Below are 288,358 nucleotides of genomic sequence, written 5' to 3'. Positions count from 1 at the left end.
ACACCATGTGTATTGTCAATTCTTGTATCTGTGTGTGTACCTAAGCTCATGCTTGTATGTGTGTACTATAAAGCATTAATAAATAAATAAATAAATAAATCACCCTGTAGAGAATTCAGCTACAAACAAATCACCCTGTAGAGAGATCAGCTAGAAGAAGTTACCTTGTAGAGAGTTCAGTTACAAAGAAACAATCATGCAAAGAGTTTAGCTGCAAACAAATCACCCAGTAGAAAGTTCCGCTATGAACAGATCACACTGTAGAGAGTTCAGTTAGAAACAAGTCATCCTGTAGATAGATCAGCTAGAAGAAGTCACCTTGTAGAGAGTTCAGCTACAAAGAAACCACCATGTAAGAGAGTTCAGCTGCAAACAAATCACCTGTAGAGAGTTCAGCTAGGAACAAGTCACCCTGTACAGAGATTAACTAGAAACAATTCATACTGTGGAGAGTTCAGCTAGAAGAAGTTACATCGTAGAGAGTTCAGCTATACAAAGAAACTACCATGTAGAGAGTTCAGCTGCAAACAAATCGCCCTGTAGAGAATTCAGCTACAAACAAGTTACCCTGTAGATAGATCAGCTAGAAGAAGTTACCTTGTAGAGAGTTCAGCTACAAACAAATCACCCTGTAGAGAGTTCAGCTAGAAACAAGTCACCCTGTAGAGAGATCAGCTAGAAACAAGCCACCCATAGAGAGTTCAGTTAGAAGAAGTTACATTGTAGAGAGTTCAGCTGCAAAGAAACTACCATGTAGAGAGTTCAGCTGCAAACAAATCGCCCTGTAGAGAATTCAGCTACAAACAAGTTACCCTGTAGATAGATCAGCTAGAAGAAGTTACCTTGTAGAGAGTTCAGCTACAAACAAATCACCCTGTAGAGAGTTCAGCTAGAAACAAGTCACCCTGTAGAGAGTTCAGCTAGAAGAAGTTACATTGTAGAGAGTTCAGCTACAAAGAAACTACAATGTAGAGAGTTCAGCTGCAAACAAATTGCCCTTTAGAGACAAACAAATCACCCTGTAGAAAGATCAGCTAGAAGAAGTTACCTTGTAGAGAATTCAGTTACAAACAAATCACCCTGTAGAGAATTCAGCTAGAAACAAGTCACCCTGTAGAGAGATCAGCTAGAAACAAGTCACCCGTAGAGAGTTCAGCTAGAAGAAGTTACATTGTAGAGAGTTCAGCTACAAAGAAACTACAATGTAGAGAGTTCAGCTACAAACAAATCACCCTGTAGAAAGATCAGCTAGAAGAAATTACCTTGTAGAGAGTTCAGCTACAAAGAAACCATCATGTAGAGAGTTCAGCTGCAAACAAAACACCTGTAGAGAGTTCAGCTACAAACAAATCTCCCTGTAGAGAGATCCGATAGAAGAAGTTTCCTTGTAGAAAGTTCAGCTACAAACAAATCACCCTGTAGAAAGATCAGCTAGAAGGAGTCACCTTGTAGAGAGTTCAGTTACAAAGAAACCATCATGTAGAGAATTCAGCTACAAACTAGTGACCTTGTAGAGACATCAGCTAAAAGAAATTACCTTGTAGAGAGTTCAGCTACAAAGAAACCATCATGTAGAGAGAGCTGCAAACAAATCACCTGTAGAGAGTTCAGCTACAAACAAATCTCCCTGTAGAGAGATCAGCTAGAAGAAGTTTCCTTGTAGAGAGTTCAGCTACAAACAAATCACCCTGTAGAAAGATCAGCTAGAAGAAGTTAACTTGTGGAGAGTTAATCTACAAAGAAACCATATTGTAGAGAGTTCAGCTGCAAACAAATCACCTATAGAGAGTTCAGCTACAAACAAATCTCCCTGTAGAGAGATCAGCTAGAAGAATTTATCTTGTAGAGAGTTCAGCTACAAAGAAACCATCATGTAGAGAGTTCAGCTGCAAACAAATCACCTGTAGAGAGTTCAGCTACAAACAAATCTCCCTGTAGAGAGATCAGCTAGAAGAAGTTTCCTTGTAGAGAGTTCAGTTACAAACAAATCACCCTCTAGAAAGATCAGCTAGAAGAAGTCACCTTGTAGAGAGTTCAGTTACAAAGAAACCACCATATAGAGAGTTCAGCTACAAACTAGTGACCTTGTAGAGACATCAGTTACCTTGTAGAGAGTTCTGCTACAAAGAAACCATCATGTAGAGAGTTCAGCTGCAAACAAAAGACCTGTAGAGGGTTCAGCTACAAACAAATCACCCTGTAGAAAGATCAGCTAGTAGAAGTTACCTTGTGGAGAGTTCAGTTACAAAGAAACCATCATGTAGAGGATTCAGCTGCAAACAAATCACCTGCAGAGAGTTCAGCTACAAAAATATCACCTGTATAGAGTTCAGCTACAAACAAATCTCCCTGTAGAGAGATCAGCTAAAGAAGTTACCTTGCAAAGAGTTCAGCCGCAAAGAAACCATGTTGTAGAGAGTTCAGTTGCAAAGAAACCACCATGTGGAGAGTTCAGCTACAAAGAAACCATCATGTAGAGTGTTCAACTACAAAGAAACTATTATGTAGAGAGATCAGCTACAAACAATTCACCCTGTAGAGAGTTCAGCTACAAAGAAACCATCATGTAAGAGAGTTCAGCTGCAAACAAATCACCTGTAGAGAGTTCAGCTACAAATAAATCTCCCTGTAAAGAGATCAGCTAGAAGAAGTTTCCTTGTAGAGGGTTCAGCTACAAACAAATCACCCTGTAGAAAGATCAGCTAGAAGGAGTCACCTTGTAGAGAGTTCAGTTACAAAGAAATCATCATGTAGAGAGTTCAGCTACAAAGTAGTGACCTTGTAGAGACATCAGCTAAAAGAAATTACCTTGTAGAGAGTTCAGCTTCAAAGAAATCACCCTGTAGAAAATTCAGCCACAAACAAATTGCCCTGTAGAAAGATCAGTTAGAAGAAGTTACCTTGTAGAGAGTTCAGCTACAAAGAAACCATTCCTTAAAGAGCTCAGCTGCAAACAAATCACCTGCACAGAATTCAGCTACAAACAAATCACCTGTAGAGAGATCAGCTAGAAGAAGTTACCTTGTAGATAGTTCAGCTACAAACAAATCACCCTGCATGTAGAGAGATCAGCTAGAAGAAGTTACCTTGTAGATTGTTCAGCTACTAACAATTCACCCTGTAGAGTGGGCAGCAAGAAGAAGTCACCTTGTAGAGTGTTCAGTTACAAAGAAACCACCATGGAGAGTTCTGTAATAAATATATGTATTATATATATATAATTTGTACATTTACTGATAAAATCAGAAATATTTAAAGTACATCTGCTTCATCTTTTCTTCTTCCTGTGGTAGAGAAAAAAAAGACAGGTTAAAAAAGTCCCAAAGCCGGTCTATTTGTGGTATACAAATACAAAAAGAAATGAAATCTAATCCAAAACAGCCAAGCTGTAAAAAAACAGTGCAGCCCTCAAAAAGGCTATGGTGAAAAAAGATGTGAAATCCAAGGTGGCGGCCAAGAAATGGCTGTGATTGTAGGTTAATGGTAAAAATTTTAATAACTTCAATTTAGGTGAATTTTTTGCCAAGACCAAGCGGCACAAAAATTCATCTGAATTGTCGTTATTAAAATTTTTACCATTAACCTACCATCACAGCCATTTCTTGGCCGCCACCTTGGATTTCACATCTTTTTTCACCATAGCCTTTTTGAGGGCCGCACTGTTTTTTTTTTTACAGCTTGGCTGTTTTGGATTAGATAACTGTTACATATATCATTTTAATTAATGACTCATGGTGACTAAAATCATGAAATAGATGACTTTTATATAACTGTGGAGTTACGACATATTTAGAGTAATTGACTGCCAAATGTTTTCATGCAAAGCTCCTGCCATTTACTCATGTACAAGTAGAAGTGAAAACATCTTGATAAAAATATAATATTGTATTTAAATTTTATTGAAATACTTTTTGAAATACATAAATAGGGGGTGGGACCGTCGTACACAATTTTGGTGGTATCGGCGACCCCTCACTTTATATCCATAGCTTATATTTATTCCATAGGGTAATAGAGCTTAGATAAAACTAAATTTGTAAGCATCAACAGTATATATGTTGCAGATAATTTGATGAACTTGTCACTCCTTATTTCTTCCTAACATGTGACTGGGGATAGGAAGCTCTACTAGGTAGTGGACAATCTTGTAGAACATCAGCAGACAAATTCTTGTGTGGTGATATACTATGATTTTCAATTTAGAATAATTATGTTATAACTCTGATGACAGTGTTTGAAATTTCTTTGTAAAAATGTTATTATAGTGTTATTAACTTTTTGGCAGACTGTATCCACATGATAAGCCTGCTCACAGGTCTCTAGTGGGATATATAGCATTCACAGAATGGTGTTGAAAGGATAAGTTTATATACCATCAATCAAAAATTGATACTGAGGTATTTAGCATTCACAACAGGATTAAGTTGTATCCAATAACAGAAAGATAATGTTTTCAGTGGCAGATCCAAAGGGGGCACAGAAGGCACGTCCTCTACCTCCCACACCCCCCTTTCCAAAAAACACATTATATATATATATACAAGATAGAAATACTCTAATAGAGCTTGAATAGAACAGTCAATTGACAGAACACCATTAAGAATCCTTTGAGCATGAAAATAACAAGCATCTACAGCACTATCCCATGCATGGGCACACTTAGCCTGTTAATAATGTTTTTGTAAATGAATGCACATGGCATGGTCATGTGTATGCCATTCTTTAGGTCCATAATAATTATAGCTATAGCGCTCATCTCAGGCTCCCTGCTACATATTTCTACTACCCTGGTGCACCCCCTAGCCAAACCGTGGATCCACCCCAGGTTTTAACATAATTACCAATATCATACAACTTCTCTTTACTGAATTTCATCCCCCAAGTTTTTTCCTATACTTCCAGTTTTCTCAAATCTTCTTGAAGCATCAGCAGGTGTAACTAATACTAACTATCAATCTTCCTGTGCAAAATACAGTTGTCAGCAAACAGATGACAGGGAGTAGATAGTTTGATAGTGATCACAGGGAAAAAGCTGCATTTCAGGTACATGTACGTATTAGGAAATCTGTAAATGCACAGATATTCCACATTTCTGTACATTTTTGGTGTAGCAACATGAAAGTTGTACATTTCCTTGACATTTCATGAAGTGTCATAGGTTACAATTTCCATAACATTCCTAATAGTATGATTGATGACATTTCCTGACATTTCCTAATGCAGTATAGATGAGATTTAGTGACATTAACTACAGGAAAGACCAAAATTTCTAGACATTTCCTTCTCCTGCATTCAGGATAGGTGGTGTCAAAATGTAAATTTCCTGTCTAGGAAATGTCAGTAAATGTCATGTGTCCAGCACATTTCCTAAACACAATGTAGATGGGGGACAGTGTAAATGTCATGTGTCCTGCAAAATGTATAAGAAACCTATAATTCCAAGGTACTATGGTTCGGGATATCACATTGGCTATTACTGTAGGAAATGTCCAGTACATAATATTATAAAAAAATTCTTGAAATTTACATGATGTATGTATCCTTGATCTATAATTCTGTAATGTATGTATTGCATTTCCAAATAGAAAAGGAAATCTACAGGTAACACAGGTTACACAGAGACCTTACCCTTACCTGTAAAGTGCAGTTGGAGTGACAATAGTCAGTCAGATTTTTGGTTAGGTACTTGTGAGTGAATTTTTTAGATTTTCATCAAAATCTGACACTTTTCCTAGGCTATTTTTGTAGGTTTTTAAAAACTTATTATACAGTGTTTGTCGCATGTCTTCACAGATGCTTCATAATACTGTAATTCATTTTATTTTCATGCAAAAAATTCATAATAAAAATTTTCATGTAAAAATATTATTTTTAGTATGATTTACATGAATGACTGCTCTATTAGAGTACATAGCTTGATCTTATGCAAAAAAAAAAAATTCATGTAAGAAACCTTTGTACAAGTTTTATTATTTTGCAATTAAAAAGCAAATTATGGTAACAAATTGCATGATACCTGACCTTCCACATAAGTATAGATCTGTAGGAAAGCTAAAATCACACCATGTGTTCTGGACTAAGGAAATCACAAGCTAACTGCATGCCATGTTTATGAAACTTCATGTAAATGTCAAATTTCTGAATAGCATATTATAGGAAAGTTAACTGCATGCCATCGTTGTCAACTTTTGGTGGTTATTAGGTGAGAGATAATAATATGTATTGAAGACAATATGGGAATGTGAATTTAAAGCAATATAGCACAGCAGTGAATCAAGACACGATAGTGTGTCGTGCGGCCCAAGAAGCCGGCGCGCCACACCGTGAGTATATTAACAGGAAGAAAGAAAACGCAATTTTCACACCTATGTAGCTCTGTGATCCCTGATTCGATTGGAACCAAATTTGCTAGAGACATGCCGCCCAGTTAGGGGAGTCTACATATCAAATTTGAAGAAAATCGCTCCAGCCATTTCCGAGATACGAGCGAACAAAATTTAGTTTTAATTTCTTCGTTTTTTTCTTTTTCATCTTCTTCATTTCGCACACTTCGCAAAATTCGCCATAAAACACGAATGCGTGCTCGGATTGGGCTGAAATTTGGCACACTTAAAGGGCTCATTAAGGTGGATCTCCGTACCAACTTTGGTAGGAATCCGATGAACATTCACAGAGTTATGACCGATTATTTGCGTAAAATAAAGTCGAAGGTCTGTCACGCCTACAGGGTAAACCCCTTGGAGAAATCAGTTGAAAATTGATACGTAGATGGAGCAACCATCGTAGGAGTGCCTTTTTGTGGTTTGAAAAGAATCGGGATAAAGACCATGGAGATATGACACAAAACCCAACCTGTGTCAAAATTACGCGATCGATTTTTATGAATAAAAAAACTATTAGTTTTCGTGTCTACCAGGCAAACCGCTTAGAGCAACGAGCTGAAAATCAGTATGTAGCTGGAATAATCATCATAGAAAGTTCTTGCAGTAGTACAGAAGAATCGGATTACAAATCACTGAGTTATGATTCGAAAGGAAACTACGTGCAGCAAATGCGAGATCGAGATACTCTAATAGAACAGTCACACTAATAAAGCATTCAGCTGCATGTATAATTTACAAAGTTATATTACATTGCAAGTTATTCTGTAGGGAATTCAGCTACAAACAAGTTACCCTGTAGTCAGATCAGCTAGAAGAAGGTACCTAATAGAGAGTTCAGCTACAAAGAAGCCATCATGTGGAGAGTTCAGCTCAAATAAATCACCATGTAGAGAATTCAGCTACAAAAAAATTGTCCTGTAGAGAGATCAGCTAGAAGAAGTTACCTTGTAGAGAGTTCAGTTACAAAGAAACAATCATGCAAGAGTTTAGCTGCAAACAAATCACCCAGTAGAAAGTTCCACTATGAACAGATCACACTATAGAGAGTTCAGTTAGAAACAAGTCATCCTGTAGAGAGATCAGCTAGAAGAAGTCACATTGTAGAGAGTTCAGTTACAAAGAAACGATCATGCAAAGAGTTTAGCTGCAAACAAATCACCCAGTAGAAAGTTCCGCTATGAACAGATAACACTGTAGAGAGTTCAGTTAGAAACAAATCATCCTGTAGATAGATCAGCTAGAAGAAGTCACTTTGTAGAGAGTTCAGCTACAAAGAAACCACCATGTAAGAGAGTTCAGATGCAAACAAATCACCTGTAGAGAGTTCAGCTAGGAACAAGTCACCCTGTACAGAGATCAGCTAGAAACAAGTCACCCTGTAGAGAGTTCAGCTAGAAGAAGTTACATTGTAGAGAGTTCAGCTACAAAGAAACTACCATGTAGAGAGTTCAGCTGCAAACAAATTGCCCTGTAGAGAATTCAGCTACAGACAAATCACCTTGTAGAAAGATCAGCTAGAAGAAGTTACCTTGTAGAGAGTTCAGCTACAAACAAATCACCCTGTAGAGAGTTCAGCTAGAAACAAGTCACCCTGTAGAGAGTTCAGCTAGAAGAAGTTACATTGTAGAGAGTTCAGCTGCAAACAAATTTCCCTGTAGAGACAAACAAATCACCCTGTAGAAAGATCAGCTAGAAGACGTTACCTTGTAGAGAGTTCAGCTACAAACAAGTCACCCTGTAGAGAGTTCAGCTAGAAGAAGTTACATTGTAGAGAGTTCAGCTACAAAGAAACTACCATGTAGAGAGTTCATCAACAAACAAATTGCCCTGTAGAGAATTCAGCTACAGACAAATCACCTTGTAGAAAGATCAGCTAGAAGAAGTTACCTTGTAGAGAATTCAGTTACAAACAAATCACCCTGTAGAGAGTTCAGCTAGAAACAAGTCACCCTGTAGAGAGATCAGCTAGAAACAAGTCACCCGTAGAGAGTTCAGCTAGAAGAAGTTACCTTGTAGAGAGTTCAGCTACAAACAAATCACCCTGTAGAAAGATCAGCTAGAAGAAGTTTCCTTGTAGAGAGTTCAGCTACAAACAAGTCACCCTGTAGAGAGTTCAGCTAGAAGAAGTTACATTGTAGAGAGTTCAGATACAAAGAAACTACCATGTAGAGAGTTCAGCAGCAAACAAATTGCCCTGTAGAGAATTCAGCTACAGACAAATCACCTTGTAGAAAGATCAGCTAGAAGAAGTTACCTTGTAGAGAGTTCAGCTAGAAACAAATCACCCTGTAGAGAGTTCAGCTAGAAACAAGTCACCCTGTAGAGAGTTCAGCTAGAAGAAGTTACATTGTAGAGAGTTCAGCTACAAAGAAACTACCATGTAGAGAGTTCAGCTGCAAACAAATTTCCCTGTAGAGACAAACAAATCACCCTGTAGAAAGATCAGCTAGAAGAAGTTACCTTGTAGAGAGTTCATCTACAAACAAATCACCCTGTAGAGAGTTCAGCTAGAAACAAGTCACCCTGTAGAGAGATCAGCTAGAAACAAGTCACCCGTAGAGAGTTCAGCTAGAAGAAGTTACATTGTAGAGAGTTCAGCTACAAAGAAACTACAATGTAGAGAGTTCAGTAGCAAACAAATCGCCCTGTAGAGAATTCAGCTACAAACAAATCACCCTGTAGAAACATCAGATAGAAGAAGTTACCTTGTAGACCGTTCAGCTACAAACAAATCACCCTGTAGAGAGTTCAGCTAGAAACAATTTACCCTGTAGAGAGTTCAGCTAGAAGAAGTTACATTGTAGAGAGTTCAGCTACAAAGAAACTACAATGTAGAGAGTTCAGCTGCAAACAAATTGCCCTGTAGAGACAAACAAATCACCCTGTAGAAAGATCAGCTAGAAGAAGTTACCTTGTAGAGAATTCAGTTACAAACAAATCACCCTGTATAGAGTTCAGCTAGAAACAAGTCACCCTGTAGAGAGATCAGCTAGAAACAAGTCACCCGTAGAGAGTTCAGCTAGAAGAAGTTACATTGTAGAGAGTTCAGCTACAAAGAAACTACAATGTAGAGAGTTCAGCAGCAAACAAATCGCCCTGTAGAGAATTCAGCTACAAACAAATCACCCTGTAGAAACATCAGATAGAAGAAGTTACCTTGTAGAGCGTTCAGCTACAAACAAATCACCCTGTAGAGAGTTCAGCTAGAAACAAGTTACCCTGTAGAGAGTTCAGCTAGAAGAAGTTACATTGTAGAGAGTTCAGCTACAAAGAAACTACAATGTAGAGAGTTCAGCTGCAAACAAATTGCCCTGTAGAGACAAACAAATCACCCTGTAGAAAGATCAGCTAGAAGAAGTAACCTTGTAGAGAATTCAGTTACAAACAAATCACCCTGTAGAGAGTTCAGCTAGAAATAAGTTACACTGTAGAGAGATCAGCTAGAAACAAGTCACCCTGTAGAGAGATCAGCTAGAAACAAGTCACCCGTAGAGAGTTCAGCTAGAAGAAGTTACATTGTAGAGAGTTCAGCTACAAAGAAACTACAATGTAGAGAGTTCAGTAGCAAACAAATCGCCCTGTAGAGAATTCAGCTACAAACAAATCACCCTGTAGAAACATCAGATAGAAGAAGTTACCTTGTAGACCGTTCAGCTACAAACAAATCACCCTGTAGAGAGTTCAGCTAGAAACAATTTACCCTGTAGAGAGTTCAGCTAGAAGAAGTTACATTGTAGAGAGTTCAGCTACAAAGAAACTACAATGTAGAGAGTTCAGCTGCAAACAAATTGCCCTGTAGAGACAAACAAATCACCCTGTAGAAAGATCAGCTAGAAGAAGTTACCTTGTAGAGAATTCAGTTACAAACAAATCACCCTGTATAGAGTTCAGCTAGAAACAAGTCACCCTGTAGAGAGATCAGCTAGAAACAAGTCACCCGTAGAGAGTTCAGCTAGAAGAAGTTACATTGTAGAGAGTTCAGCTACAAAGAAACTACAATGTAGAGAGTTCAGCAGCAAACAAATCGCCCTGTAGAGAATTCAGCTACAAACAAATCACCCTGTAGAAACATCAGATAGAAGAAGTTACCTTGTAGAGCGTTCAGCTACAAACAAATCACCCTGTAGAGAGTTCAGCTAGAAACAAGTTACCCTGTAGAGAGTTCAGCTAGAAGAAGTTACATTGTAGAGAGTTCAGCTACAAAGAAACTACAATGTAGAGAGTTCAGCTGCAAACAAATTGCCCTGTAGAGACAAACAAATCACCCTGTAGAAAGATCAGCTAGAAGAAGTAACCTTGTAGAGAATTCAGTTACAAACAAATCACCCTGTAGAGAGTTCAGCTAGAAATAAGTTACACTGTAGAGAGATCAGCTAGAAACAAGTCACCCTGTAGAGAGTTCAGCTACAAAGAAACTACCATGTAGAGAGTTCAGCTGCAAACAAATTTCCCTGTAGAGAATTCAGCTACAAACAAATCACCCTGTAGAAAGATCAGCTAGAAGAAGTTACCTTGTAGAGAGTTCAGCTAGAAACAAATCACCCTGTAGAGAGTTCAGCTAGAAACAAGCCACCCATAGAGAGTTCAGCTAGAAGAAGTTACATTGTAGAGAGTTCAGCAGTTTAGCTGCAAACAAATCGCCCTGTAGAGAATTCAGCTACAAACAAATCACCCTGTAGAAAGATCAGGTAGAAGAAATTACCTTGTAGAGAGTTCAGCTACAAACAAATCACCCTGTAGAGAGTTCAGCTACAAACAAGTCATCCGGTAGAGAGATCAGCTAGAAGGATCACCTTGCAGAGAGGTCAGCTACAAAGAAATCACCCTGCTTCATCTTTTCTTCTTCCTGTAGTAAAGAAAAAATGACAGGTTAAAAAGCCCTAAAGCCGGCCATATGCCGGCTTTGGGGTATTCAAATACAAAAAGAAGTGAAATCTAATCCAAAACAGCCAAGCTGTAAAAAAAGAGTGCGGCCCTGAGAAAGGCTATGGTGAAAAAAGATGTGAAATCCAAGGTGGCGGCCAAGAAATGGCTGTGATGGTAGGTTAATGGTAAAAATTTTAATAACAACAATTCAGGTGAATTTGGTGCCGCTTGGTCTTGGGACAAAATTCACTTGAATTGTCGTTATTAAAATTTTTACCATTAACCTACCATCACAGCCATTTCTTGGCCACCACCTTGGATTTCACATCTTTTTTCACCATAGCCTTTCTCAGGGCCGAACTCTTTTTTTTACAGCTTGGCTGTTTTGGATTAGATAAAATGCTGCTGTTAAATAATCTTGAAGTTATCAGCCATCTAATATTATCTAATTTAGTATTAGGAAACTAGAATATTTGTGCTGTTTACACCTGGCAATTTAATGAAGGTTAATAATTTATTTAATCAATTTAATTTATTGGGTCGAAGCAATAATATAATTATTACCACATTGCATACAGGCAAAGACATTTCAAGCTCTGAATAACTTCTAATCCATACTGTGGTCACCTAAACATCAAAATGATATTTGAATTTAGCTGACTTGAATTGACATAAGACTGGCAAGTTTTAGCTACTGTATTTTTAAAGCCGCCATTTTCAATTATCAACATAGGATAAAGCCTCACTGCCTTACCACAGGAGCCATTTTACAGTTTTTAGGCTAGGACAAGCCATATACCACATAATCAGGGGAATTCCCTGCATTTAACCACACACCCACACACACTAGCTATAGCTACATTTCCAGTTGAATATCATCAAATGTATCAATCTCAGTGACTAGCCTGTAAAACAAGGTGTGTTGGTACAAACTACACACCATTATACAACAGGTCATGTCTCAGTATTAGAATAGAATATTTGTATCCTGTAACTTGTGTTACAAAGCCAATTACATGCTTACACTTAGGGATGAGCCTATTTTGCTTTTTTTCCCACCTATTTTACTTTCCAAAAATTCTTTTATTCCTTACCTATTTTGCTCGAAATTTTTCTATTTTGCTGAGCATCAATAAAAATTAATTGGAGTATCTCAAGCTTACAAGCACGTGTGACTGCTCTATTAGAATATTTCGTACATAGTGACTGCTCTATTAGAGTATCTCGATCTTTAGTCACCATTTCCTATGAGCATATTATGTTGTCCTACTACTATGCATGACTGTTCTATTAGAGTATCTCGATCTTTTTCATACAAAATGTGCTAAACTGCCATTCCTTGGTGCCCATTTTTCCAATTTCCCACCTATTTTCCAACTTTGCTTTTACCAACGTATTTTTTCCAAAAAAAATTCCGGCTAAATCGGCGTATCCCCACTTACACAGTATTAAGGTGCAATGGTGTAAAAAGCTATGTATGATAAAGATGAGCAAAAATAATGTGCCCACATACTCTATTTTTGCAGGTTCTGTCTTTGGAAGTACATAAGGATGTTTGATTGGTTCCATAATTTTATTGATTTGAGATGTATACATGACAGATAGATGCAATGCATAGAACAGTGTCTTGCTTATGAAATTTTATGCTTGTTTTCATATGTGCTTTTAAGTAGGCTAGAGTTGATGTCAGAGAGGGACACATGGGAGGACTCCTCATAGCCATTTTGCAAATTCACCTACTTTCATAAGGCCATTCAACATGTGACCTATTCAGTATGTTTGCATACTATGTGCTATGCTCTGAGAGGACTGAGACCTTTTATAGATCTGAGATTTTAAAGTGTTATTTATTCAGGGAAAGTAGCATCAGCCCAAAAGGCTGTTTTTCAGCTATTCCCTGAGAGCACAACACTGTTTTAGGTAAGCTGTTCCATATGGCTGTGCCCCTATGCCAAAGACTGTTTTCCATAATTAGTTCTAATACTGGGAACAAATAATCTATGTTAATTTCAACATCTGAGATCTCTACTAGAATCTAGTCTAGCATCATTAAAATACCCTAATAGAACAGTTACTGTAATAAAGCAGTCACCCGATTAGAGCAGTCACTCTAATACAACTGTCAAACATGTTATGATAAACTGTAGAAATCACTCTCAAATTCAGCTTTAAAGGGTCTAATTTTCAAGACATTCTCAAAGTGCGTGCCCAAGACACTACTTTTGTATGCATGCTTTATCTTTCTACACCATAATCCTATGCAGGCTCTGAATTCTGGATTGGAAGCCATTCATCGAAGTTCCTACAAACCAGTAACCATACTTGATGATTATGCTTGATTATTTTCCCTATTTTTCTGCCGAATATCATGCTAATACTGTGACCGGGCTGGTAAAAACAGGGAATATTGGGTCATAAAATCAGGAGCAAATCTAGGATTTCAGAAGGGCTAACAGAGGCATTTATAATGGCTGGCTGGCTAAGAAAGCAACAACTGGTTGATACAACTAGCTACAGCAGTATAGTGTGTGAAGCACACTCAACACGTGGAGCATGCTCTATCTAGGGGGTCTGGGGAATGCCCCCAAAAGGGAAATTTTGCAAATTTAGCCTATTGAAATAAAATTTGGTACTGAAAAATAATATCACTTTGTTTAAGTAACTCACAATGCTTGTAAAGTATTGTGAGTCACTGAAGCATGATAATGATGACATGACAACATTATTCGTAATACTAGCTGTCATGTAAATGGCACAGCCAGTAACTAAGAATCCATTCTCCATTCTGTACATCTTAAAGAACAGGAAGGGGAAAGATGTGGGTATTAGCTACAGATGATCGAAGTTACCATTTGTGTTTGAAATACCTTAAACCAACTTAATTTAGCAGTACACTAAATTTAAGAGTTTTTAGTATTTTTTTTTTGTTTTTCACTAAATTCAATACCTGAGTACATCAACTCACAAATTAGTAAAATTGCTGAATTTTGTATGCACTAAATTTATCAATATATGAGATGACTAAATTTTGCATAATGCTAAAATATTAAGGTATGTATAGTGTGCTTTACAGTCTCATGGCTCAAACTATAATGTCCAAACATTAAAAATGAAGAAAAGGCAAGTAGACTCACCAGTGTGTAGAGTACACATGTATAATGTTTTAGCTAGGGGCATGATCTCCTGAATATTTTTGAAAAATGGTTAATATCACTCTGCATGGAAGCTATTTTTAACCAAATAATTATTGTATTGTAATTGTGGGTACAAATGGATGATTTTGGTTGCAAGCAATGTTAGTTGAAAAACAGAACTACACTGTTAAGTGTTAATGGATTATAAGGTAATGCATAATAGTGGAAGAGAATAAAGAGTAATTGAATTTTAAGTTTAAATGGTGGACCACAAAGAATTTTTAAATGCACAGAATTGGATCTTGAGGTCATTAATTTTATTTTAGTAACATACATAGAGATTTAAAATGCATACATAAACATCTTTAATTAATTTCATGTTATTATAGCCACTAGCACAGACTGTTCTGTTGCTATTTTAATCTGACTTTTTACAACTATGGCCTCATCACCATATTTTACAACTGGAATCCAAAATTACTTACATATGCAACTAGGAATTAACCCTATTTTAGTTCCTGGGTACACTGACAGCATAAATGCTGCAGTATCATTTGAGCATATAAAGTTGAACTTCAAGGGGTTGGGAGTGCATACTCCAGAGCTGCATGTGATATTTATTTTTATTAGTGAGATTCAGGTAAACGCAGCAAGGAAGTTAGGGTGCTGCCTACCTAATAAAGCAGATAACACAGCTCTCAGACATTACAGCCTTGTTAACTTTAAGAAATTCGGTATGATTACTGTTTTACTTGTAAGAGGAAACATGTCAATGAAAGCATCAAGTTTGTATCCACAACTAGTTTATTATTGATATTTCGTATGATTCAGACATAAAAGGTATAATTTTTTTATTTTAAGTGGCAGGATGTTTGGAACAATGGTGAGATAGCAGTACACAGGTCAGGTCAATCAAGAAGACACACTGGTAACTTCTTTAAAAACATTATGATGGATGTTCTATTAGAGTAGTTGACTGTTCTATTAGAGTATTTCGATATCTTGCAGCTTTTAGGTTAAGTCTTTCACCAAAAGTATAATTTTGAACCCTTCTGAGTACTTCTTAGGATGCACTAGCCTTGCTCTTTCCATCTTTTCATTGCCCATGTATACATATAAGATACAACTGCATCTGTACTGCAACTTCTAGAAGCTTCCTAGCTTGCACATAGTAAAATTTTGGAGGCGGGGCACCTCAAACACCCCCTAAATCTGTCCTTGCATAAAATTTACATACCATTTCAAACTTTATGACTTCTGTATAACTTTTATGCCATCATGCTGTGTGCAATCAAATCTGAGACCTTATTTAACACTTAATTGGCTAATTTTCCAAGTTGCAGAATTCAGGTATTTCATTTTTATACTGAGATATTATCTGATGTGAGATAGGGTGTAGTTTGTGTCTACATACCCTGTTCTAGCAGGTCCAGTCACAATATGAATTAAAATCTACAGTGTATGTTGGCATGACAAACTCAAGCTTACATTATCATGTAGAAAAAGGACATTTTTTATTAAGTGTTTCATAAAGAATACTATTGTGATGCTATTTCTGTCACTACATGTAACCTGATGAGACTGCATAGGCGGTGGAGACTAGGGGGGGGCAGGGGGGCCATGGCCCCCCTACTTTTGTGGGGCACTGTTTGCATAAGATCGAGATACTCTAATAGAACAGTCAGGATCTGGCTACTCTAATAGAGCAGTGACAGTATTCAAAGAAGTAGTGTAGTAAGTTACTTAGCTACGTATGTGTAATTATAAATAAGGAGCTGTGACCTTTTTTTTTTGGGTCTTCAATCTACAGCTGGCCTGGTCCCCTCACTCTTGGGCCTGCTCCACCGCCCCTGTGAGACTGTAACATTATTACATCCTGCTAACAGTTGGATATCAGCTGATAATGGCTCACAGAGGTGCCATGTTTCCTCTCAATGTCCATTTGACTACTGTTTACCCTACTCATCATTCCTCAACCTGTCCACTCCTGACATGCAATGTCAGTTTAATAGGTCTAGATCTGGTGTGTTATGTGGACATTGTCAACAAGGTCTCAGTGTTGTATTTGGTTCATTACAGTGTAAAAAGTGTTCCAACATCAACTTATTTATTACAATAACTATAGCAATAGCAGGTATTGTGTTGTTAGTTATGTTGTCTCACTGTTACTAATAGAACTATTACCACATTCATCTTTAAAATTGTCAATGATTAACACATTCATCTTTTATGTGAACATTGTCAATGATTAACACATTCATCTTTTATGTGAACATTTTCAATACAAATTATTCAATTAATTTTCAATTTTGATTTAAGAATGCAAACTTGTTTCTACAATACTTATTTGAAAACATGCTTAATTTACAATTATCATTTCAATTGTATATCATGACATACACTGTACTGTTGTTAGACTTATATAGAACAACTATTTTATGCCTCTCAAAAATCACACACATACAGTAGCTATTAATTTAATCTGTGACAACATGCTATGTGCTATAAACTCTGTAGTGTACTATCTCAGAGTTTCTAAAATCTGACTTGTTATCAGACCATTTAAATAGTATTATGTATAGTACTGTAAAACTCATACTGAATTAGACTTCAATTCGTATGTAACTTTCATTCCAAACGTTCTCCTCCACTCTTTCCATTGCTAAGCCTACATCAAATATGCCAGTATGATAAAAAGCATAATAGGCTGGAGTGTGCTATACCAGCATAATGATAGCATATTAGGTAGGTAGATATTTCAAACGATCGAGTTTCAAAATAGATTAATACTCCCTAATAGAGCAGTCAGTGGAAACTGAAAACTGCAATAGAGCACTCAAATGAATTGTGCATGCTTCCTTAGATCGATACTCTCTAATGGAATAGTCACTTTGTAGTGGAATACTCTAATAGAGCATTCTCTGATTAAAATGTTTGTTCCAAGGTAATTATAAGCAATGCTGCTAACTTAGGAGTGCATATGTAGTGGGAACTCTGAAGAGCATACATATAAATAAGAAAAAATTTTGGGAAATCTCTGACTAATGCCTATGCATTGCCCTGACCTGTTCTGTTGCCTTAAATACCAGTCATATCACAGTAGTTATAGATCCTAAGTATTGACACTTGCCTTATTTTTAATCCAATATTATGCAGTCTACAATAGTGTGAGCATTGAGCAGGCCAAGTTGCAGGTAAATTAAGATACATGTGGTGAAGGTAAAACGTTCTTCTGTATACATCTAGGTGTACATATGAGGTATGTCTGAATGGGTCTAAATGGGTTGTAACAAAAAGATCAGTGATAATGCTGATTTTAAATATCTTGTTGAGTATACTCAAATTTAGCTCATGGTAACTGCAGAGTTACTGCTCTATTAGAGTATCCTGATTGTTTATGAAGATTTATAGTAGTTACAGCTAGTTAAGCTGGAAGACCCAGATCTGCTGTATACCCAGGAATGATTCAATGGTTTAATTTATATTGTAGGTATACTGTTTTGTATACACATGTACTTACTGTGCAGTACAAGTATCTTTAGTTCACCCATACTGATCAGTGTGGATAAACTTCACAACAGTAGCAATGGCTGTACCATAATAACACTACACTGGATACAATGATAATGGCATGTCATACAGTACCTCTTGTCAAGTTAGTGAGTGTTATTGGTTGAGTTGAAGGTTATATTAATTACCTATTTATATTATTGGCGGTAAAAGTGAGGAGATAGTTGGTGCTTTGGTGGTAGTGGATGGTGGGCCAGATTATGTACAACATATGGTTTATAAAAATATACTATTGATATTGCAATCAATACTTGTCATGCTGTTTGTCTATTGAACTATTGTAAGTTGCCATAACAAGTTATGTTTTTAGTTATAGTGAGCATTCAACTTCTTATCATTAATTGTATAGGTCAAGGGACTTGTTAACCGTGTGTAAATATTGCACATGTTGATGCAAATAGACTCAGGGCCGCCCACAGGGGGGGGGGGGGGGGGGGGGGGGGCAACTGGGGCATTTTGCCCCGGGGCAACTGGGGCATTTTGCCCCGGGCCCCAGCCTGAAAGGGGCCCCAGGAGGCCCCATGAAGGGCCCCCTGAATACCTGTTTAAAAGATCGATATACTCTAATAGAGCAGTCAGATCTAAATACCCTAATAGAGCAGTCACAGTATTCTTCAGAGGAGCAGTGTAGCAAGCTTATAGATAAGGAGATATGGTTGGTGATGGGTAGTTATTGTCATTGCCAGCAGGTTGTGACCTTTTTTTTTTTTTTTTTGGTCTTCAGCTTACAACTTGGGTCAAGGGCCCCACTTTAACTCTTTGCCCTGGGCCCCTTAATTTCTCTGGGCGGCCCTGCAAATAGTGATTCCTCTTCAATAATCCAACATCATTATTGTATCAATGTCAAGTAAGTCTTTTAAACAGAGTTATAGTGTACTTACTAACTAATTAGATTTAATGGTGGTTGTATTGCATATATGCATCAATTTTAACACTGCAATGACTGATTGCAGTAACTTTACTGAGGAAGTTTCATGTACATTTTAAAGTTATAGATCCTATCATGTAGAGTATAAATAAGTGGTTGATAGGGACCAGCTTATAATGCTAGATACCTTAAAGCATCAAGCTTGATGATAGCATGATAAATAGAACAATTTGGTTCTTCAGGAACTTAATCTCTCGACATACAAGGATAGTCAGTTATTAACCAAGCACCTTCCATCAATCTGTTCAGGTTGACTACTAGCTTGTACTATTATAGTGTATGAGGTGTTTTTTGGACATTTGTAGTGTGTCAGTGTGTTCAATTGCCAGAATTAATGTCCATATCTTACAAAAGGTTGAAAGTTCAGGTGGTACTTTGGGTACCCACATCTTCATCTGGGCATCACATTACAACCTCCTTTGGGTTAGCCCTACCTTTGCTAACTAACAAGTACCACACAGGTGTCTCAGTGATGGTCAACAGTTGGTTTGACCATGTTAGCAGGTCAAAGGACTTCATTACTTTTACACGTATGTGTGAGCATAATTATGTGGTTATACTTAACTATGTGGTTAGAGTTTTGTATCAGTTTTAGAGTCTACACACATGTAATACTCTGTATCTTGTGAAATAATTTTGCCTTATATTTACTTAAAACATTTATAAGTAAATCCATCTAAATTAATGTAGTAGTTTATGGTATATATTTGCAAATATAAATTTATTAGCTAACTCTTCCATAGAAAAATACTGATAGTGTAATTATAATATGAATGTATTTACACATATATAGAAAATTACAAGTGGAGTAAGAACTGAAGAGAGTGCAATTAACATGTTCACAATGTCCAGGTGAGTATATTTGTATGCAGTGCGTTAGTTTGTACATACAGTGGTCCCTCGATTATCCGAACTCATTGGGCCCTGGGTGTGTTCAGATAATCGAAAAGTTCGGATAATCAAAGCCCATTCATTTATACACAGAGCCTTGCTCAATTACTCTAATAGAACGCACACCTTATATAAAATATAAAATACTCTAATAGAGCAGTCATCGCTACAATTCGGATAACCGAAAGTTCAGTTAATCAATGGCCGGATAATCGTATTGTTAATGAATGGGTTTCGTTACTTTCACATCGTTTGATACCCTACGTAAAATTACGTAACAACACTGCGCTATAGGCGCTTTTATAAAATAATAATTATTAAGCACACTGACACGCTTTATCAAACCTCGATTCTGGGGAGAGGTGACAGCAGCCAGTGGCCTGTGATGACGTGCTACTAAGGGGCCGGTCTGCCAGGATAACAGAAGTGAGTTATGTATGCATGAGTATGTATCACATCACCACCAAGATCACCACTGTTTGCCTAGTTGTAATGTTTTATGCTACAATGCTATGAACAGAATTCTTAACATATAGACATGGTGATAATTCCTTTAGTCCAGATATATTTCAACTTGCCTTGGTCAATTATAGTAGAGGGGCAGAGGCTTAGATTGTCCCATGCAGTTGCAGTGGTGTTTATGGTTTTGCAGTGTTGGTAGTTGAACTAACTGTAAATTTACAACAGGAAAATTTTTACAAAAGTAAAATTTGACAAATTGGTTACTTTGTCCAATAAGCACCTCAAAAGTCGGTGTTTAGACCTGTTATTTTTTGCTTTTCGTCAAATTTTATTTTGTCAAAGCTGATTAATAATATTGTGAATTCTTCAAATTTTTCTTTCGTCAGTACCTCCTATTGTATCTGTAAAACTTTGTTAAATATCTGCATACCTAATCATCTGTGCAGTGCTGTCTGCCTTTCATTTGTGACAGTTAGCTATAGTGTGTGGGTCATGCCATTCTACAAGTGTATGTTATATATTACTCCACCATTACTGAAGCTCAAAGCAGCCACTGAAATCAATTTATTGTCATGCACAGTGCTGTATAGGTTGAGTAGCTGTATTGCTTGATTAAACACCTTAAATTAATTTTTAATATTTCATTGAATTAGTTAATACAGAAATATTGGCCTTAAATTACATTTGCAATCTTTGCTGATAGTACAGTCTCGTGCAAGGTTTTGTATCCTGCCCCATGTTGTGCGTGCAGATAACCTTTGTTATTTTATACAATTAGGCACGAGCAGCTGTTACTTCATAACATAAACACAATGGACTGCTTATGTTGGGACTGGTGGGATACAGGGAATTTGGGGATTCACCCATTCACCATAGGGACCTGCAATATATTAGTACAGACTGTCCCAATATTAAGTAAACTCAAGAGGGTTATCATTTCTGCCATTTGTTATCCAGCGTGTGCAAGTTCAACTCTTGCTCGTGATTAGATATAATTGAATCACTCCAGTCTAACAGTTAAATTTCAAGTACATTTACTGCAAAATGGTGTTACACTGCACACAATCAGTAGAGTCTGAGTTAAAAGACAAACCAAGTGAATCGCCTCAGTTGGTAGGCATCAAATCATCCTCCATAATCAGTAGCAAACAAATTAAGGTACAGCAACATGTGTGTGCCTTCAAAATACCAGCTATGCTGTAACAGTGTGTAGTAAATTGAAATTGTTTACAAGAACTTTGTCCTGTACACTGTCATTGTAAGGCATACCCACAGAATGTGGACCATGTCAGCGTGTCCAAGTGTGAAGTACTTATTTAGCTGGTCTGCACTATATTGAACAGCGACAATTCAGCACATGCACTATTCTCTTTCCCTACATCAGGACCCTTTCCTCCTTCACTAAGGCTTGAAACATGCTATTACTATGTAAAGCTGCTCCTGTACAACTGTAACTACTGTATTTATTAGACTAAAATGTTGTTTAAAAATCCATTGCGTTCGTATCATGTACAGCACAGCGTGTTTTGCACTGCTAGGGACATTAAGTACGTATAGGCTTCAGATGAAGTGATCCAATTCATGTATGGTAACCCAAGGGTTTAAATCAAAGGTAAAGTGCAGTTGTGATTCTGTGTACAGTGAATATGTATGGGGTTTGTTGGAGAGTCAACTACGGAAAGGTAGTGAATAATACTGAATGGTGAAATCGTACTTAGAACAAGTAATGTCGCCTCTGTTGGAGAAGCGACAAGTTCCTGGTGATAACAATCTGACTGAGTGTACAAATGATAATTATGAAGTTGTAGATAATGACACTCTTGAACTGTCTAAACTTACATGAGCATTATTGTTAGTGTCTCTATTGATTATGCATTCCCCCTCCCCCCACTGGATGCATCAATAATTACAGACTGTCCAGTATAAATAAATAAAGAAATAATGGTTTGGTTCCAAATTCAGAAAAGAAGACCAAATGGTGTTTCCTAGTACATATAAAACAGTGAAATTGTCAGACCACATAGGACATTTGAAATAAAAGCTTCAGTGTGTTTTAGCAGGTCAAGCATTACTACGAATAAGCCACAATCCATTCATAAATTATTAGGGCTACCATCTGAATGTAATAGAGGTAACATACTGTACATGTTCTGTTACAGAAAGGAGTTACGGTAATATTGGATCTACTATAAAGATGTGATAACAAAGGGTTAGTTATTTGTAAATAAAAAGATGTGATATTTAAACAACAATAATATGATCAGTTACAGCATGTACATAAAACTTGGAACAAAAAGTTATTGAGCGATGTACCACAGTCTAGCATCACACTATTGCAAATGCTGCAGCTCTTCAGCAAAAAAAGTCACCCTTGATGATAGCCTAGAGTTCTATGTACAATATGAGGAAATACTGGCCAATTTCACCTGCTGTGCTAGTAGTCATGACTGACCCACAATTAGACGATGACATCATTGCTACCTGCATTAACAAAAACAAACAAAACAATTACTATTGTATTTCATTTTGCAGAGTATGTCTAAAAAACACTTTGAAAAATGACATTTGTATTAGGAGAACGGCAGAATTCTACATGGAAAGTCACTACTGTCATCAAAATGAAGAAGTGAACACATACATAGCTACAGAAAGAAACTCAGTCATTACTGATGTGCGTAACATGCGTATGTGGGTAAAACCCAGTGGGTTTTTCCCTGAATCATCTTGGTGCTGGATGGTTCAAAATTTTTACGTTTTGATTTCTTGTTGCTAGCCCTCACTCTCCATTGTTGTATTTAGTCTTTCATTATATTCTATTCACTTATGAATGTAAGTTTTCAGGTAGTCGTGCTCCTGGACTTACGTATGGTTATTGTCTTGTATCTATGGTTACTAAGTATGTTGTTGGTTGTTTGGTAACAATGATAGATAGCCTGCTACAGTTGCTAGTGGTGCAAAACCCAGATGTTATAGATTACAATGGGCAAACAGGGTGTGGGTTATTTGGAGTATGGTGGAGGGGGTTAGACTGTGACTTCAGAATCACCTGTTTAATTGTAGTGCTAGGCTTATAAAACAAAACACTAGGGGTATCACATATCACTTACTAAGTCAATCTCAATCTGTGATTGTGATCAAACTCACAGTCAATAGTCAAAACTACAAAATATCACTACAGTGGGAGATGGGAAGAAGTGTTAAAACTCAGAGTTACCTATAAATAAATATTAAAACTTACGAGATAGAAAAACTTAAAATGTTTCAAAGCTCTGTAACATTTCAATGATGTATCTTTCACAGTTGTAGATCAGAGGGGTAAGACAAGATAATGTGCACTACAAAGCACTAACAAAAATATTTTATTAAACCATAGTCATACTACCTGTTGAAAGTAATAGATCATACAACAACGATTGTATTGTAATCATTGATGCCTACTGTTACTGTTGACATGAAAGTCATGAGACAAAGTGGCAGTAAAGAGGGATTTCTAGGGGTCTGGGCATACTCCCCAAGAATTTTGAAACATAAGTGTGCCATGATTGAACCTGGAAATGAATTTAGAGAATGAGTGAGATCTGGAAATAATTAGCAAGCTGAAGGGACAAAATAACTATGTATATAATTATGTGCATGAAAGCTTTGATTTGATGAATGTGTTGATTTTCAGTTTATAGTGAACTGTAAGAAAGAAATTAAAACTAGTAAGGTAATTTTTAATCAGAGTAGTAGACCATGAAATAGAAAATTTTTGAAAATGACTATCTCAAGATGTATCTTTAGACTTTTAGTCAAATCCCTGTGGTAAATTGTAAAAGAGTTAAGAGGTACAATACGTAAGTATACTTTCCTTTGGTAAACCTGGCTATTTTGTCTAAATTTTAGAACTAGCCCAATCACCATTTGCAACTAGCCAAAAGTCATTTACAACTAGCTTTTTGGCCACAACTAGCCCGCCTTTTTAGCCCTTGCCATAACAGCAGCATCTTTCCAATCATGAATCACACCATTGCAAGCAACAAACTAAATAGAGCAAAATATGTATCAAGCCCCTTCCTCTACTTTTTGTACAGGGTCTATTCAGTTCACATGAAATACTTCAAGTACTTGTGCAACATTATTACGCATTCACGTGGTCTTGTCCTACTCCCCTGGTTATATAGATAGGATGTATTAAGAAATTTTGAAGCACAGGACTGGCGTGTTTGGTAAATGGATATAATAAACCTAAATAGCTTCAACACTTAAAGTAACACTGAAGGTGTACGGATTTATATCTAGCTGGCTCACATGGCCCAGACAGCAGCTTTCTTGGTTTACTATAGCTAGTTACACTAACTTTTAAAAATGCTAAATGGCCACATTGGATGTGGCCAGGGATGAAAACCTAACAATTAAGCCTAAAACAGCAGACAAAATTTCAGGAAGATGCATTCAAGTCAGGTCAAAAGCTGTAAGCCAAAGGCTAAGGTAAATTTTGTCTTTGACGCAGATCATCCAATAGTGAGTGCTTGTGTGACACCCCAGTGAAACAAACGTACACTAGGTCCCTATTAAAAGATGGTCACCAGTAGGTTGAAATATCCCTGAAGTAAATTATCACCATGCTTGTGCTAAGAATTCTGTTCATAGCATTTTTAAAACAGTACACTCAAGGATAATGGAACGTAACAGAGGTGATGTGATACATAATGCATACATACCTCTGTTATCCTGGCAGACCAATTAGTCGCACATCATCTTCAGTCATCACAAGACTGGCTGCTGTCACCTATTGAGTTTGACGTGTCTCAGTGCTTTATCAATGTGCCTATAATGTAGTGTTGTTACATAATGGTATGTCAGTAGAGGTGCATCAAACAATGTGAAAGTAACAAAAACTGTTTCAGAAATTGTAAGATTATGTGAGTTTCAGACCCTTGGGAAAGAGGCTACAGTATTATCCATTAGCTACAGTTATGCTATTCCTCTAGTAAAGAATACTTCAACTACGAACATTGCTGCAAAACCATCAACATCACTGCAACTGCATGGGACAATCTGAGCCTCTGGCCTTACTATAATTGACCAAGGCAGGTTGAAATATATCTGGAGTGAAGGAAATTGTTACCATGTCTGTGCTAAGAGTTCTGTTCATAGCATTAATAGCGGTATTGCAGCATAAAACATTACAACCAGGCATATTAAAGTGATCTTGGTGGTGATGTGATACATACTGCTGCATACATTACTTACCTCTGTTATTCTGGCAGACCCCTTAGTCACAGAACACTAGCTGGCTGCTGTTACCTCTCCCCATTAGATTCTACGTATCTGGTTTGATAAAGCGTGTCCTCGCGTGTGTCAGTCAGTGCTTAATAATTATTTTATTAAAGCGCCTCTAACGCAATGTTGTTACGTAATTTTACGTAGGGCATCAAACGATGTGAAAGTAACGAAACCCGTTAATCAATGTTAATCAATGGCCGGATAATCACTTCCTATGTATTGCAAGCCACAAAGCTTGCAATACATAGGAAGTGATATCTAAACCAAAACAGCCAAGCTGTAAAAAAGGAGTGCGGCCACTAAAAAGGCCAGGATGAAAAAAGATGTGAAATCCAAGGTGGCGGCCAAGGAATGGCTGTGATAGTAGGTTAATAGCAAAAATTTTAGTTATGACAATTCAGGTGAATTTGGTGCCAAATCCTAGTGGAGGAGGCAATGCAAATTCACTTGAATTGTCGTAATAAATATTTTTGTCATTAACGTACCATCACAGCCATTTCTTGGCCGCCACCTTGGATTTCACATCTTTTTTCATCCTGGCCTTTTTGGGGGCCGCACTCTTTTTTTACAGCTAGGCTGTTTTGGTTTAGATTATACATTACAACACTTAAAACAGACAATTTAAAGTTGTCAAGTGTATTGTTCTGTATGTGTATTCAGTAAAATTAAATAAAATTAATACGTAACAAGAACAATACAGTATTTAGTTTTATGACTGTATAGAATGCAGCAGATATATTTGAGATACTATACAATTGCTGCTTTGTTAACAATGATCAGGTACACATTAAGTATATTAATATAGACAATTTATGTAGCCTTGGATAGATATTAATGTACAATGTATATGCATATTTGCTCCATGTAGATGCAATACATCTGCATACTATAGTATATTGTTATAGTTACTAGAGCTTTACAGTGACAAACATTGAAGGTCAACAGCAACTTGTACTACAGCTTTTGAATATATATATATATATTTAATGCTAGCATCCTATGTAGAATGACAATGGCTATAACTGAGTATGCAACCACTGTACGTCTATACAAGAGTGCTTAGAATGCATAATTCCTTTGTAGGTTAAACATTTGTGGTGTGTTTCGCAGTTATTTCTTACTAGTGGCAACCTTACTAGTTTTACAAGTAACATCTCATACACTCTACATCACACCTGATGATCATCACTCTACCAACAACAGTAACACTATCACCTTATCACAGTGTGTTAGAAATAGTGAAATGTGTTTCACTTCTAATACCCAACTGTTCTTTTGGTGGGGAGTTCATAATCTTAAGGAAGATTTTGTCATACAAAACCTAAATAATATCACAGTTATTGGAAATCACAGCACAATCAATTGTGCAAATTTATCAGTTGGTATAGCTGTCATAAATGTCACTAAAATAGCTGTGCATAATATGAAAGTTGTTGGATGTAGAAAAAATTATATTGATAAATTGGATGCTTTTAATGTCCCTACTTATGTCGATACCAAAGTGCTTCATCGAAATGCAGCAGTACATATGCACTACTGTGTGGCTGTCAGTGTTACAAATGTTTCAATAATTGTCAGTAGTGGTACTGATGGAATACATGTTATTAATGCTATGATGGAATCTACATTAAGTAACATACTTATCACTGTGATGACATCCTCACAATCACATAATTCTACCAATGATGGCCTAGTTGTCTTCTACTACATGCAAGCAATAATGAATGTTTTATACATACGAAATATTACTTACAAGCAAACAGCTTGTAACAGCAAAGAAATTCAAAATGTGCTTTACATTTCATTTCAACGCAATGAATATAAGATTTTGGTAAGAGTTGACCAAACAGTTTTCAAAGATTTGTGTAATGTACGTGCATTGTATTATTGTAGTGAGACTAATCATAATGCAGTTGAAGTGAATTTAATGAGCTGCCAAATGCACAATAATGCTGCCAGGGATATTAATGGCTTTTCCATGCTGTCAATTCTTCATACATCAGACAATAAAGATTCTCTTACAATAATGAACAGTATGTTTTACAAAAATACTAACATTAATTCGATGATCAATATTACCAATTCTTTCACAAGAAATGATTTTATTATATCAATTAAAAATTCTACATTTAATCACAATCAAGCAATGAGCATTATAAAAGATTATACTGGTGAGATAGCAGTACTGTGGCATCATCCTATTATAATAAATATTCATGATACCACTATTTCTTCAAATACTCATAGTAATGGTAAAAGTTTAATATCATTAAACAATGGTGAGATCTATTGCAGCAAGTGCAAAATTGTTAATAACAGTTACTATGAAAATATTATAGAACTTCATTTATCAACCTTTGTAATTACAGACTATTTAGATATTTCTAACAACCATGCCAGATATCTTATATTTCTATGAAATTTTCATATACTGTACTATTTACTCAGTGCATTTTCAAAGCAACAGAGAATATAGTGTACTGGCCACTTGGAAAGGAAATTGCATACAACCACCAAGGAAATCCATTATGTTATTTTCAATTCTTAGAATTTTCTAATTCGTTGGGTAAATCAACACGAATAGACATAGTAAATAATTTATACACTGCTCCTACACAGTTAATTGACCTTGAAATTTATTTTACCGAGTGTGAATGGGTGTATGACAGAAAAAATAACTACAAGTCAGTTACCCCTAATGAAGTTTTTGCAAAAGCCATAAATATGACAAATGTACACATTAACAAAGAGGATATAGGAATCATTCCTTCAAGTATTTGTAAATGTACAGATTCAACTACATATGAATGTTCCTCACATGAACTAGGTCAAACAATACCTGGTCAAGATTTGACAATTAATTTAATTGTACCAAGGCTATTATCATCACCAAAAAAATCTGTAATGTTAATGGTTGAGACTGCACATTTACCAACAAATGGTTGCATAATCACTAGAGCAACTGAGATGGCACAGACACACATGACCATCAGTTGTAATCAGTATAAATACACTGTGTGGTCTAATAAAACTGAATGTGAACTATATTTGAGTGCTGAAGGAATACCAGAAATATTCTATGTTAAATTACTTCCTTGTCCAGTAGGATTTTCATTACAGAGTCGTCTACAAGGATGTCATTGTGATACAGTGTTGGATTGTGATGTTATTTCTGTCACTACATGTAACTTAGTTGATGGGACTATATTACGTCCTGCTAACAGTTGGATATCAGCTGATACCATCAATGGCTCGCACAATTCCTCACACAGCTACCATGTCTCCTCTCAATGTCCATTTGACTACTGTTTACCCTACTCATCATACCTCAACCTGTCCACTCCTGACATGCAGTGTCAGTTTAACAGGTCTGGTGTGTTATGTGGACATTGTCAACAAGGTCTCAGTGCTGTGTTTGGTTCATCACAGTGTAAAAAATGTTCCAACATCTACTTGTTTATCATGATACCTATAGCAATAGCAGGTATTGTGTTGGTGATGATGTTATTTGTGTTGAAACTCACTGTTACTAATGGAACTATTAACACATTCATCTTTTACGTGAACATTGTCAATACAAATAATTCAACTTTGCTACCAAACTGTCATTCACCTATTTGTGTATTACTTTTTATTTTCAATTTGGATTTAGGTATTGAAACTTGTTTCTACAATAACATGAGCGACTATTCAAAAACATGTTTACAATTAGCATTTCCATTATATCTCATTATGATAGCATTAGCACTGATCATGGGCAGTCGTTACTCAAGTAAAGTACAAAGACTTACAGCGCGAAGAGGTTTACATGTTCTTGCCACACTCTTCTTATTGAGTTATGCTAAAATCTTATCAATGGTGTGTCATGTCTTGTTCTTTTATACTCAAATTACTCATCTTCCCAGTAGACACACACAATTATTCTGGTCAATAGATACAAGTGTTGAATTGTTTGGTGGTAGATTTACTACGCTCTTTGTGATCTGTATACTCATCTTTTTGTTGTTGATGTCATTCAATATCCTCCTATTATTCACAAGACAATTATTAAGGTTTAAATTTGTTAACACTTTTAAACCTTTACTTGATCCATATCTTAGTTCATATAAGGACAAATACTTTTACTGGACTGGATTGCAATTATTAATAAGGGCTTTATTTTTCAGTTTGTCAGCTCTTGACACTAAAGTTAGCCTTTTAAGTGGAATCATATTTACAGCAATATTGCTTTGTGTACAAGGTGTATTATGGCCCTTTAAGAGCAGACTCAACAACTTACTAGAGTCATTTATTCTACTGAACCTCTTATTAGCATATGTAATTACACTGTACAACTACCCCAACAATGTCAACAGTACAGCAACACAGTACCTCATCTTGGTAGTACTTGTATATTTCATGTTCTTCATAATGTACACTTGTATAACTACACTGTATAGTAATGCAGCACAGCAATTAAAGGATGTCGTCCATTCTCATTTCATAAGATGGAGAATATGGAAGAAAAGTAGAACATTTGAAATGACAGACAATCAAATCCCAGATGTGACATTCAACTATAAAGATTTTCGAGAGCCGCTCATTGCAGTGACTGACTAAATTTAACTATATACAGTTCATCGATTTATGATGTACACACAGAAAATTTTGTGCTACTGTGTGTAGACATTATTATAGTTATTGCATTAACCTGACACATAAATTGAATTATATACTTAATTTGAGATGTGATACTTTTATTGTATATTAAATGGTTTCATGTAGAGTGTACAGTATTTGGTAGTTTTATACAGTACACTGGATCCATTATTTCTTGAAAAATTGGGAGATTAAAATGCATACAGTGTGGCATGGCTTCTTGCATGTTAACTGGTCACAAAGATGCATGCTGTAGTTTATTACCTATTATGGTATAATAGTTCCTTACTGTTACCAGAACAATATTCTTACATTAATAAGAGAAGCCATATGATACTTTATGTATTGAAATTGTTTTTGTTATGCATACATGTAAATAATTTTATTACATTTAAGGGTGTGTAATGACTAGTGTAAAAATAATTTTAAAAACTAAAATATGGGAGTAGAGATCGCTGACAAAAGTAAAGAAACAAGAGCCAAACAAGCCAGCATGTTAAACACACAAAGATCTCTATTTGGACTCAATGGATATGGTAGAAACTAAGAAAAAAAAACACTAGTTTCTCCATAAATTAGGGACAGATACGGGAGAACTGAGAATGCTTCTGTATAAATGTTTATTTGAGTCCAAATAGAGATCTCTGTGTGTTTAACATGATGGCTTGTTTGACTCTTGTTTCTTTACTTTTTCAGCAATCTCTATTCCTAAGTTTTTAAAATTATTTTTACGCTAGTTAGTTTACATTTTGTAAATATGGATACTGACATGATAATTAGAGGTGCTGGTTGTGCTTGATATTATTCAGTTTCAAGTCAGTCAATATTTACATGTACATTAGTTGTTAGCTGATACTACCAGTGTTATCAAACACCAGTGTGTTGTTTCCTTAGTTACTACTGAATGCATATACTTTGTACTACACAGCTTTGATACTTCTAACTACGTATTAGCAACATATAGGATGCTGTAGGGTAGCAGTCTTATGGCTTCAGTTAGGTGATCACGAGAAGATGTAGGTAATGATAAGGTTTCCAAATGAACATGTTAATGTGAACAAATTGTATACTTAACAACACATATTACTATGTTGGTTACTCTTGCAAAGACTAAGTCAGAAGATCACTGGCAAAGTGAACCTAAAAGAACCAAATTTGCATGAAAGTGGATGTTAACATTGCAATCTGCATTTAAAAATAGGTCATGGTCATGAAGAAAGACATAGCAAGGAAAGTTATGTAGTTTTTATTCCCAAACAAGTACTCATATTTTGCTCTAGCACAGTGAGAAAAAATAATAATAATAATAAGATGAACAAAATGGCTCAAAATGGCAAATTTCAGTTCTTTAAGAAAACACTTTTATCAAGTCCTTTTGACTTCATTTTTGCTAGTGGACCTAACCTTCTTCTAAATTAACTTCTAAGGCTTCTTTTGAGGTTGGAAAAAGTTTCTAGGGTGGAGTATTCTATTAGGATTTTGGAAAAACATAGGCGATCTCTATTATGAACCACTACTGTGGTTCATGATACAGCGGTTTTACTATTTCTTGCAACACAGAATACAAATTTCCATTAAATTTTGTTTTTTTGTTGCAAACCACATGATATGGGTTGAAGTCTGTGCACTGATTAGTAGTTCAGTATATAATTATATCAGTTAGGCCCCTGTACAGCACCATTAGTCATATTGTATTGGCATCAAAGTCCTATTAGATTCATATTGACTGGCTGTTCTATTAGAGTATAACCCTTGGTTTCCCAGCACCTTTTTCCATACATTTTTTGTACTTCCTAGTAATCTTTTTTCCTGAGTAGATGGAAAGTTCTTTCTTTAAACTACTGGTTTTTATTTGGTTAGTAACCTCTAAGCACAGGTTAGAAATAGAAATTTCCTTAAAAGGACCTTATTTATACCTTCAGGCAATATAATGGCTATTTGTATTCCTATTCTTTCATGCAGTAGTGAACAACCTTATTCTAGTTATAAAAACATCAAAGAATATGCTTTTCTATTCCACTTTTTCTACAGGTAGCTGAATGTTGTGGCTATCCACTGAAATGTCAAAGATTCCTAATAGAGCAGTCATTGTATGTAGTAAAAATTATTGAAAATATTTAATTTTTAAATGCACTACAATCCTAATTAGATTATTTGCTGATCACACCCATGCTCTCAACTGATCACTGGAGTGTAGAGAAGTAGTGCAGAAAATTTCATGATGATAGCTAAATGTATGAACGAGATATAAAGCAATATGTGAAGTAGTGTAAATGTTGCACAATCAATACTTGGAAAATGAAGAGATAAGTGTTGGTTCACACAGTGAACTTTGCATCAGAAAGTTGTTCACCAACCTTATATATTGCACTGACTGCTATGGAACAAAGTTCTATTAGTAGTAGACAAGCCAGATTTTTGTTATCATACAATTATTGGGTAAGCAGTTTGTGCTGCTTTGTGTGAACCTATTCAGCTGTCAACCTACAGTAGACCTTGTACTGGCTAGGTCTGAGTGAAAGTGGCAATATTGAGCCATAATGCTTGTGAGTATATAGGAAGACTTGTGGTCATAGGTAAATATAGGAGACACTGTTGGGGGCACAGGAGACCTAAGGGGGCAAATGTAAGGATAAACAGTGTTTGTTTCATTAGAAGACAAATCAGTGCAGTTATATTGGCTATACATAATCTATTCTTTATCATAATTGAGTTTGGTATAGCTGAATTCTTAAGATTCTAAGACTCATTAGAATAAATTGTGAGATATTTCATCTTCTAGGCTTAAATCTGAAGACATTTTTGACAGCTATTATGCTCTGCTTTAAACATAACCTGGGAATAGTTTTCTGAGACAGAATCTGTTTGATGGCCAAGTGTGCTCAGTTAGTTAATTGAGGTATATTAAAACACAATAGAATGTAAGTCAATTAAATGCTTTATAAGAGTAGTGACTGCTCTATTAGAGTGTCTTGATACTGACAAACTCTTTTGCCATACAAATAGTGTACAGTTAATCTACATGCAAAGTGCATACCATGTAAGAACGAATCCAGGGGTCTCTGAGGTTTCTAGAAACTGATCAAGTATATTCAGGCAATTAAAATAAAGGAATTACAATTGAAATACTCTAATAGAGCAGTCAACACCCTAATAGAACAGTCACATTACAGGACTGGGCCTATGGTATAGGAAATTCGGGTATAAACTACACCCTGTCATACCACAGGTCATACTGTATCTTAGCAATGGAATAGAATTGCATTCTGCAAACTGTATTATAAAGCGCTTAATAAGAGCTAAAAAATGCATACAGCTACAGTATGATAACACAAAAGGTTGTGGCTGATTAAAGAAAATTTTATATATCCGCGTGCCCTGTTTTAGCAGGCTTAGTCATATTTTGCACTTGTTTAAAGTTACTGTTTACCTGTATACCAACACAGTAAAAAAATAGCATAAAATCATATTTCAGAGTGCCTAAGACCTGAAGTTTTCCTGGAGGCTTACCCGCAAACCTCCAAAAGGGCATCCACATGTATGTCTGTTGTATGCTTCAAACTTCAATTAGCCCCACCTCATCTCTTTAGTCTGCTGACACTGTACCAGCAGAAGCAAGCATAAACTGCACATATCTTCAATTTCCTATACTGTACATTTAAAATGTCAGCTTTACAGATTTTGGTGAAAAACTGTTACCAGATTCACTATGAGAATACATAATTTCCTAATTTTAATTTCCCTTGGGGAGCATGTCCTAGACCCCCTAGATTTAAGTGTGTCATTCAATAGGAAATTTGTAAACCTATGTATCAGTACTTACAATTCCTGGAGCCATCATTGCCATGTAATGTATGTGCATAGCAAGGAGATAGAGAAGGATTAAAGGGTACACCCCTTCCCTCCTTCCTTCTGTACCTCCCTCCTCAGATCCACCTAATGGGCACCTATATATGGTTGCAAATTTTGTTCTTGTATTGATAAAGTTGATCTTATTATATGCTATAAAACTAGATGTAACTATGCATTATAAAATAGCACTAATTCTATAATATGTCAAGGTGCTATTGAGCAATGGCGGATCCAGTATGGGGCATTTGGGGCAAATGCTCCCCTCCCCTTATGGAAGAGTCAGCCATACTTCTGATTAAAATACTAAACTTTATGTCAGGCCAAGATCAGTTTATAAAGCACATGAAAATATGCACACTTTATTAGCACAATTACTGATTCACCTGAAACCAAAGTTAACCAAAGCCAAACTAGCCATGAAATTGTTACCTAACACCTCCGTGCGTACTAAGCGCCTCTAAAAATAATTATCGTGTTGCTGATATTTAAGACATTCAGAGCCTTTTACACAGCTCTTAAGACTTCACAACCATCTGCAAAGGCCAAAATGGCAAAAATCAACAGTGAGACACAACTAAGAGGTGATTATTTGCTGCTTCAAAAATGCTGCAACTAACAAGAGAATCTGGCTCTCCCCAACCACCTAATACATAGCCTGTTTGTGCCCCTCCCCTAGCCAGCTCCTGGATCCGCGCTGTTGAGAGTATTATATTGTAATACATTCACTTGTTGGATTAGTAAGTGTGATTATGAATGCACTTCACATGAATTAGATCAATTATTTCATGATGAAACCTTATCAGTTGTCATATCTGTACCTCGACTGTTGTCATCAGTTACACTGGCAGTTGAAACTGTAGATATACCAGCAAATGGTTGTATAACCACTAGAGCAACTGAGATGACACAAACACACACAACTACTGGTTGTAATCAGTATAACTACACTGTGTGGTCTGATAAAACTGAATGTGAACTGTACTTGAGCACTGAAGAAATACCAGAAATATTGTTTGTTGAACTACTACCTTGTCCAGTAGGGTTTTCCTTGCAGAACCATCTACGAGGATGTCATTGTAACAGTGTTGGATTGTGATGTTATTTCTGTCACAACATGTAACTTAGTTGATGGGATACATCCTTCTAACAAACATACAGTAAGATGCAGTCAGACAGACGCAGTCAAAAATACAGTACATTTCATGTGCATGGCTACACAATAAGTCACTGGTATCTCTTACATTAAACAGATGATCGCTTTGTCACTTGTAGCATGTGCTGGAGTTTTGTACAACTCCATATCATTACTAATGTGGCTGGATGAGCTCACAAGCTCATACAATGCAGCATTTTAGCAATTGATGCTCAATAGTAGTGTCTTAATTGTGGAATCTTAATTTAGGGGTTCCGGAAACCCCCTTCAAAACATGAACTTATGGGCTTGCAGCAACAACACCAAAACATCATAGTTTGGCCGCACAAATATAAACTTGGGAATAAAGCAGAGCTACAGTGCATGTAATAGGAAACTTGCTCAATAGAGTTTTAGTGAGAACAAGAGTGTAATTTAAGGAAAATGTTAATAAAGATACGTTTGCATACTATGTACTATGCTTTGAGAGGATGAGATCTTTTATAGATCTGAGACTGAGATTTTAAAATGTTATTTATTCAGGGAGAATGGCATCACCCAAAAAGGTTGTTTTTCAGCTATTCCCTGAGAGCACAACAAAAAAAAAAGTCTTTCAGGAATGTACAGTGCTTTAGGTAGCTGTTCCATATAGCCATGCCCCTGTACACCAAAGACTGTTTTCATTAATTAGTTCTAACACTGGGAACAAATACATCAACTCACAAATTAGTAAAATTATTGAATTTTGTATGTGCTAAATTCATCAATATATGAGATGACTAAATTTTTTACATAACACTAAAGTATTAAGGTATAGTATAGTGTGCTGTACAGTCTCATGGCTGAAATTATAATGTCCAAACATTAAAATTGAAGAGAAGGCAAGTAGACTCACCAGTGTGTAGAGTACACATGTACAATTTTTTAGCTAGGGTGTCTAGGGGGCATGATCATCTGGATATTTTTGAAAAATGGCTAGTATCACTCTGCATGGAAGCTATTTTTAACCAAATAATTATTGTATTGTAATTGTGGGTACAAGATGTATGAGTTCAGTTGCAAGCAATTTTAGTTGAAAAACAGAACCACACTAAGTGTTAATGGATTATAAGGCAATGCATAATAGTGGATTGTCAAAGAGAATAAACAGTAATTGAATTTTAAGTTTAAATGGTGGACCAAAAAGAATTTTTAAATGCACAGAGTTGGATCTTAAGGTCATTAATTTATTTAGTAACATATGTAGAGATTTAAGATGCATACACAAACATCTTCAATTTCATATTATTATAGCCATGGGCACAGACTGTTCTGATGCTATTTTAATCTGACTTTTTACAATTATGGCCCTATCACCATATTTTACAACTAGAGTCCAAAGTTACTTACATCTACAACTAGGTTTTCACTACAATTAACTCTATTTTAACCCCTGGGCACACTGACAGTGCAAATGCTGCAGTATCATTTGAGCATATAAAGTTGAACTCCAAAGGGGTTAGGAGTACATACTCCAGAGCTGCATGTGATATTTATTTTTATTAGTGAGATTCAGATAAACGCAGCAAGGAAGTTAGGGTGCTGCCTAACTGATAAAGCAGATAAAACAGCTCTCAGACATTACAGCCTTGTTAACTTTAAGAAATTCAGTATGAATACTGTTTTACTTGCAAGAGGAAACATGTCAATAAAAGCATCAAGTTTGTATCTACAACTAGTTTATTATAGAAATGTTATATGATTCAGTACATAAAAAGGAATTTTAAGTGATTAGTATATGGCAGGATGTTTAGAACAATGGTGATATAGCAGTACACACTACACAGGCCAGGTCAATCAAGAAAAAAAAGGCCAATCAAGAAGACACACTGGTAACTTCTTTAATTAAAAACATCATGATGGATGTTCTATTAGAGTAGTTGACTGTTCTATTAGAATATTTCGATATTTAGCAGCTTTTAGGTTAAGTCTCCCACCCAAAGTATACTTTTGAACCCTTCTGAGTACTTCTTAGAATGCACTAGCCATTTCCCTTGCTCTTTCTTCTTTTCATTGCCCATGTATACATATAAGATACAACTGCATCTGTACTGCAACTTCTAGAAGCTTCCTAGCTTTCACATAATAAAATTTTGGAGGGGGACACCCCAAGAACCCCTAAATCTGTCCTTGCATAAAATTTACATACCATTTCAAAATTTATGACTTCTGTATAACTTTTATGTCAACATGCTGTGTGCAATCAAATCTGAGACCTTATTCAACACTTGATTGACTTATTTTCCAAGTTGCAGAATTCAGGTATTTCATTTTTATACTGAGATATTATCTGATGTGAGATAGGGTGTAGTTTGTGTCTACATGCCCTGTTCTAGCAGGTTCAGTCACAATATGAACTACAGTGTATGTTGGCACACTCAAGCCTACATTATCATGTAGAATAAGGACATTTTTTATTATTATAAGTGTTTCATAAAGAATACTATTTTGATGTTATTTCTGTCACTACATGTTACCTGATGAGACTAACATTATTACATCCTGCTAACAGTTGGATATCATCTGATATTGTCAATAGCTCACACAGGTGCCATGTTTCCTCTCAATGTCCACATGACTACTGTTTACCCTACTTCATACCTCAACCTGTCCACTCCTGACATGCAGTGTCAGTTTAACATGTCTGGTGTGTTATGTGGACATTGTCAACAAGGTCTCAGTGTTGTGCTTGGTTCATCACAGTGTAAAAAGTGTTCCAACATCTACTTGTTTATCATAATACCTATATATAGCAATAGCAGGTATTGTGTTGGTGGTTATGTTGTCTCACTGTTACCAATGGAACTATTAACACATTGATCTTTTATGTGAACATTGTCAATACAAATTATTCAATTAATTTTCAATTTTGATTTAAGAATGCAAACTTGTTTCTACAATACTTATTTGAAAACATGTTTAATTTGTAATTATCATTTCAATTGTATATCATGACATACACTGTACTGTTGTTAGACTTATATAGAACAACTATTTTATGCCTCTTAAAAATCACACACATACAGTAGCTATTAATTTAATTTGTGACAACATGCTATGTGCTAAACTCTGTACTATATCAGAGTTTCTAAAATCTGACTTGTTTTCAGACCATTTACATGGTATTATGTATAGCACTGTAAAACTAATAGACTTCAATTCGTATGTAACTTTCATTCCAAACATTCTCCTCCACTCTTTCCATTGCTAAGACTACATCAAATATGCCAGCATGATAAAAAGCATAATAGGCTGGAGTGCTATGCCAGCATAATGATAGCATATTAGGTAGATATTTCAAACCATTGAATTTGAAAATAGATTGATACTCTCTAATAGAGCAGTCAGTGGAAACTGAAAACTGCAATAGAGCACTCAAATGCATTGTACACATAACTCCTTAGATTGATACTCTCTAATAGAACAGTCACTTTGTAGTGAAATACTCTAATAGAGCATTCTCTGATTAAAATGTTCCAAGGTAATTTAAGCGATGTTGCTAACTTAGGAGTGCATATGTAGTGGGAACACTGAAGAGCATACATGTAATAAGAGAAAATTTTGGGAAATCCCTGAAAGCATTTTGGACCACATTTTGAGCATATTTGACTAATGCCTATCCATTGCCCTGACCTGTTCTGTTGTCTTAAATGCCAGTTATATCACAGTAGTTATAGATCCTAGGTATTGACACTTGGCTTATTTTTAATCCAATATAGATGGTTTGTTGCAGTCTACAATAGTGTGAGCATTGAGCAGGCCAAGTTGCAGGTAAATTAAGATACATGTGGTGAAGGTAAAAAGTTCTTCTGTATACATCTAGATGTACAAATGAGGTATGTCTGAATGGGTCTAAATGGGTTGTAACAAAAAGATCAGTGATAATGCTGATTTTAAATATCTTGTTGAGTATACTCAAATTTAGCTCATGGTAACTGCAGAGTTACTGCTCTATTAGAGTATCTTGATTGTTTATGAAGATTTATAGTCTAGTTAAGCTGGAAGACCCAGATCTGCTGTATACCCAGGAACAATTCAATGGTTTAATTTATATTGTAGGTATACTGTTTTGTATACACATGTACTTACTGTGCAGTGCAAGTATCTTTAGTTCACCCATACTGATCAGTATGGATGAACTTCACAACAGTAGCAATGGCTGTACCATAATAACACTACACTGGATACAATGATAATGGCATGTCATACAGTACCTCTTGTCAAGTTAGTGAGTGTTATTGGTTGAGTTGAAGGTTATATTAGTTACCCATTTATATTATTGGTGGTAAAAGTGAGGAGGTAGTGGGTGCTCTGGTGGTAGTGGATGGTGGACCAGATTATGTACAACATATGGTTTATAAAAATATACTATTGATATTGCAATCAATACTTATCATGCTGTTAGTCTATTGGACTATTGTAAGCTGCCATATACGTAGTTATGTTATCAGTTATAGTGAGCATTTAACATGTTATCATTAAATAACATAGTTCAAGGGACTTGTTTACTCAAGAAAGTATGTAAACATTGCACATGTGGATGTAGATAGTGATTCCTCTTCAATAAGCCAACATCAATGTCAAGTAAGTTTTTTAAACAGAGTTATAATTTACTTACTTTCTAAATAGATTTAATGACGGCTGTATTAATAAGGTTGCACTGAATATATGCATCAATTTTGACACTGCAATGACTGATTGCAATAACTTCACTGAAAAAGTTTCATGTACATTTTAAAGCTATCAATCCTACTATATAGAGTGTAAATAAGTGGTTGATAGGGATGCTAGGTACCTAAAGCATCAAGCATAATGATAGCATGATAGCTAAATACAGTAGAATAATTTGGTTCTTCAGAAAACTTATTCTCTTGACATGCAAGGATAGTTATTAACCAAGTACCTTCCACCAATTTGTTCAATTTGCATGCACAAACCAGTTTGCAAATTTTATAACCTAGTACATATAGTGCCACCCTGCCTTTGAAAGCAATTTACACTCAAAACTTTAAAATGTTAAGCATAATGTTACTACATATCTATATACACTGAGCATAGTTATGGCCATACTTTAATATTTATGAACACTGCAGCATAGCAGAAAGTGCATAATTGGCTGGTCTAAAGCGGTCGACTACTAGCTTGTATTATTATAGCGTATGAGGTGCTTTTGGGTGTTTGTAGAGTGTGACTGTGTGACTAACTGCCAAATATCCATGTCTTATAAAAGGTTGAAAGTTCAGGTGGTACTTTGGGTACCCACATCTTCATCTGGGTATCACAGTACAGCTTCCTTTGGGTTAGCCCTACCTTTGCTAACTGACAAGTACCGCACAGGTGTCCCAGTGCAGGTCAACTGGGTAGGTTTGGCCATGTTAGCAAGTCAAAGGACTTCATTACTTCTATGTGTGAGCATATATAGTTGAACTTAGCTATGTGGTTAAAGGTTTGTATCTGTTTCAGGGTCTACACATATGTACGTAATTCTGTACCTCTTGAAACTATTTTGCCCTATATTTACTTAAAATACTGACACATCTAAATGTAGTAGTTTATGGTAAACATACAGTACTAGTAAATATAAATTTATTAGCTAACTCTACCAGAGAGAAATACTGATACCGTAGTTACGATATGATTGAATTTACACATGTATAGCAAATGACAAGTGGAGTAAGAACTGAAGATAGTGCTATTAACATGTTCACAATGTCCAGGTGAGTATATTTGTATACAGTGTGTTAGTTTGTACATAATGATATTTGCAAATAAATCAATATACAAGGTGCATACAGTAATATGATGGCGGATCCAGGATGGGACATTTGGGGCAAATGCCCCCCTTCCCTCCATTCCTCACCTTGTGGAGGGGCCAGTCATACTTCTGATTAAAATAGCTACTAAACTTTGTCAGGCCAAGAAACTCATGAAAATACACACATTTTACTAGCATTTATTACAAATTCACCTGAAACCAAAGCGAACCAAGCTCAAACTAGCTGTAAAATTGTCACCCAGCACCTTCATAGTACTAAGCGCCTCTAAAATAATTATCGTGTTGCAGTTGTTTAAGACATTCAGAGCCTTTTAAAGAGCTTTTAAGACTTCACAACCATCTGAAAAGGTAAAAATGGCAAAAATCAACAGTGAGACACTACCAAGAGGTGATTATTTGCTGCTCCAAAAATGTAGCACTGAACTAGAGAATCTGGCTCTCCCAAAACCAGTTACAACTTAGCCTAGTTGTTTGTGCCCCTCCCCTTTCCAACTCCTGGATCTACCCCTGTATTATGTGCACTAATAGTATAATAGCAATGAGTCCTTACAATATGCAAAACACAGTTGTTTTTTTTACTGTGAAGGTAGCTAAGGTGAAATGGGGTGAAGTCTTCAAAAAGCTATAATCAAAAGGTTATTAGAAATCAATGTTGGCTGCCAAGAGAAGATAATATTGTCAATCTATTCACAGTGTAAGGAAGTCACTACATCATTCCAACAACTTCATACCTTCCCTGCTGTGAAATTTTTGACCTTCTCTTTAATCTTGGCTGTTTGTTTCTTTTGGCTCATACAGTATATGAATGAGACTTAGGCTGGTATTTTCTTTTGTTCTCTTTACTGCAACATAAAGAATATGTTTTTGCACACTACAATGTTACAGCTATTTCTATCAACTTTTTCAAACATCTAGCTATGCTGAATGTTTTTAAATTATTTAAATTATTTTAAAGGACACTGTACATTTAGCCTCCTTATAAAGGACAGTTTCTGAGACCCCATAGAGTCCTTTATCAATACAATTGTATGCCTCTGAAAAGGAATAACAATAAAAATAATTGTTGGCCCCAATGTGTCCATTAAATAGCTATAAAGGTTTCACTGTATACAGTAGAGCCAATGGGAGCAATTTTTACTTGGCAGTGGATTTCCCAGGCTGTGGTCCTTAATTACTCATCCAGAAGTGCAGTAGTTATAAGGACAACTTCATAAAGTCCAATGTGGCACTTCTTGTTGTCTGGCTTGCAGTTGTTTTACTGGAGCATCCCTCTGTTTGTTAGTGGTATATATTGCAATACTGAAGTGATCTAGTTTCTTGTCTGATAGTCTAACTAATTCCCTACAGGCTGCAGTCTGCTCCTTGCTAGCTGTGTGTATGCTAGCAATCAATGTACATAGTGCTCAGGAGGTTAATGTAGATTCTATAGGATAACTGTCACAGTAATTTCCTTGGTAATGTGTTTTTCTCTAAACCTAGGCTTTAGCTATATTATAGAGAATGGGAAGCATGGAAGCACTAGTGTTATTGTATACAATCATTTTCCAACTAAGGACTGACATGAAATCTAAATGCAAAGGGTGAGAATCACGGCAATAAAATGCTGAATGTAGAAAAATCCATGCAAAAGTGTTGACCTGATCCATGTAGTGTATACATGTATAAAGGAACTACAACAGATAGACTGTGGGGAAAGTATTCTCTAAACAAAAGCACCTTTCTTGAGTTCAGGACTTAACGAACTTCTTCAACAATATACAAAGTAAATTGTATAAGCACATACATCTGCACTAGAGAAATCATCCATATAATATGAAGAATTACAGTCATAGCCTCACATAATCAGACGACTCTGATCTTAACAAGAGGAATCAATTATAAGTACATACTTATGATAATATCAAATTGATATTAAGCGGCTTGTACACAGAATGTTCAAGGAGTGAAAAAACCATGCACAGCTCTCACCAAAGGTAGGGTTATTTTTGATTTTTTGCTCCAGCTCATCTTTCAGTTGGATAGTAATCCCAAGTCAACATGTTTAAGTTTAGGAGGATGCTCGGCATTATGAAATGGAAAAAGTGGTTGAAAACCGATTCCTATACTGTAAGTTCTGGAATGCTATTATAAAGGAGGAGAGAACCAGTTGTTACTTTACAGTTGCTTGTAAAGCCACTTCAGCTGCTAAAGTAAAAGAGAAGATTATAGAACAAGTTTTATGGTACATTTTAGCTACAGAAGAGGCCCCTTCTGTGGCTATTTAATCATCAGGAGCACTCATATAGCTATACCCATGCAACTACGTACATCATTTATTAATAAGGTCTTCTGGTCATCCAATTAATGCTCCTCAGTAAATGACATCAGAAACACTATAGGCTATAGACATAGACACTCTTGTTCAAATGCATTTTACTTTTACTATACCCTACCTTTAAATTTAGGCTAGAGACTCCATATGACCTGCTTGTAATTTTCTGTCATGATACCAATTATCTACTCAACACCGTGCCCATGCTTGGTTCCAAATACCACCACAAAAAAGTTAGTTGAAATTATGTTTATAGCTAAGATTGCTATGGACTGAAGTAGTTTAACACTATTATTGGCTGGGAATGGCTGCATTCACTGAACACTTTGAGATCATACATTTTGTCCCTCCTGGCTATGCTGCTTAAAGTCATGTATCTCAAAATCTATTCTGTATGAACATCAGTGGTACTGTTTTGCCATATTAGGTCACAGTAAGTGTGTTGTATGGCCAAGAAAGTAAAACATGCACACCCCAATAAATATGCGGTATCACTACTGTGGTTATTTTTACATGATTAATTAAGAGTGTTCAGCCACTACTTAACTGTATTAACTTTGTGTGAGCAATCAGGGCCTCCCACAGGGAGGGGGGGAACTGGGAAATTTTTCTCCGGGCCTCAACCTGAAAGGGGCCCCAGGAGGCCCCATGAAGGGTCCCTTGAATACCTGTTTAAAAGATCGATATACTCTAATAGAGCAGTCAGATCTAAATACTCTAATAGAGCAGTCACAGTATTCTTCAGAGGAGCAGTGTAGCAAGGTTATAGATAAAGAGATATGGTTGGTGAGGGATAGCTATATTGTTAGTAGGTCATGACCTTTCTTTTTTTTTTTTTTTTGGTCTTCAACTTACAACTTGGGTGAAGTTGTGATTCAGAGTGGAAACCTCCTTGCCTCTGGGGCCCCACTTTAACTCTTTGCCCTGGGTCCCTTAATTTCTCTGGGTGGCTCTGTGAGCAATTAACATGACTAAATTGAGCTGCAGGAGGATTTTTTTACATGGCCACTGCAGTATATATCTATCTTCTCCTCTATATATATTATGGCAAGAAATTGTCCAGAGTGGTCAGGAGGTCATGTCTAGGATGCTGACATAATTAATGGTCATAGGAATCTTGATTGTTGTCATCATCACATCATGTTATGTTTTGTGTTTATTGTTATATTTTCATTGTTATTCCTTGCCACACCCGCTCATGGGGTTTACCCGTCTGTTGTTGCAGCTGTGTGTATTCATGGACTCACCATATAAACATAGTCAGGTACACTGTAATCATCAACATGATGGTTTCTCTCTCATTGTTATAATCAATAATTATGTATTCAACATGATGAGCCAGCTGCTACAAAAGCAACTAGTGTCACCAAATCATCCGATATACTGCAGTGTTACATTTGCTGCTGGCTTTCCCTTTATTAAAAATATATTAGTTGTATTAATTTTAAGCAGTCAAATACATTATTTAATAGTTATACAAAGAGTACATAATATTTATATGGGGAGAGTATCTAACTCTCAGTATTGCCTGTACAAAAACCCTGGGTAAAGTTCACCAAAGTTCACCTTTCATCAAATCACCAGCTTCACTGAAAATAGAGAACTCTTGATTGGTGTTGATTTATGTTGATGAGGGCAAAGCCTTTGTTCTCACAAAAGGCAGAGCTGTTACTTTACCCAGGGTGTTTGGTGAATGCATTCAAGTTAGACACTCTCTCCCATATAAATATTATGTACTCTTGGTTATACCATGGCCATGAGGAATTTGCCTGATAAATATGCCTAAGCCCGAGGGCACGGGCATATATATCAGGCAAATTCCAAGTGACCATGGTATAAGTAATATATACCAACTCTGGTATGCTCACCTAATAGGTGAAGGAAGACAAACCTGCATTCACCACATTACTTTTATACAGAGGTTTGCAAACATCGATTGTGGGTTTAAATTGTGGGCAAAAAAGAAATGATTTTGGGTTTCACTGGTTGTAGTGATACCATTTTAAACCAAATAACCACTTTGTGGATGAATAAAATAACCAAAGGTGCTAAAATAAACACTTAGACATATAGGCTGTGAATGTTTGAGGCATCTTTTCATGCAGTTGAAATGTACTCTGTAGAAAAACAATCCCCACATTGCAAATATGATTATTTAGTGATGCTTAGTAACTGAGCTATGCAATGCTGACTCACTCAATTCTTTTTGCTTCACAACAATGTCCCTAATTAAACCAACATGTTTAACTCAAACCCACAATGCAAAACCTTAAGCAACTCTAATTCAAACCCACAATGCAAAACTTTAAGCAGCTCTATATAAATAATCAAAAGGAACTGATGCTTTGTAACTACCTCAGCATCAAAGGCAGTTGTGGTCAGGGCTATATGTGACCGGGCCTGCGAATATAGGGCATGTGGGCACATAAAATTTGCCAAATTTGTTCAAGCTTTCATGACTCATAACTTTTGATACCATTAAGCTATAGCCATGACATTTTCAGTACTTATTACTCAATTAATTGGCTTTATAAAGCAACTTACAGAATGCAGATATTCGATTGCAATACTGAGATATAACCTGTTTTATGACAGCATGTAGTTTGTGTCCACATGCCCTATTTTTGCAGGCCCGGTCACATATAATGATATAGCCCTAACCACAGGGAAATATCTAGATATCGTCCTGTGGTCAGAGAAATATGTGATATATAACCCGGTGGTTTCCTTTGATCTCAGTTGTCAAAGTGGTATATTATGGTGTGTTATTTTAGGAAGTAGTTACTGAACCGAAATGTTTTTATTTTTGTGTCTAGTAGTTGTCCCGAGCATTTGACTTTAGGGAATGTACTACTGTTAGGGTTGGGTTCAGCTTTGGTTTCTTCTTCACCTTTAGGTTACAATCTTCTTATTATATACCGAGACTACTACTTGAGTAACATTTATAAGATAGAAATGTAGGTAGTTAGCAGCAGTAGCATAGTGGTTAGCATGCTTGTCTACGCAAAGGGTTCGATCTCCGACTGAGTTTTGTGTTGTTTTTTTTGTTTAGTGACCTTTTTGTCTAAGTTTACTGTCTGTTTTAATAGCCGGTACTGGCTTATTGAACCAACTTTCGGTTCTGCATCCACTGCCTTATTTTAATGTATCATACAAAGCAAATTTATATTAGTTACTAGCTAGTTACCACTAATATTAAAAGGAATATACTCACAAGCTACTAAACATAAGCTACATGTAACTACCACAAGTAACAAAACTTATACTGTTTCGTCCACAGCTACATATTAGTAGTCAAAAGTTCATTTTTTAAAAATTATTATTTAACCGTAATAGTGATACACAGATAATATTATACAAGGCTAACTATGAAGTTCCATAATGCTAGCTTGAAGGATTCTACTTACTGTAAGTACATTCAACAATATGGCATGGTAAAGACTTCTATAAGTTTCCAATGCTTAGCATTGCAATGCTTCAGAGTGAAATTCTGAAATAATTATATTCAGGTGGTAGATAGGTGTCCTGAGTTTAAGATGATATAGACCGTGATTAAACCAGGGGCGGGTCCAGAAGCTGGCAAGGGGAGGGGCACAAATAGGGTAAGTTGTAGGTGGTTGGGGAGAGCTACATTCTCTAGTTCAGTGCTGCATTTTTGAAGCGGCAAATAATTACCTCATAGTAGTGCTTCACTGTTGAATTTTGCCATTTTGGCCTTTTCAAATGGTTGTGAAGTCATAAAAGCCGTTTAAAAGGCTCTAAATGTCTTAAACAACAGTAACACGATAATTATTTTAGAGGCACTTAATATTGACGAAGGTGCTGTTGCCAATTTTACAGTTTGTTTGACTTTCATTCGTTTTGATTTCAGGTAAATTTGTTGTAAAATTTGCATATTTTCATGAGTTGACAATGGCCTGACAAAGCTGACATAAGGTTTAGTAGCTATTTTATGAAGAAGCATGGCTAACACCTCCACAAGGTAAGTGGGGGAGGCATTTGCCCCAAATGCTCCATCCTGGATCCGCCATTGTAAACTAAATTGATTCAATTGTAAGGAATTTAACATTCTATAACACTGGAATCATACAATCCTTTTAACACATCAAACAGCATGTCCTTGTATTTCTCTAATGTACTTTTATCATTATCAGGTACAGTACGTAGCTCTTTCTCTCAACAAAGCTAGTGTCTGTTTAGATTTATAAGTAATAGATTGAATGACTGTGTTTATGCAGAGTGAGTGATCCCAAATGTTTGTAAAATTCAACAGAAGATACGATATGACTGTGTAATCTATAATTTATGGTGAGGTTACCTTGAGGTGCTAAATGCTCATAGCAAATAATGATGTCAACAACTATATTTCCATGACGTTACTGACAGGCTGTAGGTGGAACACCCTAGCTGTAGCAATGAAGTGTCCACTATCCAAGCAATGATACTGTATCTCCTGCCAGCTGCAGTGTGCAAAGTAATGTATGCCTTAATTTAATTGTTTAAAATATCTATGAGTTTCATGTGTGGTAACTCCAACTGATAATTATGTCCCTTGGCTCATGAAATTAATCGTTTGATGCAGATTCAGTAACAATGGAGTGACTACTCGATTAGTTTAATAGGTTTTTTACCATCCACACTGTGCATATTCTACAGATTTTTTAGTAAAACACTAATCATGGTGCTGAATTGTTAGATTTTAGCATATTTGCTGTAACCCAATGCAGTATGTATTGCTACAGTATAATCTGGCTGCCAATGTTGGAATTTTGCCATGTATTTCTGAAATTTAACCGTCTTATAACAAATGCAAGCAGTGGACCAAAGAATAATTACTAATTGGAGTGACCTATCCAATTAAATTCATGAGATAAATTCATTGAACTGTAATTACACAAGTAATGAAGTCTGACTGGTACTCTGTTCACATGTCACAACATCATAATAAATTTATTATATTGTATCTCTTTGGCATTATCTGATACTTTCAAAAATGAGTAAAATCCGTATGCAAAACAACTTGGCTGTACAAAAAGGGCACAAAGTAAAGTAATTGGTGACTATAAGACCTGATACCTGGTATGGCCAAGAATGATCATGAATGGTGATTATGACTGTTTTACAATCTTGGGTTGATCCTTTATCATTGACTTGTGCAGTCTTGCTGCATTCCTAATGAACTCTAATTAGCTGGTAATTTGACTTCCTTTTTCTCTGTGCAAAGTATTGAATGAATAAGGTGGCAAAAAAATTAGAGTTAAAATGAACTGATTAAGAATGCAACAAGACTGCATAATTCAATGATAAAGGACCAATGCAAGATTGCAAAGCATATTCGGATTACCATTCATTCTTGGAAGATATCAATCAGCTCTTTAAATCACCAGTTACTTTTACTTTCATGGATACGCCTTTTTGTACAGCCAAGCTGTTTTTGAATGGGGATATGTATCAAATTTTACATTTGGGTAAATTTGGCTTCTTTTTAGTAGTACGTATTTCAGGCAATTGGATAATCTGTTTGCATTGTGTTATGGTGTGTGTGTATGTATGTGTGTGTGTGTGTGTATGTGTGTGTGTGTGTGTGTGTGTGTGTGTGTGTGTGTGTGTGTGTGTGTGTGCGTGTGCGTGCGTACATATGTATGTGTGTGTGTGTGTCCAGCCCCAGTAGAATTTTCCTGTGCTGACTCACAGTATTCAAAGGCTTGCTTTTGCTTTGTGTGTGTGTGTATGTGTGTGTGTGTGTGTGTGTGCATGTGTATGTGCATACGCACATGCAAAACAAAGATGATACTCAGACATGCCAACTCTCACGCATTAGGCATGAGTCTCACTCTTTGGCTAGTAATCTCACGCTCTCATGCCTAACCCTCTATTTCTCACTCTTTCATCTTAATTCTCACAGATTTCTCATGCCTGATCTGCTTCATAATTAGCCCTGTGCTTAACATTGGACAGCCCTGTGCTTATTTATGTACTTCAGGGGCGAATCCAGAGTTTGGAAAGAGGGGGGGCACCTTTCTGAAAAACAGTTGAAGACCAAAAAAACTTGCTGAAAACCAGTTGAAGACCAAAAAAAAAAAAGGTCACGACAATAATAGCTAGTTATCCTTACCAACTATATCACGTCTGTTATGTAAAATAAAATCCTATTTATAGCTTCATAGGTAAGCTACACTGCCTCACGAACATTGTGACTGCTTTATTAGAGTAATTGACTGCTCTATTAGAGTATCTCGATCTTGTATGCAATTCTAAAAGGGGGGGGGGGGGGGGGGGGGCATTTGCCCCAAATGCCCCATCCTGCATCCGCCACTGTACTTTGAGCATGCAGTGACCTTCGTTTTTTCTTTTGGTCTACACTACCAAAAATCCTGGAGCTGCACTTGAGTCTAGTCCACATTGCTGCTAGTGTTGAGGTCTCACTCCTAAAATTGTTGAGAGGTTGGCATCTCTGGATACTGTAAAACTCAAGAAGAAGGAAGACAAATTTTAAATGCTGGTTCAGTAATGATGTGACTCAAATATGATATGCAGAACAGGGGCATACACAGGAATTTTGAAAAGGGGTTTCCACTACAGCTAAGTGACTGTTATATTAGAGTAGTTTATATTGCCTGACTGCTCCATTAGGGTATGATCTTTTCACCAAACACTTAATTCAGAACAAGTCTATAGCTATGTGTTGCTATCATGTGAGAAACTGTTATTTAACTAAATAAAAGTTTTAAATGTGTCCTGTTCCGTGACAAATTCCAGATTTTGGAAACCTAAAGTTTGAATTCTTAATGTTCCAGGCAATGTATAAAATCCAAAGGGGTTTCCTGAAACCCCTGGAAAACCCCTCCGTACACCCCTGCAGACTATGGTGGAGGGCAGTCACATTGCATCATTCATCTTATTTACTCTTGTTGCATTGAAAATGGAAATTCAATGCAACAAAAGAGACATTTATTCCAAATTTTACTACTACCCATGCTATTCCATGTTAATACCATAACTGTTCTTTGGTTGCCAAGCAACAGTTGTTAGAGTGTGGTTACCAATGTGCAAATAGCATATCACACAAAATATTTCCCTATTAATGGTGTCTAGACAACTATCAAGGATACTACCAATTCTGATGAAGACTATGTTTATTAAATAAGAATTTTGAGTCACATCATACTAATCATTGCTATGTAACAGCAATAGTAATCTCACACAAATTCTAGCCAATGAAATTACAATTACAACTTTTCAATGATATCAGTGAAGTTAGGGATTTAAATTTCACTGCCATAATAGGGACTTTTGTATTGGCAGGGAAACAGGTATGGTATTACAGTGGAACCTCAGTTATTCGGACCCCACTTATCCGGATTCTCAGTTAACCAAACTACAGAAATGACTACTCTATTAGTTAAGAGTAGTGATGTTCTATTAGGGTAGTTGATAATACTGAAACTTTAAAAAATGTTCTTTATGCTAAATTAAGGTTATTTATATATAGTTTTGGAGATATGGACTTATGGAACACCCCTGGTTCCAAGGGGTTTGGATAACTGAGGTTCCACTGTAATATTAATGAAACACTAGTGTGACTCACCAGGTTTATGGAAACATGATACTCTTAGTATTCTACCATGTCTTTTGATATGCATTTGTACTTGTTGATTTCTACAGTATACACCTGCTAGTGGCAACATTAACATCACTATCTCTACAAGCAACATCTCGTACACTCTACATCACACCTGATGATCATCACTCTACCAACAACAGTAACACTATCACCTTATCACAATGTCTTAGAAATAGTGAAATGTGTTTCACTTCTAATACCCAGCTGATATTCTTGCCATGGCGCTATGAGATTAAAGAAGATTTTCTTTTAAATAATGTGAGAAATATTTCAATAATTGGAAAAACCACAGCATATTCAAATGTTCCAACTCATCAGTTGGTATAGCCATAATAAATGTCACTAAGATTGTTGTAGAAAATATAGAAATAGTTGAGTGCGGTAAAAATTACTACCCTGTGCTAATTGCAAATAAAATTCATCTTAATAAAATATATGATAATAGTTCCATTCTTTATCGTGATGCAGCACTAAACATTCACTACTGTATATCAGCAATTGTTACGAATGTGTCAATGATTGTTGATATTGGAATTGATGGATTAGTTATTATTAACACAATGATGAGGTCTGAGTTGAATAATGTTGTTGTTACCATGGTAAATTTACAATTGCACTTTAATCCTATAGCTGTCACCAATGGATTGGTGATAATTTATTACCATCATGGTAGTTATAATATGGTAGATAGCAACATGTACATACAAAACTTTACTTACAAACAAACATTTTGCTTCATCAAAAGTATTCATAATGTGTTCTACATTGATCTGCAAAACAAAATTAAAGTTTTGATAACTATTAACAAAACTGTACTGATGGATTTGTGCAATACATGTGTACTATATTATTATTATCACACTTCACATTCACTTGGCAATGCTAAATCATCTAATATAGTTTTTATCAACAGTAAAGTGTATAATGTTGGGTGGTTCTATGTGTATCTTGTCCTTACAATACATCATCATTACATCATTGTGTGATTGTTTAGTATATACCACAGTAGTAGGAAAGTGTAGTTAATAGTAACACTGGTAATATGGGTAACACTGGTAACATGGGTAGCACTGGTAACATGGGTAGCACTGGTAGCATGGGTAGCACTGGTAACATGGGTAGCACTGGTAGCATGGGTAGCACTGGTAACATGGGTAGCATGGTAACATGGGTAGCATGGTAACATGGGTAGCATGGTAACATGGGTAGCACTGGTAACATTGGTAGCACTGGTAACATGGGTAGCACTGGTAACATGGAAAGCACTGATAGCACTGGTAACATGGGTAGCACTGGTAACATGGGTAGCACTGGTAGCATGGGTAGCACTGGTAACATGGGTAGCACTGGTAACACGGGTAGCACTGGTAACATGGGTAGCACTGGTAACATGGGTAGCACTGGTAACATGGGTAGCACTGGTAACATTGGTAGCACTGGTAACATGGGTAGCACTGGTAACATTGGTAGCACTGGTAACATGGGTAGCACTGGTAGCATGGGTAGCACTGGTAACATGGGTAGCACTGGTAGCATGGGTAGCACTGGTAACATGGGTAGCATGGTAACACGGGTAGCACTGGTAACATGGGTAGCACTGGTAACATGGGTAGCACTGGTAACATGGAAAGCACTGATAGCACTGGTAACATGGGTAACACTGGTAACATGGGTAGCACTGGTAACATGGGTAGCACTGGTAGCACCGGTAACATGGGTAGCACTGGTAGCATGGGTAGTACTGGTAACATGGGTAGCACTGGTAACATGGATAGCACTGGTAACATGGGTAGCACTGGTAACATGGATAGCACTGGTAGCATGGGTAGCACTGGTAACATGGGTAGCATGGTAACATGGGTAGCACTGGTAACATGGGTAGCACTGGTAACATGGGTAGCACTGGTAGCACCGGTAACATGGGTAGCACTGGTAGCATGGGTAGTACTGGTAACATGGGTAGCACTGGTAACATGGATAGCACTGGTAACATGGGTAGCACTGGTAATATGGGTAGCACTGGTAGCATGGGTAGTACTGGTAACATGGGTAGCACTGGTAGCATGGGTAGTACTGGTAACATGGGTAGCACTGGTAACATGGATAGCACTGGTAACATGGATAGCACCGGTAACATGGATAGCACTGGTAACATGGATAGCACCGGTAACATGGGTAGCAATGGTATCATGGGTAGCACTGGTAATATGGGTAGCATGGTAACATGGGTAGCACTGGTAACATGGGTAGCACTGGTAACATGGGTAGCACTGGTAGCACCGGTAACATGGGTAGCACTGGTAGCATGGGTAGTACTGGTAACATGGGTAGCACTGGTAACATGGATAGCATGGATAGCACCGGTAACATGGGTAGCAATGGTATCATGGGTAGCACTGGTAATATGGGTAGCACTGGTAACATGGAAAGCACATAGGTAAGTTGGATATGCTATGCACAGTATCATGAGTGAAGTTGACATAGGTAATACAGGTGTTATTAAGTAGGAATTATGACCAATGATTATTGTATTGTAATGCAGTAATATGTACCGACGCTACCAGTGCCCATGTTACCAGTGCTACCCACTACTCACTCATGCTGAGGTCGGTAGTTCACATTATAACTCCCCTCCCCAGTTGCAGGAAGCTGACTAATTGCCACTACATTCTATATGTTTGTGCGTACAATTGTGCAATGTTATGTTTTCAAACATTGTTATTTCGTTGTATATTATCTTACTGCTTTAGTGGCAATACCAACATATCACATATTTGAAAGTGCAGTTCTACCTGAATAGACATGAGTGTACCAATAACACAGGATCTTGCTAAGACGAAAAGCAAATACCACATGGCTACATTGATAGAGTGATATTGTGATATTCAACCATGAGGGTGATAGCAATACATCATTACTGCAATAGTAATGATAAGCACTAGTGTGGATAGGCACTAGTGTGGCATGCTTTTATCAGCAGTCTCATGTCTGTGCTTTCATCTAAGTGCATACAAATTACTGCTGCAGTAAAAAATAGACTGCTAAAAGAAGCAGTTAGGACAAAAAAAAAATATTACAACTGCCATCTTTATAAAAGTGGAGCAATCTTGGTGGGAGTGTTCATAAAATAAAAATAAATAAAAGTCACCTTCCACTTGGTAAAGTAACTGACAAACCATTGGGCTGCAATTATAAGGGATTGAAAATTCTTGAGTAAAGTGCTAATAGTTATACACTTGAAAGAAAAAGCCAACAAACAGAATGGCTACACATTCAGTAATGTGGATGGAGCCTCACATAACAACAGATAATAGTTCACATGCATTTCAATATTATAGAGATTTAGACTAAGTACATACAGCTGTACGTATGCCAACACTTAGCCATCCACAATGCAGTAGCGAATGTTTAGTTGGTGTATCATGGGAGCAAAATGCTTTTATTAAAAAGACATTTAGCACAACACTAAAATCTTGAAACAGTATCATTAGTTAAATACCCCACCTCACTTTAATCTACCATTGGGTCCATAGCATATTTTATGCTCTGTGTAAGGATACATCTTTGGTGCTCCTTTTTACTACCTTAATCATCATAAGTTAAGCACTTTGTAACAAATGGGTTCACAATGTGATTATAGGCTACATCTCATGCCCAAGTTTGAGTGACTGGTTAACAACACCTTTCTTGCATACTAAACAACTCCAATAAAGTATTGCTGGCAGAGTTGCAACATTGTAACTGCTTTTAAGTCTTACAGCAACCTAAAATATATTTCAACCATGAAGACTATGCTGAGTGCTGTTCACACATAATGTTATTTCAACTACAACTCAAGAGTGCTCTCTCCTCTTCCTTTTAGATGGTGAATCTGAACTTGTTTGTACCTCTCCCCTTGTCTCCTTCACCCTCTGTTTATATACCTGGTTAATAATCATTCATAGGAGCATGAAATATTGTTACAGGATCATAATGCTTGGATGGAAAGACAGTTCATTACTGTCTTTCTGTGGCCCTCTAAATTGGTTTAATTTTGGCATAAATAAAATATAGATCCCAAAATAGTCTGTTTTGCACCTAAGCATTATGTTCCTTTCTTGCTGCTAGGCAGTTTACCATTACTTGCCTAATTTAATAGACCCCTTTCACCTGTACACCTACCAAACCCACACCCAATCATGTTGACTGGATGCTTGCTTCCTTCAGAATTCTACCTCATGTCCAGGCACTGTGATAGAGGAGGGTATAAAGGCAAGGAATAATATTAATGTTGTAATGACTCCTACTGTTTTTTGGGAAAACCTATATCCAATATAATTATTTTTACCATGTTTTACTAATAGTTAACTGATACGTTTCTGCAAGTTATACTTGTGTATATATTCCACTAAAAGTAGTGCTAGTAAAGCCAGCCAATGCTGATATTGTACACTTAAAGTTGGTAGTCAGACAAGAGCAGCCTAAACCATCACTGTTTATCTTTGTGGTTTCTACAACACATCAACTTAAGTAGTACCAGAGCCTTGGGTGTCTGGATTCAGTGGAATAGAATGGTGGAATGAAATGGTGGACTGGAATGGAATGGTACTTAGGTAATTTCAGTCAGTAGTCACCTCTTAATAAAGACCACCTGTTTACAAAGATCATTTTATTGTTGTGTAGAGTGATATATCCCTATAAGACAGTCTTATCAATGAATTGTGTGCCACATGTTGTGTCTAGAAAAGCCAGAGTGATATCTGATTTATTATAAATACAGTAATAGCTACCCCATACAGAAACAGCTTGGCTATATACAAAAAAAGACGATACATCCACAAAACTAAAAGCAATGCAACTAATGGAGCTAACATTTGGTGTAGCAAAGAAATGAATGTTAATTATACTGGCAACTAAAAAATCTTGGTCTTTTATCATTGACTTGTGTAGTCTGCTGCATTCCTAATTAATTCCCTGTAATTGGTACCTTTTCCAATTGTCATTATAGAGGAGAAAAAGGCAGCTAAATTACTAGAAAATTATAGTTAAAGGTATACGTAATTACTTAGAAATGCAGCAACACTGTGCTTAGTCAGTGATAAAGGACCAAATTCTTAAAAATTATAGCCAGTTAGTTGCTGGTATAGACATTCATTTCTTGTACTCACCAGATAATGATATCTGGTGAGGCCATGATATCTGGTGAAGCCAAGAAATAAATGTCAATACCGGCAACTAACTGGCTATAATTTATAAAAATTATTCTCCTGTAGTTGTCAGTTATTTTTAGCTTGATGGGTATGTCAGTTTTGTACAGCCAAACTGATTTTGCATGGCTGTATTACAAATCAGATATCACTCTGACTTTTCTAGGGCATGCAGCACACAACTGATCAATAAGACCATCCTATGAGGATACACTTTAAAACAACAAGATAGCAGCAATTTAAACATAAAAGTTAAACAGTGTTTATAAAGAGGTGGTCTTTGTTAGAAGGTGGTCTTTATAAAGAGGTGACTAGTAATTGAAATTACCTAAATACTATTCCATTGCACCATTCAATTCCAGTCAACCATTCCATTCCAGTCCATTCCGCCATTCCATTCCACTGATCCAGATGCCCCAGAGCCTTTGCCACCAGCCTTCTGGTGGTACTGCAGCTGCTGCTGCTAAATAGACCAATAATCTGCTGGCCACAGCCCATTACAACCAATTTCCAATTATAGTAAAAACAGCTAATTATCAGCTTCTAGCAATCACCGGGTTCTAGAAATCACCGCTCCAATTAATAAAACTCTAGTATATTTGTACTTTTATGTGCTGACTGAACTTCTGGGATTCCTTGTACACAATATTGTTTTGTAAAATGATGAATCATTCCTTATCACCATGCTTTTAAGCAAATCTAGACAGTTGAACTCCTGTAAGTCTGATTGTATGATTTGTGTTGGAATGAGCAGCAGTTTTCAGATAGACCGCATTGGCATCCTGAATCAAAGCTAGTGTTATTACTTGAGATATAGGCTTGTCTGGGTCTAGAAGTTTCTTTGACACTTGTTTAAAATATTGACGAAGAGTTATGGGATACCACCATTTAACAACATACTGCTGTGTATGTACATGCCCACACTAAGCACATTTGACAACCATATAATTCAATATTTTGTATAATAGAATGTCTTGACATAAATTTAAGAATCATTTATTTGAATTATATACAAAATTATAAACCCTTCAAAAATAACCCACTCTATGGAATACTGGAACTCTTAGCATTACTGTACAAGTAGAAGGAAAAATTAAAATTCGGCTAGGTTGGGCAATATTGAACTTGTGACATGCGATTATTACATGAGGTGATTATTGCAATATTTGCATGTGAAAATTGAAACACAACCACAGAGTGAGACAAGCCAGAGTCCATATAAACTACTTTTTTTCATTGAGAATTAGGTTAAAAGCACAATTTCTTTGCTAACAAGGTAACAAACTGGCATAGTTAGCAATGATATGCATGAACTATATCAAATGTGAGGCCTAGATCAGAGATGCAAAATAGATAATAAATGCAATGATTATTGCAAATTATGATAAATGTTGCCTATGTAATAATATTACAAAGGTGAAAACTTGCGTCTTGTGATAATAGTATTGCAAGAACTTGCTTAGGTGATGTTGGTGATTTATTGAAACATTGCCCAACCTTAGAAGTACATAAACAAGTAAAAAGTAGTGAGATTTCCTATACCTGCATATTTAATTTACTAGCAGATGTTGCTTAATCCCTAATTTAGTCAGTATAGAATCAGAGATTAATGTCTACTAGTATGTCTGCAGTATACTTTTTAAAATGGTAAATACACAAGTACAATAAACAAAACAGAAAGCTCATGCAGAAATCAGTTCTTTAAGCGTGATTCCACTCTAACCAGATCCATTGGAGGTGGAGTTCTGTCAAAGTGACCAGATGATGATCAAGCACCATGGATACAGGCAATAGCAGAGTGCAGCAAAGAAAGACGGCAACTGAGCCAGCCTAGAGTAACCGAGTAACTATCCCCCCACTCATTGAACAAAAGAGAAGCCAGACGTTTGTAAAAGATAGTGGCTTCATCAGCCAGACCTCCAGTATACTTGAACATTTGTTAACCTTTTACATATTGAATTATAGCTGGTGAATCCATACATAATGGTAATACGGATAACAATGGTGATATGGGTATAAGTAAAAGTAATCCTGGAAACATGTGTAATACTGGAGACATTGTACTGTAGCTATACAGCTGCGTATAAAAAGTGCAAATATACAATTGGCTTAGTAGCATTTCTAACTCATATGAACTTACACATCTAGGCCCCTTTAGGCAGATCACCTTAATGGTAAGTACAGATCACTGGCCACTGAGTGATTTCAGAATTTATTCCATATTTTTTGATATACGTGACTGGATCAGCGAAAAGGGATCTTATAGCCTTTCCAAATTTTGCAAATTTTGATGAGTTATAACTGATATGTGTTTAACTTATTGTTTTAAAATTACATCCAGGAATATTACTATGTTAGGAGTGTAAAGTGAACAAATTTCAGGCTGGTACCATACTTACATGTCAAGTTATGGATTACCAAGTATATTCAATTGTGAATGCATCAAGTAAAAACGGAACCTTAGACGCGTTTATACTTTTTGAGATAATTGAACTTGGAAAATTTAGAAATAATTATATTTTCGCGTACTACACGGATATTTTGGGTATATTTATTAATATTACTGCATATTTCCGTGCCGTTTAAGACATGTGGAATCCACGCTGAAAGTAACAAGAAGGAAGGAAAGAAGAAAGGAACAAAAAGAGCGCTACTTAGGTGGAGCATCAAGGCATCCATACTGCCATACACCGTCCCTGGAAACTTCGTTTTCAGAAGGTAGTTCTAATGACACCAGCGGGACCAGCCTTGATGACAGTGCGGGAACTACTACGCAAAGTGTTTGTTCAAAATGTGAGCCTGTTCTTCTCCAATACGCGGATATATTTACGAAGTGTATATTTAGCCGGTACCAGTTTGCAAACACTAACGGCTATTGTGCCGGCACTAGTAGGTTGCCCCGAGCATTCAACTTTAGGGGATGCGAAAAGTAGTTCCTTAGCGTTAGGGGTAGGCTAGGGTTCAGCTTTGGTTTCTTCTTCACTCTTGTTCACTTCAGTCGGATGTTTATAACGTAGAAACTAAATAATATGACTAGCTGCAGCACCAGTGTAACCGGTACCGGCTCTATATAACCTGCCATATATTTAAGCAGTTAGTTCATCAAGGCACTGAACTAAAGAAAAAGAAGAAGGTTAATCCCAACCCCAAAAAGCCTGGTACACATTATCGGGATGTGAAGCGCCAGAATGACTGGTTAAGAGAGAACATGTTTGACACCATGGGGAACTATCTTTTCTGTTGTGCATGTGTTAGAATCGCCTTTGGGATATCCAAGCAAAGGATTGCTCGTCAAAGAGTTATAAAGAGAAAACAGTTTAAGGAGCCATTACAGAGTACTTATGTCAAAAGGTGAAGTTGAAAAGGAACATCTTGGTGAGTATGTTGTGATGCCAGAAGGTTTAGATGTTAGTTTTAAGAAATGGTGGAGGTTTCTTGATCCATCTGCCACAGTTGATGTTAGAACTCCCCATTCAAGACACGGAAACAGTGGAAAAGTATCTAATTATACCAAGACATGTGTTATGAATGATTTTCTAGAATTTGTTGATGTTAACAGTCAGCCGAATGGCCGTAGTGCAGACTCTACTGGTCCAACATTTTACTTTCTTCCAAATTTTTCTACAATACAAACTCCTAAAACTGGTATTGCCAACTATGAAGAACGTGCTAGACGATCAGTTGTAGGAAAATTCAACCGATCACAACATGAGGCTGGCAAAGGAGAGTGTTCCAATGCTTCATCCCATAACTGGCTTAAGAAGCATCGACCTAAACATGCGGTTTGTCTGCATCAAGAAGACTATTGTGATACTTGTGCAGAAATGAAGACAAAGATTTCCTCACAACAGACTACCATAAATCGTAAGAAACAATCTTCTGATACCTTGCCCGATGATCTGAAGCACTTGGAAGATGAATTAAGTGGTATGAAACATTCACTAGAGATACATCGTGAAGAAGCCAAAGGAGCACACGACTACTATCAGAAAGTCACTGTACAGTGCGCTGATGAGTGGGAAAGAATTTTAGAGTTTGTTGAGAAGCCTTGCCTTACAGAAACTGAGGATAGGGAATTAGCAACATTAAAGCACAAATTTAACCTTGTTGTAAGTGCAGACTACCAAATGGGAAAGCTAGTTCCTTACTGGGGTGAGTCACCTCAGCCTGGTAGCACCTACTATTTTCAGAAACTCAACCACGATGTGTTTGGCATTGTCAATCATGCCACCAATAAAGCTGCTGTGTACTTGTTTGATGAAAGAATTAGTCCAAAGAATACAGACCATACAGTTTCCTATCTCACTCATTACCTTGCTGGTTTACCAGATTTTGTGCGTCGGGTACATTTGTTTTTGGATAATGCTTCTAGCACTAATAAAAACTGTTTTACAATGGCTTGGGCTATGGAAATGATTCAGCAAGGTAAACTAGATTTTATTCATGTATCATTCATGATTCCAGGTCACACCAAATTTGTTCCTGATTTGTTGTTTTCAAAAATTTCAAAAACATACAATAAAAGTGATGTATTTACTACAGAAGAGCTACAAAAAGTAATCCTTCCTTATGCCGAAGTTATTGTTGATGATGGTAGTATTGTGTCAGACTGGCGAAATAAGCTATCAAAATACTCCAAATTTTTGGGTATTCGTAGCCTCTATGACTTCCTGTTTGTAAAAAATTCAGCAACTGGAAAGGTTGTCAGCAAAGTACGGAATCTCTGCTATACTGGAAGCTATACCAATTCTACTATACACCTGCAAAGTGATCGAAGTATTGATGAAAATGTGTTATGCACTGAAAATGATACCTACAAGGAAAAAAATTGTACCAAACAAATATCAGCAACCAAACTTGCAAATCTTAAACACATGTACACTACTTTTATTTCAAACAAACGTTGGCTTTCATTTTTATAACTGTATGTACGTATACAATTGTCATCAATTAATGACGTGTTTGTCCTTTCAGTTATGGGCTGAAAAACTATGGGTTCTATACCTCATATCCTTACCATTTTTGGCATGTGAACAGTCAATGCATTGTACAACATGAGTCTAAAGTAAAAGGTTTTTTTTTTTTAAGTATGTCTAAGGTTCCATTTTTACTTGATGCGTTCACAATTGGAAAGGCTATAAGACTCCTAATCACAGATCTGGTCACATATACTTGCAAAGCAGAATGCAAAGTTGTAGACAAAAAAAGGAAAGTTACAAATATTGTAGTTTTCTAAAACTTACAATGAATGCACCATAGACATCTCATGAGTACATCACATGTGTATCATCTAAGGTACATATCATGAGTACTTAAAGTGTGCATCACAAGTGTATCATTAAGGTGCACAGCTTGAGTACATCACATGTGTATCACTGAGGTACACATCATGAGTACATCATTAAGGTACACATCATGAATTGTGTGGTCACAAGTGTATCATTGAGGTGCACATCATGAGTACATCATGTGTGTATCACTAAGGTACACATCATGAGTACTTGAAGTGTGTATCACAAGTGTATCATTAAAGTGCACTGCATGAGTACATCACATGTGTATCACTAAGGTACACATCATGAGTACTTGAAGTGTGTATCACAAGTGTATCATTAAGGTGCACATCATGAGTACTTGAAGTGTGTATTACAAGTGTATCATTAAGGTGCACAGCATGAGTACATCACATGTGTATCACTAAGGTGCACATTATGAGTACTTGAAGTGTGTATCACAAGTGTATCATTAAGGTGCACAGCATGAGTACATCACATGTGTATCACTAAGGTACACATCATGACTACTTGAAGTGTGTATCACAAGTGTATCATTAAGGTGCACAGCATGAGTACATCACATGTGTATCACTACGGTACACATCATGAGTACTTGAAGTGTGTATCACAAGTGTATCATTAAGGTGCACATCATGAGTACATCACATGTGTATCACTAAGGTACACATCATGAGTACTTGAAGTGTGTATCACAAGTGCATCACTAAGGTACACATCATGAGTACATCATTAAGGTACACATCATGAATTGTGTGATCACAAGTGCATCATTGAAGTGCACATCATGAGTACATCGCATGTGTACCACTAAGGTACACATCATGAGTACTTGAAGTGTGTATCACAAGTGTATCATTAAGGTGCACATCATGAGTACATCACATGTGTATCACTAAGGTACACATCATGAGTACTTAAAGTGCATATCACAAGTGTATCATTAAGGTGCACAGCATGAGTACATCACATGTGTATCACTACGGTACACATCATGAGTACTTGAAGTGTGTATCACAAGTGTATCATTGAGGTGCACATCATGAGTACATCACATGTGTATCACTAAGGTACACATCATGAGTACTTGAAGTGTGTATCACAAGTGTATCACTAAGGTACACATCATGAGTACATCATTAAGGTACACATCATGAATTGTGTGATCACAATCGCATCATTGAGGTGCACATCATGAGTACATCACATGTGTACCACTAAGGTACACATCATGAGTACTTGAAGTGTGTATCACAAGTGTATCATTAAGGTGCACTTCATGAGTACATCACATGTGTATCACTAAGGTACACATCGTGAGTACTTGAAGTGTGTATCACAAGTGTATCATTAAGGTTCACATCATAAGTACATCACATGTGTATCACTAAGGTACTCCTCGTAAGTACATGAAGTGTGTATCATTAATGTATGTACAAATCAAGTGTGTGTATCACATGTGTATTCATCAAAAGTCTATGAAAGAAGAGATGTCTACTCTGTCCTGTATGACCACATTTTATCTACAGTGGGACCTTGTTTATCTGAACCTGCTGGGGCCAAGCCCTGTTCATAATTGGATAATCTGTGACTTCGAATCATCCATTAGAGTACATGTATGTATAAATGCAGTCACTTACTCACTATATACCTGTTAAATGATGGTACTCAATGATACTACTGTAATAAGAGCACTTTGCATTTCAATACAAGTAGATTACCCCACTGTCTGCTGGGGTTTGGTCTGTGGTCACTACCAAACTATCAATTAATTAACCAATGGTTACCACCAAACCATCTTATTACATTCCAATGTCTTTGAATGGCTGCCCTCCAGGGGCGTCTGGATTCAGTGGAATGGAATGGTGGACTGGAATGGTGGAATGGACTGGACTGGAATGGAATGGTGGAATGGACTGGACTGGAACAAACAATGGAATACCGATAGACTGACCATGGACTCCGACGCTTCTTGGATTATACACAGCTGTAGCGTCCCTGCGTCCTGAGCACAGTGAGGGCGCGAAGGGTTACTAAATCGCTTGGTCGCGGTGTCTAACTTATTTAGATTATGGTTTAAATCACGTACCAAGCGTCTGTTCATCATCTTCTGAATCGTGCTCCGACGTCGACATAGCTAGTCACTTTCTACATTATCCACTGTACATATCTATACGGATGTCGACTTGTAATAATTATAATCAATTAATTAAGAGCTAGCTAGATCACGTGCAGCTGAAATGCCAATTACATTTGATTTGTTGAATCGACTGTGTGATGCATTACAACTGAACTGATGTACGAAAGTCCCAGCATAGATAATACGTGCTTATATTATCTATGACTCCAATCCATTAGGTGGCACTTATCTCTCAAACTCTTAGCGCATGTATTATTAATTATCGTTGGTTGTAGCTGAGCGTGCATTATTATAATTATATTGTGTACTGTGTAGGTATGATTATAATGCACAGGTGTAATTATAATTGTGTCCAAATCATTACAAAACTCAGTGTAGCTATGCGGGAGCGTTAACAATGTTCTGGGGTACTGGTCTCGCGTGGCCAGACCCTTTCCGCACAGTCGCTTATCGATTGGAGATTATAAGTTTTGTATTGGCATCACGCTGACTTCTGCCATACGTACTGGTATATACCTACGTAGTCTATAATATCTATGGTGCTGAGTATAATCCCGGCAGCGTCGGAGTCCATGGCCAGTCTACCGGAATAGTCTACCGGAATTCCACCAGTCCATTCCACCATTCCATTCCACCATTCCAGTCCATTCCACCATTCCAGTCCATTCCACCGTTCCAGTCCACCATTCCATTCCACTGAATCCAGACGCCCGCCCTCCAGCTGGCAAGCAGCCCTGGCAGCCCTTTAAGCTCTTTGACTCCCTTTAATACAAGGCTTCTTTGGAATGAATATAAATAAAATGTGGTCATATGGTAACAATCAGCACTTCTAATTAGCTCAATGGACTCTTGTTGATGGAGAAATGCTGTATTAGATTATGGACTCTTGGTATACCATAACAGTACATAAAGTGTATATGTGATCGAATCTGCAAGGAAGGGACCTTTATACCCTTCAGTTTGACTGATTATAACTTCTCATGTATTTGAGCTATTTCAACCCCAATGGGATCAAATGGACATTAGTAATGCCTTAAAGTAAAAGTCGGTTCACGATAGCGTAACACAGTTCTCTCTGCTACAGTTGTTAAAAACGTTTCTTTTACAATGAGCTATAACCTGAGACTGGGAAAGTGGTGTCTATTGGCATGTGTGTCCAAACAGTGCTACCCATGAAGTGAACACTGGCTAAAGTCTTGAATTAAACTTGTTTTACAAGTGATAATGTACCAGTACTGCTGTGTGATAATTACAGTACTGCTGCGTACATGCTATCAGTGCTACCCATGCTACCAGTGCTACCCATGTTACCAGTGCTACCCATGCTACCAGTGCTACCCATGTTACCAGTGCTACCCATGTTACCAGTGCAACCTATGCTACCCATGTTACCAGTGCTACCCATGCTACCAGTGCTACCCATGTTACCAGTGCTACCCACGCTACCAGTGCTACCCATGTTACTAGTGCTACCCATGCTACCAGTGCTACCCCTGTTACCAGTGCACCCCATGCTACCCATGTTACCAGTGCTACCCATGCTAACAATGCTACCCATGTTACCAGTGCTACCCATGCTACCAGTGCTACCCATGTTACCAGTGCTACCCATGTTACCAGTGCTACCCATGCTACCAGTGCTACCCATGTTGCCAGTGCTACCCATGCTACCAGTGCTACCCATGTTACCAGTGCTACCCATGCTACCAGTATTACCATGTTACCAGTGCTACCCATGCTACCAGTGCTACCCATGTTACCAGTGCTACCCATGCTACCCATGTTACCAGTGCTACCCATGTTACCAATGCTACCCATGCTACCAGTGCTACCCATGTTACCAGTGCTACCCATGCTACCAATGTTACCATTGCTACCAGTGCTACCCATGTTACCAGTGCTACCAGTGCTACCCATGCTACCAGTGCTACCCATGTTACCAGTGCTACCCATGCTACCAGTGCTACCCATGTTACCAGTGCTACCCATGCTACCCATGTTACCAGTGCTACCCATGTTACCAATGCTACCCATGCTACCAGTGCTACCCATGTTGCCAGTGCTACCCATGCTACCAGTGCTACCCATGTTACCAGTGCTACCCATGCTACCAGTATTACCATGTTACCAGTGCTACCCATGCTACCAGTGCTACCCATGTTACCAGTGCTACCCATGTTACCAATGCTACCCATGCTACCAGTGCTACCCATGTTACCAGTGCTACCCATGCTACCAATGTTACCATTGCTACCAGTGCTACCCATGTTACCAGTGCTACCAGTGCTACCCATGCTACCAGTGCTACCCATGTTACCAGTGCTACCCATGCTACCAGTGCTACCCATGTTACCAGTGCTACCCATGCTACCAGTGCTATATACCAATGCTACCAGTCCTACCCATGTTACCCATGCTACCCATGCTACCAGTGCTACCCATGTTACCAGTGCTACCCATGTTACCAGTGCTACCCATGCTACCAGTGCTACCCATGTTACCAGTGCTACCCATGCTACCAGTGCTACCCATGTTACCAGTGCTACCCATGCTACCAGTGCTACCAATGTTACCAGTGCTACCCATGTTACCAGTGCTACCCATGTTACCAGTGCTACCCATGTTACCAGTGCTACTCATGCTACCAGTGCTACCCAGTGCTACCCATGTTACCAGTGCTACCCATGATACCAGTACTACTCATGTTACTGGTGCTACCCATGTTACCATATTACCAGTGTTACTATTAACTACATATTCCCTACTACTGTAGTATATACTACACAATGATGTAATGATGATGTATTGTAAGGACAAGATACACATAGAACCACCCATAATGTTACAGCAAATAATGCAGAGCTTTCTCTATTTAATATACTTTATTATTCAAGCACAGAAAGTTCATTGGATATTACTAACAGTGTGTTTTACCAAAACACGAACATCACTTCAATGGTAACTATCAACAATGTTGCATCAACTAAATTTTTAATAACAACTGAAAACTGCAATTTCAGCCACAATCATGTGATGAATATCATAAAAGATCATAGCTATGTAACAGAATATCAGTGGCTGCACCCAGTTGTTTTAGATATTCAAAATACTATTATCTCTTCTAATACTCATCATCATGGTGAAAGATTGATATCACTAAACAATGGAGAGTTCTATTGTAGCAACACTGTAATAGTAAACAACAGTTACTATGACAGCATTATAGAACTACACCTGTCATTTATGGCAATTGCTGATTATGTTGAGATTTCAAACAACCATGCCAGATATGTTTTTGGGTCTGCAGAAATTTCATATATTTTTGTATTTGATGACAGTATCATTAAAGCTACTAATAACATAGTGTATATTCCATTGGGAAGGGAAATTTCACACAGTAAAATATCTAGGCCACTGTGTTACTTCCAGTTTGTTGACACTTCAGATTATTTGAATAAAACAACTAGGTTAGAAATAGTGCACAACATATGCACTGCTCCACTACATTTAATTAGAAATGATATATATTTTACAAACTGTGAATGGATTTATGAAGACAAATACGTTACTGCTAAAAGTATTTTTAATAAAACTGTGAACATAAGTAATATAGGCATCAACAAGAAGGATATAGGAATCATTCCTTCAAGCATTTGCAAGTGTACAAGTTCAATTGATTATGAATGTACTTCACATGATTTAGATCAGACAATTCCTGGACAAGTTTTGATAACTCATTTAATTGTTCCAAGATTGTCATTATCAGTGATGTTAATTGTTGAGACTGCGCATTTACCACCAAATGGTTGCAAGGTTACTAAAGCAGTTGAAATGACACAAATGCACACAGATACTGGTTGTAATCAGTATAACTACACTGTGTGGTCTGATAAAACTGAATGTGAACTGTACTTGAGTGCTGAAGGAATACCAGAAATATTCTATGTTAAACTACTACCTTGTCCAGTAGGATTCTCATTGCAGAGTCATCTACAAGGATGTCATTGTGATACAGTGTTGAATTGCGATGTTATTTCTGTCACTACATGCAACTTAGTTGATGGCACTATATTGCATCCTGCTAACAGTTGGATATCAGCTGATACTGTCAATGGCTCACACAGGTATCATGTCTCCTCTCAATGTCCATTTGACTACTGTTTACCCTACTCATCATACCTCAACCTGTCCACTCCTGACATCCAGTGTCAGTTTAACAGATCTGGTGTGTTATGTGGACATTGTCAACAAGGTCTCAGTGTTGTGTTTGGTTCATCACAGTGTAAAAAGTGTTCCAACATCTTCTTGTTTATCATAATACCTATAGCAATAGCAGGTATTGTGTTGGTGATGATGTTGTTTGTATTGAAACTCACTGTTACTAATGGAACTATTAACACATTCATTTTTTACGTGAACAGTGTCAATACAAATTATTCAACATTGTTGCCAAACTGTCATTCACCTATTTGTATGTTATTTTCTATTTCCAATTTGGATCTAGGAGTTGAAACTTGTTTCTACAGCAACATGTCCAATTACACAAAAACATGTTTACAATTAGCATTTCCATTTTACCTCATTATGATAGCATTAGCACTGATCATGGGCAGTCGTTACTCAAGTAAAGTACAGAGACTTACAGCACGAAGAGGTTTACATGTTCTTGCCACACTCTTCTTATTGAGTTATACTAAAATCTTATCAATGGTGTGTCATGTTTTGTTCTTTTATACTCAAATTACTCATCTTCCCAGTAGACACACACAGTTATTCTGGTCAGTAGATACAAGTGTTGAATTGTTTGGAGTGAAATTCACTATACTGTTTATTGTCTGTCTGTTCATTTTCTCAACATTATTATTATTCAACATCTCTCTTTTGTTCACAAGGTCATTACTAAGATTCAGTTTTATTACTAAGTTCAAGCCACTACTTGATCCATATCTTGCAGCATATAAGGATAAATACTTTTACTGGACTGGATTGCAACTCCTACTGAGAGCTGTGTTCTTTAGTTTGTCAGCCCTTGATAATCATATCAGTATTTTGAGTGGTATCATCGTAACAGGAATTTTACTTTATTTGCAAGGTAGTCTACAACCATGTAAGAGTAATTTCAACAACTTACTAGAGCATACTGTTTTATTAAACCTCTTAATAGTGTATATTGTTACACTGTATAACTATCCCAACAATGTCAACAGTACAGTAACACAGTACCTCATCTTGGTAGTACTTGTATATTTCATGTTCTTCATAATGTACACTTGTATAACCACACTGTGTGGTAATGCAGTACAGCAATTAAAGAATGTCATCTGTTCGCATTTCAAAAGGTGGAGAATATGGAAAAAATGTAACACAGTATCATTTGAAATGAGTGCAAACAATGTCAGCAATAAAATCCCAGATGTGACATACAATTATAAAGAATTTCGAGAACCACTTATTGCAGTGTCTGACTAGCTAGCTATATGCATGATGATAATGCACACACAATGCAATGTGTTTATATATAGTATATTGTGGAAAACTTATATAATCTTAATATTTTAAGTTTACTTAAAAGTAAATATACAGTCAATTTTTGTCATGCAATAATTATAGTTGCTGTATACACTCATGCATTAACTTTTTGTAATTAAAGTACTATATATCACGTGTAGTATATTTAATAAATTCTTGCAGAGTATTATTATTATCAACCCATCATACCCATGTAACCTTCTATATATATTTTGCTTAAAAATACTGAAAACTCTTATTCTAGTTCTGATATTGCTAAGAATTAATAACTGAAATCGGTACACTAGTACAATTAAGAAACCAGTTACAACTACAGTGTACACTCCTGGTGAATAAATTGCAAATTGGAATTAGTTTGCTGCCTTGATTGTCTGTAGGAAAGTTTCCAATTACAACACTGTTAAGTATTCTGCATCGTCTTTAAAGTACTAATTAGGAGACTGATTTCAACTGACTGCTCTATTAGGGTGTAAGTATTGCTCTAGTTTTGCAAACTGTTCAAACTATTGCGGCTTAAGTTTATGTCTTTATCAATATAATGCAGTCTGGTTAAAGATAGCATATAAGTTATCCAATGGAGTAATGAAATATTGCCTGTTGGATGTAGGCAGGGCTGCCAAGAGAGATCAGGGGGCCTGGGACAATAAGTAAAAGCAGGGTCCACCAAACATAATATTACTGTGTTTATAGCAATACTGTAGATGGGTAAACTAATAGTGTGTGTGCGTGCGTGTGTGCGTGTGTGCGTGCGTGCGTGCGTGTGTGTGTGTGTGTGTGTGTGTGTGTGTGTGTGTGTGTGTGTGTGTGTGTGTGTGTGTGTGTGTGTGTGTGTGTGTGTGTGTGTGTGTGTGTGTGAAACACTATCTAGTATGCTCATGCTGGGGGGTCTGGACTCTGGAGGCATGCTCCTTCTGAATTAAATGTGGAGATGCAATCTAGAAGCATTTTGGGTTGATTTTAGCTGTCCATTATGCTGCTCAGAATATACACCAAACACAATGCATTATAAAGTATTTACAAACAAATTACAACATACCAGTCTATGTAAATGATAAGTTATATAAATACGTAGATAGAGTAACAAGTACCAGTTTAGCTTAGCTTAGCAGTGGCAATAATAGAGCTGGCATATATATGGAAGGGGTGCACACAACATAATTGCATAAATGTTGTAGAATGGCTGTAAAAAAATGTAGAATTTTAGGGAAGTACACCCAAAGGAGCTACAGAATTTTGCAAGATTAAATGCCTTAAAATACATAGATGCTAGTCATGCTACAAGTGAGTATAAGGTGAAAGAAAAGTTTATGAGTATCTTTAAAGATTTGAAGACCTCCTCCTGGAGGCCATAGGGCAAAGTGCTACCAGTTGCACCCCTCAAGCCTTGGGGTTGTAGTTTGTACCCAAATACCATGCTGTTCTGTATAAATTATACCCAATCACAAGTTAGAATGGCAAACTGATTGAAGTGATAGATATGGCAGTTGTAACATATCTTTTCAATATTGTTAAGTATGAATATACAATGTATCTTCCATCAAATTTCCTGCATGTGTTGCCACATACTACAAGAATACAATTAAGTGTATACTTTTAAAATGATTGATTTTATGGTCTTTATTATTGTCATTATGTAACAATTAAATTTTGCTATTATTATTCTTTAGATTGCTGGTGTACTGTATATCATTTCTCACACCACTTATGTCTAATATTATAAGTCTGCTATTTATTATATTCATTGCTCTATGTTTGATTCAAAACATACACCCCTGTATCACATTGTTGTGGACTTTTGTATCAACTGTGGAAAGTGTGGATTGCTATTTCCAAAAGCTAATACTATGAAACAGCGGTACACTTGCTGTGTGCTAGAAGTACTTAGGAAAATTTCCATCTTAATGTGTAGTTGGTGTATCATACAGTATGGTTAGTACTGTGTATTAGGGATCATGCAGTTTTGGGCTTTCTTGCCCAAGAATATCACCCTAAAACCAGCCTCAAATTTCCTTCATAACAACTTGGCAGCATAGGTTAAGCATAGCCAAGCCCAAAAATACTTTTAGAGTGACCCCAAACAATTCCAACAAGTTTCTAGAGAATTTTAAAAATTTCCTATTAAACTCAATTTTCTACTAACTAACTGAACTAATTAACTAACTGATGCCTTCAGCCAAGCATAATTTGACAATGGATAAGGCTACAGGTTTGCTTTTTCACTGTTCGACGTTGCTTCATCCGAGACATACCTTTTTGCCAACCGCATTAAGTACAGTGCATGTATCATGGACCTATCTTTGTCCTCCTTTGTGTTCCAGTTCTTTTCGCTGACAACGCAAGGAGTCAATTTGCAATAATGCAATACGGCTTCCCTCTGGCTGTGTTATGCTTTTCGCTCACATTTTCCGTAGCGACTGGATTCATTGCAGAGAAGTTTCTTGTACTGCTCTTCAAGTGGAGCATAGCTACAAATGAAGCGTAATGACCATCTCACTTTTAAGTGCACAATTGATTATTGGGCCGCACATTAAGATGCAAAACTATTTTATGGAATTCCTGGTGCCATTCTTTCTTTTAATGTGGTACACGTGGATTCAGTAGTCATAACTGTGTTATAAAAAAGTAAACAAACATGTAGAAGAAAAAATTAAGAATTTTAAGCTGGATTAGGGATCAAATTAACAAAAGAGCAGGAAAACAAGGAAACAGCTAAAAAGTTGTGAAACAAGGGAGGTTGCCTATACCTGCAGATATACTAGTGGACATCTAATCCCTACTATAGCTGTTCCCTTGTTTTGCTGCTATTTTGTTCTTTGATGATCAGCTTAAAATTCCTAATTTTTTCTTCTACTTGTAACTAATGTGCATTGCTTAGTATCAAGAGTAATTGGTACAAAATTTTTGTTACTTTACTCAATCAATTCAATCTAAATTGTCTGTAAAGGCAGGACTGAAAATATTTATTAATTTTAAAACCAAAGGTAACCAAAGTGTTTGCAGTCATACATTATTTGTTTATGTACTGTATGAGTCACTTATAACTCTCATAAGCAGGATTACTTTTCATGACAACTTTATCACTTGAACCATAGGCTGGATTTGGTTGTAACTTCACATTGTTAGTGTGACTGGGTGGATGTACTGTTTCATATAGTGGATGTTTACCAGTAGTTTCTTGTAACATCTTATCATGCTTCCTCTTAGCCATCATGTATGTCACAATAAATGTGATGATCACAGATACAGTCAGTGTTAGGATGAAGGTTACTACACAAGCTATGGCAGTAGGTGTTTCACATGATGGTGAGTCTAGTAGATGAACCATACATGAGTCTCAATTATCAGCAATGTGACTGGCCTGTGAAAATAGGGTTGCCCCATTTCATAGGCTTGGTTACAAATATATTATTTAATAGTGTAGTATTTATACCTATTGTATGACATGTAGGCTTGAGCCAATTATGCTTTGAAAATAGTCTGTTATATGCTTTTGAGCAGTGTTCAAAATTCCAGCCTATCATGTTCAAAAATTATGTTTTTAAAATCAAAGTTATGCTATGGAATTTGGCTGTTTTACTGTTTTATTAAAGTATATCAGCCTTTTCTGGCTACTATATTAGAGTAAGTGACTGCTCTATTAGAGTATCTCAATCTTATTCCATAAAGTGTGAATAATCAGCCAAGAAGCAGCAAAAATAATAGCGTTGCATATTTTCTTGATATGAAATGCAGTAGCTATTAAGGTGTAGTGTGTTCAGTACTTTTGGTGTGTGCATTGCACACTTAATTAATATTGAAAATCATCCTATAATGCTCGATGCTTTTGCTAGCTTTTTATGCTCGAATTAATGCTGGTTTAATTGGCGCAAGCCCAATGACATGTAACACTGTGCTGATGTCATAGCAGCTATTGTTTAGTGAAGTATGAAGCTACAGTGACTATACATATGCATAAGCTAGTGGTATTTGACTTCTACTGTAGCTTTAAAGTTTCAGCTTGGTAATGGACACAAACAAAACAAACAAAATGTATCACTCAACAGTGGCTGTATGAAGCACATTGTGAATATTTGCATGAGCATACCATCAGTAGCTGTGTCCATTTCATTAGTAGCATCAGTACTAAAGTTTCCACACACTGGGTCTCCAACTTCCATCATGGTTGTCACATTAATACCAACAACACAATAATTGTATGTTGTACCACTTGTTAGTTTAGTGAGTGTTATTAGTTGAGTTGGATAATTGTAACTTGTAAATGACCCAGTAAAATTACTAGTAACAGTGGTTGGTAGTGTACATGTAACACCCATACTTTTTGTAGCAATATTGGAGAGGACACACACCAGTCCAGGAGAAAAGCAGGCCAGTTCACACTCTAGTATAACTGAATTTTGAGTTATCCCCTCTTCACTGACAGCCAATACAGCATTGACACCTAGATGTAAACAAAGTGTTCATGTACTAAAATTCATTAAATGTAGTAATATTTTAACAATTATGATATACTCTAAATGAAAGATGCACACGTATCAAACAAATTGTTTACTAGAATACTGTAACAAGAGATCGTCTGTATTTTCGTAAAGTACATACCTAGTGAATTAGGTTCTTCCAAAAACTGTAAACACAAGTGTACTAGCTACAATGAGTGCACCGGTTAATTCTTAAAAAATTACATTATTACTACAAAAGTTATGTATTGTATATTGCTCCTTATAGTGCAGCATGGACGTTAGCAAAGTTGTAAGAGATGTAGGTCTTTAAAAAGTGTTATAAAATCAAATGTGATAGCCATGAAATGGATGCAGTAATGCTAATAACCACATCAAGTATGTTACTTCAATGTAGCCATGGCTGCCACTTTAGACTGTTAGCTTACATTTTGTGCAAGATATGATGATGTTTTACTCAACCCACAATCAATCAATCTATCTACTAGTACAAATACATTTACCCAAATCATTTTAAAGTAGGTAGCTGGCATAGGCGGAAGAAGGGGGGGCTAGGGGACTGAAGCCCCCCCTTGGTCCCCCCTCAGAATGATACCACTCCGAAATTATCATTCTTGGAGTGGGGCTGAAAACCGCGATAAAAATTGAGATATTCTAATAGAGCAGTCACTTTAATAAAGCAGTCACAGTATTAGAACAGTGTGTAGCGAGCTATGTAAGGATTTTTATGTAATTTATCAGTTATGAATACATAGCTGGTGAGGTGGGTAGCTATTGTCAGCTGTTTGTGACTTTTTTTTTGGTCTCACCTTGCCATACAAGAGATAATGTAGTACTTCATCCTCATTTCCATAAGTATGAGTCAGCCCAGCCCCCCCCCTCCCCCCCCCCCCCCCCCATATCAACTATTTCCTCCACCCTGATAGATGGTAACATAATTTTGGGAATAATGGGCATCTTAAGAGCACAATAGCAGATTTTTTTTTTGTCAAAAGCTTAACCCTCAATTTTTGGGACCATGATAACCTCATGCCTACACAAATACACATACTGATATCTTTTCATTAGTGGACACATTACTCAATGCAAAGAACCATTGTTTTGAGTTGAAGGACGCTTTCCAAGGTGGTTTTTAGATATGCATTTTGTTAGAATAATTGCACAAACATGGGAGCCAATCCCTATTATGAAACCATGGTTCATGATATTGCTCACAGAAACTTCTATAAGGAGATAATTATGGTACAATCCAACACTGATACTGCATACTATAATTATTTATCATTACTAATACTCACATACTTTCCTCAATCACCATAACTGATGAACTGCTACCATAGGGACCACTGAGTGTAACATTTACTGATTGTATTATCTCAACTGAAGGAATTATGTCAACAGTAAATTCTGCAGTACAATTGTACTGTATATTATTCTGTATGCCACTACATGTTGCATCCATTACTGTAGGAGTACCAATTTGGTAACTTGCTAAGAACTGCAACATTAATGACATCCTTGGAACATCCACAATAGTCTATATTACAACAATGAACAATACAATGCACAAGTACAATTTATCATAGAGTGTGTGGTTGTTAGATGCATGTATATACAGTATAGTACATATTATTTATTAAATGCATACTCATTTCTTCTATGTACTCATTGTGGTTGATAAGTGCATGTGTACAATCACAAAGCTCCAACACAAGGTGTGGCTATGCATGGTACACAGCCAAAATATCATGGATTTAGCTATATTGCTTACCATGCAAAATGGTCTTCTATTGCATCATGTTTCACACAAAGGATTTGTACAGAAAAACTGGACTCCAAATATTGGTGTGTATGCATGTGACCGTAAATCATGCCACCCAAAGAGAGTGAATCCATAAACAGTCACTACAAGATTTTGTTTATTAGGTGCATGTGCCTAACAGATAGATTTTAATAATACTTTTTTGAGAAGTTTTATTAAGCAGATGTGCCTAACAACCACGCTCTACAGTATGTACATATTGCATCTTCAGCATCATGTGAAAATACATAAGATACCAACATCACATCACAATGGCAGATCCAGGATGGGGCATTTAGGGCAAATACCTCCTCCCCCCCAACCTTGCAGAGGAACCAGCACTTCTGATTAAAATACTAAACTTTATGTCAGGCCAACATCAGTTTATAAAACTTATGAAAATATGCACATTTCACTAGTATTTATTACAAATTTAAAAGTGAACCAAAATTAAACTAGCTGTGAACTTGTCACCCAACACATTTGTGCATACTAAGCACCTCTAAAAATAATTATCGTGTTGCTGTTGTTTATGTAATTGTAAGCCTTTTACACTTTTAAGAGTTCACAACCATCTGCAAAGGCCACAATGGCAAAATCAACAGTGAATGACTACTAAGAGATGATTATTTGCTGCTTCAAAAATACAGCAACTGTTTTTTTAACAAGATTATCTAGCTTAATCCAACCACTAGCTTGTTTGTGCCCCTTCCCTTGCCAGCTACTTTATCTGCTCCTGTATCACAATTTTGACATCTTCTGTATGTACGTAGCTGTACAGTATAATACGCACTTACAAAGGCAGACACTTGCAGTACTGGCTGTCCATCACTGTAGGAGATGCAATATGAAATCTCAGGTGGGTTTGGAGGATCTAAATAGTAAAGCTTTAGATAAATTATTAGAGATGTAACCAGAGCCTACATCCACTGCATGTTGGTTCAGTATATAACAAGGGGAGGAACTGTAGTAGAAACTAATAGATGCTACTATTTATGCTAGATAAAACATGTACGTATACATTGAGCTTAACATTATTTGTTGGGTCAGTTACAACATTGCATTACCAATGAAAGTACTAGCAATAAAGTTAAATAATCCATAATAATTTTTTTTTTGTCATTCAGGCTCTTGTCAAGATTAGAAATGTAATTTTTTTATATGCATAATTATATGATTTCTTTCAAACACTAACACTGTTAACTATATACATATATACTTATTATTTAAAATAACAGCATATGTGACTGGGCCTGCGAAAATAGGGCATGTGGGCACATGATTTTTGCCTACTTTTTCACACTTCCATCACTCATAACGTTTTATAAAGCTACGCTATGGCAATACAATTTTCAGCTCTTTATCATCATTTAATTGGCTTTATGATTCCATTTACAGTATGTAAATATTCTGTTCCAGTACTGAGATATGACCTGTAGTGTGAAGGGGTGTAGTTTGTGCCCACATGCCCGGTTTTTGCAGGCCCGGTCACATATAGTATTATTATGTATATAGTTACACATATGCACCAATGATACTCACCATATACAGTAACAGGATCACTAGTCATTATTCCACACATGTTCACAGCAGCTACACTCACATTATAGTTTACATCACCAATCAATCCTGTTACTGTGAAATTGGTTGTGCTGTGTATACCTGTTACACTGATCTCCTGATTGGTATTCAAATTACTCCACATTACTGTATAAAAGTTGGTGGGATCTCTTGATGTCCAGTAAACAGTGAATGACCTATTGCTTAATGGCTTAATTGAGGTGATATTTGGTGGAGTGAATGGCACACCTAATAAAATGTTAACTCTAAAGACACAACATTACTGTATATATGTACATACATCTACATAGCTGGAAGAGGCTTTTGTGATTGCCAGTGCATGATAAAAATTTAAGCGAAAGAGATCAAAGGAAGTATTGATTGAATTAAGCTACAAAATTATATATTTCTGGGATTTTCACTCATAGAATAATTATAATATGTTTCTCATGTGTATACTTATTTCAAAGGATATTCTGCAGTACCTATCCTGTAAATGTGGTGCAAAAGTAGAGATATACATGAAACACTTTTACCCAGACATGAGTCAAGCACTTGTGCTTATAAGCACTTTAAGTACTTGTTGAAGTGCTTGAAAGTGCTTTTCAAGTATTTGCTGATTTGTACTAATTGTGCTTGTGTTGGTACTTAATCATTTTATGAAAAATGCATAGCTCAATAACTTCCAGCTTTATGTATTTTATTTAGACTACATTGTGTTTATTAGTGGACAGCCAAAATGTTCCAGCAGACAAATCATTTTATTTATTGTGCAGGAGTGTCTGGCTTCTTGCATTATACACATTGGAATCATTTCACCAATAACTATTTTTCAATTGTACTGGAAACAGAGACAGTGATAGGGAATTAATGCCACCTTCTGTTCTTGATCTTTCTGATTGAGTGGATGATGTTTTAAGGCAACATGTAAACACTGCCCCAAGATAATAAATATGTGACCTGGTCTCCAAAAAGGGGTCTTATAGCCTTTCTAAATTGTCGAGTTTGACTAATCATAACTCCTCGTGTTTTCAACCGATCACCTTCATATTACACCAAGCCATAGTGCTATGTTAGGGGTATTAGGGGACCAAAGTTCTGGGTGATATCACTTTCACAAGTAAAGTTACAGGTTTCAAAGTACATGCAATTGAAAAGGCTATAATACCCTTTTCACAGACCGGGTCACATATCTGGATTGACCAGAGTTACATTAACAGAAACAGGAACAGGCCATCAACAGATGAAACAGTGAAGCTGAGCACAAGTGACTATATCCAAGAGTTACAGGATTATATACAGTAGAAGAACTTGTGGAGAAAGAAGAAAACTTGCACATTACAATATTGAGCAAAACTCTAAATAAATATAGACCAGGTATTTGTAATAGCTCTTGCATTGTCAGTTCCTTTAGAGTGTGGCAGGGAAGTCTTCAGGGTCAAGTGTAGATGAAACATTTGAAAGATGAAATTGGTCCTTGTAACAATAAAATATTTTTAATGCTTATAACATTAGGTTACAGTGCTTATAAATCTAAGTATGTTAGGCAAATTTTCCTCTTCTTGTTCTGCTTTCTTTTTTTGCACAATTAGCCATAAAACACAAACACATCATCAAAGAGCTTTGAAATTTGGCACACGTAGTGAGTGTAATGGGGAATTTTGGTACTAGGGATGAAACAGATAGCACTTTTACTATCCAGATATCCTGAATTAAATCTTTCTGGATATCCTACAGATATTGATAGCATCACTTGTATCTTTTATCATGAATATGCTTGTTTTATACTTCGAAACAAAAGCATATACAACATTAATATGAAAACTAAGTTAGTAGTAATGTTACACGTGGAAGCTTATGTATCAAGGAAATTTTCCATGAAAATTGCTTTAAATTATTGGAAACTATGTTGATGTCTACAAACATTAAAACATAACATGTTTATAAAACATGGTCGCTCCATTCCAAAATCAATGAATTATCACTGGTGAACAAAAATTGACTACTGTGATGAAACTTTGAATATTTGCAACAAAATATTTGCATTATGGAAGTATTCCATAGTAATTTTCAATAAAAATACAGGACTATTTCGGTTATGATTTAAGTTTTTTTTAGGTTTATAACAATTGATACCAAAACATTTCTGACATGTAAACATATTTCTATTAATACAACTATAACAAACATTAGGATACACTACAGTATATGGTAAATGCACCTAAATCAGGGAATGTAATTCTGGATGCTTCAAATATTTTAAGCCATATCTCAAACATACTGTCAGTCGTATTACCTTGAAAATTTTTCATGGCTTATGGTTCATCCATATAAAGCGATACTATGATCCAAAATCAGCTAAAAATACCAAATGATATATTCTGCTAAATCAGGTGACTATTTATTACCATGTATGACAAAGCTATAATAATTATATCAATCAAGAAACTATCCAAACCGCACATCAGGCAAAATCAATCTAACACTACTAGTAGGTACTGATTTTTTTTAATTGAGCCACTCAAATTGCATGTGGCTGATTTTAAGAGTGATCTTTTCTGCTCAAATGGTACCTGGCTTGATGAGAATCAATGGTGCACTAGAAGTTGGTCTATAGCTTTTTATATCAGTCACCCAGCATTAACTTCATGCCTGAGCTTAAAAGTCATGGACCCTCCATTTTGAGTGTTACCCACCCTCACCCTTCACTCTTTTGTAACTCTTGTAATGCTACCACTCCCTTCAAAATTTCAACTTACTGTTTATTCTGTGACTGTTTCTGTATTATAAGTATTGAGAAACACTAGTTTTAAAGATTCAGACTGCCATAGCTTGCTAATGGTTGAAGCTACGTAGTAGCTACATATGTACCACATTTTCACATGATTTATGTCAATTCCTTAACTTCTGGAGCATCCTAGTCCAATAGAGATGGTAGTCATGGAGTGGTGGTGAGGGCAAAAGATTGACTGAAAAATGAAAGAGAAATACATTGAGATAAATTAAGTTGAGCTATTGGCCATTTTATGGCTCAAAACTAGCTAAATGAAAGGAAACTTACAGTATAGTTCTTAATCCATCTGTACAGCCATATACAGCTACAATATTGTCAGGTTGGCCAGAACTCCATCCAGGCCCAAGAACACTTCAGAAATCTGCATGTATCTACAGTGCATGCAGTGCAATTTGGATCGTTTCTTTTTGAAATCCTGAAGAATTGATGCAACATATTTAGCTGATCTTAAAGAGAGTATTATGACCACCAACGTTGAAACCGGGTCACTACTGCTGACCCGGATGACCCACTGACCCGGATTTGACCCGGATGTGACCAGGATTGACCCAGATTAATTAAAACCGAGACGTGTTTCGGCTAGTCTCGAGCGAGCGAACGAGCCTACATTTTGAGCGTTCGATTTGTGTTGAGTAAATATTGCAACTTCAGCCTAGCTGTAGGTTGAAGACCAAAAAAAAAAAAAAAAAAAAAAAGGTCTTCACCTACTGACAATAGCTACCCCTCACCATAGATACCCTCAATTTCGTGCTACATACTACACTTACTAACAAATGAGCGTGGCTGAGCGTATGTTGGTATTGCGATAAGTGGGCGTGGCTCACGAAAGAGCTACGCGATAGCGTTTAGAAGTTTCCACGTCGTCAAACGAACAATTTCGTTTCTCACGTGATCCAATCCGGGTCAGACCCGGATAAATTGTAAACCGGGTCAGACCCGGATGACCCGGAGAAAATGTGACCCGGATGACCCGGATGACCCGACCCGGTTTCAACGCTGATGACCACTGTACCCAGTTTCACTCACTAACTCCTTGAATGATTTTGTAAGAGTCAGTTTCATTGAACTGCACTGAAATTTTGCAGAAATTTGAAATAGATCATAACCCTTTGATATGTGCAATAGATTTGGTAGTGGTTAAATTCTGAATTGTTTCCTGAAGTGTTGTTTAAGATGTGATTATATACACACATACATAGTTAGAATTTTGAAGTGTAGCTTTTCAGTGGATAGAGATATTTCAGTGAATTTTACAGGACTGATACACCATAGACAGGCTTGGTCATGCATAGTTTAAGGGGTTAATTTATTCTCATGGTGTGTAATGAGCACTGAATACAGATACCAACTGTACTTAGTTACAGTATAGGTGCACTTACTTTACTATGTACAAAACACTATTTCCCAAGTGGTTTTAAATATGTACGTACGTTGTGAATGCTCTCAATACATAAAACAACCCAGTATGTGTGTAAAGCATCTATATTAAGTGTTCTTTTTGTGCTGTGTGCATATTACATGAGGTCCACCTTTTATACCAAAATTTTACACTGCAAAATAAATGCTAATATTGTTCAATTAAATTTTGTGAAATTTGAAAATAATACAACTACTCTTTCATTATGTTAAACTAATGAAATTTGTGTGAATAAGAGAGGGAGGATATATGTTTAATAACATTACAAATAGCAACAACATATTAATTATATTTTGCAAAACTAAGAGGTATTACTGTAAATTATTGATAAATGCTTTGATCATGGATATTATAGTCATTGAATAAGGCAGACATATGCGGCTACTGTATATCACAGTAACAATGATAGAAAGGTGTTACTGAATACATACAGGAACAACTCACCAAACACAGTCAGGTGTGCTCTATCACTTATTACATCAAGATCTTGTATACAACCATAATCTGATCCATTATTACTGGTGTTCACATTAGCCACCATTAATGTGTTAGTAACATTAGTAGGAGAAGAACGTCCATCATCATCATTAGTTGCAGTGTGGCCTGGTTCTCTACTAGCATCAACACCATTAGTGATCCAAAATGCACCAGCAGGGTTTGATCCACTAGGGAACATCACTACACAAGTGAAAGTTACTGTTCCTCCTTCACACACTGACACATCTTGAGGAGACTGTATTATCACTACAGAACACAACACAGCAACTGATCACATGCACATAATATTAGTTGTACACTCACCTTGTGATGTCACTATGTGACTAGTACTGATCAGTATGTATAATAGGAACTGGAACATTCTTAAATTAGCTGTAATTGATTTTGTATGTATTGTAATGATACCCACATGATAAATCTAGACCCCTGTACTTATGTTGTATATTGTCTTAACAAAATATATGACATCTCTCTCCCATGCGTGTATAAACAGTATGAGTAATACAGCACTAAAATCATACTTGGCATTTACTGCTGCATTGAAATGTAACAGTTCTATAAATCTTGCATTATGACTAGTTAAACTGTTTATGTGCAGTTGCTATTGCATGTTTAATCAGGTAATGATGACTAATTTGTTGACTATACAGTATCTACCTATTATCTCTCTGTGTAGTGAGAGTATGCATATTTTGTGCAGCTGTGTTGTATGTATATGATTAAACTTCAGTCAGCTGTGGCAGATATAAGAACAGTTTTACATATTAGTAAGCAAAATGTATAATATAATAGTGGAACCTCGTATAACAAATTCAGTACTTATTTATTTTATTTTAATTTTTGGCAAAGAGGCTAAAATAGACTGTACACCAAATCATGATAGAAAAAGATATGTATTATTAGTCCAATGCATATCCAGTTTTGACTTGAAGTCATTCAATGGGCATGCCTCAATAATATGCTGTGATAAACTGTTCCAAGAATTCACTACACAATGAGAAAAAAAGTTACTTTGTAGCAAACAAGAAGAATGGCACTTGTAAATTTTTAAATTATATCCTCGAGTAATTCCTGGTGACTGTGTGAAAAAATCATTATCCACTAAATTATTAAATATCTGATATAGAAGTATCAGTACACAACAGAAAAGCCTCCACAGTAAGGACAAAGAGTTTGATCTCTCAACAGGTCTTACTTCATACATTTTACCCCTAAAAGAGGAAGAAATACTTTTTAGTCGAAATGGTCATGCACAAAAAAAAGTAATTTCATTCCTACTTTGTACTTTAGCTGTAGTGAAGCCGCAGCTAAAGAAATAAAAACATACATTTCACCCAAATACAATCTTCCTGAACACATATTTTAATTGTAGTAAGACACCAAGCACTAGTCTTGTTAAATTTCCCCTCATTTTAACACTTGTATAGAGATATGATGGAAATCAAATGGCTACATGATACAGTCAATTTTAATCATAAGATAGCTGGATAGTAAGCGTGGCTCTGAGTAGATATGTAGCCCACTTTTGTGTGACGACAAGTACCAAGTACATGCTTTGCATATGTGGTAAAGAATTTTATGCAAGTATAACTTTGTCAGATATGTATGATACATGCAGTAATGACATAGTGTGACCATAGATTGAAAGATTGAAATTTGCTCCTTAGAGCTAAACTACTTGCAATTTTGCCAATAATTATGCTGATTACAACAATTCTACTGTTAAGGAAAAATCCAATCCTACCTACAGAAACTCTGGCACTATTTGCTTGTTCCTTTATGAACGTGGGTTTCGTTAGGCTTAAAATTACTAAATGAGAATTGAGAAAGATTCTCACAATTGTGTAATATGTGAATGTTGTATATTATAAAAACTCAGTGATAGTTCTCAAGAACTGTTGTAATCATCACACATAAAGTGTGGATACATGCTGTAGTTATTATGAGGTCTAAAACTACCTTTGTAGTTACTGCTTGGTACTGTAGGTTTACAAAGCATGCATATAGTAGGAGCTACTAGCTCTAAAGAACAAATAATCGTGTAGGTGTTATTACGTATACTAACAGTATTGCATAATGCCTTGTTGTGACTGGATTTGTAAAAAGGGATCTTTCCCACACATATCTGTAGGCCTGAGCCTATTATGCTCAAAATGTTACCTATTATTGTTTCCAGAATTTCCCAACAAAAGTTTCTCCCATTATTCTTGCATACTTATCTTATTATTCCAAAATAATGCTCATTTAGTTTCTGTAGCTAGTTGCTTGGTTTTCAAGATAGCCATAAATGAAGCATTCCATCTTACACATCATTTTTCTAGCCATAAGTAGTTACAACAGACTTAGAATAGCTACCAGTACATTTAAACAGTAACAATTTTCTTACATATCAGATAACAAATGCAATATTTGAAATATCACAAAAGTGATTGATTGTCATGCATACAGGGTAAGATGCTTGAAGGAGGACTTGAGAAATCAGTCTGTACATGGAGCATAACTATTGCATTGCAAACCATTTTTGTGGTTATCGGCATAAATGCAGTGTAGTTATATGGATAAAATTAACCGAGCAAGTGAAACAGGCCTGCAAATGCTGCAATCTACTGTCATGAATAAGAAACGATACATTGTCATGACTATCAGACAAACCAGAAATGTAGAAAGCAGAAGAGCCTTCAGTAGCTCAGATTAAACTATTTAGTTGTAAAAACTAATTACAGTATATATCCATCTGGTAAAATAGACAGTAACATAACATTCAATGCATGCCACTGCTTGAAGTTTCTTAGTTAACTGGAGTGGTATATCCCCAGTAGTTTTTCAGTAAACCCACATTCACTGATGTTTACTGAGAGTTTAAAACTTAGTAAAACAATTATGTTCCATATACTAAAAGTTACTGACATTTTACTATCGGTATAACTGGGTACAGCTAAAGTAAAGCAGCTTAACAAATTAGTAAACTAAGAACCTTCTGACAAGTAGTGTGCTAATAAGGCAGTTAGCTAGTTTATAAAAGCATCTGATCAAAAACCTATTATTAGAGCTGGTCTTAACAGAAAGGTAATAAGACCTATTAGAGTGTTCAGCAGGCAAAAAATATAAAATCATCTAGCCAATAAGATATTTGAGTGTTCAGTAAGGTAATACTAGAATGAAAAAAGACCTAATAGAGTGTGTAGATAGGTAATAAAATCTATTAGAATGTTCAGTTATGTCGATAATAAACTATGGAGGGTTCAATTGGTTTTTAATGTTGCAATTTGTAATATCAACAAAATGTCATTATTATCACAACCTTTGGAATCACAATTTTTTGTAATTTGATGGCCATATTCTTCAAAGCTTGGCTATTTTTGATTGGATGAACTACAATAGTATTGTATTATGACCCACGATTTACTGTTGTCAACAACATCACTATACTGTACGTTGGCTATGTACCTCATTAAAAATCACATCTACTTATGTACATACATACAGTAACTACATTAAGTACCTATTATAAGGTTATAGTGTTACTGCTACTCATGAAACTATGTAATAGACTTACACCTATTTGCATCAATACACGTAGCAGCTCACCATTCAGTATATTATTTGAATAGTTATAATAAGTAGTTACAATTTTTCTCGAATTGTCAGCTATTGGATACTTCTGTAAATCAACTAATTCATGCAAAAAGAACTGATGAATAACTTTTTAGTGGTTTATATAGCGATTATACAAGTAATTACTTTGCAAGTATATCATACTATTGACATCATCAATAAGTGTTGTTTAATACATTACCATGGTACTATTCATCAATTCAGTGTAACAATACATCTTCTACTTACTGTAGGTATTCAGCATTGAATGATGTTTATGTTATCAGTTTCAATGTCTCACATACATGTTCAATAACCCTTCATTTCCCACATTCCTTTAACCAAACAATTACACTCCTTGCTTTATAACCTTATAACTCTTGTATAGTTGCAGCTATCATCACCAAATTTTTAGCAGCACTTCTCTACATAATTATGCACTAGTGGTCTAAATGGGATGGTGATTGAATAATCTATTTAGAAGTATGATGTAATTAAATTTGCAAAAAAGGGGAAATAAATGTGTAAGAGTTTATCACAATCGATTCACTCTGTTTATTTACAAGTTTGCTGGGTAGCTACACCATTCAGGGACAATCAGAAAAAAATTCAGCGCAAAAGATTATTGTATGATGGTTTTACAAAAAAATACTGTCGTGATGTAGATGCAGGAATATATAAGAATATATATCAATGCCTTGTTGTACTAGATCCTTATAAGGAACTTTTTATTTCTAAAGTTTGCTTATATGTTACTGATCCAATAAAAATGTATGTTGTTATTAAAGCTGTTTCTATTCATCTAAAAATAAATATTATCAGGAAGTCAAAAAATGCATGGCAAAAACTACGTATTGGTGGGAAACGAAGAGATAATCAGCATTGAGTTACAACTTATCATGTACATAATTATGCATTATTATAAAGAGTAGCCACATAATGACAACAAAACAGTAATTTGCATTGTTGTGCAATCTGTTAACATTTGACTACATTATGTCTAAATAGCGCTTGAAAGTTTTTTAAAATTACTTTCAAATCTCAATGGATCTGACTCTCTTATTTTCTCATGAATGGTATACATATACACAAGTACTGGCCCAAATACAACTGTCATATGTCCGGCATCATTCTTTCCCATAATTCCATGCTACAGAAGTTTACTGATGATGAATACAGTAAAGAAATAAGTGTAGACAATAAACCAGCATATATATGTATATATACATAAAGTAGTGATTAAATTTGCACTTCAGGTGATGTTAATACACTGTTTGTTGTAATGATCCCCTACACCTGTTTCTCAAAATTTGTTATCAGGAACCAAACTATAATAGTATGACACAATGGATGCCCCTATAGCTATATATATAGGCATTGTATCTGTTTCACATAATTTAGGCTACGTTCTGCAGCCCCTAAATTTCAGGTTGCAATGATAGCACTTCTAAACTTGAATATTTTACCATGGCACACCATGAAGGCATTGTGAGGCTTGGTTCTGGTCAATTTTTGTGAAAAAGTGCAAACCTCCATGATCACTAATATACAGTTCTACCTTAGAGGAGGGTTTCCTACACTATACAGGATAGTTACCAATGCGTCTAAGGGTGGTGGAATGGAAGGGACAATGGAAGTAGAAGCCATTGAATAGTGAAGCCCATCGACAGCCTAGTTAAAGCTTTTTGTGCTCAGCAGAAAGTTTGTATGCAATGTTATAATTTATGATAGCTGTTTCAGTTCTAACTCAGTTCAGAATTTGTGAACCATGTGCAGTGCCAAAACTAATCATTACAAAACCCATTTATTTTTACCTACAGTAACGTATGAAATCATTATCTAAAGTGCTAAAGTGCTAAGATTGTATCCCACCGTGGCAGTTGTAAATCACAGCTCCATATATGTATAGCCTTTGAAACAAGAGTAACATTACAAATGGCTGTACATTGAGTAGGTATTCATAATTTACATACAATTTTTTTCATACAATAAGGTGTTGGTCTATGGACCATTTTTGCTTTCCTGCAATGTAGCTTAATATGTTTGTAATTCCTCAGTTGACTTATTCTCATTCGTTAGACACAATATATCAAGCCCTTATTGATTCAGGATTAGCTAGACTGTATACATCCATATGTACTCAGTAACTTGCAGTATATAGCTATTTGGCATATCCAGAGGTGAGCCAACTATGAGATCTACCAAGGAGCTCTGGTGCCTTAGCATAGGTGTTTGTGTGCAAGGTGAAGATATTCTAGCCTATAGTTTCTGGGTTTGTAACCACTGACCCATGTTTCTTGTACCAAGTTTAATTTCTTCACTGTGACTATATCTTGCAGATTTTATATCAACCGCTAAATGCTCTAGTGAATAATCTTAAACTATGTATGTAAATCTTACCAGATATGGTAACAGTTTTTCTACATAATGATAATGTCATAATTTGACAATTACGAGTGCAATATAATTATAAGCAGTCAGGAGTCTAGTCTCAGGGTTACCAAGTTATCAAAAATGTAATAACTGGAGTACTGGCAAGACAAAAAGAAAAATTAAAGTTTAGCTACTTATAAAACTAACTAATTATATCAACAATTTTGAATCAGCAGAATGAGCAGAATAACTACATCCTATAGACGGGTTAAACGAGAAGGCGTGGTACTAAAATTATTACATCATTTTTGCATAATACAATTTGGATTTAGGCCAGGCAAACTTGATTACTTGTTTCTCATCCACAGAATTCCATGAGGGTGGGAGGTAATTTTTCATTATTCATTGTTAAAGCAATGCTCTAAATCAAGCTGTTTGTTGCTATAAAGAATAGCTAAAGCCTTTTACAAGCTAATACTGTACTTACATTTTACCACCATTCTGAGGTGCAAGAGACGTTTGCTGTGCTATAGCCGGTCTTCTTAGCATCAAAATACGTGTGCACATGATTGATAACAGCAATAATGAAATTAGAGGCGGTGGGGTAAAAAGGGATGCGGGTGGGGATGAGAAACAATTAATCAAGTTTTCCTGGCCTTATGTACAATAGGGGGAAAAGATCAGGAAAATCAATGTAGGGCAAACGTTTTTGAAGTGCTTCTGCACATTGCAGTACTGCATGCATCAAGTACAGTAATCACTACCCGAAATACAAACCTTGTATAGTCATACTTTATCAATACTCAGGATTTACTGAAAAAGAATAATGAGGTGACTTTTCTGTGTAGGTGGTTTATGACTGCAAAATTTGAACTACCTCCTAAAACCTTACTTTAACGGCTGAAAAGTAATTTATTTTACCATGACTGAGTTTACTAATGGTTTTAGTCCACCCATTTTTATCATTGCTTGATTGATAAGTTCTAGTTTACAATTTGTGCATGTGATACATTTTTATGACCACATCTCTTTGTTAAACACGTCTATAATGCTGAAGCCCAAGAGTTAATATCCTATACAAACAGTAGATGGCTGGTTAACTAAAACAACTACAGTAACTCTGTGCATAGTTATAAAGAAGTTAAAGCATGAGTTTACTATGATGGTATTCTTTGGGGAAAGGAACAGTCTATAAGATTGCCATTACCTTCCCAATCCTGCAAGATTTACATCAAATACACACAGCAAATTGGCACTCAAAACCATTAGCACTATAAAGAAGATTGCTATGGTTCATTACTGCTGGACCTCCAACATGCTGGATTTTCAGTTGATCTTGTGTCTTTTGACAGTTTGGCTGTCTAGGCCATTTCATGCCAGTGACCATTAAACTCAGCAAAATATACCATCTTCCAAAGAGTACAATATGTTGCAGTCTTCAACAGGCAGCTAGATCAGTACAAAATTATAAGGTAAGTTATTAATTTTAAAACCAAAAGTTCTATAGGTAGACAAAGTGTATGCAGTTACACATTATGTGTTATGTACTGTATGAGTCACTTATAACTCTCATAAGCAGGATTATTATCCATGATCACTTTATCACTTGTACCATAGGCTGGATTTGGTTGTAACTCCATATCATTAGTAGTGTGACTGGGTGGATGTATTGTTTCATATAGCGGATGTTTACCAGTAGTTTCTTGTAGCATATTATCATACTTCCTCTTAACGATCATGTATGTCACAATAAATGTAATGATCACAGACACAGTCAGTGTTAGGATGAAGGTTACTACACAAGCTATGGCAGTAGTTGTTTCACATGGTAGTGGGTCTGTTAGATGAACCATATGTGAGTCTTATCACAATGTGACTGACCTGCGAAAATAGGGCACATGTCCCATTTCGTAGGCCTGGTCACAAATATAAAAATTACAATATTATAGTCATACACTGTTTTTACTTTTTACAACTACAAGTAATGACTTCATAGATTTTAAGTCACTGTGTTGTACAGTGAAGCATCAAATTATTTATGCACAAGCTAGTGGCACTTCTTGACTTCTGCTGTAGCTATAAATTTGCAGCTTGGTAATGGATACCCAATAAGATTAGAACACACAGAATACAGTATAACACTCAATAGTAGCTACATACAGCACATTGTAAATATTTGTAAGAGCATACCATCAGTAGCTGTATCCATTTCATTATAATTAGTTGCAAAAGTACTAAAATTCCCACACACTGGATCTCCAGCTTCCATCACATCAGTTACATTAATAGCAACAACACAATAATTGTATGTTGTACCACTTGTTAGCTTAGTGAATGTTATTAGTTGAGTTGGATAATTGTAACTTGTCAGTGATCCAATAATATTACTAGTAGTAATCATTATTGGTGATGCAATATCAGTGTTATTTGTAGTGATGTTGTACAGAACACATTCCAGTTCAGGAGAAAAGCAAGCTAAGTCACACTTCACTACTGTTGAATTATGTGAAACATTCTCTACATTTACACCCAATACTGCATTAAACCCTGGGTAAAAGGAGGAGAATACATAATAGGTACATTCATATGTGACTGGATGTTGGAAAATTAGCTTTTACTGTCGTGCATAAAAATGTGGAATTTTAGACCATATTTTTGTAAGACAGCTTTCCACAGTTGGATAATTTCACAGGATTTGTTATGACAAAAGTATGCACTAATCATGGTATTAATTACTAGTGCTGATTGACAGTTTGAAATCTCCTGTTTTTGGTCATTATATGCCAAACGTTATGTTAGGGTCAAAACCGATCACATAATTATACAGCGTACAACAACAGTTAAACCTCTATTGTCCATGTAAATACTGTATCTACATATGTGACCAGATTTGCGAAAAGGTGCCATTTTCACACACAAAACTTGACCCATTTTTTAAAATTGATGCTTCATAACTTTTTGATAATGGTATATATTAGCCTGAACTTTTCCATAAGTGTAGCTACAGTAGCAGGCTACATATTGATACTAAGAGCAAGTTAATCAGAATAAGGAGTGAAGTGTTATATCATTTTGTTTGCTGGTATGTAAAATGTGTGGAAGAGGTACCTTTTTGCAAATCCGGTCACATATGTACATACCAGTTCAATTGTAATAGTGTTCACAGGTAAGTGAATTTGTTCAGATATACATAATTATGTAGATGAAGCACATTCATCTGTATACCCGTATAGTTGCATTCAACAACTCTCCATACACTTACTCCAATTGAACATACAATTAGAGCAGATACAGATACGTAGCAAGTTTTACTATCTGAATATCCTGAACTAAATATATCTTTCCTACAGACAGTGAGATCATCGCTAATGACATATTTAGTCATAAGCCTGCTTGTTGTACTCATAATTTAGATCAGAAGCAAGCATAGTATTTGAACAATGAATAAGATTATAGCATCAAGACACACGGTAGTGTGTCGTGCAGCCCAAGAAGCCGGCACGTAACACTAGTGAGTATATTGACAGGAAGAAAGAAAACGCAATTTTCGCACCTCCGTAGCTCTGTGCTGCCTTGATGAAACAAGACGATTTTTGCTGTGGATACTCCCTCCACCTTCAGCACTCCACATTCCAAATTAGAGCGAAATCACTTCAAGTGTTCCAGAAATATGTGACTTCGAAAATTGGCTTAGTTTCTTCATTATTTTTCTTCTTATTTTCTTCCTCTTTTTGCACACTTACAAAAACTGCTATAAAACGCGAACGCTATATCCGATTGCCTTGAAATTTGGCACACCAAAGGGGGGTATAACGGCACATCTCTGTACCAACGTTGGCTAGGATACGATAAACAAGAAAAGAGTTATGATCGATTATTCACGAAAAATAACACCAATATGTTGTCACATCTACAGGATACAGGGGCGGATCCAGGGGAGGGGCTTTAGGAGCTGAAGCCCCCCCTTCATATTTAGGCTTTACTTGATCAATATGCTGAGTATTATAATGAAATTTTGTCTTAGCATAATTATATGATCACTAATAATACAAATACTCATAAAACCACCTTATAAACATCTTTTCAAGGTATTATCAGTGGATTTATGCTAAAGTTTGTGTAACAAGGGCCCGGATCAGGATTGGAGGTGTACAAGATCGAGATACTCTAATAGAGTAGTCAGCTAACTACTCTAATAGAACATTCACTGGAAACACATAGTTGGTTCTGTTATGGAATTTTTCCAAATCTGCCTGCACCTATACATACAATGAAGTGCATTGGTCTGTTTAAAGGGCTTCATTCATCTACTTGTGTAGACAGTTAATATGTATGGCAATACTTAATTCATGTACACAATTTCCATTGAAAATGCTTTCAGATTCAATCTGTATTGTTCAAATTTCAAAATTTTCCACTTTCAACATTCTTATTCTGACATGCACCTATTCAGTGTTGTGCAATTGTGAGAGGGGTGCATCATGTACTTGGTTGTCTGTACCTACCCAAACTTTTTCATTAGAAAAATGCTTCAGAGAGCCATAGCTACCTATAATCTAAAGGCAGTATATAAAATATCTACAGGCAGAAAATATTATGAATTTTATGTGGAAATGTCTCCAAATTGCAGTATTTTAGCATCTATTTTTCAAAATTTTCCTGGGGGGGGGGAGGGGGGCATGCCCCCAGACCCTGCATGCTTTGCATGCTGGGAAGCGTGCTTTGCACACCTCTACCCAAGAGATTAGTAATTTGAGTTAGCCCCCCCCCCCCCTTTATAAATCCTAGATCCGCCCCTGGGGTAAACCGCGTATGGGAAGAAGCTGAAAATCGGTGGGTGAATAGGTTAACTATTGAACCTCAAACCTTTTGTGGTTTGAAAGAAATCGAGCTAAAAACCAGGAAGATACCACGAAAAAACCAACAGTGTGTAACAATCACGCAATCGAGATTAGCTAATAAAAAACGACTACTTGTCACGCCTACCAGATAAACCGCTAGGGAATATGCTTTGAAAATCGCTGCATAGAAGCAGTAATCATCTTACAAAGGCTCTTCAATGGTGTAGAAGAATCAGACTTAAAGCCACAGAGTTATAACACGAAATCCAACTTGGTGCAGCAAGTGAGAGATCGAGATACTCTAATAGAGCAGTCATCCTAATAGAGCAGTCACTCTGAAGAGAATTCAAGAGATCAGCTAGAAACAAGTAACCTGCATAGAGATCAGCTAGAAACAAGTCACCCTGTAGAGAGATCAGCTACAAACAATTCACCCTGTAGAGAGATCAGCTAGAAAAATTTACCTTATAGGGAGTTCATGCTACTATGGAAAGGGATAGTTCAGCTAGAAGAAATCACCTTGTAGAGTTCAGCTACAAAGAAACTACCATGTAGAGAGTTTGACTACAAACAAATCGCCCTGTAGAGAGATCAATAGAAGAGGTTACCTTGTAGAGAGTTCAGCTATAAAGAAACCATCATGTAGAGAGTTTAGCTGCAAACAAATCACCTGTAGAGAGTTCAGCTACAAACAAATCTCCCTGTAGAGAGATCAGCCAGAAGAAGTTTCCTTGTAGAGAGTTCAGCTACAAACAAATCACCCTGTAGAGAGATCAGCTAGAAGAAGTCACCTTGCAGAGAGTTCAGTTACAAAGAAACCATCATGTAGAAAGTTCAGCTACAAACTAGTGACCTTGTAGAGACATCAGCTAAAAGAAGTTACCTTATAGAGAGTTCAACTACAGAGAAACTAACATGTAGAGAGTTCAGCTACAAGCATATCTCCCTGTACAGAGATCAGCTGGACGAGGTTTCCTTGTAGAGAGTTCAGCTACAAAGAATCACCCTGTAGAAAGATCAGCTAGAAGAAATTACCTTGCAGAGAGTTCAGCTACAAAGAAGCCATCATAGAGAGAGTTTAGCAGCAAACAAATCACCTGTAGAGAGTTCAGCTACAAACAAATCTCCCTGTAGAGAGATCAGCTAGAAGAAGTTTCTTTGTAGAGGGTTCAGCTACAAACAAATCACCCTGTAGAAAGATCAGCTAGAAGGAGTCACCTTGTAGAGAGTTCAGTTACAAAGAAACCATCATGTAGAGAATTCAGCTACAAACTAGTGACCTTGTAGAGACATCAGCTAAAAGAAATTACCTTGTAGAGAGTTCAACTACAAAGAAACCATCATGTAGAGAGTTCAGCTGCAAACAAATCACCTGTAGAGAGTTCAGCTACAAAGAAACCATCATGTAGAGAGTTCAGCTGCAAACAAAACACCTGTAGAGAGTTCAGCTACAAACAAATCTCCCTGTAGAGAGATCAGCTAGAAGAAGTTTCTTTGTAGAGAGTTCAGCTACAAACAAATCACCCTGTAGAAAGATCAGCTAGAAGGAGTCACCTTGTAGAGAGTTCATTTACAAAGAAACCATCATGTAGAGAATTCAGCTACAAACTAGTGACCTTGTAGAGACATCAGCTAAAAGAAATTACCTTGTAGAGAGTTCAGCTACAAAGAAATCACCATGTAGAGAGTTCAGCTGCAAACAAATCGCTTGTAGACAGTTCAGCTACAAACAAATCTCCCTGTAGAGAGATCAGCTAGAAGAAGTTTCCTTGTAGAGAGTTAAGCTACAAACAAATCACCCTGTAGAAAGATCAGCTAGAAGAAGTTACCTTGTGGAGAGTTCAGCTACAAAGAAACCATCATGTGGAGAGTTCAGCTGCAAACAGATCACCGGTAGAGAGTTCAGTTACAAACAAATCTCCCTGTAGAGCGATCAGCTAGAAGAAGTTTCCTTGTAGAGAGTTCAGCTACAAATAATTCACCCTCTAGAAAGATCAGCTAGAAGAAATCACCTTGTAGAGAGTTCAGTTACAAACTAGTGACCTTGTAGAGACATCAGTTACCTTGTAGAGAGTTCAGCTATAAAGAAACCATCACGTAGAGAGTTCAGCTGCAAACAAATCACCTTTAGAGAATTCAGCTACAAACAAATCTCCCTGTTGAGAGATCAGCTAGAAGAAGTTTCCTTGTAGAGAGTTCAGCTACAAACAAATCACCCTGTAGAAAGATCAGCTAGAAGAAGTTACCTTGCGGAGAGTTCAGCTACAAAGAAACCATCATGTAGAGAGTTCAGCTGCAAACAAATCACTGGTAGAGAGTTAAGTTACAAACAAATCTCCCTGTAGAGAGATCAGCTAGAAGAAGTTTCCTTGTAGAGAGTTCAGCTACAAACAATTCACCCTCTAGAAAGATCAGCTAGAAGAAATCACCTTGTAGAGAGTTCAGTTACAAAGAAACCACCATATAGAGAGTTCAGCTACAAACTAGTGACCTTGTAGAGACATCAGTTACCTTGTAGAGAGTTCAGCTATAAAGAAACCATCACGTAGAGAGTTCAGCTGCAAACAAATCACCTTTAGAGAATTCAGCTACAACAAATCTCCCTGTAGAGAGATCAGCTAGTAGAAGTTTCCTTGTAGAGAGTTCAGCTACAAACAAATCACCCTGTAGAAAGATCAGCTAGAAGAAGTTACCTTATGGAGAGTACAGTTACAAAGAAACCATCATGCAGAGAGTTCAGCTACAAACAAATCTCCCTGTAGAGAGATCAGCTAGAAGAAGTTACCTTGTAGAGAGTTCAGCTACAAAGAAACCACCATGTAGAGAGTTCAACTGCAAACAAATCACCTGTAGAGAGTTCAGCTACAAACAAATCTCCCTGTAGAGGGATCAGCTAGAAGAAGTTGCCTTGCAGAGGGTTCAGCTACAAACAAATCACCCTGTAGAAAGATCAGTTAGAAAGAGTCACCTGGTAGAGAGTTCAGCTACAAAGAACCATAATTTAGAGAGTTCAGCTGCAAATAAATCACCTATAGAGAGTTGAGCTACAAATAAATCTCCCTGTAGAGAGATCAGATAGAAGAAGTTACCTTGTGGAGAGTTCAGCTACAAAGAAACCATCATGTAGAGAGTTCAGCTGCAAAGAAATCACCTGTAAAGAGTTCAGCTACAAACAAATCACCCTGTAGAGAGATCAGCTAGAAGAAATTACTTTGTAGAGAGTTCAGTTACAAAGAAACCACCATGCAGAGAGTTCAGCTTCAAAGAAATCACCCTGTAGAAAATTCAGCCACAAACAAATTGCCCTGTAGAAAGATCAGTTAGAAGAAGTTACCTTGTAGAGAGTTCAGCTACAAAGAAACCATTCTGTAAAGAGCTCAGCTGCAAACAAATCACCTGCACAGAATTCAGCTACAAACAAATCACACTGTAGAGAGATCAGCTTGAAGAAGTTACCTTGTAGATAGTTCAGCTACAAACAATTCACCCTGTAGAGAGGGCAGCAAGAAGAAGTCACCTTGTAGAGTGTTCAGTTACAAAGAAACCACCATGGAGAGTTCTGTAATAAATATATGTATTATATATATAATTTGTACATTTACTGATAAAATCAGAAATATTTAAAGTACATCTGCTTCATCTTTTCTTCTTCCTGTGGTAAAGAAAAAAAAAGACAGGTTAAAAAAGTCCCAAAGCTGGCCATAAGCCGTTTTTGTGGTATACAAATACAAAAGGAAATGGAATCTAATCCAAAGCAGCCAACCTTTAAAAAAAAACAGTGCGGCCCTCAAAAAGGCTATGGTGAAAAAAGATGTGAAATCCAAGGTGGTGGCCAAGAAATGGCTGTGATGGTAGGTTAATGGTAAAAATTTTAATAACGGCTATTTAGGTGAATTTTTTGCCAAGACCAAGTGGCACAAAAATTCACCGGAATTGTCATTATTAAAATTTTTACCATTAACCTACCATCACAGCCATTTCTTGGCCGCCACCTTAGATTTCACATCTTTTTTCACTATAGCCTTTTGAGGGCCGCACTTTTTTTTACAGCTTGGCTGTTTTGGATTAGATAATAATTACCGTGAATACTTTGTATCAATGAAAATTATCATGAAATTGCTTTAAATTATTAGCAACTATCCTGATGACTTCAAATTACTATCTGGATATTGAATTACAGGGGCAAATCCAGACTTTTTAAAAGGGGGTTCCACTCTAGAATTGCAACTTCATCCTAGCCGTAAGTCAAAGACCAAAAAAAAAAGAAAAAAAAGGTCTTCACTTGCTGACAATAGCTGCCCCTCACCATAGATGCCATCACCAACTATATTTCCTTATTGATAACTATATCCATAGCTTGCTACACAACTTCTCTTAAAGAATACTGTGACTGCTCTATTAGAGTATTTTGATCTTGACTGCTCTATTAGATTATCTCGAGTAAGAGAAGATCTTTCAAAATATGGGTTCCATGGAACCCTTTGAAACCCCCCTGGATCCACCCCTGAATTAGTATCTGAATATCCAGATAATATGGAAATCTGTTTCAGCTCTAAACAAAGATTAAAAATACTCAAAACACAGTCCTTCATACTAATCAGATAATCAATGGTTCAGATAATCAAGATTCGGAATAAATGGCATTATACTGCACAGTACAGGGGTATATAATTGACATTGCACTTTCATAATAGGTATACACTGTATTCACTGACAATCACAGTGTGCTCCAATTACAAAGATTTCTTAGTATTTGTGGCCAGGCCTGTAAATAACGTTGCATGTGGGTATAAAAGTATGCCTGGTAAATGGGCAAAACTTGCAGCATTCTTACATGCAAAACAAATATTATATGGTTGAGTGAAATTACACCTTAAAGTGTTGATATACACTGCAGCTGTAAGCAGAATTAACAGTATCAATAATGACAATTACCTTGCAGAGACTGAAAGCAAATTATTATTACTAGTGTGGCACACAGCCAAGAAAAGTCAGTGCGTCTGGGTGCATGACAAACAATTGTATTCATATATTGCACAGGAACCAAGCCAAAATTACAGATTAGTACCTCAGTAATGGATAAACAGAAAATTAATAGACCATTTTTTTAGGCATACAATCGCCAATAATACCAATGTGTTTAAATGTAAAGGATCATAATATATCCAAACCTATACCACAGTAAGCTATAGCTGCTCATTCTATAGTGCACAGTTATTGCAATTTAAGAATTCCAATGTTCTATTGGAGTAGTGGAACTCTCAAACTCAAACTCATTCCTAAACTCAAAGTGATAATCTCAATTTACTGTACAGCATATAATCAAAGGAAAACTTCTCAAACATTATCACAATATCACTAAAAGTACAATCATTAATTGTATACACATACGTACTTTGCTCAATTTCCATTACTGATGAATTACTACCATAGGGACCTCTGACTGTAACATTTACTGACTGTATTATCTCAACTGAAGGAATTATGTCAACAGTAAATTCTGCAGTACAATTGTACTGTACATTATTCTGTACGTCACTACACGTTGCATCCATTACTGTAGGTGTACCAGATTGGTAACTCACCAAAAATTTTAATAACAATGACATCTTTGGAACATCCACAGTTATCTATAGAAAAGTTTATATAGCCTTTGTCTACTCACTTTATACTACAGTATGTGCATATTTAGTTACAATGCATATTGTTAAATGCTGAAGCCCTGCACATATCAAATATACAACACAGTACCATGAATCATGGTAGTGGTTCAGGTTCATCATAAATAAGATAGCCTATGTTTTTTTTGTCAAAATCCTAATAAAACACTCACCTAAACACCACCTCAAAAAGCATCCCAACCACAAAGAGAAGATTTACTGTATAAATGTGACCCGGCCCACAAAAACAGGGCAGGTGGACACAAACTACACCTTTTTTCACTTTACAGGTCATATCTCAGTACTGGAACAGAATGTTTGCATTCTGTAACTTGCATCATAAAGCCAATTAAATTTATGCTAAGAGTGGTAAATAGTATAATGGTACAAAACGTTATAAGTGATGAAAGTTTGAAAAAGTAATGTGCTCACATGCCCTTTTTTGTAGGCCCAGTCACATCCACTCTTATTTAATAAGGATGAAGTCTAAAGGAATAGAGGAAAATATATTATTAAAAATTGAAATATTCTCATGTTGTCCATCATAAATGATTGTCAAATGGTATGGTAAACTAAGTACTGTTTAAGTAGAGATCAACCCAAAAGTGATGCACACAGCCTAAAATGTTGTCTTTAAAATCATCCTAGAGAGATCTTACAAGACAAAAATAACCTTTACGGAATAGTATTAGTCCATCTAAAAGCAAGAAAACACAGGTGGCTGGATATAGAATTTTTTTTAAATCATCAAAACTCAAATTTCTGTCTGCCTGTTGGGTTTGTTATTGTGGTATAAAATGGTGGCTGTGTGCTACTTTGTTTGGCTGTGACTGTGGTCAGACAGGCATATATCTTTTGGACTTGTGACAAGTGTGTACCCTGTGTGCCTTGTCTTTCCTTTTATCTTCAATCAGTCTAATTGTCATCTTCTTCATGCAATGAAACCATATCAACACACAATTAAAGTGCTTATGCTTGGTAGATGCTGTAACTTCATAATAATTAATTGAGACCATGCCCATTGATAATTTGGTTGATTTAATAACAATCGAACACCTCTTAACAATTTATTTACTCGATCATGATGACCATACACCTTTACTAGTCTAGCTGTATTCATAAAAAATGCCATCATTAAAATTAGTGCCTTTGTTATAGCATACAGCTATAGATGTGTGATTATTCTACAGGGTGACTGCATGCTGTATTAAAGTATCTCTAGCCAGCCTTTCACTACGAGAGGTGTGAAAAAACTAGTATATTAAAACTTATCATTTATAAATGATCCAAGCAAATAAAAAGTAGCAAAACAAGAGATGAATGATGGTATTACAGCATACCTCAGAGGGAAAATCCCTACTTAGGCATTTTTTTCAAAAATCTCTATTTTCTTGTTGTATATATTGAACTTTAACAATATATATTTTTATGCTTGTTTATGGATTTTTGATAAGCATGCATGAGAAATTGTGCATAACTTGTAAATGATTACAAAACAATGGTGCCTATGATCATGATGCTTAGTGCTAAACCTGTCCACCATCACGTTGCATGTTACTCAATAATCAGCTTTTGATTATATCACCAGTGTTATCCAATCAAGCTAACACTACAGGTGGTGTGTTGTCTCTTTGCAAATAAAATACTTTTAGTCATTGTACTTTACAGGTCAGTGATGTATGTATACAGTACATGCAGTTCTGATATGGTGTTGAATAAAGACCTGTTCTTTGAATTTAGCCAGTTTTTAGACCTGAATGACCCATAACTTTATTTAATTTATCCCTACATCTTCTTCTTTGATGTTTTAAACAGCGTTTTTCCCTCCTCTGGCCCACTCTATCCACCCCTTTTGGAAATCATCAACCTCAGTTTACTAAAATGGTAGATTCTCTGGAAGGTAAGGAATTAGTGTAAAATGTGTGAAAATTTGGTACATATAGCTTCATCCATTGGCAAACCACAATGAACACAGTACTTATTAAACTGGTATTTCTTGATACTTTTAAACACAGTAGGTGATAAGATTGGTCTAGGGCACATACAAAGTGTATTATTAATATTAAGCACCTTGTTTGATTGTCAAAGTACAGTCCATCGTACTTAGAAAATATCCAAATTCTAGAAGCACTTTTTAAAAGAACGAATGGTGGGTGGAATGGTTGCCTCTTTATAGTCTAGTGGCAGGCACTGTTACGTGCACGTGCTAGCTTATATGAAAGGTGTTATATGGAATATCGGTCTTCTTATTGACGGGATGGATATATATAAGTCGACATATTATATGTTGGAGAGGACATCTTTTTTGCAATCATGTTACAGGTTAGTGCATAGTGCTAGGTCTTCTAGCTTTCTCAAACATTATTTATTTATTTATTCATCCATTAGTAATGACGTGCTGTGATTTCAACTGCATTTCTTATTATTCATAGTAATTGAATGTGTAACCAGCACTGAAGGTCTAACAGCAGCTTGTGTTGCAGCCTTAGGATTACCTAACCTAATTACAAGGACTTAGACTTAAATGACTGATAGCAAAAACTTATAGCAATAACTTGTAGCAAATATAAGGTGTAACAGAAAAGGAGCCAAAGTAGGGAAAAAATCCCTCCAACCCCAGGATTTGAACTGCAGGTCACCCAATGTCTAGTTGGGGCCACACTCAGTCTTCCTCCAAGAGGGATGGATTTTCTTCTTTAAACCTAAAGTATTTATTATTATTATTAATTATTTATTATTATTATTAATACATGTACATACATGTGTAGATACTTGCAGTGTTGGCTGTCCATCATGGTAGGAGATACAGTGTGAAATATCAGGTTTGTATGGAGGATCTATAGCATTGAAATACAATGTAAGAAGTTTCAGTATTACATTTATGTACACAATTCTGTATTCAGTATGTCTACTGCCAACAAATAGTCCATGGCTTGTCAAAGAACCTTGCAGCAACCATTTTTTTTTACAGAAATTCTATGTACAGTACATGTACATGAAAAAACGAATGCATCATAGTACTTCTGTTTATATTTTATAGACCCAGCATTCTGAGTGCTGTAATAACATGAGTTGTGAGTGATTGAATAATGCTAATACACATAATAATATAACAGTCAGTCAAGCATTATAATCTGCACTGAGAGTATTCACCGTGGATAATATTATATGGACCTGCAAAAAAGGCTCTTATAACCCTGTGTAGTAAGAAGTCAGAAACATGGTCTAAAACTATACCAAATACAGAAAAATCCCAGATCATGTGGTGACTTGATCCACAGACAGCTTGCAGTCTAGGGAAGTACCTGAGGAGCTACACAGCTTGGTATCAAGGATTTTTCTGCAATAAAACATATTGTTTGCAGAATGATTTTATAGGTAGACCACTACCTATTATGCTCAAATTTAACCTGAAAAATTAAGTCAAAGCTATTCTTTTAAAATCAAAATTAGGCTCGAGAACCGACTGTTAAATTAGAAAGTTCAGTATTTTTATGTGAGTAAGTAACTGCTCTATGAAAGTACAGTATCTGTGCCTACAAAGTTTGAAGAACAGCCAAGAAATGGTTGATTTGGTTATAATTTGTTCACTGTTTCAAATATGAAAAACAGCAATATTGCACCATTATATTAAAGTTCTAAAATGAAGTAGGGATCTAAGCAATAAAAAGTAGTGAAACAAGAGATGAATGATGGTATTACAGCATAGATTGATGGGAAATTCCTTTGACATGTTATCACAATCATTTTGTTCAATGATAACAATCACCTTTAAATTAGTATGCTAATTTGTCTGGATTTTTGTTATACACCCTGTAGCACACAGCTTGGTAATACTGGTAATACAGTGACGGTACTGTAGCTATGTCAGGCTGGCACCATTCTTCTTCCTTTGATGTGGCATACATTGATTTACTGGTCATAAATAAAAAGCACACAAACAGGTATAAGAAAATCATATATTATTTTATAGTACATATACTGTGGGATCCTACAGTAAATAGCAATGGTGGTAATGTACACCTACAGCTATATAAGATAGTAGCAGATATTTATTTCTTAATTCATACTCAAATTTCTAACGCTTGTATTCAGTAATAATAATGCACAGGAAGTACACTCACCATATACAGTGACAGGATCACTAGTCATTATTCCACACCTGTTCACAGCAGCTACACTCACATTATAGTTTACATCATCACTCAATCCTGTTACAGTATAACTGTTTGTATTCCCTGGAACTGTCCTGTTGTACATCACACCAGTGTGTAGGTTAGTCCATATTACTGTATAGTTGTAGTTTGGATCTGATGGTATCCAGTTGATATTGAATGTTGTACTGGTTAATGGATGGACTGAGGTCACAGTTGGTACAGTTGGTAGACCCGATTCTGTATAGTGTACATAGGGTAAAAATATGTTTGCAGGATTAAGTATCAAAACAAAAGTTAATGTATTGTATGTCCCTAGAAGTCAAAGCACCACATAAGTGTGTTGTGAATGGGAATAACCAAATTTTATATGTATGTATGCATGTATGTAATTAATATTAATAAAAGTGGTTCTAATATTACAGGTCGAGTTTCCCAACATGTAGGGAGCCCTCTTTAAGCCTTGTTTTTCCATCATTTTTTTGTACACTTCACCGAAAATATTAATGTATAATCTGTTTTGCCACACATTAAAGAATTTTGGTACCACATAAGTGTGTTGTGAATGGGAATAACCAAATTTTATATGTATGTATGCATGTATGTAATTAATATTAATAAAAGTGGTTCTAATATTACAGGTCGAGTTTCCCAACATGTAGGGAGCCCTCTTTAAGCCTTGTTTTTCCATCATTTTTTTGTACACTTCACCGAAAATATTAATGTATAATCTGTTTTGCCACACATTAAAGAATTTTGGTACCTAATGTACAGCAGAGCAAATTCAATTCATGTTCACAGAGTAAAGTCTGTTATGAATGCAGATTCTTGCAAAACATTAATGATCAATGTATAATTACTATTACAGAGTAGTATATATTCAGTTGAAATCGGTTTTCTCATATACAGGTATGTGGGAGCGCATTTTATGTAATGAAGTAAATAGATTTAATGTTCTTGGAATGGTCTATTACCTGATGGACAACACTCTACATGCATTACAAGCAAGTGATTTATGCATACAGGTAAAACAAAGGAAGCTTTTCAGCTGTACCCTGTAACATAATTATGTATGATTTAAAATGCTACTCTGTACAAAATACAAATAAATATATATAATAGTTTAACAGTTTTCTCGTATTTAAAGTGCTAAGTTTTTTGCCATTTCTTGGCTGCCACCTTTGATTTCACAACTTTTTTTACCCTTGCCTTTTAGTAGGGCCACATTTATTTTTCGCTGTTTCATAAATGTAAGCAAGCAGCATATTGTAGATACTTAAATATGTACTATATACATAATAAATTTTACAAAATAAATATTTTACCAGTGTTCATGGTTACATTCACAGTTACAGGATGACCACTTCCAGCATTATTAATAGTTGTGACAGTTACATCATAAAAGGTGTTGTTACATAACTTCATAGCATTAAAAGCTGTTCCAATAGTATTATCATTACTGATCACTATTCCTCCAGTGTACACAGTTACTATATACCGAACTGGACCACACACTGGATTACTGGATGGTTCAGACCACTGATCAACAAGTGAAGTTGATGTGATCATATCCAATGGAATAGTTAAGTTTGTTACTGTGTCTTGTTAATGAATAATGTATGTACATGTCTTAACCACGATTATCTACAGTACAGCTTTCATACAGTGTAAGACAATTTCAGATATTGCTTATGACTTTAGAAACATATTACAGGATGTGTAAAAAGGTTAATAGGTAAAAATATTCAAAAAGAAAAACAGTTTAGTACAATGAAAAGTAAAACAGAGTGCTACTGATAAGAATCAAGACACACGGTAGTGTGTCGTGCGGCCCAAGAAGCCGGCGCGCAACACCCGTGAGTATATTGACAGGAAGAAAGAAAATGCAATTTTCGCACATCCATAGCTCTGTGCTTCCTTGATGAAACAAGATGATTTTTGCTGTGGACACTCCCTCCACCTTCAGCACTCCACATTCCAAATTAGAGCGAAATCACTTCAAGCGTGTCCGAAATATGCGACTTCAAAAATTGGCTTAGTTTCTTCATTTTTTTTTTCTTCTTATTTTTCTTCCTCTTTTCGCACACTTACAAAAACTGCTATAAAACGCGAACACCATAAACCGATTGCCTTGAAATTTGGCACACAGAAGCGGGGTATAAAGGCGCATCACTGTACCAACTTTGGTTAGGATACGATAAACAGGAAAACAGGTATGATCGATTATCCACGAAAAATAACACCAATATATTGTCACGCCTACAGGGTAAACCACGTAAGGGAAGGAGCTGAAAATCGGTGGGTGAATAGGTTAATTATTGAACCTCAAACTTTTTGTGGTTTGAAAGAAATTGAGCTAAAAACCAGGAAGATACAACGAAAAAACCAACAGTGTGTAACAATTGTGACCAGATTTTACAGAACCGATCCAAATCGCACATCAGGCAAAATCAAACTAACACCACCAGTGGATAGCTACACTATCGTACTACAAGTTTTGACCCTCAGCACTACTCAAACTACACGAGGCTGGATTTTACACACGTCTTTTCTGGGTGGTGTGGAGTGCTCAAATGGCGGTTTCAGGCCTTGTGAAGGACCTGGCTTGGCAAGAGTCAGTGGTTTACTGGTGGACAGCCTTATAATGTTGGCCAGACGTGTTCTCTGTTGATTTTGCTACATATCAGCCACTAAGGAGCCAGCACAGCCCTGTAATCTCGTGTCTGGACTCCAATCGTGGTCTGCCTCCATTTTGAGGTCTATCTCTTGCCCTCCCCACCACCCCCCAGCCTGCACCCCTTTGTGAGCACTCGTGATACTACTTCGCTCGTCCAACTGCTCAGATTTTCTATCTTATTTGGCGGGAAACTGTACAAGCAGCTACAAGTACTGGAAGTGGCTTGAAAGGTAACAGATTGATGCATCTTTTGTGTAAATTTCATACGCGTGCTTGGTATCCTTAGAGAGTTATGCTGGCTTCAATTCTTTAAAACCGTTTATCTCGGAACTTCTAATGTGCGATTTGGATCGTTTTTCCAAAATCCAGTCACAATTACGCAATCGTGATTAGCTAATAAAAAACGACTACTTGCCACGCCTACCAGATAAACCGCTAGGGGTAATGCTTTGAAAATCGCTGTATAGATGGAGTAATCATCTTAAAAAGGCTCTTCAATGGTGTAGAAGAATCAGACTTAAAGCCACGGAGTTATAACACGAAATCCAACTTGGTGTAGCAAGTGCTAGATCGAGATACTCTAATAGAGCAGTCATCCTAATAGAGCATTCACCCTGAAAAGAATTCAAGAGATCAGCTAGAAACAAGTAACCTGTATAGAGATCAGCTACAAACTAGTCACCCTGTAGAGAGATCAGCTACAAACAATTCACCCTGTAGAGAGATCGGCTAGAAGAAGTAACCTTGTAGGGAGTTTATGCAACTATGGAAAGGGATAGTTCAGCTAGAAGAAATCACCTTGTAGAGTTAAGCTACAAAGAAACTACCATGTAGAGAGTTCAACTACAAACAAATCGCCCTGTAGAGAGATCAATAGAAAAAGTTACCTTGTAGAGAGTTCAGCTACAAAGAAACCATCATGTAGAGAGTTCAGCTGCAAACAAATCACCTGTAGAGAGTTCAGCTACAAACAAATCTCCCTGTAGAGAGATCAGCCAGAAGAAGTTTCCTTGTAGAGAGTTCAGCTACAAACAAATCACCCTGTAGAGAGTCAGCTAGAAGAAGTCACCTTGCAGAGAGTTCAGTTACAAGTTACAAAGAAACCATCATGTAGAAAGTTCAGCTACAAACTAGTGACCTTGTAGAGACATCAGCTAAAAGAAGTTACCTTATAGAGAGTTCAGCTACAGAGAAACTATCATGTAGAGAGTTCAGCTGCAAACAAATCACCTGTAGAGAGTTCAGCTACAAGCAAATTTCCCTGTAGAGAGATCAGCTAGAAGAAGTTTCCTTGTAGAGAGTTCAGCTACAAACAATTCACCCTCTAGAAAGATCAGCTAGAAGGAGTCACCTTGTACAGAGCTCAGCTACAAAGAAACCATCATGTAGAGAGTTCAGCTGCAAACAAATCACCTGTAGAGAGTTCAGCTACAAGCAAATTTCCCTGTAGAGAGATCAGCTAGAAGAAGTTTCCTTGTAGAGAGTTCAGCTACAAACAATTCACCCTCTAGAAAGATCAGCTAGAAGGAGTCACCTTGTACAGAGCTCAGCTACAAAGAAACCACCATGTAGAGAGTTCAGCTGCAAACAAATCACCCTGTAGAGACTTCAGCTACAAACAAATCTCCCAGTAGAGAGATCAACTAGAAGAAGTTACCTTGTAGAGAGTTCAGCTATAAAGAAACCATCATGTAGAGAGTTCAGCTGCAAACAAATCACCTGTAGAGAGATCAGCTAGAAGAAGTTACCTTGTAGAGAATTCAGTTACAAAGAAACCATCATGTAGAGAGTTCAGCTGCAAACAAATCACCTGTAGAGAGTTCAGCTACAAACAAATCTCCCTGTAGAGAGATCAGCTAGAATAAGTTACCTTGTAGATTGTTCAGCTACAAACAATTCACCCTGTAGAGAGGGCAGCAAGAAGAAGTCACCTTGTAGAGTGTTCAGTTACAAAGAAACCACCATGGAGAGTTCTGTAATAAATATATCTAATCCATAACAGCCAAGCTGTAAAAAAACAGTGCGGCCCTCAAAAAGGCTATGGTGAAAAAAGATGTGAAATCCAAGGTGGCGGCCAAGAAATGGCTGTGATGATAGGTTAATGGTAAAAATTTTAATAACGACAATTCAGGTGAATTTTTGTGCCGCTTGGTCTTGGCAAAAAATTCACCTAAATTGCCGTTATTAAAATTATTACCATTAACCTACCATCACAGCCATTTCTTGGCCGCCACCTTGGATTTCACATCTTTTTTCACCATAGCCTTTTTGAGGGCCGCACTGTTTTTTTACAGCTTGGCTGTTTTGGATTAGATTTCAATTCTTTTTGTATTTGACTATTTGTATACCACAAAGCCGGCCTATGGCCCGCTTTGGGGCTTTTTTAACCTGTCTTTTTTTCTTTACCACAGCAAGAAGAAAAGATGAAGCAGATGTACTTTAAATATTTCTGATTTTATCAGTAAATGTACAAATTATATATATAATACATAATTATATTTATTACAGAATTCTCCATGGTGGTTTCTTTGTAACTGAACACTCTACAAGGTGACTTCTTCTTACTGCTCTCTCTACAGGGTGAATTGTTTGTAGCTAAACAATCTACAAGGTAACTTCTTCTAGCTGATCTATCTACAGGGTGATTTGTTTGTAGCTGAACTATCTACAAGATAACTTCTTCTAGCTGATCTCTCTACAGGGTGATTTGTTTGTAGCTGAACTATCTACAAGGTAACTTCTTCTAGCTGATCTCTCTACAGGGTGATTTGTTTGTAGCTGAATTCTGTGCAGGTGATTTGTTTGCAGCTGAGCTCTTTACAGAATGGTTTCTTTGTAGCTGAACTCTCTACAAGGTAACTTCTTCTAACTGATCTTTCTACAGGGCAATTTGTTTGTGGCTGAATTTTCTACAGGGTGATTTCTTTGAAGCTGAACGCTCTACATGGTGGTTTCTTTGTAACTGAACTCTCTACAAGGTAATTTCTTCTAGCTGATCTCTCTACAGGGTGATTTGTTTGTAGCTGAACTCTCTACAAGGAAACTTCTTCTAGCTGATCTCTCTACTGGGAGATTTGTTTGTAGCTGAACTCTCTACAGGTGATTTGTTTGCAGCTGAACTCTCTACATGATGGTTTCTTTGTAACTGAACTCTCTACAAGGTGACTTCTTCTAGCTGATCTTTCTACAGGGAGATTTGTTTGTAGTTGAACTCTCTACAGGTGATTTGTTTGCAGCTGAACTCTCTACATGATGGTTTCTTTGTAACAGAACTCTCTACAAGGAAACTTCTTCTAGCTGATCTCTCTACAGGGAGATTTGTTTGTAACTGAACTCTCTACAGGTAATTTGTTTGCAGCTGAACTCTCTACATGCTGGTTTCTTTGTAGCAGAACTCTCTACAAGGTAACTGATGTCTCTACAAGATCACTAGTTTGTAGCTGAACTCTCTATATGGTGGTTTCTTTGTAACTGAACTCTCTACAAGGTGACTTCTTCTAGCTGATCTTTCTAGATTGTGATTTTTTGTAGCTGAACTCTCTACAAGGAAACTTCTTCTAGCTGATCTCTTTACAGGGAGATTTGTTTGTAGCTGAAATCTCTACAGGTGATTTGTTTGCAGCTGAACTCTCTACATGATGGTTCTTTGTAGCTGAACTCTCTACAAGGTAATTTATTTTAGCTGATGTCTCTACAGGTGATTTGTTTGCAGCTAAACTCTCTACATGATGGTTTCTTTATAGCTGAACTCTCTACAAGGTAACTTCTTCTATTGATCTCTCTACAGGGCGATTTGTTTGTAGTTGAACTCTCTACATGGTAGTTTATTTGTAGCTGAACTCTACAAGGTGATTTCTTCTAGCTGAACTATCCTTTCCATAGTTGCATGAACTCCCTATAAGGTAAATTTTTCTAGCTGATCTCTCTACAGGGTGAATTGTTTGTAGCTGATCTCTCTACAGGGTGACTTGTTTCTAGCTGATCTCTATACAGGTTACTTGTTTTTAGCTGATCTCTTGAATTCTCTTCAGGGTAACTGCTCTATTAGGATGACTGCTCTATTAGGATGACTGCTCTATTAGAGTATCTCGATCTCGCACTTGCTGCACCAAGTTGGATTTCGTATTATAACTCCGTGGCTTTAAGTCTGATTCTTCTACACCATTGAAGAACCTTTCTAAGATGATTACTCCTTCTATACAGCGATTTTCAAAGCAATCGCCCTAGCGGTTTATCTGGTAGGCGTGGCAAGTAGTGGTTTTTTATTGGCTAATCACGATTGCGTAATTGTTACACATTGTTGGTTTTTTCGTTGTATCTTCCTGGTTTTTAGCTCGATTTCTTTCAAACCACAAAAGATTTGAGGTTCAATAGTTAACCTATTCACCCACCGATTTTCAGCTTCTTCCCATACGCGGTTTATCCTGTAGGCGTGACAACATATTGATGTTATTTTTCGTGAATAATCGATCATAACATTTCCGGTTTATCGTATCTTAGCCAAAGTTGGTACAGAGATGCGCCTTTATACCCCGCTTCTGTGTGTCAAATTTCAAGGCAATCGGATATAGCATTCGCGTTTTATAGCAGTTTTTGCAAGTGTGCGAAAAGAGGAAGAAAAATAAGAAGAAAAAAATGAAGAAACTGAGCCAATTTTTGAAGTCGCATATCTCGGGAACGCTTGAAGCGATTTCGCTCTAATTTGGAATGTGGAGTGCTGAAGGTGGAGGGAGTGTCCACACCAAAAATCGTCTTCTTTCATCAAGGCAGCACAGAGCTACTAAGGTGCGAAAATTGCGTTTTCTTTCTTCCTGTCAATATACTCACGGGTGTTACGCGCCGGTTTCTTGGGCCGCACGACATACTACCGTGTGTCTTGATGCATTACATATATATAATTTGTACATTTACTGATAAAATCAGAAATATTTAAAGTACATCTGCTTCATCTTTTCTTTTTGCTGTGGTAAAGAAAAAAAGACAGTTTTAAAAAATTCCAAAGCCGGCCATAGGCCTGCTTTGCCGTATACAAATACAAAAAGAAATGAAATCTAATCCAAAACAGCCAAGCTATAAAAAAAACAGTGCGGCCCTCAAAAAGGTTATGGTAAAAAAAGATGTGAAATCCAAGGTGGTGGCCAAGAAATGGCTGTGATGGTAGGTTAATGGTAAAATTTTTAATAATGACAATTCAGGTGAATTTTTGTGCCGCTTTGTCAAAGAATTCACCTGAATTGTCGTTATGCACATTATTCTCAACCATACATGTATCCACAGCTAATAGCCATCCTAAATCAGTTTGAGGTTCAAAACTTTTCATACCATGTGTAATTACTGGCAGTATTACTGTAGCAATTAACTTTCAACTAAGAACTTCAAGCAAAATATATGTGGAAATTGAGGAAAATAACTTTTCTTTTCTATGGACAAAGTCCCGTAATAGAGCTGTCAGATGTATACAGTTGTAGCTACTGTACTCTTGACTACACAAGTATAATATTAGCTATTTTTTGTTCTGGTTATGCCCCAGCAGCCCCACATAGTTAGGCGTACTTATCTATGTACAATCATGAAAGCATTAATGTAAAATCAATAGCTTGTAAAACTTTAACTATATCAAAAACTTTCTAAGCATACATTTTATTCAGTGCAAATCATAATCATTTCTCATAAGCATTCTTTTGCACAGAAATAATGTGAATTATGATAGTGACAATCTGTTACAGAATAATATGTTTCTGATAATACAACTCACCAAACACGGTCAGGTATACTGCAGCACTTCTTTCATTTAATCCTATTACACACAAATAATCTGATCCATTATTACTGCTGCTCACATTAGTCACTATCAATATATTTGTAATATTAGTTGGAGCAAGACGTCCATCATAATCATTAGTTATAATGTGACCTGGTTCTGTACTAGCATCATTATTACCATTATTAGTAAACCATGTAGCACCACCAGGTGTTAATCCATCAGGCCACATCACTAAACAACTAAAAGTTGCTGTTTCTCCTTCACACACTGATACATTTTGAGGAGACTGTATTATTACTGTAGAGTACATCAACTAATCACATACATGCTTGCTGTGTTTATGCACTCACCTGGTGATTGGGATGTTACTATGTGACTAGTGATCAGTATTTGTAACAAGAACTGGATCATCCTGATATCTGCTAACTGCAAAGAGCAATGATACTAATACACAATTCCCAGACTTCCAGGCCATAACCAGAATTTCTCAAAGGGGTTCTAATTTGATCACAGTGGTGGGGGTGTGACACTGACAACATTTTAGTGTTTTCATACTCCTAACCATGTGTGTGTGTGTGTGTGTGTGTGTGTTGTGTGTGTGTGTTGTGTGTGTGTGCGCATCTATTCACTGAGTGTAAAGTGGGGAAGCAAATGCCTTGTCTCACTTAGCGGTGTTGAGGTTGTTGTGGAACTTTGGGTTCTGTGACCTCTCTTCATGAGACCTGGATGGTCCTTCTGTGGGTTATTAGTCCTGACCCAGAAGATTTGCCTGCACTAGACTCGAGTTCTTGAGTGGTGCACAGGCATCCCAGTGCTGGATCACTTGACGGAATTAGCCGTGTTTTGTATGGCTCCCAGAGGCTTTGCTTTGCATTGTGTATATGTGTGTGTGTGTGTGTGTGTGTATCACTAAGCCGCTTAGTCACACTAATATATACTGCACCCATATGAAAGCATTGCATCAGAAAATTGATATATCAACAGATGTTGGACGATCCTTAGTGAAAGGAATACAGTGTACCTTACTACTGCTGAGCTAGCTAGTAGATTTGGTATGTTTGGGAGTATTGGTGACTTATTGACACAGTGTAGGCAAAGATGGTTGGAACATGTTACTAGAATGTCAGACAACTGTCACCCAAAGGAGTTTTCATTTGGATGGCTCCCTCAGAAGCTTCCTGCACATAGTGCTAAGCTTTGTTAGAGGGACAAGATCCATCAAGATTTGAAGAAGTGTGGGATAGATGAATTATCATGGTATAAGAAGCTCAGGATTGTCAAGATGGTGTTCACTGTGTAGTTGTGGACTTAATCAACAAGTGATAGCACTTTAAACAAACCTTAAATTTGCCATTGTTCCTTAAAAAAACACAAGATATTGCGAGGCATAAATGTATCACCACTTGTCCTTGCCTATGATAAGTAAGAGTTATCACATCCCTGGACAGCATTATCTTAGGATGGCTGGCTTTAAGCCAAGTCAAATCTGTGTCACTGTGTTACTAATCACCATGAGCTTTGTCTTTAGAAAACTCCTTCAGAACCTGCCACCTTCACAAAACTCTGATTGCACTATACACAGTATCTCTTGAATGAGCCAGCAATTCAACATCATCAGCAAATGCATTGATTGCTTGTTCAAGAGATGCTGCAAGTGATGCCATCAGAGTTTATGTGGAGGTACATGTAGCAGGTTCACTAGGTATGTTTCCAAAAAACAAAGATCATAGTGATTGGGAAGAAACTGGCTAACGAGGAGAAGCGTCCTCTTGTTGTGGGTGATGGTCGCATCAAATTGGTTGAGCAGCTCCCTTATTGATTCTGGATAACAGGAGAATTAGACAAAGTGCTAAAGTTGAGAGATGAAGAACCAGAGCCTCTAATTCTTTTAGACGTGTGTAAACTGTGTATAGGGCATGTCCTGTCAGCCCTATTGTATGGCACTGAGTGCTGGACACCTCTTTGTGGGCAGCTGAGGAGGGTGTGTGAGATCAGTGTTAGGTGTCACTATTGACTCACTAACTAGCAGAAGTGGGAATAGACACTTTCATCAGATGCAGTGAGAGTGATGTGGGGTGATTTAGAGACTATCAACATAAACTTAGGAAAAGATGCTTGGAATAATTGGGTCGTTTTGTATGGATACTGCTAACTATTGAATCCTTTGGATATGTTTGTTGCCTCGGACACATCTATTTCATGGATCAAAAAGATGGATGAATGTTCTTAGAGATGGCTTGGCATCGTTAGAAATTAGTCATAGTTGTTGGCATGAGAAGGCTCACGACAGAATAAGATACATGGATCTAGAGCAGTGTACGTGTGACTGGCAGGACCAACAGATCAGTCAGGTAAATATAATATGTTATGTACTGTCAAACTGTCTACCAGAGAACATCTAGAAGGGAGTGTGATAAGGCCTGCCACAAGTGCCAACTACCAGTACAACAAACTAGTGCAGGTTAGTGTTCTTCATGTTAGAGATGCCTCAGGAGCAGAGGGCGACTGGCAATGTAATACTGACCACCATCCAGAGGAGAGAAAATCAACAGCTCCACAAGAAGTATATTAGAAGGCCATGAGACTTAAAATACACAAATGCCTTCCAGAGAGACACACACAGAGAGAGACAATCTACAGCATGGGCTATGAAGCAAAGCAGTGTGAACAATGTTAACATTAGCTCAAGAATGCTGGGGGCCATGACAATTAAGGTTACGGTATATTATAAAATGCGTGGGCAGAACAAATTACAGAACCTGCTCTAAACCAAGCAAGGGACAAATAATTTCACCAACTGTGTTGTGGAAGTAATACAACTATTTGTACTTATTTATTTTACTGCCGAACAACAACTGTTCTTGGGTGTGTGGTCCAAGATAGAGTGATATTATTCAAAAACACGCCACCAAACACCAGACTAACAGATACCTGAATCCCTATAATTTTGACACAAGTAACTAAACAACTAAAATATCTAGGTCCTTTATTATTTTATTGTACAGAAATCAAAGTTGAGTGTAAAAGTACAAATTAATTATAAAGATTATTTAAACTGTTCTTGAATTGAGACAAGGATTCTGACATCACCACGACACTTGGTAACCTGTTCCACATACAAATAGTTGATGGAAAAAGTGAATGTTTATATGAGTCAACCCTGGTAGCTGGCTGAATGAATCTATGCGGATGGCCTCGTGAGATGTTGTTTAAGTTGGAGTTAGTGGTAAATTATGCTGGATATAAATAAGTCCATGGATGATTTTGTACATCATTATCAATTTCATCTGGTCTCTTCTTTCATGTGAAGTGGGCCAGTCTAGCTGCTGTAGGATGCCTTTAACACTCTGGAAGTGATATTTAAAGTTACTGTTTGTGAAGACGTTTTATTGAATGTTTAGTAGTTTTTTGAGTGAAACAAGCTCTTTGAAGGCTTGTATCTGTCACTGGGAAGAAATATGCCAAAAATGCTTTCACAGGACCTAATAAATTTAATGTACAGTATCACCATGCCCCAGAACTGCCCATAGAGCCTACAGCTTTTGCTGCATTTGGCGGCGGAAAAAACATGGTTGTGACTGCTGGAGCTGAGCAATGTATGGGGTTGGCTTACCTGTCTCGTTACAACAATTTGTAGTGTTCCACCTGCTTCAAACTGCACTGTAGTGACATAAAAACATTAAATGTGACTGGATTTGCGAAAAGGGATCTTCCACACACATCCAATTCTATGATCTTGGGAGATCATAACTTTGTGTACAAGAAAGATACAAACCTAAAAGTTTATTTATCCATTAACGTAATTATGTTGGTACACACTACTCTCCAAATTTCAAGGCAATAACGTTTTCCAATCTGAAGTAATGAAGAGTCAATGTTGGTGAATTTAATGTGTGTGGAAGACACCTTTTTGCAAATACGGTCACAAATATGAGGGGCTTTGTGTTCACTTTAAACCTTTCACGCTGCTAGACTCGGTATACTGGTTTTATGGCCTTCTCAAAAAGTATCGATAGGCATTCACAATTTTGAATGATGATTGCCCGTGACTATACCGTAACCTAATAAGCAATCTATTTTAAGTGTTTTCTGCTCCCTCATTTGGGCAAAAATGTAACTTGTCAGGTGTGTGTGTTGGTGTGTGTGTGTGTGTGTGTGTGTGTGTGTGTGTGTGTGTGTGTGTGTGTGTGTGTGTGTAATGCTCTGACTCACAAAAGTTATCACTTGTAATCTTACATGTAACCGGAAGTAATTATTTAATTTGTACTTATGAGAGAAGTACCAAGACACATTTATACTGAAGTAAAAATTGTAGTTATCCTGATAATGCTTGAAACCATTATTAGTCACTATCCCACTAGGGACCTGCAAGTAGCCTACAGAAACCCTGTGCATCAGGGGTCAGATGTTACTAAAACTTTGAATCCCAGAACAGGCAGTGACTTTATCCACATGCATACAACTTGCAATCTATGCAAGTACCCGAGGAGCCACACAGCTTAATTAGGATTCAGCATTTTTTATAGCTAGGCATAAAGGCTATTATGCTCCGAAAATTGAGCATTTTGCTTTTGAGCAGTGCTCAAAATATCACCTATTATGCTTTTGAGAATTGCCCATTATTCCCAAAATTATGCCACCACAGTTGGCTAATAATGCCAGTTCATTGCTGTATCAGACCATTTTCATTGATGTTTAAGCTTCAAATAGTCTTGGATTTTTTAACTGGTTGCTGTATTAGAGTACTTCATTTGAATGTGACTGCAGTAAACAACCGTTCTATAAGGGTGACTGCTGTGTTAGAGTATCTCGAGGTAGCCTGTAAGATGTGCGCTTTCCCAAAAAGGGGCATGGTTTCAATCGATTATAGAGTATGTGGAGTCAGCCTACCAAATTGAAGGTGTGTGGTCACTGAAATACAGCTAGTGCAAAAGGGGTGTGTCATCATGGTTTCAATCGACAGATTGATAATGCGTAGAATGAAGAATAGGCATGATCTTGTGACCTATTGTGAAGCTATGGAGGCTATCTAGTACCAGTATCTCCGTACAGTACCCTCCGTCATAGATTATATCAGTAAGGAATATCCCCCCAAAAAACACTTTTAATTTGTTGTAAAAAAAGGAGCGTCCAAGAAACTACAAGTATCTGTAACCCCATGTAAAAACAGATAGCTAGCTAAGCTGTAGAAAAACACTCCATGAAATTAATGGGTAACTGAAAGAGCTGATATCTAGAGTGGCCAAGAATCAATAATGTTACTACAACTGACTATGATCACCAAAGAACACCTTGGCTGTAAAACAGGCAAATGAAGTAACTTGCAATCAAAACAGCTGATATCTGAAGCGGCCAAGAATAAAAGTTAAGTTGATACAACTAACTATAAAGCTACAATTATTAACTTGCAAAATTGAATCTTAATCATTCAACTGTGTTCTATTATACATTCACCCTTGCTACATCCTAAATTAATTCTTTGTAACTCTAATTCTATTGGCTGGTAATTTGGCTGCCTTTTTTCAATAGTCAGAGTAAAGAAAAAGAAAAGGCGGCCAAATTACCAGCCAATTAGAGTTACAAATAATTAATTTAGGATGTAGCAAGGGTGAATGTATAGAACACAGTTGAATGATTAAGATTCAATGTTGCAAGTTAATAATTGTAGCTTTATAGTTATATTAGTTGTATCAACTTAACTTTTATTCTTGGCCGCTTCAGATATCAGCTGTTTTGATTGCATGGGGTTACAGATACTTGTAGTTTCTTGGACATGCCTTTTTTTACAGCATAGGTGTTTTTTGGGGGGATATCACTAATTTTTGTCAGTTATAGCCAATGTTCAAGCTATGGGGGTGTATGATGAATTCTGCCTTGTAGAGATGTTACAACCATACACAAATCTGCTGATAGGTGGAGAGCATATGACATATAATCCTACAGTAGTGGTTAATTTTTATTAGGACAAGGGTCAGTGGGAATTACTGCAATTTACTGGTCAGGCCAGTAATGGCTACAGTCAGGGTTACCAAAGATGTGTCTAAAGCACTTATCTGCATAGCATGCTTTTCTGGGTGAATTTGGGGAATGCCACCATCTTGAAATAGTAACTCTGAGATTGCATCTGGGATCTGGGAGTGTTTTCAGACAGAAATGTAAATATTCAGCTATATTGTTCAATGACTGTTCTATTAGAGTAATTTATTGCCTGACTGTTCTATTGGACTATATCAATCATTCTGTATTTATAAATGAATAAAATCTGCTATGGCCACACTGCCATAGTGGTTGTAGTGTCCTGAGGACAACTTATCAACTTGGTTTGCCACTTGTAGAGCAAGATGCTTTGCTGAGGGTTATGAAGGAGATCACAAACATCACGCTATTATTTTTATTTCACTACATAAAAACACACGCTTACATCATATACAAGCACAAGACACACACAAAATGTGCAAACACTATACACGCATGTTCACACACATACACCACATATTGGTTGCACTTGATGTAAACAAGTTAATATCACATGTACATCTCTTGTGAAATGTGAGCTGGTAGTGCCCTTACTCGGTGTTAAAAAGTTCTCGCAGAAAAGAAAATTGTGTTGTACATCCCATTAATTACATATGTCACTCCATAGTTAAGACATGAGGATATCCAAGCAAGTGTCTTTGGTGTTGCGACCGATGTTCCAAGTTAGTTGCATGCGCGTTTAATTTAAGGTTAAGTTCAGTACCTGCTTGTTCTTTTACAGGTCTCACTTAATCTTGTGTCATCATGCAGACATCCATGAAATTTGAATATTGTGCAAGCTGTGTGGAACAACCCCAACTCATATACACAGTCACTGGCAAACCATGAACCACATTCAAGCAATCTGTTACAAAAGTTGAAAGCCACAACACAAGCTCATACACAGTCACCAGCAAACAACAAACCACATTCCAGCAATCTGTTACGCAAAGTTTGTTACACCATGGTATGTGCATAATGATTGATTAATGAAAGCCACAACACAAGTTCCATGGTGCATTAAGTTCTACCTGACTGACAATTATCACATGACCTATTTAGGGGATATCTCTTGGAAAGTCCCTGAACAGTAACACCTCAAGTGAACACACGTGATACGCGATTTATATTATTATTGAATGGCAGTCCATGTCTTGAGAAGGAAGTATGAATATTAAGTAAACACTAAAATATCAAGACACACAGTAGTGTGTCGTGCGGCCCAAGAAGCCGGCGCGCCACACCGCGAGTATATTGACAGTAAGAAAGAAAACGTCATTTTCACACCTTTGTATCTCGGTGATCCCTTATTCGATTGGAACCAAATTTGCTACAGGGTTGCCCGCCAGCCAGGGAGTCTACATTCCAAATTTGAAGGCAAACGCTCCAGCCATTTCCGAGATATGAGCTGCCAAAGTTTCGATTTTTTTCTTCATTTTATTTATTATTTTTTTTTTCTTTCTTTCTTTCTTCTTCGTGTTTTCGCACACTTGCAAAAATTGCTATAAAACACAAACACGTACTCCGATCGCCTTGAAATTTGGCACACAGAAGGAGAGTCCAAAGGCGGAACCTAGCATCAAATGTGGTGCAAATCTAATGAATGGTTCGGGAGTTATTACCGATTGTTCGCGTAAAAAAAGATCGATTTGTTGTCACGCCTAAAGGGTAAACCGCTTCATGGAATGAGTTGAAAATTGCTATGTAGATGGAGTAACCATCGTAGGAGTGCGTTTTGGTGGTTTGAAAGTAATCGGGATAAAGACCACGGAGATATGACACAAAATCCACCCTGTGCACTGTAAATTCAGATGTGTGAAGTTCATACTGATGGTATGACTCCTGCGGTCACTTAGTGTGGTCGTCATACTTCTGAAGTATGAGCATCACACTAAGCGACCGCAGGAGTCATACCATCAGTATGAACTTCACACTTCTGAATTTACAGTGTGTCACAATTACGCGATCGATTTTGATGAATAAAAAAGTATTAGTTTTCACGCCTACTAGGCAAACCGCTTAGAGCAATGAGCTGAAAATAGGTGTATAGCTGGAATAATCTTCATAGAAAGTCCTTGCAGTAGTACAGAAGAATCGGATTACAAACCACTGAGTTATGATTCGAAAGCTAACTCCGTGTAGCAAATGCGAGATCGAGATACTCTAATAGAACAGTCACCCTAATAGAGCATTTGGCTGATTTATTTACTCCATTATAGAATTCTATTACATTACAAGTTATTCTGTAGGGAGTTCAGCTGCAAACAGTTAATCTTGTAGACAGTTCAGCAAGAAGCAAGTCACCATGTGGAGAGTTAAGCAAATATATCACTGTAGAGATTCAGAACATTACAAGTCACACTGAAGAGAATTCAGCTATAAACAAGTCATGCACCCTGTAGAGAATTCAGCTACAATTAATTCACTTTCTAGAGACTTCAGCTACACACAAGTCACTGTGGAGAGAGTATAGCTACATACAAATTATCCTGTAGAGAGATCAGCTACAAACAAAACACTTTGCAGAGAGTTCAGCTACAAACAAATCAACCTTTAGAGCGATCAGCAACAAACAAATCACCTTATAGAGAGATCAGCTAGAAACAAATCAACCTGCAGAGAGATCTGCTACAAACAAATCAGCTTGTAGAGAGATCAGTTACACACAAATCAACCTGTAGAGAGATAAGCTAGAAACAAATCACCCTGTAGCGAGTTTAGCTAATACAAATCAACCTGCAGAGAGATCAGCTACAAACAAATCACCTTATAGACAGTTCAGCTACAAACAAATTACCCCGTACAGAGATCGGCTACAAAACAAATCAACCTGCAGAGGGATCAGCTACACACAAATCAGCTTGTAGAGAGATCAGCTACAAACAAATCACCCTGTAGGGAGATCAGCTAGAAACTAGACATAATGTAAGGAGTTCAGCAACAAGTAAATCACCCTGTAGAGAGTACAGCTAAAACAAATCAACCTGCAGAGAAATCAGCTACAAGCAAATCACCTTATAGACAGTTCGGCTACAAACAAATTACCCTGTAGAGAGATCGGCAATCAACCTGCAGAGAGATCTGCTACAAACAAATCAGCTTGTAGAGAGATCAGTTACACACAAATCAACCTGTAGAGAGATAAGCTAGAAATAAATCACCCTGTAGAGAGTTCAGCTAATACAAATCAACCTGCAGAGAGATCAGCTACAAGCAAATCACCTTATAGACAGTTCAGCTACAAACAAATTACCCTGTAGAGAGATCGGCTACAAACTAATCAACCTGCAGAGAGATCAGCTGCACACAAATCAACTGGTAGAGAGTTCAGCTACAAACAAATCACCCTGTAGAGAGATCAGCTACAAACTAGACACAATGTAAGGAGTTCAGCTACAAACAAATCACCCTTTAGTGAGTTCAGCTACAAACAAATCAACCTGCAAAAAAGCACCTTGTACAGAGTTCAGTCACAAACAAATTACCCTGTAGAGACATCAGCTAGAAGAATTCACCTTGCAGAGAGTTCAGCAACAAAGAAACCACCATGCGCGCATGTAGAGAGTTCAGCTGCAAACAAATCACCCTGTAGAAAATTCAGTTACAAAGAAATCGCCCAGTAGAAAGATCAGCTTGAAGAAGTTACCTTGTAGAGAGTTCAGCTACAAAGAAACCATTTTGTAAAGAGTTCAGCTACAAATAAATCACCTGTACAGAGTTCAGCTACAAACAAATCACCCTGTACAGAGATCAGTTAGAAGCAGTTTCCTTGTAGAGAGTTCAGCTACAAGCAAATCACCCTGTAGAACGATCAGCTAGATTAATTCACCTTGTAGAGATTTCAGCTACAAAGAAACCACCATGTAGAGAGTTCAGCTGCAAACAAGTCACCCTGTAGAAAATTCAGCTACAAACAAATCACCCTGTAGAAAGATCAGCTAGAAGAAGTTACCTTGTAGAGAGTTCAGCTACAAAGAAACCATCCTGTAAAGAGCTCAGCTGCAAACAAATCGCCTGTACAGAATTCATCAACTACAAACAAATCACCCTGTAGAGAGATCAGCTAGAAGAAGTTACCTTGTAGATATTTCAGCTAACGCTAGAAGAAGAGTTACCTTGTAGATAGTTCAGGTGCAAACAATTCACCCTGTAGAGAGATCAGCTAGAAGAAGTTACCTTGTAGATATTTCAGCTAACGCTAGAAGAAGAGTTATCTTGTAGATAGTTCAGGTGCAAACAATTCACCCTGTAGAGAGATCAGCTAGAAGAAGTCACCTTGTACGTAGAGTGTTAAGTTGCAAAGAAACCACCATGCAGAGAGTTTTGTAATAAATATATTTGTATTATATATACGTATAACTTGTACATTTACTGATAAATTCAGAAATATTTAAAGTATTTAACATCTGTTTCATCTTTTCTTCTTCCTGTGGTAAAGAAAAAATGATAGGTTAAAAAAGCCCCAAAACTGGCTATAGGCCGACTTTGGGGTATGCAAATACAAAAAGAAGTGAAATCTAATCCAAAAAACAGCCAAGCTGTAAAAAAAGGTGTGGTCCCCTGAAAGGCCATGGTGAAAAAGATGTAAAATCCAAGGTGGCGGCCAAGAAATGGCTGTGATAGTAGGTTAATGGTAAAAATTTTAATAACGACAATTCAGGTGAATTTGGTGCCGCTTGGTCTTGGCACAAAATTCACCTGAATTGTCGTTATTAAAATTTTTACCATTAACCTACCATCACAGCCATTTCTTGGTCGCCACCTTGGATTTCACATCTTTTTTCACCATGGCCTTTTAGGGGGCCGCACCTTTTTTACAGCTTGGCTGTTTTTAGATTAGATATAAATTACGCGTACCGCATTGTAGAGCCATAACTAAGAACAAGTTCCACCCGACTGACAATGATCACGTCACCTATTTAGGGGAAATCTCTTGGAAAGTCCCTGTAACACCTCAAATGAACACACGTGATACGTGGTTTATATTAATTGTTGATGGCAGAGGAGGGCGGACATGTGCACATGAGCGCATACATTTGTATTAAAAGGACAAAAAGAAGTGATATCTAATCAAAAACAGCCAAGCTGTAAAAAAAGGTGCGGCCCCTAAAAGGCCATGGTGAAAAAAAAAGTGAAATCCAAGGTGACGGCCAAGAAATGGCTGTGATGGTAGGTTAATGGTAAAAATTTTAATAACAACAATTCAGGTGAATTTGGTACCGAAACACAAATTCACCTGAATTGTTGTTATTAAAATTTTTACCATTAACCTACCATCACAGCCATTTCTTGGCCGCCACCTTGGATTTCACATCTTTTTCACCATGACCTTTTAGGGGCCGCACCTTTTTTTTACGGCTTGGCTGTTTTTGATTAGATTAGATTAATGCGATAACCCCCTAGTGATGTGAACAAAACATACAGGAGAGAACTATACATTATTGCAGTATCGCATGCAGCAATACATTATTAGCAACATCACCGAAGATAAAAGTTACTCAGCTATGCAGCACAGTATCAACATCAACTAGAGGTCACCGGTAGCTAAATACAATTCGTCAATGGTGTGGCAATGGCACAGTGATGGGGTACACACTATATGTATACACAACTTACAGGAGATGCACAATACTGTAGGAGTATGCAAGCTAGGTGAACCAGATAAAGGAAGACAGCCAAGCCAGCCAGAGCCTAGTAAGCTAGGTAAAGGCAAAATGTACAATAATACAAGAAAAATTTAAAACATACCATGCTCTTTACAATACATTAGTACAAACAGACAACCAAAACAACCAGAGCCTTGCAAGCCAGAAAAAATATATAATACAAGACATATGTACATTATACAATACAAATAAACATACCTGTCCTTGTGCAGCTGGCATGTCAAACCTATTCAGGTGTCCTGCAGCCATTGATACATGGAGCGCATCCACTGGCAGCTGGCATGGCGACTTGAGACTTAGTGTGCCATGGCCAGATGGCAGCACTTTCAAACACAATGGAACAGTAGTTCACTCCTCTAAATAGCCATTTGAATCTGCTTGATTGGTAGTGGGTATACCATGTGCTGTTTTGATTGGTATTAAATAGAATTGTCATACATTTCTATCACCTCCACGGAAACATTCACCCATTATACGATTATCTCTTCATACAACATGAATTCTATTCCCAGTGAGTGCGAAGCCTTAGGCCTTGTAGTTTCTCAAACATTATTTATTAATTAATTAATTATTTATTCATTCATTATTAATGACATAATTTTAACTGCATTTCGTACTATCTTTAGTACTTGGTTGTATAATTATTTTTTTCTCACTGGGCTAGAGCAAAATGTGAGTATATACTCCTTCCTATGTCTTTCTTCATGTTCATGACCTATTTTTAACTGCATTTTGCAATGTTAACATCCACTTTCAAGCAAATTTGCTTCTTTTAGGTTCACTTTGCCATTGATCTTCTGACTTAGTCTCTGCAAGGGTAACCAACGTGTTAATATGTGTTGATAAGTATCCAATTTATTCACATCAACATTTTCATTTGGAAACCTTATCATTACCTACATTTTATTAACCACAGTATGTTATGAGCAGCAATGTTGTTGTGTACCACTGGGTACTTAACTTCTTGTGATCACCTAACTGAAGCCATACTACTGCTACCTAAAGCATCGTATACATGTATGTTACTTACATGTATATGTAGTTGGATATATCAAAGCTGTGTAGTACAATGTAGACATATCATTCAATAGCAAGGAAACAATACATTGGTGTTGATAACACTGATAGTATTAGCTAACTACTAATGTACATGATGACTAAAAATCAAGCACTACTGGCACCTCTAATTATCATGTCAGGTATCCATATTTATAAAAAGTAAACAAACTAGCGTAAAAATAATTTAAAAAATTTAAAACATGGGAATAGAGATCGCTGAAAAAAGTAAAGAAACAAGAGTCAAACAAGCCAGCATATTAAACACACAGAGTTCTCTATTAATTTTGGACTCAAATAAACATTTATACAGAAACATTCTCAGTACTTATCTGTCCCTAATTTATGGAGAAACTACTGCTTTTTTCTTAGTTTCTACCATATCCATTGAGTCCAAATAGAGATCTCTGTGTGTTTAACATGCTGGCTTGTTTGACTCTTGTTTCTTTACTTTTTTCAGTGATCTCTATTCCCATGTTTTAAATTTTTTAAATCATTAAATTTTCAGCCAATACTTAAAAGTGTAACCGATATGTATTATTGTGACAATAAGATTACACAGCATAATTACTACAGCTGTGTTGAATTGTCTAAAATTCCTATCCAATCATTGTTCACAAAGTGTTTTCATCCAAACATGTCTGTTTTTCGTCAGTGCAAGAGGTCAAAGCAGTATCATAGATTGAAATGTATCACCATAAAAGTGGTACATAAAACCCTCAAAAAACCTATGACCATTCGGTGAATTGAACCCAGGTCAATTCACAGTAGTCAAGAATCTTATCACTTGTCTACAAAGCCACTTGTGTAAGTGAAATACTTTTAATAGTACTTAAAGTACTTTTTCTAGTACATACACTACTCAAGTGAAGTATCTATACTATAGGCTTGCATTGACCGATACCGATACTTGTAATATCGGTACTGATATCTATAATATTGGTATCAGTACAGTCCTAAATTTTTCTTTCCTTTGTGGTTGCACATTGTTATTGTACCCATGCTGTAAAGCCTACTGAATAACTAAATAAATAATAGAAATGAAATCATGTTGTGGCTCATTTACAACCCTTTAAATGATTGCAGGGTTTCACAACAAAATGGCTATTGATGTTAAAACAGGCCTCGCAACAGGCCCAAATACGAAAGGGAAGAAAGCAGTCTGGGAACGAAACTAGATGGAGAGTGATTACTTGCTATAAAATAGGTAGTGGTTACTGAACTGAAAGTCGGTTCAGTATCGTACCGGCTATTGAACTGACAGTAAAACTTAAACAAAAAAAAGTTACTAAAACGAAAACAAATGACAAGCATCCAGGGTTTGAATCCTGGACTACTGCTGTGTTAGACAACCACTGCTACCCATCTGCTATTTTCTATCTTAAACCTGAAATTTGTTGATCCCCGGAAATTACATACCTTGAAAATTTGTATGTATACGGTAATTACTTGCCACCTGTCCTAAAGTTGAATATTCAGGCACTGACGCATGTCAAATACTCGGGGCAACTACAAGAAGTGTGCCCCAACTGAAAGTCGAATACTCAGAGCATACCAACTCTAGCATACAACTAGTGTGCTTGATATTTGAGTGACTGTCAGCAAAAGAGAAAAAACACGTTCCTAACACACAATTACAAATACCTAAGACACATGTAACTATACGTGCAAAATGCACCATACAAACATGGCAAGGAAGAGTGTGGCAAAAATAAACCAAAACATCAACACACACACACATAGCTAAACATTAAGAATGACTAATTACGTGTTAAACATATACGTTGCAATGAAGAGCTATAAATAGCTTCTGAGCAGCTTTGTTCAAGATGGAATTCTAGCGATGGAATTTGTGTTATCCGAGAAAAAAAATTACCTTTCAGTTCACTTCATAATATTTACTAGGTAGCCCCGCTAGACTGAAGCTGTAAAGACCATGCTCCACAGTGGAACCACCCTTTCTAAAATCTGGATCCACCTTGCTGGGTACGAGCTCGGGTGTCGGATAAATTGACAAACCCCTACAAATCACCGGGCCACTTGCAACTTTAGTACTGTAGGTGGGGCATAACAATGGCAGGTGCATGCCAGTATTCTACCTACAGTCTAAACACGAGAGAGAGTGCATCGACTTACCAAAAGAGATACAATTATATCAAAGCAGCACAACTACAGTCTTCAGCAATCGCGTCCCATACAAAACTCACAAGTGTACTCAGGGCATTATAGTCACGTGATGTATTGTTTTTAAGGTGGAGCCGTAATGAAACTGGGTGCGCCTTCAATGCTGTTGGTACACTATTAGGTCGGTGTGTTGAGTTTACGTAGTCTTTTTCTCTACTGAGCCAGAATTTTGAGTAAGTATCTTTAAGTGTATGGTATTATAACAATCAGGCTGTCATAGCAGTCTACTATCCCTCGTCTATTATTTGTTTATTGTCACTTATAACGAGACTTATAATACCAGTCACAGTGTTTGGCCTCAACTACAGTGTGGCGAGGCGTTCTCATCCATGGTACCTGTACAGTAGCTACACACAGCTACGCGTACCGTGACCAGAGGCGTAGCTAGCCAGACGGTGGTGGGGGGGCAGGCATCCCCCACAAAACACTCGACATTGTTCATAATTGCACAAAAGGCTAATGACCCAATGACGGGCTAGCCAACATAGGGTGTTGTATTATTATACAGCTTATGTAACTAGCTACATAACTACTTCATCACTGATTGCTACCATGCAGTTATCACTTATCAATGGAAATATTTTCGTCGAGCATCATCGCACGTGCCACAACTGTACTCCAACAAATTCGTCCACAATCCAGTAGAACTATACTGTGAATATTTTAGTACAAATACAATGTGTCACAGTTACTTATGTCAGCCACAGTCTGTGCTGCAGTCCTAGTACACTGGCATAGTATGACAAGCTCACCGGCGAAATTCAAACGCCATGTATTGGCACGAAATCCCAACTCTATACCTTTCCTGTTAGCAGAATTTGTAAGCTTGTGACGGATCATCTGACTGACTAACAAAGTGAAAAAAATTAAACTGGCATGCCACTACACTGTACGAAGATCCAGTGTGATTAACTCGGGAAAATAAAGTTGGTCCATTTAACACTTTATCACCTCGTAGGTTTGTAGCATCATTGCATGTCACTTGTCACTTCTGAGTTGCGACTCTTGCCAAGTCACTTTGAGCAGGTCATCCCTGATCTGTCTTTAGATTCAAAAAATGCACTATTACGTGAGTAGTGTAGGCTAAAATTAATATAGAATTGTGTCTAATATTTTCGTTCGCCTAAAAGCATAGTCTACTCGGGGGAACCCCTGGGGATTAGGGCATACCTTATTTTTAGCATATCGTTTTATTAATTGCTTGTAACGCGCAAGAAATCATTGTATTATCACCATTCACAAACGAGTTGAATGTTGTGTGCACTCACGTAGTAGCGCAGTAATTTGGGATGCATATCAGTTACTGGAAAGCTTGTGACGGAAGTTTAAAAAAAACATCGCTTAGTGCGGGGGGGGGGGGGGGGGGGGGCAAATGCCTCCCCCTGCCCCCCCTTGGCTACGCCACCGACCGTGACAAACACGAAATGTTTTAGGGAGAGAAAACCATCATCAAGATGTTCAAAAATACACACAGTTACAATCGAGGGGTAGGTAATGACCTGAAATTTTGTAGATTACCTCTGAAATTATTTCTGAAAGATGAAGTATTGAAATCTTTAAAATCTTGGGAAAAGTTAAAAGATTTGAGATTTTGTACTGGGATTTTACAAGTTGCGGAACCCTCAGAATGTATCATACTCTGAGTCTGGCTATTGTACTAGGGTTGGGCAATGTTTCAATAAATCATCAATATCGCCTAAGCAAGTGCTCGCAATACATATGTGACCGTGTCTATGAAAATAGGGAATGTGGGCACATAAAAATAGCCTCCTTTTGCAAAGTTTGATGTGTCATAACTTTGTATTCTATTATTGTTTGGCCATCACATTTTCAGCACTTCTTAACAATATAGTTGGCTTTAAAATAAAGGTTACAGAATAAAAATATCTTATCTAAGTATTGAGATATGAGATGCTATGTGACAGGCTGTAGTCTGTGCCCTCATGTCCTATTTTTCACAGGCCCGATCACATATGTATTTTCCTTCGTAATATTATCGCACAGGCAATATTTATCACATTTCACAATAATTATTACATTTATTATCTATTTTGTGTCTTTCTAGGACTCATATTCATGCATAGTATCGCTAACTACGTCAATTGATTAACTTGTTAGCGAATAAGTTGTGTTTGTAAACTAATTCTCAGAGTGAAAACAAGCAGTCATATGGACTTTTCAACTATGTAGTTATGTTTCAATTTTCACATGTAATATTGCAATGATTGCATTAAATGAGTCATGCAATAATTTCTTGTCAAAATTTCAATATCGTCCAACCCTGTCATACAGTACAATAGTACTGTATAGTAGGAACGGTGAAGGTATGGGCATGGACTGTTATATAATATAACCCAAAGACCTGCCTAGAGTTTTCCTCACAACATCGTGAAAGTATTGGTTGGGTAAAATTAAGCCCAAAAGTGTCTTCAGATCGACCTGAAACGTTTCTGTCAAGTTGCTACAGATTATATATCAAGACACACAGTAGTGTGTCGTGCGGCCCAAGAAGCTGGCGCGCCACACCGTGAGTATATTAACAGGAAGAAAGCAAATTCGATTTTCACACCTTTATAGCTCCGTGATCCCTTATCTGATTGACACCAAATTTGCTACAAATGTGCCAGCTAGGTAGGGGAGTCCACAGTACAAATTTGAAGAAATCGCTCTAGCCATTTCTGAGATACAAGCGGCCAAAGTTTGGGGTTTTTTTCTTCGTTTTTTTCTTCATTTTTTCTTCTACTTTTCGCACACTTTAGAAAATCTGCCATAAAACACGAATTCGTTCTCCAATTGGGGTGAAAGTTGGCACACTTATAGGGCTCATTAAGGCGAATCTCAGTACCAACTTTGGTCGGAATCCGATGAACATTAACGGAGGTATGACCAATTATTTGCATAAAATAAGGTTAAAGGTCTGTCACGCCCACAGGGTAAACCCCTTGAAGGAATGAGCTGAAAATTGGTATGTAGATGGAGTAACTATTGTAGGAGTGCCTTTTTGTGGTTTAAAAGGAATCGAGATAAAGGCCATCGAGATATGACACAAAACCCAACCTGTGTCACAATTACACGATTGATTTTTATGAATAAAAAAACTATTAGTTTTCATTCCTACCAGGCAAACCGCTTAAAGCAATGGGCTGAAAATTGGTGTGTAGCTGGAATAATTATCATAGAAAGTCCTTGCAGTAGTACAGAAGAATCGGAGTACAAACCAGTGAGTTATGATTCGAAAGCCAACTAGATGTAGCAAATGCGAGATCGAAATACTCTAATAGAACAGTCACCCTAATAGAGCATTCAGCTACACTTATAACTTACTCCATTGTAGAATTATATATTTACATTGCAAGTTATTCTGTAGGGAGTTCAGCTAAAAGCAGTTAATCTTATAGACAATTCAGCTACAAGCAAGTCACCCTGTAGAGAGTTCAGCTACAAAGAATTGAAATCATCATGTAGCGAGTTAAGCTGCAAACAAATAACGCTGTAGAGAGTTCAGCTACAAACAATTTACCCTGTAGAAAGAGCAGTTAGAAGAAGTTACCTTGTAGAGAGTTCAGCTACATCATGTAGAGAGTTCAGCTGCAAACAAATCACTCTGTAGAGAGTTCAGCTAGAAGAAGTCACCTTGTAAAGAGTTTAGCTACAAAGAAACTATCATGTAGAGAGTTCAGCTACAAACAAATCACACTGTAGAGAGTTCAGTTAGAAAGAAATCATCCTGTAGAGAGATCAGCTAGAAGAAGTAACCTTGTAGAGAATTCAGCTACAAAGAAACTACCATGTAGAGAGTTCAGCTGCAAAAAATTCACCCTGTAGAGAGTTCAGCTAGAAACAAATCACCCTGAAAAGAGTTCAGCTACAAACAATGAGGGTTTCAGCTACGTATAAGAAGTCAACTTATTAACTACAGTATGTGATAATCATTCAGAGTTAAATATACAAATGTTTAATCAGATACACACAATTACTTCCTTTGTTCCACAATTCCTGCAGTATAGAAAAAGCAAGTAAAAGGAAGCACAAAGCCAGTTTATGGCCAGCTTGTGGCTTGCAATACAAAAAGAAGTGATATCTAAACAAAATTTTTAATTACGACGATTCAGGTGAACCAAATTCACTTGAATCGTCGTAATTAAAAATTTTGCCATTAACCTACCATAACAGCCATTTCTTGGCCGCCACCTTGGATTTCACATCTTTTTTTCACCCTGGCCTTTTTGGGGGCTGCATTCTTTTTTTACAGCTTGGCTGTTTTGATATAATTATACTGCCTGATGCCTTCAGTCAAGCGTAACGGAAAACTGGCTACAGCTACAGCCCTAATTCTTTCACAGAAATGTTTCTAGTCAGCTTGAGAAAAAAACCTTTAGTATATTAATAAACATGCAATGAGTGCGCTATCATGTTACCTTCCATCCTTCTTTACCATGGCCATCAGTCAAGTTTCTCCACTGATACTGTTAATAGGGCTTCCATCTACAGGGGTACATTGCATTAAACTATTCGAATACACGTGGCATTGCACTAAACTATTTGAACACACATGTCTCAGTGGATTTTGAAGTTGGCAGTTGATACCATATAGTAAAAATACTTCGGCAGTAAAATAGTTTGGCGAAAACCCACTATTCCAAAATTAATGCAAGAACTTTTGCGAATGGCGTTTCACCTGAATTGTTTTTGTAATCTATAATATATAATGTAGCTATCACATACTGTATACATGCAAGTGCAAGTGATTAAACAACTCGCCAATTAAGGGGCGTGGCAGCCATTTCGATTCCGAGTCTTTATCCCTCATGGTAAGGGATGACAACTTACAATGGAAACGGCTGCCACACCCCTTAATTGGCAAGTCTTAATCGCTTGCATGTAGCAATGTTGCATTCGAGTGGTAGCTATCATACAACTGTCAAAGTTGCTTGTGCTTCTACATGCCGAGCTAAACACATTTATTTGCTGTGACCAACACTATGTTTAGTTACGAGAATCCAACTTAGTAATTTATATAGTTGGGTGTTATGCTTGTTGATTGCTTGCATAATATATAGTGCTGTGATTAACTCTAAAATAATAAGTGATTGGGCCTACGAAAATAGGCATGTGGACATATAAAAATTGCCTACTTTTCAAACGTTGATGTATCATAACTTTGTATTCCATGACTCTGTAGCAATGAATTTTCAGCACCTGTTAAACATTTAGTTGGCTTTACAATACAAGTTACAGAATGGGAAATATTCTATTCCAGTACTGAGATATGACATGTTATGTGACGAGATGTAGTTTGTGCCCACATACCCTATTTTTGCAGGCCCAGTCACTTATTGTGACTGGTTTCCAGGGTATTTAGTAGTCATGAGCTTGCAAAAGAAGTTCACAAATAAGTATAAGAAAAGAATAGGAATTTTAAACCTTTAACCGTCAGGCCTCCTGGAGCGCTATACAGTGCCCACCAAAGCATGTTATATTAGACAAAGTATAGGTTGAAATCTATGCATGAATTTGTTTGCTATTGACCAAGGAACACTGCTGTCATGTTGTTGTTTACATAACACTAACCACCAAGTTGGTATTAAACAATAAACACGAGAAATCAGCAAAATTGGCAAAACCAAGCATTGTAAGTGTGACAACGTGAAATGAGTAAGTCTAATCAGTCTCTATTACTATTCTACAATGTTTTCTTATAGCGAAATCTTCTTCCAAGGCTGCTCTGCGAGTTTCAGCAAAACTTGTCTTTGTGCATGTACTTATCAGCATGTGGCCCTTCTTTTGTTCTACAGATGACAGGAGAACAATCATCACAAGTAAGTATTATTCAGTTTTAGTAATACAAGACACTATTAGTGACTATAGTAACAGTACTGCTACCCTGTTCTAGTTGTTAACTTTCTTACTCCCTATAGAAATACACAGCAATGTTGATAGTGAATCCAAAATATTTTCTACACTTATTAAGTTATAATTTTGTTGCTTGGTGCCATCTGGAGCCTATGACAGTTAATGGATTAAATTAGAGTAGAGATAGTTTATGGTACTGCAGTAAAAAGCACTGAAGCAAGCTGGATTGAATGAAACAATAAGAAGTGAATATCCCTACTGTGCATTTTGAGTGTAGCACAGTAGGGATATACACTTCTTATTGTTTTATTTGGACAATACGTACTACTCCGATCCAGCTTGTTTCAGTGCTTTTGATTGCAGTACTATACACTATCCCTACTATAATTTAAAATTCCTAATATTTCTTATAACTATATATATTATATATTGTACCATAGGGAAATTTTGGCGAATAGCCAGCTATATTGTATTTGACGAAATAAACTTTGGCAAATTCAAATTAAAATCTTTAGCCATAAGATGCTATGTAATCTCAGGTGCTACGAGTAATTGACGGGTTAAACTTTGGCGAATTTGTAGCAAATTTTGCATTCAAATTTTTACACATCAAAGTGATCCTCTATACAGTATTCATCAGAAGGTTTTTTCGATGTCCAAGTATTCAATCCTTCATATTGTACAGAAATATCTTCACTTTCTGTGTGTGTGTGTGTGTGTGTGTGTGTGTGTGTGTGTGTGTGTGTGTATGTGTGTGTGTGTGTGTGTGTGTGTGTGTGTGCATTAGGGATGCCATGACATAGAATGTTTTTATGTCATATATCATGGAGATTTATGTCATGACATAAAGCAATTTTTAGTTTTGCAACACGTTTTACTGATGAAATGCTTTATGCCTGCAACATATCAACTTAAATATTGGCAATATCTTAACAACTATGGCATTAACAACAACACTGCTCATATTTATTCGTATTGTCTCTTACCGTCTAGTATTTATTACATTATAATGAATGATTGTACATTATTAAGAAATATTTGTCACGACCTAAAGAAACCTATGTCATATCATATCATGGAAATTTATGTCACGACATGTTGTATGTCACAACTATCGTGGCATCCCTAGTGTGCATGTGTGTATCAATGTGAAGTTTGCTATGAAACGGACATTATTGTGCTTAACCCTTAAACCCGTATAATCCAGAAAACTGGATTTGATTAAAAAAAACGAATTAAAAATGCACAATACTTTTGCCAATCTACATAGGCGGTTACAAACAAGAATATCTCATGAAGCATTTATCTGATTGCTACAAAAAACAGATTTTATTAATCAGATTTTATTAAGCTATCTGCCGGTATATAAACTTTCAACATACAAGCAAGGAACTCACACACCACAATGCGCTGAATCATTTTCAGTCCTTCCACATTCGTATCGCCACTGTGCTCGTCCGACAATGACGTTAGTACGTGATATCTATATATCAACTGAATTGCCATCACGTGAGGAGTAACATGACACCAAGCAAAAGTCCATGCGATGAAGTACGACCGAGTTATAGCCCTTTGTACATCGTTATGTGAAGAAGAAAGACGGAGGGATAGTTCTTGTACTCCTTCAAAGTGAAGCGAGTATCTCTAGGTTGGATGAACGTGATGAAGTATGGGACCATGTAAACTAAAATTTAACGGTGAGTAAGATGGTATTTGTCGTTTTTAGATAGCTTTAACTGTTTTTGTGTTATAGAGTTTAGTTTACAAGGCATGCATGTGATCCAGTTTACTGGATTATGAGTTTTCAGTGCTTGCGTTTTATAAAACAGCTGCGGGTTTAAGGGCTAATAATGGAAATAGTGTAATTTTCACAAACTAACATGCAGAACCATGTAATTCATAATGCTTGTGTTTCATTGTAACACTATATGTAGTGAAGGTTAATGGGTGTCAAGACATCAAATACTGTAGCTTCAGAGGATTTTCAACATTAAGCTAAAACAATTTCCTATGACTTTGTTCTGCAATAGCTCATTTTAATCACTATTCACTGCTCTTCCAGATCTGATCCAGAATCTGAGGTATCTATCATGTGTCGCAGTTTATTGCACCTTTTATTACATGTTCCCAAAATGCCCAATATGAGAAATTTGCTACACTGGGTCAATTTAGGCCATTTTGATGTACCAAAATTTCCGGACTTTTTCTGGAATCATTGTACTCGCAGAGAGTTGTTCTACATTGATCAAGTGTTGGTTAGAGACCTAGCATGAGGGTCTTTGTGGATTTTAAAACCAAGCAAAGCAAGGTTTTTCAAATCCACAAACATCCAAGGGCATGGTCTCTAACTGACTTAGCATTTTATATGGGCGTATAGGTGAAGTCATTGTAGGATTAAGTTATATCTAATCCAAAACAGCCAAGCTGTAAAAAAAGTGTGCGGCCCTGAGAAAGGCTATGGTGAAAAAAGATGTGAAATCCAAGGTGGCGGCCAAGAAATGGCTGTGATGGTAGGTTAATGGTAAAAATTTTAATAATGACAATTCAGGTAAATTTTGTGAAGCGGCACAAAATTTCACCTGAATTGTCGTTATTAAAATTTTTACCATTAACCTACCATCACAGCCATTTCTTGGCCGCCACCTTGGATTTCACATCTTTTTTCACCATAGCCTTTCTCAGGGCCGCACACTTTTTTTACAGCTTGGCTGTTTTGGATTAGATTTCATTTCTTTTTGTATTTGTATACCCCAAAGCCGGCCTATGGCCAGCTTTGGGACTGTTTTAACCTATGTTTTTTTTCTTTACTACAGGAAGAAGAAAAGATGAAGTAGATATACTTTAAATATTTTATCAGTAAATGTACAAATTATATATATATATGTGACCGGATTTGCGAAAAGGGGTCTTCCACACACATCCAATTTACGAACTTTGGCAGTTCATAATGTCTGATAGAAAAATAGTATTGCCTTGAAATTTGGACAGTGATGAGTAACAACATAGGTCAATACATGAACAAAATTTCAGGTTAGTATCTTCTTTGAGCACAAAGGTATGGTCATTCAAGTTCATAGAATTGGATGTGTGTGGAAGACCCTTTTTCGTAAATCCGGTCACATATAATACATATGTGACCGGATTTGCGAAAAGGGGCCTTCCACACATCCAATTTGCCAACTTTGACAATTGATAACTTCAGATTGGAAAGAGCTATTGCCTTGAAATTTGGGCAGTGGTGATTTCTTTGCAGCTGAACTCTCTACATGATGGTTTCTTTGTAGCTGAACTCTCTACAAGATAATTTCTTCTAGCTGATCTCTCTACAGGGAGATTTGTGTTTGTAGCTGAACTATCTACAAGGTAACTCCTTCTAGCTGATCTCTCTACAGGGTGATTTGTTTGTAGCTGAATTCTGTACAGGTGATTTGTTTGCAGCTGAGCTCTTTACGGTTTCTTTGTAGCTGAACTCTCTACAAAGTAACTTCTTCTAACTGATCTTTCTACAGGGTGATTTGTTTGTAGCTGAACTATCTACAAGGTAATTTCTTCTAGCTGATCTCTCTACAGGGTGATTTGTTTGTAGTTGAATTCTGTTCAGGTGATTTGTTTGCAGCTGAGCTCTTTACAGAATGGTTTCTTTGTAGCTGAACTCTCTACAAGGTAACTTTTCTAGCTGATGTCTCTACAAGGTGATTAGTTTGTAGCTGAACTCTCTACATGGTGGTTTCTTTTTGTAACTGAACTTTCTACAAGGTGACTTCTTCTAGCTGATCTTTCAATAGGGTGATTTGTTGTAGCTTCACTCTCTACAAGGTAACTTCTTCTAGCTGATCTCTCTACAGGGAGATTTGTTTGTAGCTGAACTCTCTACAGGTGATTTGTTTGTAGCTGAATTCTGTACAGGTGATTTGTTTGCAGCTGAGCTCTTTACAGAATGGTTTCTTTGTAGCTGAACTCTCTAAAAGGTAACTTCTTCTAACTGATATTTCTACAGGGTGATTTGTTTGTAGCTGAACTATCTACAAGGTAATATCTTCTAGCTGATCTCTCTACAGGGTGATTTGTTTGAAGCTGAATTCTGTACAGGTGATTTGTTTGCAGCTGAGCTCTATACAGAATGGTTTCTTTGTAGCTGAACTCTCTACAAGGTAATTTCTTCTAGCTGATCTCTCTATAGGGAGATTTGTTTGTAGCTGAACTCTCTACAAGTAAACTTCTTCTAGCTGATCTCTCTACAGGGTGATTTGCTTGTAGCTTAACTATCTACAAGATAACTTCTTCTAGCTCATCTCTCTACATGGTGATTTGTTTGTAGCTGAATTCTGTATAGGTGATTTGTTTGCAGCTGAGGTCTTTAAATAATGGTTTCTTTGTAGCTGAACTCTCTACAAGGTAACTTCTTCTAGCTGATGTCTCTACAAAGTCACTAGTTTGTAGCTGAGCTCTCTACATGGTGGTTCCTTTGTAACTGAACTCTCTACAAGGTGACCTCTTCTAGCTGATCTTTCTACAGGGTGATTTGTTTGAAGCTGAACTCTCTACAAGGTAACTTCTTCTAGCTGATCTCTCTACAGGGAGATTTGTTTGTAGCTGAACTCTCTACATGATGGTTTCTTTGTAGCTGAACTCTCTGCAAGGTAACTTCTTCTATTGATCTCTCCACAGGGCGATTTGTTTGTAGCTGAACTCTCTACATGGTGGTTTCTTTGTAGCTGAACTCTACAAGGTGATTTTTTCTAGCTGAACTATCCCTTTCCATAGTTGCATGAACTCCCTACAAGGTAACTTCTTCTAGCTGATCTCTGTACAGGGTGACTTGTGTGTAGCTGATCTCTATACAGGTTTCTTGTTTCTAGCTGATCTCTTGAATTCTCTTCAGGGTGACTGCTCTATTAGGATGACTGCTCTATTAGAGTATCTCGATCTCGCACTTGCTGCACCAAGTTGGATTTCGTATTATAACTCCGTGGCTTTAAGTCTGATTCTTCTACACTATTGATGAGCCTTTCTAAGATGATTACTCCATCTGTACAACGATTTTCAAAGCATTACCCCAAGCGGTTTATCTGGTAGGCGTGGCAAGTAGTCGTTTTTTTTATTAGCTGATCTCGATTGCATAATTGTTACACACTGTTGGTTTTTTCGTTGTATCTTCCTGTTTTTTAGCTCGATTTCTTTGAAACCACAAAAGGTTTGAGGTTCAATAGTTAACCTATTCACCCACCGATTTTCAGCTTCTTCCCATACGCGGTTTACCCTGTAGGCGTGACAACATATTGGTGTTATTTTCGTGAATAATCGCTCATAACTCTTTGCCTGTTTATCGTATTCCAGCCAAAGTTTGTACCGAGATGCGCCTTTATATCCCCCTTCTGTGTGCCAAATTTCAAGGCAATCGGATATGGCGTTCGCGTTTTATAGCAGTTTTTGTAAGTGTGCGACAAGAAAAAGAAAAATAAGAAGAAAAAACGAAGAAACTGAGCCAATTTTTGAAGTCGAATATCTCGGGAACGCGCCAAGCGATTTCGCTCAAATTTGGAATGTGGAGTGCTGCAGTTGGGGGGCATGTCCACAGCAAAAATCGTCTTGTTTCATCAAGGAAGCACAGAGCTACGGAGGTGCGAAAATTGCGTTTTCTTTCTTCCTGTCAATATACTCACGGGTGTTACGCGCCGGCTTCTTGGGCCGCACGACACACTACCGTGTGTCTTGATGTCGTACTGAAATCGTCACACCATGTTATAATAATCTCCTAAGACTGAACGTGCTTTTGTCGAAGTGCTGAAAAAATCAAAGCTCGCACTGCTTCATTTCATACGTTAGACTTGGATTTGGCACAGCTGGTAAATGGCAGTGATCAACAATGTCAAGCTGGGTTAGTGGTATGATGTCACAGCAGTGTAAGAACATGTGTGTCGAAGAAGCAGTTTGTGTGGATTTATACAATGAGAACGAGTTGTCACAAGTTGTGCTTTCAGTAGTGCTACAGTAGCACCAAAAACAGGTGCGATGCTTAAAGTCTTTCTGCTAACCATTTTAAGAACCTGCTAGCAGGTCTCTGTGGATTTTAAAGACCACATTATCTTCCAAAGATCAAAGCATATTATACATACCATTTTCTAAGATGGGTTCTTCTGTACATGTCCCACTTGTACATTCAACATTTAGTGGTATGGGTCATGTTGCTGCTGTATGTTACAGAAGTGTCTCTTAAGAAGGAGTTGTCGTATAGTTCAGTGATGTCATAGTGATTAGTTATTCTCTGTTACGCTACACCATTATGTACCTTAGAAGAGCTAAATCATGTCAGGGCTGTCCGCTTTTACTAGGAACACTAGACCTTGCACTGGCTGAAGTTCAGGGGGGTTCCAGTTCATTGATTGTAAATTGAACCTAGTATTTGTCAAGCACTTTTAACATCTTATTGCTAGGGGTAGTGGCAAGGGGTGATGGTAACCCTGGGAAAAAAAATCAAGGACTTAAAAACCTAAGGTGGTCTTTAATTTCCAAGGTGACACAACTAAGGTCATAACTTTCACATTACAATTTGCATTGCATTAAAATACATAACTACTACATATGTGGGGCAAGAAGTAGGACAAATTCAATGGTGAGGACTTCTTTTACATATAGCTGTATAGAGCAGTTCCTTCATGAGGCTACAACTTGACTTCTGGTTATTTATTCGTTTTGAACTTAACTCAAGAAAGCGGTTGTAAGGTTTGCAATCTGAAATTTTAAGTTTTAGAAATTGACCCCCCTACCATTGTGGAATATTCATTGTAGTATTCCATCGCTGGATTCACCTTGAATCTGGAGGCACAATTTATTGTCTTCACTCCAAATATCACTTTTAGTATCTCACGAGATGCAAAAATCTATTTTTTTAAATTTCATGATCCACACAATAGAACGGATGAAACTTGCTACGTAGCCTGAGATTTTATCTAGAGTTGTTGTAGTGAAAAAGCGCACACAGTTATAAGTAATTAAGTATGATTTTCTGGGTGCCCGGCACAGGGTTGTTTCCTTCAAAAAAGCTGACAAAGAAATAGAAATTTTTGATTTTAAACTGCACTACCATCCACGACATAAGAACCCAACTCTTCCTCATAATGTTTCGATATGGTTGGATGCATATTCTGGCTATGATATTGGATCTGAGACTTCTCACATTTGGGAGATGAATGTCAAAAGTTTTTGCTAGATTAAAGAATTATGTCATTCTTTCTAACCATTTCCAGTGCTTCTATAGCCACTACAGTCATTACTATTATTAGCTAGAGAATGTCCCAGGATGTTAGATACTAGTGGTTGTCAATTATTACTTCATTCACAGCTTCCACCCATCCTAAGCTCTGCGCCATGGGAGACAGCAAATTTGACTTCACCTCTCATGCTCCACAGCAGCTTCAAATCTTTACTAGATCACTGTAAAACACCATCATGTTACGAAAAAAAACAAAATCTTTCATTTTTGATTTTGAGCTCCTGACAAGTTGCTGGTATACTACATGATATGAAATCACAGAAATACTAACTATCAAATGTTTTGGACCATCTTTATCAGGTGATCAGTGCGGCATCAGAAGTACTGGAAAGGACTTTGGCACCATTAAAAGAACCCCATGGAATGACGCACAAAAATTTTCACATCGGTGAGAAGTCTCAGATCCTTTCTAAGTGCATAGATATACTATGCATCCAACCTTTATCACATCACTATAAGGAAGAGTTGGCTTTTCGTGACTTGGCCGGTAAGGCAACTTAAATTTTGAAAATCTGTGTTTAGTTACCTGATTTTAAAAGAAAACCACCTTGTGCCGGGAACCAAGTGAATCATTTGCTTATTGCTGTGTATACTTTTAAACTACAATAACTTTGATAAAATCTTGCTACAGTAAGTAGCAACTGGTTCTTTGTGTGGAGCAAAATTTTTAATTATAAATTTTGGGTCACATGAGATACTAAAAATCAATATTGCAGTGATGACATCATACCTCCAGTTTCATGGTGATCTAGCTGCAATGATTGTTCCACATATAGTACATCAATTTTTCTAGGGCTGCAATAATAGTAAAACCTAGCCAGAAAGTTTGGCTGCAGTAAAATTTGGCAAGTGAGGGGTGCTTTGCCAAACTAAAATCCAACGAATTGTTTGTGCAATACAAATCTGCTGTATCTACCAACAAATTTGCCAAAGTGTTCCACACCAAAATCTATGGTGGAAAATTTGCCAAAGCTTTTAATCCAGGCATGCACCCACAGCTGGCCTTCAAATTGTTTTTGTAAAAGTGTGTGTGTGTGTGTGTGTGTGCGTGCGTGCGTGCGTGCGTGCGTGCGTGCGTGCGTGCGTGCGTGCGTGTGTGTGTGTGGATGGGTGGGTGGGTGGGTGTATGTACCTATCTACCTTTGTCCGTATTCACCCACACAGTGTTGGGCAAGTTACTTTGTAAAAGTAACTAGTTACATATTACATATTACTTGCAACTGAACTATTTAGTTACAGTTCCATATTACCCATAAAATAAAGTAACTATAATAATATTACATATTATATTACTTTGTGTCCATAGCCTTAAGCTGTCACGTGTGAAACTACCACCTTATCACGTGACATGATTGCGTTGTTGGACAATGTGCAAATCTTGGTTATAAGTAAGAAGCTGGTGAATAAGCTTCATTCAGTAGGCTTCATTACTTCGTTGTAGCTAGGCGTTACTCAGTGGATTACAAACGAGATTAGTAACTTCGTTACTTGTAGTAATAATATTATGTAATATTAGACTTGTGACTGGATTTTGGAAAAACCATCCGAATCGCACATTAGAAGTTTCGAGATAAAGAATCCAAGCCAGCATAACTCTCCAGGGATAGCAAGCATGCGTATGAAATTTACGCTAAAGATGCATCAATCTGTTACCTTTCAGACCACTTCCAGTACTTGTAGCTGCTTGTAGAGTTTCCTGCCAAATAAGATAGAAAATCTGAGCTGTTGGATGAGCAAAGTAGTATCACGAGTGCTCACAAAGGGGTGGGGGGTGGGCAAGGGTTAGACCTCAAAATGGAGACAGACCACGATTGGAGTCCAGAGACAAGATTACAGGGCTGTGCTGGCTCCTTAGTGGTTGATATGTAGCAAAATCTACAGAAAAAAATGTCTGGTCAACATTGTCAGGCTCTCCACCAGTAAACCACTGATTTTTGCCAAGCCAGGTCCTTCACAAGGCCTAAAACCGCCATTCGAGCTCTACACACACCCCAGAAAAGACGTCTGTTGAAACCAGCCTCAAGTAGTTTGAGTGGTGCTGAGTGTCAAAACTACTAGTACAATAGTGTAACTATCCACTGGTGGTGTTAGTTTGATTTTGCGATTTGGATCGGTTTTGTAAAATCTGGTCACATTTGTTACAGGGTGCTCTGTACAGTCCGCTTATATGGCTTCCCGTGAAATTTAATTTGTTCTATAACTTACAAATGATTTAAGCAAATGTTCTGTACTTTTTTACTGGATATAAGCTAACACTAGTACACAGTTTAGTCCAAACCTAACTGCTAAATTTGCTTTAGAACATGAGTTACAGTTTTTCCCTTTATACTAGAACTAGTCCTACAGTTTACGCACAAGAGCCTTGATACTTTTATGATACACTATGCTAAACAGCACAAACCATTGTGCGTTTTTATTTTTGTCTTTTAACTTCTCATTCATCACATATTTATCTTTCGGGTTGACACTCCCAGGAATCCTTTTCATTACTTCCATGTTATTCATCATCTGAACTTGCTATTTAAAAATGGCAAACGCTCTTCTTTGGCAAAATTACTAAAGTAGCTTGTGTGAAAATTTCATGTCCTTTGGATTGAAAATGACGGAGTAGTTCTAATTTAAGTGAGAGGGTGTAGAATAGCAAGATGCGTGTGCTTGTTGCTATGGGATACCTAATTTATGGGTACTAAAATGTGTCAACATGTCACAGACTAATTAAGTGACCATAATATTTCTTTTAGTGCAAAACAGACTATGTCTTGGGAAGCCTTGTACGAACTGTACAGAGCACCCGATTCTCCTAAGACTTTGTGAATTACCTTCCCTTCACAGAATTTGACAACTGAAAAACAGTGGTGCAGGCCTCATAGTCTACTAGGAATAGCCTATCCCTTTGAGTTGCTGAAAGTGAGCATGTCCCCTATATACGCGAATGAAAATCAAGAGCAGCTGTGAGGCTGTATTGAGAGAATTTGCAAGAAAAAACATGATAGTTAAACTATAAAGTTTAGAAGATACTTCTGTGCATAAAATGTTGTTAAAAGCAGTTTGTTTAACAAATGCTTCCTTAGCAATGTATAGCAACGTAATTGGAGAATTATGAAATCCGAAATTATATATTATAGCATAGTTATACATAGTTGGTTAATTCCAAATAGTTAGGTACTGTAGCTGCATGGCACCTGGTGTTTAGAAGTTAACTAAACATCAACTTATTTTGACTTGTTTTGGCTATATGGTATCTTGATAAGTGAGAACCATTCTATCTCAATAGTTGTTATTATCTTGGTAATGATGTGATATAAGATCGTAAATATAGTTTTACATTTTTGTTGGCAAAGTCAGGTAGTGCTTGTTACAGTACAGCTCACGGGTAACGTCGCATGTACACGCACGACGCGCGTGGGGTGCACTCGAGTGACCCACATGGATGCAGCAAGGCTACAGTAATGCTCCATGATAGCAAACTGTACTCGAGAGCGTCACTCTAGACGAGATACTACAGGTCTCGCCTATGGTGTTGGGAGGCAGCACTGGCTCAGTTCTGCCAACTGCGAGGTCTCCTATTGCAATGCCTGTGTTGTAGCTACCGAATACTTGTCACTTAGCTACTAACTTGACCTGTCACGGTACTGTAGCTAGCAGTAGCTACCGTAGACCTAGATAGATTGGTCGCCAAGTAATGCCACAATACCCAGTTAGTGCATTTTTCAAATTCATATCAAGACACACGGTAGTGTGTCGTACGGCCCAAAAAGCCGGCGTGCCACCCGTGAGTATATTAACAGGAAGAAAGAAAACGCAATTTTCACACCTATGTAGCTCTGTGATCCCTTATCCGATTGGAACCAAATTTGCTAGAGAGGTTCCGGCCAGCAAGGGGAGTCTACACACCAAATTTGAAGAAAATCGCTCCAGCCATTTCCGAGATACGAGCGAACAAAATTTCGTTTTAATTTCTTCGTTTTTTTCTTCTTCTACTTCTTCATTTTGCACACTTCGCAAAATCCGCCATAAAACACGAATGCGTGCTCGGATCGGGCTGAAATTTGGCACACTTAAAGGGCTCATTAAGGCGGATCTCTGTACCAACTTTGGTAGGAATCCGATGAACATTCACGGAGTTATGACCGATTATTTGCGTAAAATAAGGTCGAAGGTCTGTCACGCCTACAGGGTAAACTCCTTTGAGGAATCAGTTGAAAATTGCTATGTGGATGGAGCAACCATCGTAGGAGTGCCTTTTTGTGGTTTGAAAGGAATCGGGACAAAGACCACGGAGATATGACACAAAACCCGACCTGTGTCAAAATTACGCGATCGATTTTTATGAATAAAAAAAACTATTCGTTTTCGTGTCTATCAGGCAAACCGCTTGGAGCAATTAGCTGAAAATCAGTCTGTAGTTGGAATAATCATCATAGAAAGTCCTTGCAGTAGTACAGAAGAATCGGATTACAAACCACTGAGTTATGATTCGAAAGGCAACTACGTGTAGCAAATGCGAGATCGAGATACTCTAATAGAACAGTCACCCTAATAAAGTATTTAGCTGCATTTATAATTTACTCTATTGCAAGTTATTCTGTAGGAAATTCAGCTACAAACAAGTCACCCTGTAGTCAGATCAGCCAGAAGAAGGTACCTAATAGAGAGTTCAGCTACAAAGAAACCATCATGTAGAGAGTTCAGCTCAAACAAATTGCCCTGTAGAGAGATCAGCTAGAAGAAGTCACCTTGTAGAGAGTTCAGCTACAAACAAATCACCTGTAGAGAGTTCAACTACAAACAAATCACCCTGTAGAGAGATCAGCTAGAAGAAGTCACCTTGTAGAGAGTTCAGCTATAAAGAAACCACCATGTAGAGAATTCAGCTGCAAACAAACACCCTGTAGAGAACTCAGCTACAAACAAATCGCCCTGTAGAAAGATCAGCTAGAAGAAGTTACCTTGTAGGGATTTCAGCTACAAACAAATCACCCTGTAGAGAGTTCAGCTATGAAAAGATCACCCTGTAGAGAGTTCAGCTAGAAGAAGTCACCTTTTAGAGAGTTCAGCTGCAAACACATCGCCCTGTAGAGAGACCAGCTAGAAACAAGTTACCCTGTAGACAGATCAGCTAGAAGAAGTTACCTTGTAGAGAGAATCCTGTAAAGAGTTCATCTACGTACAAGCAGATCACCCTGTAGAGTGTTCAGCTACATTTCAAGTCACCCAGTAGAGAGATCAGCTGCAAATTATCCTGTGGGGATTAATTGACATGTAATAAATATATGCTCTCTTTTTATATTATGAACTCTTGATATATGCATTATATATATAATTTGTACATTTAGTGATAAAATCAGAATGAGTTAAAGTATTAAATCTGCTTCATCCTTTTCTTTTTCCTGTGGTAAAGAAAAATATATAGGTTAAAAAGCCCCAAAGCTGGCCATAGGCCGGCTTTGGGGTATACAAATACAAAAAGAAGTGAAATCTAATCAAAAACGGCCAAGCTGTAAAAAAAGGAATGCGGCCCTTGAAAAGGCTATGGTGAAAAAAGATGTGAAATCCAAGATGGCGGCCAAGAAAAGGCTGTGATGGTAGGTTAATGGTAAAAATTTTAATAACGACAATTGAGGTGAATTTTGTGCCAATTGACCAAGCGGCACCAAATTCACCTGAATTGTCGTTATTAAAATTTTTACCATTAACCTACCATCACAGCCATTTCTTGGCCGCCACCTTGGATTTCACATCTTTTTTCACCATAGCCTTTTCAAGGGCCGCACTCCTTTTTTTACAGCTTGGCTGTTTTTGATTAGATATTCTTTATCTAGGTAGCCAAAGGAATCGTCAACCGAAGTTTCAACTCTAGAAACCAAGAAATTTCGTAGTTACAGCGCTACAAAGTGGTAACAGTAAAAAAATCGATTTGTACAGTGACAATAAACTACAGGCGCTTAATAAATGATCATAACATATGGATGCAGTCCTCTACCAAGATGCAACTTGCACTATCGAATTCTCCATGAACAACAAATCCATTGATGGGTAAGTTTTGTCTTCCAGGCCTTTCCTACAACCAGGGGGACCGGCAAAGGCGAACAAACATAAGAAAAAGCGATAGTGAACCTCTTGTCCAACGCAAGGCAGACTAACGCTGATATCTTCATGTAGTTTAAAAAATACCTTTAAACAAAGTTAAGGTTGAAGGTGACAGCAGCACCAAATAATCATCCATAGACATGAGACAATAATAGGAATAACAGTGCTTTAATAAGAGTACTAGCGCATGCGCAGTAGCACGTGGCGTCAGCCGTTTGACAAGTGGCCATCAAGAGTTATCAAGATGCCTCCAAAGCCAAAAGGTAAGAAATCTCAATCGAATGCGAAACATTCAACGGAAAAGACCACAAGACAGAAGAAGAAAGCCCCGCCCAAGAAGCCTCCAGCCAAGACCGGATCGCGAGCCAGCGAAACTTCCGGGGATTCTACCAGGGCAGGACAGAAGAGAAGAAAAACCAAAAGCACCGGAGCTCCCCTTGCGAAGAGATCAAAGACGCGCCCCTTAACAGCAGCAGACATCCCGGACATCGTGTCGGCAGTGGTGAAGGCTATGCCGCAGCCTCAGGATGCAACTTCGTCTACGCCCCAAAGATCAAGCCGTCGCGTGTAGGTGATCAGGCCAGCCAATCAACGCGCAGCCGCAGCACTACGCCCGTCACCGACTCCCAGAATAGCACTGATGAAGAAGACGCCGAGAATGAAGATTTCGGTAAGTTATTGTATACAGTATGTATTGTGTAGTAGCAGTTAATTTTGGATGGCACGCCACGCTCAAGCTTTATATAACGCACACCATGCTCATACTCCTTTGTACTGCGCACCATTCCTTAATTATAATGTGTATCATGCCCAATTAATGTACACCATGCTTTGTGCTATGTATGTCTAAGCCTTTACAATACAATGTAACTCAATCCAAATAATATAGTATTGTAACTCAATCCAAATAATATACAATGTAAAAGCTGGCAGTATGCTTATACTGGCATACCCACCTTGTCTCATTGCCTCTGTGTCCTGTCCCACAGCCTACGACGAGTCCCCTGGTGGCAGCCAACTCTCCCAAATCCAACAGCTGGGACTCCATTCGGACTATGATGAACTTCTCAGCACGGACAGCGATGATTCAGACACTCCATTCCCATCCGAGAAGTTACATCAACCGGTGTTAATAAGCAATGGCCTCCCTCCCATCCCTTTTAGGCTTGTGAAGCATGTGGAGGATGGACTGTTTGTAGAGATGGCAGAGCTCTTTCCAAGCTACCTGGACTCAGCTGACCTCAATACTGATGACCAGCATACCCGTAAGAGACTCCCTGTGGTATCCCACATCATTGATTGGGTCCAGTGCTTTGTAATCTACATGGCAATCATCTCTCGTCAAAAGCCCAAGCGGGTTGCTGACCTCCTGGGATATCAAAGTCTAATAATAGGGGCATCACAGGACTGTCGTGAAGGCCAGTGGGTAACCTATGATTGCCGCTTTTGCCTTAAAGCATCAGCCTCTCGTATCAGTCAGTGGTCAGTTATAGACATCACCATCTGGAATATAACCTTCCCAGAGAAAGCTATTCAGTGTAGTCAACCGCAAAGACCTGCCCCTTACAACACACCTAACCCGAACCCTCCTCAACGGCCTCAGCGCCAAAACCAACCAATCTGCCTGGACTGGAATGACAGCCCAAACGGTTGCTCCAGGGCTTCTTGCCGCTACAAACATATATGCTACCGTTGTGTCCACAACCCTAGAGCTCAGGACAAGCACCACAAAGCTACCCAGTGTACGTACAAGCAGAAGGACAGGCAGCACAATAACCAGTCATAACTCGTATTCATCTCAATTAACTAACTCATTTTTTTTCCTTCCTTTATGTACACTATTGTATTTATGTTTATGTGCAAACGGCATTGTTACAAATACAAGGCTTGTGCATTCATGTGTTTTTAGTGTAGCCACAACATATATCTCAAGCTAGCTTGATCTTGGTGGTGCACTGTGCATGGCAAGCCCATATATTGAACATGTTGTGCATGCAATGTTGGGATAATTTTAGTAACTTGTGAGTTAGTGCACTCGAATCTCATGTATAGGTCATGCATGTACCACGAAATGGTTACAGTCTAATTATTATCAACCCCTTCTCTCCTCTGCAGTGGTGACAGAGCAGCACATTATTGGTGTGCACACTAAGGACTTGCATTGCAACTACACTCACTGGATCTCAGCTTGGACAAACCACTTAAGCAATCAACCATCTGATGTCAAAATACCACCCGCAGCCAGGCAACGAAAACACCACTAGATGTAAGCAACTGGGAAAAATCACTGGCAGATCACTCTAATAGACCGCTGGTTGACTTCTTCCTCTCTGGAATCACAGTGGGATTTCGCATTGGCTTCAAGCAACAATCACACCCATTGAAGTCTTCCAAGCAAAACTTAAGTTGTGCTCTTCAACATCCTGAAACAGTGGAGAGCTACCTAACCGAAGAGTTGCTCTTGGACGTGTTGCTGGCCCGTTCCAAGAATTTTTAGTCCCACATGCACATGTTAGCAGGTTCGGGGTCATTCCCAAACGCCACCAACCAAACAAGTGGAGACTAATTGTTGACCTCTCCCATCCAACTGATGGAAGTGTCAATGGAGGCATCCCAAAAGAATTGTGTTCACTAAAGTATATCACAGTGGACTCAGCTATCGATTACATTAAGCGCACAGGCCACAGCACGCTGTTAGCAAAAATTGACATTAAAAGTGCCTTTCGCCTCCTGCCAGTTCATCCGGCCGATCACCACCTTCTTTCAATGAGATGGGATAAACAGATTTTCATTGACACCTGCTTACCTTTTGGGCTCAGGTCTGCTCCTAAATTGTTCAACATCCTGGCTGATCTGCTGTCATGGATCCTTGAGCAACAGCTGGTGACACCAGTCATGCATTACCTGGACGATTTCCTCACCATGGGACCACCACATTCCCCCTCGTGTGCCAATAATCTTCAGGCAATCAAGGACACTTGCTCCATGCTAGGAATACCTCTTGCCTTAGAAAAAATCGAGGGTCCTTCCCAGTGTCTGACCTTTCTAGGAATCACCTTGGATACTCAACTCATGCAGGCTCGCCTACCTGACGACAAACTCGTACGAATTCGGAAGCAAGTTGCAGCCTGGCTATCCCACAGAAAGGCTACAAAAAGAGAGATCCTATCTTTGGTAGGCCTTTTACAACATGCCACTAAGGTGGTAATACCAGGAAGGACTTTTGTGTCCAGAATGTACAGGGCAGCAGCTTGTCTAAGGAAACTATCTCACTTTACACGTCTTACTAGGGGCTTCCGCTCAGACCTTAGGTGGTGGCACCTCTTTGCCACACACTGGAATGGGCTCAGTTTTATCAATGGATCCACCCCAAACCACGCAATTGTTACAGATGCATCAGGGTTCTGGGGTTGTGGAGCGGTATTTGGATCTCAGTGGATGCAGCTGGCGTGGTCGAAGGAATGGGCACGTATGGACATAATGGCAAAGGAGCTCGTGCCAATTGTTTTAAGCTGTGCTGTGTGGGAACCACTACTATCAGGCAGCAGTGTAGAATTCAAGTGCAACAACAGCAGTGTCGTGGACTCAATCACCAAAGGATCCTCGAAGGAGTTAATGGTTATGCACCTTTTGCGTTGTCTTTGGTTTTTCTCAGCCCATTTTGATATTAAAATCTTGGCCTGCCATATTCCGGGCATACTGAACACTGCTGCAGACCAGCTGTCCAGAAACAGATCACTAGAATTCTTAAAGCAGAACCCTCACATCTCCAGCATCCCCACATCTATCCCATCATCACTCCTAAAGCTCCTATCTCCCCAAAGGCGAGACTGGACTTCCCCCTCCTTCATGCGTCACTTCAAGCGTACCATCAACAGGCTTCAAGAGCCTCCACCCACCAGCAAACAAAAAACTCATACAAGATGAAGCTACATTGTAGTTAATTCACATATCTGTAGTTTATTGTAAACAATTGTAGTTGACCATATGGTTGTTATCCCTGTTGTTAATCTTACAAATAATAACAATTGCAAACAAAGTAACACTTGAGTCATTGATTGTATCATTTTTTTTAGATCTTCTGAAACCACCAAGGAGCACTTGCCTCAATAAGCAATTTAGCAAAGCCCAGAAGTTGTTGCATTATGCTTTGGCCAAGTCAAGCAGGAATACCTATGCGGCGGGCCGCAGAAGATATATTAATTTCTGTAAAATGGTAAGGATCAAGCCAATCCCAACGTCTGAGTGCACCTTAACTCTGTTCATAACACACCTGGCTACCTCTAATAAAGGTATATCTATCAGCTGTCCGACACATGCACATTTGTAAGGGATTACATAACCATTTTAATCACCAAGTCACCCCTCGGCTCCAATTCATCTTGAGGGGAATTAAAAAGCGTTAAACAGGAATAAACTCTACCAGAACTCGCCTGCCAGTCACTGTCCAAATGCTGCATAGCATCAGATCCCTTTTGTCAAAGGAAAGTGCCTCCTACAACAACACCACACTTTGGGCTATGTGCTGTCTCGCCTTTTTTTGGCTTCCTAAGAGTCAGTGAGTTCACGATTCCTACAGAAGACTCATATGACCCATCTTGCCATTTATCACTCATTGACATTGCTGTTGATTACAGAAAAAACCCCGGTCTATTACAACTGTTCCTAAAGCAGTCCAAAACAGACCCATTCAAGCAGGGTGTCAAAGTGTACATGGGCACCACTGATAGCCCGGTCTGTCCAATAAAGGCAATCCTCTCATACCTTGAAAAAAGGAGCAGGCAACCAGGTCCGCTTTTCATCACTAAGGATGGCAAAGGCTAGACCACAGCAATGTTTCGCGCAGGGCTCAAGTCTCTGCTAGACAACCTCAAGCTAGATAAGCGCCACTACAGCACACATAGCTTCCACATAGGAGCAGAAACCTCTGCATCGCTAGCCAAAATGCCAGATGCTCACATACAAACTCTTGGTCGCTGGAGAAGCAATGCTTTTCAACGCTATATCAGACCTCCTCCCAGCGAGGTAGCAAAAATGTCCAAGATTATTGCAGCAGGTTATCAATGACACACTAGACACAACTTGATGCATAATATTCACTTCAGTACATGCATTCATGGCAGAATTCGTTAATCCTTCGTTGTTGTTGCTTGTTTATTGTAAAAAAAAATAATAAAAATATATATATAAATAAATTTAAAAAAAAAATTTTTTTTTTAATTAATTAATTTAAAAAAAAAAGGAAATAAAAATTCAGACATTTGCATTACTCATATGCGCTAAGTGCTGTTCCTACATGACACTGAACTTGCAGACTGGCTACCTACACCACAAAGATCCAGATACTTGGGTGAAAGGTTCCCCACCCTTGCACATTGCAGGGCCCCTTTCTGTGGCTTAAAGGAAGGCCTTTGGTGCGTGGAATGCCTCTAGGCACCAAATTCCTTCCCTGCCCAAGTATCAGTATACCTGGGAAATGAAAATATAAGACCTGGCAGACATTTTACCTAGGTCCAGTCTTGGATTTTTTCTCCTTTCTGCAACTTTTCAAACACACCTTAAGTAGCTAATGTCTTAGTGTCTAATGTCTTTGAGCAGGCTGTAGGACCAGGTGCCCTACAGACCTTCAGCACTTGTGCTGTAAAGCTTTAATAAAATTTTACCCCAAAATATTAGGACTGAAAAAATATTTTAAATCCAACACGGCAACCAGGACCAGGTGCAGATACCAAACCACCACCACTAACACCAGTTGGTGGGAGGCGAAGAGCTACCAGTGCGATACGCCCCTGACAGGTCAAAGATGAGTCAAGTATTCAACATTAACGTCTCCTTGGGGGTACTGACACGCAACAAAGATTTTGGAACTCCTCTTGCTTTTGGGATTACGATGCTACCAAGGGTTTTGGTGTTATCACTTTCCTTTATTGTGAAACATGCGCCGTTAGCTAGAATTCATGGATTTTTTTTTTCGATTTCGTAAATATTCCACCCATTGTGTTCTGGGGACCCGGCGTTCTGCGGGCCCAGTGTGCGTTTACTGTAAAATTAGCTAGCTAGGCTTGCATGAACATATGGGACCGGTCACAAATGTTTACGTGATTTAAGTGTTGTATGGAGTTACTAAACTCAGTGGTGAGTGTTCTCATGTGTGGCGAGTTTCGCGTGCGGCTAGTGCATATTCATGCTATGTTCCACAGGTATACATTGAAAAGAATGAGCCAATGAGAAGAAACGGGCATTACTCGCATGTGTATACTCGCAACGTTACCTGTGAGCTGTACTGTATTTCAGAAAATTTATCACTTCCCCACATCTTACCACAAGATTTCTTGGTTGAATTACAACAGATTATGAAGATTTACTTTAATATCTCTACACTCTAATTCTAATTTAATAATTTGAACATACTCTGCAGCATTTAAAATTATTAGCTGGAATTTGAGATATGTAAATGGTGAAAAGTATTGAAAACGAGCCATACAAAAGAAGCTACCTGTGTCAAAATATATTTGCAACTGAAGGACTTTGTCTAATCTGATTTCTGAAGCACTGTACACTACTGAAAGCCACTGCACACAGTGAAATGCACACTGACAAGGCAAAGAATTTGGGTCTCAGGGTATATCCTTTAAAAGATGTTGCTATATTGTATAAATTCAGAAATGCATTCTTCACGTTTCGGTTACATGTATATGACTCCCTCTATTCACAGGCTTTTAAGCCTTCTCACAGGACCCTAGTGGGATAGCATTCGCAGAATAGAATGTGTATACAGCATAATAATGGTACAGTAAAAGCATTACGCTCATTATTGCTAACTACTATACTACAGCATTATAATGATTTGCATCATTTGGTGTGGTAGTTGGGATCCTCCTAATCAAGGACACTTTCCAAGACACTGCCACTAAAAAACATTGTAGAAGCATTTTCTGTGATGAAAAGTAGAAGAGCCTTGGAGTATCTAGTGTTAATACCATACCTGTTTCACTGCCCATATAAAAGTCTCAATAGTAGCAGTGAAATTTATCCCGTATTTCACTGGTAGCAGTGAAAAAGTTGTAATTGCAATTTCATTGGCTAGAATTTATGTTAACAATGTAGCGCCAATTAGTGTTGACGCATGTTTAGTATATAGTGACAAATTGCGTACATAGCAACGCTAATGCACAGCATGCGTATATGCAGCGAGTATGGTATTAACTGGGAATAGCATGGGTATAGCAGTGAAATTTTGGATAAATGCCACTCTTGTTGTATTGGAAATGGTAAATTTCACTCGGCTTCACTTTGTGAAATTTATCCCCATTTCCAATACAACACTCGTGGTATTTATTCCAAATTTCACTGCTACCCATGCTATTACTAGTACAAATAATAGCTTTAAAAAACTTTTAGAAAAATAAAACCCATAATTTGATCTGTCTGCTAGCCACACCACAGTCACAAGGCTAGCTATACAATGTGTTGTACAGCCACTGTTTATCCCACAATACCTAACTAATGTCTGATGTGCCTTTTGGAGTTCCAATAAGTGTCTGCCCTTTCCACCTTGCCTTTAGTTTAATCTTCGGGGGAAAAAGAGGAAATAATCGAGACATAAATTTTCTTTGTTGCCAGTTTTCTTGAGGATTGTATTTAACCACCGTAAAGTTACTATATTTTAAGTAGTATTTTTAGTCATCCAGTAGTGCCTGTAGTGGCACAATAGGTTCATCACTGAAAACCATTTTGACCATGCCCCTTAACGATCTAGCTAGACACAAGTATGGCACTACGTATGGTAAGTAGTGCTCAAATGCAATGTCATCTTGTGAGAGTGCAAGCAATTAAAAAACTTGCAAATTAAGGGGCATGGCACCTGTTTTGCTTGGATAGCATTCACAGTATAAAATCTGAGAAGCCAATGTTTACAATAAGTACAGGTTGAATGCAGAGATCCCGACTGTTGTAGCTCATACTTAGACTGCATGTTGTTGGGTCATCACTGGGTTTTGTCGCATTTTTAGTTATGTTTTTCTGACTCCCTGTATTCACAGGTTTTAAGTTTTCATTGGGATAGTATTCATAGAATTATAAAATACTTTTTAAGCATTGTTGCATACTTTATACTGTACATGTATGCTGCTATACCATATTTAAACAGAACATTAGGACTGTTTAGTAGGATTCCCCCTAAAATGATGTACACCACTAAAAATGCTACATCTAAAAACCATCATAAAAAAATCATAACGGTTCCAATGAATGTCTACCTTCTGCACTTGCTATTCATTTCATTTTCTTTATGCTAGTATATCATACAAGGTAATATTTGTGACCCAGTCTGGGAAAACCTGTCTTATCGCCCATGTTAGCAGATTCAATTTTTCACCCAGGACACAAAGCTACATGAATAAACTATCTAATTTCACAATCAAAATCAGCTAGACTTGAGTGGTCTGGTTTTATTGGCTGCTTTTTCCAAGCCCAGTGGTGATCTGTACGTGCGGTGTGGAGCCTTAATGGAGCTCTGGTCAGCCTGGGGATGGCTGTATGTGGCTGTACAGCTCTGTGGTGTTGAATAATTACCTCTGCTGTGAATTTCCTTTCATTTTAGTCAGTTTTGATACCTCAATGGCCCAAAACTTGGCCTAATTCATCCCTACGTCTTCCTTTCAATTTTTGAACACCATCTTTCCCACCTTCCAGGGCCCCCGCCTCCCACCCCTTTTGGTACAGTCAACTTCAGTTTAAAAACTATCTAAAATGGCGGGAAACTTAGTTGTTGGCTACTTGCACAGTAGATGCTCTGGAAGGTAAGGGATTGGCGTACAACGTGTGAAAATTTGGTACACATAGCTTCAACCATTGGCGAGCTACAACACACTAAATGCTTAAAACCGGTGTTTCTCGATACTTTTAAATAGGCGATAACACCAGTTTTCCCAGACTGGGTCACATTTTTTGTATCGATTCTTTCCTTGAAGGAACGCAATGAAACTATTTGTGAGTGTTTAAGTATCCCTGGTAGTATCAGGTAGTAGCTACTATCGAACGATTACAATAAGCCATGCCCCTTAATGATCATGACATCTCGGAGACTTGCTGAGGCCGTGCTCCTGAGCGACCTAGCTCCGCAGGGTATTGTACCATGCCCCCATGCATCTTAAACTGAGTAGCAAGATTGAGATACGTACTCTAATGTCTACTTTATTTTTAAAGTTATAATTCTTATTGCACTTTGAAATAGAAGTATCTCATGAAGTTTTACATTATACATGCAAAATAGTGTTTTACTGGGTTTACTCATCACGATCATGCTCTAGTCACTGTAGTGCAGCCAGAATGAATATTGATGATGCTGATAAATGCTATTTAAGGGATTTGCTTAAGTAAATGCAGTAAGTGCCTTTTGTTCGACAGCATGATTTTTTTGTTAGTTGTTGAATGGATTCTTTTATACCTGTATTCTCTGTTGGTTCCTATTGAGTGATCAATTAACATCAATAGCATTAAACAATACTGCTGTAGACTCAAGATGAAAGATTTGAATGAGTAGCTAATGCTTATGCACCATAATGCTTCTTTGACTAAAACAGCCTGTTTTTAATTTGCAAAGAACACTTATACGCAATAATAATTAGCACAATGAAAAGTATAGTACTTGTATTATTGCCAGAATGTAAGATAATCAGTAAGCAGCATCAGTATCTGATTCACAAAGACATATGTCACAAAAAGCTGTCACTGGGTCCAAGTACAGTTACTTTTGAGTTATCCAAGAATCCTATTTTGAAATGAAGAGAGAATACTTATAATTTACACTAGTGTAAAAATAATCTATTCCAAAACAGCCAAGCTGTAAAAAAAAGAGTGTGGCCCTCAAAAAGGCTATGGTGAAAAAAGATGTGAAATCTAAGGTGGCGGCCAAGAAATGGTTATGATGGTAGGTTAATGGTAAAAATTTTAATAATGACAATTCAGGTGATTAAAATTTTTACCATTAATATACATTACCAGCACAGCCATTTCTTGGCTGCCACCTTGGATTTCACATCTTTTTTCACCATAGCCTTTTTGAGGGCTGTACTCTTTTTTTACAACTTGGCTGGATTGGTAGAGCTATCCTTGAGCTATCCTGTGATATAAGCAGATCAAATTTTTATCAACAGAATTGCAGATATCACCTGTTTCCCAGACACGGTAACTCGATGGATCGTCGGACATTAAATAGCAATTATAATTCTGGACACAGCAACTTCTTGTGATTATTTAGGCATTTTTAGAGTTTAAGTATAGCACTAGGTTAGAAACATTTGAAAACAGCTAGCTGTTTAGGCACATTTATAGAATGATTTTCGTCAATTCTAGATGGAAATAGTAGTTACTTCATATAGCTATAATAAATACATTAGGCCTAGAATAGCTACGTACGTACATACATAAAGTTGCTCATAATGTATTTGAGCTTATTTGAGCTTATTTGAGATGTGTGAGGTCAACTATAAATCAAAATAGTATATAGAAGCTCACCACTGCATAATAATCACGGTGACCATTCTATTAGAGTATATTAATTTAAGTAGCTTTTTAACTGGTTTTCGTACTGAAACGCCCTTAAATAGTCTGTACATATAAATTATACATAATAAAGGTGCAATTAATAAATTTAAAGTAAAACAATATAGAATTTAATATGTAATCCAAAACAGCCAAGCTGTAAAAAAAAAAAGTTTGGCCCTCAGAAAGGCTATTATGAAAAAGATGTGAAATCCAAGGTGGCGGCCAATAAATGGCTGTGATGGTAGGTTAATGGTAAAAAAAATTAATAACAACAATTCAGGTGAATTTGGTGCCGAGAACCTGAATTGTCGTTGACTTACCATCACAGCCATTTCTTGGCTGCCACCTTGGATTTCACATCTTTTTTCACAATAGACGTTTTGAGGGCCGCACTCTTTTTTTACAGCTTGGCTGTTTTGGATTAGATTTCACTTCTTTTTGTATTTGTATACCCGGTTTTGGGTGTTTTTTAACCTATCTGTTTTTCTTTACCACAGGAAGAAGAAAAAGATGAAGCAGATTTTAATTCCTTTAACTAATTTTGATTTTATTAGTAAATGTACAAATTGTATAAATGCATACATTTATTACATGTCAATTATTCCCTATGGATAACTTGTTTGATTTGCAGCTGATCTCTCTACTGGGTGACTTGAAATGTGGCTGAACTCTCTACAGGGTGAATTGCTTGTAGATAAACTCTCTACAGGATTCTTTCTACAGAGTGACTTGTTTCTAGCTGAACTCTCTGCAGGGTTATCTGTTTGTAGTTGAATTCTCTATAAGGTGATTTGTTTGTAATTGAACTCTCTACAAGGTAACTTGTTTCTAGCTGGTCTCTCTACAGGGCGATTTGTTTGTAGCTGAACTCTCTACAAGGTGATGTGATTCTAGCTGATCCCTCTACAGGGTGACTTATTTCTAGCCGATCTCTCTACAGGGTAACTTGTTTACACAGTAACTGAACTCTCTACAGGGTGGGTTTCTTTGTAGCTGAACTCTCCACAGGGTAATTTGTTTCTATCTTATCTATCTACAGGGTTATTTTGTCTGGCTTTTCTCTTTAAAGGGTGATCTGTTTTTGTAGCTGAACTCTTTATAAGGTAACTTCTTCTAGCTGAACTCTCTACAGGTTGACTTGTTTCTAGCTGATTGCTCTACAGGGTGATTTGTTTCTAGCTGAACTCTCTACAGGTGATTTGTTTGCAGCTGAACTCTCAACATGGTGGTTTCTTTGTAGCTGAACTCTCTACAATGTAACTTCTTCTAGCTGATCTCTCTACAGGGTGACTTGAACTATCTGCAGGGTGATTTGTTTGTAGCTGAACTCTCTGCAAGGTGATCCTTGTAGCTGATCTCTCTACAGGATAACTTATTTCTAACTGAACTTTCTACAGGGTGATCTATTTGTAGCTGAACTTTCTACTGGGTGATTTTTTGCAGCTGAACTCTCTACATGATAGTTTCTTTGTAGCTAAACTCTCTACAAGGTGACTTCTTTTAGCTGATCTCTCTACAGGGTGATTTTGTTTGCAGCTGAACTCTCTACATGGTGCATGGTTTCTTTGTATCTGAACTCTCTACAACGTGACTTCTTCTAGCTGATCTCTCTACAGGGTGACTTGTTTCTAGGTGAACTCTCTACAGGATGACTTGCCTGTAGCTGAACTATCTATCAGATTAACTGGTTGTAGCTGAATTCCCTACAGAATAACTTGCAATGTAATAATTATAATTCTATAATGGAGTAAGTTATAAACGTAGCTGAATGTGCTATTAGGGTGACTGTTCTATTAGAGTATTTCAATCTCGCATTTGCTGCACGTAGTTGCTGTTCGAAGTATAACTCAATAGTTTGTAATCCGATTCTTCTGTACTACTGCAAGGACTTTCTATGATGATTATTCCAGCTACATACTGATTTTCTGCTCATTGCTCTAAGCGGTTTATCTGGTAGGCGTGAAAACTAATAGTTTTTTTTATTCATAAAAATTGATCACGTAATTGTGACACAGGTTGAGTTTTGTGTCATATCTCCATGATCTTTATTTCGATTTCTTTCAAACCACAAAAGGCACTCCTACGATAGTTACTCCATCCACATAGCAATTGTCAACTCATTCCTCCAAGGGGTATACTCTGTGGACGTGACAGACCTTCGACCTTAATTTACGCAAATAATTGGTCAATACTCTGTGAATGTTCATCAGATTCCTACCAATGTTGGTACTAAGATCCACCTTAATGAGCCTGTATGTGTGCCAAATTTCAGCCCGATTGGAGCATGTATTCATGTGTTATGGCCAATTTGTGAAGTGTGCGAAATGAAGAAGAAAAAAATGAAGAAATTAAAACGAAATTTTGTTCGCTTGTACGTATCTCGAAAATGGCTTGAGCAATTTTCTTCAAATTTGGTATGTAGACTCCCCTAAATGGCCGGCACATCTGTAACAGATTTGGTTCTAATTGGAGTAGGGATCACAGAGCTACATAGGTGTGAAAATTGCATTTTCTTTCTTCCTATTAATATACTCACAGTGTGGCACGCCTGCTTCTTGGGCCGCACGATACGCTACCGTGTGTCTTGATACTGTAATAGAACAGTCACCGAGGCAATTAAGCAGTAGCAACCTTCCGTACATGGTTGTGGTTTATTTCTGACCTCCCATGTCTCAACTAAGTCCAAATATACATTAGATTATTAAATTTGAGCATTTTATGCGGTTATTCTAGGCCTACTGTAATGTATTGTAGCTATATATGGTAACTATTGTTTCCTTTCCATCTTAAATTGACAAAAACACTCTATAAGGGTGTCTAAATAGCTGTTTTCAAATGTTTCTAACCTAGTGCTATACTTAAACTCTAAAAATGCCTAAATAATCACAAGAAGTTGCTGTGTCCGGAATTATAATTGCAATTTAATGTCCAACGATTCATCACTTTACCATGTCTGGGAAACAGGCAATATCTGCTACCAATCACTACAACACAATGTCATATTATAAGTTATATGGGAAGGGTAGAGATGGAGGTGTCCGAATGAACATCACTTTGTCCAAGCATTGATTTTTTTGGACAGTGGCTTTTGAAGGTCACTGCAGCCACACGATATAACCAAATCCTTTCAAATTTTATACATGTAAGTTATAGTCATAGGTATTCACAATAGTGCTGTAAATGGTTGGCTTTCATTGCTCTTCTAGGAAGTATTGCATCTGAAAAACTCATGATGGTTGATAGTACCTGGGGTGCTCTACCCTGTAGGCGTGACAATACTTTGGTGTTATTTTTTGTAAATAATTGCTTTGACTGCTTATCGTATTTCAGCCAAACTTGGTACCTCCTTTATACTCCCTTCTGTGTATTGTGTTTGCATTTTATGGCAGTTTTTGTAAGTGTGTGAAAAGATGAAGAAAAAGAAAGAAAGAGAAAAACCAAGAAAGCTAAGCCAATTTTTGAAGTCTCATATCTCGGGAATGCTTGAAGCGATTTTGCTGAAATTTGGCTTGTGGGGTACTGTTGTTGGCAAGCATGTGTGCAGCAATAAATCATCGTGTTTCACAAAGGCAACATGTAGTTACGAATATATGAATAGCGTGTTTTCTTCCTTCCTGTCAGTATACTCATGGCATTGTGTGCCAGCTTCTTGGGCCACACGACACCCCACCATGTGTCTTGATGCTGAGTGATAAGTTATCGATGGGACAGGTATACAGTACTTATGTAACATAATAGGGTCTGCAATCCGAAAAATCAACTTTTATAAATCGATCCCTACCATTGTGGAATGTTCATCATATTAGCTAGATCCACCATGAAACTGGAGGCACGATTGCAGAAATATTGATTTTAGTATTTGCGAGATGCAAAATTTATAATTTTAATTTCATGCTCCACACAAAGGACCGGACGAAACTTGCTACTCAGCTAGAGTTATTGTAGTATTAAAGTATATAATATTATGTACAGTAATAAGCAAATGGTTCGCTAGGTTCCCAGGACATTGTTACTTTCTTCAAAAATCAGAAAATGAAACACGAATTCTCACATTCAAACTTCTCTACCAGCCAAGATAAGAAAAGACAACTCTTCCTCATAGTGATGTAATAAGGTTGGATGCATAGTCTGTCTATGCTGCTAGGGGGAACATCCTACAATACAGTGACAAACTTGAATCACTATCTGAGGTGGAACAGAAGACTTCAGGTGTTGCAGAAATGTAAAGAGTATTGGTGTTACAGAAACATTACAGCTAATCAAAGTGCCTGACTACCTCACAAGGTTGCATATTATACATACCTCAACAAAAAAAAACCACACTAGTACTACACAAGTCTGGAAAGGATCTGAGACTCCTCACCATCTGGGTAAAGAGTATCAAAATTTTTGTGCATCATTCCAAGGGATTTTCTCAATGGTGTCAAAGTCCTTTCCAATACTTCTGATGCCACACTGGTCACCTAAGTTTGTTTATAATGGTGATAAATGATGGTGCAAACGTTTAGTAGTAGTACGTAGCTAGCAGTTGGTGTTTCTGTGATTTCATATGGTGCAGTATACCACCATCTCACCAGGAGCTCCATCCAGCTTTAATCTAAAATGAAAGATTTTGTGCTTTTTTTGTTTGTTTTGGGATATTTTGCAACACGATGGTGATGTAGGGTAATCTAGTAAAAATTTGAAGCTGCTGTGGAATATGAGAGGTGAAGTCAAATTTTCTGCTTCCTATTGTGCATAGCTTAGAGCGAGGCGTGGAAGCTGTGGATGAAATAATAATTGACAACACCACTGATACCAAACGTCTAGGGACAGATTTTACCATAGTTTTAGTCAATAATAATGATTGTTGTGGCTGCAGAAGCACTGGAAATGGCTATAAAGCACGACACAATTCTTTAATACTGCAGAAATGTTGACACACGCCACCCAGATGGTGAGAAGTCTCAGATCTTTTCCAAACTAAAAGCCATGACATACTACGTATGCACCCGACCATATTGAAACACTGTGAGGAAGAGTTGGCTTCTCTTGCCCTGGATGGTAGGGCAGTTTAAAATTGAAAAAAGGTATTTCTTTGTCTGTTTTTTCAAAGAAAGCAACCATGTGCCAGGCACCTAGCAAATCATTTGCTTATTACTGTGCGTACTTTGTAACTACAACAACTCAGGATATTATCTGGCTAAGTAGCAAGTTTCATCTGGTCCTTTGTGTGGAGCATGAAATTTTAAAAGTAAATTTTTCATCTCGCATCAATTTGTAAAATTTGATTTTCGGATTGCGGACCTTAACATATAATTTGCATCTGTATGGTAAACACAGTACAATTGTCTTAGCATAGTTACATTTAGTCTGCTGTTTTACTTCCCTGCATGCTCACATCAATCAGTATACTAGAAGGATGACATAACACTCATTTACTTTAAAGTGACATCACCATATTATTATGCTGCATACATGTATGGTGCTGATATTGGTATTTCAGGTTAATAGCTTGGTTCCCATTGTATCATACAGTACAATAGTATAGTAAGGACATCAAAGGTGTGGTGGCGATCCGTGATATAATATAACCGCCATGATTTTTCCTCACAATGACATAACAGTATTGGTTGGGTAAAACCAAGCCCAAAAGTGTCTGCAGATCGACCCGAGATGTTTCCGTCAAGTTGCTACAGAATTTTTTTTTTCAAATTTTTTCAACAGAATTTTCTACTGCCTGCCTGCCTGCCTGCCTGCCTGCCTGCCTGCCTGCCTGCCTGCCTGCCTGCCTGCCTGCCTGCCTGCCTGCCTGCCTGCCTGCCTGCCTGCCTGCCTGCCTGCCTGCCTGCCTGCCTGCCTGCCTGCCTGCCTGCCTGCCTGCCTGCCTGCCTGCCTGCCTGCCTGCCTGCCTGCCTGCCTGCCTGCCTGCCTGCCTGCCTGCCTGCCTGCCTGCCTGCCTGCCTGCCTGCCTGCCTGCCTGCCTGCCTGCCTGCCTGCCTGCCTGCCTGCCTGCCTGCCTGCCTGCCTGCCTGCCTGCCTGCCTGCCTGCCTGACGCATTCAGTCAAGCATAGCGGAAAACTCGCTACAGCCCTAATTCTTTTGCTGCTGAAACGTTTCTAGTTCGCTTAATTAAGAAAAAACCTTTGGTATATTAATAAACATACAATGCTTGCACTATTGTCTTACCTTTTATCCTTCTTCACCATGGCCATCAGTCAAGGTTCTACCGCTGAGTGTTAATAGACTACAGTACGGCTTCCATCTATTTCATCAAACTATTATGGTTGCCATTTGTACCAAACTATTTGAACACACACGTATGTACATGTGACTCTCTGTTGATATTGATCAGTGAGAGCAACTCGTGGTGAACTATATAGCAATGTGTAAGTCAATAAAATAATATAGTTTATTTAGTAACAATGTGTTAAACCGAGTCAGGTCATCCAGGTCCCGCTTTACAGATCATTCTGGTCTGACCCAACGTGCTAAATTAAATGTAGACATGTTACTACACGTCATGGCGTAGTCCTGGTTCTTTCGTGAGCCACGCCCACTTACATAGATTACTGTCTGTAGACTTATGGTAGCCACGTCCATTCATCAGCTGTAGGTATACATGAATCCACGCCCACTTACATAAATTACTGTCTGTATACATATGGTGGCCACGCCCATTCATCAGTCTGTAAGCATGCACGAATCCACGTCCATTATTGTCTGCAGGCTTATGTAGAGCCACACCCACTTATCAGTTGTTATTGTGTGAGTCATAATCTAATATAATAGTGCTGTGATTAACTCTTTTAACATATTGTGACTGGTTTTGTGAAAAGCAGGCTATTTAGTGGCCATGCGCTTGCAAAAAAAACTTTACAAACAAGTCCCTTCAATGCACAATAGGCATATTCACTTCTTATTGTTTTACAGTATTTGGACATTACGTACTACTCCGATCCAGCTTGTTTCAGTGCTTTTTATTGCAGCGCTATAGACTGTCCTACTCTAATTTAATTCATTATACTTGTTAGATTATGTTATTGTGAGAATGTGAAGATGATCCTGCATGTAGGGCAGTTATACTGTACCAATGCTAGAAAAACTGTCTATCTATCTGTCTGCCGTCTTCATGGCACAGCAACCAATTTGTGTATTGACATGATACTTCCACGAAATTAAGTGCACAGTATCTAGCAACTCTTAAGTTTCTTATTACAAATCACTAAGTGCTTTCATGCATACTCTACAGCACCGTGAGACAGGAGCATTTAGTCAAAACTCTAAATTTCATGCATGACCACAAGTAAACAGTACATGGTGGTGAAGAAAGAAATTGGACACATAGGTAAGTCCATGATGCATGGTCTGTAGCTGCTTAGGTTGGCGAAAAGGCACATCTTGAGCCAAAGTTACATTCAACCGTGTAGATATCAAGGTCAAGTTATGCTTGACTGAAGGAATTAGTTGGTTAGTCAGCTAGTCAGTCTGTAGAAGATTCAGTAAATATTAATTTATAAGCTTCCACAGAAACACATTGGAATGGTTTGGGATCACTGCAAGCATTTTGATTTGATTATACCTAACAAATACTGCCAAGTTGCCATGACAGGAAAAAGAGACTAGCTTTTGGGTAACATTGTTGGCCAGAATAGCTCAAACCATCACGATCCCTACTATACAGTACTACCATACTATATCGTACGTAGTATAATTGAGTGTATATAAATTGTCCACTTATTGACAAAATTTCATAAACCAAGTGTGCGTGTCCATGGTCAGTATGCATCTGTTGTACAGAGCTTATGGTAAGAATTCTCTGTTGTCCTGCCACAATGTCCTGGCAAACTAAAATTGGCCGGACAGTTGCCAAAATTGACTGGACATGTGGAAGATGAATGCCCAATATGTCCACTGTAGCCATAGCAAATGAACATTGTAGTAGTAAGATGTCACATGCCTTACTGCAGCTGTTATGTGGTTACAGTACACTAGAGGGTTGGCAATGGTACATTTATGGTCACTCCCTTAGTTTTGTAAGACTTGTATAATATCTCCTGGCAACCGAATGACTGTTATTATTGATAGCATGCCAGCTCAGCCCTTAGGCTCCTTCCTTGTGCTTTGATGGGACACTATGTCTGGACAAATTGCATTTTGGTCAGACATCTATGCAATTGGACCGGATTTTGTCCAGTGTTCAGACGTTATCATAAGCTCTGGTTGTATTACTTAGCATGTACATTGTTAAACTACGATGTCTGGTTATCAGGATGAATCTAATAACTATCTTAATGCAGTTAATATGTGTTTTATATACACATTAATGTTTTATAGAATGATAATGATTGCTTTAATGGATAAAGAAAAGAGCCTGACTTAAAGTTGCAGTATACTTTAAAATGCATGGGCAAGACAAATTACAAAACCTGCTTTTACAATACAAAAGCAGGGATAAATAATTTCAACAACTGTGTTGTGGTAGCTAGGGACCCGCCGATTATGCTGGCATAATTATGAGCATAATAGGTGCCTGAAAGCATTGACCATAATGCTAGCATAATAGGAAGAATAGCTGAGCCATACTATAAATCCTTGATGGTCAAAGTATATATCACAGAAAAAGATCGATATACTCTAATAAAACAGTCAATAACTGTAATAGAACAATCAGGCAGCTGACTGTTTTATTAGAGTATATCGATCTTTTCTGTCATACATTTTGAAGAGGAGCACAATAGGAAAAATGTTTGGGCGGTGCAGCATAGCATAATAAGTAAAAATTTGAGCATGATAGGTGGGTGCCTAGTGGTAGCAATACAATTATTTGTACTTGTTTGATTTTACTGCAGAATAACAACTGTTTTGGGTGTGTGGTCCATGACAGAGCAATGTTTTACAAAAAAAAACATGCTGCCAAAAACCATACTAACAGTCATTGGATTCTTATTGTAATTTCAGTACAAGTAACCAAACAACTTAAATATCTAGGTCCTGTGGAAGCAATTTTTGAACAACTATTTGTTAAGACATTTTATTGTACTTTTTGTAGTTTCTTAAAGTGAACAATGCTCTTTGAAGGCTTGTATCTCCATCACTGGGAAGAAAAACACCAAAAACACTTCCACAGGCCCTAATAAGTCAGTACACATGATATTGTGTCGTGTGCCCAAGTACAGCTAGTGCGGACACATGACAGACAAGTATGTATTTTACAGGAACCAAGAAAACACTATTTTCATGCATTTGTAACTCAATAGTGTATGATTGGAAATTAACTAGTTTTGCTGCGGTAATTCCCTCAGGGTAGGGCACCTCCTATTCCAAATGTGAGTTGAATTTGCCCAGCCATCACCGAGATATGTACCTTCAACTTATTTCCTTTGTATTTTTCTTCATCTGCTTCTTATTTCTTCTTTTCACTCCACTTGCTATACATGGTTTAGTTGACTGACTTCAAATGTGGAGGGCAGTAAGAGTGTAATGCAGCATGTTTACAGCCCAATTTTCATAGAGGTAAGTAAAACTACGAACAATAGAGAAGTTGAAAATTGCAAAAGTGATTTGTTGTCACACTTACAGGGTAATCTGCTTGATAGAATAACTTGAAAATCTATCTGTACATGAAGTTCCTATCATAGTGCAAACCTTTTGTGCTTTGAAAGTACTGAGAGTATTAGCTAAGGAGATATAAAGCAAAATTAAACATGTGGAAAAAGTGTGATTGAGATACTCTAATAGAACAGTCACTGAGATGTAAAAAGTGTGCAAAAAATGGAAAAAATTCTCCATATTTTGAACCAGGGACATCCACACCTACAGTATATATATACCCCAGCCCTTACCACTCTGCCACTGCTGTCAGTTGCTCACCTCACTTAATTTCTACCTTATAAATGAAAGTTCTAGTTTAGTACATTAGAATATAACTCGAATCTATCAATGGAAATTCTATATGTGAAGTACTCAGAAAAATGTGTGTTCTATTAAAGTATTACAAAACTTATGAAAATAGCCTTATCGTGTGGCCAAGTACAGCCGGTGCAGGTGGGCTACATACTTGTTTTACGGAATCAAGTAAATGCCATTTTCATGTATTCATAGCTCAATACAGTGCTTGAGCGGTAATTGGTCATTTCTGCTGTGGAACTTCCTCTGGTGTCTCCCATTAATCGAATCTGCCTAACTATCTTCATTCCTTCAATATTCAGTTCTTCGTAAATACATAATTTTATAGCCACGCAGTCTTCAACAATTCCTGTAGTAAAAGGAAAACAAATTCAAAGGCAAGTTAAGAGGAAGTGTCAAGGCCAACCATATAGGCTGGCTTTGGAACTTGCAATTAAAAAAAGAAGTGATATCCACACAAAAACAGCCAAGCTGTGAAAAAAGGTGTGGCTTCTAAAAGCCTGGATAAAAAATTGTGAAATCAAAAGTGGTGGCCAAGAAATAGCTGCAATGACATTAATACTAATAAATTTTAATAATGGCTGTGTGCATTGTTAATTTTTTTTATTAGCATTAACATTATTGCAGCCATTTCTTGGCCACCACCTTTGATTCACAACGTTTTTCACTCAGGCTTTTTTAAGGCTGCACTTTTTGGCTTGTTTTGTGCAGATTTAATATGCAGTATCACTATGCCCTAGAAATGTCCATAGAGCCTACAGCTTTTGCTGCATTTGGCAGTGGGAAAACATGGTCATAACAGCTGGAGTATGAGCTGTGTTGCTACAAGTGCTCCATTGTTAGCTGCTTCTAACAAACTGTAGCTACACAAAAACAATTATATTATGAAGGGCTTCATGTTCACTTTAAACTTTTCAGACTGTTAGATTGGTATTATATATATAACCTTCTTGAAAAGTATTGATAGGCATTCAAAATTTTTAATTAATTGCCTGTGACTATACCGTAACCTTAAGAATATTTTTCATCTGATAACATTACCCTGAACATTATGTTGCTAGGTATACAATCCAGATATGTTCCAGATCCTGTTACAAATACTGATCACTAGTCACATAGTAACATCACAATCACCAGGTGAGTGTATTAACACAGCAGAAGTGTATGTGATTAGTTGAAGACTCTACAGTGATATTACTGTCTCCTCAAAATGTATCAGTGTGTGAAGGAGAAACAGCAAATTTTAGTTGTTTAGTGATGTGGCCTGATGGATTAACACCTGGTGGTGCTACATGGTTTACTAATAATGGTAATAATGATGCTAGTACAGAACCAGGTCTCATTATAACTAATGATTATGATGGACGTCTTGCTCCAACTAATATTACAAATATATTGATAGTGACTAATGTGAGCAGCAGTAATAATGGATCAGATTATGTGTGTGTACAAGGATTAAATGAAAGAAGTGCTGCAGTATACCTGACCGTGTTTGGTGAGTTGCTGTGGCACTACATTAGTGTGGAGGTCCCGGGTTCAAATCCACGGGTTTTTCCAAGGTGTTTGTGCAAACTTTTTTTATCATTTTAATTAACTGTTCTATTAGAATACATTGTGGTGGCTGTAGCTTTACTACTACTTGCCTAACTTTTACTCTTGTTTCTTTCAAACCACAAAAGTTTGCATAATAAAAATTTTAATGTCTAGCCAACATCTTTTAAGTTATTTCTTTCAGCAGTTATTATATCACTATCGTTATACATGTAACAATGCACAAATGCACAGGTAAATTAGTAATCTTCCATGATGGCAGGTTAAGTTTTCACCATAAACATTCAGTATACAGTAGCTACATGAATGCACTATTATTGCTGTCAAAATTAATTAGAGTTAAGTGGATTGCTTTTGCTGGCTGCTTTTTCCAAGCTCAGTGCTGAGCTGTACCAGTAGTTTGAGGCTTTGATGGAGTTCTGGCCAACCTGGAAATGGTTAGATCCCACTAAGTCTGATGTGAATCTGATTAACATTCACAGAGTTATGGATAATTTTTTGTATAAAAGACCAATTTTTGTCATGACTTCATAGAAAACTGCTTACAGGTATGTGAATAACTTTAAAATCAATTTTTAGTATATATGTGCTGTATATGGATAACCATTATTATGTAGTCCAAACCTTTTTGAATAGCTACAGAGTTTCAAGGAGAAATCCAGCCCAGTGTAAAATTGTGGGTTGAAATATTCTAATAGGATAATTTAAGAAATACATGAAAACTTGTCCTGGATTCAAACTGGGACCTTCAAACCTCGAAACTTTTACCACTGAACAACTATAGTTAGCTGTTCAGGTTATTTAATTACCTTACAGTACACCTTACAGTACAAAGGAAATTTCTAGTTTACAATTTCATAGATCTATGTCTACCAATGGAATTTTTTTCTATGTATGTTGTAGTAGAAGTCCTCAAACGATATGCTGTATTGCAAAACTACTATTGAATAGTCAAATAAATTTTAATACGCAATTTGTAACTGATGTGTTTAATAATCATCATTATGAGAAGAAAGTTGGTAAAAGCAGCATATGAGGCCCCCAAAGCAGCATATAAGGCCCCCAAAGTCAGCATATGACAGACTTGGGGACCTTATAAAATCATACAAAATCTATGCAAAAATGTTAAAAGGCTATGACATTTCAAAATTCTGAGTGAATAGATTGTAAAATCAAGAAACTGCTGCAATGGCATTAATTTTGGCAATTTCAGTAATGCACCTTTAATAATGTATTCCACTCGTACATATTTGCAAGTGCAATCAAGACACACAGTAGTGTGTTGTATGGCCAAGAAAGCCGGCGCGCCACACAGTGAATATATTTGCAGGAAGAAAGAAAACGCAGTTTTCATGCATACATAGCTCCATGCTCCCTTCTCGAATTGAAATCATTTTTATACTGCAAATGCCCTCCACCTTCAGGACTCCACATACCAAATTTGATTGAGCAAGATTGCTTAACGAAATTGTGAAATATAAGCCTTCAGAATTTGGCTTAATTTCTTTGTTTTTTTCTTCATTGAGGTGACTCGGGGGCTTAGATTATTCTTTTTGCATGCTTTATTACAAAAACCATTATAAAATGCAAATGTGTAGCTCAATTGTCTTGAGTTTTGGTACAATTTAGAACTATTGCAACACAATCATGTACCAAGTGTGGTTCAAATCTGATTAATATTCATAGAGCTATTGACGATTGTTTGCGTCAAAAAAGGCTGACTTGTTACGCCTACAGGGTAAATCACTTATCAGAATAACTTAAAAATCGGCATGCGTATAGGTTCACCATCATAGCTCAAACCTTTTGTGGTTTAAAAGAAATTGCATTGATAGCTACAGAGTTACAAGGCAAAATCCAAACAACTTTAAACCGTGCTGTTGAAATACTCTAATAGAACAGTCACTGTGAGGTAGAAAAAGTGCATAAAAATGTCGGAAAAAGTTACTGACCATCGTTCAAACCAGGGACCTCCATATTGAACACCCAAATCCTTAACCACTGAGCCGCTGCTATCATGGCTGATCACCTTACTTTATTTCTACTTTATACTGTAAATGAAAATTCTAGCTAAAATCTACTCAACAGTCAAGTTCATAATTTCATAGATCTACATTGTACCAATGGAAAATCTACTGTAGATCATTCTAGAACATTCTACAAAATTATGAAAAAGTAGCCGTGTCATGCGGCCAAGTGCAGCCAGTGTGGGTGGGCGACATACTCGTTTTACGGAACCAGGAAACGCTGTTTTCTTGCATCAATTGCAGCCTCTTTACAGGTGAGACCCGGCCTTTGTGACGTAACAGCTACTGTAATAATTAGGATGGAGCTCGTGTAGACATTTATGCTTCAGGATTCTGGGAAGGTAAGCAAACATCTGATGGGGTTTTTTTTGATGACAAATTTAAGGCTATTGCGCCCTTGTATCGTGGTACCCAAGTATTCTCACCTTAGTTTATCGACGTTTTGAACATGAGAAACAACGGAAGTATGAACAACGAAATTGAGACAGGTTCTTTTACCCCACTTGTATTTTCAATGTTAAGGTCTTGCTGCTGTACTGCTCAGTGCTGTATTTTACAAAAGACTTGCTTTCCTTGTCTCTCTTCTGAAGGAGTAGTGTCATATAGTTCCGTGATGTCAGGGTGGTGGAAAGGGGTGCTGGTAACCCTGAGAATAACAATAAATATCTAAGTAAAAAACTTTCATGTATCCATAGCTCCATAGTGCTTGAATAATATAACTAACCATTTCTGCAGCGGAAGCTTCCTCATGGTAGGGTATTTCCCATTCCTAGTTTGAGTCGAATCTGCCCAGCCTTATCAGGTATATGCACCATCAAAATCATCTTGTTTCAGTTCTTCATATAGTCACACAGTCTTCAATGATTCCTGTAGTAAAGGGGAAAAAAGTTAAAAGGCATTATCATGGTCAACTGTAGGCTGGCTTTGGAACTGGCAATTACAAAATGAAGTGATTTCCACAAAAAAAACAACAGCCAAGCTGTTAAAAAAGGTGCGGCTTTTAAAAGCCTGGGTGAAAAAAGTTGTGAAATCAAAGATGGCAGCCAACAAATGTCTGCAGAGATGTTAATGCTAATGAAATTTAATAATGACTGTGTGCAGTGTTAAAATTCGTTAGTATTAACATTATTGCAGCCATATGTTGGCCACCATCTTTGATCTCACAACTTTTTTTCACCCACCTTTTTAATTTTTCCAGCTTGACTGTTTTTGTGTGGATACTGTAGTTATTAACAAAAAGATGTCTAGCTACATGGGATATATATAACCAGAACAATTATTGCAAAATTGTTTCAGCCATTTCTAAGATATGTACTTATGTACAAGCCACCAAAGTCTCTTTTTTTTCTTTTTTACTACTTTATTTTGCAGACTTTGCAAAATTCACCATAAAACACAAATGTGCATTTTAATCAAGCTGACATTTGGCACACTTAATAGGGGTGAACCCAGGATTTGGAAAGGGGGGTTGGGGGCACCAGGGTAGTATTGACTAGTAGGTACAGTACTGCTTAAAATAGCTAAAGCTTCTGGGGGGCCACAGCCCCCCAGACCCCTTGCTGTCAGAGGTTCTATACTATGGTCAGCCCCCCCTCACATCAACCACTTCCTCCACCACTGGACATGGGGATTTAAAATGTCTACTAGTATATCTGCAGGTGCAGGCAACTTCCCTTGTTTCCCTACTTTTTATTTCTATGATTCCTAATCAAACTTATAATTCCTAATTTTTCCTTATACTAGTTTGTTTATTACTTTTTTGTACTGTTACTTACTGCATCAAAAGAAAGAATGACGCCAGGGTTAATGTTTGATGTTTGCCCAAACATGCACCCCAGCTATCAATTACTCACTCAAAAGTGATGTGGCCATTACGCTTTGCTTTCATCTATGTTCTAGTGTGGTGTGACCACCCCTTCACTTTCAGGAAAGATCTGGTGACTCTAGCATTTCAGACTGGAATGTAATTAATGGTAGAGAAATGACTGTGCATAATTAGATTGCATCATTAATTTGATATGATATTTATGGCCTACTTTATTCCACGGACTGGACTGGACTCGCGGACTGAGCTGGTGACAGCTTTTAAACAATAATCCAGGAATTATCCATCTCTTGCAACACTGGAGACACCACTATCGAGCTACAACTGTGCTGCTGCTGGCTCTTCCTTACAAGTCATGACACTAGCACATGCACTAATTAATTAGAATACACTTACGATACATGTGGATACAGCGTGATAGAGGCTATTCTTGTAGCGTAGATGTTTTCCTTTGTTGTTTTAACACTAGTGTTACAGCTGTAGAGATGAGCCAGTAATTATTCTTAGTAGGTAGCTAGGTGGCACCACCAGGCGAAATGATGGGGCTATGCAAATAATCTGGCTCATCACTACAACCCTAATGCTAGTGTTAAGTACTGAAGCAACAAAGGAAAACATGTACGCTACAACAATAGCCCCTGTCACACTTTATCACTGCGAGTACACGTGTATCATAAGTGTATTCTAATTAATTAGTGCATGCGCTAGTGTCATCTGACTAGTAAGGAAGAGCAGTACCAGCAGTTATAGCTCAATAGTGGTGTCTCCAGTGTTGCAAGAGATGGATAATGCCTGGATTATTGTTTAATGCTGTTTCCAGCTCAGTCCACGAGTCCATTCCAGTCCAGTCCGCGAGTCCAGTCCAGTCCGTGGAATAAAGTAGGCCGATATTTATAGCTGCTCTATCTGTAGAAGGCTCGAGAAAGTGAGACAGAAGCCATAGTTTGCTGCATGTTAAATTAACTAAAGTAGATATTCGCATCACTGAATGAGCAGGCAAGCAATAAAATTGGATGCACCAGTTTTTGGTAAGTTCATACAAATGCTTAATGCTGAAGCCACCAGACTCTTCCTGCAGGTGAAGGGGTGGCCACATCATATATGTTCAGCCCATTATACAGCACTACAAACAAAGAACGTAAGGAATGGAACCTCTCCAGTCACCACTTAAAAATATGAACCATTTGTGAGCCCCAACTACTTGAAAGTTTTTTTTCTCCAACTAAGTTACTTAAAATTAAAGTGGCCATTACACTTTGCTTTCACCTATTTCAGCCCGTTACACAACATTACAAATGAAGAACGATACAAGAAGCATCTCTGCAATCAATCCAGTCACTACAGAAAATAGTCAACACTGCCACAGGGAAGCCGCACCATGTTGTGATGAATCGACACCTTGTGTTGTCAGCGAAAAGAACTGGAACACAAAGGAGGACAAAGGCAAGTTCATGATGAATGTATTGTATGTAGTGTGGTTGGCAAAAAGGCATATCTTGGGATGAAGTGATGTTGGACAGTGAAGAAATCAAGCCTGTAACCTTGTCCTTTGATGAGTTATGCTTGGCTAGAGGCATCAGTTAGTTAGTTAGTTGGTTAGTTAGTTAGTTACATTGTAGTTAATCAGTCAGCATAAAATTATGTTTGATAGAAAAATTTTTAAATTCCATAAAATTTTTTGGAAGGGTTTGGGGTTAGTCTGAAGACATTTTTGGGCTTGGTTGTACGTAACCAATGCTATCATGAAGGGAAATTGAGGCTGGTTTTAGGGTGGTATTTTTGGCTGGAAAAGCCCAGTTCATCATGATCCCTAATATACAGTACTACAATCAAGCTTATGCATTTCTGCTATTTTAATGGACTTTCTGCCATTTACATTGTATAGCTAACTATGTAACTAAATGATTTACTGACTGGCTAACTGACTGACACCTTCAACAGGGCCAGAGCCCACAAAATTTTGAAAGGTTAGGCCATCTACATAAGGTGGAAGTATTAGATAATATAATGCATACTGGTTATGGATCTAATGTGATATTCAAGTCTGAGATTGTGTTTTTTTATGTGAGACGCACTGTGCATGAAAAAACACATGCAGCATGCATAACCAGTAGGGTCAGGGTATCTGGGGGCATGCTTTCCTAGAAAAATCTTTTAAAAAATAGATGCTCTGAAAGCACCATTTTTTGTAGAAAGTCTCTTTCTGCTTTCAATTTTGTGCTATGACTATCAATGTTTTGTTCAAAATTCCACAGGAAACTCTGAAAGTGAAATCTATGAGATTAGATATGGAAACAATTTTGATTGACAATTATGTAACCAAAACTTTGAAAGTAGATTTATGAAAATCAGTTACTACATCAAGGGCAGATTTAGGGGGGTGCTTGGGGTGCTGAAGCACCCACCCTCCAAAATTTTACCATGTGCAAGCTAGGAAGCTTCTAGAAGTTGCAGTATAGATGCAAGTGCATCTTATACGTATGCATGGGCAATGACGAAGGGAGAATGGCTAATCTTTACTTAGAAGTACGTACTAAGAGGGGTTCAAATTATACTTTTGGTGTGAGACTTAACCTAAAGCTGCTAAAAATCGAAATACTCTAATAGAACAGTCAACTACTCTAATAGAACATCCATGCATCATAATGTTTTTTTCAAGAAGTTGCCAGTGTGTTTTCTTGACCTGTGCACTGCTATCTTACCATTGCTCCAAACATCCTGCCATATGGTGATGGGGCCATATAGTTGTAAAAGAATAGTAACAGAACAGTCTGTGACTATATATTTTACAAAGTTGAAGTTATTTTTGTGTACATTTTAAATCTCTGCAGTGACCTTAAGATCAAATCCTGTGTATGTCTTTGACAATCCACTATTATGCATTGCCTTATAATCCAATAGCATTTAAATGTGTAGTTCTGTTTTTCTAAAATTGCTTACAACTGAACTCATCTATCTTGTACCCCCACAATCTTTCAGTACAATAGAGTATGTGGTTAAAAATTGCTTCCAGATTCAATCTTGTGATAGCTATAGTCCATAAATTTCCTGAAGAAGCATCACCCCAGACCCCCTAGCTGGAAAATTCTATGTATGCGTACTCTACACACTACATGGTGAGTGTATACTTGCCCTCTTAAGCCTTCTCTTCATTGTTACTGTTTGGACATTGTAGTTTGAGCCATGAGACTGTAAAGCACACTAGCTATACCTTAAGCCAAGCAATACACTAAATTTAGCGATCTTGTATATTGATGAATTTACTATATAAATTTTATTAATTCGTGAATTGATGTATTCAATTATAATTAGCAAAAACCAAACTCTAAAATTGTTAAATTTAATGTACCGCTAAATTAGTTGTTGCTTTTCTTAGCCAACCAACCATTATGTTAGCACCTCCCCTTCTAGATCCGCCCCTGCTACATGGCTACTTGATAGATATAGCTGCATTCCATTTAATCATGTTTGAAGGAAGTGAATTGTTGTGTAAGTATAAAGCTGTATAATATGCAGCTATAAAGTTATCCATCCAGGTGATGCTTGTATTCTATTAGAATGGCTAGCTGTAGCTCTGTTAGAGTATCTTAATTAATTTACAAGCTTAGCTGAAAAATACTTCATCCATCAACCCTGACCTTCAAGCAAGTGTATCAACTAAATTGCATGAGCTCAAGTTGTGCCTTTTCATGTACCACAGGAGACAACCATTCTGATCAATCAGCTATCTAAGTACCAGTGGAGTAGTGCTATTAAAGCTAAATTATTAACAATGAAAAGAAAACATGGAAATTATAACAGTGTACAGTACATATTATTTATTTATTATTATTATTTAGTTCTGAAAAAGCAAAGCTTATAATACCACACATTACAATATCAAGACACACGATAGTGTGTCGTGCGGCCCAAGAAGCCGGCGCGCCACACCGTGAGTATATTAACAGGAAGAAAGAAAACGCAATTTTCACACCTATGTAGCTCTGTGATCCCTTATCCGATTGGAACCAAATTTGCTGGAGACGTGCCGCCCAGTTAGGGTAGTCTACATACCAAATTTGAAGAAAATCGCTCTAGCCATTTCCGAGATACGAGCGAACAAAATTTCGCTTTAATTTCTTCGTTTTTTTCTTCTTCTTCTTCTTCATCTTCTTCATTTCGCACACTTCGCAAAATCCACCATAAAACACGAATTCGTGCTCGGATTTGGCTGAAATTTGGCACACTTAAAGGGCTCATTAAGGCAGATCTCCGTACCAACTTTGGTAGGAATCCGATGAACATTCACAGAGTTATGACCGATTATTTGCGTAAAATAAGGTCGAAGGTCTGTCACGCCTACAGGGTAAACGCCTTGGAGGAATCAGTTGAAAATTGATATGTAGATGGAGCAACCATCGTAGGAGTGCCTTTTTGTGGTTTGAAACGAATCGGGATAAAGACCACGGAGATATGACACGAAACCCAACCTGTGTCAAAATTACGCGATCGATTTTTATGAATAAAAAAAACTATTAGTTTTCGTGTCTACCAGGCAAACCGCTTAGAGCAACGAGCTGAAAATCAGTATGTAGCTGGAATAATCATCATAGAAAGTACTTGCAGTAGTACAGAAGAATCAGATTACAAATCACTGAGTTATGATTCGAAAGGCAACTACGTGCAGCAATTGCGAGATCGAGATACTCTAATAGAACAGTCACCATAATAAAGCATTCAGCTGCATTTATAATTTACTCAGTTATATTACATTGTAAATTATTCTGTATGGAATTCAGCTACAAACAAGTCACCCTGTAGTCAGATCAGCTAGAAGAAGGTACCTAATAGAGAGTTCAGCTACAAATAAGCCATCATGTAGAGAGTTCAGCTCAAATAAATCACCCTGTAGAGAATTCAGCTACAAACAAATTGCCCTGTAGAGAGATCAGCTAGAAGAAGTTACCTTGTAGAGAGTTCAGTTACAAAGAAACAATCATGCAAAGAGTTTAGCTACAAACAAATCACCCAGTAGAAAGTTCCGCTATTAACAGATCACACTGTAGAGAGTTCAGTTAGAAACAAGTCATCCTGTAGATAGATCAGCTAGAAGAAGTCACTTTGTAGAGAGTTCAGCTACAAAGAAACCACCATGTAAAAGAGTTCAGCTGCAAACAAATCACCTGTAGAGAATTCAACTACAAACAAATCACCCTGTAGAAAGATCAGCTAGAAGAAGTTCCCTTGTAGAGAGTTCAGCTACAAACAAATCACCCTGTAGAAAGTTCAGCTACAAACAAGTCACCCTGTAGAGAGATCAGCTAGAAAAAAGTCATCCTGTAGAGAGTTCAGCTAGAAGAAGTTACGTTGTACAGAGTTCAGCTACAAAGAAACTACCATGTAGAGAGTTCAGCTGCAAATAAATCGCCCTGTAGAGAATTCAGCTACAAACAAATCACCCTGTAGAAAGATCAGCTAGAAAAAGTTACCTTGTAGAGAGTTCAGCTACAAACAAATCACCCTGTAGAGAGTTCAGCTACAAAGAAACTACCATATAGAGAGTTCAGCTGCAAACAAATCGCCCTGTAGAGAATTCAGCTACAAACAAATCACACTGTAGAAAAGTAGATCAGCTAGAAGAAGTTACCTTGTAGAGAGTTCAGCTACAAACAATTCACCCTGTAGAGAGTTCAGCTACAAAGAAGTCATCATGTAGAGAGTTCAGCTAGAAGAAGTTACATTGTAGAGAGTTCAGCTACAAAGAAACTACCATGTAGAGAGTTCAGCTGCAAACAAATCGCCCTGTAGAGAATTCAGCTACAAACAAATTGCCCTGTAAAAAGATCAGCTAGAAGAAGTTACCTTATAGAGAGTTCAGCTACAAACAAATCACCCTGTAGAGAGTTCAGCTAGAAACAAGCCACCCGTAGAGAGTTCAGCTAGAATAAGTTACACTGTAGAGAGTTCGGCTACAAAGAAACTACCATGTAGAGAGTTCAGCTGCAAACAAATCGCCTGTAGAGAAGTCAGCTACAAACAAATCACCCTGTAGAAAGATCAGCTAGAAGAAGTTACCTTGTAGAGAGTTCAGCTACAAACAAATCACCCTTAGGAGAGTTCAGCTACAAACAAGTCACCCTGTAGAGAGATCAGCTAGAAACAAGTCATCCTGTAGAGAGTTCAGCTAGAAGAAGTTACATTGTAGAGAGTTCAGCTACACAGAAACTACCATGTAGAGAGTTCAGCTGCAAGCAAATCTCCCTGTAAAGAATTCAGCTACAAACAAATCACCCTGTAAAAAGATCAGCTAGAAGAAGTTACCTTGTAGAGAGTTCAGCTACAAACAAATCACCCTGTAGAGAGTTCAGCTAGAAGAAGTTACATTGTAGAGAATTCAGCTACAAAGAAACTACCATGTAGAGAGTTCAGCTGCAAACAAATCGCCCTGTAGAGAATTCAGCTACAAACAAATCACCCTGTAGAAAGTTCAGCTACAAACAAGTCACCCTGTAGAGAGATCAGCTAGAAACAAGTCATCCTGTAGAGAGTTCAGCTAGAAGAAGTTACGTTGTAGAGAGTTCAGCTACAAAGAAACTACCATGTAGAGAGTTCAGCTGCAAATAAATCACCCTGTGGAGAATTCAGCTGCAAACAAATCACCCCGTAGAAAGATCAGCTAGAAGACGTTACCTTGTAGAGAGTTCAGCTACAAAAAGATCACCCTGTAGAGAGTTCAGCTACAAAGAAACTACCATATAGAGAGTTCAGCTGCAAACAAATCGCCCTGTAGAGAATTCAGCTACAAACAAATTACCCTGTAGAAAGGTCAGCTAGAAGAAGTTACCTTGTAGAGAGTTCAGCTACAAACAAATCACCCTGTAGAGAGTTCAGCTAGAAACATGTCACCCTGTAGAGAGATCAGCTAGAAACAAGCCACCCATAGAGAGTTCAGCTAGAAGAAGTTACATTGTAGAGAGTTCAGCTACAAAGAAGCTACCATGTAGAGAGTTCAGCTGCAAACAAATCGCCCTGTAGAGAATTCAGCTACAAACAAATCACCCTGTAGAAAGGTCAGCTAGAAGAAGTTACCTTATAGAGAGTTCAGCTACAAACAAATCACCCTGTAGAGAGTTCAGCTACAAACAAGTCACCATGTAGAGAGTTCAGCTAGAAGAAGTTACATTGTAGAGAGTTCAGCTACAAAGAAACTACCATGTAGAGAGTTCAGCTGCAAACAAATCGCCCTGTAGAGAATTCAGCTACAAACAAATTACCCTGTAAAAAGATCAGCTAGAAGAAGTTACCTTGTAGAGAGTTCAGCTACAAACAAATCACCCTGTAGAGAGTTCAGCTAGAAAAAAGTCACCCTGTAGAGAGATCAATTAGAAACAAGCCACCCGTAGAGAGTTCAGCTAGAATAAGTTACACTGTAGAGAGTTCGGCTACAAAGAAACTACCATGTAGAGAGTTCAGCTGCAAACAAATTGCCCTGTAGAGAATTCAGCTACAAACAAATCACCCTGTAGAAAGATCAGCTAGAAGAAGTTACATTGTAGAGAGTTCAGCTACAAACAAATCACCCTGTAGAGAGTTCAGCTACAAACAAGTCACCTTGTAGAGAGATCAGCTAGAAACAAGCCACTCGTAGAAAGTTTAGCTAGAAGAAGTTACATTGTAGAGAGTTCAGCAGTTTAGCTGCAAACAAATCGCCCTGTAGAGAATTCAGCTACAAACAAATCACCCTGTAGAAAGATCAGCTAGAAGAAGTTACCTTGTAGAGAGTTCAGCTACAAACAAATCACCCTGTAGAGAGTTCAGTTACAAACAAGTCATCCAGTAGAGGGATCAGCTAGAAGGATCACTTTGCAGAGAGGTCAGCTACAAAGAAATCACCCTGCTTCATCTTTTCTTCTTCCTGTAGTAAAGAAAAAAATGACAGGTTAAAAAGCCCTAAAGCCGGCCATAGGCTGGCTTTGGGGTATACAAATACAAAAAGAAGTGAAATCTAATCCAAAACAGCCAAGCTGTAAAAAAAGAGTGCGGCCCTGAGAAAGGCTATGGTGAAAAAAGATGTGAAATCCAAGGTGGCGGCCAAGAAATGGCTGTGATGGTAGGTTAATGGTAAAAATTTTAATAACAACAATTCAGTGAATTTGGTGCCGCTTGGTCTTGGCACAAAATTCACTTGAATTGTCGTTGTTAAAATTTTTACCATTAACCTACCATCACAGCCATTTCTTGGCCGCCACCTTGGATTTCACATCTTTTTTCACCATAGCCTTTCTCAGGGCCGCACTCTTTTTTTACAGCTTGGCTGTTTTGGATTAGATAGTAAATCTACGGTCTGTCTAATGTACATCCAGCAAAGTTTTAAAGAACTAATGTTAGTGACCATAACAATGTCAGATGGTAAAGAATTCCAATCATTTGTTACTCTTGCAGCAAAACTATGAGGTTTCAGTAACTTCAGTCCATTCAATCTTGTATAGCAGGTGTTGTATTGAAAAACTAATCAATTGGTACATCCACAAGTCTGTGCAATATCTTATACGTCATAATCATATCCATCCTCAACCTTCTATAATGCAATGAGGACAGGTTTTAATATTTCAGTCTGTCAGAATAAGTCAGGTGTGCAAGATTAGGTGACAATCTAGTAACTTTTCTTTGAACAGCTTCCAGTGCTCTGATATCTTTAAGAAGATGAGGTTGCCAAACAACACATATGTGACCGGCTGAGTAAAAACCGGCACATTCATTGAATTCCATTTTATTACATCTCTGTAATCTATGGAGCAAAAGCACTTGACAGTTGTAACAGTGATAAACTCCATCTGTACAGCAACAATTACAGGAAATAAATTACAGGCGCTTAGATAATCAATAAAAAATTGAAACGATTGAAACAACCTACGAAGAAACGATTGAAACAACCTACGAAGAAACGATTGAAACAACCTACGAAGAAACGATTGAAACAACCTACGAGGATGGTACTTGGCTCACTCTGTGCACCATGAACTGGCAAATCAGTCAAGGTATAGTGCGTTCCCTATACTCCTCCATGTTGACAAAGAAGAAGGCCATTCAAACTACAAAATGACAATGCTGAACACCGTTTTTACTGCATCATAAACAAGCGCCCATATCTCACGTATCCTTTGCTGTGCGAACACAAAATAAAGATTTTCTTACTCTCCTCCATGAATATGCTTTATCGATTTGAGCTTAATTTCAGAACACGATTAAAGCGTGCATAAAATTTTCATGTAGCATGCGTATTTTACCCAGTGTATTTCAATATGGTTTTATGGCAAAATAGAACTTTGCAAAACGACCGGTTTTTGCTCAGCGGGTCACAAATGCGGTCTTACGAGAGATGTGTTCAACAAACGTAAAGTGTGTGGAGAGAGTGCATGAAATGTACGATATACAATTCCAACCATTTTAGACGCTTTACGAATTGCATTATTGATGTGATGGGAAAATTTTAAATCGGTTGTAAATGTAACACCCAAATCAGACTCTTCAGTACACTGTTGGATTATAGAAACGTCAACGTCTGTAGATAATGAGTATTGTCTATTTGAACCATTGCCAATATAGTCATATGTGACCGTCTCAGTGAAAACCTGTCTAGTTCGCACAAGCATGCGTATTGAGAAAATTGTAATTTAAAAATAATTTGTAAAATTACACATGCTACAAGAAAATATGCAAGTTTTTATCGGGCCAGTACTCAAAGAAGGAAGATTCAAATTGATTACAACTATATACCATCTTATTCGCCTGTTCATGGAGAGTTCGAACATCTTTGTTTCATTTTTGTAGCTTCAACGGTATGGGTGTCATGTGCGTTTGTTTACGATGTGGTAAATGTAAACAAGGTCGTCATCATTTCTTCTAACAAACCGCCTTTAAACGCCTATGCGTAAGTGACTGCAAGGCTAAAACTATACCTTGGTTGATCTGCCAATCCATGGTGAACATTGTAAGCCAAATTCAAACTTTGTAGACTAATCCAAACGGAAGATATAGCTGCGAATGCAAGCGCCTGTAGTTTATTTTTAGTATAGTCACTCTACAAATCGATTTCCTTGTTCTTCCTACTTTCTAGCACTGTAATTTCAAAACTATACACCACAGAAGGCTGCAATTTTGGTAATCCATTCCTTGGACACTGCAGATAATGGTGAGTGAATAAAATGTTTTTTAATTGTGCGAACTAGACGGGTTTTCGCTGAGACGGTCACATATATTTGCATTTGTCAATGTTCACAGATGAATGCCAAGTTACACACCAGTTCATAAAATTATCCAAATCAGTCTGCAGCAAAGTCCAGTCAGATAGTGAACAATATAATTTGGTGTCATCAGCAAATTCCCACAGATAACATCAGGCAGGTCATTCATATAAATTGCGTATAAAAAGTATATGGCCCAAGACACTGCCCTGAGGAAAACCACTGATTACAGGAGACCAGGAAGAAGCTAATCCTCTGACACAAACCCGTTGTCTGTGATTACTCAGGGCCGTAGGCAGACCTTTAGGTTGGTAGGTTCTTTTGAAGAAAAAGTGGACCTTTTAGTGTGACGCTGAGGGTGTGCGAAGCACACAAAACTAGTGGGGTCTGGGGGCATGCTCCCCCAGGAAATTAAAAAAAAATTCATGCTGAAAGACTGAATTTGAGCCACTAAAATAGCACAATTATTTACTAATTCTGCACCATAATTATGCATATGGTGTGATATGGTGAAAACTAGGGGGGTCTGGGGGCATGCCCCCCCAGGAAATTTTTTAAGGAATACATGCTAAAAGACTGAATTTGGTGACATTTCAGCCACTAAAATAGCACGATTTTTACTGATGTGTCAATTCTGTACCATATGCATTGCAACAAGGGACTATGTAGTTATACACATAATATTATCATGATAAAGAATTTGTACACTATAAAAGTGTTAATTGTTATCGCTATTAAACTGTAAGTGGTTTAAAAAAATGTTACAAGTGCCAAATCATAATAATAATTATGTGAATTTCAGGGCAGTGAATCCAGCTCGAGTCTACGTGGATGTTGTGTGGCAAAAGTATCTACTACACTGTCAAGATCTATTGGAGTGTCATAGTGTATATGCATTAATGCCAAATGGGAGAGCCGATCTTTTCCCATTGATGCCCTTAGAAAATTATTTAAACGCCTCAATCCACTTGCACTCCTCTCACATTCGTAGGATGTTACTGGAATGGTACAAGCAATCTGTAAAAGTACAAATATGTTGGGAAACATATCCTTGTCACACTCCTTTAGTGCTTCTCCAGCTGATGATGGTCTTTCTCTGGTTTTCTTACCAGTATAGCGATTTTTCCAACGCTTAAGTTCCATTTGGAATAGTTCTGGGGATGGAAGATCTGCACTGTATTTGGAAACAGCTGTTTCAAGGTTAATATTCTTTCTGCAAAGAATAGATGGCACAAGCCCTAACAGCATAATAGCAGTAACAGATGAATCACAGAACTGCTGGTCCAAGAAAGAAATTATGTGGTCCAGCAGTGGTATTGCTACATTCCTTTGAAAGTATTCACAAGGATTATCTGCTGCAGCATTGCTACGATGCTTCTGCCTAGAGGCAATGCGTGGCATTTGAATGGTGCAATCTACTTTTTCTGCAACTCTTTTGCTGTGTTCAAATATCTTAGCAAACCCAGAGTCAACATTTTTCCGCTCAAGGCTGTAAGTTTTGGTAATCTCTGTAATTTCTTCATGAGCTTCAATAATATCAAGTGTACGTTTCTGTAGCTTTACTGTGATACCAGCTAAGTGTGAGAGATATTGGTAAGTTGTAAGAAAGACTACAATAAATTCAAAGCTGATGATTCCTGCTAGCAGTTGTTGTGCATCACTACGGCTTGTTGTACCCCAATCTGAATAGGTGGTGCCATACTTTTCCATGTGCCGTTTGTAGCCGATCAGCTCCAAAGCCTCAGTAATGAACACATATGCCTGATAGAAGTGTTGATAAGCACTCTGCCGTTCTGCCCATCTGGTCCTGCAAACATCCAACAAGGGTTTTCTTCTTGTCTCATCAACCACATTTTGCCTTATAATGAGTTCTAAAACACCCATTCACTTTGGACTGTACAGAAAAAACTTACTGCAGCTTTGCATCCGATCAAGAACATTGCGTACTTGTGGTAATTTACAACTTTTGCTGATAACTAAATTAAGACAATGCTCGCAAAGCTGCAAATATCGAACGCAACCGTAGCATTCTGAAATCTTTGGCTAGTGCTGTGCTGTTTTGTGGCAAACAGTGCATAGCCTTGCGAGGAGATGCAGAGAAACCTGAAACACCAGGTAATCCAGGAAATTTTCTTGCTCTACTAAAATTGCTAGCTACAAATGATGATATATTAAGGAAACATCTGGAAACTCCTGCAATGAGAAATGCAACATACATCTCTCCTCAAAGTCAGAATGATTTGATTGAGGTTATAGGTGAGCAAATATTCCAAGGCATAGTAGATGATGTCAATGCATCTCCATTTTATGCTATTCTGGCAGATGAGGTAACATCCCACAATGTGGAGTACCTAGCTTTATGTGTCAGATTTTTTGATCATAAGCAGAATACAATCAGGGAAGAATTTTTGGCATTTCTGCCCTTAGTAAGAATAACAGGGGAGGCAATTTCTGCTGTCATATTAGGCTTCTTAAGTAAGAACCAAATTCCAGCATCAAACATGCGTGGTCAGGGGTATGATGGTGCTAGCAACATGGCTTCAGATTCGGTAGGTGTCCAAGCACGTATTAAGCAGGCAGCCCCATTAGCTATGTATGTACATTGCATCTACCTGAGATGTGATGGAGACATCCGGATGCTCAACATTATATTTGAAGCTATCAGCCAGTTCCATGCACTTTTGATGATACAAAGAATTTTCATGCTCCTTAGCCTTTTCACTTTTTTTGTTCCACGCATAGAATGGCTTGTTAACAAAGCTTCCTTTGGACAAATCAGTGCAGAAAATGGCACATATGATGCAGAATACTCCATCAACCTGCTCACTGTACACCATCCAAGGATGTAGTGAAAGCCATGCAGGTTTGAAACTGCGATTGCAACCACCAACATGCTGTGTTGGAAATGCATGGTCCTTGTGTGGAATTTTATGGTTTGTAAGCAATTCATACTAAGTCTTTTCAGCCACCGTCAGCGAGTGCACTGCAGCAGAAAAATCAGCAGGTGACGTAGCCTTAGAATAGATTATGCCAATGTCCATTTGGACAAGGCTTGGTGTTTTGCTAGGTTGTGGCACATCAGTTGCTTTCACCATTTGAGACTCAGAAGCTGATGATGATGCAGGGGTAAGTAGTGATGGTGGAGTATGGCTACTGGTAATATCTTCAACCGGATTTAAAATGACTTCCGTTCCTATAATAGATTAGAAGAATGATTTATTGTGAGCCATCAGTTTCATACTACGTATTACGTACTCATACTATACATTACACTGTATTTCTACTATACATGGTATACTGAGTTGATAATTTAATGACAATTAAAATTATTAGCACGATCTATTGTTTATATGTTGTGCATTGAATTACAGCATCCTGGAGTAATCAGTAACTGACAGTCTGTTGTATAGTAGATAACTGACAGGCACAAGCCACTCCACGTTTGCATGAGCACAGTAAAATCATTTTACACTCAAAACCGGGTAATTTAATACTTGCATTTACGAGAATTAGAATGTTTATCTACTATCTATTCACTATAGCAAGCTAGCTATATAGCTAGCTAGCTATATTACCAGAAGGTAAGGAGGGAGTAGAGCTGGTCAAAACATCTTCAGCGGAATCGTCGTCAGAATTACTATCAATTGCAATCACCTCTTCTTCAAATACCTTGCTCTTCTTCGCAAAAAGTTTATCTAGTCGCTGACAGGAAGAAGCTGACCGCTTCCTCTCACGCTCTTTCTGTTTCGCGCGTCCCATCACCGTTGTTTACATAAGGTATTAAATCACGTGTATAATGTAAAACCACAATCGATTGTTATCAGCTTTAGCGATTTGGGGATTAAGTACGTGGACTTTAAGGAATCGATTCCAGTTTGCTGTAGACTTATATGGACTTGGAATTGTGGACCTTTTTACTGAAATTGTGGACCTTTTTCCCAAGAGGGCGGTTCGTCCGAACCTACCAAACCCCCCTTGGCTATGGGCCTGTTACTTAAGAAATTTTGAATCCAATTAAGAATGTCTCCATTTACTCCATAAGCTTCAAGTTTGCAAATCAGTAGCTTGTGGGGAACTTTATCAAAGGCTTTCTGGAGATTCAGGTACAAAATATCAATATCTTTACCAACATCGAAACAGTCAGTCCAATGGTTTACCACTCTCAGTAATTGCAGTTCACAAGATCTTCCAGAACAAAATCCATATTGTACATCAGATAACAACAAATTTGGTTCTAGGTGTTCTATTAGGTGAGTTTTTATGATCGCTTCCAGCATTTTACATATCACAGATGTTAAACTCACCGGGCAGTAGTTGAAAATTTCTTTTTCTACAGCTGGAACCTATCTACTGAACACTTACTTGAGAGAGTTGGTACATTACCACTGTACCAAGTGTTTTCAGGTGTCTGTATTATGCATACATTTTATCTACTTTGTGTCCACTTCATGTCTCTTCTTATGCGAAAGTGTCAATTTGTAGGTTAATAGCTCAACGTACATGTATTGACAGCCAAATTCTCCTCAAAATTTAATGTTTGTGATTACTACTATCATGTAAGTGCATAAGTGCACTACAATTCCAAATAGTAATTCATTCTACGTGATAATTATGTGCACAGTACTTACAGCTGCTACATACTATTGCAATGCATTATTACTTGCACACTGTATGTTTTATGTTTATATTTGCAAATATTTCTTACCACATGTATGTATGTACACTGGAATTAGATCTGCCACCTACACCAACTATCACCTCAGTCCAACCATTGACCAGTACATCATTCACTATCAACTGGACATCATCAGATCCCAACTACAACTATACAGTAATATGGACTAACCTACATACTGGTGTGATGTACAACAGGACAGTTCCAGGGAATACAAACAGTTACACTGTAACAGGATTGAGTGGTGATGTAAACTATAATGTGAGTGTAGCTGCTGTGAACAGGTGTGGAATGAATACCAGTGATCCTGTTACTGTATATGGTGAGTACAAAAATTATATTATTGTTACAACCACAGTAAATAGCATACATAGCTATACAGTGAACACATAATCAAGACTCACAGTAGTGAGTCACACAGCCAAGGAAATTAGGGCACGCGACTACCATGAGTTATTTGTACAAACAACTAACTCTAATAGAATGCACACCTAAAACCTAACTTTAAACTTTAAAACAATTCTTTTGTAAAAAAAACTCGCGATACATCAAAACCTTTGGTATATTGTTATATAAGCATTTTACTAAGTAAGTAATCCTTTTTATATTTTAGTAACACCGCATGAATTTTGCTGAAAACATCGTATTTCTCTCCTCCTTCTCTTCGCATACTAGTTAGTGTGAGCCATCCATTTTTTTTACTCTTATATCTTACACTGTGATAGTTCCACAGCCTTGGATTTGCTATCACAAGTTCTTTGGCTAATTAAGTTTCTTCCGTACAAATGTTGGAACTCCACCTCTCTTGCGAGAGCCACCATAAGCAATTTTCTCAAAGTTTGATTCGTTCACTCTTGCGCTTCATGGGACAATCTTTGACATGTAATTAAACATATGGAGTAGTTTTGCTCGATTATGACCTGCCATTTTTCTGGGAAGTGGTGAGTTAATTTCCATAAGGACACCTCTAACTACAGTAGCGTTTATTTACAGTTGGTGAACTCGGTGCAAATTTGGCTGTAAGCGTCAACACTAGGTGAACATGATCTGAGTGTTAGTGAACTCAATCAACTTGTTATTGAATGTTCTATTCTCGTAAGTGTATGTTATTCAGTTGTTATTTAATGAAGTAGCTAATGCAGCCCATAATACAGATTTGTTTGTGTATTTCAAGGGGCAATCCAGTATGATACGAAGTTTGGGGCACACTATCACCTGCTGGGAAATAGCCTTTACTCAATCTGTTCACTGATGGTTTTAATGTTGCCTAGAAGCCATACTCTATTGAGGTTGCAATACCGACAAGCACCTGCCTACTTCTACCAAATTACATTCTTTGGTTTTGCTACTTCATGTCCAAAATTATGATGTATACACACAATAACTGTTAAAGCTGTCGTGATATCCAAAGGTGGCTTGTATGATACTAGCTATTATCTTTATGCATTAATTTTTTTGTCTTGCTCAGTGACAAAAATGTGTGATATCCTAAAACAAAAACAGCCTTGGGGCTGTAAAAAAAGGGTGCTGCCAAGCAAAGTAAGATCAATCAAACAAGCTTATTTAACATGACCGGTAAGAACAAGGATTGATATCAAGTTGCGGCCAAGTAAATGCAGTATTACCCATTCTCTTTGTATCTACGTAGCTATAGCTATATAATAAAACTAGAGCAAATACACATGCAACTGTTATTAAATGCCACTATTTTTGTAGTGTGTGATTTTAAAAACCGGCCAAATGACAATTTAATAACAGTTGCATGTGTATTTGCTCTAGTTTTATTATATCCACTCAAAAACAGCCAAGCTGTAAAAAAAGAGTGCGGCCTTATTATTATTTATTATTATTATTATTGTTTTTCAGTACACACACACAAAAAGGTACTGAAAGCCACTGACAAGTGCTGCCAGTGACTCTACTACAATTAATTACAGTAAATAATTACTTATAGCAGTACTGCATATATTGGTGATGGTGACGCTGTTAAACAGTGGCAGCAGGGACAGAGGTAATGGAAGGTATGAATGTTTGTATCATTGAATTGCCGCATGAAATGATCCCACATGTAGTTGTACAGTTTGTGTTTAATAATGTTTGTGGACAGAGATAGGTCTATTTTTGGTAATGAGTTCCAGAGACGTGGTAAACGATAAAAGTAAAAGTTTTGAGCAGTGTTGGAGGAACATCTATGATGAACCATTTTTTGACATGCACCAAATCGTGTATTAGAGGTACTAAACTGGACATATTCAGTAATGTTGAAATGTGATGACTGTTGCTTGTAGGACTTGATGAAGAACATAATATCATTTATTTCATATACATACATTAGTGGTAATAGATGTAGAGTGACCAGGCGTGACCTGTATGATGAATGATAGTCATTCAAAATCCACTTTGTAGCTCGCCTCTGTATTCTTCCTTCACACGCATTGTTAAAACTTATTAGCATTAACATCATTGCAGCCATTTCTTGGCCGCCACCTTTATTTCACAACTTTTTTCACCCAGGCGTTTGAGGACTGCACCCTTTTTTTTACAGCTTGGCTGTTTTTGAGTGGATTTCACTTCTCTTTGTATTTTGAAAACCAAGGCCATAGTATTGACTAGAGCAAGTGGATTTCTACCTGGCTCACCTCCAGAACACAAAGAGTCTTAGTTGAAGGTTGCACATCTAGCACAAAGAAACTATTGTTTGGTGTCCCCCAGGGCACTGTCCTTGGACCCCTAATGTTCTTACTATACATTAATGACATAGACCTTAGAGACCATCCCAGATTGGAACAAATTACCCCACTGAATTATTGAATGTGATTCACTCAATGAATTTTCTGATTATTTTCACTGACAACCAAGGCTGGACCTAGCTACTTATTATTTTATGTATATTAATTATAATTATGTCTTATTTGTGTAAGTAGCTACTTATTTAGTTATTGTACATTGTTGTACTGGAGCTGTAATGTTCCAGCTCCCTGGGATACTATCAGTAACAAGCTGCCTATCCCAGTCACAAAATCAATCAATCAGAGCATTCAATCACAGTTTTGCAGTGACTGTTCTATTAGAGTATCTCAAGCAAACATAAAAAGATGCAGTTGCTCAATTTTAAACAAAGCAAATCCTGCACCTTTTTACTGGGATATGATTTCCAGGCTGTTGTATTACAAGTTTTGCTAGCATAGCACTTATTACGATGATTATGATGATGATGATTGGCATGAGTCGGTCATATTAGTCTGCTTTCAGACCGCCTGAGGGCGAAACTTAAGTTAATACTACAAATACACCACTGATCAATACGAAAATGGCTCCGATTTGAGCCTCAAAGTGTTGCAACAATAGTATGGTGCTAATGCTCTAATAGAGCACATGTTTTTGCTTTCGCTGAAATCATCTAATAGAACATACATAGAATGTTCTAGAATTTCTATTAGTAGATCAGTTTTACTTATTAAGCTAGAATTTTCATTTATAAGGTAGAAGTGATCAGCCGAGATAACAGTGGTTCAGTGATTAAGGATGCAGGCGTTAGGTATGGAGGTTGTTGGTTCGAACTGTGGTCATGATCAGTTCATTTTTTTCGACATTTTTATGCACCTTTTTTTCCCCCCAGTGACTGCTCTATTAGAGTATCTCGATCCCACGATTTTACACTTGCTCAGTTTTGCTTTATAACTTTGTAGCTGTAAGTCTGTTGCTGTTCTAACCACCAAAAGGCACTCCTACAATGATCAGCTTATGTACACACGAATTTTCAAGGTATTCCTCTACTCGGTTTACCCTGTAGCCGTGACAAAAGTTTCATCTTTTTTTACATGAAAATAAATGCTCATAACTCCTTGGATATTTATCAGATTCATAGCAAACTTGGTACAAGAATGTACCTTTATATGCTCTTTACTTGTGCCAAATATTGATACAATGGAGTTACAAGTTTGTGTTTTATAGCAATTTTTGCAAAGTGTGCGAAAAGAAATTGAAGCCCTCGTAGCCCCCCCTATGGCTTAAGAAGGAAAAAAACGAAGAAATTAAAACGAAATTTTGGCCACTCATACCTCAGAAACGGCTGGGGCACTTTCCTTCAAATTTGGTATGTGGCGTGACCTACCTGGCGGAAACCTCTGTAGTGAAACTGGCTTCAATCGGATAAGGGATCACAGAGCTACATAGGTGTGAAAATTGCATTTTCTTTCTTCCTGTAAATATACTCACGGTGTAGCGCGCCAGCTTCTTGGGCCGCACAACACACTACCGTGTGTCTTGATAGCTATAGCTAGATACAAAGAGAATGGGTAATACTGCGTTCAGTTGGCCGCAACTTGACATCAGTCCTTGTTCTTACCAGTTGTTAATAGATTGTTCATGATAATATTCCAATCTACTTGGCTGCAACTTGATATCAGTCCTTGTTCTTACCAGTCATGTTGAATAAGCTTGTTTGATTGATCCTACTTTGCTTGGCAGCACCATTTTTTTACAGCCCCAAGGCTATTTTTGTTTCAGGTAGTTGTACACACAAGCCACCATGCAATGTAAATAATTATGTAACTAGCTATCTAACTATGTACTATGGTGTATATGATTATCTAATCAAAAACAGCCAAGCCATAAAAAAGGAGTGCAGCCCTTGAAAAGGCTATGGTGAAAAAAGATGTGAAATCCAAGGTGGCGGCCAAGAAATGGCTGTGATGGTAGATTAGTGGTAAAAATTTTAATAACGACAATTCAGGTGAATTTGGTGCCGCTTGGTCAATTGGTACAAAATTCACCTGAATTGTTGTTATTAAAATTTTTACCATTGACCTACCATCACAGCCATTTCTTGGCCGCCACCTTGGATTTCACATCTTTTTTCACCATAGCCTTTTCAAGGGCCGCACTCCTTTTTTTACAGTTTGGCTGTTTTTGATTAGATTTCACTTCTTTTTGTATTTGTATACCCCAAAGCCGGCCTATGGCCAGCTTTGGGGCTTTTTAACCTATATATTTTTCTTTACCACAGGAAAAAGAAAAAGATGAAGCAGATTTTATAAATACTTTAACTCATTCTGATTTTATCAGTAAATGTACAAATTATATATATAATGCATATATCAAGAGTTCATAATATAAAAAAAGAGCATATATTTATTACATGTCAATTAATCCCCACAGGATAATTTGCAGCTGATCTCTCTACTGGGTGACTTGAAATGTAGCTGAACTCTCTACAGGGTGATCTGCTTGTACGTAGATGAACTCTTTACAGGATTCTCTCTACAGGGTGACTTGACTCTAGCTGAACTCTCTGCAGGGTTATCTGTTTGTAGTTGAATTCTCTACAGGGTGATTTGTTTGTAGCTGAATTCTCTACAGGGTCATGTGTTTGCAGCTGAACTCTCTACATGGTGGTTGCTTTGTAGCTGAACTCTCTAAAAGGTGACTTCTTCTAGCTGAACTCTCTACAGGGTGATCTTTTCATAGCTGAACTCTCTACAGGATGATTTGTTTGCAGCTGAACTCTCTACATGATGATTTCTTTGTAGTTGAACTCTCTACAGGGTGATTTGTTTGTAGCTGAAATCCCTACAAGGTAACTTCTTCTAGCTGATCTTTCTACAGGGCAATTTGTTTGTAGCTGAGTTCTCTACAGGGTGTTTATTTGCAGCTGAATTCTCTACATGGTGGTTTCTTTATAGCTGAACTCTCTACAAGGTGACTTCTTCTAGTTGATCTCTCTACAGGATGATTTGTTTGTAGCTGAACTCTCTACAGGTGATTTGTTTGTAGCTGAACTCTCTACAAGGTGATACTTCGAGCTGATCTCTCTACAGGATGACTTGTTTCTAACTGAACTCTCAATAGGGTGATCTGTTCATAGCTGAACTTTCTACTGGGTGATTTGTTTGCAGTTGAACTCTCTACATGGTGGTTTCTTTGTAGCTGAACTCTCTACAAGGTAATTTCTTCTAGCTGAACTCTCTACAGGGTGACTTGTTTCTAGCTGATCTCTCTACAGGGTGATCTGTTCATAGCTGAACTTTCTACAGGGTGATTTATTTGCAGCTGAACTCTCTACATGGTAGTTTCTTTGTAGCTGAACTCTCTACAATGTGACTTCTTCTAGCTGAACTCTCTACAAGGTGACTTGTTTCTAGCTGATCTCTCTACATGGTGACTTGTTTCTAGCTGAACTCTCTACAGGTGATTTGTGTGTAGCTGAACTCTCTACATGGTGGTTTCGTTGTAGCTGAACTCTCTACAAGGTAACTTCTTCTAGCTGATCTTTTTACAGGGCATATTTGTTTGTAGCTGAGTTCTCTACAGGGTGATTTGTTTGCAGCTGAACTCTCTACATGGTGGTTGCTTTGTAGCTGAACTCTCTAAAAGGTGACTTCTTCTAGCTGAACTCTCTACAGGGTGATATTTTCATAGCTGAACTCTCTACAGGATGATTTGTTTGCAGCTGAACTCTCTACATGATGATTTCTTTGTAGTTGAACTCTCTACAGGGTGATTTGTTTGTAGCTGAAATCCCTACAAGGTAACTTCTTCTAGCTGATCTTTCTACAGGGCAATTTGTTTGTAGCTGAGTTCTCTACAGGGTGTTTGTTTGCAGCTGAATTCTCTACATGGTGGTTTCTTTATAGCTGAACTCTCTACAAGGTGACTTCTTCTAGTTGATCTCTCTACAGGATGATTTGTTTGTAGCTGAACTCTCTACAGGTGATTTGTTTGTAGCTGAACTCTCTACAAGGTGATACTTCGAGCTGATCTCTCTACAGGATGACTTGTTTCTAACTGAACTCTCAATAGGGTGATCTGTTCATAGCTGAACTTTCTACTGGGTGATTTGTTTGCAGTTGAACTCTCTACATGGTGGTTTCTTTGTAGCTGAACTCTCTACAAGGTAATTTCTTCTAGCTGAACTCTCTACAGGGTGACTTGTTTCTAGCTGATCTCTCTACAGGGTGATCTGTTCATAGCTGAACTTTCTACAGGGTGATTTGTTTGCAGCTGAACTCTCTACATGGTAGTTTCTTTGTAGCTGAACTCTCTACAATGTGACTTCTTCTAGCTGAACTCTCTACAAGGTGACTTGTTTCTAGCTGATCTCTCTACATGGTGACTTGTTTCTAGCTGAACTCTCTACAGGTGATTTGTTTGTAGCTGAACTCTCTACATGGTGGTTTCTTTGTAGCTGAACTCTCTACAAGGTAACTTCTTCTAGCTGATCTTTTTACAGGGCATGTTTGTTTGTAGCTGAGTTCTCTACAGGGTGATTTGTTTGCAGCTGAACTCTCTACATGATGGTTTCTTTGTAACTGAACTCTCTACAAGGTGACTTCTTCTAGCTGATACAGGGTGACTTGTTTCTATATGAACTCTCTACAGGGTGACTTTCATGTAGCTGAATTGCCTATCAGATTAACTGTTTGTAGCTGAATTCCGTACAGAATATCCTGCAATGTAATATAATTCTGTAATGGAGTAAGTTATAAACGTAGCTGAATGCTCTATTAGGGTGACTGTTCTATTAGAGTATCTCGATCTCGCATTTGCTACACGTAGTTGCCTTTAGAATCATAACTCAGTGGTTTGTAATCCGATTTCTTCTGTACTACTGCAATGACTTTCTATGATGATTATTCCAGCTACATACTGATTTTCAGCTCATTGCTCTAAGCGGTTTGCCTGATAGACACGAAAACTAATAGTATTTTTATTCATAAAAATCGATCGCGTAATTTTGACACAGGTCGGGTTTTGTGTCATATCTCCGTGGTCTTTATCCCGATTCCTTTCAAACCACAAAAAGGCACTCCTACGATGGTTGCTCCATCTACATAGCAATTTTCAACTGATTTCTCAAAGGAGTTTACACTGTAGGCGTGACAGACCTTCGACCTTATTTTACGCAAATAATCGGTCATAACCCCGTGAATGTTCATCAGATTCCTACCAAAGTTGGTACAGAGATCCGCCTTAATGAGCCCTTTAAGTGTGCCAAATTTCAGCCCTATCCGAGCACGCATTCGTGTTTTATGGCGGATCTTGCGAAGTGTGCGAAATGAAGAAGAAGTAGAAGGAGAAGAAGAAAAAAACGAAGAAATTAAAACGAACTTTTGTTCGCTCGTATCTCAGAAATGGCTAGAGTGATTTTCTTCAAATTTGGTGTGTAGACTCCCCTTGCTGGCCGGCACCTCTCTAGCAAATTTGGTTCCAATCGGATAAGGGATCACAGAGCTACATAGGTGTGAAAATTGCATTTTCTTTCTTCCTGTTAATATACTCACGGGTGGCACGCCGGCTTCTTGGGCCGCACGACACACTACCATGTGTCTTGATGCAATACTATTAATGAAATTGCATATGTTAAATAAATATTTTTTAAATTCTTACTATACCACAAAGCAGTAGGCGTGGCCCACAAAATAACATTATACAAAAACCAGCCTCAATTTTCACTGACAATGATGAGGCAGTATTGGTTAGGTAAAACTAAGCCCAAACAAGCTTTCAGATCAACCCGAAACGCTTTCAGCAAGTTGCTACAGAATTTAAAAAAATATTTATTTAATGGAATTTTCTAGTGACTGCCTCATTCCTTCAGACAAGCGTGACTCAATGCTACAGGCTTGATTTTTTCACTGTTCAACATCGCTTCTGCCCGAGAGGTGCCTTTTGGCATATGTACCACAGTATGTACAATGCATTCTTCATGGACTTACCAGTGTCCTCCTTTGTGTCCCATTCACCTTTGCTGACAGCAAAAAGTGTCAATTGTGACTGTCTCTGGGAAAACCGGTCTTATCGCCCATTTAAAAGTATCGAGAAACGTCGGTTTTAAATATTCTGTGTGTTGTAGCTGGCCAATGGTGGTAGCTACGCATACCAAATTTTCACACGTTTCACAACAATTTCTTACCTTCCTGATCATCCACTGAAGAAGTAGTCAACAGCTAAGTTTCCCGCCATTTTAGATAGTTTTTAAACCGAGGTTGTCTGTATCAGGCGAGCTCCAGAAGGGTGGGAGGCGGGGGCCCTGGAAGGCGGGCAAGATGGTGTTCAAAAATTGAAAAGAGACGTGCTGGAATGAATTAGGCCAAGGTATAGGCCATTCAGGGCTCAGAACTGGCTAAAATGAAAGGAGATTTACAGCACAGGTCATTGTCCAACACCACAGAGCTGTACAGCCACACACAGCCATCTCCTGGTTGGCCAGGGCTCCATCAAGACCCCAGACCACTCGTACGGCTCGCCACTGTGCTCTAGAAAAGCAGCCAGCAAAAGCAGACCACTTTACTCTGGTGGACTGTGGCAGTGAAACTTGATAGTGCATTCATTAAGCTTTGTGTTTGTGTGAAAAAATCAAACTTCCTGTCATGGGCGATAAGAACGGTTTTCGTAGATCCAGTCACAATTTGGCAATAGCATGTGATGGCTTCCCTTTGTAACGGAAATCGTCTGTATTTTTCATAGTGGCTATTTTAATTGCAGAGGTACTTTTCAAACAGTTCTTGATTCGAAATGCTGTGTAACGGATTGAAAATAGCTGACAATGAAGCGTAATGGATACTTCACTTTTAAGACGATAATTTATATACGTAGCTGGGGCACGCAATGCCATTTCAGATGCGGTATGCGTGGGTTCACTAGTCATAATAATTATTTACAAAAAAAACAACAAACAAATACACAAAATATTGGAATTTTCAACTAGAGTAGGGACCATAGCACATCGATAAAAAGTGCTGAAGCTTTAAACAGTTGCTGTAATACGTAGCTTTAAAAAAGACAAGACGATAATTATTTTTAAAGACGCTTATTGCGTATGAACGTAAAAGATAGTTACTTCAAGTGATATTTATCAACAGTACGATACTACTGTATAGTAGGGGTTGGTAAGAAATCATATGGTTTCGTGGATTTTCGCACCTTAAAAAATGGACTTGCAATAAGTTTTACTCGAAAAAAACCAAATGGAATACATTAGTACTGCTGTAATGATGCTGTACCTTGGTTAAATGAAACGAAAGTCGAATATTTCGATGTACAGTGAGTTTTAAAACTTTTGAAATTCACCTGGATTTCATCTGCTTGTCTGCCTGCCTACCTGCCTGTCTGCCTGCCTGTTTGCCTGCCTGCCTGCCTGTCTGCCTACCTGCCTGCCTGCCTTCCTGCCTGCCTGCCTTCCTGCCTGCCTGCCTGCCTGCCCGCCCGCCCGCCCGCCCACCCGCCTGCCTGCCTGCCTGCTGTAAGACCCGAGGTCTATGGCTCCAGAAATTTCAGACAGTCAAGGTAATGATGGCGGGTTCACAAATCTGTTGTTCCGATTACATTCTGTCCACTGCACCATGCTGTTTTCTGTCATCATTCATTCGCTTCTTTGTTCTTCTCGAAGGATAAAATATAGTTGCAGCTCTTAATAGTTGCGGCATGCGTCACAACCCAAACACGTGATTTTAATGAAGTATGAGTACGTGTGCGTAAGACGAGGGTGAATTAGTGCAGTACCCAAGTAGTTGTCTCTAGTATTTATTAATGCTGGGTAGTCATTTTATATAGTCTTAATTACTAGTTTAGCTTTTGTGAGGTAGCTAGCTAATAATGTCTTTGAGGGGCGGATCCACCTAGAGATACAGACTTCTAAAAGCGAGGGTTTCACTCTTAATGGTGGGCTCTCCAGCGATGTTTTACTGTAAATCACCATTACAAATGCAGTTGAAGCCTATAACAGTTACTGTAAATAGCTGTAAAAGACAAAACGATAATTATTTTTAGAGATGCTTAGTGCATACGAAGGTAAAAGATAGCTGCTACAAGTGATGTTTATGCTATGTGGAAAACAAAAAGAGTATAATATAGCTAGCTAGCTAGACAAAAAAGTAAACAAACTAGCTATTTTTAAAAAAATTTAAATTTTAAAGGAAGTAGGGATTGGTATAATATACATGCTACAAAAAGTAAGGAAACAAGCTCAAAAATGTTACAGTTGAAATGAGAAATGATCCAGCAGTAAAAAGTAAGGAAACAAGATTAGACGACTACTTGCTACAATGAGACTCACTTTCATCCCTACTTTTGTCTAATTTGATGGTCTCATTTCAAGATGCTAGCTAAAAGTATAGGGATTAAAGTGTGTCTCATTTTAGCCAGTAGTCATCTAATCTTGTTTCCTTACTTTTTGAGTGCTGGATCATTTCTCATTTCAACTGTAACATTTTTGAGCTTGTTTCCTTACTTTTTGTAGCATGTATATTATACCAATCACTACTTCCTTTTAAATTTTTAATTTTTTAATAGCTAGTAATAACTATAACAACTACAAACATAACTATGTACAGCAAAGAGACTCTGAGTACAGTTATGTGGAAAAGGGAAAGTCATCATCCAAACCTTGTAGAGCCCAATATAATCTTGGCATTGTTTGTCCCGCATAAACAGACTGAAAGTTGTTGATGTAAGTTTCTCCTAACCACTTTGGTTGGAAATACGATCAGCAATGGATCTAACAATTGACTGCAAAAAAAGGTGTCCAAACCCCAAAGATTCCATGACAACTAGTAGAATGAAATCACCTCTCTCTCTTAAATGCTATCATTCTAAACACTAGTACAATAGTATAAACTTGTTTACAAGGTGCTCTGTAATGATTATGTTGATAAATTGTGAATCTGCATGAATCCCACATGTTACAAAGTTTACAGTATAGAATGCTAAAAGACACTGAAGATATACTGTATTTCATCCTAATTATCAACATGGTTGTCCTGCCTATTTCGATGTCTCTGTCCGCAGTACTCAGCCTGCTAAAATTTCCTCCTCTGCTTTCTGTGTGCTGGGGGTGACTTCTGCAGCTTTATAGGTGGCTAAGGATGCTACTAAAGCACCTGGCTGCTGTAGAAGAGCTCCAAAAGAAAATTCTGAACTTTTCACAGGCTAAAATTTAATACAATTCAACAGGAAATAAATGTCTATATAAATGTACTCATCAATATTATTTCCTTCCTCTTCCCTCATGGAAATAATAGAGGGTGAATGTAGTTAGCCATGGCTTCTGAGCATATTGTTTTGGTCATAGTGAGTATATGTATGTACGTATATCACTGTCATTGTTCTACTACATTCAAACAATGCCCTATATACAGTAACCCAAGTACATACATACGTAAGTGGGGATGTGGTGACAAATCATTCCATATGGGTAGGGAATTTGATTGTAAATTATTTAAATTATTAAATGTACCATGGCCTCGATGTGGGAGCAGTACCGCCAGTTTCTTTATATAAAACTCAAGCTGAAATTGATTTTGGAAATTTATTACAAGTCACATGATGACAACTTTGCATCCTACAGCACTCAGATGGAACAATTTGTCACCCTTGCCACCCAATGAGTTGAGAAATGTTGGTTTAAGGTGGGAACTAGTGCTATATGTAGCATATTCACAAGTGGTTCGCCACATTTTCAAATATGGACCACACCCATTTTTCGAGTATTTATAAACACAAGAATGAAAAGATAAACACTCTACAGCAAAGCTTATCCCTATAGATGTTTAGTTAATGTTGTAAACAGTTTGTAAAATGATGCAGCGACTTTAAAGTACTAGTAAAATTGCTTAACTAAACTTTTCTGTGATACCCTTAGGACTTGCCAGTTCATGTGAACCAACATAGTGACAATGTTAATTGCTGCTGTCCCATAATCGAATTTCAAAAGTTGGCCTATATAATAAATTCAGTGGTCAGTCTGGTATTGGTTTGGGCGATTAAAGCATGGTACATATCAATTGTATCGTGTGCCCTCGTGATACAACTGTTACATAAAACTGCATTCATAAGTTATAACCATTTAATTAAGATTCTGTAGTTTATTTTCCATAATATCTGCATACGACAATACAGAACCCACGTTTTTGTGAAGACACAGTTACTGTAGGGAAGTGTATATACGTACGTACTTGTACTGGTATTAAAGGTTGATACATTCTGTGATAAAAGCTGTGGAAGATGGACCAACTGTTCTTGATAAAGAATTATGTACAGTGTATTGGTGAAGGTCTGTATTATTAATAAAATCTTGATCGTGGTTACTACAGAGTACCCACACACATGCATGCTCCAAACAATAGAAAACAGTGAAATGAGATATACGAATGATGGTATTACAACATAGTCCTGTGAGAAAATCCCTACATTGGCAAGTCATGGTGTTTTGTTCAGTGCCAATGTAGGGATTTCTTCCCATAGGACTATGTTGTATGTAATACCATCATCCATACGTATCTCTTGTTTCACAAGTTTTTATCACTTGGACCCAACTTAATTTTAAAATTAATGCTCTAGTTTGTTTAGTTTATTTTTTATAACATGATAGCTATGTATAATATGTGAGCGGATCTACGAAAACCCGACACAATTGCACAAGCCTGAATTTACGGTAGAAAGCATTGAATACATTGGGTGAAATACTTGCATATTTTGAAAAAATTCCATAAATTTTTTGAACACCTCTTTCTTAGTGAAGAAAGGGATTAACAATGAAACCCTGGATATCATCGTTATCTCCTGCTCAAGAAGCGTTGAAAAATCTTTGTTTCGTTGCAGTAGACCCAAGGATACGGAAGTTAAGTATAAGCATTTGTTTACGTCACATTGAAGTGATTGTATGCAATTGATTTTTCTTTACTACGTTTTCCTTTGTATACAGTGAAGAAGGGTGAGTAATGGAAAAACTTACCCAGTAACTGATTTCCCTGTTCATGGCAAACACGACGGTGAAAATTGTAGCTCCGTACCTCAATCCGTTGGGAAGTTACAACCATTTTTGTAAACGCCTGTAATTTATTTTCCCTATACTTGCTGTACAAATCAATTTTTCTGTTGTTGCTACTTTGTAGGGCTGTAACTCCAGGCATATGAGGCTGAAACTTTGCCAGAGGGTACACTTGGCTAAGTAAATTATAAATATTTAATAAATAGGAATTTGAAAAATTCGCGATTGTGTTGGGTTTTTGCAGATCTGGTCACATATACATGTGTGGCTGTTCTATTACAAAACTGAACATAGCTGTATGTATTATGGTGACTGCTTTATTGGAGTAACTTGTTTGCGTTGGCCTCGGTCAATTGGCTTGCACGATATTATCAAGGTCCAAAGTTCTTAAATGCCTCCTTTTCACCGTATGCTACCAGTAAGAGGCATGGTCAATATGATTGATTATAATAAGTATGGCTACAGCCTTGTAGAAAACATGGTCAATCCTATTGTACAGTTACAGGTATGATGTCTACTAGCTACAGTAGTAATAATTCTTACAGCAGCACGAGCACTTTAAATATTTTTGTGGTGTCTAAATGAGGAAAGTATTGATGCAGAAAATTAGCACGTCAATATGCTTTTGTTGCATGAAGAATATGACGACCAGCTGCATGATTTAAGATAAAGAGAAAGGTGAGATAAAGATGGCAGACACTCAACAGAACTCCAAAAGGCACGAGCCACTGGTGAGTTTGTTATTGTGGTGTAAATATGGTCACTTTAACTAAGTGAAATCATTATTTTGTAGCAGTAGTAACTAGCTGTCCAGGGATGGAAATCTAGACTTTTAAAAATGGGGAGTATGCATGGCACATGTAGCTTCAGTCTAGCTACCTAGTATTATAATATCTATGCTAGTTGTAATGCTTCACAGCAAATAATCACTCTCCACCAGTTAAAGCATACTAGCACACATTTGGATATGCAACTGAAGCCTTTATAAGTATTGGTAATAGCTTTGAGACATCAAAATGTTTATAAATTTTAGAGGTGCTTATTTTGATAAAGTTTTGGGTTGACAGTCTTAAGTGATTTTGTAGTAACGTTAGTGTTGTGCCAAAATAATGAACATTTTTGACTGGTAATTTGACAATGAATTACTGAATCTAGGAAAAATATGTCAGCAGCTCAGCAGGTAATATTATAGGCTCTCACAAAGGGGGGGTCCATGGAATCCTTTGAACCTCCCTGGATATACCCCACTGTCATATAAACAACACAGTATAAATGTTGCAGTACGGTTTGAGGTCAAAGTTGAAGTCCAAGGAGTCTCATAGTTGGTCTTTGTTTGAAAGAATTTTAATGATGGATGTTCTATTAGAGCATTTGACTGTTCTATTAGAGTATTTTGATGTTTAGCAGTTTTACACCTGAAATATAAATATGAACTTGTTGATCCATAGAAGGGATTAGCTCTTCTCTTCTCACCTTTTCTACCTTTTATTGTCCATGTGTGCTTTAGATGCAATTGCACCCGTATTGGGACTTCTACTACAAGTATCTTTTAGTTAGCACATAGTAAAATCTTGGAAGGGGGGGGGGGGGGGTTACTTCAGCCTCCCATGCACCCCTTTCCTTAAATCCGCCCTTGATATCTGGCACTAAGACTCTTTTGTGTATAATGACATGGTAAATCAGTCTTAATGTCACGCATGAAACTATTAGAACTTTGCAATTCACTGTGTCACTATTATAGTCTGTTTGCATTCACCTGAGCCCTCGTTTCTTGTTAATAATTCTTGTTACAAGGGCCAGCTGCTCAAACATTTAGTAGCGCTGTGAAGTCCTTCAAATGCCAGAACTGTTTATCAAAAAGTGCTTTGATACAGGTAAGAACAAGTACGTTTTGGGGCTTTAAAACTATCCCGTACATTTATTATGGACAATGACAATTCAGGTGCGCAAACATATTTACAACATGAAAACATGCTTGTTTTAGTACAAAACCAATGGGAGTGAACACATGTTAATCTCTTTGATATTACTATATTTGGCGGGGGCTCAGGTGAATGTGTACCGACTATAGTAGTGACACAGTGAATTGCAAAGTTCTAATAGTTTAAAGTTTAATAGTCTAATAGTTATGTACTAGTCGGATTGTTTCATAGAATTTGTTGTACTTCAGGGTATTGACTAATGATTATAATCGCTGTAAACCTAATCAATAGCTTGAAATCCCTTATTTTGGTCATAAATATTTGAGATGTCACATGTGACATTAAGAATGATTTTCCAAAATCAGGTCACTATTGAATTCTTTGTTTTTTACTGTTGTATCATATTATTGATTATGTGTTTGCAAATTTATTTAAATATTTATACACCTGAACACAAAAATCTTCCATACAGTGCTTTTCATCACATGAGATATGTATTTTGTTCATGGATTTTATGGGTGTCATTTTGAGGTGTGTGTGTGTTTGTGTGTGTGTGTGTGTGTGTGTGCATGCATGCGTGCGTGCGTGTGTCATTTTGGTAGATTGGGGAAAGGGGGTTATACAGTACAACTGTACTGTGTGATACGTACATAGCTAAATACGTAGTTAGCGCTGTTCTTTAGTAGAATAATGCACCACAGGTTTACTGATCATGCCATGGCACATGTGTGGGGGAATAGTCCATGTTTGGCCATGGCATTCTCAGTGCAGTGTGGTGTATTTCTTTTGTGTGAAGTTATAAGTGTGTAATTGTATTATGGAGGATTCCGCCAAATCATGCACAAATTATATAACAAATATGTGACTCATTCTTTGAAAACACAACTTACGGTAATACCACATTTTTTGAATCCTTTTATTGTACATAGCCAAGCATATGCTTCAGCTTCATACTTACGTTGAGAAGTTTTCTTACAACAGAAAGATCAATTTGTAAGGAATTAAATACAGGCTCTTAGTAACTGGTTATAATATGTTCCATTTTTTCACCACAGACAAAGACAAGATCATTGAATGATTTTCAACGTTGAGGGTAATGCATTACATAATTAATATGGCTGGAAAATAACGAAACCACAATTAGCTATTTTTCTCAAGCTGATATTGCTCACTTGTCCAGTGATGGTGTTTGCTTTGGCAGGTGAACAGGTTCCATGGTTCTCCTATACAATTATGCAAATAGATGACCAGTGAATCTATGATCAGCCATATGTGGCTCCCGATTGCAGGAGACCTAGGGACAAAATACACTATACTTGGGGCTTCCAACTTTGAAGCCACAGCAATTTCTAAGGCCATCCTAACAATCCTATTGAAATCCTGCACTATGTAGTCTTCGGATGGAAGAGGCACTCTTAGAATGGGGGAAAACTGGACTTGAGTCTACCACACAAGACTCCCTTCAACATCTGTGCATCTCCTTCCCTGATAGAATTAATTCCAGTAGATAATGACATTCAGAGAATGTTTGATATTTTCAAAGTATGTAAGGTTTTCATTCTGGTAAGAGACCTGTACACAGATGTCTTACTGGGTAAGACACAGAGCCACAAACATTGACAAATGAATTACGTACTATTAGTTTGTTGGTTGCAAACAAAATTCCAGATACAGTGGCCATTGTCTAAAATAACTCAAGTAAGACATGCTGCTAGGATTCTTCAGTGGATAAACATCCCTTGGAATGATATAATAATCACCTTAGCTCCACCTCAGTGATTATTACATCATTCCTTCGGGCTGTTTATCCACTGAAAAATCCTAGCACTGCATGTTTTACCTATACTATGCTATATGTATGCATTGAACTTGATGCTCAATATTTAATAACTCAATGGTGCAATTACATGTGATCTTGAAATTTGGCTTATTTGTAACACTGCTTGACCCGCTAAAATGTTTCAAAATCTTTTCACTCATTCAAATGTCTGACACAATATTTCCATTCAATCAAAATTTCCATGATACATTTTCTATGAGGAAGCTATAAAAGTGTAGTATCCTGTTAACCCTTTCCCAAAATCAAGACTCACGGTAGTGAGGCGCACGGCCAAGAAACTACAAAGCGCACGCCCAATTAAAAGACGCGCAGCCACTACTGTGAGTTATTTACGTGTAGGGACAGTTTTGCAATATTAGCCCCGGATTATGCAACATCTCTCATTAGGTTTGTATTGCGTTACGTAATAAAAAAATCTTTTTTCGTAGTAGTAGTAGTAGTAGTAGTAGTTTTCTTGCGACCGGTATTAAAATGCGTATTTAGACGTATTTCGTTTTATTTCTCAACCTTGTGTTACACCTAGTGTCACCTTATATGACTCAACTTACCCACATCTGTACAGTCCATCTAGCACTGACATTATCTAATCCTGGTTTGTTTATACGCGTATTTCCTTCGATCAAACCTCTAATCCCTACAATAACTTTTAAAGACACAATGTGAACACAAGCCTTAATGTCTGATAAACAAGTTGTAAAAGCGTGTAGAACCGTAAGTTCCCTAGGGAAGGTGTTTTAAGCAGAAATCTTTTAAACTCCATTTAGTGCCACGCCTCATGCGTGCATTGATAATTGGCAGATGTCTTATAAACAAGTGTGAAAAGCGTCAAGGATGTAGCGTCACTAGAGAAGGTGTTCCAAGCATAATTCTTGTTGCCACATCGCACATGGTGTATTAAAATAACTTGTGTGTTCTGGTGGTGCTCAAACCAGCTTGTTACATAGCATTACCCACCCTAACAGCAAGTAGTCACTCCCATTGTGGCTTTCATCATGCATGGCACTTAATTAATACACATGTTACATAACAAAATATTATATCACATTAATTGTTTGTGACATTAACAATAAAATTCTGACAATAAAACGGGATAGTTAATTAGTCCATCACAACTGTACACCTCATCCTGGAAATTCAGAAGATTATAATCAACTGAGATATAATGCCAAGATCTTACCAGGCCTCATCGTCCACATACACTTGACAATTGAGAACTAAAGAACACACATAACATTATATAATTCCTCTGTCTATATAAACTTACTCCCTCGAACCTTCATCTTAGTTGCCCAGTTACGTATGTACCACTGCTAGTGAGAGAACCACATGCTATGACCAAGTACCCTGTACCTGTAAAATAGACAGGGATTAAATACAATACAGCTAAAAATCTGTCACTTTTTATGCATATGACAGATTTGGGGATCTGAAAATCATTACACCCTTGAGGTAATACAAAAATTTCTTAGTATACACAGACTGACCTGAAGATCCACAACGTCCTTGATGTTACTACAGTCCACGTACACTTGATATACAGTCCACGTACACTTGACAATTGAGAACTAAAGAACACACATAACATTATAAAATTCCTTTGCCTATTTACCCCCAAACCTTGATCTTAGTTGCCAAGTTTAGAGCTCTAGCCAAGTTACATATGTAGCACTGCTAGTAAGAGAACCGCATGCTATGACCTGTACCTGTAAAATCGACAGGTGGCACTAAATACAATACAGCTAAAAATCTGTAACTTTTATGTAAATGACAGATTTGGGGAACTGAAAATTCATCACACTCTTGAGGTAATACAAAATTTGAGGACCTGAAAATTCATCACACCCTTGAGGTAATGCGTTTGAGAATTCACAAGTTGGCCCGGCAGTGACCTTATTACACAGTGTCCTGATTAGACAGGTTTCTCTGTACATAAAGACCAGTATGCAATGTGAAAGAGTATTTTTTTGTACAAGCATCATGTACATTACCTTACGTCTTCCACCTACAGTTCCGGGACTTCTAAATTGGCACTACAGTGACAATACTGAAAGCTGTTTGGTCTGTATGAGTACACCTTGTTGACAATCCATCCATGAGATAATTTCAAGCGGGATAATATTGGTATTTGCTGCTACTCAAGTTGGTACCATCACAAAAGTTTCCAGCTTGGTCTCAGTGAATTTGCACTAGTCAGTGCAGACGTCTGACAGTCTAAAAACCAATCACATACACACGGTTAATCAGTGTGAATAGATGTGGCACTGTGTACGCTAGCCTCTTTTTTTTCGCTACTCTTTTCGTTACTGAACCTCCACTCCTCGTTTTGTTACTGAACCTCCACTCCTCTTTTTGTTACTGAACCTCCACGAAGAGCTGAGTACATCAGTATTCTTGTGACTCTTTAATATCCATTCGACTTCTTCAAGCGGTTACGTATCTTAGTTTCAAATCAGTTAAAGTACGCTTCGCCACTCCATCGAAATCCAGTTACAATATAACAAATATTTAGTAGCATTCAGTCCTCTCAAGACATGGACTGCCATCAATAATTAATGTAAACCGCGTATCACGTGTATTCAGTTGAGGTGTTACAGGGACTTTCCAAGAGATTTCCCCTAAATAGGCCACGTGATCATTGTCAGTTGAGTGAAACTTCTTCTTGGTTATGGCTCTACAATACGGTATTCGTACTTTAATGTATTTTAGTGTTTAATAATGTTATACTTCCCTCTCAAGACATGGATTGCCATCAATAATAATAATATAAATCGTGTATCAAGTGTGTTCACTTTTCACTTGAAGTGTTACTGTGCAGGGACTTTCCAAGGGATATCCCCTAAATAGGTCACGTGATAATTGTCAGTCAGGTGGAACTTATTTATTTCCATTAATGCACCATGGAGGTTGTGTTGTGGCTTTCAGTAATCAATCATTATGCACATACCATGGTGCAACAAAGTTTGTAACAAATTGCTGGAATGTGATTCGTGGTTTTCCGGTATGGGCTTGTGTTGTGGCTTTCAACTTTTGTAATAGATTGCTTGAATGTACATATGCATGTGGTTCGTGGTTTGCCAATGATTGTGTATATGAGTTGGGGTTGTTCCACACAGCTTGCACAATATTCAGATGTTTGCATGATGACACAAGGTTAAGTGAGACCTGTAAAAGAACAAGCAGGCACTGAACTTAACCTTAAATTAAACACACATGCAACTAACCTGGAACATCGGTTGCAACACCAAAGGCACTTGCTTGGATATCCTCATGGCTTAACTATGGAGTGACATGTGTAATTAATCAGCACTAAACAGAATCTACAACACAATTTTCTTTTCTGTGAGAACTTTTTAGCACCAAGTAAGGGTACTACCATCTCACCTACAAGAGCATTTCACAAGAGATGTGATATTAACTTGAGTACAACCAATATGTGGTGTATGTTTGTGAAAATGTGTGTATAGTGTTTGCACATTTTGTGTGCGTCTTGTGCTTGTATATGATGTAAGTGTGTGTTCATATGTAGTGAAATAAAAGTAATGGTATGCACGGCAAAACTCATGTATGGATACTAAAAAATACTGACTGATACTAACTCTGTATTTATTGAATTTTACTCAGTATCACTCTGTCTTGAACAATTTTTTAAATGTAAAGCTTAGCTATAGGTAAAACTAGATTACTAGTCATAGTAGTAGACTATTAGTATTAAAAAATTGACAGAATTTGAATAATGGTCCCAAGATGGAGCAATACTGAATAAAATACGGAGTTAGTATCAGTCAGTATTATTTAGTATCCATACATGAGTTTTGCTGTGATGATGTTTGTGATCTCTTTCATAACCCTTAGCAAAGCATCTAGCTTTACGAGTGGCAAACCAAGTTGATAAGTTGTCCTCAGGACACTATGGCAGTGGCCATAGCAGGTTTTATTCATTGATAAGTATAGTATGATTGATATACTCCAATAGAACAGTCAAGCAATAAATACTTTAATAGAACAGTCAGGAAATAAAATACTCTAATAGAACAGTCATTGAGCAATATAGCTGAATATTTACATCTCTGTCTGAAAACAGGTGGTGGTATTTCCCAAGATCACCTAGAAAAGCATACTTTGCAAATAAGTGCTTTACACACATCTTTGGTTACCCTGACTCAAGCTGACTGTAGCCATTATTGCTTGGCATGACCAGTAATTACCACTGGCCCTTGTCCTAATAAAAAATTAACAGCTACTATAGGAATGTATGTTATATGCTCACCACCTATCAGCAGATTTGTGTTTGGTTGCAACACCTCTACAAGGCAGAATTCATCATACACCCCCATGGCTTTAACATTGGGTCTGTAAATTATATCTAATCAAAAACAGCCAAGCTGTAAAAAAAGGTGTGGCCCCCAAAAAGGCCATGGTGAAAAAAGATGTGAAATCCAAGGTGGCGGCCAAGAAATGGCTGTGATGGTAGGTTAATGGTTACATTTTAATAACAACAATTCAGGTGAATTTGGTGCCAAGATCAAGCGGCACAAAATTCACCTGAATTGTCGTTATTAAAATGTAACCATTAACCTACCATCACAGCCATTTCTTGGCCGCCACCTTGGATTTCAAATCTTTTTTCACCATGGCCTTTTTGGGGGCCCGCACCTTTTTTTACAGCTTGGCTGTTTTTGATTAGATATCACTTCTTTTTGTATTTGTATACTGCAAAGCCGGCCTATGGCTGGCTTTGGGGCTTTTTTAACCCATGTGTTTTTTTCTTCAACACAGGAAGAAGAAAAGAACTTAAAGAAGAATTTTAGTACTTCAATTATTTTTGATTTTATTAGTAATTATACAAATTATATACATATATTTATTACATGCCCATTATTCCCCACAGGATTTTTTTTGCAGCTGATCTCTCTACTGGGTGACTTGAAATGTAGCTGAACTATATACAGGATGGTTTCTTTGTAGCTGAACTCTCTACAAGGTAACCTCTTCTAGCTGATCTCTCTACAGGGTATTTTGTTTCTAGCTTAACTCTCTACAGGTGATTTGTTTGCAGCTAAACTCTCTACATGGTGGTGTCTTTGTAGCAGAACTCTCTACATGATGGTTTCTTTGTAGCTGAACTCTCTATAAGGTGACTTCGTCTAGCTGAACTCTCTACAGGGTGATTTTTTTGTAGCTGAACTCTCTGCAGGGTGATTTGTTTGCAGCTGAACTCTCTACATGATGGTTTCTTTGTAACTGAACACTCTACAAGGTGACTTCTTCTAGCTGATCTTTCTACAGGGTGAATTGTTGTAGCTGAATTATCTACAAGGTAACTTCATCTAGCTGATCTCTATACAGGGTGATTTGTTTGTAGTTGAATTCTGTACAGGTGGTTTCTTTGTAGCTGAACTCTGTACATGATGGTTTCTTTGTAGCTAAACTCTTTACAAGGTGACTTCTTCTAGCTGAACTCTCTACGGGGTAATTTCTTTGTAGCTGAACTCTCTATATGATGGTTTCTTTGTAACTGAACTCTCTACAAGGTAACTTCTTCTAGCTGATCTTTCTACTGGGTGATTTGTTTGCAGTTCAACTCTCTACATGGTGGTTTCTTTGTTGCTGAACTCTCTACAAGGTGAATTCTTCTACCTGATCTCTCTACAGAGTGATTTGTTTGTAACTGAACTCTGTACAAGTGCGTTTTTGTGGGTGATCTCACTGCAGGTTGATTTGTTTGTAGCTGAACTCACTAAAGGGTGATTTTGCTTGTAGCTGAACTCCTTGCATTGTATCTAGTTTCTAGCTGATCTCTCTACAGGGTGATTTGTTTGTAGCTGATCTCTCTACAAGTTGATTTGTGTGTAGCTGATCTCTCTGCAGGTTGATTAATTTGCAGCCGATCTCTCTACAAGGTAATTTGTTTGTAGCTGAACTGTCTATAAAGTGATTTATTTGTAGCTGATCTCTCTGCAGGTTGATTTGTTTTAGCTGAACTCTCTACAGGGTGATATACTTGTAGCTGAACTCCTTACATTGTGTCTAGTTTCTAGCTGATCTCTCTACAGGGTGATTTGTTTGTAGCTGATCTCTCTACAAGTTGATTTGTGTGTAGCTGATCTTTCAACTGGTAGATTTGTTTGTAGCCGATCTCTCTACAGGGTAATTTGTTTGTAGCCGAACTCTGTACAAGGTGCTTTTTTGTAGGTAATCTCACTGCTGGTTGATTTGTTTGTAGCTGAACTTACTAAAGGGTGATTTGCTTGTAGCTGAACTCCTTACATTGTGTCCAGTTTCTAGCTGATCTCTCTACAGAGTGATTTGTTTGTAGCTGAACTCTCTATAAGGTGATTTGTTTGCAGCTGAACTCTCTACATGGTCGTTTCTTTGTTGCTGAACTCTCTACAGGGTGTTTTGCTTGTAGCTACTCTCTACAGGGTGATTTGTTTCTAGCTTATCTCTCTACAGGTTGATTTGTATGTAACTGATCTCTCTACAAGCTGATTTGTTTGTAGCTGAATTCTCTGTAAAGTGTTTTGTTTGTAGCTGACCTCTCTTCAGGGTGATTGTTTATAGTTGATCTCTCTACAGGGTGATTTTTTTGTAGCTGACCTCTCTTCAGGGTGATTTGTTTCTAGCTGATTGCTCTGCAGGTTGATTTGCTTGTAGATGAACTCTCTACAGGGTAACTTGCTTGTAGCTGAACTCCTTACTTTGTGTCTAGTTTGTAGCTGATCTCTCTACAGGGTAATTTGTTTGTAGCTGATCTCTATACAAGTTGATTGTGTGTAGCTGATCTCTCTGCAGGGTGATTTGTTTGTAGCTGATCTCTCTACAAGGTAATTTGTTTGTAGCTGAACTATCTATAAGGTGATTTGTATGTAGCTAATCTCTCTGCAGATTGATTTGTTTTAGCTGAACTCTGATTTGTTTTTAGCTTATCTCTGTACAGGTTGATTTGTGTGTAACTGATCTCTCTACAAGCTGATTTGTTTGTAGCTGATCACTCTGCAGGTTGATTTGTTTCTAGATGATCTCTCTACAGGTTGATTTGTTTGTTGCTGATCGCTCTAAAGGTTGATTTGTTTGTAGCTGAACTCTCTGCAAAATGTTTTGTTTGTAGTTGATCTCTCTACAAGGTGATTTTTTGTAGCTGATTTGTTTCTAGCTGATATCTCTACAGGGTGATTTTTTGTAGCTGACCTCTCTTCAGGGTGATTTGTTTCTAGCTAATCGCTCTACAGGTTGGTTTGTTTGTAGCTGAACTCTCTACACGGTGATTTGCTTGTAGCTGAACTCCTTACATTGTGTCTAGTTTCTAGCTGATCTCTCTGCAGGTTGATTTGTTTGTAGCCGATCTCTCTACAATGTAATTTATTTGTAGCTGAACTGTCTAAAAGGTGATTTGTTTGTAGCTGATCTCTCTGCAGGTTGATTTGTTTTAGCTGAACTCTGATTTGTTTTTAGCTTATCTCTGTACAGGTTGATTTGTGTGTAACTGATCTCTCTACAAGCTGATTTGTTTGTAGCTGATCACTCTGCAGGTTGATTTGTTTCTAGATGATCTCTCTGCAGGTTGATTTGTTTGTTGCTGATCGCTCTAAAGGTTGATTTGTTTGTAGCTGAACTCTCTGCAAAATGTTTTGTTTGTAGTTGATCTCTCTACAAGGTGATTTTTTGTAGCTGACCTCTCTTCAGGGTGATTTGTTTCTAGCTGATATCTCTACAGGGTGATTTTTGTAGCTGACCTCTCTTCAGGGTGATTTGTTTCTAGCTGATCGCTGTACAGGTTGGTTTGTTTGTAGCTGAACTCTCTACACGGTGATTTGCTTGTAGCTGAACTCCTTACATTGTGTCTAGTTTCTAGCTGATCTCTCTACAGGGTGATTTGTTTGTAGCTGATCTCTCTACAAGTTGAATTGTGTGTAGCTGATCTCTCTGCAGGTTGATTTGTTTGTAGCCGATCTCTCTACAAGGTAATTTATTTGTAGCTGAACTGTCTAAAAGGTGATTTATTTGTAGCTAATCTCGCTGCAGGTTGATTTGTTTTTGCTGAACTCTCTACAGGGTGATTTATTTGTACTGAACTCCTTACATTGTGTGTAGTTTCTAGCTGATCTCTCTACAGGGTGATTTGTTTGTAGCTGATCTCTCTACAAGTTGATTTGTGTGTAGCTGATCTCTCTGCAGGTTGATTTGTTTGTAGCCGATCTCTCTACAGGTAATCTGTTTGTAGCTGAACTCTCTATAAGGTGATTTGTTTGTAGCTGATCTCTCTGCAGGTTGATTTGTTTTAGCTGAACTCTCTACAGGGTGATTGCTTGTAGCTGAACTCCTTACATTGTGTCTAGTTTCTAGCTGATGTCTCTACAGGGTGATTTTTTGTAGCTGAACTCTCTTCAGGGTGATTTGTTTCTAGCTGATCTCTCTACAGGTAGATTTGTGTTGATTTGTTCATTGCTGATCGCTCTAAAGGTTGATTTGTTGCAGTTGAACACCCTGCAAAGTGTTTTGTTTGTAGCTGATCACTCTAAAGGGTAATTTGTTTGTAGCTGAACTCTCTCCACAGTGACTTGTGTGTAGCTGAATTCTGTGTAACTGAATTCTCTAGAGAGTGACTTAATTGTAGCTGAATTCTCTACACAGTGCATGACTTGTTTATAGCTGAACTTTCTTCAGTGTGACTTGTAATGTTCTGAATCTCTATAGTGATATATTTGCTTAACTCTCCACATGGTGACTGTCTTCTTGCTGAAGTGTCTATAAGATTAACTGTTTGCAGCTGAACTCCCTACAGAATAACTTGTGATGTAATAAAATTCTATAATGGAGTAAATAAATTAGCCGAATGCTCTATTAGGGTGACTGTTCTATTAGAGTATCTCGATCTCGCATTTGCTACACGGAGTTGGCTTTCGAATCATAACTCAGTGGTTTGTAATCCGATTCTTCTGTACTACTGCAAGGACTTTCTATGAAGATTATTCCAGCTATACACCGATTTTCAGCTCATTGCTCTAAGCGGTTTGCCTAGTAGGCGTGAAAACTAATACTTTTTTATTCATAAAAATCGATCGCGTAATTGTGACACAGGTTGGGTTTTGTGTCATATCTCCGTGGTCTTTATCTCGATTCCTTTCAAACCACCAAAAAGGCACTCCTACGATGGTTACTCCATCTACATAGCAATTTTCAACTCATTTCATGAAGCTGTTTACCCTGTAGGCGTGACAACAAATCGATCTTGTTTTACGCGAATAATCGGTCATAACTCCTGAACCATTCATCGGATTTGTACCAAATTTGATGCTAGGATTCGCCTTTGGACTCCCTTTCTGTGTGCCAAATTTCAAGGCGATCGGAGTACGCGTTTGCTTGTTATAGCAATTTTTGCAAGTGTGCGAAAAGACGAAGAAGAAAAAAAAACGAAGAAAAAAAATGAAACTTTGGCAGCTCGTATCTCGGAAATGGCTGGAGCGATTTCCTTCAAATTTGGAATGTAGACTCCCTTGGCTGGCGGGCAACTTTGTAGCAAATTTGGTTCCAATCAGATAAGTGATCACCGAGATACAAATGTGTGAAAATGACGTTTTCGTTCTTCCTGTCAATATACTCACGGGTGTGGCGCGCAGGCTTCTTGGGCCGCACGACACACTACCGTGTGTCTTGATAGCTGGCAAAATTAGTGATATCCCCCCAAAAACACCTTTGCTGTAAAAAAAGGCACGTCCAAGAAAACTACAAGTATCTATAACCCCATGTAAAGCAGAAAAACACTCCATGAAATTAATGAGTAACTGAAAGAGCTGATATCTAGAGCGGCCAAAAATCAATAATGTTGCTACAACTGACTATGATTACCAAAGAATACCTTGGCTGTAAAACAGGCAAATAAAAGTTACTGGCAACCAAAACAGCTGATATCTGAAGCGGCCAAGAATAAAAGTTAAGTTGATACAACTTACTACGATTATTAACTTGCAACATTGAATCTTAATCATTCAACTGTGTTCTATACATTCATCCTTGTTACATCCTAAATTAATTCTTTGTAACTCTAATTGGCTGGTAATTTGGCCGCCTTTTTCTATAAGTCAGAGTAAAGAAAAAAGGTGGCCAAATTACCAGCCAATTAGAGTTACAAAGATTAATTTAGGATGTAGCAAGGGTGAATGTATAGAAACACAGTTGAATGATTAATATTCAATGTTGCAAGTTAATAATCGTAGTAAGTTGTATCAACTTAACTTTTATTCTTGGCCGCTTCAGATATCAGCTGTTTTGGTTGCCAGTAACTTTTATTTGCCTGTTTTACAGCCAAGGTATTCTTTGGTAATCATAGTCACTTGTAGTAACATTATTGATTCTTGGCCGCTCTAGATATCAGCTCTTTCAGTTACTCATTGATTTCATGGAGTGTTTTTCTACAGCTTATCTGTTTTACATTGGGTTACAGATACTTGTAGTTTATTGGACGCACCTTTTTTTACAGCAAAGGTGTTTTCGGGGTTGTATATAATGGAGCCAAACCACACATGTCTGTTGTTAACAACTTTACTGTCACCACTATCTGGTTGCTGAAATGTCAATTCGCTGAGAAAAGTCTACTTTTCATTTTTAGCTGTTTTTCAGGATCCAGCTCAACAAGTACATACACACCATATTTCCTTTTATCTATTTTTTATTTATAAAATTGGTTTATTTTATTATCATTCATATTAGGTTTGCAGGGGCGGTGGAACCGGGTAGGCAGGGTATGCAATTGCCCACCTAACTTTTAGTGGTAGCTATTGAGCCATGCATGTTCCAAGAAAGCAGTCTGGTTGCTCTGGTTTTCCAGGATCACTTTGGATAGTCACTCGAGATACCCTAATAGAACATTCAGTGATACCCTAGGGCTACTCCAAATAAATTCTCTCTGTTTCCCATCCACCGCCCACACCTAGTTACTGTCAGCTCTAAAAATTCCATTATTCCGTATTCATCCATTATTTTCTGGTTATTCTTGAATTCTGACAGGCTCAGTAAAAGCCATCTTGAAATAGTGTCAGCTCACGTGTCAGCAGTGCTATCAAGTCGGCACAAACTTCATGTTTGTGCTATTTTTGCAACTTAAAAAAAGAAAGAACAAGCTTAAGCATGCCTTTTTGCAGCTTTTTACACTACAAAAAAAGAATTGATTTCCTTACCTTTAAGAGACTGTGTGAAGGTATGGAAATGTCAGATTTCCACAATATTATCTTACCTTTCCTTTTATCAGGAATGATCACATTTCCACAACTTTCCTGAAAAGATTCAGTTGTCTTTTTGATCTTTCCTTACCGCTTAAAGGCTAGGAAAGGTTGTTTTTCCCAACAGTAAATGCAAGGAAATGTCACATTTTTTTACCCTTGTCCCACCCCTATATTCTGTATTAATTGGTTTAAATACTTTAATTTTAAATCAACAAAAGGTCATCCATCCATACACAAAAATGCAACATAGTCAAAGTACAAAAATGTCTGTCTTGGGTGTTCATCAATAGATTCTTTATGACAAACCTTATCAATGGCAGACTCCTTGCCCAAACGTTTTCTGTGTACTGTAATTGGAAAAAATAGATGTAATACCAAAACATTGTACAGTACAATTAAATATCTGTTGGTATTGTAATTTTTTCCAAACAATGTTCCACCTCTTAAAGGTGTATCCTTCTAATAGTCATATCTAACAAAAAAATATATTACTCTATTGTAGAATTATCCTTCAAGAAACTCACCAGGAAATAATCGATCTAGATTCCAAAACAGCTTGTCCTGGGCAGCGATCAATACCTGAATAATCATGCTGAATGGTCCAATGCAGAGAACGCTATTGAAAAGGAGATACGCATGTGAACTACTGCTGGTAATAGAAAAACACATCACAATACCAGCACAAAAAAATTTTACAGCTGTACGAAGTAATGAATTAGGAGTCCTTGTATTTTGATAGTATGTTGTTATAGCAATACCTCGCTACTATAGTCAACCTAGTAAATACGACCATCTTCATGAAAACCTACCTAGTTTGTACGATTTCTAAAGTTCTTTTGGTTTTCTTGAGTATGAATACATAAGCATAGAACTACATACAGTAGTACTATACAAAAACAACCTAAATTACCTGCCTCTTTAACACTGGACCACAGTAGCACTACATTTTTGCATACTAGGCTAATGGCAACAGGGATACACTTATCTGATGTGTAGTAAACAATGATGTGCATGCAAAGGCTCAGATTTTGAAGCCACCTTGCGAATGTTTTGTTGGATTATAATATAGATAGCTGCTATTTTCGTATCATTGTACCCACAAGCAATCAAGCCGAATGTCACAGCATGGTGAATACTATACAAAACTATACATCAGCATCAGAAATGTTAAGCAATTCTGCTGTCCTAAATTTCTAATAATGCCAAGGTCAAGCAGAACACATACACTATATTTCTATAAAAATACTCTGGTTGGTCATAAGGACCTCATACAAGCTCTACCTTCTGTGTTCACCCTCCAGTGCCTAACCAGTAAAGTTGGTAATACACTTGAGCCATGGGTATGTGTCATTACACGTATTATTACATGGGTATGTGTTATTACAGATTTTTGATCAAAAAATGGAATACAGGATACAGATACACAAAGTACCATATTAGAGGAGACACACATTCCACACTAACATCCAATACAGGTTTTTGGATCAAGGATTGAATTAGAGGATACAGATACACAAAGTGCCACATCACTTACACTTAGAGGAGACACACTTCTTTTTTTGACATACAATCCACACTAACAACCAATAATCACATTAATCATAACCACTAACCTGAAACTTTAAAAATTCTCATGTGGTTAGCCCATTCTTTGTCTTAAGTTGAATCTCATCCCTAAAAGAAATGCAAAGGAGTACATGCAATCTCATACACACAACTTACCCCAAACATAACCCTCAGTCATTCGCTAAAACTGCGGTTAACTCCTAGTTCATAAGTCTCGCGATCCGTGTTGCTCGAGGTGCTGGCTACAGTAAAATCAACTACAACAAACACAGGCAAATTACTGCTTGCCTCTATTGTACTTGGGTGTCAAAAGGCAGCACAGCGGTACTGAAAGTCAGGAAACATAGGTGACAGTGGCGCCACAATAGTCCGAAGGGCAGGATTTCGGGTCGGAAAGCTGCAATCTTTCTCCTCCATTTGTGCGCGCCACCATCACGCTACTTCAGCATTAAACCTGATGGTTAACTGCTCTAGCTGTAGACGTAGACTACCACTGTCACCGTCAGCCACTTCTTCTTTGCCAAGTTACAACTTCCGTAAACTATAATAAACGAACGTTTCCAAGAAACATTAGCGCAATAATGTGCTATTGCAAGTGCAGATATTATAAAGTTACTCTGCCACATACTCTGCGATAGCAATAACGACTTCAACTAGACTACCTGGTGATAATAGCCAAATAGGTAGACTAGATCTAAACCACAGTGGCCATGCAGAGCATCCTGTTCCAGTAATCGCTGGCATGGCAGCTTGACGTCTAGCAGTCTAGCTCGCGAGTTGTAGCCATAGTCAGCCTCATTCAGTGGTGCACATTCACCAGTATTAAATTCTTAGCTAAATAACTTCCATTGCATACATTTAAAAACTTAACAACTTTACATGTGTTTACTGTGCAATGTAAATATATGGAAAGCTAGAGGGCTTTGAAAGATCGTCTTTCCATGAGTTTCCTGAAACAAGGAAATATACATAAATCCAATCCGTTTTTGTAGTGTTATGGTTGTGCCATGCAAATAATGGCTTGAAAAGCTGCCAAACTTATATTGAAATAATGGAAATAAACCACCCACCCACATTAAAATATGCCTAAGTCCAGGACGGGAAACAGAATTTATTTGGAGTGGCCTAATAGAGCAGTAAGTAACTAGAGTATATTTTTAGCAGTTAATAATCATATTATTTTTATAGACATGAAATTTTCTCCAGATTCAACTCAGAAGGCAATTTTTTGAAAAATTTCTAAGCATGCTGCAAATGCTGATTGTGCTTGCACAACTATGATGCTGGTGGTGGTCATAGAAGTATGATCTTACAGTTGGCTACCCAACTTGTAGATGCTTCTTCCGCCCCTGGTTTGTACACTGCATATGTGACCCAGTCTGGGAAAGCTGGTTTTATTGCCTATTTACACTACAGTAAAAGTATTGACAAATGCTGGTTTTAAGTATTCAATGTGTTGTACCTTGCCAATAGTTGAAAGTACATATACCAAATTTTACACACATTTCATACCAATTTCTTACTTTCCAAAGCATTCATTGTAGAAGTACCCAACAGCTACATTTCCTGCCATTTGGATAGCTTTTAACTCAATGTTGACTATATCAGGCAAGCTCAAAAAAGGGTGGGTAGCAGGGGCCGGAAAGACTGTTTAAGAGGGATGAATGAGGTCTGCATCAAAAGAAAGAGTGGTACCAGGCATGCCATAAAATTAACTTTGCATCCGAACGCTTGCCCTAAAAATCAATACCCATTTCACAGCAAGAACAATACGAGAAACATCTCTGGAATAAATCCATTTGCTACAGAAATACAAGCATTAAACATGACAAGCCACAGGGAAGCCATATTGTGCTATCACAAAATCAACACCTTGCATTGTCAATGAAAGAGCAGCAGACAAAGGTATGCGTGTATGTACATATTACAGTTGGTGAAAGACATGTCTAGGGACAAAGCTATATACATTGAACAGTGAAGAAATCAAGCCCGTAGCCTTATCCATTTTCAAGTTATGCTTGGCTGGAAATATCAGTCAGTCAGTCAGTCAGTCAGTCAGTCAGTCAGTCAGTCAGTCAGTCAGTCAGTCAGTCAGTCAGTCAGTCAGTCAGTCAGTCAGTTAGTTAGTTACACAGTTAGTTGGTTATTCAGTCAAGCAGCATAGAATGTATTTAAAAGTTAATTTTAAAATTTCATAGAAAATTGCTGGAAGGGTTTAGGGTCACTCTGAATACATTTATCGGCTTGGGTATGCTTAACCAATACAGCCAAGCTGTTATAAATGGAAGGTGAGGATGTTTTTTGTGTGACATATAATATTATTGTTAGGCAAGAAAGCGTAAACCACTAATGTACATCTATAGTACTATGTACCATACAAAGCCGTAGCAAGGCCCAAAAGTGGTCAGGATACACATACGTAGCATGCCAAACTAGGGGAACTTTGGGAATGCCCGCACAGAAACTTTTCCCTCTGAGATTGAATGTGGAAGCAACTCTGACTGGAATTATTGATGCAAATTGTAAGATTGGTAACCGAAACCTATAGATGACTGCTCTATTAGAGTTATTGTGTTGACTGTTTTATTAGAGTATCGCATTGACTGCTCTATTAGAGTATCTTGATCTTAAAATTCCAAGCGGCTGAAAAGTAGTCCAGCCAAAACTGGGCCAGTGAGACTGCTTACTACGTCCCTGCCATACTGTATGACTCCAATGGACTTCTACAGTGCTGCTCAGATGCAACTTCACACACACATGGTGCATCTACGCATGGTTCTAAACACAAGATGCATGTACTTAAATATCTACATGTGTGAGTGTAAAAATACCTACACGCGTGTATGCAAGACTGCAATTCATGTGTTCACGCACATATGCAAGTTTGTAATGCATGTGTAAACATGTCTACCTGGGCATAGGCTGTTAAGTTGTATACAGCAGTGATGAGTTTTCAATGACATTCAGTATTATAAGTGTACTTACTGTAGCTAAACCATTTTGTACATTAAGCTACTTATGTTTTTACCACTGTAGTTTAATCCGCTGGCTTGATTCGGCATCAAACTGGAGCCACGTATCTATTGATCTGGATCTTGAGAAATGATTAGGCAGGAGCCTATTATGCTTTTAAATCTTCCAATTACTCTTTCTGGCAATTCTTTTTAAATTGGCCTATTATTCCCAAAATTATTCCTGGAATTTGTGCAAAAGCAAGCATATTAGATATTAGTTGGAGTTTTACATAAATAGTAGAGCAGCTTAGCTAGCAAAAATGAGCAAATTGTGCACTTTGTGCAGAAAGTATAAAACTTTGCACATAGTACCTACCTACCATGAAATGTATTTTGAGATGTGGAGCCATCACAGATTTGACCTTTGGTATCCTCTACAGTTCATTTTATGCTCAAAAATAGTGACCTTTGTGTATATATCACCCAAACAACACTCACTTTGTTCAAACTAGGAGCCAAATTGAAGATCTTTATCCACGAAACAAGTTGATACTTGTTGCAGGCTCATAGCATATTCCATTTCAAAGTTATGGTAATTTTTACCAGTAGCAAATTCATACAAATCCAACTGCCCATACAATTACATTCTTCATCTACATTCTTGTTTGCCACTCAATTTTTGTATATATATATATTTTTTAGCTAATCATGAGCACTGCAGGTTACATATACAACCAAAAAGTGGAGAGATATCCAGGGGTGGGCATGGGGGATGTACCCTTCTCCCTTGTGGTAGTTAAATAAAGTTCATAATTATATGTATGTTGCTCTATCAATAGTTTTAACTACAATGGAGATTCTGTAATAGTTCATTTGGGGGAGGGGTGCTTTTGTATCCCCCTTTTACCCCCTTTGACAAATGAACTCCTTAATCTATAAATCAAAATCTCAGTGAATACATCAACAACAACTGTAATATTGAATGAAGTACATGACATGTGTATTTAGCCTAGTGCAACAACCCAGAACTATACCTGAGAATACAAGCATGAGATTACTTCTTGTCATTCTCAGGTACTGTAGGTCATTCTCAGATACTTTAGAGGTTGTAGCTGAGAATGTACCTGAGGGAGTCTAGAATATCCTGGGTGCATGGCATGCTCCTTTAGAGATGAAGGTCTGACTGATAGTACTGTTTCTAAAACCTGTATGCTAATTTTTTTGCTGTAAAGCTTTGGAAAATACTTTTTTTTAAGTCGTTAGCTTTTAGCTATACTTGCAAACATGAAACACATTTTGCTATATAGAACCAAAATTAATTGTGAAACACAAATTGTCTAGTTGGTTATGCCCTTAGACTCCAGGGTGTGTGTGTCTCTTAAGGCAAATATATATTTTAAGGGGATACAAGATGTAGGTATAGTTCAGGACCATAATCCCCCTATAGTCAGTTCGCAAAATTAGCTATCGATACGGTATGTTAGATACGTATAAGGCTTTTTAGCATATGTGACTGACAGCAGCATGTATAACCTTAGAGTTTTATGCATTAAAATATTATTGTTATATTTATATACAAAAGCAAATTATAGCAATAAACAACCTCAAATTTGAGTTTAATCTGATGGCAAATAATTATGATGTTTGTTGATTTATCTCACAGGAGTATTGTACACAACCCCTATGCCTCACTCCTGTATTCTCCTCCATGTTTTCGTTGTATAATATGTAACCTACAGTGCTCATGGTTGCATTAAAGAATAATGGCAAACAAAGAATGCAGATTAAGGGTGTAATTATGTGGGCGGTTAAATTTGCTGCTGGTAAAAATTACCATACCTTTGAAATGGAATATGCTATGAACTTTCAACAATTATCAACTTGTTTATTGGATAAAGATCTTCAATTTGGTACCTAGTTTGAACAAATTGAGTGTTGTATGGGTGATACATAGACAAAGGGCACTATTTTTGAGCATAAAATGAACTGTAGAGGACACCAAATATACAAAATCAAAGGCCTTGTCAGCAAGCAGTCGTCCTGGTAGTCACATGACATGCTAATTTATTCACTACATACCACACGAAAGTCTTTGAAATTTATTCTACGTAGACTCTATTCACTCTATATTTGGATATCCTAATCCTGGTTTATGGCTCCTTAAGGTGAGTTTGCAGCTGCCATTGGAACTGAGAAAATCCTGTGGCAAATTACACAGATCCATGGCACCGCTTTCCATTGTTATAACTGTACTGTACATTGTAATAACTGTGACATGGTGCTTCACCAATGGTATAATCAGTTCAGTAGTGGCTAGAATGGCATCCACAAGTTACACTAAAGACGTGATGTACAGTGAAAGAAAACAGCATACAGTAAATGAATTATGAGGAACAGGAAAGTGTGTTTATACACATGCTACACGTTGGAAGCATCACGTGTGTAGTCATGTTGTCGGGTACTGCCTTCAGCATGTGAGAGTGCTGCCTTCATGCGTGTAATTGTGTGTACCCGAGAAGAACTGCATGTGCATGTTGAGTTCATACGTTTGGCAATACATGCAAAATGTATGCACTGTGAAATTATATTGGAACGGTACTGTAGTTCTACAACATATTCTCACCGTTGTAGTTAAAAATTTTGCTGCATTTTACTGTGTTAGGGTATGAAAAATATTAGCTGATAGTCAAATACAATGTGCAAAACAACTCAGAAAATATGGGTTAGAACAAAACCCAAAGCTGACTGGCATGTAAAATGTGACTGGATTTACGAAAGGCAACTTTTCCACACATTTTACATGTGAGCAAACAAAATGTTATAACAGTTTATTCCTTACATTGATTAAGCTGCTGTTTGTATCAAAATATAGCCAGATACTGTAGCTTTACTCATACAAAATTTCAAGACAGTTATATGCAATTATCAAATAGTTACAAGGTTCAAAGTCCAAATTATGAGTCAACTTTTTGTGTGAAAAGGTGCCTTTTCGCAAATCCAGTCACAAATACAAAAACAAGTGAAATTCACTCAAAACAATGAAGCTATAAGAAGGGTGCAGCCTTCAAACCTGTGTTTAATATTATTATTGTGAGGCCTTCTTTGCTTCCACTTTAAATTTCACAGCCGTTACTACGTACCAGCATTGCAGCAATTTCTTGGCTGCCACCTTTGATTTAACAACTTTTTCAACAGAGGTAATTTGAATGGTGCACTCTTTTTCATACAGCTTGGCTGATTTGTGGTCAGTATTATATGCACACATGTTGTAACACTGTTTGTATATTAGATATATAAGATTTTTGATTTTAACCACTTTAGTTCCTCCAGACGAACCTGGGGTTTCATACTGCATCTCCTACGGTGATGGGCAGCCAATATTGCAAGTGTCTACACATGTACGTTCAGCTACAGATTATATCATTAATACTGATGTAATAGTAGGGAACCATACACTGTACAGACCCAAAAAGTGCCATTTAAATTATGTGTTTGTGCAATGAAAAACAATCTCCCAGACAAGTCTGATTCTGGGTGTTGGAAAAGACTTAGAGTGGAGGAAGGGAACAAATATTGCAATATTAGTTAAATAGTGGAATTTGAAGCGTACATGCTTCCAAAAAAGTTTCAAATTTTAGAATCTCTGAGTACATAGTATTTTAGGCATCTTCACTGTGTTGTTACAAGTATATTCAGTAGCTACTTACGGTTTTATAAAAATAGATGTGACCTGCTGAGCAAAAACCTGACTTGTTTGCATAATTGTGTTTCAGAGATAAATTCCATTGAAATACATTGGGTAAAAACGCATGCTACATAAATAATTTTACGCAACATTTAATCGCATCAGTAAACACAGTAAGGAAGGCTTGAATCAAATAATATAATAGCAGTGGATTCGCTTCTTTATTGAGAGTAGGAATATCTTTGTTTCATTTCTGTACCATGGAGCAAACATGAGTTACTGTATGTGTGTTTGTTTGTGTTGTGGTAAAAAGTAACTTTATCGTCGCCATTTTTAAGCTTGAACAGCCATCTTGCTTGATAGCATGGGTGTATTTTAGTCTAAACCTTGATGAATGCCCCAGTTCATGGTGAATAGAATGGCACAAGTCCCAACTCCATAGCCTATTGCACTCCAGAGTTATGATCGAATAAGAGTGCCTGTAATTGTTTTTCTGTATAAGCTCTGTACAAATCAATTGTTGCACTCTATCGCTATAGCTCCAAAACCACTTACCAGAAATGGCTGAATTTTAACAGTCTTAGACTATTAGTTTTCCCTCTAGGCAACAGAAATGTCAGAAAACAAAATTCGAGGAAAATTCAACTAGTCTATTAGAACATCTCAATCTTTTATTTTATGGCTTAAACATAAAAGTGTTCCGCTGCAAATGATCCTATGCTATTGTGTATTTGCACAGTATATACATACATACGTACATACAGTATTGTGCATATAACAAAGTTTATTGATTATAATGAATACCTGTAGGTTATTGTGGATGTCCCAAAGATGTCATTGATGTTAAAGTTTTTAACAAGTTACCACACTGGTGCTACTACAGTAATGGATGCAATCTGTAATGATGTACAGAGCGACAACAATACTCTATACAATTGCACTGCAGAATTTACAATTGGCATATCGGAATCAGTAAATGTTACAGTGATTGGTCCCTATGGTAGTAACTTTTCAGTGATGGAGGTTGATCAAAGTGTGTATCAATATGTACAATATGAGTAATATGTGTTTGTACTACAAGCATGGATTTGCTTTACTAACAGTGTACAATTCAGAGCTGTATGTAGCACATAATATTATGTATATATAATAGGCAAATTTTACATCATAAAGTACATATGTGCTATGGAGAAAAAGTGAAAAATAGGAAAAAAATTGTGACTAGGCCACATGATTATGTTATGATGGAAAACTGAATTTGCACAGATGTGCTTAAATAATAGCACATACGTACATACAATATGCACCTACTCTACAAATATGGAAGCTAACACACTTGTATTATGAAGGTTATTACATACATGCAATAGTATGTACTGTACATCAGTACTTCACTATGTACTTAAAGCTTTTATTGTAAATGCAAAAACGATGTTTATGATGTATAAGCATTATTTAAGTAATAGTTATACCACAGCTGTGAGAGATTTTGCTGATATATACACCCGAACCCTGAGGGCCACAGGCCCAATGGGTGAGGGTGTACGTTTATATCAGCAAATTCGGATGTAGTTTGGTATAAATAATAGTTGTAACACGGACATCAGAGCTTTGCAGCCCTCGGGCATACAAACATACATACAGGTGTGTATCAGGAAAAGCTCAAATGACCCGTGTTACAGCTAATATGTAACACTTATCAGACTGATAGCCTGTATAGAGCGATCAATCACCCTAGCCAATACGAGTGCAGCCACTGAATGTATTATATGCATACCTAAGATTTTCAATTATGGGTCAACAGCTAGTACGTTCTGGTTACGTTTGGTTACGATGAATGCATGGACATATCCTAGAGATATCACAGAGAATTTTGGTTACACGAATTTAATGTTTTAATCAGTGCTGTTAAATCGTTTATGGAATAATTACAGAGTTGACTAAAGGCCTAGAGAGGTAAGCTTGCTTGTAGTGTGGTTACTCTGTGCAGAGTGGTAGCTTTGTGATGGGGGGCGTGTCTGTGTTCGAAAATGTGCAGAAACGATTGGTGAATAAGCTATAGCACTAGTTCTCACCTCAGCCCAATGTTTTTCAACTCGTAGGATGGCGAGCATAACAAACGCTCTCTGTCTCAGTAGTTTTCATGGTGAAATCCAAGTCTTGCATCCTAATCACCTGAGTAGTAATCGATCCCCACAATCAATTTTGGCCTCAACGTCTATATAATCAGTGACGAAATGTAGCCCAGGTGGCTCCTTGATCTGAGCTGTGAAAGTGTTACATGTTGTATACATACCACTTTCACACCTCACTTCAAAGGGAAAAGAAGGTGTATAAGTCGTATAATAGCACTGTTATCAGTGCTCAGGAATGCATTAACGAGAAATGGAGGTAGTATATCAAGACACACGGCAGTGTGTCGTGCTGCCCAAGAAGCCGGCGCGCCACACCATGAGTATATTTACAGTAAGAAAATAATCACGATTTGCACACCTTTGTAGCTCCGTAATTCCTTATCCGATTGAAACCAAAGTTGCTACAAAAGTGCCGGCTAGGTAGGGGAGTCCACATTCCAAATTTGAAGAAAATCGCTCCAGCCATTTTCGAGCTACGAGTGGCCAAAGTTAGGTGTTTTTTTCTTCTATTACTTCTTTTCGCACACTTTGCAAAATCCGCCATAAAACACGCATTCGTGCTCCAATCGGGCTGAAATTTGGCACACTTAACGGGCTCATTAAGGCAAATCTCAGTACCAAGTTTGGTAGGAATCCGATGAACATTCACGGAGTTATGACCGATTATTTGCATAAAATAAGGTCGAAGGTCTGTCACGCCCACAGGGTAAACCTCTTGAAGGAATGAGCTGAAAATTGCTATGTAGATGGAGTAACTATCGTAGGAGTGCCTATTTGTGGTTTGAAAGGAATCCAGTTAAAGACCATCGAGATAAGACACAAAACCTAACCTGTGTCACAATTACGCGATCGATTTTTATGAATAAAAAAACTATTAGTTTTCACGCCTACCAGGCAAACTGCTTAGAGCAGTGAGCTAAAAATCGGCGTGTAGCTGGAATAATTATCGTAGAAAGTCCTTGCAGTAGTACAGAAGAATCGGATTACAAACCACTGTGAGTTATGATTCCAAAGCCAACTACATGTAGCATATGCGAGATTGAGATACTCTAATAAAACAGTCACCCTAATAGAGCATTCAGCTACGTTTATAACTTACTCCATTATAGAATTATATGACATTGCAAGTTATTCTGTAGGGAGTTCAGCTACAAACAGTTAATCTGATAGACTATTCAGCTACAAGCAAGTCACCCTGTAGAGAGTTCAGCTACAAATATGTTGCTGTAGAGATTCAGAACATTATAAGTCACACTGAAGAGAATTCAGCTATAAACAAGTCACCCTGTAGAGAGTTCAACTACAACAAGTCACTCTGTATAGAATTCAGCTACAAACAAGTCACTGCGTAAAGGGTTCAGCTACAAAAAAAGTTACCCAGTAGAGAGTTCATCTAGATCAGCTACAAACAAGTTACTTAATGCAATGTTCAGCTACAAGTAAGTCACTCTGTAGAGAGTTCAGCTACAAACAAGTCACTCTGTAGTACAAACAATTCACCATGTAGCTGAAGAGTTCAGCAACCAATCTAAAAAACCACTCTGTAAAGAGTTCAGCTATACAAACATGTTATAACTCTATAGAGAAAGTTATAACTCTATAGTGAGATCAGCTAGAAACAATTAGTCATCCAGTAGAGATATCAGCTACAAGACATCACCTTATAGAGAGTTTAGTTACAAAGAAACCACCATGTAGAGAGTTCAGCTGCAAACATATCACCCTGTAGAGAGTGCAGCTATGAATAGATCACCCTGTAGAGAGTTCAGCTAGAAAAAGTCATCCTGTAGAGATATCGGCTAGAAAGATCACCTTGTAGAGAGTTCAACTACAAATAAATCACCCTGCAGATAGTTCAGCTACAAACGAGTCACCCTATAGAGAGATCAGCTAGAAGAAGTTACCTTGTACATACAAAGAAACCATCATATAAAGAGTTCAGCTGCAAACAAATCACCCTGTAGAAAATTCAGCTACGGATTACCCTGTAGAGAGATCAGCTAGAAGAAATCAGCTTGTAGAGAGTTCAGCTACAAAGAAACCACCATGTAGAGAGTTCAGCTGCAAACAAATCATCTGTAGAGAGTTCAGCCAGAAACAAGTTCACCCTGTGGAGAGATCAGCTAGAAACAAGTCACCCTTAGAGAGATCAGCTACAAAGAAACCATCCTGTAGAGAGTTCAATTACAAACAGATAACCCTATAGAGAGTTCAGCTAGAAACAAGTCACCGTGTAGAGAGATCAGCTAGAAACAAGTCACCGTGTAGAGAGTTCAGCTAGAAACAGGTCACCGTGTAGAGAGATCAGCTAGAAACAAGTCACCCTGTAGAGAGATCAGCTACAAAGAAACCATCCTGTAGAGAGTTCAATTGCAAACAGAAAACCCTATAGAGAGTTCAGCTAGAAACAAGTCACCGTGTAGAGAGATCAGCTAGAAACACGTCACCCTATAGAGAGATCAGCTAGAAGAAGTTACCTTGTGCACACGAAGAAACCATCATATAAAGAGTTCAGCTGCAAACAAATCACCCTGTAGAAAGTTCAGCTACGGATCACCCTGTAGAGAGATCAGCTAGAAGAAATCACCTTGTAGAGAGTTCAGCTACAAAGAAACCACCATGTAGAGAGTTCAACTGCAAACAAATCATCTGTAGAGAGTTCAGCCAGAAACAAGTTCACCCTGTAGAGAGATCAGCTGGAAACAAATCACCCTGTAGAGAGATCAGCTAGAAACAAGTCACCCTGTAGAGAGATCAGCTAGAAACAAGTCACCCAGTAGAGAGAGCAGCTACAAAGAAACCATCCTGTAGAGAGTTCAATTGCAAACAGATAACCCTGTAGAGAGTTCAACTAGAAACAAGTCACCGTGTAGAGAGATCAGCTAGAAACAAGTCATCCAGGAATCAGCTAGAAACAAGTCACCCTGTAGAGAGATCAGCTACAAAGAAACCATCCTGTAGAGAGTTCAGCTACAATCAAGTTACACTATAGAGAGATCAGCTAGAAACAAATCATCTTGTAGAGAGTTTAGTTGCAAACAAATCACCCTGTAGAGAATTCAGCCACCCTGTAGAGAGTTCAGCTTGAACAAGTTACCTTGTAGAGAGTTCAGCTACAAAGAAATGACCATGTAGAGAGTTCAGCTGCAACCAAATCACCCTGTAGAGAGTTCAGGTAGAAACAAATCATGCTGTAGAGAGTTCAGCTAGAAACAAATCACCCTGAAAAGAGTCCAGCTACAAACAATGAGAGTTTCAGCTACAGTTCGGTTATGTAAGAAATCACCTTATTAACTACAGTATGTGATAATCATCATTCAATGTTAAATATACAAATATTTCATCAGACAAAAGCTATACACACAATTACTTTCTTTCTTCCACAATTCCTTACAAGTTAAAAAGAAGCATCAAAGCCATGTGACCAGTTTTGTGGTTTGCAATGCAAAAAGAAGTGATATCTAAACCACAACAGCCAAGCTGTAAAAAAAGGTGCGGCCCCCAAGGTGAAAAAAGATGTGAAATCCAAGGTGGCGGCCAAGAAATGGCCGTGATGGTAGGTTAATGGCAAAAATTTTAATTACGACAATTCGGGTGAAGTTGGTGCCGAATCCTAGTGGAGGAGGCAACACAAATTCACCTGAATTGTCGTAATTAAAATTTTTGCCATTAACCTACCATCACAGCCATTTCGTGGCTGCCACCTTGGATTTCACATCTTTTTTCACCTTGGAGGCCGCACTCTTTTTTTACAGCTTGGCTGTTTTGGTTTAGATACAAGTTATTGGGAGTGATATAACTTGCCTCCATTTCTCACTAGTGTTTTTAAAAATTGTTAATTTAAAAATGAAGTAGGGATCCATGCAATAAAAAGTAGTAAAACAAGAGATGAATGATGGTATTATTATTAACACTTTACAGTGACCAGCACTGAAGGTCTGACAGCAACATGTGCTGCACCCTTAGGATTACCTAACCTAATTTCAAGGACTTAGACTTAATGACTTGACTTAATGACTTGACTTAATGACTGATAAGGTGTAACAGAAAAGGGGCCAAAGTAAGGAAAAAAATCCCTCCAACCCCAGGATTTGAACTGCAGGTTACCCAATGCCTAGTCGAGGCTACACTCAGTCTTCCTCCAGGAGGGATAGATTTTCTTCCTAAAGTATTTATTATATGGTATTACAGCATAGCTCAGTGTATATTGGCACATTAGCTATAATTTTGCTCAATGCCAAAATAGGGACTTTCCCACCAAGCTATGCTGTAATACCATCATTCATCTCTTGTTTCACTACTTATTATTGCATAGATCCTTACTTCATTTTTAAATTAAAATACTAGTTAATACTATACTATTATTAATTTGGCTGTATAATTATTTGTGAATTCTGTAATGTAGCGTATTTTGCAATTTATGAATTATATTGTAATTGAATAATTATGTTGCTATTCACTGCTAAGAAAGCATAATTCAGTACACAGAACTATTTTCTCATTTTTATAGTGTGTATCATGTTTTCTTATGGAAATTCATTAGAAAAAGCCTCAAGGCTGCACTTCACTTTCATTCATGGCCCCTTTCAACCTGAAGAAATTCAGTATTCCTGCTAGCCAATGAGGCTAGATGCAGCACTTTAAATGTCCATACATGCATACGTACATACATACATACATACATGCATGCATACATACATACATACATACATACACACACATACATACATACACACATACATACATACACACGTACATACATACATACATACATACATGCATACAAACATAGCGTAAGCAATCAATTATCGACCAACGTCTATTATCGGCCAACTCGACATCTATTATCGTCATATAGAATCCGGATTCAAAAACAGAATTTCGTTACACTAAGCTGCCTTGTGTTGCTGTTCTAGCAGTTTAAATCAACTTCTGTCACGTTGTATTGTTGGTGAATGACGACAGGTTTGGAGATACATAGGAGGAAATAGCTTAGAAAGCTGGGTGAATCAAAGTAAAGTCTTATAAGACTATCTAAACAGCAGGAGGATTGATTACAGAAGCAAAGGAGCATTTGTAAAATAAAGTAACACCTACTTTGAGGCACCATCGACTACAGTATGCTTGGTTTTAGAGGTTGGAGGCTTCTCACATGCAGTCAAGTGATGAAGATATGTTGCTCTACTCAGGAACAAGGTGTACATAGTGTATAAGAATCCCATACACAGTGGATAGAGGTTGTTGGTTATTATTTAAGGACAAAGAGTGTGTACGGCATTGGTTACATTGCCGTACGGCAGGAAGCAAAGTAGCTATGGCTCCTCTCAGTGGCACCAGGATTACTGTGGTGACCTTTGTAACATTCTTGATGAAATATCAGTGCTGTGTAATTTGTTTTAAAATGTGTTTAAAGCATTAAAATACTGAAGTGTTTGTTTTATTAGAAATTGATTTAACTGTATTTCGAAAATCGTGCATAAGACTTACTTGAAATTTTGTTGGAATTACAATTAGCACTGGTAGACTATTTTGTACTATTGGAAAGATTCAGTTTGGAATTGTGCGAAATACCTCAAATCGGACGATATTTGATGTACGCAAGTTAACGAGTGGATGATAAACAACATTGACGGTCGATAATTGATGCAATACACTACTGTATTTGGCTGGATGCTACTGAATAACGCCAGTACCTGGGGAGCTGGTATGTTGTGGACACCTAGAGTATTAAATTGCCTATCGCTGGCTGTAAAAAAATTGTGCATATCTTGTTCTAAACGAGAATCCCATAGGTTGGCGTACAACCTGGCCGATAGTTGATTGCTTACGCTACATACATACATACAAACATACATACATACATACATACATACATACATACATACATACATACATACATACATACATACATACATACATACATACATACATACATACATACATACATACATACATACATACATACATACATACATACATACACACAAACATACTTACATATACACACATACATGCATCAAGACTCACGGTAGTGAGTTGCGCGGCCAGTAAAGCAGAAACGTGCACCGCAGACAATAAATGATGCGACCACTACACATGAGGATTTTACAGGAATGAATGTTGTCAAATTCGGTCTTCCTGTAACTCACCCGTCATTTAAACTATCCATCTGAAACTCTAGAGTTGAATTCATCGTGTCACTAGTAACTACCACACAAGCAGTGAAGCAAATTCATGCCGAAACTTTTGAGATCGAGATTACCGACATCAAAGGGTAGTAGTGGTGTGCGATATAGGATATTGTCCTATCATGATTATTGCACACGGCATATCACAATATACAACTCATCACTCAGATAGTGCATTTACACTGATGACACTTGTAGCAGTGATGTATTAGAAGTACAATACAACATGGTACATGACTAGTATACAACATTGCAAGCTCTTTTATCATAAACAGTACAGTGTACGATGACATCTTGGGTACATTTTTCTCTAATTATAGCTAAAATCTATACCTTGGCTTATATCACGATATAAAGAGTCTATATCATATCACGATATAAAAAAATTATCACGATAAATCACATATCGCACATCACTAAAGGGTAGGTTTCATTTTTTTTTATCGCATGTGGTTAGACACAACCGTAGGTGTATGCCTTGCGTTCCTTTGTGCATTTCAAACATTGATTGCCCTGCAATCGCTTCAGTACTCTCTCAATCACCTCAAGATTCACATCATTGATTTCACCATACATCATTGCCCTACAGTCGTAATTTTAGCACCAAACAAAGTTTCAGCCGTCCTCAATCAACCTAGAGGCCAAATACCAAACCTATATTGTTGTTTTCCACCATACTCACTTGGCACGTAAGGCAGTGTGTCTTTAAACTGTTCTAAAAATTTCATTGAGATTGAAACATATGTTTTCAAGAATGGCTAGTTTGAAATTTGAATTTAGTTGCCCCCACGTAGTTCGCTGTCTGTAAGAATTTAACTCGGAATTTAAAGAATGATGTAATGCACAACTGCGGTCACTGGTTATTGATGAACTGGGCTGTGTGTAGTTAATCAGTGCATGTAGCCTTAAAAAAGTGTGTTGCGTGCCATCGTTTGATTTGAAATTTGAATTTAATCGTCCGACGTAATTTGCTCTCTAAGGGCGCGACTTCAAGAATGACACAGAGCACAACTGCAGTTACCAGTTGTTAACACAAGCTGTGAGTAATTAACACATGTAGCTAGCCTAAGAGGAAGTGTGCAAAACCACCTGATAATTTACAATTGTCACCATGTATTTTATAGCATCCCCACACAAAATTACATATGTAATTTTACAACATACAGAGGACACATGAATACCAAACAGTTTTCACAACAATAATGTAAGAATTGTACAATAATGACTGTGATATAACCGCTATGAAAATCTTCTCCAGTGGCCCGCCATGGTAGCAAGTCTCACACGACCGCATGCATGTTCATCCAAACACAATGGGAGTAATAACGAGTAAGTGCACTGACAACAAGTTGGTATGACTCCATTTGTAGAATCCAGATGAGTGGGTGTAGCTCCAGTATGTCTAAACAGTCAACAAAAATATGTGCTAGAGTTACAATATAATAGTATACTATTTAAATACAACAATACATAGTCTCCATTGCATCAATATCAAACGATACTAAGTGGAGGATATTGTTGCATCTCAAGTATGTATACTCCATCAGTACAACCTGTCTTAATGGCCAGACAACCTCTCTCAAAAATCCAATTCCAAATTGAGAATTTATACACTGCTACCTGCTTATTGAGTGAAGGTGGCAATAAACAAGTTCCACCGTAATTTATACACGTGATCTGATCCTGTATATTCAGTCAGTGGATGAGATCCACTTGGCCAGGACAAAATGTGACCCAAATGTCTTGGATGATCCATACTCAACCCACTTACGACCCAGTGGCACAATGGAACTGAGTATTTATAGAGAATACAATTATATTTATTTCTAAGATGTGTGGACACATTACAACACATTACAGCATGTGCATACAAGACATGCTACGTACCGTTTTAGCATTTCAAGTCACCACATTATGCATGGACCAGTCAATGATACTTCATAGTGCCCATCAGTAAACCAGAAGAACAAAAGTTACGAAAAATAAAAATGCATACAAGTACAGTAAAACCGGGGCCAGCTGTAGGACCAAAAAATTTGGCCTTAATAACAAGATGGCCTTATTAATGAGGTCATAAAGTACTGCTTAGCTATATTTGGGACCTACTAGAGGTGGCCATTATAACAAGGTGGTCTTATTAAAAAGGTGGTCGCTAAGCGAGTTTTCACAGTACCTACTGTTGACAATGGTGAACAATATTAATGGTTAACAATATGCACTGAAACCTTACTCAGGTTGCTTTATGGTCAACCTTGTGGCAGATTGCTCTGTACACAAAATGACACATTCAGGGATTGTATTTAGATGGATGATCGCATTGTGACTTAAATACTCACGATGTGTTACTGCTAGGCAGTATCTGATATGGCTACCATATATACGGCACTGCCGAAGCGCAACGTCGCACTTGCTCGCACGCACAATTTTGCTCAAGATTTTATACAGTGATAATTAAGGGGTGTGGCAACTGTTTCACTCGAAAGACTGTGTGGCAGCTGTTTCCCTCACGAGAATTGCCGCCAAAACAATTTCCACGCCCCTTAATTAGTGATTTTTAAAATCTCAAGCAAACTTGCATGTGCGAACGAGTGCGACATTGTAATTGAGCAGTAATGTATCACATAAGTAGGTGCAGTAAGATGGTTACTTTTGGGCCAAATTTTCTTGGCTTATAATAAGCAGGTACCTGCTTTAGCAAGGCACTGATTTAACCATATAAATGTCTCACAGGAGAATTTAAAAGTTGGCCTTATTAGAGAGGCAGCCTTCTGTACAAGTGGCCACCAAGACAGGTCCACTGTGGATGAAAGCCAGGCATTAGATATTTGGTATTTCATGTGTTGAAGGCATTCCAGGGTTTCTGGTTGTCTGAAATCTCACCACAGTTTACTCAGGCAGTGATGTGGTCACCTGGAATGCTGTGTTATGTTTGTCTTATGCTTGGCTACTATATAGTAGAACTGAAACGGATACTCTGAAATATATATATATATCCTATGGATAATGACTTCATCACTTTCTTCATCAGAAGCTTATAAAGACCAAAAGTTAAAATTTTTACACTTTGGGCTGACAGCCAACTACCTACGTCTGAAGCAGTGCCTTTGGTGCTCTAACAGATTGGCTGACCCCCTTTCTGCCAGCACTCACTGTGTCACACACTAAATCCATCTCTATAGCCAGTTAGAACAGCATGCTTCAAATGCAGCCGTCTCCTTAATAAGCTATGTCAGAAAAATTTGATGTACCTGAATAATGATCAGTTTTTACTGTACTATTAGTGATTAGTGATCATGAAGGATTATTTAGTACGATACAAAGATATACATACGCTACAACCTCCAAATATAGCAGTACAATTTTCACCCTGGTCCAAAGTTGCTAATCACCTTTTACAATAAAGTTTTACAACACATTGTATAGTTAAACTCACCAATTGTCTCTCAGTGGCACTAAATCCCTTCAACATGAAACCACAACCTTCAGGCGATGAGACGGCAGCCTTAAGACCTTAAGAGTCTCGCCGGCAGAGATTACAGCCTATTCTGATGCGCTTATTTATTAGTAATATAAATGTTAAAGACGTTTATTTACAACACTCAACAGGACATAATTACTTTTCCCTCTATTGTCTCTGTACATACTTACCATTTCTCTACTATTCTCATTTCATTTCACAAGAGCTCATACTGATATGGGCAGGGCGTGGCTTCTCCACTTGAATTAGTCAATGATCCAGATACTCTAATAGAGCAGTCAATCACTCTAATAGAACAGTCACATTTCTACAAGTGCTGTATTTTTATATTTTAAAGTCTGTAAGTAGTTAGTAATTTAAGCAATGCTAGGCAGAAGTTGTAGTACAAGATGAAAGGAAAAGTGTTACTAAGGGTTTACTAGTTAAAATGGTTGTTAGTTGACTGCAGTTGCATGCCACTAAAATTACAGTTGTATGTTAATATTCTGTCACTGTAATCTGGGTTTTTTGTCAAACCATGGAAACTCACCTACTGTTTTCAACAGTATATGCTTATTCTAACAAAAAGTATTGAAATCCCATCCAAAAACAGCTTGTAGCTGTAAAAAAGTGCGCGTCCAAGTAAAGCAGAGTTAACTGCGACAAAAAGTAATGATATCATAATGTGGCCATGTGCGAGATGTGCAAGATGTAAAATTAATATTAGCTAATCAGATAATACAATATTATTGTTAAAGTGTTAATGAGAACTATGTGATGTTGCTAATTTTTAAGTGGGTGAGCATCTTAATAAATGCCACATGAATTTGATTCTCAATAAAGCAATGTGTATAGATTCTCTGATAGCAATAAATAGTTTCCTTTCCTTTGTTCATAGCATTGCCGTATACAAGAAAGATGGCCAAACTCAAACTATTTATTGCTATCAGAGGATCTATACACATTGCTTTATTGAGAATCAAATTTGTGTGGCATTTATTAAGATGCTCACGCACTTAAAAACTAGCAACATCGCATAGTTCTCATTAACACTTTAACAATAATATTACATTATCTGATTAGCTAATATTAATTTTACATCTTGCACACCTCGTACATGGCCGCATTATGATATCATTACTTTTGTCGCAGTTAACTCTGCTTTACCTGGACGCGCACTTTTTTTACAGCTACAAGCTGTTTTTGGATGGAATACATATATACATACATACATACATACATACATACATACATACATACATACATACATACATACATACATACATACATACATACATACATACATACATACATACATACATACATACATACATACATACATACATACATACATACATACATACATACATACATACATACAAACATGTTAGAGTTAAAGCACCGCCACGCGTGTGTACAGAAAATACAGTACGAGGGTGTGTGTCAAGAGGTTAATACAGCACGAGGCAAAGCCGAGTGCTGTATTTGCCTTCAGACACCCCCGAGTACTTTATTTTTCGTACACACAAGCAAGGCGGTGCTTTAAGTGTTATATTATACTTCCTGGTCACGTCTGGCTCGGAGCAATTTTCTCTACTGTACTCAAACCGCTATGATTTTTGGTGATAAGGATATCAGTAAGTGTTCATATCAAGACACACGGTAGTGTGTCGTGCGGCCCAAGAAGCCGGCGTGCCACCCGTGAGTATATTAACAGGAAAAAAGAAAATGCAATTTTCACACCTATGTAGCTCTGTGATCCCTTATCCGATTGGAACCAAATGTGCTAGAGAGGTGCCGGCCAGCAAGGGGAGTCTACACACCAAAGTTGAAGAAAATCGCTCCAGCCATTTCCGAGATACGAGCGAACAAAAGTTCGTTTTAATTTCTTCGTTTTTTTCTTCTTCTTCTACTTCTTCTTCATTTCGTCACTTCGCAAAATCCGCCATAAAACACGAACGCGTGCTCGGATCGGGCTGACATTTGGCACACTTAAAGGGCTCATTAAGGTGGATCTCTGTACCAACTTTAGTAGGAATCCGATGAACATTCACAGAGTTATGACCGATTATTTGTGTAAAATAAGGTTGAAGGTCTGTCACGCCTACAGAGTAAACCCCTTTGAGGAATCAGTTGAAAATTGATATGTAGGTGGAGCAACCATCATAGGAGTGCCTTTTTGTGGTTTGAAAGGAATCGGGATAAAGACCATGGAGATATGACACAAAACCCGACCTGTGTCAAAATTACGCGATTGATTTTTATAAATAAAAAAACTATTATTTTTCGTGTCTACCAGGCAAACCACTTAGAGCAACAAGCTGAAAATCAGTATGTAGCTGAAATAATTATCATAGAAAGTCCTTGCAGTAGTACAGAAGAATCGGATTACAAACCACTGAGTTATGATTCTAAAGACAACTACGTGTAGCAAATGCGAGATCGAGATACTCTAATAGAACAGTTACCCTAATAAAGTATTCAGCTGCATTTATAATTTACTCAATTATATTACATTGCAAGTTATTCTGTAGGGAATTCAGCTACAAACAAGTCACGCTGTAGTCAGATCAGCCAGAAGAAGGTACCTAATAGAGAGTTCAGCTACAAAGAAACCGTCATGTAGAGAGTTCAGCTCAAACAAATTGCCCTGTAGAAAGATCAGCTAGAAGAAATTACCTTGTAGAGAGTTCAGTTACAAAGAAACAATCATGCAGAGTTCAGCTGCAAACAAATCACCCAGTAGAAAGTTCCGCTATGAACAGACCACACTGTAGAGAGTTCAGTTAGAAACAAGTCATCTTGTAGAGAGATCAGCTAGAAAAAGTCACATTGTAGAGAGTTCAGCTACAAAGAAACTACCATGTAGAGAGTTCAGCTGCAAACAAATCACCCTGTAGAGAACTCAGCTACAAACAAATATGCCCTGTAGAAAGATCAGCTAGAAGAAGTTACCTTGTAGAGAGTTCAGCTAGAAACAAGTCACCCTGTAGAGAGATCAGCTAGAAACAAGTCACCCTGTAGAGAGTTCAGCTAGAAGAAGTCACATTGTAGAGAGTTCAGCTGCAAACAAATCACCCTGTAGAGAACTCAGCTACAAACAAATATGCCCAGTAGAAAGATCAGCTAGAAGAAGTTACCTAGTAGAGAGTTCAGCTACAAAGAAACCACCATGTAGAGAGTTCAGCTGCAAACAAATCACCTGTAGAGAGTTCAGCTAGAAACAAGTCATCCTGTAGAGAGATCAGCTAGAAAGAAGTCAACCTGTAGAGAGTTCAGCTAGAAGAAGTCACATTGTAGAGAGTTCAGCTGCAAACAAATCACCCTGTAGAGAACTCAGCTACAAACAAATATGCCCTGTAGAAAGATCAGCTAGAAGAAGTTATCTTGTAGAGAGTTCAGCTACAAAGAAACCACCATGTAGAGAGATCAGCTGCAAACAAATCACCTGTAGAGAGTTCAGCTAGAAACAAGTCACCCTGTAGAGAGATCAGCTAGAAACAAGTCACCCTGTAGAGAATTCAGCTAGAAGAAGTCACATTGTAGAGAGTTCAGCTACAAAGAAACCACCATGTAGAGAGTTCAGCTGCAAACAAATCACCTGTAGAGAGTTCAGCTAGAAACAAGTCATCCTGTAGAGAGATCAGCTAGAAACAAGTCACCCTGTAGAGAATTCAGCTAGAAGAAGTCACATTGTAGAGAGTTCAGCTACAAAGAAACTACCATGTAGAGAGTTCAGCTGCAAACAAACACCCTGTAGAGAACTCAGCTACAAACAAATCTCCCTGTAGAAGATTAGTTAGAAGAAGTTACCTTGTAGGGAGTTCAGCTACAAACAAATCACCCTGTAGAGAGTTCAGCTACAAAGAAATCATCATGTAGAGAGTTCAGCTGCAAACAAATCATCCTGTAGAGAGTTCAGCTATGAAAAGATCACCCTGTAGAGAGTTCAGTTAGAAGAAGTCACCTTTTAGAGAGTTCAGCTACAAAGCAACCACCATGTAGAGAGTTCAGCTGCAAAAAAAATCAATCACTCTGTAGAGAGTTCAGCTAGAAGAAGTCACCTTGTAGAGAGTTCAGCTGCAAATATATCACCCTGTAGAGAATCCAGCTACAAACAAATCACCCTGTAGAAAGATCAGTTAGAAGAAGTTACCTTGTAGAGAGTTCAGTTACACAGAAACCACCATGTAGAGAGTTCAGCTGCAAACAAATCACCTGTAGAGAGTTAAGCTAGAAACAAGTCACCCTGTAGAGAGATCAGCTAGAAACAAGTCACCCTGTAGAGAGTTCAGCTAGAAGAAGTCACATTGTAGAGAGTTCAGCTACAATGAAACTCCCATGTAGAGAGTTCAGCTGCAAACAAATCACCGTGTAGAGAACTCAGCTACAAACAAATATGCCCTGTAAAAATATCAGCTAGAAGAAGTTACCTTGTAGAGAATTCAGCTACAAAGAAACTGCCATGTAGAGAGTTCAGCTGCAAACAAACACCCTGTAGAGAACTCAGCTACAAACAAATCGCCCTGTAGAAGATTAGTTAGAAGAAGTTACCTTGTAGGGAGTTCAGCTACAAACAAATCACCCTGTAGAGAGTTCAGCTACAAAGAAATCATCATGTAGAGAGTTCAGCTGCAAACAAATCATCCTGTAGAGAGTTCAGCTATGAAAAGATCACCCTGTAGAGAGTTCAGCTAAAAGAAGTCACCTTTTAGAGAGTTCAGCTACAAAGCAACCACCATGTAGAGAGTTCAGCTGCAAAAAAAATCAATCACTCTTTAGAGAGTTCAGCTAGAAGAAGTCACCTTGTAGAGAGTTCAGCCGCAAATAAATCACCCTGTAGAGAATCCAGCTACAAACAAATCACCCTGTAGAAAGATCAGTTAGAAGAAGTTACCTTGTAGAGAGTTCAGTTACACAGAAACCACCATGTAGAGAGTTCAGCTGCAAACAAATCACCTGTAGAGAGTTCAGCTAGAAACAAGTCACCCTGTAGAGAGATCAGCTAGAAACAAGTCACCCTGTAGAGAGTTCAGCTAGAAGAAGTCACATTGTAGAGAGTTCAGCTACAATGAAACTCCCATGTAGAGAGTTCAGCTGCAAACAAATCACCGTGTAGAGAACTCAGCTACAAACAAATATGCCCTGTAAAAATATCAGCTAGAAGAAGTTACCTTGTAGAGAGTTCAGCTACAAAGAAACCACCATGTAGAGAGTTCATCTGCAAACAAATCACCTGTAGAGAGTTCAGCTAGAAACAAGTCACCCTGTAGAGAGATCAGCTAGACACAAGTCACCCTGTAGAGAGTTCAACTAGAAGAAGTCACATTGTAGAGAGTTCAGCTACAAAGAAACTACCATGTAGAGAGTTCAGCTGCAAACAAACACCCTGTAGAGAACTCAGCTACAAACAAATCTCCCTGTAGAAGATTAGTTAGAAGAAGTTACCTTGTAGGGAGTTCAGCTACAAACAAATCACCCTGTAGAGAGTTCAGCTACAAAGAAATCATCATGTAGAGAGTTCAGCTGCAAACAAATCATCCTGTAGAGAGTTCAGCTATGAAAAGATCACCCTGTAGAGAGTTCAGCTAGAAGAAGTCACCTTTTAGAGAGTTCAGCTACAAAGCAACCACCATGTAGAGAGTTCAGCTGCAAAAAAAATCAATCACTCTGTAGAGATTTCAGCTGCAAACAAATCACCCTGTAGAGAGTTCAGCTACAAAGAAATCATTATGTAGAGAGTTCAGCTGCAAACAAATCATCCTGTAGAGAGTTCAGCATTGAAAAGATCACCCTGTAGAGAGTTCAGCTATAAGAAGTCACCGTTTAGAGAGTTCAGCTACAAAGCAACCACCATGTAGAGAGTTCAGCTGCAAACAAATCACCCTGTAGAGAATTCAGCTACAAACAAATCCCCTGTAGAGAGACCAGCTAGAAACAAGTCACCCTGTAGACAGATCAGCTAGAAGAAGTTACCTTGTAGAGAGTTCAGCTGCAAACAAATCACCCCGTAGAGAATTCAACTACAAACAGATAACCCTGCAGAGAGTTCAGCTAGAGTCAAGTCACCCTGTAGAGAGAATCCTGTAAAGAGTTCATCTACGTACAAGCAGATCACCCTGTAGAGAGTTCAGCTACATTTCAAGCCGCCTAGTAGAGAGATCAGCTGTAAATTATCCTGTGGGGATTAATTGGCATATAATAAATATATGCAAGAGGATATATGCATTATATATATAATTTGTACATTTACTGATAAAATCAGAATGAGTTAAAGTATTTATAAAATCTGCTTCATCTTTTTCTTTTTCCTGTGGTAAAGAAAAATATATAGGTTAAAAAGCCCCAAAGCTGGCCATAGGCCGGCTTTGGGGTATGCAAATACAAAAAGAAGTGAAATCTAATCAAAAACAGCCAAGCTGTAAAAAAAGGAGTGCGGCCCTTGAAAAGGCTATAATGAAAAAAGATGTGAAATCCAAGGTGGCAGCCAAGAAATGGCTGTGATGGTAGGTTAATGGTAAAAATTTTAATAACAACAATTCAGGTGAATTTGGTGCCGCTTGGTCTTGGCACAAAATTCACCTGAATTGTCGTTATTAAAATTTTTACCATTAACCTACCATCACAGCCATTTCTTGGCCGCCACCTTGGATTTCACATCTTTTTTCATTATAGCCTTTTCAAGGGCCGCACTCCTTTTTTTACAGCTTGGCTGTTTTTGATTAGATAATCTATTTCTAGTCGTAGAATGAACTAATAGGATTAGTTTGGCTAGTTTTAGTGATTTACAATGTCACGCACGTGATGTCTTAGTAGAGTCTTGTTAAAAAGCTTCATGATCAGACGTCTGATCAGAAGTGTTTATACAATCTATTTCTAGCCGTAGAACGAACTCGGATTAGTTTGGCTGGTTTTAGCGATTTACAGTGTGTTGTTTATGTAACATTCCTTAAATAAATTCTCTGCATAACTATACTGTATTTGCCCAAGTGTGCTGTATTTGCCCAATTAAGTGCGTAAATGTACTGTATTTGCCCAATTAGCTGCATAACTGTACTGTATGACTCATACAGTATAGTTATGCAGTTGATTAGTACTGTATGGACAATACGATACGCAGCATCGCTTTGATCCTCCCACGCAAAGAACAATATACATACATACATACATACATACATACATACATACATACATACATACATACATACATACATACATACATACATACATACATACATACATACATACATACATACATACATACATACATACTTATAGAGATGTTTCAGCACGTGATTTCCGTCACGTTATTATCCAGAAGTTGCCATATTGGTGAACAGGTTGCTACGGGGGCGTAGCTTTGGTGTACAGCTGTTTTTGCTACATTGACGAAAGAAAGTATGCCTCTAGATATAGATGGTGAATTGCACAGTATATGGCTGCTCCAAATGCTCAGGAAGAGACAAAAATGTTTCTTTTTATAGGCTACCAGCAGTGAATAAGTACCAAGGGCAGAAAGACTATGAATTAAGACAGAAGCGTAGAGCAGGTTACCTGGTTGCTATTGGAAGGATGAATATTGCACCCAAATCACTAAAGAACTGGCGCATGTGTTCAAGACACTTTTTATCCAGAAAACCAGCAGGGTTATACAACGTAGCTAATCCAGACTGGCTGCCAACATTATGTCTTGGCAAAGAGCCTACATCAGAGAGCACGGCAGCAACCCAACTGAAGATTCTATCTTAGATTCAATCCAGCAACGACCGATATAAGAGAGCCAAAGGAAGGAGGGAAAAGCATTTTAATGTATTGAAGAACTTGTGCAAGTGCTGCCAAATGTTTTGGATGACTCTAATGGATGAAGTACAGTATGTGAAGAAGAAGTGAAGGATGTAGCTATAGAGCAGATTAGTATTGGAATGCAGTACATTGATGTGTCAAGAGCTAAAGAGCCCACAATGTGTATGTGTTCTGCTGAGGTCAAGATGCTCCAAGAGCAGTTACACCAAGCTAGGCATACAATCCAGAGCCTTATGCAGCAACTAGGAGAAAACCCATTACCATTCTGTGAGGATGCATTTGTTGATGACCAGTTTACAAAATATCATACTGGCCTGCCAAATCACAAAGTCTTATTGTGTTTATTTGAGCATGTTTCAGTTGGTATGTTACATGAAAGAGAGACCAAATTAACACTCTTTCAACAATTTTCATGTGTTTTATTGAAGCTAATTATAAAGACCAATGCAGACATTGAAAATTTATTGCATCACTTTGGTGTCTTGTGTGCGACAATTTCAAGGATCCTCAACAAATGGTTACCACATATTGATAGACGGTTGCATGGCTTGATACTTCGGCCAGACAGAGAAGCCTTGCAAAAGACAATGCTGCAGTCCTTTCAACATTCTTTTGGAAAGAAGGTTGCTGTAATTTTAGATTGCTTCGAGATTTACATCGAAAGGCCATTCAACCTCCGAGCAAGAGCTAGCACTTAGTCTAATTACAAGCATCACAATACAACAAAGTTACTGCTTGGAATACTCCTCAAGGAGTAATCTGTTTTGTGTCTGAATGTTGGGGTGGGTGTGTAAGTGATGTGCACCTTACAGAGCACTGTGGAATTTTGAAGAAGCTGCTGCCAGGGGATGTTGTTCTTGTTGATCGTGGTTTTGACATTGCTGATTCTGTGGGTGCTATGCAAGCCAAGCTACATATACCAGCATTTACAAGGAACAAAAGCCTACTGTCTGCTCTAGAAGTTGAGGAGACTAGGAAAATAGCAAATGTTTGAATACATGTAGAGCATGTTATTGGTTCCGTTAAGCAGAAATTCAAGATCTTACAAAGTACCATCCCAATTCAGTATGTCATGCACTAAGCAGAAAGATCGGAATATTCCACTTATTGACCATATTGCACGTGTATGTTGTGAATTAACAAATGTATGTAGTACCTTTTGATTAACCTGACAGTCATTGTAATGACATTGTAGAGAGAATACTATATTATACAATTAATTTTCAAATTGTAATACTTTGTCAGTCTTTGCAATACCACCTTCCAGTTGGAATTGTCTTCATTTTAAGGCATTTTGTGTGGAACCACTAATCTTGCAGTCAGGTTGTCACAGCCTATCATCTCACCTTCACTGGGTTGGTTACAAAAGCAATACAAATGATCCCCATCACTAGACTCAGATTGGCAATCCTCTTGTTTCTGTGCTCCACATTCTGGACGTGTGTACCAGTGTCCTAGCAGTTCAGGTAGTATACAGGATGAAAAAAATGCAGTTGCAGTTTTAAGGCAATCATCCCACAAACCATTATCTTGGAATATTCTTTTAACAAAGATGTCAGCACTTGTACCAAATGTGCACACAACAAAATCATAGCAAACACCACGAATATGCATCTGAGTTTGAATTTGGTAATAGTATGTGTGGTCTCTGCGTAGCTTCAATTTACCATCATACTCCATTAAGCAAAAAGTGTTGTCCTTGGCAACTGCATTGTTGATGGTGTCATCTTGTGACTGTATAAGGCCCCTTGAGCTCAATAACCCCCTTTCCATGACATGTACAGGAAACAACATCATCAGGAGATGCTCCAAGATGAGGTCACTTTGGATTGATGACAAACCCCACATCCGAAACTTCAAATTTCCATGACTGGATCCAATTTCTTTGCGATATAATTCCCCTACACACTTTTCCTTCTTAGTACCCCAGTCAGTTTGTTTGCTGGAAAAGGAACAAACATCAGGGTAACAGATTGATTTATCGAGGCTTCGTGATGGATTCTCGATTGCTGTACTGCAGGCAGCTTTCATACGTGATTCAGTGACCCTACCACTTCTGTACTTGTACCACAATTTGCATTTAGTCTGTGATCTGGTTGCTGCTTCAATAGTAAAGGACATCTCTTCAGTCAAAGTAATGAATACTGCATCACAAGTACTTCTTAAATTATCAAACTCAACATCAATTAAATTTGAGTTATAAAATTCAGTAAGTGGTGTTGGAAAGGTGTCTGTTGTCTGAATATGGTAGAACAAGAGACAAAACACCAGGACTGGTTCTGCATAAGTATGCTAAGCTTTGCAAAAAGGAGTTCCATTTCTATTATCTCTTTATGTATGTCTACTGGGCTATCCACTGAAGCTGTTGTATGTAGTTGGTCTGGTGATTTCATGTTGTCAATTGTTTCATCTAATTTCCTTTTCTTGCCTTTGGGTGATGTATAATCAATATTTTTGATTGGGTGGTACTCTGCTGACCTTAGAAATGTTGGCATAATCCAATTACATGGACCTTCCGTTGGTGTCTTAATTCTGGTGATCCTGTAGAGTGTCTCTAGGTAAAATAGAATTGCAGCCACATGTGTACAGGTCTCACCCAAGCCAGCCATGCAAGTACAATGAGCTAGTGTTGTTTTAGTAAGGACTTTTAGTTTTAGTTATAGACATTGTCAGTTTCATCAATAATTTTAGTTTTAATTTTAGTTATAGTAATTTTTCTTAATTCCTTTTAGTTATTGATTTAGTTATGGTTATATTCTCTGTGTTGTTTTAGTTTTAGTTATAGTTTTAGTTTAAAATGTGAAAATCTTTTAGTTATAGTTATAGTTTTAGTAATCTTTTCCAATTCTTTTTAGTTTTAGATTTAGTTTTAGTAAAATATGCTGTTGTATTTTAGTTATAGATTTAGTTTTAATTATAACACGGATTTGCTATTAGTTATAGTTTTAGTTTTACTTAACTAATACATATTTGTCTTACTAAAAGTAATTTTAGTTCTAACTAAACCACCATCATGTCACAAACTATAGCATAATTATATTGATGTTTGGATGCTACATACAGCAGTTCAGTTTCATTCTGTGCTTTGTTCCACCTGTAGAACATATGTGAACTTATACATACAGTGGCTTGAGCAACTGATAGTGTTGTTTTAGTATAGTTATAGTCATAGCTAGTTTCTTGAATAATTTTAGTTTTAGTTATAGTAATCCTTCTTAATCCATTTTAGTTATAGATTTAGTTATGTCTATATTGTCTTTGTAATTTTAGTTTTAGTTACAGTTTTAGTTAAAAACATGAAGGTCTTTTAGTTCTAGTTCTAGTTTTAGTTGTGCATAAGGAAATCTTTTGGTTCTAGTTATAGTTAATTCTTTTTAGTTTTAGATTTAGTTTTAGTTATAATATGGATTTGGTTTTAGTTATAGTTATAATTATAGTTTTATTTATCTAATACATATTTGCCTTACTAAAAGTACTTTTAGTTTTAGTTATAGTTAACTAAAACAACACTACAATGAGCACAGCATATATGTGACCGGATTTGCAAAAAGGGGTCTTCCACACACATCCAATTCTATGAACGTGGTAGACCATAACTTAGTGTTCAGCTAACATATAAACCTGACATTTTCTCCATCCATTAAGCTATGTTGGTGCTCACTACTGACCACATTTCAAATCAATAGCTATTTCCTATCTGAAGTTATTAATCGTCAAAGTTGGTAAATTGGATGTGTGTGGAAGACCCCTTTTCGCAAATCCGGTCACATATCCCCATTCTCCTCCAACACTATCCAACTGCTCAAAGGAGTTTCACTCAACTTCTGTGAATGGAGAACCTATAGTATCATAAAGAAATATGGTCAAGTAGTTAACTACTCTATTAAAATAGTCACAAGAGCAATATTAAGCCTGAGTCAAATATGCTCAGATTTTGCCCAAAATGCTTTCAGGGATTTCCCAAAATTTTCACCCATTATGCTGTTTCAGTGTTCCTATTATGCTTGTATTATGCTCCTAAGTTAGCAACATTTGTGACAATTATTCATTTTAATCAGTAAATGCTCTATTAGAGTATTTCACTATAAAGTGACTGTTCTATTAGAGAGTATCGATCTATGGAGCTATGATGCATTCGAGTGTTCTCAGTTTGTTGACTGCTCTATTAGGGAGTATCGATCTATTTTTAACTCCATAGTTTGAAATATCCACTAATAATATATACCAGCATTATGCTTGCATAGTACTCCAGCCTACGATGCTTTTTATTATGCTGGCATAATTTTGACGCAGGCCTAAGCAAATTATTATTATTACAATGATTTTAAATTAAACAAGCAATAAATAAAATTTTAAACAAGCCAACAATAGCTAGAATATATAACATACTACATAAATGCACAATATATAAAAATGCTCGTCCTGATGAAAGATATTTTCTAAGCACCTTTCGAGTAAGCACATACATCATTCACCCAGCCACTGATGAACTGGTTATAAGCTTCCAGCCTTTTATGTGCCTTAAACTGCTTCATAGTCAAAAAGCTCGTCCTCAAAATGAGGTACAAAACCAAGTCGCACATTTCCACAGGTGGTACATCGCTAGTGGCAACCCCTAGTTCACCAGAGGAAAAATAGGTCCACTCCTGCAATAAGCGAAAGTTTAGCCTGATATTGAACCTTTGCTCACATGGCAAGCTGTCGGCATATTTAAACAATATAGAGATAGAGGCGTACTCCGACGTACTATAGCAAAAACAGCTGTACACCAATAGCTACACCCTCCATAGCAACCTGTTCACCAATATGGCAACTTCCGGAAAATGACGTAACGAAAATCACGTGCTGAAACATCTATACTACCATGCTGTTTGATCAGTGATTTACCCATAATGCATAGTCTAATTTTTCTGATATTAAGGAAGCTTGTCAAAGTTAATTCCATATTTTAGACATAACTAAGATTATAAATTAATAATGCATTTCCATGATGTTGAAAAATGCTGACCACATGTAATATCACACTATGCAACTTTAATGGTTATTATTTGTACTGTATGTCCAATCTTTTGTACACCAACACATTAGCAGAAAATTTTAAGAACAATGCATTTGACAACAGATTCTATAAAATAGAATGCAGTAGTCTATGTGTGCTTATTACTATAACTGTATTCACAAATCATCATCTTGTGTTTTCAGGGAGTAATGCAATATTGAATGTCAACGTAAAGAATGCTTCACATAATTTAACAATAGTGAAGTGTGAATTGGCCTGCTTTTCTTCTAAACTGGAATGTGTTCTGTACAACATCACTACAAATAACATTGATGTCACATCACTGATAATGAATACTACTGGTAATATTACTGGGCCATTAACAAGTTACAATTATCCAACTCAACAAATAACACTCACTAACCTAACAAGTGGTACAACATACAATTATTGTGTTGTTGGTATCAATGTGACTAATATGATGGAAGTTGGAGATCCAGTGTGTGGAAATTTTACCACTAAAAATCTCACTTCAACTTTTACAGGTGCGTATAACAAAATGTACTGTGTATACTGTAAATCAAGACAACCAAGAGAAGGTGGTGCATGACCAGCAACCAACAAGTGTGTATTATACACGCAATGAAACATTATAATTATCTCAGTCATGTTTGGAGGCAAATGGGCTGGTTTGCTGTGAAAATTCTGAACCTTCCACTGTGTTATATACAGCCACCTTCTATTTACAATGTACATTGTCTTGATCTTCATCTTCTTAAACTCCTTTTTGGATACATGGAGTCTGATTTACACAATTAAATCATAGAAAAACACATTATTTTATGCTATGTACAAGTTTTGCATAGATTGGACAAAGGAATTGCATATAAAATTACTGTTACAGTTTGTTGTCACACCTATTTGACAAACAGCTTATGATTTTTTTGCAGACTATCAAGGCTAACTTTACAGCTGACGATGGAATGACAAGCAAAAAGTTACAGTGTGAAAACTAAGCATACATACTAAATGTATTAAGTACAAAAATTTAGATGCTGTAATATAGCCAGCAGTCATAAATTAAACTTATGCTATACCAAAACTTTATTGAGCTGCGTATGTATGTAGCTACTAGCTATGTTTGTAACCATTTATAATAGTTATGTGGCTTGTAAAACTGGAAGGGATTTGACATGTCTGCATACACTATGGTATGAATTTTTTACCTGGACTATTTTTGAAGTATATGGCTCAGTTGTAACCAGATACCATAAACATGTCTAAACTACGTAGCTCTTTTAACCTACTAAACAACCCATTGGTTTTAAAATGAATCTGAGCCATGCACAACTTATCAAATAGGCAAAGCCTTAAGGCCTTTTCACACTATATAATGATGTGCACTGAATGCGGATCTGACTCAAAGTGGATCGAATGCCCTTTGGTCCATGTTGCACTACAGTACGTGAGCAGCAACTGAATTCAATTCACTTTCATAACACATGATTAATTATCCGATTACATAACAAAAACTTAAATGGCCTCGGTCATTGTACTGCCTTCTTCATATTCCTTGGAGTCTGAAAAGTATTCACAGTGAGGAATGCTGTTATTACACTTTAAAACGCTGGGTGCCAAGGAGCTGGTTAATTCTTAGGAGGAAACCTGTACCGGGCACAATCATTTCAGAAGGGTACGCTATTCCTTCAACACTCACCCATGCACTGTATCATTTCCACAAGCTGAGTATATCTCTAGGTATGCCGTCACATTAGTCTTGGTGCAATAGCCATGCTTTGCACGAGATATCTGGAGACTGTACGGCGCCCCTTTCTAATTGAGCTAATGCACATTAAGTCCAGTCAATTCACCCCTGGAGGTGGATTGAAATGAAGCTGGATTAAATGTGCATTGCTGTCAATCCTGCTCAGGTGTAAAATTGTTTGATCCGGCTTCGATGCGCATTCGACTAGAGTGTGAAAAGGCCTTTACCCTGTATGTCACACAATGGACTAGTAAACAGAATTGGGTAAAATTACAACCCACCTGGATTTTACTTTGTCAATCTACTGTATTTGTAAAAGTTGTGCATTCACTTTACAGGTGATGATGATTCATGTTCTGAATGCTATGGAACAGTATCTGGAATAGCAGCAGGAATTATATCAGTAGTAGTAGTGATCCTTATTTTAATAGTATTAGTGTGGTGTATTACTTGTCGCAATAAGACTTGCAGACCATCTAACTCCACATGTAAGTTCTTGTCATTAACAATCACATTTACAAAGAGTTGACAAAGCCAATCAGGCTCTAACCTACGTAGCTAATGGTTTGGTAAAAGTGGTGAGGCTTACCGATTGATGGGGCCAGCAGTAAAAGGGGCAAGTGCCATTTGAAAATTTAGGTGACCACATAGTGGGCATTAAACAGAACTTGAGACATAATTGATTATTGGAATATTTGCTAAATTATTTTGAGACTGCCATGAACTTTTAAATTCTGTTGTTTACTTAGTGACAACATTATTCACATGGTTAAAAGTTAAAACAAGCCATTATAATTTTTAGAAAACGGAAAATCTACAATAGCACATGTCCCCTTTTTCCACTGACCCCTTCAATTGCATAATGGTACGTATCTACCACACATCAATAATCAAAATGAACTAATCTTACTTTGTAATGTACAGTTTGTATGTACAGAATACATGATTACCTATGACAGGTGAAGAATTCTTTGATCAGTTTGTGGTGATTGGATCACTGGTCGTTGGAGTGTGCATCATTGTTGCAGTAATTGTTGTAGCAATGTGTTATTGCGTTTGTTGCAAAAATGGTAAGTTATTATCATTTTGATGGATACATAGATGTATGGTATGAAAATCATTGTGCATGGTAGTATTGTTTGTACTCTGTACGCATACTGTATGCATTTTGTACATGCACACATAATATGCATACTGTAGTTGTGCCATAGGGGTGAGTGGTAACCAGTTATATCGTGGTAGTACAATGTTAATGAAATGATACATAAGAGGAGAAAGGTTGCAAGAGTTGTGGTGCCCAAAATTTACGTACATAGGTAGTAGTAGTACAGGTAGGTGTGTCATGCTAATTTTAAGAGGTCTGGAGTTCTCCCCCAGGAGCGGATCCAGAGTTATGGAAAGGGGGGTCAAAATGAACTGAGGCGCTACATTGTTTCTGGTTTGGTAAGATAAGACTAAAAAAATAAAAAAAGGTCACAGCTGGCTGACAATAACTGCCCACCTCTCCAACTACATATTTATCGCTGATCAAGTACATCAAAATCCTTAAATAGTTCACTACACACTGCTGTAATACTGTGACTGCTTTATTAGAGTAACTGCTCTATTAGAGTATCTTGATCTTGGTATCTAAAAATATTTGGAGGGGGGTCAAGAGCCCCCCTTGACCCCCCACCCCCTCCTCCCTCTGTATCTGCCCCCAATAAATGTTGAAAGCTAAAGATTTAGTTTTCTGCAACTTCAGTTGTTCCAGCTCCTGTATTCACTATTAATTTTGAATGCTTGCTTTACTGCTATACATAATATTATTATGGTGACTACTCTATTTTGAGTGATTGCTATATTACAGTGTCTCGATCTTACTTGACAAGTTTATAGAAGCCTTATAGGAGTTCACATGATGACTACTGTTCTTGAATTTTGGTGCTCAGCATTCCCAGTGGATGTCCTTCCACTACCTACATATGCGATGTACATGTACTGTAGTTGTATCATTCACCATTTTGGGATATAATATTATCAAAACATCCACAATGATAAAATATCATAAGTCTTAAACTGGGAATACACCTAGAGCCAACCACAGGTCAGCTGTGGGTGCAAGCCTTTTTTCCTGAAATTGATTTGGGAAAGTGTGCCTGTGTATATGTGTGTATACATATCTGTCCACATACCCACAGGAGCAAGCAATTTTCAAACTAAAGAAAACAAGCCTTTATTCTAGAAAATAATGAAAATGGACTGCACTGAGGGTTAGCTTTCTTATAATTGTTTTCTTCATGAGAGTGTGGCCCTGACTGAAACCACTAAACAGAAGCTCACCCATGTTCTGTGTGGAACAAAACTCCTTGTTTGTGCTGTACAGTTACCAAAGAACAAAGCTCTTTGACATAAGAGGTCTGGTGATGGCTAAAGAATTCACATAAGAAAGTATAAAGTTTGAGAAGACACTTATTGCTATATAAGTTTTACAATTACATATTGTTTATTGACAACCCCATGTCAATAGATATAGGTACGGACTTGATTTCTTCACTTTTCAATGTTGCTTTGTCCTGAGATGTAACCTTTCAGTAACAAATAATAGTTAATTGCATAATAAATTAACTGATTGAGTTGGTAAATAGTAAACAAATTAAGTAATAAACAATTATTGTATTACAAGGCAGACACCTGGTTTTTTTTAAAAGTAGCACAACATCAATCAGTTCATACACTGTGATATTGAAATTTCAATACAACCCTAGCCACTCCTAAATCGTACGTGTAAAATAATTACAACTTAAGCAGACCCTTAGACCTGTATGTTTACTGCTACAGGTGATGATCACTTTGAATGTCAAGAATGTTATGGAGCTGCAATTGCAGGAGTAGTTGTGATAGTCACAATGATCATTGTTGGTATATGTTGTTGTATATCACTGTCTGGGGAATATTGTTTGTGCTGCCATTCCTGCTGCAATCAAGGTAAGATTATGTGCAAGTATTGTTCATTGTTACATTACTGTGTATCTATATGTACCACTTTCACACCTCACTTCAAAGGGAATGTATGCGAGGTATAATAGCACTGCTATCAGTGCTCAGGGATGCACGAGAAATGGAGGTAGTGTATACAAGTTATATATAACCCTCCTAGGAGGGATATAACTTGTATATACGTACTACCTCCATTTCTCATTAATGCATTTCAAGCGTTCTCAGAAATCATCTGATTTCTTTGATGAAACTGTGTGATCTCCTCTGCTTTAATAATAGTGACACTTCACAGGATCAATAGTGGGTTTTAGTTTTGCAAAGTGAGCCAAAGAATAGATAAATTGTGGGCTTGGAGAAGAAGATAGTTCATTGTTTTACTAATGAAGAAGGTGACGGGTTGCTGTTTTGGTTGCATTCTAGTCACATGGCAATGTCCAGACACTGGGAGTAGGCCTTTAGCGTTAACATATTCACTACTTTAGCTTACATATTTATGGCTGGTGAAGTAAGTAGTTTAGTGCACTTGAGTCATCTTTATATATTGTTGTTTTGACACCTGGGGCAATGTCACACATGCACACATATTGACTGGGTGTGGTGCTTAATTGACGAGGCCGTTATAGCGCTGTAAACATATTTACTACTTAATTTATTCATGGTTAGTATAGAAAGTACTTTATAGTGCACTTCAGCTTCACTGTGAGGTGTTCAGCTTGCATCTTGGCTTCCTGTGTTTAATTGCATACCTACAATCAAAAGCAATCTGCACACTCATGTCGATACGCTTACATCCGGCCTCTCAGTAGTGCCTTCATTGCTCTTACGACATTATTCACAATCAAAATTCACATGGTCCCATATGAATACACTCGCAAAGGATTCCTGTAGTTTCCCACACTTACAGGTGAGTCACCCAAGTGGAATATATTTATTGTAACATGGGAACTTGTGATTTTGCCTGAAATATACGCACTTGCACTTGGGCTGTTCCCTCGTGCTTGTGCATGTATTACAGGCATAGGCGGCAGAAAGGGGGGCTAAAGCCCCCCCTAAGAATGATACCACGCCGAAATTATCCTTCTTGGAGTGGGGCTGAAAACCGCGATAAAGATCGAGATACTCTAATAGAGCAGTCACTCTAGTAAAGCAGTGACAGTATTAGAGCAGTGTGTAGCGAGCTATGTAAGGATTTTTATGTAGTTTATCAGCTATTAATGTGTAACTAATGAGGTGGGCAGCTATTGTCAGCTGGTTGCAACCTTTTTTTTTTTTTTTTTTTGGTCTCACCATACCAAACTAGAGACTAAGTCTGGATCAGCCCAGCCCCCCCTCATATCAACTACTTCCTCCGCCCCTGATTACAGGCAAATCACTTGTGCCCATGTTAAAACTACTACATACGTACACATATACTGTATATATATATATATATATAGAGAGAGAGAGAACTTTGCGTGGGAGGTTCAAAGCAAACAAATGTTCTATATTCACCATACAAGCACAAGTGTTCTATATTGGGCAGTTATAGAACACTTTAATAGACCACAGTTCTATATCAGGTAGTCATAGAACTGCCAGGTCTATTTTGCATAGCCTACTTTGAGTGAGTAATCACTCATTCTGGCCGGTACAACCAATCAACCAAGCCAGTGTAGGCTGATAGCCTGACTATGCTGGCTGACCAGTCAACCCAACCAGTAAGAGCAATAGCTACATTAAATTGCTCTTACTGGTTGGGTTGACTGGTCAGCCAGCATAGTCAGGCTATCAGCCTACACTGGCTTGGTTGATTGGTTGTACCAGCCAGAATGAGTGATTACTCACTCAAAGTAGGCTATGCAAAATAGACCTGGCAGTTCTATGACTACCTGATATAGAACTGTGGTCTATTAAAGTGTTCTATAACTGCCCAATATAGAACACTTGTACTTGTATGGTGAATATAGAACATTTGTTTCAAATCTTCTATATCTGACTTATCTTGGCTGCAGGCCACTCTACCGTGTTCTATGGGAGGATTGGGTTTGCGTGAAGCTACCAGTACCTCTTCAGCAGCCTTTTTAGGCTCTTGTTTCAGCTCCCAAGAATTGTGTTATCGTCTGCTCCAGTCTTTTAGTGGGGTCCTGACGTGTTTCCTTCCATCCCGGATCAGGATGTTGCTACCCCAATTCTGCTGTCCTTGATTAACAGTGATTCCCTTCCTGATCTTATCCATCCAGCTTGTGGGCAGCGTGTTTTCCAACATGAACTTGATATTGCTCGTCAGACCCTTTTGCTTAATTCACTTACCATTCGGGACCAAGCCAGAATTCGTTCAATTTCTGCTGACCCCTGTACCAGTTCATGGCTTTGGGCCATTCCTTGTGATTCTTTAGGCCTATCCATGTCCTCACAGGAGTTTGTATGTTCTCTTCGATACTGGCTTGGTGTCCCTCTCTTTTCTGCCACTTCTCCAGTTCGCTGCCCATGTGGTAGTGTTGTTGATCAATTTGGTGATCATCTGCTGGGCTGTGGACATGGAACCATGCATATACGTAGGCACGATGCTTTATGTGATGTGATATATCATGCTTTACTTCAGGACAACACTGGTTGCCGTAAAGAGCAACGTTGTGCTGGTTCCCGATTGGATCGCCCGGGTGATGTTTTTCACCCTGACTTTGTGCATGGGAAGCCTGCGTACTTCGATGTTACTGTACGTTGTCCATTACAAGAATCTCTGTTGGTCGGTCTGCAGTTTCAGCAGGTGTGGCTGCTGCTAAGGGAGAAGAAGATAAGGATGCTCACCATGATGAGCTTGTACAGGCTGCTGGAGGTGTTTTTGTCCCCCTGGTGGTTGAGTCCTTGGGTTTGTGGTCTGCTGCTAGTCGTCCTGTCTTGCAGGATATTGCTTTGAGGACAACCACCAGAAGTGGCATTTCTCGTGGCCTAGCATACCGCCATCTGCTAGAGCAACTCTCTGTTTGTCTGTGGCGCCACAATTCCTGGACATTTTTACATCTATTTAGCCTGTTGCCTGGCAGTCCTTTGTGGGAGTTGAACTCTGTTTCATGCTCCCACCCCCTGCAGTTTGGCCAGTAGACTGCAGGGCTTTCTTGTTAAGGCCCCTGTCCGGGGGTTTTGCTGTGTGTATGCTAGCAGTCCATGCGGGAAAAAAAAAAATTTTAATGTAGCTAGTTAGTTGAGACCCAGTAAGCCTGGTCCCTTCCTCTATCCCACTGAACATTGAAATGCCACCGTCAGCTGATGGTGGTTTTCTTGGTGGTTGTGCAGGGCTCCCTGGTTCTCCTATTTAGCCGTTTTAACAAAGGAGGCCACTTTCAGCAAATTAAGTTTAGTACCCGAAATATAATGGCCAATTATTTACTATAAAGGCTTGGAGGTAGAAATTCTTGGGGATTCCCCCAACTTGAAGCCACAAAATTTCTACAGGCCTAGAGGCTCCTCCTAACAGAACCCTGCACTTTCACACCCTGAGCTAGTCTCAAGATGGACAATTCTGGGAGGATAATTAGATTGGACGTAGGATTTCTCATGCGTCCCTCCGGGACTGCCTGATTCACCCCACACCTCCTTCATACAGGTACCTAATCGTGTTGTGCTTATAAGTCTAGGGGGGTGGGTTGGGTGGGACAAACAATTTCGCTGGCCACGCGTTCACACTTCAAGCCCGCCTTTTGCTTACACATACGCAACATATGTTTTCTAATTGTTGCTGCCCCTGTATTCTAGTAAACGCCGCCCAAGTCCAGTTATTGCCGTCCATGCCCATTGCTCCTCTTCGCGCCCTGTTCACGTGAGTAATAACCCACTTTGTGTTATGCATACCTGCGTACTTCGCTACATTAACCTGGTTTAACCTGTTAAACGTTGTTTAATGTAGCTAGTTAGTTGAGACCCAGTAAGCCTGGTCCCTTCCTCTATCCCACTGAACATTGAAATGCCACCGTCAGCTGATGGTGGTTTTCTTGGTGGTTGTGCAGGGCTCCCTGGTTCTCCTATTTAGCCGTTTTAACAAAGGAGGCCACTTTCAGCAAATTAAGTTTAGTACCCGAAATATATTGGCCAATTATTTACTATAAAGGCTTGGAGGTAGAAATTCTTGGGGATTCCCCCAACTTGAAGCCACAAAATTTCTACAGGCCAAAGAAAGGCTACTGCCTTTCCCTCCAAGCCATAGGAATAGCAGGAGCCTCTGCATATCCACTAGAAGCCAGCCTGTTTGTTGATCACTTCACTTTCCTTGTGCCCTTATAATATTCAATGATTACTCTATATAACATGTGCAAATATGTGAGTACAACAGTCTATACAAAGATATGCCATATGAAGGTATAATTATTTGGTATGCTAATATATGACGCACTTGTTTCTTGTAAGAGACCCAGGAGCAGATACCAGTTGCTTGGAGAGCCTTGTGAGAACTTGGATGGATGTTTTGATGTAGCCTTGGAATGCTGAACTCCTCCAGCGGCCCAACAATTGGATATGTGTATCTGAGATTCCTGCTGCCTTTGCTGCAGTGGCTGCGCCGATCCTGAAACTGTGGGTGTTGTATTGTGAGTCATCTAGCCCAGCCTTCTTTAATGTAGCAGAGAGGAGAGACTTAAACTGGACCCGAGTCAGGGGTGTTTTGTCCTCCACAAGGAATAATGAACCGGGTTTGCTACCTCTAAGTGCCAAGTAAGGAAGCAATGCCTTGATTGGGCAGACTATCGAATCTGTTAGACCCAGGCATAACTTGGCTCCCTTGCGGAAGGGGTCAGTCTTAGACTGCTTGATCGTGAGCCAAACTATGGTTGGTGTTGACCTGCTGTCAAGAGCAACGTCCTGTAAGGACAAGTGAATGGAGTCATTAAAAGCAGTCTTCGTAGGGACGGTCATTTCCCCCACTCGGAGGAAACCGAAGAATGCGGTGCAGCATGCTGCCCACAGCATGATTTCCTGGTATTGGTTTGGGGTCTTAGACAAAACTGAGTAGATGCTATGCATGATGTCCACTGTGACGGGGAGGCGTATTCTGACTGGGCGTGTACTGGCTTGTTCTCGTTTGATGCCCTGGAGGATCTGTTCCAAGCGTGGGGTGAGAGCCCTGCGGTACACGTGGTGCTGACTGCAGGATAAGTGTAAATTACCATTAGAGGAAAGATAGACTTTTATTGTGCTGTGTGCTAAACCTGTGCGTGCTAAATAAGCTACAAACAGTGACAATGTGCTTTCTGAAGTGGGTATCTGTGTTAGATTAGCTTGTGTGCAGAATTATATGTATCTTTGTTGGCCGGCACTATAACATCGTTGAGTAGCTGGTGCTAAACCATTCTCAAAGTAGTATTGTACAGCTGCCTGAATAGAGGTGATGTCCAATCTGGCCCTCCCGCTATGATCTGGAGCAATGGTGGAGGCAGTGGAGATGGCTGGAGGGATGCCTGAAGGTGTAAAGAGAAAAATTGACGTAGGTTACCACGGGACAAGTGATCTGCTGTTGTGTTGGTTACCCCTGCTATATGCTTACACTTAACATCAATATCAAAATAGGCTACAAAAAACCAGAGACCCCGTAGTAAGTGCATGGCTGTTGGTTCTCTTGTGTATTGCTTGTTAACTGCAGCGACCACGCTGGAGTTGTCGCATTCAAACAGTACTTTACTCCCTGCCAACTGTTTACCCCAGACAGCGCAACTCAAAACTATGGGAACCAGTTCTTTTATCATGATGTTGTATTGGGCCCATTCTGGTGGCCAGCACAATTGCAACCACTGGCCCTCCCAAAAGGCACCACACCCCCAAGAGCCTAATGCATCTGTCTGGATGATGTGGCTGGGAGACCAGTTGTTGTCATTCCAGCGGAGCAGGCTGAGGCCATTCCAGTCCGTTAAGAAAGTGTGCCACCAACACAGGTCTGACCTAAACTCCACGTTTAATCTGGTGTAGAAATGTAGCTCTCTTACTTTGGCTGCTGTTACATACATGCGGGAGACAAAAGCTCTGCCGCAGCGTACCACTTTTGCAGCATGCTGCAGAGATCCGACCAGGGAGAGAATTTCCCGTTTTGTTGCATTGGTGTAGCCGATCCAGTCGACAATTTCTTTCCACAGTTTCAAAAGCTTTTCTTCGGGTAGTCTTGCCTCCATCCTGCTGGTGTCTAGAACAATGCCTAGGAATGGCAGGGTGGTAAGTGGACCCTCTACTTTTTCCAAAGCCAGTGGGACACCAAGGTAATCACAGGTTTGAATGATTGTATCTAAATTGTGTTGGCAGACTGGGGAGGAAGGAGGCCCCATCGTTAGGAAATCATCCAGGTAGTGAATTAAGAATGACACATTGCTTTGTCTAACTATCCAAGCTAAGAATTCTGCTAGGATATTAAACAGTTTGGGCGCTGAGCGTAACCCAAACGGGAGGCAGGTGTCAATGTATACTCCATCTCCCCACTTCATCCCTAGCATGTGCCTATCTGGTGGATGGACTGGGATTAGGCGAAATGCACTCTTTATGTCAATCTTGGCCAGTAGAGTGCCACGGCCAAGCTGGACGATCCCCTTTATGGCCTCATCAATGGTTACATACTTAAGGAAGCATAAATGTTTAGGTATGCCATCATTCACGCTCTGACTTTTGGGGTGGGACAGGTCCACAATGAGCCTCCATCTCCCTGTCTGACCTTTGGGGATAACGCCAAAACGATTTAGGTGGACTTGAGGGACTGCTGCTGGGGGGAAAGGTCCTGCAATTCGGCCTAGGGATAGTTCTGTTGCAAGGTAGTCGGAAACTACATCAGGGTGTTCTCGTGCTCCTTTCAAGTTGCGTTTGGCAGACTTCAATGATGTGGGTTTTGTGAAGCCAATACGGAAGCCCTCTTGGATACCACATAGTGTGAATTGCACCAGCTGCCTATGAGGGTGATTTATCAGCATTGAATACCATGCCGGGGCACAAAGTGGGGTATGTACCAAGCTAGCTGTGATGGGCACTTGGAAAGGGGAATTAGTTTGGAGTGAGGATGACCATTGCTGTAACCAGCTGTCCGGGGAAGGTGGCCTGGGAGCCTGTTGCACTAGCTCTTTATCCCACAATTCTGGTGGTAAGTCATAGATGGGCACTACAGGGAGAAAAAAAAAGGGGGGGGGGGGGGGGGGAGGGGGTATTATGGCAGGCATAACCCTTTATCCCTAATGATAACTATCACATTATTATCTTAATTGCAGATCACATGACACCATACGCTAATGACAATGGCTTAATACATACACAAAAGGAAAAAGAAAAGGAACATATGGGGGTGGATCACAAAATTGGAGTTGTGCTCGTGTTGATTTCTATTCACAATTGTAATTGCCCAGTGATCCTAACTGTGTGCTAATCAAGATGGTTCCTGGATTATAGCCATGCAAGTGTTTGTCTAGCATCCTCTTCAATAAGGGGGCTGTGACATCCCCATCAGTGGGGGCACCCCCCTTAGAGGGGGTGCTGAAGGTCCTCGGCGTCGGTTAGCGTTTCGATGACACTGGATCCATTTGTGGTTGCTGCCTGTGGAGTCTGGGTCGGTGTAACAGGTCAAGCAAGCATGGATATACCGACAACCCAAGAAAGAGCATTGCGAGAAGTTCCATTCTCGGCAGATTCTGGGTTTCGGTGTCACAGTCGTTCTCTCCCTGGGTAGGGGCACCGAAGCTGCACAGCATTGATCCTCTGAATGAGTTGGCCCGAAACAGTGTTTGCAATATGGTCGGCGTTGGCAACCCGCGAATACTGTGTGCCACAGGTCCATGTCTCGTCTTGCCCAAATAATGTCTCCGCGGGATGCTGCAATTTGTCGAAAACGACGGTCGTACACTGCCCACGCATCTCCAAAATACTCTAAGTGTGCCTCTATAATCAAGTGTTCATATCCTAAAAAATCATGGATCTTTTCTGGCTGGGTGCGTCCATGGATCGAAGTGTAGTTGTTGAAGCACTGTGTCCACTCAGTAATGGAAGTAATAGGCCGTTTCCTGATCTGGGTTGATCTGCTCGCGTTGGAAAGACCCGGCATGCTTAGACAGTCTATTGTCAGCTCGGCCAAGTCCACATATTCACCATCCTGAATCCGCTTGACCAGCTTGGACGGTACTGGTGGGAACCCTGCACTGAAGGTAACACTGTCCGTTGTGCCTCTTGGTGGGGCATCATCACTTTGTTCTGGGTCTTGACTTGATGTTAGTCCCCGTCTTAATGGCGGGCCGGAGATTACAGATACATGGGAAATGGTCTCCGGAGAAGGGATCCTTGCAATGGCTGCAATGGATAAATGTTTATTACATGAAAGATGATTCCTACCTAAGTATGCAGGGCATGGCATGTCCTTTTTTATCAATCAATAAATTTTTTTTTTTTTAACAACGCTACCGTCTAAGCCATACATCCCTTGACATATGTGTAGTGGCCCTTATACTTGGGAGGCCCAAGGGGAGGGGAGGTGTGGGGGCATTACAATACTTTCACAGCAATCGACGATTCATGAGCCACATACAAGTATATACAGTGACAAAGGAATTGTGTGAATTGTGTTGTGCGGGGGGGGGGGGGGGGGTTACAAAGGCGCACATGGTCACCCGGTAGTCCGCGCCGGGGCACAACGGACCCTGGGACCTGGGAGTGTCCCTTACCCAAATGGGCCCATGGGCTACGACAAGGGGAGGGGGGGGGGGTATACAGTGCGTGTCTAGCACGTACCTGGCGTCAAGGACGCGTGGCCTCCATCACTGTTCGAGCGGAGCTGCTTCGTGATCTCTTCAACGATTGCCGGGATATCTCCTCTGATTAAAGGATCGGAGGACCTGCCGCTGCCTGTTGTCGACCCAGTAGAAACGTCCGTTGTGGTTCCCTGGACCGTCGTGGTACCTTCCTCCGTCGCTTCCGACTCCGCACGTCTTCTCTTGCTCCTCCTTTTGGGCGGCATTCTCTCTCCGACCAGTGCCAACAATTTTTTTACGAACGCTTTCAAAACAATTAACCGAGACGAACCAAGTGGGACTAACAATTTCGCTGGCCACGCGTTCACACAAACAATTTCGCTGGCCACGCATTCACACTTCAAGCCCGCCTTTTGCTTACGCATGCGCAACATATGTTTTCTAATTGTTGCTGCCCCTGTATTCTAGTAAACGCCGCCCAAGTCCAGTTATTGCCGTCCGTGCCCATTGCTCCTCTTCGCGCCCTGTTCACGTGAGTAATAACCCACTTTGTGTTATGCACACCTGCGTACTTTGCTACATTAACCTGGTTTAACCTGTTAAACGTTGTTTAATTTATAGACACATTTGAAGATTTCGATGATGGTTGCTTGTGGTCAGCAGCATTGAACGTTCTTACTACGTTTTGCGCTCATAAATGGAAATGTCCTAGGAATATCATGGAAATATACTTGATAAAGTACCACAATCAAAAACTTTCAGTTATTAAGAAGATGGACTAGACTCACAAAACAACTAATGAAGGCGCAGCACAGTGCAACACTGGCGCAATGCCTATTCTACTGATGATAACACTACTCCGTGAAATTTCTAATTGTTTTGTGTGTACCTCAAGTTGACAGTTCTCAATAACAGATAAAGCACTTCCTTCGCTCGTGCTATATGGGAAATTTAGCACTGAAAGAGTGGTCTTGAGACAAAATATAGCACTCACGGCAGTACTTTATCTAGTACATATAGAATATATTATATAGTTATACTGTGTACACAAGTGCATTTATACAGGTAGAGCATAAGTGCACGCTGTATAACTGTTATGTTCCACTCACCTAATAGGTGGGGAGAGTCTCACAAGACAGTCGCACCTCTTATAAAGGCCAGGTATCTAACATTGATTGTGGGTGACAGAGCCAAACATTGCGATGACATTCCCTCTACAGTATCTCAGTCACATGAAATATTAAAAGCTAGGGCTATAAATCTGTATTGGCTGTTTGGCTCTCATCATGTAGTGCTCAGTATAATTGATCACTTGATCGCCCATGCACTACTGGACACCAAAGTAATGAAGTTAATATGAAAAAACATTCACAATAAATTCACACAAAAGTAATAACCTCAAAACTGTATGAAATTGATCGCATGAAAAGTTCGTGAATCTTTTAAATTTCATTACCTGAAAAGTTTGTGAAAACGTTGTGAAATCTTAATTTGAAGTAACTATAGTACTGAATTTGTACTGAAAATACTTATGAATTTGTACTGAAAATGTCATAAATTTACAATATTTCAGTATGCAAGAAATAATTAAAAGGTCATGAAAATGAAATGAATATTGCACTACAAAACATCGTGAAATTAATGTGAAATTTTAAGCTGTGAAAACGTAATGAAATTGTTGTGAATGATATATACCATAGTAAATGCCCAACCGAATGGGTGCCAATATTTAAAATTGCAATATACATACGTACATACATACATACGTACGTACGTACGTACATACATACATACATACATACATACATACATACATACACACACACACATACATACATACATACATACATGCAATGTACATTGTTGTATACGTAAGCCCTTGATGTACACATGTACAATACATAACAGTACATTTGATGACTAAACTAGAATGGTATGAACATAAGCTGTGTATTCAACAAATATGTAAAATACAAGGAAAAAATTATTTAAGTTCAACGATCCCTTATGCTTTGTATTGTATATACTTCCAAGTTACAGCCTTTTCTTTCCTTTTATCCAAAAATTTTCACAGCATCAACAATATTAATCCTCTTCACTATAGTCATTAGTCCAATACTTATACTTGCAACCTATAGGTTATAGAAATAGTGGTAACTATGGTACAGAGACATGCATGTACTATAGTGCAGTATATGATATGGATACACAAACATTTAGACAACTTGTAAATATACGCTACTGATATCATGACAAAATAACTAGCTGCTCCAAGTGCCATGATAACTGAAGTACCTTGAAGTTACACTCAAAGGCCAATGCCATTTGTGGGTTATATCTTACTATACAGACATGGTTCCTGGAATGTACCCATCATGGAATATGGACTGCAGCCTGATCATGATAGACACTTAGGATTCATTCATGCAAACATGTACAGTAATTATGTTGTGTGTATTTCAGTTAAGATAAATGTTGTGAAATATCATCTATCGTCTCAAGTATGGGCCACTTTTCAGCAGTACCTAGCCTTGGCAATTGAGTAACAATGTAAGAAATGAAGTTTAGATATATACAATGCAAGTAGACAGGTGCACATTACAGACTGGACATGAGTATTATGAACACCAGCCAAAGATATACATATCATTAAACTGATACCATGGTGGCCCACCACTCAAGAAGTTCCCTATGAAACAAAATATGTGAACAGTTTCCTACCATGCTTATTACTAGGCAGTATACTATGTCGGTCACTGCACAGATTAACATGGGCAGACCATACCAACATAGGCAGGTTGTATAGTTTTCTAACCATGCAATAATGAAAAGTAAGGAGATCAAAGCACATTGGTGACTTGGCATAAAGCTGATTTCTATATAATGGCAAACACCTGCATGTGTATTGCCTGCAATTATTACCGTGGTCTTGACTTTAAACAATGAAACACTTTAAACAATGAAACATACCTCGCTGGTATCACAACAACTGTGCCATAGCCACCATAAAAATTGGAGGAGGTTCAACCTTCCTGGCTCTTCCGTCATTGCATGCAGGCAGGACAATTTGTTGTTAATGGAAACAAACACCGCACAAAAACTCAGGCACTGTTCGATGTGAAGAAGCCAAACATGATGCCAACAAGTATACCATGTTTTGTAGAGTGTCACTAAAACTCCTGTAATGTGCTGAGTTGTACCCAAATTAAGGTTGCCAGTTCTATAAAATACAGACATGTAGCGAACTGTTAATCTATTTCAGGTACAGTCACAGGCCAACCACAGCAATTCGCAGGCTACAGTATAGACTCTGGCACAGGCAATAATGCAGACAGTTCATGGCTACATATATGGAAACCAGCCTATACTAGTATACATGCATGCGCCACGATAGAAAAATTGACTCAGGCAAACTTCTACAGTGTACATCAGTATAAAATAGACATGGGCCATGATTCTCAACTACCAACTGTTCAGTTGCAGCAGCTGGCATGGTACTGTACCTGTCACATCTAAATAGATGAATGACAGATATAAAAGCACACACCATGCTCTACGAAGAAAGGAACACATAATGAACTGCAGACTGGACTCGTACATAACAGGCTGAATAAGTATATCGTACTCTGAGGTTAGTCTCGTGCCCAGACCACTATTTCCCCTTTTGTATTTGGGTGGGGGGAAAGGAAACACACCTGTAGAGTCAGCAAGAGTAACTGGCGCCCGTCAGTCGTTGCTATCCAGCTTCCCGCTCGGCTTCGCAGCAGTTCTACTCGCTGAGTTTCCTCTGTGCCGCCGTTGGTCCAGCAACGAGCTTTACATCATGTAAGTCAACATAATTCACTGTTCCATACTGTTACAGAACAAGGTCTCGAACACAGTTTTGCTGTACAGCCATTACTACGCCATAACAGTCGTTGCTAATCGACGATATTACATCATTTGTTTAGGGAGGCGTTATATAGAATACTATCTAAAGAGCCTCTACAAGGCATGTAAGATTTTGTATATTTATTTATTTTTTGTATAGTGTTGTTTTACTCAAGTACTGTTTGTTTAGTGCGTACTCAGTAGACATATCAAGGTGTCCGTCTCCCGGGAGTGCCAGTATCCGGGCATGATTGTTGTCCTCTAGCATGCTCTGAAAACGGACAACCTCCTCCCTTTTATTACTTTAATATCACTTGTTAGGTTGTAGGTAGTGTATACAATGTAATTGCATGTATGGTTGTAGTGCAGTAGTAATGAATCTCTGGCTGGTGCGCGGAATAGCTACTGCTTCAATCATGCACCAGATGTCAGCCATAATTCTTTACCGGCTTTTATAGTTGCTAACTTTCACAGGTCCTCATAGTCAGCCAGTGTCCTGGTAAGACTCTTATCCTGTGACAATATTACAGCTAATGCCATGTCTGTTTGTGTGTAATTTGTAATCTAAATCTTCCAGTTTATACAACAAACAATAAATTTTATCTATGTGTCAGTACAATACTGAAAGTGTGTGCACACACATTTGACCAGATTTGTGAAAAGGGGTCTTCCACTCACATCCAATTTACCAACTTTGAAGACTCATAACTTCACACTGGAAAAGCCATCGATGGTAAGTAGTTAGCACTGGCATAGCTTGGTTGATGAAGCAATTTTCAGATTAATATAATCTCTCTTGAGTACTGAGTTAGCCTTTCGAGTTCACAAAAATTGGCTGTGTATGGAAGACCCCTTTTCGCAAATTTGGTCACATAAAATGTGTAAAATACTGTAGAATTATTTTACAACATATTCAAAATAGTTTGTCATTTCAAAATAAATCATTATGCTTGGCTTTTCTTGTTGATTTGGATGTTTCACTGTTGAGGTCTTGAAGATTCCATGTTGTCTTCTTGACAGTAGCTAGATACTCATAATTGGTCTGTATTTGGTTTCTGAGTCATCATTTCTAGTATGGCCTGAATTTTAAAAGTTTTTTGAGTAGGCTTCTAATGTGTTTTAGATAATTACTAGTGTAGACGTAGCCAGAAGGCAATGTTAACCTGACGCTACAGAGCTGACTGCTCTATTGGAATATCGATCATTTGCAGTAAAGCTTTCTTCATTCAACTACGCCATAAGTGTTTTGGCACTTAATGAAAATCTTATGAAATATTTATTAAAATAAATTCATTTACTTTTCATCATGTTATAATTCAAAACATTAGACATGAAAATGTACTCAAAAATGTACTCAAAAAATCATTACATTTTCATTATATCAATTTCATGTTAAAATGATGTGAAAATATTACCAGTGATTGTGTAGTCACAATTCATTGCATTTTCATTACTTTATCATTCAACATTATAGTTCGTGAAAATGCAATGATAATGATATTTCACAATTTAATGAGATTTCAGTACAAATTCATTAATTTTTAATTACTATCACCATCCCAAAATCCACGTGTGAAAAGGTTGTGAAATAGGAATTCACAACATTTTAATGAGTTTGAAGACAATTTCATTGCTTTTTAATACACTTTTAAGTGGTTTAGAACCCAGTAGCGATGATTTTCTTGAGTGAAAAAAAAAAGCAGCTAATAGACGGTTTTAATAAACAAACACCTAACTACTAGACAATACTAGTCTAATTCTAACTATCCATACTAGCTAAACTCAAATCTGGTGACATGACAAAAAATAGTCGCCACAATTGAACATAAAGGTGAGTATTATTTAGAATATAATAGGTTTATTGAGTTATTTTCAAAGTGGACTACGGTTTAATCTGGGCTCAGGTGGCACCAGACTAGTATGGTGTATAAGTATGTTTATTTAAGAGTTGTGGCTATCATGTTGGCTTTTTTGATTGCCATTGAATGCGTGGTAAACATTATACATATTGGTGGTATTATGGCCCACAATCAACTTTTACATGTCAGGCTATAAAAGAATTCGAGTGATCCATGAGGTGTCTTTCCACCTATTAGGTGAGGTGTTGTAGCGGTCTGGGCTGCCAGCACTTGTGCAATGCTGCACAAAACCGCAGCCAATGCAATATCTGTATATTGCACTGTGGTCAGTGCGTTATAACTTATAATGCACTCGTTGGGGTCTGCAGAACTGCAACCAGTGCATTATAAGTTATAATGTCTGCAACAGTGCCATATACAAATTATGGCACTGGTAACACATTTGAACTGCCCACACAGCGTGGTACATACATACAGTACTGTACATATATGTTACAGTGTACCATGATTATTTTCTTGAAGTATAGGTGGTCTTGTGTAAAATGCTTGGTCCTTTTCTTTAGTTGCCAAGCATCATAACAGAAGTAAACATGAGTATTTGAATAAACACTGGGTACCATAAAGCATGCAACATTCCTATAGTCTAAATGCGTGGAAGTCATGTTTACAAGGTTCACTAAAATTTTGTTTCTTGAACTGGTCATTCAAGTTGGTATATGTTGTTGTTACCTTTGCATAATAACATAGTAACATACACCTTTTAGTAATGCTCTAAAAATATAGTTGAACATCTGAAATGTGAAGATTTACTGTGTTTGATCATGTACTGTACTTTTAGACTACGATATCACATTTAACAACATTACTGCATGTGTGTTTGTACATAAATGGCATTGTGTGTGTTGAATGTTACATGTGTTTGCAGATGAAAAGGAGAAAGAAGTTTATGGGACAAAGTTAGTTGATATGTATAAATTGTTTGCTACAATAGTGCTAAGGATAATGGAATGATTGATGTATAAGGATGAGCAGATTTTGCCAGCAAAATATTTAGAAAAATAGGATGGTAAAAGTAATAAGCAAAATTCTGGCAAAATAGGTGGGTTTTCTGAAAAGTAAACACTGAGGAGCACATTTTACATGAGAAAGATTGACATACTCTAATAGAACAGTTGCACACAGTTTTAAATCAGTACTACGTATGTAGCTTTTTGATACTCAAATAAAACAGTCACACTTGCTTGTGTGACTAAGATTAGACACTGCAATAAATAATCATTCATGCTCAGCAATATAGATAAAACATTGGCAAAATGCAATAGTTCAGATATAAAAAAAGAATTGTTGGAAATAAAGTAGTCAAAAAGAAAAGTTCATACCTATCAGTGTAACAAACATCACATTTTTACAAGCTAGCTAACAACATTGAAATGCTATGTACATATACTCATCTGTATGTGACCGGCTTAATAAAAACCCACCACATTCAAGTGTTAAGTAATTCTTTTCTGTAAAGATAAGTTTTTATTTTGCTTTCTACCTATTTATTTTTTCTTTACAGCAATTCTTTTGTTTTCAGTTTTTGATAGTTGTTCTATTATGCTCAGATTTATGTACTTTGCTCATCATCAATGTGAATTATTCAGAGGCAAATATAGCAGTTGCTCACCGGACATTTGCCATCCAAATAGCTTATGTGTCTGACCATAACTCAGTTTGCTCTGACATAATGTCCTAGCTATCAAAGGGATGGAGCGTAACAATACAGTTTATCTGTTTGGTTTATGGCTTGTATTGCTAATCATAACTACCACTTGGTTGCTAGGAGACACTACATTCTTACAACCCAAGTGGGTGGCCATGAATGCACTAGGCCTAATCCCATTCAATTAACAATGTTACAGTAGGAGCAATGAATGACATAAACAGTTGATACCAGAGTAACCATGTACAATCTAACTGTTAGTTGAAATGTCCCACTCTGTCCTACCGCAACCGATCAAGCCTGCACATGACAGGACCTTACGACCAGTCTACTGCAAAACATTATACACTGTATTTGTCTCCGGTTATTTGGCCATTTCCAACTGCATAATATTATATCACTTCAAGTAGTGGCTATTCTATTTGTACGTAGCTGTTCTATTAGAGTATCTTGATCTCACTTGCTCTGCCCAAGGCAAGAAACTATAATATTATGTGTATATATTATTGCCAATAATGTTATTGTGTGTGTGACCACTCCATTACAGTACTTATCTTGACTTTTTGAAATAAAATGTGCACCTATGCTCCCCAGTATTCGATTTACAATAATTGCACCTATTATGCCAGAATTTTATCAGTCAGACAACAGACAAATTCCTGTTTTCTGAAAATTAGCAGAACATTAGATATGTCCTTTCAAATTCTAGCCTGTGCATGATTTATTCTGCTAATAATAACTACCAGTTGGTTACCAAGAGATGCTACAACCCAAGGAAGAAATCACAAACTATGCCAACTCCTCTGTAAAATCAGCTACTGTGTATAGCAATTTCGTGGCTGTGCAGCGACAAACAACACTCATCCTACTTGGCAGAACAACAGGCAAAGTGCTGTCCATACAGTATATTAGTGTTTCCAGCCAACTACATGTTTGTCTGACTAATTGCAAGTTTGTCAGGAAGTTTTCCTGTCATTTTCAAATTTTTATAAGTCATACTAATGGCTATTACCCTGCTACTATGCCCCAAATTTTTCCACCAGAATTTACACATCCATTTTTTCTGCTTAGCAATAATGGAGTGTACTGTCAATAATACTCTTGGAATTTATAGTAGGATCCTTCATTGCAGAACAAGTGCTCAAAAATTTATGGAATCTTTTATATACGTAGATTGTAAGGATTTTAAGCATACTTCTTATTTGAAAAGGTGTTGCTCAGACCTGATTTCAATTATAAAGGAGGGTCATTCTGTGTCAAATCAACAAGGAATTTACTAGGGTCACCTCTCAGATTTTGAGGAAACTTGGTGTGTTTGTAGTACCTGTGGTGCTCATCACTCATGCAAACTTTTAACCCCAAACACCACATGGTTTTTGATTTATGACCACCAACATTTTTAATATTTCATGAAAATTTGGTCCATCTTAAGTTACAAAATTGACTGTAGCATTATACTGCATTAATATCTTCAATTTAAATTTTCACCAATTGAAGACTGTTGATTAACCTTTCAAGTGATGCATAAATTATGGGTAACACCATAATAAAGCTTGATATGTAGGTACTTAGTCAAAAACTTTAATTCTTAGTCTACTGTAGATTAAATATTTCCTACCAGTAGGGATAATGATACCACAGTGAAAAATAATAAGGAATGGTGACACACCCCTGTGAAAGGCTGACTCGAGATACTCTGATACAACAGTCACTGTAATAGAACAGTCACAAGTATATAGCTGTATGCTACATATACATAGCCAAAAGCTAGACAAACTAATATATTTAAAATTATTACTTAACAAAGTAGGAATCTAAGCAATAAAATGTAGTAAAAGAAGAGATCAATGATGGTGTTACTACATAGCTCAGTGGAAAACTTTCTGCTTTGGCTTTAAACAAAATAATTGTTACGTAAGGGTTTTCCCACCAAGCTATGCCATTATACCATAATTCATCTCTTGTTTCTCTACTTTTTATCGCTTGAACCCCTTAAAATTGAATATACTATATGAAACATTGTTGTTGTGTACTGTTAGGAGGAGAGTTGCAGTTGAACCACACATTGAGAACATTGACCTTGATACTACTAGATATGCTCACATTATTGAAAACCCTACTGCAAACCAAACCAATGTACAAATTTTTGTATCAGATAACAAGAGCAAGCCACAGCCTACAGGACAAACACACTTGTAAGATGAATAAACATTTTATATTCACACTTTATTTGAGTTACGTTATCGTATTAGTAAACAAGATCACATACATACAGTACTGTAAGTACACGCACTGTGTATGCATTTTTTACACAGGTTCATGTAATTTATTTTGTCCATGTGTAGAAATAGATCAGTTGAGGATTATGAAGCATCCATCGTGATTGAAAACCCTCTAACTGAGCCACCAGAGTCATTAATACCCCACAACACTACCGATGGGGTACAATATGCTGTGTCTACCAAACTCAAGTCAACTATGCAGCAAATACAGAGAGATGATGGTGTCACTATAGAAGACAACACAGAGGCATCCAGCCAACCTGAAGTAGAAAAGTAAAAATGCAGAATTTTTACATTGTGTGCTATATCACACACTCATCAATGTATTTTTACTTTGCTAAGATCACATGATGATCATATCTCAATTTTGTGTCAGCTACAGTATATACTGTAACCTCAGAATATATATGTATGTAACGTACATGTTAGTTAACAAATACAGCACATATACATGATCAGATGTAGGAATACTTATGCATATACCTGTATACAATACATGTATTGCACTGATAATTACAGTAGATTTTCATACATTGTGTAACTCCAATTATCAATAATATTATATGTATGCTTACATACTTATACAGCTCGTGCTCACTTAAACTGTGTGTAGATTTCACAGTATGTGCTTCTTTTATATTACGTATTAGTGCTACTGATGGAGATGACTCAGAAGACACAACTATTAGTCATCCTCAACCTGATCCAGATACTGCACAACAAGGCAGTACCAATAAGGAACATAGTACTCCTAATGACTACAAACAACAAGATGAAGTTGACAGTTCAGACAGATGGAATGAAGAAAACACAAATACAGGGTAAGTGGGTTGGTGTTGTCTCTGCATCATACAGTACGATACTGTATAGTAGGGTCGACGAAGGTGTGGGCGTGGTCCACGAAAAGAAATCAAGCCAAAATCATCTTTGCAAATCCTTCACAGTCACTTGACAGTATTGGTCAGGTATAATCAAGCCCAAACATGCCTTCAAAATGACCCGAAGCATTTTCGACCAAGTGCTACGAAATTTTTAAAAATATATATTTTCGTGAATTTTCTACTACTACCTCACTGCCTGCCTGCCTGATGCATTCAGTCAAGTGTAGCAGGAAATTGGCTCAGCTACAGCCTTACCTCTTTCATGAAAATGCTTAGAATTTCATGGAGATGAAACCTTTAGTATTTTAAATATCCTACAATGTACTATATGCACTATTGTCTTACTGATTTTTTCCTTTGATCCTTCTTTATCATGACCATTGCTCATCAGTAGGGTTTCCATAATCATACTGGTACATTATGCAGTAATATATTGGAATGCACGTGTTATTGTACCAAACTTTTAGAATATGTTTGTGATTTTGACGTTTGGTTTATACGGGACCTATCATACATCGTCGACAAAATACACACGTAAGACATCTTGTTTAGTATTAGTGTGTTTGTTGTTAGCAAAGTTAAGCGGATAGGTTTAACTGCTTGCATTTCTAAATGCATTTCTTTGTGACTAACACATTCTTCGCTATTAATGTATTAGTCTTGCTAAACCCTGTTGTTACATAATTGTGTGTGAAAAATCCAATTGAAGGGTTTTATTGTCATTATTGCTTTGTGTGATTTTTCTGAGGTAATATTCATAGCAATAATGCCTTCAAAAGAAGCGGCATGGAGGAATAGAAGGAAAAGTAAAAATAAGGCCTATTATGAAGCTCACAAAGATGACATACTCTTAAATAAAAGGAAAACTACAGCAGTGAAGACCGATCATAGTGCCATCTTGATGAATATTACAAACATGTGACAGGTTCACGTATGAAATTTGCTGAAAGCACCAAAGCATCATATGACAAAGATGTGGAGAAATCTTGTAAAAATACAATTGACCATTCTAGAGCATGCTGCTTGCTATAAACATTTGGAAAAATACCGGGAAGACACAGCTGAACGCTCTAAAACATGCTATTATAAGCATTTGGAAAAATCTCGGGAAGACACAGCTGAACGCTCTAAAATGTGGACATGTTACTACACATCATAGCGTAGCCCTGCTTCTTTTGTGAGCCACGTCCACTTATGTAAATTACTGTCTGTAGACAGGTGGTAGCCACACCCATTCATCAGTCTGTAGGTATGCACAAATCCATGTACATTGTTGTCTGCAGGCTTTTGTAGAGCCACTCCCACTAATCAGTTGTTATTGTATGAGTCATAATCTATACAATAGTGTTGTGATTAACTCTTAAAATGTTGCGATTGGTTTTGTGAAAAGCAGGCTATTTAGTGGCCATGCGCTTGCAAAAAAAACTTCACAAACAAGTATAAGAAAAATTAGGAATTTTAAATAAGAGTAGGGACAGTGTATAGTGCTGCAATAAAAAGTACTGAACCAAGCTAGATCGGAGTAGTACGTAATGTCCAAATACTGTAAAACAATAAGAAGTGAATATCCCTACTGTGCATTGAGTGTAGCACAGTAGGGATATTCACTTCTTATTGTTTTACAGTATTTGGACATTACGTACTACTCCGATCTAGCTTGTTTCAGCACTTTTTATTGCAACACTATACACTGTCCCTACTCTAATTTAAAATTCCAAATTTTTTCTTATACTTGTGGATTAAATATGTACAAACTTACATTAAGTACATGTATGGCAACTATATTACAAGTTTTGTTTCATCAGGAAATACACAGGCATATATACACATACACACACAACCTTATATACGCAGATTCCAATATTCATATACTCATCTAGTTCTCCAAAGATTCCTGTGACCACTGCAACTCATCAACTGACAAATACATCAGCTACCAGCAGTCAGTCAGGTCCATCTTCTGAATATGCTGTAATACAAAAACCTACTAACAAAAAAGTCCCTCATTTAACAGTTATTAGTGGAGACAGATATGCTTTGTCTACTCATGTTAACTCCCTCAAGCGGGTAAAACATGATAACGATCACAAACAACAAGATGAAGCTGATGGTACAGATAGAAGGAATGAAGAAAACACAAATGCTGGGTAAGTTGTCATCTCTGCGTGAATTAAATATGTACCATGTTTATATTCTTGTCACATTCCATGTGTCAATGCATCCAGGTATGTGACAGGCAAGTTTGTGTGTAACTGGAACCAAGAAGACACAATTTTCATCCATTCCTACTTCAGTAACAGCTAAACAGAAATAGCACTTTTTTTTCTGTGCAACATCTCTTGGTGGAACATCCTCCATGCCAAATTTGAGCTTAATTGGTCAAGTCATCTTTGGGATATGCACCTTCAAAGTTCATTTTATATTTTGTATTTTTCTTCATCTTCCATTAAGTTTCTTTTCACACCACTTGCAAAACTGCCATAACTCATGCAAGCTGTATTGGATTCTTTGATTCTGTACAAATTTGGAGGGTATAATTTTATTATAGCACAGTAATTTTCCAATTTGTACGTATACAGATAAGTAGAAGTGGTAAAAAGTTACGACCAATTTTCAAAAAATTTAAGTACAGTTCATTCCTGCAGAGTAAACTTAAGAATTAATATGCAGATAGGTTGACTATCATAGTTCTCTTTTGTGTTTTGACAGTACTGAGAGCATTAGCCATAGTAACAGGGGCGTAGGAAACATGGGTGTCATAAATATTTCTAACCAGAATCAGAATCACTCATCCTTTCTTTTCTAACTTGTCAGTGATTCCAACTGCCTTGATCTGACTTCAACTATAGTCCATAGGGTTAAACAAATGTGCAGTACAAGTGCATTAAAATAATAGAATATAAGTCCGATCAAGATACTCTAATAGAGCAGTCAGTCAAGAGTAGCATTACTATAAGCAGAAATTTAGTTGTTTATCAGTTGACATCTACTGTATGTTCTAAACAGAGTTGCTGATTTCATTCTTCAGTACCATAAGTAACTAGAAATCCTTTTGAGATTAAAAACAAGTTAATCTTATTAGTACATATTAGGGCAACCATAAGTTAAAAATCTTCGTACACACCTGAGTATGGAGATATACATAAAGCAAACACCAAACATGTAAAGCAAGCCTCTCTAATAGAACAGTCACTAAGAAGTAAAGACATGCACAAATAAAATCAATAAAAATTGTTCGGGGTTCAAAGCAGGGACCCTCCACACCTATGCATCTAAGTTCTCTACCACCCTGCCACTGCTGTCAGTTGCACATCTCACTTTATTTCTAGCTTGTAAATGAAAGTTCTAGTTTACTACACCAGAATGGGATAAAGTTTTATGATTTCATACACTGTAGCTCTATCAATGGAAACTCTAGATTCTTCTGGAACATTTTATGCGCATTGTATTAGAAGTACTCAGGAAAATGTGCACTCTATTAGAGTACATTAGTAAACAGTCAAACAAATTGGCTATGTACCAAACATACATAAAAGTCGCATAATCAAACTACTTTACTACAGCAGTTGGCCATAGTGTGATTTGTTGTCACGTCACTGGCTACACTGCTTACACAAATTGCAGTTTGCACACGTCAGTGCAATATCATGGTATATCTGATACAGTAGAACCTCTGTTATATGGGCCCACTTATCCGGAGTCTTGGTTAACCAAATTACCGAAATGACTGCTCTATTAGAATAGTGACTGTTTTATTAGAGTAGTTGATAATATTGAAATTTAAAAAATGTTCTCTGTGCTATTTTACGGTAATTTACACACAGTTTCAGACTTATGGGCCATCCCTGGCTGGTCTCAAGGGGTTTGGTTCCACTGTAGTTACCTTGATAGTTTTCTGGTACATGCAAACTGTAGTTGACATAAGTGGTTTATCTAGTTGGTGTGATAACAAATTTTTAAAAAAGCATTTGGTAATGTAATGAAATTCTGTGTGAATATCAATGAGCTATAAAGTGAAAAACCAACCATACATGCATGTAACAAGCTCTTTTTAAGATCCCTTATATAAAGCACGAAATTCAGCAACTAATGTCGTGTTTGCTGGATTTGTGCCCCCAGTGTACCATTATTTTTTGCCAGAAAAAATAAGGATAAAATTGTTCAAATAGTACCGCATGGGGTATGATTTGAGGGTGCACTACTAATAACCTGCTACTACTATAGTTATTCCACATTATAGTTTATAAAATAATCACAACACGTTGCTAGTTACTTATTCTTCTGTTATCCAGGACCTTTCTGTTGCTAAAGTCCTTGTAGAACTAGTAAACAGCAATTACAAAAGTATAGTGCGGTACTATTCAAGGGTGTGGTACAATTAAAATTATTTCAGAAACAAGGATAAAGACCTTCGAATAGTACTGTACTGCAGTACTATTTGCTGCACTGCGGTACTATTTGAGGGTGTGGCACAAATCAAGTAAATACGGTACAGTATTTCAAAATGATACAAAAATTAATTTCAAAATAATAAAAATGCCAATTAAGATCTAGTTCTTGCCTGTAATTCTTTTTTTAATGGACAAAAGCCAATGCAAAAGAAAATCTATAATGCAAAACTACCTGCAAGCTGTGAAATAAGGTGCAGCCTTCCAAGTAGGCTAATATGAAAAGGGTGTGATATCAAAGGTGGTGGCCAAGAAATGGCTGCAATGATATTATGTCAGTTAATTTATAATTTTGCAAATTAAGTGTCACTCCTTTTTATACTAGCCCGTATTTGGAAGGCCGCACTTTTTCACAGCTTGGATGTTTTGAATTAGATACATAATACAGACACAACCTAATGCACCCTTTATGTAGATACGTACCAATGTTTTACATTTTTATGTAACCATCTAGTTCCCCAAACATTCCTGTGACCACTGCAACTCATCAACTGGCAAATACATCAGTTACCAGCAGTCAGTCAGGTCCATCTTCTGAATATGCAGTAATACAGAAACCTACTAACAAAAAAATCCCTCATTTAACAGTTAATAGTGGAGACAAATATGCTTTGTCTACTCATGTTAACTCCCTCAAGCGAGTGAAACAGCAACAACCAACATCAGTGCATTCACAAGTGAGTGATGACACAAATATGAGATATATTATATTGTTAACACGTAGCAAGCACAATGCTGTGACATACATACTGTAAATACAAGTGGGAAAATTAACCTGAAAGCTATTCGTAGCCAATGCTTTTAAGGAAGACAACACAGCCACCTATGTATAACATTAAACAACACTAAAAGATGACTCCTGTCCATGTAATGAAGTCAGGTGGAATACGACCACATCTTGTGGCATCATTACCTCTGCCAAATCAATTCTAATATAATCAGTAAATGGCTTCACATGGCTAAACACAACTGCTATTCTGTAACATAATCACAGGCTTAATCTTAGGCTTTGTTTAGTTGCAAAACTGAAGCCTCAGATATCTCAAGTGATATCTCAAGTGGTAGTAAGCCAGCTGAAATCACACACCTCTACACATATGGAGTATTGAATAAAGAAAGTACTGAGGAATACCATAGTGGAGCCGACCTCCTACATAGGCTTGAGCCACTTTTTTGCTTTGAAAATAACCCATTTGCTTTACAGCAATGCTTGAAATGTACTCTGTGTGCTAGACTTTATGAAGTTCATGCTTGAGAACTGACTGTTTTATTAGAATTCCCTGACTGTTGTATTAGAGTAAGTGACTGCTCTAGACATACTGTAGTATACACATACATGTACATACCAGAGACAAATATAATAGACCCACCATAATGTCCTATCATGTGCAGGCTTGATCGGTATTGATAGGACAAGGTAGGACATTTCAATCAGACTGTACTAGTTAAATCAATGTAATTAACATTTGTATCAATTGCACACAGCATTGGTAGTTTTTGTGAGCTAACAACTGTTGCTAATTGAATGGGAGTAGGCCTAGTACATTCATGGCCACCTTAGGTTGTATATAAGAATGTAGTATCTCTTAGCAACAAAGTGGTAGTTAGTGATTAGCAGTACAAGCCATAAACCAAACAGATAAACTGTATTCCTTAGGCTCCATCCCTTTTCTTTGGGTAGTTGGAAAATGCAGATATGGTTGAACATGGATACAGACGTGGACACGGACATGGACATGGACATGGACACAGACACGGACATTCCAAAACACACTTTACATTTATACAACAGTAATTTTTCATACTTAACGTTGTTTTATACAGTAGTCTTCACTTCCAGACACAGAGATCAACTCCGAATAGCACTTATCTATTTATAAGCACATGTGCAGAGAATAGGCTAATACACTACAAAGTACCATACACCATATACTGTTGTACACACACTATGGAAATCTAATGCATACTCACAGAGATTCTGCTGGCATGCCCCAACTTAGCTTCGCAAGCCAGGACCTTAGTAGGTATAAGCACCTGTGCCTTATACTGAAAGCTGAGATCTCCTGGATTATGACTTACGACAGTAAACTAGGGTGGATCTCTACAACTACATAGTTGCACTAGAATTCTAGAGCACTTGTACAACAGTACATCATCTATAATTCATATAGCATGCTAGCCAATCCTCTGCACATGCGCTTATAGATAGATAAGCGCTAAACGAAGACCATGTCTGGGCCTAGATGAGAAGACTACTGTATAGAACAACGTTAGGTATGAAAATTAACTGTTGTATGGATGTAAAAGTGTATTTTGAAAATGTCCATGTCTGCCTTTTCCAACTACCCCTTTTCCAGCTACCCTTTTCTTTTGATAGCTAGGACATTAACTGACTTATGGTCAGACATGCAGACTATATATTTGGATGGCAAATGTCCGGTGACTGACTGTTATATTTGTCTCTCGGACATACAGAGTGATACGTGATAGGGTAACTAGTTTTAATATACCTTGAAGATGTTTTGATATATCATACAGTGCATACTGTATAGTAGGGGCCACAAAGGAGTAGGTGTGGCCCACAAAATAACATCACTCAAAATCAGTCTCAGTTTTCCCTGACAATGATAAGGCAGCATTGGTTAAGTAAAAGTAAGCCCAAACAAGCTTTCAGATTGACCCAAAACACTTTCAACAAGTTACTACAGAATTTAAAAATATATATTTAATGGAATTTTCTACTGAGTAAGTAAGTAAGTAACTGACTGATGCCTTCAGACAAGCGTAACTGGATGACGGCTAAAGTTACGGGCTTGATTTTTTCACAGGTCGACATCGCTTCCGCCCGACAGGTGACTTTTGGTATACTACAGTATGTACAATGCATTCTTCATGGACTTACCAGTGTCCTCCTTTGTGTCCCATTCATCTTTGCTGACAACAAAAGTGTTGATTTGGTGGTAGCACATGATGGCTTCCCTTCGTAACGGAAATTGTCCATATTTTTCATAGTGGCTATTTTGATAGCAGAGGTGCTTTTCGAACAGTTCTTGATTCGTACTGCTGTGTAACGGGTTGAACATATAGCCGACAATGAAGTGTAATGGATACTTTACTTTCAGACGATAATTGGTAGCTGGGGTGCAACACCATATATTTTCTTTCTTTTGGTATGCATGGATTGTAGAGGTGCTTTTCAAACAGTTCTTGATTCGAAATGCTGTATAATGAGGTTGAACATAGCTGACACCAAAGCATAATGGATAATTTAGTTTTCAGACACTGAGTGATAATAGCTGGAGTGGCACCATTTCAGATGTGGTATGTGTGTGCTCACCAGTCATAATAATTATTTACAAAAAAGTTAACAAACCAGTACACAGAAAAATTTGAATTTTCAACTAGAGTAGGGACCATAGCACATTGATAAAAAGTACTGAAACAAGCTGGAGTAGTGCATGGTATTAAATCACAGTAAAACAATAAGAAGTGTTATATCCCTACTGTGCTCAAGATACCATAGTGGAAATGCACAGTAGGGATATAACACTTCTTATTGCTTTACTTACAGTGATTTAAAATCGTTCACTACTCCAACTTGTTTCAGTACTTTTATTGATGTGCTATGGTCCCTACTCTAGTTGAAAATTCCAAATTTTTCTGTATGCTTTAGTTAATGCTATTGGCTTAATTTCTTCACTTTTTGGCATAGCTTCCACCCAAGATGTGCCTACAGTGCATACATCATGGAGTCCTCCTTTGTGTCCCTTTTCTTTCTCCACTACCATGTAGGTGTTGATTCATGATGGCTTTAATGCAGTTGGTTGTTATGAAATCATTTGTAATTTCCATAGTGGCTGGATTGATTTTAGAGAAAATTTTCATGCTGTTCGTCATTTGTAGCACTGCATATCAGTTAGAACATAGGTACAAAGTGGAATGACCACTTCATTTGTACTGTTTAATGGGTGGAACAAGGCTGAAAATTAAGTAGTTAACTTGCTTAATTGATTTTTGTGATATGTTTGTCCAGTACCATTCATTCTTGTGGTGTGGTATACTGTACTATAGTCATTAATTATGTAGCAGAAGGTGTAAGGAAAAATTAGAAATTTTATATCGTAGTAGGAATCATAGAAATAAATAGAATTGAAACATGGGGAGATCATCTTCACCTGCAGCTATACCACTAGTGTACATTTAATATAGCTGAAGAAATTAGATGTCCACTAGTAAAGTTGCAGGTGTAGATGTCCACCCTTGTTTTATTTTTTTTTTACAATTCTTTGCTCCCTACTGAGGTATAAAATTTCTAATTTTCTCTTACACCTGTTAACAGTACATAAACTAATACGATATGACATGCAGTATATGTGTTGGTATATACATAGTCACATCATGATGAAAGCAAGAAAAGTTCAAAAGCAAAATCTTCTGAAAAGCAACCAGAGTGGTTGACACCTACTCAGGTGGAGTTAAAAATTTTCCTTGTACAAAAAATGCGTAGTCAGTCATTAAAAAAAGAGCACCAGGTGTATAAACTAATGTTTATATCTTTGTTGTGGGTTGTGCCCATTTCCTAGTTAATTTATTAAGTTTATAATATACAGTGTAGCATGATATGTGATGTTTTTTAAAAGATGGTACCCTTACACAGCAGCAAAATTTGATATGTACATTATATGTATGTGATTGTATACCTGAATCAAGATACTTAGAGATATATGTACGTATATGTGACCTGCTGAGCGAAAACCAGCCGTTTTCACGAAATTCTGTTTTGCTATAAAACGATGTATTGAAATGCAGTGGGTAAAAATACGTGTGCTACATAAAAATTTGCACACATTTTAATTGCCTTGGTACACATTGAAACAGATCTCAAATAAATAAAACTGATACACCACTGGATTCGCCTGTCCATGGAGAGTAAGAAACTGTTTTCGTGCAGCAAAGCATACGTAAGTTATGGGCACTTATTTATGATGCAGTAGAAATAACATTTACTGTTGTCATTTCTTTACTGGTTTGGCCTTTTTCTTTGTCAACACAGAGGAGTCCAGGGAAAGCACTATACCTTGTCTCCATAACTTGTTTCAGTCGTGAGTAATGATTGATTAATTAAACGTCTGTAATTTATTTGCCATATTGTTGCTGTACAAATCGAGTTTATCACTGTTCCAACTTTCTAGCACTATAACTCCAAGGCTATTCATCACAATTACTAATAATACACTGTCCACTCCTTTGTCACTTTAGATAACAGAGATGCAAAAAAATTGAAATTTGAGGAATGTGCGAAAATAGCTGGTTTTTGCTCAACCAGGCACATGTTAGTTACCTTGAAGTACATACCATTTGTTGAGTATGTTGGCATATGTATTATATACTTTGGTGTTACACATTATGTTTTTGCATTAGGTTGGACATTCAAATCAAAAAGGGTCAGCTGCAGCTGGCAATGATAATCAACCACATTAAGACTCCCACGCATACGCCCAAGTAGCTTTGTACTAACAGCATACTCCAGTAGCTTTAACACTTCTTAGTTTATGGCTTAAAGCACAACATATATTTATACAGATTGTCTCAAATTTAACTTTCAGAACTAGGCTGCTATAAAATGTAATTTTTAAAGATTTTGTGATTCAATTGTGCTTTGCAGTATATAGCTATATACTATAGTCTTTTATTGTACCATAAACAACTAATTTATAAAGTTTTGAGTGACTAAAGTTTTGGCAAATTTGGTGAATCAAAGAAATTCACCAAACATTATTTGCCAATCAGCTGTTCTATATATATATATTCACTGCATGGTAAATTTGCCACCAAGTTTGGTTCACATGCTGATTTGCCAAACTTAAGTCCTGCCAAATTCATGGTAATGTATTGTTCTTACGCTCTTATATAATTGCTTCTTCATTAATAGCTGATTTCATGAAGAGTGCATGTTAATTTATTAATGTTATATTTACATACAGATGTATTCTCATGAATATTTGCTACTTTAATCCTTACCGTGTGTGTTTTATAACATTATGTCATTATGTAGTTCAAACCTTTCAAGTAACAGTGATGCTTAATTCACTACATTAAAATACCAAGTAATTGTTCCTGACAAGCAAAGTGCTTTAAACTGCAAAATCAAACTTTTCAGCATTACTTCCTGATAATAAATGCATCATGTGAGCTGATAAATATTGGATCATGATATCTTAATGGGTACTCAAGTACCAATGTTATTATCCAAGTACTAAAGTCCTTAATTCCACAAACATCGATTAATACTCCCTAATGGAGCAGTCAGTAGAAACTGCAAATCACAGTAGAGTACCCGAATGCATTGTACATAGCTCCTTAGATCGATACTCTCTAATAGAACAATCACTTTGTAGTGAAGAGCATTCACTGATTAAAATGTTCCAAGATTATTGTAAGAAATGTTGCTAACCTAGGAGCATAATGCAAGCACTCTGCATACATTGTAGACATGAATGACAATGTACAGTACACAAATCCAACTATTTAAAAAGTTTATTGCTATAACTTGCTGTGTCTAAGTTTGACAAATGATGCTCAGACTAAGGAGTAAGGATGCGTCAATTTTGCAGGCCAAAGTTTTGGAAAATACTCTAATAAAAGGTAGTGGGTAAAATAAATGAGTTTTTGTAACAGTGAACACTGATCATGCAACTTATCACCCAATTAAAGCACCACAAGTTGTCATACCTACAGCTCTGATCTAATATAGAATAATAACCATGTTGTTGAAAATCTAATAGAACAGTTGGACATGCTTGTGAGACAACAAATATTAGGAAAACTTTGAACATCAAGACACACGGTAGTGTGTCGTGCGGCCCAAGAAGCCGGCGTGCCACATCTGTGAGTATATTGACAGGAAGAACGAAAACGTCATTTTCACACCTTTGTATCTCAGTGATCACTTATCCAATTGGAACCAAATTTGCTACACAGTTGCCCGCCAGCCAGGGGAGTCTACATTCCAAATTTGAAGGAAATCGCTCCAGCCATTTCCGAGATACCAGCTGCCAAAGTTTCTTTTTTTTTCTTCGTCTTTTTGCACACTTGCAAAAATTGCTATAACAAGCAAACACGTACTCCGATTGCCCTGAATTTTTTTTATTTTTTTTTTACGAAAAACGGAGCGATTTTCTTCAAATTAATACAGTTATAATACAAATTACTCTATAACTAAACTACAAACACAATTAATTACAACGGGGGTTTGGGGAAAGGAAAATCAGAGTCCTCACACTGCAAAGCCCAGTACCGTAAAATCATACGGGCATTGTTCGTCCATAAAGAAACTGAAAGTTGTTGTAACAAATGTTTATGAGCCTGTTTGGTTGATGCACCACTTCTGGCTGTGGTGCGTTCAACGATGGTACGAAGGGTCTGAAGCGTAAATGGTGACCAATTGCAAAAACCAAAAGTTTCTACAACAAGTGGGACAAAGTCACACCCTGCCTCCTCTACAGCATCTTGATGTCTCTGGTCCTTGGCTAACTCACCTGCTGCAGCAGCTACCCCAGCACAAGAAGAAGAAAAAGAAATGTGAGAAGGCTGGGTAGTGCTACAAACAGACACATCAAAATAAGCTGGACGACCATGCTGAAAGTCAGGGTGGTACACATCACCTGGGCGAGAATTACCTTCATAAGAAACATGTTGTTCCTTCAAAACTCCTGAGTGACTCTGGGACAAAGCATGACAAACAATGTCAACTAGAGAATCATGGCGACGAATTCTCATAGGACCATGAGAACATTCTAGAAGATGGTCACCACATTGGTCAATGGAAGTAAGACACACACATAATGGGGAAAGTGGAAATAGAGGGATTCCGAGCCACAAACGAAGGCCAACAACAAACTCAGGACCAGGAATAGCCAGAGCTAGTACCAGATGAGTGAGAGAGAGAGCAGTAAGTCGAGCACGGTTTCGGATGTTGAAAGAAGCAAATAGTTGGTCATACTGATTTTGATCTAACAGAGCCTGTAAGTCCTGCTGGGTAGCAGAGGGAATAAAGATATCAGATGTAAACCTTTCAAAGGTAGCAACAGCATGTTCTTCATTTGGAAACACTAGATCATGAAAGTCCTGGGATAGAAGATGAGAAGCCAGGAGACGAACACTATTACATGAACCCAAAAAGGCCGCAGCAGCGGAAGAAAAGGATGAGCGCAATTCTTTATTCTGTAAAGAATAAAGAAGATGAGAAGCCAGGAGACGAACACTATTACATGAACCCAAAAAGGCCGCAGCAGCAGAAGAAAAGGATGAACGCAAGCCCAGACCCCCCAAGCGAAATGGTAAAGTGGCTTGGCACCAAGAATCATTAGGAAGACTACATTGTATTATGCGACTTAGGCAAGATTTAAGATTAGAATCAAACTGTTCTAAAAAGGAGTGCAATATACAGAATGGCACTGTGCACAAAAGATGAATGATCTTGCAGCTTCCAAGGCAGCTGCGTAGTAAATGAAGCTTGACTTGAGGGTCTTCTAAAATTGCAATGCTGTCTTGAGCAGCTGTAACCTTGGCTAAACGAGAGAACAAGAACTGATCGAAAAAGTTGTCAGTTCCCCAAATAGGAGATCCCAAAAGCTCCAAACCTTCACCAGCTCGGTTGATACTGGTGGGAAATTCAGAGAAAGAGTCTCCAGAAGGCCAGAATAGTTCGCACTTGGACAGATTTAAATGGAGACCAAATCGGGGACCATGAATTGAGAAAGAATCTAAAAGCTTCAGTAAGGAAGATTTCGAACCAATAAATGTCCCATCATCTAAATACCACAGATGTAATTTGACTAAATCATGAAGCTTGACAAAATCAATAAACTGTAACAGAACTAAAGAAAAAAGCAAAGGGCCCAAAGGATCACCTTGTTGTACACCAGATGAGGCCATGATACGTCTAGAACCAAAACGAAGCTCAGCAGGTTGTGAGTATAGCACCACTTAACCCAAGCAGAAATGTCTGGGAAATCTTCAGCAACTCGTCCGAAAAAAGCAGTACGACTACATTCATTGAAAGCGTTCTCCATGTCTATTTTTAACAGCTAAGGAAGAGTCAGAAGCATGTTGGTAAATATAATGACGAGTAACGTGGATAGCAGTCTCCAACCCCCCAGGAATTCCAACCCCCACTTGACCGTAGGGGATAAAAACACTAGGGAGAGAAGGACGAACAGCAAGACAACATAATCGACTTGCTAGGCGCCTAATTACTTCACCCACAGCAATTGGGCGGACCCCTCCACCTTTCTTTAGCAAAGCAGTCAAAGGAGCTCCACACAACCAAGGAGAAAGACAAGAAGGAGCTTTTCCAGAAAGCAAATGGTTCATCAGACAGGTTAGAGAAAGAAGACAATCACGAGCGGCAGGAGCAGTGGACCCAGCAATCACATCCAACAAATGTTGAGCACGGAGTTTGGAAGCTCCAGGGCTGGTGCCCTTTGGAAATGCTCGCAAGCAAGACAAAACCATTGAGTCATCAACTGTCAATGCAGGCTTAGAAGGCAACACATTTACATCTGGACATGGCGAAGAAGGGTGACGATGGAGCAAATCTTCATTATGCAGAATCATCATCATGACCAGCAACACCCTGAGATGAAAGGGCCTGAAGAGCATTACTATATCTTCCCTCCCTAGCCCAAAACAAAGCACGAGCCTTACAATACAAACCATGAGAAACCCCTCCACGAGGTTTAGAAACTTTGAGATCATCTAGCAAAGAATTCCAAAGGCTATGAATGCCCCCAGACTGATTCCAAATATGTAAACGGTCGAGTAAAACAGAAGACATGACAAAGCGACGACGTTGACTATTAGTAGCTGGAATGTGTAGAACAGCTTTTGCAAACATAGTCAAGCGAACAAAACCCCAAACAGATGAGCAAGCTTTACGAAGTTCAACACTTAAGACCACAGAAAGGGAGTCCAAAGGCGAATCCTAGCATCAAATTTGGTACAAATCTGATGAATGGTTCAGGAGTTATGACCGATTATTCGCTTGAAACAAGATCGATTTGTTGTCACGCCTACAGGGTAAACCGCTTCATGGAATGAGTTGAAAATTGCTATGTAGATGGAGTAACCATCGTACGAGTGCCTTTTGGTGGTTTGAAAGGAATCGAGATAAAGACCATGGAGATATGACACAAAACCCAACCTGTGTCACAATTACGCAATAGATTTTTACGAATAAAAAAGTATTAGTTTTCACGCCTACTAGGCAAACCGCTTAGAGCAATGAGCTGAAAATTTGTGTATAGCTGGAATAATCTTCATAGAAAGTCCTTGCAGTAGTAAAGAAGAATCGGATTACAAACCACTGAGTTATGATTCTAAAGCCAACTCCGTGTAGCAAATGCGAGACCGAGATACTCTAATAGAACAGTCACCCTAATAGAGCATTCGGCTAATTTATTTACTCCATTATAGAATTTTATTGCATCACAAGTTATTCTGTAGGGAGTTCAGCTGCAAACAGTTAATCTTATAGACAGTTCAGCAAGAAGCAAGTCACCATGTGGAGAGTTAAGCAAATATATCACTATAGAGATTCAGAACATTACAAGTCACACTGCATGAAGAAAGTTCAGCTATAAACAAGTCATGCACCCTGTAGAGAATTCAGCTACAATTAAGTCACTCTCTAGAGAATTCAGCTACACAGAATTCAGCTACACACAAGTCACTGTGGAGAGAGTTCAGCTACAAACAAATTACCCTGTAGAGAGATCAGCTACAAATAAAACACTTTGCAGAGTGTTCAGCTACAACAAATCAACCTGCAGAGTGATCAGCAATGAACAAATCAACACAAATCTACCTGTAGAGAGATAAGCTAGAAACAAATCACCCTGTAGAGAGTTCAGCTACAAAAAATCACCCTGTAGAGACATCAACTAGAAACTAGACACAATGTAAGGAGTTCAGCTACAAGCAATCACCCTGTAGAGAGTTCAGCTAAAACAAATCAACCTGCAGAGAGATCAGCTACAAACAAATCACCTTATAGAGAGTTTAGCTACAAACAAATTACCCTGTAGAGAGATCGGCTACAAACAAATTAACCTGCAGAGAGATCAGCTACACACAAATCAACTTGTAGAGAGATCAGCTATAAAAAAATCACCCTGTAGAGACATCAGCTAGAAACTAGACACAATGTAAGGACTTCAGCTACAAGCAATCACCCTGTAGAGAGTTCAGCTAAAACAAATCAACCTGCAGAGAGATCAGCTACAAACAAATCACCTTATAGAGAGTTCAACTACAAACAAATTACCCTGTAGAGAGATCAGCTAGAAACTAGACACAATGTAAGGAGTCCAGCTACAAGCAAATCACCCTGTAGAGAGTTCAGCTAAAACAAATCAACCTGCAGAGAGATCAGCTACGCACAAATCAACTTGTAGAGAGATCAGCTAGAAACTAGACTCAATGTAAGGAGTTCAGCTACAAGTAAATCACCCTGTAGAGAGTTCAGCTACAAACAAACCAATCTGTAGAGTGATCAGCTAGAAACAAATCACCCTGAAGAGAGGTCAGCTACAAAAAATCACCCTGTAGAGATATCAGCTAGAAACAAATCACCCTGAAGAGAGGTCAGCTACAAAAAATCATCTTGTAGAGAGATCAACTACAAAAAAAACACTTTGCAGAGAGTTCAGCTACAAACAAATCAACTTGTAGAGAGATCATCTAGAAACAAATCAACCTGCAGAGAGATCAGCTACAAACAAATCAGCTTGTAGAGAGATCAGTTACACACAAATCAACCTGTAGAGAGATAAGCTAGAAACAAATCACACTGTAGAGAGTTCAGCTACAACAAATCAATCTGCAGAGAGATCAGCTACAAACAAATCACCTTATAGATAGTTCAGCTACAAACAAATTACCTTGTAGAGAGATCGGCTACAAACAAATCACCCTGCAGAGAGATCAGCTACAAACTAGACACAATGTAAGGAGTTCAGCTACAAGCAAATTACCCTGTAGAGAGTTCATCTACAAACAAATCAACCTGTAGAGCAATCAGCTAGAAACAAATCACCCTGAAGAGGGGTCAGCTACAAAAAATCACCCTGTAGAGAGAAACAAATCACCCTGAAGAGAGGTCAGCTACAAACAAAACACTTTGCAGAGAGTTCAGCTACAAACATATCAACTTTTAGAGTGATCAGCAACAAACAAATCAACTTGAAGAGAGATCAGCTACAAACAAATCAACCTGCAGAGAGATCAGCTACAAACAAATCAGCTTGTAGGGAGACCAGTTACATACAAATCAACCTGTAGAGAGATAAGCTAGAAACAAATCACCCTTCAGAGAGTTCAGTTACAAGCAAAACACCCTGTAGATAGTTCAGCAACAAACAAATCACCTTATAGAGAGTTCAGCTACAAACAAATTACCCTGTAGAGAGATCGGCTACAAACAAATCAACCTGTAGAGAGATCAGCTAGAAACTAGACACAATGTAAGGAGTTCAGCTACAAGTAAATCAGCCTATAGAGAGTTCAGCTAAAACAAATCAACCTGTAGAGAGATCAGCTACAAACAAATCACCTTATAGACAGTTCAGCTACAAACAAATTACCCTGTAGAGAGATCGGCTACAAATTAATCAACCTGCAGAGAGATCAACTACACTCAAATCAACTTGTAGAGAGATTAGCTACAACAAATCACCGGTCCCTGTAGAGAGATCAGCTAGAAACTATACACAATGTAAGCAGTTCAGCTACAAGAAAATCACCCTTTAGTGAGTTCAGCTACAAACAAATCAACCTGTAGTGAGATCACCTACAAAAAAGCACCTTGTACAGAGT

The 288,358-nt window shown here is 37.7% G+C and overlaps 6 protein-coding genes and 2 long non-coding RNA genes across 9 annotated transcripts; 4 read left to right on the top strand and 4 right to left on the bottom strand.

The window, feature by feature from the left end:
- Window positions 1-22,405: 22,405 nt before the first annotated feature.
- LOC136260783 (uncharacterized) lies at window positions 22,406-25,601 on the bottom strand. Its single transcript, XR_010703678.1, has 3 exons — window positions 25,470-25,601; window positions 24,938-25,044; window positions 22,406-22,715 (listed from the first exon to the last, which is right to left on the bottom strand). It is a non-coding gene; the product is annotated as an uncharacterized lncRNA (long non-coding RNA).
- A 2,058-nt stretch (window positions 25,602-27,659) lies between these two features.
- On the top strand, window positions 27,660-30,223 carry LOC136249409 (uncharacterized). The gene is made up of 2 exons (XM_066041407.1): window positions 27,660-27,781; window positions 28,623-30,223. Exons 1-2 carry the CDS (start codon window positions 27,779-27,781, stop codon window positions 30,099-30,101), a joined length of 1,482 nt encoding a protein of 493 aa, XP_065897479.1. The 5' UTR covers window positions 27,660-27,778; the 3' UTR covers window positions 30,102-30,223.
- A 9,430-nt stretch (window positions 30,224-39,653) lies between these two features.
- Window positions 39,654-51,751, top strand: LOC136260796 (uncharacterized). Its single transcript, XR_010703680.1, has 3 exons — window positions 39,654-39,747; window positions 40,822-40,880; window positions 50,916-51,751. It is a non-coding gene; the product is annotated as an uncharacterized lncRNA (long non-coding RNA).
- Window positions 51,752-66,370: 14,619 nt separating this feature from the next.
- LOC136260724 (uncharacterized) lies at window positions 66,371-69,187 on the top strand. The gene has a single exon (XM_066054572.1). It carries the CDS (start codon window positions 66,450-66,452, stop codon window positions 68,961-68,963), a length of 2,514 nt encoding a protein of 837 aa, XP_065910644.1. The 5' UTR covers window positions 66,371-66,449; the 3' UTR covers window positions 68,964-69,187.
- A 2,785-nt stretch (window positions 69,188-71,972) lies between these two features.
- Window positions 71,973-81,915, bottom strand: LOC136260750 (uncharacterized). The gene is made up of 7 exons (XM_066054612.1): window positions 81,851-81,915; window positions 81,494-81,793; window positions 76,821-77,087; window positions 76,076-76,152; window positions 74,780-75,014; window positions 73,108-73,461; window positions 71,973-72,332 (listed from the first exon to the last, which is right to left on the bottom strand). Exons 1-7 carry the CDS (start codon window positions 81,906-81,908, stop codon window positions 72,055-72,057), a joined length of 1,569 nt encoding a protein of 522 aa, XP_065910684.1. The 5' UTR covers window positions 81,909-81,915; the 3' UTR covers window positions 71,973-72,054.
- A 7,062-nt stretch (window positions 81,916-88,977) lies between these two features.
- On the bottom strand, window positions 88,978-125,575 carry LOC136260676 (fibronectin-like). The gene is made up of 8 exons (XM_066054505.1): window positions 125,484-125,575; window positions 110,961-111,036; window positions 110,602-110,907; window positions 102,140-102,409; window positions 100,776-100,852; window positions 97,751-97,985; window positions 89,705-90,061; window positions 88,978-89,351 (listed from the first exon to the last, which is right to left on the bottom strand). The coding sequence occupies exons 2-8, from the start codon at window positions 111,019-111,021 to the stop codon at window positions 89,071-89,073; spliced, it is 1,587 nt and encodes a 528-aa protein (XP_065910577.1). The 5' UTR covers window positions 111,022-111,036; window positions 125,484-125,575; the 3' UTR covers window positions 88,978-89,070.
- Window positions 125,576-125,589: 14 nt separating this feature from the next.
- Window positions 125,590-281,139, top strand: LOC136260660 (uncharacterized). Of its 2 annotated transcripts, none has more exons than XM_066054493.1 (17): window positions 125,590-125,704; window positions 166,246-166,321; window positions 166,374-166,679; window positions 185,544-185,807; window positions 222,076-222,152; window positions 223,250-223,472; window positions 247,225-247,566; window positions 249,125-249,274; window positions 249,746-249,856; window positions 251,607-251,753; window positions 267,092-267,122; window positions 269,911-270,066; window positions 270,217-270,426; window positions 270,804-270,974; window positions 272,915-273,181; window positions 275,937-276,159; window positions 280,904-281,139. In XM_066054493.1, exons 2-17 carry the CDS (start codon window positions 166,261-166,263, stop codon window positions 280,961-280,963), a joined length of 2,799 nt encoding a protein of 932 aa, XP_065910565.1. In that variant the 5' UTR covers window positions 125,590-125,704; window positions 166,246-166,260; the 3' UTR covers window positions 280,964-281,139. The 2 variants fall into 2 exon arrangements, with proteins under 2 accessions (XP_065910565.1, XP_065910558.1); XM_066054486.1 differs by having other exon boundaries at window positions 166,365-166,679.
- LOC136249402 (52 kDa repressor of the inhibitor of the protein kinase-like) lies at window positions 181,360-182,682 on the bottom strand. Its single transcript, XM_066041395.1, has one exon. It carries the CDS (start codon window positions 182,518-182,520, stop codon window positions 181,609-181,611), a length of 912 nt encoding a protein of 303 aa, XP_065897467.1. The 5' UTR covers window positions 182,521-182,682; the 3' UTR covers window positions 181,360-181,608.
- Window positions 281,140-288,358: the final 7,219 nt, after the last annotated feature.

The sequence above is a fragment of the Dysidea avara genome, chromosome 1, assembly GCF_963678975.1.
Source record: "Dysidea avara chromosome 1, odDysAvar1.4, whole genome shotgun sequence".
Lineage (NCBI taxonomy): Eukaryota > Metazoa > Porifera > Demospongiae > Dictyoceratida > Dysideidae > Dysidea > Dysidea avara.
This window is presented reverse-complemented; position numbering and strand designations above follow the sequence as displayed.

What these genes read in the sequence shown, in the direction of transcription:
- LOC136260724 (XM_066054572.1), top strand. Translation starts at nt 66,450, where the DNA reads ATGGTAACTATCAACAATGTTGCATCAACTAAATTTTTAATAACAACT.
- LOC136260750 (XM_066054612.1), bottom strand. Translation starts at nt 81,908, where the DNA reads ATGTTCCAGTTCCTATTATACATACTGATCAGTACTAGTCACATAGTG. An exon ending in AGCACACCTGACTGTGTTTG is followed by an intron (nt 77,088 to 81,493) that starts GTGAGTTGTTCC and finishes ACATTTTATTAG; the next exon opens with GTGTGCCATTCACTCCACCA. An exon ending in AATGGACACAGCTACTGATG is followed by an intron (nt 72,333 to 73,107) that starts GTATGCTCATGC and finishes TTCATCTACTAG; the next exon opens with ACTCACCATCATGTGAAACA.
- LOC136260676 (XM_066054505.1), bottom strand. Translation starts at nt 111,021, where the DNA reads ATGATCCAGTTCTTGTTACAAATACTGATCACTAGTCACATAGTAACA. An exon ending in AGTATACCTGACCGTGTTTG is followed by an intron (nt 102,410 to 110,601) that starts GTGAGTTGTATT and finishes TACACTATACAG; the next exon opens with AATCGGGTCTACCAACTGTA. An exon ending in AGTAATGGAAATTGAGCAAA is followed by an intron (nt 90,062 to 97,750) that starts GTACGTATGTGT and finishes CCTTTTACCCAG; the next exon opens with GGTTTAATGCAGTATTGGGT.
- LOC136260660 (XM_066054486.1), top strand. Translation starts at nt 166,261, where the DNA reads ATGTTCCAGATCCTGTTACAAATACTGATCACTAGTCACATAGTAACA. An exon ending in AGTATACCTGACCGTGTTTG is followed by an intron (nt 166,680 to 185,543) that starts GTGAGTTGCTGT and finishes CACTGGAATTAG; the next exon opens with ATCTGCCACCTACACCAACT. An exon ending in CCATTCCTGCTGCAATCAAG is followed by an intron (nt 251,754 to 267,091) that starts GTAAGATTATGT and finishes ATGTGTTTGCAG; the next exon opens with ATGAAAAGGAGAAAGAAGTT.
- LOC136249402 (XM_066041395.1), bottom strand. Translation starts at nt 182,520, where the DNA reads ATGGAAAAGTATGGCACCACCTATTCAGATTGGGGTACAACAAGCCGT.